Source organism: Bos indicus, chromosome 23 (genome assembly GCF_029378745.1).
Source record: "Bos indicus isolate NIAB-ARS_2022 breed Sahiwal x Tharparkar chromosome 23, NIAB-ARS_B.indTharparkar_mat_pri_1.0, whole genome shotgun sequence".
In the NCBI taxonomy this organism is placed as follows: domain Eukaryota; kingdom Metazoa; phylum Chordata; class Mammalia; order Artiodactyla; family Bovidae; genus Bos; species Bos indicus.
In genome coordinates this window covers 2,949,202-3,237,559 of record NC_091782.1, presented here as the reverse complement: position 1 = coordinate 3,237,559, position 288,358 = coordinate 2,949,202, and the positions used below count along the sequence as shown (strand labels likewise).

Below are 288,358 nucleotides of genomic sequence, written 5' to 3'. Positions count from 1 at the left end.
TTTGTCAACAACTCAAATGAGAAGACATGAGTGCTCCTCAGTGTTTCCAGAGAGGAGAACAGCCTGCTGACACCCTGAGCTTAGCTCAGTGAATCCAATGCCGCATTTCCCCCTCAAGAGCTGTCAAATCATCAGTTTGTGTTGTCTTAAGCAATTGAGTTGGTGGAAATTTGTCATGTCAGCAATACAAAACTAATACAACCATGTTAGAGACTATGTATCAAGAACAGAATAGATTCTTCACACTTGAGAATCTGTCTTTCAGTTGTTAGGACATTGTGGCCAGTTTGGTTCAGTTGCTCAGTCGTGTCCGACTCTGCGATTCCATGAATTGGAGTATGCCAGACCTCCCTGTCCATCACCAACTCCCGGAGTTCACCCAAACTCATGTGCATTGAGTCGGTGATGCTATCCAGCCATCTCATCCTCTGTTGTCCCCTTCTCCTCCTGCCCTCAATCCCTCCCAGCATCAGAGTCTTTTCCAATGAGTCAGCTCTTCGCATGAGGTGGCCAAAGTATTGGAGTTTCAGCCTCAGCATCAGTCCTTCCAAAGAACACCCAGAACTGATCTCCTTTAGAATGGACTGGTTGGATCTCCTTGCAGTCCAAGGGACTCTCAAAAGTCTTCTCCAACACCACAGTTCAAAAGCATCAATTCTTCAGCCCTCAGCTTTCTTCACAGTCCAACTCTCACATCCATACATGACTACTGGAAAAACCATAGCCTTGACTAGACGGACCTTTGTTGGCAAAGTAATGTGTCTGCTTTTCAATATGCTGTCTAGATTGGTCATAACTTTCCTTCCAAGGAGTAAGCATCTTTTAATTTCATGGCTTCAATCACCATTTGCAGCATTATTGCTGTTCAGAGATATTGTTTCTTGTTTTAGTCACCTAATAAGAGTTAATGTCTCCACTTCCTTGAAGTCAACTCAGCCATGCCACTTTATTGATAGCATGTGAGAAGAGACATATTGTAGCCAGAACTTTGTTTTCTATGTCTTTTTCTACTTTCACTGTGACTAGAGATGTTCCAGATTTGCCTGAATCACTGATGACATCAAGAAAAAGCACAGGCCCCCACTGACGAGAGACACATGAAGTATGAGTATTTGATAAGGAAAAAGTCTTATTTGTTTGCCATCACTCAGTTTGGGATTTGTTAACTTTCAAAGTGAAGCCAACCTTGCTACCCTGACTGATACACTGACTGACACAAAAAGAGACAAAATCCCAGTGTTCTGACCTTAATGTTAGTCCAGTGGCCAACTTCATGGTATGAGCTTAGATTTGGTTACATGCAGAGGGAGTAGATATAATTCTTGAAATACAAAAACAACAAAAAAGAATTCCACTTCCAGCAAAGGGCACTAAAGACCAGCCGTATTACTGAGAACAACTAGAAAAGTCGAACATTAAAAAGTCAACATGAAGGTACCAGGTAGGCACCCAAGGAGTGAAGATATGTGGGGCTTTGACACATAAGGTTGGAGGGTATATCATTCAGCCCCAACACACCACCAACCCACCTGTCCACTGGGATTGTTCACCAAGATTGACAGAGAAGGGTCATAATTATCCTCCACAAATTAAAACAACTGGAAGCAGAAGTCAGTTAAGTCAGAAATTTCTTTAAGAAAAGGAAACAGATCAATTCTCCTTATTTCCAGTACTTCAGTTCCTTAGAGTGAAAACTGAATATGTGAACATGGAACTGTTTCTTCTAGGGAAATATATTCTTATTTATACATATCTCACATAAATTATACTCATATACTAACAAGGTTTTTTCCTGGTAGAGTCTATTTTTTGCAAACCGAAAAGGAGGTTTAAATCTGTTCGGTGAATTTCCTGGTGCTGCCCCACTAACAGGGGCCAGAATTGGGATTTAAAACTGGTCTAACTGGCCCCAGAACCAGAGCTTCTGCTGCTTATTTCACCATTCTCCTACTGCCAATCCCACTGTTCATTTCTATGTGGAAGCTGATAGAAGAAGCAGTGTGCTCACTTGTTCTGCTTTGCAACAGGTGGCACATTTTTGTGCACTCTGTGCAAGTCTGTTGATGACCAGGAAAGTGGCAAGGATATTGAGTTTGGCATTACAAATAACTTTTAGTGAGTAGGAAACTAGACAATATTCATAAATATAGTAATTAAGCAATATACTTCTGAAAATACAGTGTGTCAAAAAGAAATCACAATGAAAATAAAACAATAATTTTAATAACAGTGGGTAAAAATCACATCAAAACTTACAGGATAAAGTTAACTCTAAATTTAGAAGAAAATTAACTGCATTGAAAGGCACAGATTAGAAAGGAAGAATGAAAGAAAGACGTGATAAAAATTACAGCTAAACTAAGTAATTGATCAAAATATAGTAAATCAATTAAAAGAGAAATTTTTTTTTTTTTTTAAAGAATCAATCAAGCTGGTAGAGTTTAGATGATTTTTATATGCAGTTCAGTTCAGTTCAGTCGCTCAGTCGTGTCCAACTCTTTGCAACCCCATGAATCACAGCACACCAGGCCTCCCTGTCCATCACCAACACCCAGAGCTCACTCAAACTCACGTCCATCGAGTCAGTGATGCCATCCAGCCATCTCATCCTCTGTCGTCCCCTTCTCCTCTTGTCCCCAGTCCCCCCCAGCCTCAGAGTCTTTTCCAATGAGTCAACTCTTTGCATGAGGTGGCCAAAGTACTAGAGTTTCAGCTTTGGCATCATCCTTTCCAAAGAAATCCCAGGGCTGATCTCCTTCAGAATGGACTGGTTGGATCTCCTTGCAGTCCAAGGGACTCTCAAGAGTCTTCTCCAACACCATAGTTCAAAAGCATCAATTCTTTGGCCCTAAGCCTTCTTCACAGTCCAACTCTCACATCCATACATGACCACAGGAAAATCCATAGCCTTGACTAGATGGCCCTTTGTTGGCAAAGTAATGTCTCTGCTTTTGAATATGCTATCTAGGTTGATCATAACTTTCCTTCCAAGGAGTAAACGTCTTTTAATTTCATGGCTGCAGTCACCATCTCCAGTGATTTTGGAGCCCCCCAAAAATAAAGTCTGAAACTGTTTCCACTATTTCTCCATCTATTTCCCATGAAGTGATGGGACCGGATGCCATGATCTTCGTTTTCTGAATGTTGAGCTTTAAGCCAACTTTTTCACTCTCCTCTTTCACTTTCATCAAGGGGCTTTGGTTTCTCTTCACTTTCTGCCATAAGGGTGGTGTCATCTGCATATATGAGGTTATTGGTATTTCTCCTGGCAATCTTGATTCCAGCTTGTGTTTCTTCCAGTCCAGCGTTTCTCATGATGTACTCTGCATATAAGTTAACTAAGCAGGGTCACAGTATACAGCTTTGACATACTCCTTTTCCTATTTGGAACCAGTCTGTTGTTCCATGTCCAGTTCTAACTGTTGCTTCCTGGACTGCATATAGGTTTCTCAAGAGGCAGGTCAGGTGGTCTGGTATTACCATCTCTTTCAGAATTTTCCACAGTTTATTGTGATCCACACAGTCAAAGGCTTTGGCAGAGTCAATAAAGCAGAAATAGATGTTTTTATGGAACTCTTTTGCTTTTTCCATGATCCAGCAGATGTTGGCAATTTGATCTCTGGTTCCTCTGTCTTTTCTAAAACCAGCTTGAAGATCAGGAAGTTCACGGTTCACATATTGCTGAAGCCTGGCTTGGAGAATTTTGAGCACTACTTTACTAGCATGTGAGATGAGTGCAATTGTGCGGTAGTTTGAGCATTCTTTGGCATTGCCTTTCTTTGGGATTGGAATGAAAACTGACCTTTTCCAGTAAAGAAATGAATTTATAATTTAAAGCCTTCATGAAGAACATGCTTGTTTCAGTTTTATTCACTGCTGAATTCTTCCAAGCAATGTACAAAAAAAAAAAAACAATAGAGACACACACACACTGCACACACATATTTTTTTGGATAGTATTAGAAAAAGTCAGTGCACACTTTCTAACTCATTTTATGATCTAGCAGAGATCTTGATAACAAACATTAACAGCAGAAAAGAAATACAGGTCAATATTTTTCATGAAAATTGAATGGAGTTTATAAACTGACCACCAAAGGTAAGATTACCAAGGCTGTACTGTTAATACCATGTACTAGCAATATTATAGTAATGAAGAATTTATTAGGTGCTCTTGGGAGTGTAAATTATGTTAGATCTCTTCTGGAAGCTTCTGGCCGCATCTTGTATAATGTAATATATTTGTGCAATTCAGCTCCTAGGTAAACACAACTCGTGACATAAAATAAAATTCTAAGAGCAATTTTGTTTATAAAAACTCCAATATATGGAAATAGAACTGCCTTATGATCCAGCAATCCCACTGCTGGGCATACACACTGAGGAAACCAGAAGGGAAAGAGACACGTGTACCCCAATGTTCATCGCAGCACTGTTTATAATAGCCAGGACATGGAAGCAACCTAGATGTCCATCAGCAGATGAATGGATAAGAAAGCTGTGGTACATATACACAATGGAGTATTACTCAGCCATTAAAAAAAAAAAAAAGAATACATTTGAATCAGTTCTAATGAGGTGGATGAAACTGGAGCCTATTATACAGAGTGAAGTAAGCCAGAAGGAAAGACATCAGTACAGTATACTAACGCATATATATGGAATTTAGAAAGATGGTAACAATAACCCGGTGTACGAGACAGCAAAAGAGACACTGATGTATAGAACAGTCTTATGGACTCTGTGGGAAAGGGAGAGGGTGGGAAGATTTGGGAGAATGGCATTGAAACATGTAAAATATCATGTAAGAAACGAGTTGCCAGTCCAGGTTCGATGCACAATACTGGATGCTTGGGGCTAGTGCACTGGGACGACCCAGAGGGATGGTATGGGGAGGGAGGAGGGAGGAGGGTTCAGGATGGGGAACACATGTATACCTGTGGCGGATTCATTTTGATATTTGGCAAAACTAATACAATTATGTAAAGTTTAAAAATAAAATAAAATTAGAAAAAAAAACTCCAATATAAATTAGATAGATGGATAGAGTAGAGACTATTCATATGTTACAAAATGAGAAAGAATGTATTGGTACAAGTAAACCACACAGAGAAATCTCACAAAAAAAAGCATGCTAATTGGATAAGTATTAAAAAAATGAAAAACAGTAAACCTTTCTAAGGTGTTTGGAGTTTGGGGTTAGATTAGAATTGAGAAGGAACACTAAAGCTGGCACCGTGATTCAGACCTGATTTCACTGATCTGTGCATTTCCTTGATCAGGGGCTGAATGAACTGTTTTCTTTACTGTTCTGTAAATATGTTATAATTCAATGAAAATTTATAAATAAATTTCAAATACTAAAGCATCACTTAAGTTATTCAAATATAATAATACAATCTGAGACTACATAGTGAATTGAGAAAAGAAATAAGAAATCAACATTCTGGGAATTTGCTTTGCTGTTCACTTCAGTTCAGTTCAGTTGCTCAGTTGTGTCCAACTTTGTGACCCCACGGACTGCAGCACTCCAGGCCTCCCTGTCCATCACCAACTCCCAGAGTTTACTCAAACTCATGTCCATTGAGTCAGTGATGCCATCCAACCATCTCGACCTCTGTCGTCCCCTTCTCCTCCTGCCTTCAATCATTCCCAGCATCAGGGTATTTTCCAATGAGTCAGTTCTTCGCATCAGGTGGCCAAAGTATTGGAATTTCAGCTTCAGTCCTTCCAAAGAATATTCAGGACTGATTTCCTTAAGGATTGACTGGTTGGACTTGCTTGTTGTTCAAGAGACTCTCAAGAGTCTTCTCCAACACCACAGTTCAAAAGCATCAATTCTTCTGCACTCAGCTTTCTTTATGGTCCAACTCTCACATCCGTACATGACTACTGGAAAAACCATAGCCTTGACGAAATCAGACTTTGTTGGCAAAGTAATGTCTCTGCTTTTTAATATACTGTCTAGGTTGGTCATAACTTTTCTTCCAAGGAGCAAGCATCTTTTAATTTCATGGCTGCAGTCACCATCTGCAGTGATTTTGAAGACCAAAAAAAAAAAAAAGTCTGATGCTGCTTCCACTGTTGCCCCATCTATTTGCCATGAAATGACGGGACCAGATGCCAGGATCTTAGTTTTCTGAATGTTGAGCTTTAAACCAATGTTTTCACTCTCCGCTTTCATTTTCATCAAGAGGCTTTTTAGTTCTTCTTCACTTTCTTCCATAAGGATGGTGTCATCTGCATATCTGAGGTTATTGATATTTCTTCCGCAATCTTGATTCCAGCTTGTGCTTCTTCCAGCCCAGTGTTTCTCATGATGTACTTTGTATATAAGTTAAATAAGCAGGGTGACAATATACAACCTTGTCGTAGTCCTTTCCCAGTTTGGAACCAGTGTGTTGTTCCATGTCCAGTTCTAACTATTGCTTCCTGATCTGCATACAGGTTTCTTAAGAAGCAGGTCAGGTGGTCTGGTATTCCCATCTTTTAAAGAATTTTCCACCTTTTATTGTGATCCACACAGTCAAAGGCTTTGGCATAGTCAATAAAGCAGAAATAGATGTTTTTCTGGAACTCTCTTGCTTTTCTGATGATCCAGCACATGTTGGCAATTTTATCTCTGGTTCCTCTGCCTTTTCTAAAATCAACTTGAACATCTGGAAGTTCATGGTTCATGTAATGCTGAGGCCTGGCTTGGAGAATTTTGAGCATTACTTTACTAGAGTGTGAGATGACTGCAATTGGGTGGTAGTTTGAGCATTCTTTGGCATTGTCATTTTGGGGAATGGAATGAAAACTGAGTTTTTCCAGTACTGTGGCCTACTGAGTTTTCCAAATTTGCTGGCATATTGAGTGCAGCACTTCCACAGCATCATCTTTTAGAATTTGAAATAACACAACTGGAATTCCATCACCTGCACTAGCTTTGTTGGTAGTGATGATACCTAAGGCCCACTTGACTTTGCATTGCAGGATATCTGGCTCTAGGTGATTGATCATACCATCGTGATTTCTGGGTCATGAAGCTCTTTTTTGTACAGTTCTTCTGTGTATTCTTGCCACCTCTTCTTAATATCTTCTGCTTCTGTTAGAAGATATCCTCTTAATATCTTCTGTTAGTCTGGAATTAAATTTGTAATTAAAACTATATATATTATTACAGTAATGGACTTCTAGGGTTGATTTTGGTTTGGAAATCAGACTGAGTATGCTTTAATAAAGTAGAATGAATATCTGTCACTTTTCAAAATTAGTTGACCTTAGTTTTGAATATTGATATTTATAACTATGCAGTTACCTTAAAAAGTCTTTCTCTTATCTATTAATTTCCATATAATTTCAGCAATGAAATACATATTAATGTAAATTCATTTTAAATAATGACTTTCTACAATTGTTCCGAGGTTAGGTTTGTTTGATATAGACAAAAAAGAAAATGAAATTATTGAAGTTACTTTTGTAGATGAGATAGTGATAATACTTCTCTGTTTTGCACCCTATCCCATGTTTGGATGCTGAAGAATCATATGAATTTACTGACAATATTTTAAAATATTGCTACCCTATCTGTCGTAGTAGAGAATTCTGACAAAATGTGGCCCACCGGAGGACTGAATAGCAAACCACTCCAGTATTCTTGCTGCACAATGTCACGAAATAGATGGGGAAACAGTGAAAACAGTGTCAGACTTTATTTTTGGGGGGGGGGCTCCAAAATCACTGGAGATGGTGACTGCAGCCATGAAATTAAAAGACGCTTACTCCTTGGAAGAAAAGTTATGACCAACCTAGATAGCATATTCAAAAGCAGAGACATTACTTTGCCAACAAAGGGCCATCTAGTCAAGGCAATGGTTTTTCCTGTGGTCATGTATGGATGTTAGAGTTGGACTGTGAAGAAAGCTGAGTCCCGAAGAATTGATGCTTTTGAACTGCAGCATTGGAGAAGACTCTTTAGAGCCCCTTGGACTGCAAGGAGATCCAACCAGTCTATTCTGAAGGAGATCAGCCCTGGGTGTTCTTTGGAAGGACTGATGCTAAAGCTTAAACTCCAGTACTTTGGCCACCTCATGCGAAGAGTTGACTCATTGGAAAAGACTCTGATTCTGGGAGGGATTGGGGGCAGGAGGTGAAGGGGATGACAGAGGATGAGTGGCTGGATGGCATCACTGACTCAATGGACATGAGTTTGGGTGGACTCCTGGAGTTGGTTATGGACAGGGAGGCCTGGCGTGCTGCAATTCATGGGATCACAAAGAGTCAGACATGACTGAGCAACCGAACTGACTGAACTGACTGCGAAGAAAGCTAGTAGAGGTGACAAAATTCTAGCTGAGCTATCTAAAATACTAAAATATAATGCTGTTAGAGTGCTGCAGTTAGTATGTTACCAGGAATGGAAAGCTGAGCAATGGCCACAGGACTGGAAAAGGTCAGTTTTCATTACAATCTCTATGAAGGGTAATGTCAAAGAATGTTCAAACTATCATACACTTGCACTCATTTCACATACTAGTAAAGTTTTGCTCAAAATCTTTCAAGCTAGGCTTCTGCAGAACTTGAACTGAGAACTTCCAGATATACAAGCTGGGCTTTGAGAGGGCAGTGAACCAGAGATCAAATTGCCAGTGCTCATTGTATCATAGTGAAAGAAAGGGAATTCCAGAAAAAACATCTACTTCATTGACTATGCTAGAGACTTTGACTGTGTGGATCACAAAATATTGTGGAAAATTCATAAAGAGATGGGAATACCAGACCACCTTAGATGCCTCCTGAGAAACCTGTATACAGGTCAAGAAGTAACAGTCAGAACCAGAAGTGGAACAAAGAACTGGCTCAAAATTGGGAAAGGAGTACATCAAGTCTGTATATTGTCACCCTGCTTATTTAACTTGTATGCAGAATTCATCATGTGAAATACCAGCCTGGATGAATCACAAGCTGAAATCAAGATTGCTAGGAGACATATCAATAACCTCATATATGCAGATGACACCACCCTTATGGCAGAAAGTGAAGAGGAACTAAAGTGCCTCTTAATGAGTGTGAAAGAACAGAGTAACAAAGTTAATGCAAACTCAACATTCAAAAAAAAAGATCATAGCATCTGTTCCTTTTAGTTCATGGCAAATAGAGGGGGAAACAAAGCAAACAGTGACAGATTTTATTTTCTTGGGCTCCAAAATCACTGTGGATGGGGACTGCAGCCATGAAAGAAAAGACACTTGCTCCTTGGTAGAAAAGCTATGGCACTGCACAAAAAAGGAAACTATAAGCAAGGTGAAAAGACAGCCTTCAGAATGGGAGAAAATAATAGCAAATGAAGCAATGGACAAAGAATTAATCTCAAAAATACACAAGCAACTCCTGCAGCTCAATTCCAGAAAAATAAATGACCCAATCAAAAAATAGGCCATAGAACTAAACAGACATTTCTGCAAAGAAGACATACAGATGGCTAACAAACACATGAAAAGATGTTCAACATCACTCATTATCAGAGAAGTGCAAATCAAAACCACAATGAGGTACCATTTCATGCCAGTCAGAATGGGTGCTATCCAAAATTCTGCAAGCAACAAGTGCTGGAGAGGGTGTAGAGAAAAGGGAACCCTCTTACACTGTTGGTGGGAATGTAAACTAGTACAGCCACTATGGAGAACAGTGTGGAGATTCCTTAAAAAAACTGGAAATAGAACTGCCTTATGACCCAGTAATCCCACTGCTGGTCATACACACAGAGGAAACCAGAATTGAAAGAGACACGTGTACCCCAAATGTTCATCGCAGCACTGTTTATAATAGCCAGGACATGGAAGTAACCCAGATGTCCATCAGCAGATGAATGGATAAAAAAGCTGTGGTACATATACACAATGAAGTATTACTCAGCCATTAAAAAAAATACATTTGAGTAAGTTCTAATGAGGTGGATGAAACTGGAGCCTATTATACAGAGTGAAGTAAGCCAGAAAGAAAAATACCAATACAGTATACTAACACATATATATGAAATTTAGAAAGATGGTAATGATAACCTTGTATGTGAGACAGCAAAAGAGACACACATGTATAGAACAGTCTTCTGGACTCTGTGGGAGAGGGCTAGGCTGGGATGATTTCAGAGAATGGCATTGAAACTTGTATAATATCATATGTGAAACGAATCGCCAGTCCAGGTTGCATGCATGATACAGGATGCTTGGGGTTGGTGCACTGGGATGACCCAGAGGTATGGTACGGGGAGGGAGGAGGGAGGAGGGTTCAGGATGGGGAACATGTGTACACCCATTGTGGATTCATGTTGATGTATAGCAAAACCAATACAATAATGTAAGGTAATTAGCCTTCAAGTAAAATAAATAAATTTATATTAAAAAAAGAAAAAGCTATGACAAACCTAGACAGCATGTTAAAAAGCAGAGGCATTACTTTGATGACAAACTTCCATATAGTCAAAGCTATGGTTTTCCCAGTAGTCATGTATGGATGTGAGAGTTGGATCATAAAGAAGGCTGAGTGCTGAAGAATTGGTACTTTCTTTTTTTTTTTTTTAATTTAATTTTATTTTATTTTTAAAATTTACATAATTGTATTAGTTTTGCCAAATATCAAAATGAATCCACCACAGTGGTGTTGGAGAAGACTCTTGAGAGTCCCTTGGACAGCAAGGAGATCAAACCAATTCATTGGAAGGACGATGCTGAAGCTGAAACACAATGCTTTGGCTACCTGATGCAAAGAGCCAACTCATTGGAACAGACCCTGATTCTGGGAAAGACTGAGAGCAGGAGGAGGAGGGGGTGGCAGAGTATGTGACAAGGAAGGCATCACGGACTAAAGGGATGAATTTGAACAAGCCTGGAGTGCTGCAGTTCATGGGATTGCAGAGTCAGACACGACTGGTGACTGAACAAAAACAATACATCTTCAGTGACTTCTCAGGTTCTCAACTTCACAGACGCTAGATACTGAGAATTGGACCTTGGAAAACTTTTTAATTAATTGGAACATAATGTTGAATAATTGATGAACTACTTGAAAGTTTTTACGAGATTCAAAACATATAATCAGTTGAGACAAATGAGAAATCCAGTTTTTCTAACAATTGGCTGGTGAGAAATATCAATGAATAAAATCACAAATAAAAAGCCAGGTTAATCACAACGTATTGCTTGCGTGAAAAATAGGATCATTCATTAATTTATATATATGTATATTTATGCAGAGAATCAGTCAATGACATATACATTAAACATATACAATAATTATAGAAACAGAAAATTAGTTCATAAGTTGCTCTAGAGTGGAGTATCTGCGTAAAAGATGTTGAACTATGTAACAGTCATCAGACCTTTGTTGCAAAAGTGCATTAGTGATCTTACCCAAGGTCAATGGACACTTGAAACTGAATTGGAACCAGAGCTGAGATGTAACTCTTCCTCAGTTATTGATTTTAATCCCCATTATTCTAAGAAGGGTGACCACAACTGTCTCACTGCCTAGAGCATTCTGCAGAAAAGTGTTAGGCATGCATGTTCTGGAGGTAGAAAGTCCTATTTTCAAAACCTTTAGTCTATGTGACCTTGGGTGAATTTATTAAAAAGTCTGAGTTTCAGTTTCCCCATCCATCAAGTTGAAATAATAATAAAACCTATCTTAAAGGGATGTGGGAAAACTAAATACAAGAAAAGACTTTCTTACAGCATTTGTCACATAGTAAGTACTCAGTATGTAACAGTTACTATTACTACTATTGTTGTTGATGTTATTTCTGTTTCTTTTAGCCCTTTAATGTAACAAGTGTACAGCCACAGTCTCATATCCTCAGAGTCATGTTGACCTTGAATTTTGTGTTCTCTGATGAGTGTATTTATCTATGAGAAACTGAGCTGATTTGTACATCCTTAACCTTTCTGAAGGGCTTCCCTGATACCTCAGTTGGTAAAGAATCTGCCTGCAATGCAAGAGACCATGGTTCGATTCGCTGGGGAAAGGATAGGATACCCACTCCAGTATTCTTGGGCTTCCCTTGTGGTTCAGCTGGTAAAGAATCAGCCTGCAATACGGAAGACCTGGGTTCAATTCCTGGGTTAGGAAGATCCCCTGGAGAAGGGAAAGGCTACCCACTCCAGTATTCTGGCCTAGAGAATTCCATGGAGTCCATGGGGTCACAAAGAGTCGGACATGACTGAGTGACTTTCAGTTTCACAACCTTTCTTAAAGTTCTCACTAATCAGGATGGATAGACCAGCTAGTCTTTTTATACCTGAAACACAAGTGTCTCATGACAAACTGCTGCTGCTGTTAAGTCACTTCAGTCGTGTCTGACTCTGTGCAACCCCATAGATGGCAGCCCACCAGGCTCTGCCGTCCCTGGGCTTCTCCAGGCAAAACACTGGAGTGGGTTGCCATTTGCTTCTCCAATGCATGAAATTGAAAGTGAAGTTGCTCAGTCGTGTCCGACTCTTCGCGATCCCATGGACCGCAGCCTACCAGGCTCCTCCATCCATGGGATTTTCCAGGCAGGAGTACTAGAGTGGGTTATCATTGCCTTCTCCGGTCTCATGGAAAAAGCTGGACAGTTTTTCAAATTTGTTTTCAACAGGTTATTCCCTGCATTGTAATCTACCTAATAAATGCTGCTACTGCTAAGTCACTTCAGTCGTGCCCGACTCTGTGCGACCCCAGAGACGGCAGCCCACCAGGCTCCCCCGTCCCTGGGATTCTCCAGGCAAGAACACTGGAGTGGGTTGCCATTTCCTTCTCCAATGCATGAAAGTGAAAACTGAAAGTGAAGTCGCTCAGTCGTGTCCGACTCTTAGCGACCCCATGGACTGCAGCCCACCAGGCTCCTCCATCCATGGGATTCTCCCGGCAAGAGTACTGGAGTGGGGTGCCATTGCATAAATGCTAGGGAAATTAAAGTTCTCAATCAGACCTCACATGACTGTATTTTACTTTTTGGAAAAAAAAAATGTGGAGGCTGTTCTGTTTTGAAAAAAGCTTACTTTTTTCAGGAGTTGTAGGAAGTGAAAATTAAAATTAAAATAATGGGACCAGATTTTAGGGAGTGTTTAGGACATCAGGGTGAAGAATTTAGACCAATGATAGCAAATTTATTACATCTTCTTTGTTTACTCTGATGGATTATTGAGGTTTTCAAAATTTGAGTAGCATGGAAATTTACAATACCATATGCAAACTAGATAGGCAGTGGAAATTTGCTGTATGGCTCAGGGAACTCGAACAGAGGCTCTGTGACAGGCTGAAGGGTGGGATGGGGAGGGAGATGGGAGGGCGGTTCTAGAGGGAAGGGACATGGGTGAACCTATCTATGGCTGATTCTTGTTGATGTATGACAGAAAACCATACAATTCTGTAAAGCAATTAATCTTCAATTTAAAAAATTTAAAATAAATGATTTTAAGAGTGTATGTTACCTCTTCAAGAAAACTTACTGACATCAGTTATTATTGCCTAGCTTGAAATATGGAAGAGTATGTATCTACAATACTGAGCTAGACTGTGTGGTCAGGAATAGGGATGATTTCTAGAGAAATCTCAGATTTCAGAGATCTTCAAGGAAGATTGGTTTGAATAAGCTCTATATGGCAGACTGAAGTGGCAAGGCTGAATCAGAGACCAAATGGTTGTTAAAATAAATCAAACAGATGCTTCAAGATATATCTTTTGTTTTTCTAGGGTATTTATTTTGTGAAGTATGTCTAGACCAGAAGTCTCCAACCTGTTTGATACCAGGGAACAGTTTTGTGGGAGACAATTTTTGCATAGACTTGGACAGAGGGATAGTTTTGGGTGATTGAAGCACATTACATTTATTTTGCACCTTATTCCTATTATTATTATTGTGTAATATATTATGAAATTATTGTAGAATTGTCATTTGCCACTCACTGATGGGATTTTGATATTAGTCTGCAAGCAAGTAATTTATTATGATCTCTGTGCAGGCAAACCTTTCTGCTAAAGATAATCTGTACTTGCAGCAACTCCCCAGTACTGCCATCACTGCCTCAGCTCCTCCTCAGATCATCAGATAGAAAATTAATATAAGGAGCATGCAACCTAGACCCCTCCCATACTCAGCTCATACTACTCAGTTCTGGATCCTACGAGAATCCAGTGCTATGAATGATCTAACAGGAGGTGGAGCTCAGGCAGTGATTTAAGTGATAGAGAGTGGCTGTAAATACAGATGAAGTTTTGCTTACCTTTCCACCACTCACCTCTTGTGCGTGGCCCTGTTATTAACAGGCCATGGACTGGTACTGGCCTAGATGACTTATACCTCCATCTATGTGTCTAAAACCAAGATGCAGTCTTGAAGGTTAGCACTGCAAAACAGATAGTCTGTAGTCAAGATCTACTTGTTCGTAGTGTATTAACAACCCACTCTAAAAGCTCAGGAACTTAAGAAGAAATGTTTATTTCTCATTCATGACTTGTGTTTACTAAATACCAACTTAGCCATGCCATGAGTGGCCACCCAAGATGGACGGGTCATGGTAGAGAGGTCTGACAGAATGTGGTCCACTGGAGAAGGGAATGGCAAACCACTTCAGTATTTCTTGCCTTGAGAACCCCATGAGCAGTATGAAAAGGCAAAAAGATAGGACAGTGAAAAATGAACTCCCCATGTCAGTAGGTGCCCAATATGCTACTGGAGATCAGTGGACAAATAACTCCAGAAAGAAGGAAGGGGTGGAGCCAAAGCAAAACCAACACGCAGTTGTGAATGTGACTGGTAATAGGAGTAAAATCGAATGCTATAAAGAGGAATACTGCATAGGAACCTGGAATGTTAGGTCCATGAATCAAGGCAAATTGGAAGTGGTCAAAGAGGAGATGGCAAGAGTGAACGTTGATATTCTAGGAATCAGTGAACTAAAATGGACTGGAATGGGTGAATTTAACTCAGATGACCATTCTATCTACTATTGTGGGCAGGAATCCCTTAGAAGAAATGGAGCAGTCATCATAGTCAAGAAAAGAGTCTGAAATGCAGTATTTGAATGCAATCTCAAAAATGACAGAATGATCTGTATTAATTTCCAAAGCAAACCATTCAATATCACAGTAATCCAAGTCTATGCCCCGACCAGTAACACCGAAGAAGCATTATTTTAGAAATAACACCCAAAAAAGATGTCCTTTTAATTATAGGGTCTGGAAGCAAAAGTAGGAAGTCAAGAAACACCTAGAGTAACAGGTAAATTTGGCCTTGGAGTACAAAATGAAGCAGGGCAAAGGCTAATAGAGTTTTGCCAAGAGAACGCACTGGTCATAGCAAACACCCTCTTCCAACAACACAAGAGGAGACTCTACACATGGACATCACCAGATGGCTAACCCTGAAATCATATTGATTATATTCTTTGCAGCCAAAGATGGAGAAGCTCTATACAGTCAGCAAAAACAAGACTGGGAGCTCACTGTGGCTCAGATCAGGAACTCCTTATTGCCAAATTCAGACTTAAATTGAAGAAAGTAGGGGAAACCACTAGACCATTCAGCTATGACCTAAATCAAATCCCTTATGATTATATAGTGGAAGTGAGAAATAGATTTAAGGGCCTAGATCTGATAGACAGAGTGCCTGATGAACTATGGACGGAGGTTCTTGACACTGTACAGGAAACATGAATCCAGACCACCCCCAAGAAAAAGAAATGCAGAAAGGCAAAATGGCTGTCTGAGGAGGCCTTACAAATAGCTATGAAAAGAAGAGAAGTGAAAGGTAAAGGAGAAAAGGAAAGATATAAGCATCTGAATGCAGTGTTCCAAAGAATAGCAAGGAGAGATAAGAAAGCCTTCCTCAGCGATCAATAGAAAGAAATAGAGGAAAACAATAGAATGAGAAAGAATAGAGATCTCTTCAAGAAAATTAGAGATACCAAGGGAACATTTCATGCAAAGATGGGCTCAATAAAGGTCAGAAATTGTATGGACCTAACAGAAGCAGAAGATATTAAGAAGAGGTGGCAAGAATACACAGAAGAACTATACAAAAAAGATCTTCACAACCCAGATAATCACGATGGTGTGATCACTGACCTAGAGCCAGACATCCTGGAATGTGAAGTCAAGTGGGCTTAGGAAGCACCACTACGATCAAAGCTAGTAGAGGTGATGCAATTCCAGTTGAGTAATTTCAAATCCTAAAAGATGATGCTGTGAAAGTGCTGCACTCAATATCCCAGCAAATTTGGAACACTCAGCAGTGGCCACAGGACTGGAAAAGGTCAGTTATTCATTCCAATCACAAAGAAAGACAATGCCAAAGAATGCTCAACTTTTCACACAATTTCACTCATCTCACATGCTAGTAAAGTAATGCTCAAAATTCTCCAAGCCAGGCTTCAGCAATACATGAACCGTGAACTTCCAGATGTTCAAGCTGGTTTTAGAAAAGGCAGAGGAATCAGAGATCAAATTGCCAGCAACTGCTGGATCATCGAAAAAGCAAGAGAGTTCCAGAAAAACATATATTTCAGCTTTATCAACTATCCCAAAGCGTTGGACTGTGTGCATCACAATAAACTGGAAAATTCTGAAAGAGATGGGAATACCAGACCACCTGACCTGCCTCTTGGGAAACCTGTATGCAGGTCAGGAAGCAACAGTTAGAACTGGACATGGAACAACAGACTGGTTCCAAATAGGAAAAGGAGTACATCAAGACTGTATATTGTCACCCTACTTATTTAACTTATATGCAGAATACATCATGAGAAACGCTGGGTTGGAGGAAGCACAAGCTGGAATAAAGATTGCCAAGAGAAATATCAATAACCTCAGATATGCAGAAAACACTACCCTAATGGCATAAAGTGAAGAAGAACTAAAAAGCCTCTTGATGAAAGTGAAAGAGGAGAGTGAAAAAGTTGGCTTAAAACTCAACATTCAGGAAACGAAGATCATGGCATCCGGTCCCATCACTTGATGGCGTATAGATGGGGAAACAGTGGAAACAGTGGCTGACTTTATTTTCTTGGACTCCAAAATCAGTGCAGATGGTGACTGCAGCCATGAAATTAAAAGATGCTTACTCCTTGGAAGGAAAGTTATGACCAACCTAGCAGCATATTCAAAAGCAGAGACATTACTTTTCAACAAAGGTAGGTCTAGTCAAGGCTACTGTTTTTCACATGTATGGATGTGAGAGTTGAACTTTTAAGAAAGCTGAGCACTGAAGAATTGATGCTTTTGAACTGCGGTGTTGGAGAGGACTCTTGAGAGTCCCTTGGACTGCAAGGAGGTCCAACCCGTCCATTCTAAAGAAAATCATTCCTGACTGTTCATTGGAAGGACTGATGCTGAAACTGAAACTCCAAAACTTTGGCCACCTGATGCAAAGAGCTGACTCACTGGAAAAGCTCCTGATGCTGGGAAGGATTGAGGGCAGGAGGAGAAGGGGACAACAGAGGATGAGATGGTTGGATGGCATCACCGACCCAGTGGGCATGAGTTCCGGTGAACTGCAGGAGTTAGTGATGGACAGGGAGGCCTGGCGTGCTGCAGTCATGGGATCACAAAGAGTCGGACACAACTGAGCGACTGAACTGTACTGCACTGAGGTTTGATTTCTGGGTTACGAAGATCCCCTGGAGGAAGGCATGGTAACCCATTCCAGTATACTTGCCCAGAGAATCCCATGGACAGAGGACCCTGGCATGCTCTAGTTCATAGGGTTGTAAAGAGTCAGACATGACTGAATTGACTGATTATGCACACACACACAGACACACACACACATATGTATGTATATATATAGAGAGTGATATACATATTGATATATATATATAATATAAATCGAGTGATATTTACATTAGAAGATAATGGTGTATTTTTCAGTAATTTGGAAAAATTTATTATCCATATTTAAATATTTATTTACTCTTTAGGGAAGAACAAAAATAAAATAAACTTGAAAAGCAAAATATTGTAATTTTTGAAGGGAATTTTTTGTTGTTCTGGTGTAAGGATTATTTATAAAATGTATCAATTGTAAAAAATAAAAGCCTGATAACCATTAGATATTTTCATCTATAAAAAATTATTTGCACCTATAAGAATAAATTTTTATGCATCTTTGAAACATGTTAAAAATTAGAAATATAATCCATAGATTTGGAGCCTATATTTGCCATTATGTATAAAGAGCTGCAACCAATTAATAAGACAAACAGCTCGATTGAAAATGAGCAAAGGATGTGAATAGGAAATTCATTAAGTTAAATGAAGTTGCTAAAAAAAAAAAAAGATATTTGACTTTACAGTACCAAGTCACATATGAGTTAAAATCACAATAAAATGATATAACTATCAGTCAGATCATGGGGGAAGGGGTAGACTTTTATATAAGGGGGCATCTATTACTGGCAAGTACCGTAAGAAATAGGAACACTTGTTCCCTTGTGATGAGAGTACAGTAGAATTCTCTGAACATGCAACTTGGTTATTGCTTAAGAATGATGAAGAGGTAGTGTTCTTCAAGTCCAGTAATTTCACTCCTAGGTTTTCTCTAACAGGAATACAAGGAGATATCAGTAAGTTTTGCACTAATGAAAACTAGAAGCAGGTGGTGGTCAGCATTATCCCAGGTCACCAACATCCAGCTTGGAAAATACTGCTCTGGGCTGAACCATGGGGGCTTGTTCTGGCCAGCAAACTTGGAACAGAGTGAACTGTGCAGTCATTCTGTCCCTATTTCCCAATACCTGCACACACATACCATTAGGACTGTGGTTATATAGTTGGGAAGTCTTTATACCTGGAGACCCGAGTATTCTGTGAAATTAAATATTTTCTTCCACTACAGTAGACTGAGCAAGAAATACATTTTTTCCCTAATATTTTCAGATTGTTTTCTATCATTGCATAAACTTAACATCTCCTAACTGATATACAATTTTTGTGTGTGTGCTTAGTCACTTAGTAGAGTCCAAAGGACTGTATGTAGCATACCAGCTTCCTTTGTCCATGGAATTTTTCAGGCAAGAATAATGGAGCGGGTTGCCATGCCCTCCTCTAGGGGATCTTCCCTATCCAGGGATCAAACACCAAAAGGGAAGTCCCTGATATAGAACCTAAAATTCAAAGGAGACAGTAAATAAATTGTAGAACACTAATATGATGCTATGCAGCTTTGAAAGATTCATGAACTAGATATATATCCAAACATGAGTAAACCTCTCTGAAATGATGAGTCATCATTATAGAATATGTAGTTCAGTTCAGTTCAGTTGCTCAGTCGTGTCTGACTCTGCGACCCCATGATTCACAGCACGCCAAGCCTCTCTGTCCATCACCAACTCCCAGAGTTCACCCAAACTCATGTGCATCAAGTCGGCGATGCCATCCATCCATCTCAACCTCTGTCATCCCCTTTTCCTCCTGCCCCCAATGCCCCCCATCATCAGGGTCTTTTCCAATGAGTCAACTCTTTGTATGAGGTGGCCAAAGTATTGGAGTTTCAGCCTCAGCATCAGTCCTTCCAATGAACACCCAGGACTGGTCTCCTTCAGGATGGACTGGTTGGATCTCCTTGCAATCCAAGGGACTCTCAAGAGTCTTCTCCAACACCACAGTTCAAAACCATCAATTCTTTGGCACTCAGCTTTCTTCACAGTCCAACTCTCACATCCATACATGACCACTGGATAAACCATAGCCTTGACTAGATGGACCTTTGTTGGCAAAGTAATGTCTCTGCTTTTTAATATGCTGTCTAGGTTGGTCATAACTTTCCTTCAAAGGAGTAAGTGTCTTTTAATTTCATGGCTGCAGTCACCATCTGCAGTGATTTTGGAGCCCCCCCAAAATAAAATCTGGCACTGTTTCCACTGTTTCCCCATCTATTTCCCATGAAGTGATGGGACCGGATGCCATGATCTTCGTTTTCTGAATGTTGAGTTTTAAGCCAACTTTCTCACTCTCCTCTTTCACTTTCATCAAGAGGCTTTTTAGTTCCTCTTCAATTTCTGCCATATTAATTTCCTGTTTTTTTACAACACAATATTTCTTTACAACACAATATTTCTTTATATTCTCAGAATTGGATTAGAAGTTTCAGGCCTTATTCAATTTTTTAAAATCACTGAGATAAATTTTTTAGACGTTTAGCAGTAATACTAGATGTCAAAATACGTGGAAATTTATGAGACTATTGAGTGACTGTAAATTAGAAATCTAGCATTCTTTTCATACTAAGTCTAACTCATAATTTAAAAAAAATTTTTTTCTAGGCAAAAATTCATAAATTTTCTAAAATATATGCTAAATTATGCATACTATGTATATATGTACACAAAAGTCTTTCTACTAAGCAAAAGTGAAACAAACTAGATAAAAGTAAAAGACCATCATATAGTCCAGTTGTTGTTATTTTCTACTATTCCTAATTCATTTACTTTTAATTGAAGGCAGGAGGAGAAGGGGATGACAGAGGATGAGATGGTTGGATGGCATCGCTGACTCATGGACATGAGTTTGGGTAAACTCTGGGAGTTGGTGAAGGACAGGGAGGCCTGGAGTGCTGCAGTCCATGGGGTCACAAAGAGTCAGACACGACTGGGCAACTGAACTGAAGGATAACTGCTTTATAGTACTGTGTTGGTTTCTACCAAGCATCAACATGAATCAGCCGTAGGTTTACCCATGTCCTCTCCCCCTTGAACATCCCACCCACCTGCCTCCCCAACCCAACCCTCAAACCGAGCTCCAGTTTGAGTTCCCTGAGTCATACAGCAAATTCTCATTGGCTATCTATTTTACATATGGTAATGTATGTTTGCATGTTACTCTCTACATACCTCCCACCCTCTCCTTCCTCCCTCCCCAGTCATATCCATAAATTTGTTCTCAATGCTTCTGTCTCCAATGCTGCTCTGCAAATAGATTCATCAGTACCATCTTTCTAGATTCATATATATGCATTAGAATACCATAACTACTCTTCTGGACTTACTTCATTTTGTAAAATAGGCTCTAGGTTCATCCACCTCATTAGAATTGATTCAACTGTGTTCCTTTTTATGTATTCCATTGTATCTATGTACCACAGCTTCTATGTCAATGGGCTTCTAAGTTCCTTCCATGTCCTAGCTATTATAAATAGAGCTGCAATGAACATTGGGTTACATGTGTCTTTTTCAACTTTGGTTTCCTCAGGACATATACATAGTAGTGGGATTGCTGGATCATATGGTGGCTTTATTCCTAGTTTTTAAAGGACTCTCCATGCAGTTCTCCTTAGTGACTGTATCAATTGGCATTCCCACCAACAGTGCAAGAGAGTTTCCTTTTCTCCACACCCTCTCCAGCATTCATTGTCTGTAGATTTTTGTTGATGGCCATTCTGACCAGTGTGAGGTGATATCTCATTGTATTTTTGATTAGCATTTCTCTAATAATGAGCAATGCTGAGAATCTTTTCATATGCTTATTAGCTATCTGTATGTCTTCTTTGGAGAAATGTATGTTTAGGTCTTTTTCCCACTTTCTGATGGGATTTTTTATCTTTCTGGTATTGATTTGTATGAGCTGTTTGTATATTTTTAAAATTAATCCTTTGTCAGTTTTTTCATTTGCTATTTTTTTTTCCCATTCTGAGGGTTGCCTTTTCACCTCATTTATAGTTTCCATTGCTGTGCAAAAGATTTTAAGTATAATTAAGCCCCACTTGTTTATTTTTGTTTCTATTTCCATTACTCTAGGAGGTGAGGCATAGAGGAACTTGCTGTTATGTATGTCATAGATTGTTCTGCTTTATGTTTTCCACTAAGAGTTTTATGGTTTCTGGTCTTACATTTAGATCTTTTATCCATTTTGAGTTTATCTTTGTGTATGGTGTTAGGAAATGTTCTAATTTTATTCTTTTAAATGTAGCTGTCCAGTTTTTGCAGGACCACTTATTGAAGAGACTATCTTAGATCCTTTACCAAAGATAAGATATACATAGGTGTGTGGGTTTATCTCTGGCTTTGTGTCTTGCTCCATTTGTCTGTATTTCTGTTTTTGTGCCAGTACCATAATGTATTGATGACTGTAGCTTTGTAATGTAGTTTGAAGTCAGGACGGTTGATTCTTTGAGCTCCATTCTTCTCTCTCAGATTGCTTTCACTACTTGGGGTGTTTTGTGTTTCCATATGAATTTTGAGAATTTTTGTTGTTGTTGCTGTTCTAGTTCTGTAAAAAATGCTATTGGTAATTTGATAGGGATTGCACTGAATCTGTAGATTACATTTAGTAGTATAGTCATTTTCATAATTATTCTTCCAACCCAGGAACATGGAATATTTCTCCCCATCTATTTCTGTTGTCTTTGATTTCTTTTATCAGTGTCTTACTGTTTTTGTATCCAAAATGACTGCAGATGGTGAATGCAGCCATGAAATTAAAAGATGCTTGATCCTTGGAAGCAAAGTTATGACCAGCTTAAACAGCATATTAAAAAGCTTGAGACATTACTTGACTGATAAATGTTTGTATTGTCAAAGCTATGGTTTTTCCAGTAGCCACGTACGGAGGTGAGAGTTGGACCATAAGGAAAGCTGAGTGCCGAAGAATTGATGCTTTTGAACTGTGGTGTTGAAGAAGACTCTTGAGAGTCCCTTGGACTACAAGAAGATCCAACCAGTCAATCCTCAAGGAAATCAGTCCTGAATATTTATTGGAAGGACTGATGCTGAAGCTGAAGCTCCAATAGTTTGGCCACTTTATATTAAGCACTGACTCATTGGAAAAGACCCTGATGTTGGGAAAGATTGAAAGCAGGAGGATAGGGGGAGGATAGAGGATGAACTAATTGGATGACATCACCGACTGAGCGGACATGAGTTTGATCAAGCTCCAGGAGTTGGAAATGGACAGGGAGGCTGGCGTGCTTCACCATGGGGTTGCAGAATTGGACATGATGGAATGACTGAACTGAACTGATAGCAGCACTTTTTTCTCCTTCAGTTCAGTTCAGTTTAGTGGCTCAGTCGTGTCTGACTCTTTGAGACCCCATGAATGGCAGCACGCCAGGCCTCCCTGTCCATCACCAACTCCAGGAGTTCACTCAGACTCATGTCCATCGAGTCAGTGATGTCATCCAGCCATCTCATCTGCTGTCGTCCCCTTCTCCTCCTGCCCCCAATCCTTCCCAGCATCAGAGTCTTTTCCAATGAGTCAACTCTTCCCATGAGGTGGCCAAAGTACTGGAGTTTCAGCTTTAGCATCATTCGCTCCAAAGAAATCCCAGGGCTGATCTTCAGAATGGACTGGTTGGATTTCCTTGCAGTCCAAGGGACTCTCAAGAGTCTTCTCCAACACCACAGTTCAAAAGCATCAATTCCTTGGCACTCAGCCTTTTCACAGTTCAACACTCACATCCATATATGATCACAGGAAAAACCATAGCCTTGACTAGACGGAACTTGGTTGGCAAAGGAATGTCTCTGCTTTTGAATATGCTATCTAGGCTGGTCATAACTTTCCTTCCAAGGAGTAAGCGTCTTTTAATTTCATGGCTGCAATCACCATCTGCAGTGATTTTGGAGCCGCCCCAAAATAAAATCTGACACTGTTTCCACTGTTTCCCCATCTATTTCCCATAACGTGATGGGACCGGATGCCATGATCTTCGTTTTCTGAATGTTGAGCTTTAAGCCAACTTTTTCACTCTCCTCTTTCACTTTCATCAAGACACGTTTTAGTTCTTCTTCACTTTATGCCATAAGGGTGGTGTCATCTGCATATCTGAGGTTATTGGTATTACTCCCGGCAATCTTGATTCCAGCTTGTGTTTCTTCCAGCCCAGCATTTCTCACGATGTACTCTGCATATAAGTTAAATAAGCAAGGTGACAATATACAGTCTTGACGTACCCCTTTTCCTATTTGGAACCAGTCTGTTGTTCCATGTCCAGTTCTAGCTGTTGCTTCCTGACCTGCATATAGGTTTCTCAAGAGGCAGGTCAGGTGGTCTGGTATTCCCATCTCTTGAACAATTCTCCACAGTTTACTGTGATCCGCACAGTCAAAGGCTTTGGCAGAGTCAATAAAGCAGAAATAGATGTTTTTATGGAACTCTCTTGCTTTTTCCATGATCCAACAGATGTTGGCAATTTGATCTCTGGTTCCTCTGTCTTTTCTAAAACCAGCTTGAACATCAGGAAGTTCACGGTTCACATATTGCTGAAGCCTGGCTTGGAGAATTTTGAGCATTACTTTACAAGCATGTGAGATGAGTGCAATTGTGTGGTAGTTTGAGCATTCTTTGGCATTGCCTTTCTTTGGGATTAGAAGGAAAACTGACCTTTTCCAGTCCTGTGGCCACTGCTGAGTTTTCCAAATTTGCTGGCATATTGAGTGCAGCATTTTCACAGCATCATCTTTCAGGATTTGAAATAGCTCAACTGGAATTCTATCACCTCCACTAGCTTTGTTCGTAGTGATGCTTTCTAAGGCCCACTTGACTTCACATTCCAGGATGTATGTCTCTAGGTGAGTGATCACACCATCATGAATATCTTGGTCTTGAAGATCTTTTTTGTACAGTTCTTCTGTATATTCTTGCCACCTCTTCTTAATATCATCTGCTTCTGTTAGGTCCATACCAGTTCTGTCCTTTATCGAGCCCATCTTTGCATGAAGTGTTCCTTTGGTATCTCTAATTATCTTGAAGAGATCTCTATTCTTTCCCATTCTGTTGTTTTCCTCTATTTCTTTGCATCGATTGCTGAAGAAGGGTTTCTTATCTCTTCTTGCTGTTGTTTGGAACTCTTCATTCGGATGCTTATATCTTTCCTTTTCTCCTTTGCTTGTCAATTCTCTTCTTTTCACAGCTATTTGTAAGGCCTCCCCAGATAGCCACTTTGCTTTCTTGCATTTCTTTTCCATGGGGATGGTCTTGATCCCTGTCTCCCATACAATGTAGTGAAGAGATACCCCATGTCCAAGGTAAGAGAAACCCAAGTAAGACGTTAGGTGTTGCAAGAGGGCATCAGAGGGCGGACACACTGAAATCATAATCACAGAAAACTAGTCAGTCTAATCACAATAGGACCACAGCCTTGTCCAACTCAGTGAAACTAAGCCATGCTCCTGGGGCCACCCAAGACGGTCATGGTGGAGAGGTCTGACAGAATGTGGTCCACTGGAGAAGGGAATGGCAAACCACTTCAGTATTCTTGCCTTGAGAACCCCACGAACAGTATGAAAAGGCAAAATGATAGGATACTGAAAAAGGAACTCCCCAGGTCAGTAGGGGTCCAATATGCTACTGGAGACCAGTGGAGAAATAACTCCAGAAAGAATGAAGGGACGGAGCCAAAGCAAAAACAATACCCAGCTGTGGATGTGACTGGTGATAAAAGCAAGGTCCGATGCTGTAAAGAGCAATATTGCATAGGAACCTGGAATGTCAGGTCCATGAATCAAGGCAAATTGGAAGTGGTCAAACAAGAGATGTAAAGAGTGAACGTCAACATTCTAGGAATCAGTGAATTAAAATGGACTGGAATGGGTGAATTTAACTCAGATGACCATTATATCTACTACTGCGGACAGGAATCCTTTATAAGAAATGGAGTAGTCATCATGGTCAACAAAAGAGTTTGAAATGCAGTACTTGGGTGCAAGCTCAAAAACGACAGAATGATCTCTTTTCGCTTCCAAGGCAAACCACTCAATATCACAATAATCCGAGTCTATGCCCCAAACAGTAACGCTGAAGAAGCTGAAGTTGAACGGTTCTATGAAGACCTACAAGACCTTTTAAACCCAACACCCAAAAAAGATGTCCTTTTCATTATAGGAGACTGGAATGCAAAAGTAGGAAGTCAAGAAACACCTGGAGTAACAGGCAAATTTGGCCTTGGAATATGGAAAGAAAGCTAATAGAGGGCAAAAGCTAATAGAGTTTTGGCAAGAAAATGCACTGGTCATAGCAAATACCCTCTTCCAACAACACAAGAGAAGACTCTACACATGGACATCACCAGATGGTCAACACCAAAATCAGATTGATTATATTCTTTGCAGCCAAAGATGGAGAAGCTCTATACAGTCAACAAAAACAAGACTAAGAGATGACTGTGGCTCAGATCATGAATTTCTTATTGCCAAATTCAGACTTAAATTGAAGAAAGTAGGGAAAACCGTATGACTCTTTGCAACTCCATGGACTGCAGCATTCCTGTCTTCCCTGTCCTTTACTATCTGCCAAAGTTTCCTGAAACTCCTGTCCATTGAGTTGATGATGCAATAAGTCAGCTCTTCACATCGGGTGGCCAAAGTATTGGAGCTTCAGCTTCAGCATCAGTCTTTTAAATGAATATTCAGAGTTGATTTATTTTAGGATGGGCTGGTTCTATCTCCTTGCTGTCCAAGGGACTCTCAAGAGTCTTCTGCAGCACCAGTTTGAAAGCATCTCTTCTTCAGCACTCATTCTTTGTGGTCCAACTCTCACACCCCTACATGACTACTGGAAAAACCTTTTCTTCCTTTATATCTTTGGCTAGACTTAGAATAGCTTTACAAGAAAAGTCTAGTCTTCTTGAAGGCAACTTTTTTTTTTTTTAACTGAAATATACCCAGTGATAAAAAGATTGGACAAAAACACTTATATTATGAATAGCTCCTTTTTGAGCAAGTATTTTTTTGTCTTTATCTTGCTTGACATTTTTACATATAATGACTTAATCTACCATTTAAAAATCTCATTTATTAGTTTTCTATATATAACACACTGCTTGTTCATTTCTATCAAATCTGAAATATTTTCAATCTCATTTTTTACTTCTTACCTTCCTTCATCATATTTTCTTTCATCCACCCTTCCCTTATCATAAAGCTCTATTTTTTTGTTTTTTAACAAATAAACTCAAAAATTCAATTTTTATTCATAATCAAGTAGTTCATAATACCATCTTCTGATAATTTGTCCCATCCTAAGTGTGCATTTCTAATTACCATAGGCTGTCTTCTTTTGTATGATTCTTGGTCCCTTCACTTGGAGAAGCAGGAAATTATTAGTGCTTCTGAGCCAGGTTTCTTATTATAAATGATATAAATAATAGTGCCTACATCACAGGATTGTTGGCAATCAAATAAGATAATGTATTCCTAGCACTTTTCATAGCACCTGGCACATGGTGACTGTTCCATGTTCCATGCTGTTCCTGCTGTTGTAACTGTATTTGTTGAGATGGCACCATCCTGATGTGAATTCCTCATTTCCTTATGCCTAGATCATGACAATGTTTTTCTAATGGGCTTTGTTTCAAGTCTTCTGTCTGATTTATTAAGTACTGTATTCTAAAGTAATCTTCCTGAAATACCACTTTTATCACTTTACTTTATTCTGAAAAAGAATCTCTATTCCTAATTTTCTCAAGTATCATTACCTATATAATATTCTTTTCTGACTGTTATGGAATGTTTATGTTCTCCCCAAAAAATAAAAATAAAAGGGCTTCCCTCATAGCTCAGCTGGTAAAGAATCTGCCAGTGATACAAGAGACCCCGATTTGATTCCTGGGTTGGGAAGATCTGCTGGTGAAGGGATAGGGCTACCCGTTACAGTATTCTTGGGCTTCCCATGTGGCTCAGCTGGTAAAGAATCCACCCACAATACAGGAAACCTGGGTTGCATCCCTGCATTGGGAAGATACCCTGGAGAAGGGAAAGACTACCCAGTCCAGTATTCTAGCCTTGAGAATTCCACGGACTGTATAGTCCATGGGGTCACAAAGGGTCAGACACAACTGAGTAACTTTCACTTTGACCCCCAAATTAATCATATGTTGAAGTCTTATTCCCCCAATGGATGGTATGTGGAGAAAAGGCTTTGGGAGGTGATTAAGTTTAGATTAGGTCATGAAGATGCAGCACTCATCATGGCATTGGTGGCCTTAAAAGGGAAACGTTCCTCTCTTTTTCTTCCCCTTTCCAGGGCAATGCACTGCCAGAGGGCCATGTGATAACATAGAAAGAAGTTGGCCATTTGCAACCTAAGGAGAGAGCTCTCAGCAGGAACTAGATTGACCAGGGGTTCTAAGTCCTTGCTCTTGGGCTTATGGTCTTTAGAACTGTGAGAACATCAATTTCTGTTATTAAAGCCACCCAGTCTGTGGTATTTTGTATGTGAGTCCAAGACAAAGAAAATGATTGTATTGATATTTCCTGAATTTTAATTTCATACTGTGAGAAATTCTAGTGTATGTATATTTGATCTTTGTAACGTTTCTGTATTTTCAAATTGCATTTCAGATTGAGTGAATCTTAAAACACTTCCATTGAGAATAATTATTCAATATAGAAGCTAGTTGTTAAAAAGAGAAAAATGGAGATGAAATATGACACAGAACAGATTAGATATTGTGCTTGTTTGCAAAAGAGCCATGCTAATAATAATGTCAGAATACCCTGGGCTCTTGAACTGCATTTTAAAATATTTTAGGAGACAGATAGGAGACTCATGTAACAAAATCTACTTGGAATGTTAAGCAAATATTAATTTGGAATTGGAAAATTGGAATATTAAGCAAAATAAATTTGCTTAATAAAAATAAATTTACTGAAATAAATTTAGCTAAAGCTAAATAAAACAGGGTGGGTACTGAGAAAGGAAAAGTGATGAAATTGATAAATAGAAAGCAAAACTTTCATTTACATGAGAAGAGAAAATTGTATATCACATATTTTAAAATTTAAGGCAGATTCACTTGTCTACCTTTAATCATCATTTTTAAGAATAAACACCCTTTGGTAAACTATGAAACATTTTTTTTTAACTTGGAAACTTGATATTTAGTTGAGCTTTATATATATTAAGCTTTTAAGTGCATGTAACACAAATTTTATTATATAATTTTGTGCATATGTAAAAAAGAAAAGTAAGCTATAAACTATTTAAAGTATTATTAATTTTTTCAATCTATTTTTCAACTTATGAAAAATGTTAAAAATTTTTCACACTTTCATCAGTTCTCTAGAAATGCCATAAAAAATCAAACTTTTTAGTAGTGTGTACTGAAAACAAGATTTGCAGTTATATAGAGCTGGTCTGCTTTCAATTACTGCTTAAGCAATGTTAATAAATATCATAATCACCATATTTCTCATCCCTTCCTCCTTACCATTTGGTTTCTAAGGCTTGACAAACTCTTCACTACAATTAATTTCTTGGAGAGTTTTATAAATTTACACCCAACTGGTAAGATTTGATGCCAAAATAACTGATACTTGAACTTTCTCCAAGAACAAAATCTAATTGAATTGTTGCCTTCCTGAATTACTTGTAAGATGTTGATTAAAAGACTCAACCAATTTCAATAAGTTGAAAGTTTAAAAAAAATATGTCTCAGTGTCTGTGAAATTTGGGAGATGTCATTGAAAACTTGTTTCATCTCAAATATTTCTGTCCTTCTCCTTCTCAGGTTGTTGAAGTTCTTGCTGGTGATACAGTAACATAGTGGAAGTGCCAGAACAGTGTTTAGATGCCCAAACCAGCATATTACACCATTTTTGTCTTGGAGCATAGTGTCTTAATCTTTCTTATTTGATGAACACTCATCAATAATTTCTATAACACTCAATCCTTTTTTATTTTATTACACTAATCCTCAAGGGATGAGATGGAAAAGAGACAGGATCAGCTTGAAAATTACCCAGAATAGAGTGCAGAGCACATCTGTCCCTCCTTCTGACAATGTTTGACACATTTTAGTACATTTCAACAAAGATATTTAAATCCATATTAAAGAAATAGGTAGCTATGAGATCATCAAAAGATGTTTTAAAATATTATTTGCATGAACATAATTACAGCATGTAATTAAACATAACTGTGAGGGTAGATGAAGAAAGAACATACATGGAACAGATAAGTGCACAAGGGCTTGGGACAGATTGTCGTGCACATGTGAGTGACCGACACACACTTTACTGACTTGGTTAGAATCAGACTGTCATAGAAAAGCAGCTGGAAATAAGGATTATTATTATTATCATCATGATCACTGTCAGTATAACTGTATGGGTATTTATTCTATGTCAGGCACAATGCTATGTAGCTTATAAACCCTAATGCATTGAATCCTCACAACAGACTCAATAGCAAATAACCAAATCTAATGGAAGAATCTTTTCAACTTAAAAAAAACAGCAAAAAAGGGTAAAATTTGTCATTCTTAGATATAATGAATACAATTCATTATTGTTCTCAAAACACATGGTACTGTTTACATCATCATTTGTGGAAATTCAGCAGGTGCCTCCATGACTTAAAGGACTTTCAGTAATGGCTTCATGAATTCTGAATAGTTGATTATCAGGTCAAATGTATGGGGACAGAGACCCCATGGATTTTATTCCAATCACTGAAATTCTGTGTGTTAATCTCCAGTGGCTAAGAGAAAGAGGGCCCTAAAAGGAGTTGGCTTGATGTTCTCTCAGGGGAGGAAGCTCAGACACCTTCCTGTAGGACTTTCTGGAGCCTCAGGAGGTTCTTGGAGTATTGTACTAATAATGGACATTCTCTCTGCACTTTTACTGTGTAGTTTTAATGTATTTTTGCATACTTTGTGTATATGGACTTAAAAAGAGAAATATTATCAGGAAAATATAAAGTATACTCCACCACACACCTTTGGAAATCAGATGAATGATTCCTCAGTGCTGTGCTCTGCCCTAAGTAATGTATTAGGCACTGCTGCCGCTGCTGCTAAGTCGCTTGAGTCATGTTCAACTCTGTGTGACCCCATAGATGGCAGCCCACCAGGCTCCTCCATCCCTGGGATTCTCCAGGCAAGAACACTGGAGTGGGTATTAGGCACTGAGCCATATATAAGTATTCAAATCACTCCACCTTGCCTTCAGGTAATCTCTCAATCCAACACTCATCTCTGGGGGAAGAGAGTCTCTAACAAACAGTGAAACAGTGAAATTTCTGCTCTCTTTCCAGTTTTAGGATCTCACCTTGGCTCCACTGGCTGCACTTCAGTTTTTTTGGAATGACTCAGCCCAATTTTCACTTTAGTGCTGTGTGTCTAGCATCAGTCATCAATTGTTTTTCTTAATTTATAACTTGGTAGTGAACATTTACTTATATGCTGGAAAAGTAAACAAGACTTAATGAATGTTTAAACTGATTCATGATCTTGAAGGACTTGCACAATAGCAGTAATTTGTCATTTCTAAATTATTGAATAAACCATATCTTAAGATAAGCAGGAGAATCTGTGTGTGAAAAATGGCCTCCCATTACCAGGATACATCATTTGATAGTAGGAACATTTAATAGATACCTATACCAAGTTAATGACAATCATTTATTTCCTTGAAGATGAGAATGCTTCTTGGCAGGAATAATTGTTGCTATAAAATTAAGTTCCCTTAAATTGTTGTTACTCACTTTTTAATTACCACTTAACTCACTTATTCCATTATAATCTATTATTTCATGTAATACATGCTATATCTGATTCATTAGGGCAGCTCTGTTAATGGCCTTGAATGCAGTTTCTCTCCTTGATGCCCAATTTCCCTCTTTACATTGCATGCAGTAAACATTTTAAATTATTTTGAAAGCAACATTCATGCAGTGTTTTTTTTGTGCTATAAAATACTTCAGACAAACTTCAATTAACCTCAATAAATTATTATTGAAAATTAACTTTAAACTCCCAGGCTGAGCAGCTGGAGTTTGTCTCCTATGGACAGATACTCCAAGATGAAGAGGAATTGCTGAGCCCTGCACAGTGAAAGATCACATATTTCTCATTCTAAGGTCAAGGAGACCTTCCTGATTATACAGAAACAGAGAAGCTTCTTGGAGGTCAAAAAGGGAGTGATGTCAACCTGCCCATAGACCTCTTCACTGGAATCCATCTTGGCTGAGAGATGCACATGAACACATGCATGGGAGGACCCTGAAATAAACCAGATATGGATTCAGAATCAGGCAAAGCAAGATGATTGGCCAAAGGAAACCTGGAAGAAATGCTCCATATAAGTGATTTAAACTACCATGATTGTACAATTCTCTCTGAGTCCACTTGTATGTCTATCCACACCTACTGTATTCTTTTTCCTGCTAATAAATGCTTTACTTTCTTCACTGCTTCCCATCTTTATGGGAATTTTATTTCTACAAAGCTGTGTGGACTAGGGCCTTATCAGTGGTCACTGGTCATTGGTCCAGTGGCTAGATTGAGCACTTTCACCACTGTGGCCCAACCTCAATCTCTTGCTGGGAACAGAAATCCTGTTTCAAGCTGGAGCAAGTCCATGCCACCTGAGATTAGGAAGAGATCAAAAGAAAGTGCTTGCCCATTGAAATGTATACTTTCATTGGAGACTTAAAGTATATATGGATAAAGAATATTATCTGCTTTATTAGTAAACAAAGGATGTCATGGCATCAAGCCATCAGCCATTGCAGCACCCCCAGTGGTGCATGCTGAAGGGAACTCAGGATGGCAATGAAAAGGATACTGGCCTTAGATAGTTAAGGTGCATATCAAAGAAATGCTTCCAAGAAGACCAGACTCTTGCATCTCCCACACATAGAAAAGCACTAAATTCATGACCTTGGGGTATCTGTTTTCCTTTAATTAACAGTAATCTTTTGATGTTCTGACTACATGGCCTCTGTTTCAAAAACTCCTGTATATCCTGGCTACTCCATTGCCTGGAGGAAGCACAAGCTGGAATCAAAATTGCCCGGAGAAACATCAATAACCTCAGAAATGCAGATGACACCACCCTTATGGCATAAAGTAAAGAGGAACTAAAGAGCCTCTTAATGAAAGTGAAAGAGGAGAGTGAAAAAACTGGCTTAAAACTCAGCATTCAAAAAACTAAGATCATGGCATCTGGTTCCATCACTTCATGGCAAATAGATGGGGAAACAATGGAAACAATGACAGACTTAATTTTCTTGGGCTCCAAAATCATTGCAGATGGTGACTGCTGCCATGAACTTAAAAGCCGCTTGCTCTTTGGAAGAAAAGCTATGACCAAACTAAACAGCATATTAAAAAGGAGAGATATTGCTTTGCTAACAAAAGTTTCATTAGTCAAAGCTTGTTTTTCCAGTAGTCATGTATGGATGTGAGAGTTGGATCATAAAAATGGCTGAGAACTAAAGAATTGGTGCTTTCAAACTGGTGTTGGAGAAGACCCTTGAGAGTCCCTTGGACTGCAAGGATATCAAACCAGTTAATCCTAAAGGAAATCAATTCTGAATATTCATTGGAAGGATTGATGTTGAAGGTGATGCTCCAGTACTTTGGCCATCTGATGCAAAGAATTGACTCATTAGAAAAGACCCCAGTGCTGGGAAAGATTGAAGGCAGGAGGAGAAAGGGATGACAGAGGATGAGATGGTTGGATGGCATCACCGACTTGATGGACATGAGTTTGAGGAAGCTCCAGTAGATGGTGAAGGACAGGGAAGCCTTGTGTGCTTCAGTCCATGGGGTCACAGAGAGTCGGACATGACTGAGCAACAGAATAACAACAAAATGGTCTTTTAACCTGACTTTCTCACCTCCTCCCACTCTCTGTTCTACAAAAGAAACTGCCATGCAGACCATTTTAAGATGGCACTCTAGGATTCTATTCTGTCATCTTGGACACCTGGCTTTTCAAAAAAGTCACTATTCCTTGCACTAACACCTCATTTCTTGATTATTGGCTTGTTGTGAGGTGAGCTTGGACTTGGTAACAAAATATTTAAAGTCAATAATTCCTTTCCTGCCAGGAGCCGGCATATTGCATATTGAGTACATATTGCATATTGAGTGCAGCACTTTTCAGGATCTGGAATAGCTCAACTGGAATTCTATCACTGCTGGGAGCCAGTGAGGAACTCCGCCCATGACAAAGGTCATGAGGAAGGAGGCTTGGCATACTCAAAGGCGGGATCGAGCCTCAGGAGTCCCCCATCTACCCCCAAAACCAGAGTCTGCCTACTTTCTGCTTTGTGCTTTCACCTACACCTCTGACTTTACGGGGGGCTGTCCCCCACTACCTCTCTGAAAAAAGTTAGCTTACAGCTCCAGTTAATAATTCCTGGGTGTGACAGTGTTTAACCTACAAACTCCTTTGGAAATCCTCTAGCCTGCCTGAATAGGTTTTTCTGGCCACATGTGATTGTTCAGAGCCTCCCAACTGTGAGAGGCAGGAGATGTTCTAAACTGTCTAAACACAGATTCTTTTGAGTAGTTAAAAGATTGATTAGAAATTGTATTGGTGAAGGGATTTTCACTTGTTGGGCCAATGTTTGCTGCTAAGTCTCCATATCCCTTACCTGCTGTGTCCCTGGCAGTGTATTGATTAATATAATTGGTGTAAATAGTAGCTTTAATGTTTGTAACCTGGGACCCTTGAGTTAATTCTTTTTCTTGTTATAGCCCACCACACCTTTGCTCTGTAGGAATGCAACTTTATCTAATGCTTTTGGAGGGTGGCTCCTGACCAATCACCTTTAGAGAAAAATAAGTTTTCTGAAGAAAAGGTCTTAAAATGTTAACAGGCCTCCGGGCCAGAAGATGATGCAAATCACCTAAGCTTTTGCATATGATAAGTTTGCAGGAAGAAAGCCTGGCTTGCTGCCTGACTCTACCCCTTCCCCCATTATCCTCTATGCATAACTTAAGGTATAAAAACTACTTTGGAAAATAAAGTACGGGCCTTGTTCACCGAAACTTGGTCTCACCATGTCGTTCTTTCTCTTACCTTCTGGCTGAATTATTCAGCCTCTTTTCTACACTGAATTTCCTCACTGAGCTATCCTTATTTCAGCCTCTTTTCTCCACTGAATTTCCTCACTGAGCTATCCTTATTTCAGCCTCTTTTCTTCACTGAATTTTACTGAGCTATCCTCATTCTATTACTCTTTATACCCTTAATTAACATTTAATTAAGCAATTGTTTCCTGATCTTCGCCTACGCTGTCTCTCCTTCGAATACCCTGGATCAGCCGGGGCTGGTCCCCGGCACTTTCCCTTCTATTTCTAAATATGTCCTGTATCATTAACCATTTAACTTGTTTTATAGCTTCCCTCCCTGCCTCAATATCTTAGATGCCTTCTTAGGGACATATTTTCAATTCGTAAGTGTCTCTTGAACATGTTACTTGTAACTCAACTAAATGCTTTGGTTTTGGCAGAGTATGGCTTCAGACTATGCAGAAGCTATGGTTTCCTATTTGTGGTACTTGATTTACATTGAGTTTTTATGAATATTTCGTACCATTGATTCTCAGTATGCTTGTGTCAAAGTCCTTTCACATAAACTTATGTTAAGCCAAGATCTTCTCATTTGCTAGTTAAGAAATAAGAAATAGACAAGGAAGAGAGAGCTAGAACAGTGGAATGGAATTTGAGAAGCAAGACTGGCTACAGCACTTGCTGTGGGAGATGAGGGCTGAGGCCTGGGGAGAAGATCTGACCTAAGGACCGCAGTGTTCACTTAACCCATGAAGCTGACTGCAGCACAAATGAGGTGATGCAACACAGATAAGGGATTCAGTTCAGTTCAGTTCAGTCGCTCAGTCATGTCCGACTCTTTGCGACCCCATAAACCTCAGAATGCCAGGCCTCCCTGTCCATCACCTACTCCCAGAATTTACTCAAACTCATGTCCCTTGAGTCAGCGATGCCATCCGACCATCTCATCCTCTGTCGTCCCCTTTTCCTCCTGCCCTCAATCTTTCCTAGCATCAGGGTCTTTTCAAATGAGTCAGCCTTTCGCATCAGGTGGCCAAAGTATTGGAGTTTCAGCTTCAACATCAATCCTTCCAATGAACACCTAGGACTGAATAAGGGATTAAAGAGTTCTTACTGAGTCCAAGCTCGCTCTCCTCACTGCTCAACAGGCCAGTAAGTAGGGAGATGGAGTATTGAGACAAGGACTAATGAGTTTATTTGGAAAGCTAACAGACAAAGAAGGTGGCAACTAATGTCTCAAAATAAACATCTTATCTGGGTTTGAGTGACAGGTTCTTTTTTTTTTTTTTTATAGTCTGTCTTTATTTTTTTTAATTTATTTATTTTAATTAGACACTAATTACTTTACAATATTGTATTGGTTTTACCATACATCAACATGAATCCGCCACGGGCGTATGTGTGTTCCCCATCCTGAACCCTCCTCCCACATCCCTCCCCATACCATCCCTCTGGGTCATCCCAGTGCACCAACCCCAAGCTTTCTGCATCCTGCATTGAAACTGGACTGGTGATTCATTTCTTATATGATATTATACATGTTTCAATGCCATTCTCCCAAATCATCCCCCGCCTCCCTCTCCCACAGAGTCCAAAAGACTGTTCTATACATCTGTGTCTCTTTTGCTGTCTCGCATACAGGGTTATCGTTACCATCTTTCTAAATTCCATATATATGCATTAGTATACTGTATTGGTGTTTTTCTTTCTGGCTTACTTCACTCTGTATAATCGGCTCCAGTTTCATCCACCTCATTAGAACTGGTTCTTTTACAGAACAGAGATGGGGTGAGTGAGGAAGTAATGTTAAAAAGCCATTAATCTTGCAAATATCTCCTGGATGGCCAACCTTGAGGAAGGGATGATTAACATTCAGGCAGAGGGGCAGGTTTGCCTAAAACAAGTCATTATGTGTAGACATTATTATGAAATGTCTGAATTTCATATTATGAAATTTCTATATGAATGAAAGCAATGGGAAGAAACATTTAAAGTAAAAGAAACAGATTTTTCCCTACAGTAAGTAGAGTAAGAGGGGAAATTCCTCCAAGGTTTTGCAATTAAACAGCAGGGCAGGAAGCAGTTCTAAGAAAAAAAAAATTCTCTCGTGGTTTATTTTGGTTTGGTTTTGCTTATTCTTAAGCATGGCAGACAGGAAACAAGTTTATAGTGAAGGAGAAGGTGCTGGGGCTTATTCTGTGTCATTTTACCATTGTTCTTATTTATGTGCTGACATTCTCTGGGTCCCACTATAAGCATCTTGAGAGCGGAACTGATTCCCATTCAGCTTCTTAGCACTATTCCATTGACATAATAGGTGAAACACAGGTGTTTGTTGCTTTGAGTTGTGTCATTTCCCCCCATGGACATTTTCCTCAAAGACTGCTGTGAGTAATTCTGCAGGCACAGCAGCAAACTTATTTTGTTTTCTTGTTGGTTTCTATCTTGGTCTATAAAAAAATTAAATAAATAAGAAGTATAAATAAATAAAATGAAGTATAAATAAAATGAAAGGAAAATTACCAAAATACAGTAGCACCAAAGATTTGTTTGTTTGTTTGTTTGTTTTTTTTTTGGGGGGGGCAGGGATATTCTTTAGCAAACCAGATAATATACAAAGTTGAGAGACAGAAAAGGCCATCCATCAAGGAATGAATGTAAATAAGAAAGAGAAGAGAACTGAGAACTGAGCCCTGGGGTAACTCCAGAATTAAGACAGGGGACAGTTAATACTGTTTGAAGTGAACAGCCTGTGAGACAGGAAGAAAACAAGAGGGTGTGATACCTTGAAAGTCCAAAGAATAACATGTACCAAGGGGAGAGAATGGTCACAGTGCTAGATACTGCTTATTATTCAAGTAAGGTAACTGAGAACTGAACCTTGGATCCAGCCACCCATAGGTCATTGCGGAGTGAAGTTTGCTCAGTCGTGTCCGACAGTTTGTGACCCCATGGAATATACAGTCCATGGGATTCTCCAGGTCAGAATACTGGAGTGGGTAGCCTTTCCCTTCTCCAGAGGATCTTCCCAACCCAGGGATCCAATGCAGGTGCTCCACATTGCAGGTGGATTCTTTACTAGTTGAATCACAAGGGAAGCACAAGAATACTGGGATGGATAGCCTATCCCTTCTCCAGCAGATCTTCTTGACCCAGAAATTGAACCAGGGTCTCCTGCATTGAAGGTGGATTCTTTACCAACTGAGCTATCAGGGAAGCCCTAATAACTTAGGTCATTAGTGACTTAAATAGGTCATTAGTAACTTAAATACAGTTTCAGAATATCCAGAAACTGCACACCATTATCGGAGAAGGAAATGGCAACCCACTACAGTACTCTTGCCTGGAGAATCCCAGGGATAGAGGAGCCTGGTGGGCTCCCATCTATGGATTCGCACAGAGTCGGACACGACTGAAGCGACTTAGCAGCATCAGCAGCAGCACACCATTATAAAAAGACTGTATGTTTTGCTCTTATAGTGGCTTTGAGGTTGGTCTATGTGCCTCCTATCTTGCCTTTCACGGACTGTACATCATATTCTTATCAGTATTAGTGTTTGGATTATTCTTGAATTCATTTCACGATTCCTGGATGAGCACTGACTGTGAGTTCTGGGTCAAGACTTTTAGAAACTTCCCTGAACCAGAATGCACAGAATTTGCCTTCATGGAGCTCATGGTCTGTGAAGAGTTCACCTACTTGTCTATTCATATGCCTTCATCTTTATGTTCTTTCCACATAGGGCTTTCTTTTTCTCAGATGTTGAGCAGCTTTGTGTTGTACTCCTTCCAAATCACAAAAGAATGGTGCAGGGTCATAGCCTGTTATGGTAATGCCATTTTTTCTAGTGATATCTGGTTAAAGAAAGGAAATGCCAACCACCAAGGCCACAAGTTCTGAGGGGAAGTCCGGGGATGGACTTCTGGGAAGGACACCCTTGTGTTAAAGAGAAATGGGAATAAAGGAGTCTCCTTCTGCTTTTGGTGTCAACAATGGGGTTCAAAACATGCTACCCCAGAACTTGGCGCCTTGGCATATTAAATATTTTAAGCTGAAGGATTTCAAGAAAACAGCAGGAACAGAAAAGCCAATCTGATCCCCTCCCCCAAACTTCTCCCCTGAAACTCATGAATGGAGGGCCCTCCTACACCTGGAACAAAGGAACGTCATTATTTCTCCAACAAAGTGATGCTCAGAAGGATCCAGACAACAGGTTTCACTAAGTTTTCCCCTTTTTACTCCAATTACCTTCTACTCCCTCATGTTATATTTCCATAGAGTGGCCCCTCTTCATTAAACCTAGCACAAAATATGCAGGGCTATTTCTTTAACTCTCCATTTCCTAATGAAGGCTTCCATGTCACATAAAATTTAAATCAATTTCTATACTTTTTCCTGTTAATCTGAGAACTATGAGATTATGAGTAAATCATTGTGGAAGAAAAAATCAAAATGGATAGTAGGTAGAAATAAGGAATTTAACCTAAGTTGTCCTGAGTCCTCATAATATTTTGTTCCTTGAGCCACTAGACTTTTTGTTGTATGAGTACCAGTCAGACTGTCTGACAGCCAAATACATTCTGATATCATTTTTTTTCAGAATAAATAAAAACATTTTCTGTTCATTGGAGGATACCTGGGGAAAACGAAGAGGTAAGGGGAAAGTAAATGGACTGAGTGGTAAGAACATAAAAAGTAGAGTTGTAAAAAATAAAGTTAAACATAATACATTTGATATATTGCAGGAGAGATGAAGCAAAGCAAGAGAAAACAGTGAAGTCAGTTCTGAAAGCAAATTACAAGCACAAATCACTTATGACAGCACATTTATACAGCCCACCTGCTGGTCATCTGCATTTAAAGGAGACATCACCATACATGCAGCCTGCATTTGGATAGTGAATTCTAGTGTTAACCTGAAAATACATATGTTGGATAAAGAGTCTGTTAAATAATAAAAGCAATGTCTCTGGTGACCAAAGTCACAAAACGCATTCATTTACAAACAAGTTGTTTTGAAGCATGTATCTAAAGTAACTTCGAAAGCAACAGTTACCTAGCCTTTTTGGCAACAGGGACCAGTTTCATGCAAGACAATTTTTCCATGAACTTTGCAGGGCAGCAGGGGGTGTGGGGTTGAGGAGGAGCAGGGCGGCATAGTTTTGGGATTATTTGAGCACACTACATTTATTGTGCACTTTATTTCTATTGTTATTATGTTGTGATATATAGTGAAATGATTTTACAATTCACCATAACGCAGAATCCTTGGGAGCCCTAACCTTGTTTTTCTGCAGCTAGACAGGCCCATCTGGGAATGATGGGAGACAGAGACATCCCAAGTGTTTTGTGCTCCTATGGGTAGCTAATGCCACCACTGATCTGACAGGAGGTGGAGCTCAGGTGATAATACAAGGTATGGGGAATGGCTATAAATACTGATAAAGCTTCACTTGCTTACCCACCACTCGCCTTCTGTTGTGGTTCCTGGTTCCTAAGGTTCCTAACAGGCCACAGGCTGATATGTGTACCTGTGGAGTGGTTAGGGACCCCTGTTCTAAAGCTAATTTAAGCAGCTAGCTGTGCAATCACCTTCAGCTTACTTAAAGCTTAGAGGTATATTTCTTAATTCAAAATTAAGCTAGGAAAAATCTGTCTTGCATCTACAAGAAAGACAAGATGCCAAAAGTAAATATCCATCAAGAGGGAAAAAAGAAAACATAAAGGTAGAGAAAGTAGATCAGAAACATAAAGGAAGAGTGAAGACAAGTACAAATTTAACCACATCATTTTTTCAGGTCCTTATAATCAGACTTTAATTATATAGTAGCTCAGATTGATATCTTTCTCATAGAAACTGACTTTTTTCACACCATTCAAGTGCTAGTTTGAGCTCTGCTGTTCAACAGGAAAGCTGGTCACTTGTAAAGTCACTTTTAGGAAGCCTGCAAACAGTGTGTTATGATATGCTCTGAGTAGAAAAATCAATTTTAGGGTTAAGAAGTTAAAAAAAAAAAGTTGTCATTTACTTTCACTGTCCAAAGATTTCCATCTTGATTGGGTTAAGGGAATAATGAAAATATACTTTTAAACTTTAAGATAAATATTTTTAATCTTCAGTAACTTCTAAATGGCTAGGCATAAATATCAAGTTTATAGCCCTGTAACACAGTTCAAGATTACTCATAATAATGAGCTCCCATCAGGATATGTGGTCTGTGATGGAAAGAAATGGGCAATTCAGAAGTGATGCATATAAACACCACAAGTTGGATACTAGAAAAAAAGAACAGAGATTTTAGACTATTTACCTTATGATTCAGCAAGATTAGCTTAAATAAGTGGGGATGTTTTTATTCAATCTTTTAAAATGATTTCATAGTTCCCATTTTCATTTAAAATTTTTGTTGCTACTAGAAGAATATTTACAAATTTGAACAAAGAGAGCAGAGCATCCCCCACCCCAATACCACTCAGTTTAATCACTATCCTGCCTCTTGGCTGGCCCCAGCTTCTTGACATTTACAGAACTCAGAAAAGAGGGAGTGGAACAAAAGAGATGATCTTACCTAGTCCTTTCTTAGGAACAATGTAATATTGCATATGCTATTCACTTACTAAATATTTAAAATAATAATACAAAACCCCACTGCTTTTAAGTATTACTTGAAAAACCCATTGTTTCATTTAACCTATTTATGTTAAATAAATTGAGGCACTGAAAACTGCACAGTTAACCAGAACATTTATAAAAAACTATTCATAGTGGAGTGGATAGCCCCAGTCCCTTCTCCAGGGAATCTTCCCAACCCAGGGATCCAGCTTAGGTGTCCTGCATTGCAGGTGGTTTCTTTATCAGCTGAGCCACAAGGGAAGCCCCAAGTTGAGGTATTAAAAACTGCACAATTAACTAGAACATTTATTTAAAAATACTATTTATATAGCAAAAATTATGCCTCTCAATTAGATAGAAATTAAATTGATTAAATATTTTTGACTAAAATATTTTGATTAAATATTTTTTTGTTTCTAAAAAAGGGCAATTTGAGTGCCAAAGAGTACGATTAGTTTGGCCAGCTCCCCAATATAAGAAACCATACTCTGATGTCTTATAGAAGAACTGAATGATACACTCCATTTAAGTGTAAGGTGTAAATGAGTCTGGGTTACTTAGTAGCTGGAGGCTGAAAAGTCTGACTAACTCAAGGAACACTTTGATTACCATTGCAGTTTGATTGATAAGTGAAGGAATTAGTTACTGTTTGGTCAAAACGTTGAAAGGATCATATCACTTTCTATTTCATTTGCATCTATATGCATTCAGTTCAGTTCAGTTCAGTTCAGTCTCTCACTCGTGTCCGACTCTTTGCGACCCCATGAGTCACAGCACGCCAGGCCTCCCTGCCATCACCAACTCCTGGAGTTCACTGAGACTCACTTCCATCGAGTCAGTGATGCCATCCAGCCATCTCATCCTCTGTCATCCCCTTCTCCTCCTGCCCTCAATCCCTCCCAGCATCATAGTCTTTTCCAATGAGTCAACTTTTCACATGAGGTGGCCAAAGTACTGGAGTTTCAGCTTTAACATCATTCCTTCCAAAGAAATCCCAGGGCTGATCTCCTTCAGAATGGACTGGTTGGATCTCCTTGCAGTCCAAGGGACTCTCAAGAGTCTTCTCCAACACCACAGTTCAAAAGCATCAATTCTTTGGCGCTCAGTTTTCTTCACAGTCCAACTCTCACATCCATACATGGCAACTGGAAAAACCATAGCCTTGACTAGATGGACCTTTCTTGGCAAAGTAATGTCTCTGCTTTTCAATATGATATCTAGGTTGGTCACGGAGAAGGCAATGGCACCCCATTCCAGTATTTTTGCCTGGAAAATCCCATGGATAGAGGAGCTTGGTGGGCTACAGTCCATGGGGTCGCTAAGAGTCGGACACGACTGAGCGACTTCACTTTCACCCTTCGCTTTCATGCATTGGAGAAGGAAATGGCAACCCACTCCAGTGTTCTTGCCTTGAGAATCCCAGGGACAGGGAAGCCTGGTTGGGCTGCTGTCTGTGGGGTGGCACAGAGTCCGACATGACTGAAGCGACTTAGCAGCAGAAGCAGCAGCAGTAGGTTGGTCATGACTTTCCTTCCAAGGAGTAAGCGTCTTTTAATTTCATGGCTGCAGTCACCATCTGCACTGATTTTGGAGCCCCCCCAAAATAAAGTCTGACACTGTTTCCACTGTTTCCCCATCTATTTCCCATGAAGTGATGGGACCGGATGCCATGATCTTCATTTTCTGAATGTTGAGTTTTAAGCCAACTTTTTGACTCTCCTATTTCACCTTCAAGAGGCTTTTTAGTTCCTCTTCACTTTCTGCTATAATGGTGGTGTCATCTGCATATCTGAGGTTATTGATATTTCTCCCGGCAATCTTGATTCCAGATTGTGCTTCTTCCAGTCCAGCGGTTCTCATGATGTACTCTGCATAGAAGTTAAATAAGCAGGGTGACAATGTACAGCCTTGACATACTCCTTTTCCTATTTGGAACCAGTCTGTTGTTCCATGTCCAGTTCTAACTGTTGCTTCCTGACCTGTATACAGATTTCTCAAGAGGCAGATCAGGTGGTCTGGTATTCCCATCTCTTTCAGAATTTTCCACAGTTTATTGTGATCCACACAGTCAAAGGCTTTGGCAAAGTCAATAAAGCAGAAATAGTTGTTTTTCTGGAACTCTCTTGCTTTTTCCACGATCCATAGGATGTGGGCAATTTGATCTGTGGTTCCTCTGCCTTTTCTAAAACCAGCTTGAACATCTAGAAGTTCACGGTTCACGTATTGCTAAAGCCTGGCTTGGAGAATTTTGAGCATTAGTCAAAATTAGAATTTTGAGCATTAACTATATGCATTAGTCCTGAATAATTAATTTCAATTTGGAAATGCATTGCTGGTGCTAAGTCGCTTCAGTCATATCCGACTCTGTGGGACCCCATAGATGGCAGCCCACCAGGCTCCACTGTCCCTGGGATTCTCCAGGCAAGAACACTGGAGTGGGTTGCCATTTCCTTCTCCATGGAAATGCATTAGTGGTGCTTAAAAAAATAATTACTGCACCTGAATCAATGTACCTAGGGAGTTGACCTTTCTGAAGGTAAAATATAATTTAGAATTTAAAACATGAACAACAAATATATTATTAGGCATATTTGCAAGTTGAAAAAGAGTTGTGAGTGTCTATTGAAATATGAACACAAGCAATTCAAGTTTTGCAAGTAATTTAGACCTTGAAACTGACAGCACAACTGCAATAAAATGACTATCTGGCTTGAAAGATTTAATAACTGCAGAAAGAACCTCTATTTCAGAACACACTGGGGATGTAAACTGGTTTATTCCATTGTGCTGCTGCATGAGGGCTAATAAAATAGAAACAACAGAGCACTTTTAGAATATGATTCCAATGCAGTGTTCATATACAACTCAGTTTATTGAACAATTTAAGCGTGACGCCTGGAAGCCAGAATGAAAATATCTTTCACTGGTCAGTCCTGAAGTGTGGGTGTGAAGAGAAATTAAGGAGAAGAATCAGAAAATAGACACTTACCATATTATATTCTTATCTGCCATACCTCTATTCATGGCAGTTTCAATTGTTTTTTCTCTAGTGTCCATAAGAATCTTAGTCACAACACATCAACACAAAAGACAATTGAAAGGAGTCTTTGTGTGTACATACATGTATATATATACATATATGCACATATACCTCTACATATATGTGTGTGGATATAGGGATATACTTATGTATACACATATACATACATATGCATGCATATATGTGTGTGGACATATGAATACATATATAATCTAAATTGGAAGTGGTTATTGTTAGAATGGGAAAGAGTAGAGATCTCTTCAAGAAAATCAGAGATACCAAAGGAACATTTCATGCAAACATGAGCTCGATAAAGGACAGAAATGGTATGGACCTAACAGAAGCAGAAGATATTAAGAAGAGATGATAAGAATACACAGAAGAACTGTACAAAAAAGATCTTCATGACCCAGATAATCACAATGGTGTGATCACTGACCTAGAGCCAGACATCCTGGAATGTGAAGTCAAGTGGGCCTTAGAAAGCATCACTATGAACAAAGCTAGTGGAGGTGATAGAATTCCAGTTGAGCTATTCCAAATCCTGAAAGATGATGCTGTGAAAGTGCTGCACTCAATATGCCAGCAAATTTGGAAAACTCAGCAGTGGCCACAGGACTGGAAAAAGTCAGTTTTAATTCCAATCCCAAAAAAAGGCAATGCCAAAGAATGCTCAGACTACCACACAATTGCATTCATCTCACATGCTAGTAAAGTAATGCTCAAAATTCTCCAAGCCAGGCTTCAGCAATATGTGAACTGTGAACTTCCTGATGTTCAAGCTGGTTTTAGAAAAGGCAGAGGAATCAGAGATCAAATTGTCAACATCTGCTGGATCATCGAAAAAGCAAGAGAGTTCCAGAAAAACATCTATTTCTGCTTTATTGACTATGCCAAAGCCTTTGACTGTGCGGATCACAGTAAACTGTGGAGAATTGTTCAAGAGATGGGAATACCAGACCACCTGACCTGCCTCTTGAGAAACCTATATGCAGGTCAGGAAGCAACAGTTAGAACTGGACATGGAACAACAGACTGGTTCCAAACAGGAAAAGGAGTATGTCAAGGCTGTATATTGTCACCCTGTTTATTTTACTTATATGCAGAGTACATCATGGGAAATGCTGGACTGGAAGAAACACAAGCTGGAATCAAGATTGCCAGGAGAAATACCAATAACCTCAGATATGCAGATGACACCACCCTTATGGCAGAAAGTGAAGAGAAACAAAAGCCTCTTGATGAAAGTGAAAGTGGAGAGTGAAAAAGTTGGCTTAAAGCTCAACATTCAGAAAACGAAGATCATGGCATCCGGTCCCATCACTTCATGGGAAATAGATGGGGAAACAGTGGAAACAGTGTCAGACTTTATTTTTGGGGGGCTCCAAAATCAGTGCAGATGGTGACTGCAGCCATGAAATTAAAAGACGCTTACTCCTTGGAAGGAAAGTTATGACCAACCTAGATAGCATATTGAAAAGCAGAGACATTACTTTGTTAACAAAGTTTCGTCTAGTCAAGGTTATGGTTTTTCCTGTGGTCATGTATGGATGTGAGAGTTGGACTGTGAAGAAGGCTGAGGACCGAAGAATTGATGCTTTTGAACTGTGGTGTTGGAGAAGACTCTTGAGAGTCCCTTGGATTGCAAGGAGATCCATTCTGAAGGAGATCAGCCCTGGGATTTCTTTGGAAGAAATGATGCTAAAGCTGAAACTCCAGTACTTTGGCCACCTCATGTGAAAAGTTGACTCATTGGAAAAGACTATGATGCTGGGAGGGATTGAGGGCAGGAGGAGAAGGGGATGACAGAGGATGAGATGGCTGGATGGCATCACTGACTCGATGGACGTGAGTCTGAGTGAACTCCGGAAGTTGGTGATGGACAGGGAGTCCTGGCATGCTGCGATTCATGGGCTCACAAAGAGTCAGACACGACTGAGCGACTGATCTGATCTGATCTGATCGTTATGACCTGAATATTTCTGTCCCACCCATATTCATATGTTCAAACTCTCAATCCCCAACATGATACTGTTAGGATATGAGGCCCTGGGGAGGCAATTAGGTTTAGATGAATCATCAGAGTGGAACCCCTATGAAGGGATGAGTGTCCTTACAAATCTCCCCCTCTCTCAGCACCCATCATGAAGAGGGGCAGCTGTCTGCTGTATAGCCAGGAGGAGGAGAAGGCTCACCTTGAACCCAGTCTGCCAGCATATTGATCTTGGAGTTTCTAGTCTCCAGAACTGAAAGAAATAAACATCTCTTGCTTAAGACACACGATCTTTGGTATTTTGTTACAGAGACTCAAACTGAATTAGACAGCAATGCTTATACAAATTGAGTATCTCTTCCATGCTATTTGTCTGGAACTAAAGACTTTTTTTAAATGTATTTATTTATTTTAATTGGAGAATAATTATTTTACAATATTGTGATGGCTTTTGCCATAATTAGTAAGAATTGACCATATGTATATAAATGTCCACTCCATCCTGAACCCCTCTCCCATCTCCCTTCCCATCTTACCCCTCCAGACTGTCACAGAGCACGTGTATTGGTTGCCCTGCTGCATACATCAAACTTGCACTTGTTTTTAAAGGCAATTAAAAAAAAAAAAAACTGAAATGCATTAATCTGAATTCTAGAATGAAATATTTATCTTTCCATGTAATATATTATTATTTTTATAGTTTCATTTTACTCACATGTGAATCAAGATTTTACTCTATAAATTTTAAAGTAGCTTCTTGGTTTATAAATATTTGATTTTTATGAGTAACACTCATAGAAAATGAATTAGTATCTTTTAAAAATTCTTGGGCATAATAAAATTTAGTTTCTCAAATTTTGAACAGAATCTCCCTCCAAATATCAGAAAATAAGTTATAATTTGCTTCAAGATTTTGCTTTTATTCTGCTGCTGCTGCTGCTGCTGCTAAGTCACTTCAGTTGTGTCCGACTCTGTGCGACCCCAGAGACAGCAGCCCACCAGGCTCCGCCGTACCTGGGATTCTCCAGGCAAGAACACTGGAGTGGGTTGCCATTTCCTTCTCCAATGCATGAAAGTGAAAAGTGAAAGTAAAGTCGCTCAGTCATGTCCGACTTTTAGCGACCCCATGGACTGCAGCCTACCGGGCTTCTCCATTCATAGGATTTTCCAGGCAAGAGTACTGGAGTGGGGTGCCATTGCCTTCTCCGCCTTTTATTCTACCATATATTAATAGATGTGTCTATACTTGACTAGGGCTTCCTTGTGGCTCAGCTGGTAAAGAATCTGCCTGCAAATGTAGGAGACTTGGGTTCCCCCTGGAGTTCAATCTTCTCCTGGGAAAATCCCCTGGAGAAAGGAAAGGCTACCTACTCCAGTATTCTGGCATAGAGAATTCCATTGACTATATAGTCCATTGGGTCACAAAGAGACGGACATGTATGAGCAACTTTTATATGCATGAGCAGTGTTGAGGTTATAGTACTTTGATAAAGAACATATATTTATCTACTTCCAAAGTTTGAAAGTGACTGAGCTGCATTATTGTTAAGCCACTTAAAGGAAAAGGCTTTGATCTGAGGCCAAACTAGATTCCTGCTGTATCTTGTTTATCCCAGCACACTCACTCCCTACCCTTCCTAAGTTATTCATTTGAGTAATACATCTGAAATTAAAACTGAGTGTTTAGGCCAAACATATATCCTGGACTTTTGCCTCACAGATACTTGGGGAGAGAAAATACCAAAGAAAATAATTGCTCAGTTTCTGTAGAGGTTGATTGGGTTACCCTCCCACCCAAGTAAGAAACATGGTTCAGTAGATCTCACTCAACAATCAGATAACTGCCAATTTTCCTCCTGGTCCAAGATAAATAAAAGGGTGAGTGAAGTGTCTAGCATTCTTGCCACCTCTTCTTAAGATCCTCTGCTTCTGTTAGGTCCATACCATTTCTGTCCTTTAATGAGCCCATCTTTGCATGAAATGTTCCCTTGGTATCTCTAATTTTCTTGGAGAGATCTCTAGTCTTTCTCATTCTATTGTTTTCCTCTATTTCTTTTCACTGATCACTGAGGAAGGCTTTCTTATGTTTTCTTGCTATTCTTTGGAAATCTGCATTCAAATGGGTGAATCTTTCCTTTTCTCCTTTGCTTTTTGCTTCTCTTCTTTTCACAGCTTTTTGTAAGGACTCCTCAGACAGCCACTTTGCTTTTCTGCATTTCTTTTTCTTGGGTATGGTCTTGATCCCTGTCTCCTGTACAATGTCATGAACCTCCATCCATAGTTTACCAGGCACTTTGTCTATCAGATCTAGTCCCTTAAATCTATTTTTCACTTCCTCTGTATAATCATTAGGAATTTGATTTAGGTCATAGCTGAATGGTCTAGTGGTTTTCCCTACTTTCTTCAATTTAACTCTGAATTTGGCAATAAGGAGTTCACGATGAGAGCCACAGTCAGCTTCTAGTCTTGTTTTTGCTGGCTCAGATAGGCAGATGACACCACCCTTATGGCAGAAATTGAAGAGGCACTAAAACCCTCTTGATGAAAGTGAAAGAGGAGAGTGAAAAAGTTGGCTTAAAGCTCAACATTCAGAAAACGAAGATCATGGCATCTGGTCCCATCACTTCATAGGAAATAGATGTGGAAACAGTGTCAGACTTTTTTTTTTTTTTTTTTGAGCTCCAAAATCACTGCAGATGGTGATTGCAGCCATGAACTTAAAAGACGCTTACTCCTTGGAAGGAAAGTTATGACCAACCTAGATAGCATATTGAAAAGCAGAGACATTACTTTGCCAACAAAGGTCCGTCTAGTCAAGGCTATGGTTTTTCCAGTGGTCATGTATGGATGTGAGAGTTGAACCGTGAAGAAAGCTGAGCACCCAAGAATTGATGCTTTTGAACTGTGGTGTTGGAGAAGACTCTTGAGAGTCCCTTGGACTGCAAGGAGATCCAACCAGTCCATTCTGAAGGAGATCAGCCCTGGGATTTCTTTGGAGGGAATGATGTTAAAGCTGAAACTCCAGTACTTTGGCCACCTTATGCGAAGAGTTGACTCATTGGAAAAGACTCTGATGCTGGGAGAGATAGAGGGCAGAAGGAGAAAGGGGACGACAGAGGATGAGATGGCTGGATGGCATCATTGAGTCGATGGACATGAGTCAGAGTGAACTCCGGAAGTTGGTGATGGACAGGGAGGCCTGGCGTGCTGCAATTCATGGGGTGACAGAGTTGGACACGACTGAGCGAGTGAAATGAACTGAACTGAACTGAGGGCTTCTCCATCTTTGGCTGCAAAGAATATAATGAACCTAATTTCAGTGTTGACCATCTGGTAATGTCCATGTGTAGAGTCTTCTCTTGTGTTTTGGAAGAGGGTGTTTGGTATGACCAGTGCATTCTCTTGCTAAAACTCTATTAGCCTTCGCCCTGCTTCATTCCAACTCCAAGGCCAAATTTGCCTGTTACCCCAGGTGTTTCTTGACTTCCTACTTTTGCATTCCAGTCCCCTATAATGAAAAGGACATCTTTTTTGGGTGTTAGTTCTAAAAGGTCTTGTAGGTCTTCATAGAAGAGTTCAACTTCAGCTTCTTCAGTGTTACTGGTTGGGGCATAGGCTTGGATTACCGTGATATTGAATGGTTTGCCTTGGAACGAACAGAGATCATTCTGTCGTTTTTGAGACTGCATCCAAGTACTGCATTTCAGACTCTTTTGTTGACCATGATGGCTACTCCATTTCTTCTAAGGCATTCCTGCCCACAGTAGTAGATATAATGGTCATCTGAGTTAAATTCACCCATTCCAGTCCATTTTAGTTCACTGATTCCTAGAATGTCTCTTGCCATCTTCTATTTGACCACTTCCAATTTGCCTTGATTCATGGACCTAACATCCAGGTTCCTATGCAATATTGCTCTTTACAGCATTGGACCTTGCTTCTATCACCAGTCACATTAACAACTGGGTATTGTTTTTGCTTTGGCTTCATCCTTTTATTCTTTCTTGAGTTATTTCTTCCCTGATCTCTAGTAGCATATTGGGCACCTACAGACCTGGGGAGTTCCCCTTTTAGTATCCTATCATTTTTCCTTTTCAAACTGTTCATGGGGTTCTCAAGGCAAGAATATTGAAGTGGTTTGCCATTCCCTTCTCCAGTGGACCACATTCTCTCAGATCTCTCCACCATGACCCTCCCATCTAGGGTGGCCCCACACAGCATGGCTTAGTTTCATTGAGTTAGACAAGACTGTGGTCTGTGTGATCAGATTAGCTAGTTTTCTGTGATTATGGTTTCAGTGTGTCTGCCCTCTGATGCCCTCTTGCAACACCTACCTTCTTACTTGGGTTTCTCTTACCTTGGACGTGGGATATCTCTTCATGGCTGCTCCAGCAAACCACAACCACTGCTCCTTACCTTGGACGAGGGGTATCTCCTCACAGCCACTTCTGACCTTGGACATGGAGTAGCTCCTCTCAGCCCTCCTTTGCCCGTGCATCAGTGTGAACAAAGCTAGTGTACGTGATGAAAATCCAGCTGAGCTATTTCAAATCCTAAAACATGATGCTGTGAAAGTGCTGCACTCAAAAAAGTGCCAGTAAATTTGGAAAACTCAGCAGTGGCCACAGGACTGGAAAAGGTCAGTTTTCATTCCATTACCACAATGCCAAAGAATGCTCAAATTACCACACAATTGCACTCCTCCCGCACACTAGTAAAGTAATGCTCAAAATTCTCCAAGCCAGGCTTCAATAGTATGTGAACCATGAACTTCCAGATGTTCAAGCTGGTTTTAGTAAAGGCAGAGGAACCAGAGATCAAATTGCCAACATCCACTGGATCATCAAAAAAGCAAGAGAGTTCCAAAAAAAATATTTATTTCTGCTTTACTGACTATGCCAAAACCTTTGACTGTGTGGGTCACAATAAACTCTGGAAAATTCCTTAAAAGATGGGATTACCAGACCACCTGACCTGCTTCTTGAGAAATCTGTATGCAGGTCAGGATGAACCAGTTAGAATTGGACATGGAACAACAGACTGGTTCCAAATAGGAAAAGGGTTTGTCAAGGCTGTATATTGTCACCCTGCTTATTTAACTTATATGCAGAGTACATCAAGGGAAATGCTGGGCTGGAAGAAGTACAAGCTGGAATCAAGATTGCTGGGAGAAATATCAATAATCTCAGATATGCAGATGACACCACCCTTATGGCAGAAAGTGAAGAAAAACTAAAGAGCCTCTTGATCAAAGTGAAAGAGGAGAGCAAAAAAGTTGGCTTAAAGCTAAACATTCAGAAAAGTAAGATCATGGAATTTGGTCCCATCACTTTTTGGTAAATTCATGGAGATACAGTGGAAACAGTGGCAAACTTTATTTTTTGGGGCTCCAAAATCACTGCAGATGGTGACTGCAGCCAAAGGATCCTTACTCCTTGAAAGAAAAGTTATGACCAACCTAAACAGCATATTGAAAAGTGGAGACATTCCTTTCTCAACAAAGATATGTCTAGTTAAGGCTATGATTTTTCCTGTAGTCATGTATGGATGTGAGAGTTGGACTATGAAGAATGCCGAGTGCCAAAGAATTGATGCTTTTGAACTGTGGTATTGGAGAAGACTCGTGAGAGTCCCTTGGACTACAAGGTGATCCAATCAGTCCATCCTAAAGGAGGTCAGTCCTGGGTGTTCATTGGAAGGACTGATGTTGAAGCTGAAACTCCAATACTTTGGCCACCTGATGCGAAGAACTGACTCATTTTGAAAGACTCTGATGGGAAAAAGATTGGAGGCGGGAGGAGAAGGGGACTACAGAGGATGAGATGGTTGGATGGCATCATTGACTCTATGAAAATTAGTTTGAGTAAACTCCTGGAGTTGTTGATGGACAGGCGTGCTGCAGTCCATGGGGTCACAAAGAGTTGGACATGACTGACTGAGTGAACTGAACTGAAGAGTCTAGTAGCATCGCTCTAGCAGATGTTGCTTAACTGGAAAAATAAGGAGCAGGTAAGACAAGTATGCATCTCCTGCTCAGTGGAAGGGATTCTTCCATCAGGGTCTAACTTCAATATGGCCAAGACTACCCTGAAAATCATGTGTGTGTGCATGTGTATGTACATGAAAGCATGCATGTTTCTGAGATTCCAGAGCTTTAGTTATAGTCTCAGTGGAGTCAGTTGTCACCAGTTATTGAAGATACACAGATATGTCCTATTGAGTCGTTTATTTATTCTGCTGTTCAGTAAAATTAAATGGTTGGAATAATTTTTTCCTTTGTTGAACCCAAATGAATATATCAAATTTTTCAGATATTTTGACATGGAGCAGTAACACAGTCCAGATCTAATTATTTATATTTAAATTTTCTTAGTTGATCTCAGGTATGTGTAAATTCTGTACAATATGCTGGCCTTTTCCCTAAATGTGATGTTTGCACCTGTATCTCACACAGAGTGGAGTCATTTAGTTGATTAGCCAGGCCTACCTGTAAATGTTAATATGAACTCAAGTCCTTATGGTAATTTTACACAAAAACTCTTTGTTAATCATTTACATGAATAAAGAATGGCATGTTTCAAAGCAGGCACAGAAGGATTCTGAGAGATTAATAGAAGTAAATGTGGGTTAGTGGTTACCATGTTGAAATAATTAATACCCTCCTTGCCATCCTCTCACCCTCCACTGCTTTCTCCTCCAGGTGTTTTTATCAAATAAAAGTTCATGTGCCTCACTCACCCAGTGAAACAGCATGTCAGAGACTGAAGTAGAAAAAAATTTAGTAATCAACATGCCACCTACTCCAAAAATGGGAGATTTGGTTTTCTCAAATCCTTCTTGCTGGCTGGCTGGCTGGAGCATAAGGGTTTCAAAGACAAAAAGGGTAAAGGGGAGGGATCTTTGTGTTTTGTTTGTTCTTTGATTTTATTGACGTATATTTGATTTACAATTTTTGTTAATTTCTGCTATACAGCAAAGTGATTAAGCTATATATATATATATACACACACACATTCTTTTTAAAATATTATTTTCCATTTATCATAGAATATTGAATATAGTTTATCATAGAATATTAAATATAGTTACCTGAGCTATACAGTAGGACCTTCCTTGCTGTTTATCCATCCTATATATAATAGTTTGTATCTACTAATCCCAAACTCCCACTCCAACCCTCCCCACTGCCTTCCCATTTGGCAACACTAAGCCTTTTCTCTATGTCTGTGAATCTGTTTCTTTTCCACAGATAGATTCATTTGTGCCATATTTTAGTTTCCACATATAAGTTATATCATATGGTATTTGTATTTCTTTAACTGACTTCAGTTAGTATGATCATCTCTAGGTACATCCATGATACTGCCCATGTGTGCATGCTTAGTCAGTTCAGTCATGTTTGAATCTTTGTGATCCTATGGACTGTAGCCTGCCAGGCTCCCCTGCCCATGGGATTCTTCAGATAAGAATACTGGAGACGGTTGCCATGCCCTCCTCCAGGGGATCTTCCTGACCCAGGGATTGAACCTGCATCTCCTACATCTTCTGCATTAGCAGGCACGTTCTTTACCCCTAGTGCCACCTGGGAAGCCCTTTGTTGCTGCAAATGACTATTGTTTTTTTTCTTTTTATGGCTAAGTAATATTCCATTGTATATATGTATTACATCTTCTTTATCCATTCATCTGCTGATGGACATTTAGTTTGTGTCCATGTCTTGGCTACTGTGAATAGTGCTGCTACAAACATAGGTGTGAATGGGTCATATTTTTGGCTCTATTTTTAGTTTTCTGAGTAATCTCTAGACTGTTTACCATAGTGGTTGCCCCAGCTTACACTCTCATCAAAAGTGTAGGAGCGGTCTTTTCTCAAGGAAAGAAGTCCTTTGGATTTCAGCTTTTGGTTAAGGTCTCCCTTGCAGATTTCATGGCCCTATCATGTGACCAGATGATTGTGATTGATCTATGTGCTCAGGTAAATCAAATTAGAGCCTACGTGATGGATTAAGTATTTCAATTCCTGGTTAGCTGTACTGTTATTTTCAAGGTCATTTAGTTTCCTTTGTTTCTGATTCCCTCACTTCCCTAATTAGTAACTGTTAGAGTCTGTTCTTTGCAACTCAAGGCAGACAGGACTAGGAGATGAAAGCTTTTTTCTACAAACAAGAAATGACGGTCAGGGAGGGTATTTGGTACCTGGGAGGGCCCCCAGGGTTCTGCTCAATTTCAGTATTATTCAACTTCGTCCTCCTTTAGAATGAAGATGCACAGAGGAATTTTTGTTACACAAACTAGGGTACTTTTCCTCTTCATATTCAAGTATGACATTATTTATATAATTGTAGATGAAATAGGTCAGGACATTTTCCCCATGCATTCACTTTGACAAACATACATTAAATAGCTGCTGTCACCTGTGCTTTAGCGCTCCCGTTGCAGCCGCCTGCCCTTTAGTGCACCTGTCGCAACCGAGACTACCAGACTGCGACGGCGCAGGAACAGCCGAGAGGAGTTACCCCGCGTCCGAGGTCAGGGGCGGTGGCACGGAGGAGATACCCCACGCCCCCATTCCCGAGGCCAACGGCGGCGGTCGGGAGAAGCAACCCCACGCCTGAGGCCAGGGGTGGTGGCCCGGAGGACCAACCCCATGTCCAAGGAGCCATGGCTGCACGGGCGCAGGAGGGCCTAGAGGAGCTATCCCACGCTGAAGGTCAGGAAGGGCAGTGGTGAGGAGATACCCCTCGTCCAAGGTAAGGAGCAATGGCTGCGCTTTGCTGGAACAGCCATGAAGAAATACCCCACGCCCAAGGTAAGAGAAACCCAAGTAAGATGGTAGGTGTTGCAAGAAGGCATCATAGGGCAGACACACTGAAACCATACTCACAGAAAACTAGTCAATCTAATCACACTAGGACCACAGCATTGTCTAACTCAGTGAAACTAAGCCATGACCATGGGGTAAACCAAGATGGGCGGGTCATGGTGGAGAGATCTGACAGGATGTGGTCCACTGGAGAAGGGAATGGCAAAACACTTCAGTATTCTTGCCTTGAGAACCCCACAAACAGTATGAAAAGGCAAAATGATAGGATACTGAAAGAGAAACTCCCCAGGTCAGTAGGTGCCCAATATGCTACTGGAGATCAGGAGACAAATAACTCCAGAAAGAATAAAGGGATGGAGCCAAAGCAAAAGGGATACCCAGCTGTGGATGTGACTGGTGATAGAAGCAAGGTTCAATGCTGTAAAGAGCAATATTGCATAGGAACCTGGAATGTCAGGTCCATGAATCAAGGCAAATTGGAAGTGGTCAAATAAGAGATGGCAAGAGTGAATGTCGACATTCTAGGAATCAGCAAACTAAAATGGACTGGAATAGGTGAATTTAACTCAGATGACCATTATATCTATTACCATGGGCAGGAATCCCTCAGAAGAAATGGAGTGGCCATCATGGTCAACAAAAGAGTCTGAAATGCAGTACTTGGATGCAATCTCAAAAACGACAGAATGATCTCTGTTCATTTCCAAGGCAAACCATTCAATATCACAGTAATCCAAGTCTATGCCCGAACCAGTAACACTGAAGAAGCTGAAGTTGAACAGTTCTATGAAGACCTACAAGACCTTTTAGAACTAACACCCAAAAAAGATGTCCTTTTCATTATAGGGGACTGGAATGCAAAAGTAGGAAGTCAAGAAACACCTGGAGTAACAGGAAAATTTGGCCTTGGAATACAGAATGAAGCAGGGCAAAGACTAATAGACTTTTGCCAAGAAAATGCACTGGTCATAACAAACACCCTCTTCCAACAACACAAGAGAAGACTCTACACATGGACATCACAAGATGGTCAACACCGAAATCAGATTGATTATATTCTTTGCAGCCAAAGATGGAGAAGCTCTATAGAGTCAGCAAAAACAAGACCAGGAGCTGACTGTGGCTCAGACCATGAACTCCTTAGTGCCAAATTCAGACTCAAATTGAAGAAAGTAGGGAAAACTGCTAGACCATTCAGGTATGACCTAAATCAAATCCCTTATGATTATACAGTGGGTGTAAGAAATAGATTTAAGGGCCTAGATCTGATAGATAGAATGTCTGATGAACTATGGAATGAGGTCCGTGACATTGTACAGGAGACAGGGATCAAGATCATCCCCATGGAAACAAAATGCAAAAGAGCAAAATGGCTGTCTGGGGAGGCCTTACAAATAGCTGTGAAAAGAAGAGAAGTGAAAAGCAAAGGAGAAAAGGAAAGATATAAACATCTGAATGCAGAGTTCCAAAGAATAGCAAGAAGAGATAAGAAACCCTTCTTCAGCGATCAATGCAAAGAACTAGAGGAAAACAACAGAATGGGAAAGACTAGGGATCTCTTTAAGAAAATCAGAGATACCAAAGGAACATTTCATGCAAAGATGGACTCGATAAAGGACAGATATGGTATGGACCTAACAGAAGCAGAAGATATTAAGAAAAGATGGCAAGAATACACAGAATAACTGTACAAAAAAGATCTTCACGACCCAGATAATCACGATGGTGTGATCACTGACCTAGAGCCAGACATCCTGGAATGTGAAGTCAAGTGGGCCTTAAAAAGCATCACTACGAACAAAGCTAGTGGAGGTGATGAAATTCCAGTTGAGCTATTCCAAATCTTGAAAGATGATGCTGTGAAAGTGCTGCACTCAATATGCCAGCAAATTTGGAAAACTCAGCAGTGGCCACAGGACTGGAAAAGGTCAGTTTTTATTCCAATCCCAAAGAAAGGCAATGCCAAAGAGTGCTCAAACTACCGCACAATTGCACTCATCTCACACGCTAGTAAAGTAATGCTCAAAATTCTCCAAGCCAGGCTTCAGCAATATGTGAACCGTGAACTTCCTGATGTTCAAGCTGGTTTTAGAAAAAGCAGAGGAACCAGAGATCAAATTGCCAATATCTGCTGGATCATCGAAAAAGCAAGAGAGTTCCCTAAAAACATCTATTTCTGCTTTATTGACTATGCCAAAGCCTTTGACTGTGTGGATCACAATAAACTGTGGAAAATTCTGAAAGAGATGGGAATACCAGACCACCTGATCTGCCTCTTGAGAAATTTGTATGCAGGTTAGGAAGCAACAGTTAGAACTGGACATGGAACAACAGACTGGTTCCAAATAGGAAAAGGAGTATATCAAGGCGGTATATTGTCACCCCGTTTATTTAACTTCTATGCAGAGTACATCATGAGAAACGCTGGACTGGAAGAAATACAAACTGGAATCAAGATTGCCCGGAGAAATATCAATAACTTCAGATATGCAGATGACTCCACCCTTATGGCAGAAAGTGAAGAGGAACTAAAAAGCCTCTTGATGAAAGTGAAAGTGGAGAGTGAAAAACTTGGCTTAAAGTTCAACATTCAGAAAATGAAGATCATGGCATCTGGTCCCATCACTTCATGGAAAATAGATGGGGAAACAGCGGAAACAGTGTCAGACTTTATTTTTCTGTGCTCCAAAATCAGTGCAGATGGTGACTGCAGCCATGAAATTAAAAGACGCTTACTCCTTGGAAGGAAAGTTATGACCAACCTGGATAGCATATTCAAAAGCAGAGACATTGCCAACAAAGATTCATCTAGTCAAGGCTATGGTTTTTCCTGTGGTCATATATGGATGTGAGAGTTGGACTGTGAAGAAGGATGAGCACTGAAGAATTGATGCTCTTGAACGGTGGTGTTTTGAGAAGACTCTTGAGAGACCCTTGGACTGCAAGGAGATCCAACCAGTCCATTCTGAAGGAGATCAGCCCTGGGATTTCTTTGGAAGGAATGATGCTAAAGTTGAAACTCCAGTACTTTGGCCACCTCATGCAAAAATTGACTCATTGGAGAAGACTCTGATACTGGGAGGGATTGGGGGCAGGAGGAGAAGGGGACGACAGAGAATGAGATGGCTTCATAGCATCACTAACTCGATGGACGTTGGTCTGGGTGAACTCCGGGAGTTGGTGATGGACAGGGAGTACTGGCGTGCTACGATTCATGGGGTCGCAAGGAGTCAGACACGACTGAGTGACTGATCTGGTCTGATCTGATCTGATGTAACAGGTGCTGAGCAAGGTTCATTGAGTACAAAGGTGAATGAAAGATCTCAGCCTCAGAGAAGAGCACAGCTCAGCTGTGTCCTCCCTGTGTTTACATGTACAGAATTATTTTCCAACTGTGAGGTATATATAATAAGAAATATGAAGTATATTTTATACAAAGATTTAAAGCACTCATGTTTACAAAGATAATAATAATAGGACAATAAATATGAAGCAGAAATATTTTTTAGTCATTGTCAAGTTTTTTGCATGGAAAAAGAAAATAAAGACTATATATTTCTATGTAATATATTCAGATGAGGTGCAACATCTATCAGCAAAATTCTAATTTTTACGTATTTCCTGAGTTGAACTGAGGTATGTAGAAGCCAGCTGATTAAAGTCAAATGATGAAGTGACAGTTGGTCAGGAAATGAAAAACAAGGCATGTTCAACCTTTAAATCCTCCACTGTAACCACCTGAAAACCCAAACACACTTGACAACAATATAAGACCACAGTTATTAATTTCCTACCTTTACAGTCAAATAAAATAATAAAAAATAATAGTAAATAGCAATTATTATATATTTGTGAAATCCTACAGACAGGACTATCCTCATGTCTTCTTGCTCCAAAACTCAATACAAAGTTGCAGAAATGAGCAATTGCAATTCAATGAAATATATATATATATATACACACACATTCTATTTTATTTATTTTTTTAAATTTTATTTTATTTTTAAACTTTACAATATTGTATTAGTTTTGCCAAATATCGAAATGAATCCGCCACAGGTATACCTGTTTTCCCCATCCCGAACGCTCCTCCCTCCTCCCTCCCCATACCCTCCCTCTGGGTGGTCCCAGTGCACCAGCCCCAAGCATCCAGTATCGTGCATCGAACCTGGACTGGCGACTTAAAGAAATACAATAAAAATGTCCCCAATATATCATCAATTAAGGCAGTTTGTGAAGAAACTGTGACTATATAGAACCATATTGTGTTCTGTAGATAGAATAAGAAATATAAAAATAAAAAAAACAAAAGTGGTTTAAGTAATAACTATTGTATATTATCTTATATTAAATCCTAATGACATTTACAGTAGTAATGTTTTCATACAGCTCTTAAGCATAGTCCGATAAGAGAATGTTTTAGATGAGAGAAGGAAGACATCAAACTTGGAAAAGCTGTCTTTTGAGTGCCGTGGGGACTAGAGATAATGGTCTGGACTGCCCAAGTAGTTCTACCTGTACACATATAACAAGTGGAAAGGACATGCAATGCATGTTTGGCATACTTGTGGTCTCTGGAAGGCTGGAATGTGTCTGGGATTTGGGTTTAAGCACATACTTCTCTTTTTACTAAAGAATTTGACTTTGACTTAAGCTTTTTTCATTTTTGTGAGTGATTAACAAAACAAAACAAAACTGGGGCTCTGTTGCATAAGTGCTGTGCTAAGCAATTTGGAATCCAGGGTGCGTGTTGTAACTAAAGCTGACCCTGTGTCCTGGGCAGGGAGAGCCCAGCAGTGGTGCTGGAAGCTCATTCTTGTGCTGCTGTTCTGTTTTCATTCTTTGGGCCCCTAAAGTTTTGTTTTACAGGACATGAACTTGGAATAGAAACAATCACCAGCCTCTGTTGAGAAGGCTTTTGTGTCCAAGGGAGTGGGAAAGGGAAAGGGACAGGCTGCAACCTCTCCTGGCTGATGTAGCAGCCATAGCAGTAGACACACTATAATCTCCCCTTTTGTGTCTGGCCCAATGGACACAGCCTTGATGCAGCAGTAATGCCGCCACTCTTCAGGTGGAGCTCACGCATAAGTACTACACATGACGCATGACCAAGCCAGTACCTGGTGACACATATGCGCAGTACTACAAATGATCTCAGCTGTTACATAGTCATTATTTACAAAACACGGGGCAAGAGAGCCTGAAGCTGCCCCCTTGGCTAATTTGCTCTCTCCCCACACTCCACCTCTTCAGGGCCTCTTGTCTCACATTTTAAGCACAGCCCATCTTCTGTGATATTCATTTGATGAGTAACACTGACGCTTGAACTTAAATCTTGCAATGATAGTAGATGCTAAAACAACAGTTGCATCCCCAACACATAGCAAAACCAAGCTTACTGACTACCTAGTTCAATAAAGAAAATAGACTTAATTTAGATAATTATTTCCTTCAGAGTTCTGACCCTTACATGGGCAAAACCTAAAGAAAATCAATGCTTCTGTTCATGCTTTTGTTGGAATTGTGTCTAGAAATCCTTAATTGGCCAGAATTTGAAATATAATTTGATTGTTAGCATGATGCCACCATATGTGTAGTATTGAGAGAGTCAATTCCTAGGCAGATTGAGAAGAAGTCCAGGGATCCGCAAGCAGAGAGGGGTCTGGAATTCTCAAGGAGGAATTAAGGACATTTTTTTCCCCCTCTCTACATTCCTTAGGATTATATAACAATAATGTATCCTGCTTGAGGACAGTCTCTGGAAAAAACCTTCTGGCTAATTCTGTTATCTTAAAATGTAAATTATGGGGATGGGTCTAGTGGGGTCTTTACAACCTCCAGACATTCTTTTGATTCACTGTAATAAGTAATTAAAAGGTATATAACTTCATTGCTAAAACTAGCAAGGGGTTACTCTTTCTGCCCCCTTCTGATGTCTATGTCACAAGCTTTCTCTATCCCTTTTATACTTTAATAAAACTTTACTACACAAAAGCTCTGAGTGATCAAGCCTTGGCCCTGGATTGAATTCTTCTTTTCCAGAGGCCAAGAATCCCAGCGTCTTTTGTGGTTCAGCAACAACCTTTCAGTATATCACAACAAATTCTGTTAATATGAATTCTTTTGATTTGTTTTTCTCAAATCCTCATTATAAAATTAGATTATCCAGTTTTGTGACCATAGTTTTATGTGGAAACCTTTTGAACATTTGACTGAGTTAACTAATAAATTCAATTACTCATTGAATCAAAGTACATAAAAGTCAATAGCTAAATTGGTTGGATTAGTTAAAGATATTTAATGAACTGACACCTTTTTTGTTCATTTAATTATTATATTTGACATATAACATGTTAGTTTCAGGTCTATAACAGTGATTCAATATTTGTATATATTGCAAAATGATTACCAAAATCCTGGTTAACATCAGTTTCCTTACATCAGTTCAGTTCAGTCGCCCAGTCATGTCCAACTCTTTGTGACCCCATGAATCGCAGCACGTCAGGCCTCCCTGTCCATTACCAACTCCCAAAGTTTACCCAAACTCATGTCCATCGAATCGATGATGCCACCCAACCATCTCATCCTCTGTCGTCCTTTTCCCCTCCTGCCCTCAATCTTTCTCAGCATCAGGGTCTTTTCCAATGAGTCAGCTCTTCGCATCAGGTGGCCAAAGTATTGGAGTTTCAGCTTCAACATTAGTCCTTCCAATGAACACCCAGGACTGATCTCCTTTAGGATGGACTGTTTGGACATCCTTGCAGTCCAAGGGACTCTCAAGAGTCTTCTCTAACACCACAGTTCAAAAGCATCAATTCTTTGGTGCTCAGCTTTCTTCACAGTCCAACTCTCACATCCATACATGACCACTGGAAAAACCATAGCCTTGACTAGACGGACCTTTGTTGTCAAAGTGATGTCTCTGCTTTTGAATATGCTATCTAGGTTGGTCATAACTTTCCTTCCAAGGAGTAAGTGTCTTTTAATTTCATGGCTGCAGTCACCATCTGCAGTGATTTTGGAGCCCAGAAAAATAAAATCTGACACTGATCCACCGTTTCCTCATCTATCTCCCTACATAGTTAAACTTTTTATTCTTTTTTATTTTATTTTTTATTTTATTTTTTTACTTTACAATATTGTATTGGTTTTGCCATACATCAACATGCATCCGCCACGGGTGTACATGTGTTCCTCATCCTGAACCCTCCTCCCACCTCCCTCTTATGCGAGACAGTAAAAGAGACACAGATGTATAGAACAGTCTTTTGGACTCTGTGGGAGAGGGAGAGGGTGGGATGATTTGGGAGAATGGCATTAAAACATGTATAACATCATATAAGAAACGAATCACCAGTCCAGGTTCCATGCAGGATACAGGAAGTTTGGGGCTGGTGCACTGGGATGATACTTATTATTCTTAAGAAGAGAGCTTTTAAGATTTAACTATCTTAGCAGGTTTCAAATATGCTGTGTTATTGACTGCTGTCATCATGTTGTACATTTTATCCCCATAATTATTTACTTTATAACTGGATATAAAAGTTTGTACCTGTTGATGTCCTTCACTCCTTTTGCCCACCCCAACTCGCTACCTCTGGCAATCACCAATCTGCTCTCTGTATCTATAAACTTGGTTTTGTTGTTGTTGTTTAGATTCCACGTAGAAGTGAGATCTCATATCATTCTCTGTTTGATTTATTTCACTTAGCATAATGCCCTCAAATTCCACTGATGTGCTCAAAGGTAGGAAAATTCCATTTTTCATAACTGAATAATATTCCACCATGTGTATATGTATGTATTCTACATTTCCTTCATCCATGTACCCATTTAAAAAAAAAAATTATTTATTTGACTGCATTGGGTCTTAATTGTGGTGCATGAGATTTTCTTTGTGTCTTGTGAGACACTCTGTCACCTGGAAGTCATGTTGCAGTCTTTGCCTTCATGGGGCTAGAGGAGACACACACCATATGTGGAGTGCCTTTATCTTCCCTGACCAAGTCCAGTCCACAATTTTTCCTTGTGAAATTTCAGGAAAGCCTCCACAGGGGCAACTCCATCCTTGCAGGATTTTCTATTAAGGACCCGCAACATCCCCACAGGCACCTAGCCCACCCCTTCAAGTTCAGTTCAGTTGGTCAGTCATGCCCAACTCTTTGTGACTCCATGGACTTTAGCATCCCAGGCTTGCCTGCCCATTACCAACTCCTGAAGCTTGCTCAATCTCATGTCCATCGAGTCGGTGATGCCATCCAACCATCTTATCCTCTGTCATTTCCTTCTCCTTCTGCCTTCAATCTTTCCCAGCATCAGGGTCTTTTTCAATGAGTCAGTTCTTCCCAGGGCCAGTGGCAGTTCATGCTGCATTGTTTGGCAAATGGGAACTCACCACCTATAATGCCTTTTCAACGCTATCTGATGAAATGCCCACCACTTCCCAGTCTTCCAGCAGAGCCCACAGTGAGGGGATCACAGCCACAAGATACTACATGCTATATGGTGGTCAATGGCTTCCCCCATCCAGTGGAGCCTCAGGCTCTCTCATCTGCTGGGTGTCCTGTTGACTTTTCCAATTGTATTGCTGATCCTGTTCATGATGTCAGTTGTCTCCCTGTTCACACTGTCTACACTGTTCACTGAACCCAGAATAGGCAAGGTGCGAGCTAAGAGTCTGGAAGGAGACGCGAGGAGCTGTAGGAACTGCAGACATATATATTGTCTCCTGGCTGATGCAGCAGCCATAGCAGCAGCCACAGCATAACCTAACACAACAGAACCTTTCCTGGATAACACAGCAGCCATAAAAGTATTCTCTCCTGGCTGATGCAGTAGCCATAGCAATAGACGCGCTATGTTCTCTCCTCTTGTGTCTGACCCAATAAACACAGCCGTGATGCAGCAGAATGCCTTGACGCTTCAGGCGGAACTCACACGTGTAAGGCACATTACCTGTGGCCAAGCTAGTACTTCATGACGTGCATGCAGAGTGCTATATATGATTTCAGCTGTTCAGTTCAGTTCAGTTCAGTTCAGTCATTCAGCCGTGTCCGACTCTTTGAGACCCCATGAATTGCAGCACGCCAGGCCTCCCTGTCCATCACCATCTCTTGGAGTTCACCCAAACTCATGTTCATCGACTCGGTGATGCCATCCAGCCATCTCATCCTCTGTTGTCCCCTTCTCCTCCTGCCCCCAATACCTCCCAGCATCAGAGTCTTTTCCAATGAGTCAGTTCTTCACATCAGGTGGCCAAAGTATTGGAGTTTCAGCTTCAGCAGCAGTCCTTCCAATGAACACCCAGGACTGATTTCCTTTAGGATGGACTGGTTGGACTTTCTTGCAGTCCAAGGGACTCTCAAGAGTCTTCTCCAAACACCACAGTTCAAAAGCATCAATTCTTCGGCACTCAGCTTTCTTCACAGTCCAGCTCTCACATCCATACATGACCATGGAAAAACCATAGCCTTGACTAGATGGACATTTGTTGGCAAAGTAATGTCTCTGCTTTTTAATATGCTGTCTAGGTTGGTCATAACTTTCCTTCCAAGGAGAAAGTGTCTTTTAATTTCATGGCTGCAATCACCATCTGCAATGATTTTGGAGCCCCAAAAAATAACGTCTGACACTCTTTCTACTGTTTCCCCATCTATTTGCCATGAAGTGATGGGACCAGCTGCCATGATCTTCGTTTTCTGAATGTTGAGCTTTAAGCCAACTTTTTCACTCTCCTCTTTCACTTTCATCAAGAGGCTTTTTAGTTCCTCTTCACTTTCTGCCCTAAGGGTGGTGCCATCCGCATATCTGAGGTTATTGATATTTCTCCTGGCAATCAAGATTCCAGCTTGTGCTTCTTCTAGCCCAGCGTTTCTCATGATGTACTTTGCATAGAAGTTAAATAAGCAGGGTGAGAATATACAGCCTTAACGAACTCCTTTTCCTATTTGGAACCAGTCTGTTGTTCCATGTCCAGTTCTAACTGTTGCTTCCTGACCTGCATATAGGTTTGCCAAAAGGCAGGTCAGGTGGTCTGGTATGCCCAACTCTTTCAGAATTTTCCACAGTTTATTTATCTCAGCTCTTACATAGTCATTATTCACAAAACATGGGGGAGAGAGAGCCTCAAAACACTATCTTGGCTAATTTTCTCTCTCCCCACACAGAGAAACATAGGAAAGTAAGTAAATGAACCAAGGAGATGAATTGGGGAACTCTGAAACCCTCCTTGATGAGGGAATGAGGACTTGGCATGTACTTCTTTCTCTTTTCCATGTTCATGTATACAAAGTCACATCCTGTCAACCAGCAAATCCCCACACCTGTTTATTTTTCTTCTTTCTCTTCATCCCTTCCTTTTCCCTTCCTTTCTGTCTGGTCTATTTTCCAACTGTCTACCCTCTACCTCCTTAAATCTAACTTTTAACAGAGTGTCAGTAGAATCTATGGAATTAAAATATCTTGGTCTTAAACTTTTGTGTAACATTCTGTGAATCCAGTTAGGTAATAACTCCACAATGCTGAGCCTTCAAGAGCTCACACACACACAGGAAAGGAGTGCACCTAGAAAGAAAATTTGAAAACTGTTTTGAGTGGGAATCACGATGGTGTGATCACTCACTTAGAGCCAGACATCCTGGAATGTGAAGTCAAGTGGGACTTAGAAAGCATCACTACGAACAAAGCTAGTGGAGGTGATGGCATTCCAGGTGAGCTATTTCAAATCCTGAAAGATGATGCTGTGAAAGTGCTGCACTCAATATGCCAGCAAATTTGGAAAACTCAGCGGTGGCCACAGGACTGGAAAAGGTCAGTTTTCATTCCAATCCCAAAGAAAGGCAATGCCAAAGAAAGCTCAAACTACTGCAGAATTACACTCATCTCACATTCTTGTAAAGTAATGCTTAAAATTCTCCAAGCCAGGCTTCAGCAATACATGAACCGTGAACTTCCAGATGTTCAAGCTGGTTTTAGAAAAGGCAGAGGAATCAGATCAAGTTGCCAACATCTGCCAGATCATCAAAAAAAACAAGAGAGTTCCAGAAAAACATCTATCTCTGCTTTATTGACTATGCCAAAGCCTTTGACTGTATGAATCACAATAAACTGTGGAAAATTCTGAGATGGGAATACTAGACCTCCTGACCTCCCTCTTGAGAAACCTATATACAGGTCAGGAAGCAACAGTTAGAACTGGACATGGAACAACAGACTGGTTCCAAATAGGAAAAGGAGTATGTCAAGGCTGTATATTGTCACCCTGTTTATTTAACTTCTATGCAGAGTACATCATGAGAAACGCTGGGCTGGAAGAAGCACAAGCTGGAATCAAGATTGCCAGGAGAAATATCAATAACCTCAGATATGCAGATGACACCACCCTTATAGCAGAAAGTGAAGAGGAACTAAAAAGCCTCTTGATGAAAGTGAAAGAGGAGAGTGAAAAAGTTGGCTTAAAGTTCAACATTCAGAAAATGAAGATCGTGGCAGCTGGTCCCATCACTTCATGGGAAATAGATGGGAAACAGAGGAAACAGTGTCAGACTTTATTTTTTTGGGCTCAAAAATCACTGCAGATGGTGATTTCAGCCATCAAATTAAAAGATGCTTACTCCTTGGAAGGAAAGTTATGACCAACCTAGACAGCATATTAAAAAGCAGAGACATTACTTTGCCAACAAAGGTCCATCTAATCAAGGGTATGGTTTTTCCAGTGGTCATGTATGGATGTGAGAGCTGGACTGTGAAGAAAGCTGAGTGCTGAAGAATTGATGCTTTTGAACTGTGGTGTTTGGAGAAGACTCTTGAGAGTCCCTTGGACTGCAAGGATGTCCAACCAGTCCATCCTAAAGAAATCAGTTCTGGGTATTCATTGGAAGGAGTGATGCTGAAGCTGAAAGTCTAATACTTTGGCCACCTCATGTGAAGGATTGACTCATTGGAAAAGACCCTGATGCTGGGAAGGATTGGAGGCAGAAGGAGAGGGGAACGACAGAGGATGAGATGGCTGAATGGCATCACCGACATGATGGACATGAGTTTGGGTGAACTTCAGGAGTTGGTGATGGACAGGGAGGCCTGGCGTGCTGCGATTATTAGGGTCTCAAAGAGTTGGACATGACTGAGTGACTGAATTGAACTGAACAAAGGGAAATTTTATTATGGATCCTTTCATTTGGGGTGAGGACCACAGGTGCATGCTTTGGTGGTGTGCATCCCACCTCAAGTCAGAAAATTCTAAAAGCCTAGTAGTCCTCTAGGTACTTTTTTTGGCTTCAATAAAATATTCTGAACTTTGAAGAAACTTTGAAAATTCCTTAGGAGTTATAATTTTTCCTTTTAAATTTTGATTATTTATTTATTTTTGGCTGTGCTGAGCCTTCATTGCTGTGGAGGCTTTTCTCTATTTGCAGAGAGTGAATGCAATATTCTAGTTGTGGTTGGAGGGTTTCTCATTTGGTGGCTTTTCTTGTTGCACAGCACGGACTCTAGGGTGATCAGGCTTCAGTAGTTGTGGCCCCAGAGCTCTAGAGTCCAGGCTCAATAGTTGTGGTGTATGGGCTTAGTTGCTCCATGGTGTGTGGGACCTTCCCAGATCAGGGATCAAACCCATGTCTCTTGCTTTGGCAGGCAGATTCTTTACCACTGAGCCCACCAGGGAAGCCCTACAATTGTTTTTAATAGTGAACTTCACATTGCATGAAGTATTTATACCATAAATAAATGGTATAAAATGATAAAATTGCTTTAATTGTATATTTTGGATGTTTGCTGAACTCCTGTTTTCTTTTTTTAAAATTTTATTTTATTTAACTTTACAATATTGTATTGGTTTTGCCATATATCAAAATGAATATGCCACTCCTGTTTCATAACATTGTATTAAAACTCTATCTAAGATGAATGAACCTACAGCCTATTATACAGAGTGAAGTGAGTCAGAAAGAGAAAGATAAATATCATATTCTAATGCATATATATAGAATCTAGAAAAATTGTACTGAAGAATTTATTTACAGGGCAACAGTGGAGAAACAAACATAGCGCATAGACTTATGGACATGGGGAGAGGGGATGAGAGGGTGAGGTGTATGAAAGACTAACATGGAAACTTACACTACCATATGTGAAATAGATAGCCAAAGGGAATTTGCTGCATGGCTCAGGAAACTCAAACAGGGGCTCTGTATCACCCTAGAGGGGTGGGATGGGGAGGGAGACGGGAGGGAGATTCAAAAGGGTGGGGTATATATGTGTGTACCTGAGAGTTGGACTGTGAAGAAAGCTGAGCGCCGAAGAATTGATGCTTTTGAACTGTGGTGTTGGAGAAGACTTTTGAGAGTCCCTTGGACTGCAACGAGATCCAACCAGTTCATTCTAAAGGAGATCAGCCCTGGGGGATCTTTTTTTTATTATTTTATTTTATTTTTTAACTTTACAATATTGTATTGGTTTTGCCATATAGCAACATGAATCCGCCACAGGTATACACATGTTCCCCATCCTGAACCCTCCTCCCTCCCTGTACCATCCCTCTGGGTCGTCCCAGTGCATCAGCCCCAGGCATCCAATATCATGCATCGAACCTGGACTGGCGACTCATTTCATATATGATATTATACATGTTTCAGTGTTCTTTGGAAGGAATGATGCTAAAGCTGAAACTCCAGTACTTTGGCCACCTGAGGCGAAGAGCTGACTCATTGGAAAAGACTCTGATGCTGGGAAGGATTGGGGACATGAGGAAAAGGGGATAACAGAGGATGAGATGGCTGGATGGCATCACTGACCCGACGGACATGAGTTTGAGTGAACTCCGGGAGATGGTGATGGACAGGGAGGCCTGGCGTGCTGTGATTCATGAGGTCACAAAGAGTTGGACACAACTGAGTGACTGAACTGAACTGAACTGATGGCTGATTCATGTTGAGATTTGACAGAAAACAACAAAATTCTGTAAAGGAATTATCCTTCAGTAAAAAACAAACTAATAAAAAAAGTATCATCTTGGGACAAAAATGATATCAGAAAGTAAAAAAAAATAAATTCTACCTGAGAGACACTGAGATGATCAAAAAGAGACTTTGACTTCAAAAGTCAATAATCTTCTTCTGGAGATAAGACTGTCACAGAGCAATGAAGAAGAGACTTTGTCACTAAGGAGAGAATAGATTTTTAAACAAATAAAAAGAAAAATGGTGATCAAAAGCACAGAGGTTGGAAATTTTCAGCATATTCAGGAAACCAGTGTTCCTGGCAGAAGACCTCCAGAAGCTCTAGTGGCTTTCACAGCAGAATGAATGTAATGACCTGAAGAAACCCTTTTAAAATTCCTGGGTACCCAGATTCTAAATATTTTATCATTCACAGGTGAGACCTCACACCATTCTCCTCAGTAGATGATGTGATACCTCATTTCAATTTGCTTACTTTACACAATCCTCAGGAGTTTGTTAACTGTATTGTGCCAAGAAGAAAGCATGATGACATCAGAGCAGTGAATCTGTGTAAACTTCATCTTTAACCTTAAGGAACTAGCTGGTCCCAGGAGCCTGTAGGCCCTGCTCTGGGCCATGAAGGTATGGATTGCACCTCATTGCATTCATGAAACATATTCATCTGCGGCTGAAGCTATGTATGAGAAACCACCATTGTAAATTATTTCACATGAAACTTTGCATTGGGCAGAGAAATTATTAAGTGTTTAACATAGGTTTTGACTTATATGTGTAATTTTTAAAATTAAAGTGGAACTTTTCTTACTGCACATGTAATTTTTGGATGTGCAATCAAGGCATACCATGTTCTATTGTAAAGTGTGAAGCACTGTTGTAAAGTTTAAAGCAAGGCTGGAAAGAATAGAATAGGGTGCGATCCTTGTAATATTTTAATTCAAAAAAATAGTATAATAAGAATCACAGTGCCATAGGCAGAATGTAGATTGTAGATTGAGATCAGTTACATTTGCTGATCTTGTCTCTTGTTAATATATCCCTTATGTTAAGCTGAGATCCTTATAACAATCTTAATTTTGTATTTCCCCTGTAAGGCAGTAGACCAAGTTAATTAAACTGAGGAAAGAAATATTTTATTGGATATTTTTGCCAGGTTAAAATCGGCAATTGAATGGAAGCAAAATTACAAGAAAAGGAAATCAGAGTCTTCCAGGGTATATACTGTGAGAAGAAAAAAATAGGGATAATCCCTTCAAATCAAAAGCTATCTTTGGCATAAACAATGTATTTGGAAATTTCTTTCTATTCATAATGAACTAGAGATTGCTGATCTTTAAGAAAAAGTCATATAAAAGTATAGTGGGTGGGAGGTAAACATTCAAGTGAGATAACAGAGGGTCTTGAAGATCAGACTTGGAGGAGTTTGAATGATGGAGTTACAGGAGGTGAAGTGATGGCAGTGAGCCTGCAATAATCTCTTTCTACTGCGCCTTTATGAACTACAGATGCTGCAAAATTAAGTTACTGTTTCCTGTGCTACCACGTCGCTAGGATTCTTTTTGAAAATTAGGTTCTATCAGTTTGATGCACTTGTGTGAATTTTGGAACTATGGGTTTTTCTGTGATAATGTCCAACTCTCTGGCTTCATGCATGCCAAGCAGATGACAGTACAGTGGTGTGTTCCACGGGGGTCCAGTTTCCCACTACCCACCTAGGCAGACTCCCCTGGGAAGCCAGTGTGACAGTGTTCTTTTGAAGGTCATTTCTCAAGGCCTGATTCTTACCTGTGAAACCATTTTGTTCCTTTTATTAAATTAACAGAACTTAGAGAGGTTTCTGTGTCTTGTAAAAGAAGCATGGAATTTTCTAGACACTGAGGAGATCCTGGATATTTGAAGGCTTTTGAATGCATTATATAATATCATATACTACATTAACATTCACTTTATCAGCCAGTTAAGACTAAATTGCTTTTCACACTGGACAGTGTAGGCAGGCACCCAAGAGTGTTGAGTGGGATTAGGAAATACTACTGTGGGAGTAAAAACAGATGGAGTCCCCAAGACAACTTGCACTTTAGGAGGAGAGTGCTGACCCCAGGCTTGATGTCTAAGGGTTGCCGTCTCCAATGCAGTAGACTAATGAGAGGGAGACACAGTGCAAATGTCTTCAACCACAGGAACAGACCAGTTGGAAGGAGCTTGATCCCTTCATTCTTGCCTAAACAATTGTAAGTCATTTTTCTCTGCAAATGGAGAAAGAAAGAAAATACACAGCAAATTTGTGTTTGTGAACTATTCTGGATTTTAGCTGCCTTGTCTGGCTGAGAAATCAGAACAGTGAAGGGAAGAAGCAATGACTAATAGGTTGGAATTACTTTTCAACTGCTTGAACAACATTATGTCTGAAAGAATTGATTGTGGATTATAAATTTTAAGTACTGCAAGTTCTTCAGGAGAAAATGCTAAGAAGGAAATAAATTAGTGGATTCCAATTCATCAGTTTTTCTAACTCACACCCTAGGATCAGGGTGAAAAAAAAAAAAGTTGAATACATTCTGTGGCAACCATATCAAAGCAACATTAGACTGTTGACGTCAACATATCCACAAGCAGAGAAATGAAAGAAGCTAGCCATCATCGTGAGAGTATTTGTTCAGATTTCCCCACCCAGTGTTTCTATGTCAGCAAGAAGGGCAGTGGACATGGAGCTGCCTGGACACTGGCTGGAACGTACCGTCCCTCACCTGATGTGACCGGAGCACAGAATGCCTCATCAGAGGCTAGTGTTTGTGGGGTAGGAGCCACCTCTTCCCATTCTCTCTCCTGTGTAGGGTTCATAAGACCTAGTTACATTCACCTAGTGTGTTAATTCTCACCCGTGGAAAAGAAAGAACTCCCCATTTATATATTTAAAGGCTTTCCTGGGGCGTGAAATCTTGTGGGTTCAAAGTGGGCATGGAGCCCAGGAGACTAAGACTCAGTAGGTTTCTGTGCTCCTATTAAAAAGTTGTATTCTCTAGCCCAGAAAATAGAAGCCTTCAAACTTAAGGATAAATACTTTATAAGAACTAAAATTACTTCAGACTAAGAAGAAGGAAGTTATACATTAGTTATGATGGTTTTCACTATTAAAAAATAGCCAGTAAAGCTGAAACTAGTAGGATAAGGAAAAAAGTAACATAAACTCCAAAAAGTTTAAGAAATTCATTATTGGTTGAGGGACGTTTTTAGTATGGTGTGTAGAAAAATAAATGAGGATCATTGTCTTTATATTAAAAAATATACATATCTAATGTATATTGTTGTGGCAGTTTGAGGGCTGGTTAGAAAAGAATTTCCAGGCACAGAGCATTTCAGAAGGAAGTGAATTTATTAGGAACAAAGAGCAGAGATACTGGGGGTACTGGGAGCACAGCCTGCTGACCTCTTGACATGCCAGGGAAAGTAGGCAGGATGATGCTAAAACACAGGGGTGGCTCAAGGGAGAGCCAGTGGTTCTCATGGGTCACTGCTGCTAAGTCGCTTCAGTTGTGTCCGACTCTGTGGGACCCCATAGACGGCAGCCCACCAGGCTCCCCCATCCCTGGGATTCTCCAGGCAAGAACACTGGAGTGGGTTGCCATTTCCTTCTCCAATGCATGAAAGGGAAAAGTGAAAGTGAATTCGCTCAGTCATGTCCGACTCCTCGAGACCCCATGGTCTGCAGCCTACCAGGCTCCTCCGTCCATGGGATTTTCCAGGCAAGAGTACTGGAGTGGGGTGCCATTGCTTTCTCCTCTCATGGGTTAGTAGCCATTTTTTATAGTCTCAAGACAAAGGAAATTCCTGCTAGAAGGTTGGCATCAGGTGATTGATTAGGGCACTATAGGGTGAGCACTGGAGTGAGCAGACAATTCTTACCTTTGTGAATGCATGAGCATAGTTGGCATTTACTCTGTATCTTCATGCATGCTGTCCGATCTCTCTATGCCTTAGTTTTTTATCTGTCTTATATTCCCCAATTTCTTCTCTCCTTCACAGATATGCACATAATAATATCTACTATTAATTGATAATTTTTTTGCCCAGTATGAGGTCAGGAAACCTCTAGTGATGATCAAGGGATGCTTTTGGCAATACTAACAAAGGAATTCAGTCGGTTTTGAATGGGACCTTGGTTCTGGGCTCTACTTCTATGCAAGGAAGCACTCCTTGGTGCTTGCTCCACTCCTTGGTGCAAGGCCTTGTGCTTGTGGCCTAGGGCAGGACTCCACATATTGGTTAACAGATATCCTTTGGAACAAAAGCTCATAAAATGACTGCAAGTTACTCTGTGCATGTCTGAGTGCATGTGTGTGTTTCTATTTCAGAGTTGCTTCTAGATATTAAAAATTAACTGCCATTTTAATCAGAAGGAAAAAAGATCATCTATTTGTCTGTATTAAGAACAAAACTACCCATATGGGTATTTTTTCTTATGCAATTAACTTTTAAAGTAAGTACTTAGAGGAATTAGCTGCCATAAATCCAAACTCTTTTTAGTTTACATTTAAAAATTTCATATAGAATGGTTAAATGACTTCTTTAAAGACACAAATAGTTGATAATAAACACACAATTCTTACCTTTGTGAAGCATGAGCATAGTTGGAATTTGCTATGTATCTTCATGTATGCTGTGTAATCTCTCTATGCCTCAGTTTTTTATCTGTGTCTTATATGCCCCAATTTCTTCTCTCCTCCACAGATTAGCACATAATGCACATAATAACATCTACTATTAACTGATAAATATGAATTAACTTATTGCCAATTTTGTGCTTTTCAAAAATATACAATTTAATATGGCTATTTTTAAATTAAATTATTTTATATTGCTTGTTTTAAATAGTGAAAATATTTTCTTACAGTTATTAGAACATTTTTTTAATAAGCTAAAATAACTAGTCACCAAACTGTGTATAAGTATATATAAAGAAAACCAACTGATGTTAATGTCAGTATATTTTCATTATTTTTTACTCCACAGTAATTTTAAAACCATATTTTTTAAAATTTACTTTAAATTACATAACTCATTTATCTTTATTCTGAAAATCCAAATGATAAAAAACAGAAGTCTTTTTGAATGCAATAGTAAGATTCTATGGTTTTATCATAGTTATGATGGCTATTGAGGTTTCTTTTAGGTATCATTTATCAAGTTAGAGAATTTTCCTAACTAAACTCTTAATGATTTTTATTTTTTAAATAGAATTAGTCTTTTAAAAATATTTTTTATACTTTTATTGGTAATTCTTGTTAATTACATTCACAATTTCTTTTTTTTTTAATTTTATTTTATTTTTAAACTTTACATAATTGTATTAGTTTTGCTAAATATCAAAATGAATCCATCACAGGTATACATGTGCTCCCCATCCTGAACCCTCCTCCCTCCTCCCTCCCCATACCATCCCTCTGGGTCATCCCAGTGCTCTAGCCCCAAGCATCCAGTATTGTGCATTGAACCTGGACTGGCATCTCGTTTCATACATGATATTTTACATGTTTCAATGCCATTCTCCCAAATCTTCCCACCCTCTCCCTCTCCCACAGAGTCCATAAGACTGTTCCATACATCAGCATCACTTTTGCTGTCTCGTACACAGGGTTATTGTTATCATCTTTCTAAATACCATATATATGCGTTAGTATACTGTATTGGTGTTTTTCCTTCTGGCTTACTTCACTCTGTATAATAGGCTCCAGTTTCATCCACCTCATTAGAACTGATTCAAATGTATTCTTTTTAATGGCTCTGCCTTATGATCCAGCAATCCCACTGCTGGGCATACACACTGAGGAAACCAGAAGGGAAAGAGACACGTGTACCCCAGTGTTCATCGCAGCACTGTTTATAATAGCCAGGACATGGAAACAACCTAGATGTCCATCAGCAGATGAATGGATAAGAAAGTTGTGGTACATATACACAATGGAGTATTCACAATTTCTTATTGTTCAAAAATTTGTGCTTTTATAGGATAAAACCCAATCAGGTCAAGGTGTATTCTTCCTCCAATATACACAGCAGAACTAGATTAAATATGCTGATATTTTATCACATTTCAATTAGAATATTTTATACTCTCGAGTAAGATTCATTTTATATTTCTGGCATATTCTATGCTCTTCTTTAATTGTTTTATCATGGTTGCTCTTTTCTTTTGTGAATTCTTTCTTTTAACTCATCTTTGATTGGTTGTATTTTGCCATCAATAATATTTTAAACAACAGTTACTAGGCTTTTAATAATCAAGTTGACATAAGTTGCCTTTATATTACTGAAATTCAAAAACAGATAATTTATTTTAAAATATTTATCATTGTTTTTCTTTCTACCATTTTTGTAGGTGTGCACTTATTAGCTCAGTGATTTCTGTTTTCTTTCATTTCTGTCATGAAAGAAAACAAAACATGTCTTTGACTTGTAAATAGCTGCTGCACCCATTGAATGTGTACAACTTGATGAGTTTGGGGATAAGAAAGCAAGGGAGGCATGGATAAATTGGGAGGTTGAAAATGACATGTACATACTACTATACATAAAATAAATAACTAAGAATGATCTATGATGTAACACAGTGAACTGAACTCAATACTCTGTAATGACCTATGTGGGGAAAGAATCTTAAAAAGAGTGGGTATATGTATAATGAATAACAGATTCACTTTGCTGTGCACCTGAAACTAACACAATATTGTGAATCAGTTGTATGTCAATAAAAATTTAAAATAAAAGCAATTAAAAAATGTGTACACTTGTGAAATCATCACCATTGAATAGTGCCTGTAGCTGGTGACACTGTACTTTATACTTAAAAATTTTGAGGTGTCAAATCTTGTGTCAATGTTCTTACTACATGTCTTTGTTTGTTTAGGGTGCTATTAAAAAGTTCCAGAGACTGGGTAGCTTGTAAGCAGCAGAAATTTATTTCTTACACTTCTGGAGGCTGAAAGTCCTAGGTCCCAGGGTCTGCATGGTGAGGTTGTGATGAGATCCTCTTCCTGGTCACAGATGGTATCTTCTCTCCAGGTCCTCACAGGGCAGTAGGATGAGGGGGCTCCCTGCTGGATCTTTTATAAAGATATCACTCCCATTCATAAGGGCTCCACATTCATGACATATCTTTCCAAAGGTTCTAATTCCTGATACTATTGTCTTGGAGCTTAGGGTTTCAACACCTGACTTTGGGGACAAGGATACAAATATTTTGCGTGTAGAACCATAAAGAGTAACCATACTGATAAGGAGGAAGGAAGGACACCTAGGATGTGTCTAGACTGGCTCCTCCATCAGCCTTCTGGGATGTAAATTCATCTCCCCAGGACCTGTAGAACTTCTAGAAAAATGTAGAAGAGTGTTCTGAGAAACTTGTCATGATTGACTCAGACAAACAGGTGAGTGGATGAATCCTTCTCATGAAGCCTGAGGAAATGTAAAGAAATAGTGTGCTGCTGCTGCTGCTGCTGCTGCTACTAGGTCGCTTCAGTCATGTCCGATTCTGTGCGACTTCATAGATGGCAGCCCACTAGGCTCCCCAGTCCCTGGGATTCTCCTGGCAAGAACACTAGAGTGGGTTGCCATTTCCTTCTCCAGTGCATGAAAGTGAAAAATGAAATTGAAGTCGCTCAGTCGTGTCCAACTCTTCTCGACCCCATGGACTGCAGCCTACAGGCTCCTCCGTCCATGGGATTTTCCAGGCAAGAGTACTGGAGTGGGGTGTGGAAAGTATACAAAAAAGCCATGAACACCAAGATGGCTTTGTAACATGCAGAAAGCAGTGTAACATGCAGAAGGCTGATGGAGGAGTCAGTCTAGACACACCCTAGGTTTCCTTTCTTCCTCCTTATCAATCAGTATGATTACTCTTTCCCTAGAAATGTCATTTATTTATCTTTTTCAATTTTGTGTGCCCTTTTTGTATTTAACATCTTAAATTGTCTTTCATTATAAAAATTGTAAAAATGCTTTCTTGGTGGCTCAGATTGTAAAGAATCTGCCTGCAATGCAGGAGACCTGAGTTCAATCCCTGAATCAGGACGATCCCCTGGAGAAAGGAATAACAACCCACTCCAGTATTCTTGCCTGGAGAATTCCATGGAGAGAGGATCTTGGTGGGCTGTAGTCCATGGGATCACAGAGTCAGACATGACTGAGCTACTAACACTTTCACTTCACACTTGCAATTACAATAGAGTTGAACAGCTAGAAGGGAGAGCTCTTGTACCCATGATAGCAGCAGAGTCCAAGAGGAGGAAGACAGACTCTTCATGCCTAGGAAAAGCTCAGTGAATAGGAGACAGCCTCAGTCAAGCTCAATCCCTACAATGGACCCTTTGTTTACTATAGCTACGTGATTCTCCTTCCCTCTCTGTAGAATAATGTGCCTCTCCTTGTGCAAGAAGACATGCAAGTAGCTCACTATGGTTGTGGACTCCAAACTGCAATTCTTTGCTAATATGAATAAACCCATTTTTTTTTCTGGAGAAATAAATGATTGTCTAATTGTTTTAGGTCAATGGATTTAATATCCATAAAATCTCCTCAAATAAAAAAATCCTTAGATTAATTTTTAAAAGTTTTCAAAAGGATGAATAGCCTATCCATGAGAAATCGAACAGAGCCTGGGTGTAGGTACTGACATTTATAAAGAAACAATTGTTTTAAAGAAAATTGCTGCAGAAAATACTTCATTGCTGCTGGCATCATGGCTCTGTTTTCAAGGCTATGTGAACAATCCAAATGTTATTAAAAAATAAACAGAGCTGGTGTATCTCTATTGAAGACAGTCTCTGTGTGGACCAGCCCATGTTAGTGCTGAAGGTAATTGAGTGTCTAGTGTTCTGTATTCAGCCACCTAAAACTTCTTGCACATCACATCTCTCATATGGTGTCATCACTAAATTTAGGAGGGAAGAAAGTCTCCAAATTAGTAATGTGTCACTTAAAACTCCCAGCCTTCTCTTGTTATAGCTTTCCTCCAGAAGCTCACCTTACCTTCTGTAATAATCACCAGGACAAATCACTTGTTTCTTGTTAAGCTTTTATCTCCATGAAGTGGTGACAATGAACACTTTTCTATAAGACCTTCTTGGCAACCATCCCACCATGCCTGCTGGCCTGTTCTGATCTCATTCCATATGTCCACAATTTAAGTGGCAATACAACTGTCTCTGAATTGTATGGCCCTGAGGGGCACAATTCTGTGTTACCTGCTTTTGGAAATAATCTTTTCAGCCTATTTCAATTTTCACATTAAAGAACTGTCTGCCTGAGAGTTGATGATTGTAGGCTTGTAAGGACAAGATCAAACAGAAGAAGATAGCTGGCAGGAATCACATGTGAGAATCTGATTCTGCATACATAATAACCTCTTTGTTCTCTTTTAATAAATTTGAAGCCATAGGTAGTAATATTGACTCAGATATGGCCTGCAGTCAACTATTCCTACACTCATTTTAGTGGAATATTTAAATTCAATACCTTGTAGAAAGTACTTTCTTAGGTGTATCAGTAGATATTTATTAAAGACTTAATCTCTAAATGAGTTTCAGTCTAGAAAACTTCCCATTTAATGAATGTCAGAGGAAAATAAATAATTTTTGTCTCGATTAATGACTTTGAGCATTGATTTTCTCACAGGGAAAACTTCATTTTCTTTAACTGAAATTAATGTAAATGTTTTTCTTTGGCTAATCTGTCAAGTATGATTATTTTGTTTTCATTTGAAATTGTCTAGAATAAGTTTCTGTTGATTTAGTAATTCTTTGGTGGTGAAACAATTTTTCCTGTCAGCATATTGATAAACAAAGAAATAAAGATTTACTGCCATTGTTAACAATTGATTTTTCTATTTATTGTAAAACAATTAAAAGCAAGTCTATTTTTAGTCATTAGTAGATTAATAAATATAAATTTTAACATTCAAACCTAGTAAATTGAAAGATTTGTTAGCCTAACCTTTAAATCAGCAATTTTACAGTATATTTCCCTGTTTATACTTTAAATATGTCTAGTATGCTAATGAGTGAAGAACAAAATTGCTCATTGATTATTGTTTTCCATAACCATAGCAGCAATTTATTTTAAATTTAGTCACAAAGATATCTTAGTTTATTTTTATTGCTACCCCTTTTTCCTAGATGTAATTCCATTGGGGGGAAAAAATTGCTTTAACTTCAAATTTCACAGTAATGGTTATGCAGCTCAAGACTTTTATTACATTTTTAAAAATGAAGTATAGTCGAGTTACAATATTGAGTTTCAAGCTGTACAACTTATTTTTACAGGTTTTCCTCCCTTTAAAGTCATTACAAAACATTTTCTGTATATTCCTGTGCTGTAAAATATATCCTTGTTGCTTATTTATTTTATACATAGTGTTTGCTAAGTCACTTCAGTTGTGTCCGACTCTTCACAACCCTATGGACTGTAACCTTCCAGGTTCCTCTGTCCATGAGATTCTCCAGGCAAAAATACTGGAGTGGGTTGCCACGCCCTCCTTCAGGTGATCTCTCTGACCAAGGGATCAAACCCACGTCTTGTGTGGCTCCTGCATTGCAGGCAGATTGTTTACCACTGAGCCACCAGGGAAGACCTTACTCATAGTAGTTTGTGTCTAATAATTCCATCCTACTGTCTTGCTTTATTTACCCTACCCTTTTCCATCCTAGTACTTACAATTTGTTCTCTATATCTGGGAGACTCTGTTTTGTTATACACATTTTTTTATTTTTTAGATTTTGTGTAACTGATAATGCAGACTATTTGACTTGCTCTGTCTGACTTAGTTCAGACTAAGCATAATACCTTTTAAGTCCATTCACACTGTTACAAATGACATATTTTCATTATTATTTATGGCTGAATAATATTCCATTGTATATATGTACTGCTGCTGGTGCTGCTGCTAAGTTGCTTCAGTCGTGTCCAACTCCTAGTGACCCCATAGACTGCAGCCCACCAGGCCCCTCCGTCCATGGGATTTTCCAGGCAAGACTACTGGAGTGGGTTGCCATTGCCTTCTTCCATATATGTACTACACCTTCTTTATTCATTCATCTGTTATTGGACACTAATTGTGAATAGTGCTGCAATGAACACTGAGGTACACGTTTCTTTTCAAATTAATACTTTCATCTTTTCAGGATATATGCCCAGGAGTGGAATTGCTGAAACATATAGTAGCCCTATTTTTAGTTTTTTTAAGGAATTTCCATAATGTGTTAGTGGCTGCTGCTGCTTCTGCTGCTAAGTCACTTCAGTTGTGTCCGACTCTGTGCGACCCCATAGACGGCAGCCCACCAGGCTCCCCTGTCCCTGGGATTCTCCAGGCAAGAACACTGGAGTAGGTTGCCATTTCCTTCTCCAATGCATGAAAGTGTAAAGTGAAAGTGAAGTCACTGAGTCTTCTCTGACTCTTAGCGACCCCATGGACTTCGGCCCACCAGGCTCCTCCATCCATGGGATTTTCCAGGCAAGAGTGCTGGAGTGGGGTGCCATTGCCTTTTCCGTTAGTGGCTGCACCAATTTACAATCACACAGTTCACTAGGTTTCTCTTTTCTCCACAACCTTGCCAATATTTGTTGTTTATAAACTTTTTGATAATAGCCATTTTGACAGATGTGTTGTGATATCTGACTTGTCTCTCCTTGATGCTTAGCAATGTTGAGCATTTTTTCATGTGTCTGTTTGGCATCTATTGGAAAAATATATATTCAGGTCTTCTGCCTATTTTTTACATTGAATTGTTTATTTTATTTGATGTTTTATTAACTGTTTATATATATTGGATGCTAAACCCCTTTTGGTCATATCATTAGCAAATATTTTCTCTCATTCCATAGGCTGTCTTCACTTTGTTGATAGCTTCCTTTTCTGTGCAAAGGCTTTTCATTTTAATTAAGCCCCATTCATTTATTTTGTTTTTATTTTCTTTGGCCTTAGAAAATATCCAAAAAATATTGCTATGATTTATGTCAAAGAGTGTTCTGCCTATGTTCTCTTCTAAGATTTGTATGGTTTCAGTGTTACATTTAGGTCTTTAATCCATTTTGAGTTTATTTTTGTGTATGGTAGAATTTTCTAATCTTATTCTTTTACATGTAGCTGTCCAGTTTTCCCAGCACCACTTATTGAAAAGGCTATATTTTCTCTTTTGTATATTCTTCCCTCCTTTGTCATACATTAATTGCCCATAGATGCCTGGGTTTATTTCTGGGCTCTATATTCTGTTTCATTGATCTATGTGTCTACATTTGTGCCAGTACCATGATGCTTTGATGACTGTAGCTTTGTAATATAAAGTCAGGAAATGTTATACCTTTGGCTTTGCTCTTTTCTAATCAAGATTGTTTTAGTTTTCCAGGACCTTTGTTTGTTTGTTTTTTACTTTTTCTCTTCTTCTTCTTTTAGCTTTAAATGTCTTCTGCTTAAATCCTATTATTACTTATCAATTTCTCTAATTTATGAATCTCCATAGCATATGGTAACAGCTTTGGATTATGGTGAGAACTCACACACTCTGCTCTGCTATCAGTTCAAGGTCCACTCGATGTGTGGTTACCTATGGAAGAGCAAAAGTAGTGGAGTGAGAGGCCAAACTGAAGGCAATAGTCATGGGTCAGGGATGGGAAATAAAGCATACTGTCAGATGGAAAAGATAGTTTGCAAAATGTAGCAACAAAACCCAGCCAAGTTGGCAGAATTGCCAGCAGAGAATAAAAATATATGAGTTTAGGGAGTTTGAAGGACAGGGCGGGGTTTGTGAAGGTAAGTGTGCTCCTGCAGCCCAGAGTCAGTCCCATCAGGATAATTTCATTTGGTCTTAGTGAAGACTTGACTCTCCAAGGTCTTCAATAGAAGGTGAAGGTTTACATTGATAAGGATGTCTGTGTTACAGATAGTTTAACTTGTCCAGTCTCAATTGCCTGCAGGTCAGACTCTGACTTCAAAATTCTCAGTTTAAACAATTTATTAAGTGCTGTTTCCTTATACTTTTCAGTCTTATGTAAGTCTTCGTTGCTTTTTTTTTTAGACCTGAGGGTTTTTTTTTTTTTTTTTAATGAATGAGAGTGATTTGCTAATTTATTTATTTGACCATGCTTTGCAGCTTGTGAGATCTTAGTTCTCCAATCAGGGATTGAACCCAGGGCCATGGCAGTGAAAGCACTGAATCCTAAGCAGTGGACCACCAGGGAAGTCTCTCATTACATTTTTTAGTGATTTAAATTTTTTTTTTCTTATTGAAATAGAGTTATAGACTGAGTGCAAATATTTGACAGAGGGCACCATACACCCTAGCCAAGCTTCCCCCAATATCAGCATCATATATAATTGTGGTAAATTAGTTAGCAAATTAATATTGGTACAATAACACTAAACTATAGACCTTTTGCAGATCTCAACAGAATTACCATCAAAGTTCTTCTGTTCCATTATCTGACCCAGAATCTCATGTTGCCTACAGAGGTCAAGTCTCCCCTGAGTCTGTGAAAGTCTTTTATCCTCCCTTGCTTCTCATACTTTTAAAGAAGTCTGGCCAGTTATTCCACAGAATGTCCCTCAGCATGGGTTGTCTGATGATGCTTTATTGTCATTGGATTGAGGTTATGCATTTTTGACATGAATGCCACAGAAACATCACACTGTTCTCAGTGTATTGTTTCTGGGACACATGATCATAATGTGTCTTAACATTGTCCAGCTGGTTAAGAAAACATTTGATCATTAGCTCCAGTCTAAAGCTGCTAGTTTTCCCATTGTAATTCTTAACCGTCTTGGAGCAGATATTTTCAGTTCAGTTCAGTCGCTCAGTCGTGTCCAACTCTTTGCTACCCCATGAAATGCAGCACGGTAGGCTTCCCTGTCCATCACCAACTCTCAGAGCTTGCTCAAACTCATATCCATCGAGTCAGTGATGCCATCCAACCATCTCATCCTCTGTTTTCCCCTTCTCTTCTTGCCTTCAATCTTTCCCAGAATCAGGATATTTTCCAATGAGTCAGTTCTTCTCTTCAGGTGGCCAAAGTATTGGAGTTTCAGTTTCAGCATCAGTCCTTCCAATGTATATTCAGGATTGATTTCCTTTAGGATTGACTGGTTGGATCTTCTTGCAGTCCAAGGAACACTCAAAAATCTTCTCTGACACCACAGTCCAAAAGCATCAATTATTCAGACTCAGATTTCTTTGTAGTCCAACTTTTGCATTCATACAGGACTACTGGCAAAACTATAGCTTTGACTAGATGAACTTTTGTTGGCAAAATAATGTCTCTGGTTTTCAATATGCTGTCTAGGTTGGTCATAGCTTTTCTTCCAAGGAGCAAGTGTCTTTTAATTTTATGGGTGCAGTCACCATCTGCAGTGATTTTGGAACCCCTCAAAAAAATAAAATCTGTCACTGTTTCCATTATTTCTCTATCTATTTGCCATGAAGTGATGGGACCGGATGCCAGGATCTTCATTTCTGAATGTTGAGTTTTAAGCCAACTTTTTCACTCTCCTCTTTCACTTTCATCAAGAGGCTCTTTAGTTCTTCTTCACTTTGTGCCATGAGAGTGGTGTCATCTGCATATCTGAGGTTACTGATATTTCTCCCAGCAATATTGATTCGAGCTCTTGCTTCATCCAGCTTGGCCTTTCATATGATGGACTTTGCATATAAGTTAAATAAGCAGTGTGACAATATACAGCCTTGACATACTCCTTTCCTGATTGGGAACAAGTCTGATGTCCAGTTCTTGCTCACTGGAATATGAATGTAGTGGCTGATTCTCAGGCAGCCACCTTGAATCTGAAGCAACACAATAAAAACAGTAGAATAGAAAGAAAAAACCCTGGAACTGAAAATCAGGGGGCCATAAAACCAGGTCCAAATTCTGACTTTGTACTTCTACATGTGAAAAATCTTAAATTATATTCAAGTCACTTTTTAAAATGTAGCTGAAACTTTTCTGATATATTATGTCACTAATCACTTTGTCAACCCATATTAGGTATCTAGTAAACATTCCACACAAGCTAGAATCAAGATTGCCCGGAGAAATATCAATAACCTCAGATATACAGATAACACCACCCTTATGGCAGAAAGTGAAGAGGAACTAAAAAGCCTCTTGATGAAAGTGAAAGTGGAGATTGAAAAAGTTGGCTTAAAGCTCAACATTCAGAAAATGAAGATCATGGCATCTGGTCCCATCACTTCATGGGAAATAGATGGGGAAACAGGGGAAACAGTGTCAGACTTTATCTTTTTGGGCTCCAAAATCACTGCACATGGTGACTGCAGCCATGAAATTCAAAGATGCTTACTCCTTGGAAGGAAAGTTATGACCAACCTAGATAGCATATTCAAAAGCAGAGACATTTCTTTGCCAACAAAGGTCCATTTAGTCAAGGCGATGGTTTTTCCAATGGTCATGTATGGATGCGAGAGTTGGACTGTGAAGAAAGCTGAGCGCTGAAGAATTGATGCTTTTGAACTGTCGTTTTGGAAAAGACTCTTGAGAGTCCCTTGGACTGCAAGAAGATCCAACCTAAAGGAGATCCAACTGCAAGGAGTCCATTCTAAAGGAGATCAGCCCTGGGTGTTCTTTGGAGGGAATGATGCTAAAGCTGAAACTCCAGTACTTTGGCCACCTCAAGCAAAGAGTTGACTCATTGGAAAAGACTCTGATGCTGGAAGGGATTGGGGGCAAGAGGAGAAGGGGACGACAGAGGATGAGATGGCTGAATGGCATCACTGACTCGATGGACGTGAGTTTGCGTGAACTCCGAGAGATGGTGATGGACAGGGAGGCCTGGTGTGCTGCGATTCATGGGGTCTCAAAGCGTCGGACAGGACTAAGTGACTGAACTGAAACATTCCATAAGGTGTATATTTTACCAGTTATATAACTTATTTACAACCTCTTATTAGATATTTTCTCCTATCCATTACTAAATGATATAAACATTGCTAGAATTAAGTTGAAAGTATGTAAGATTTCATCTGCATTTCATAATAATTGCCTAAGATAGACTGTCTGAAATAGAATCACAGGTCATCAGTGCTCATTTGAGATTCTTGGGCCAGGTGTGTTCAAAATTGAGGAATTTTGTAGTTTTATTTATAGCCTATATTAATGACACTTTCATTAAAGTCTAAGATAGCAACCTCCCTTATCAAACACATTTCTATTTTTGCAGTAGACTATGTACACTATTACACTAAATAGGTTTGGTTTTGTGGCAAAAGATTTAAGAAAAAAAATGTTTCTTAGAGATTTGGGGACTTTGTAATCATGGATAAGACTTTTACTTGGTCAAATGTTATGAATGATTTTTATACAAATATGTGTTACACTCTTTGTTATATTAACATAAATATTATTACATAAATATATTTGTAGTAACTTTTCCAAAAGCTTGAACCAAAGTAAACTTTTGTCAACAGTATGTGAATATCAATTTCACTATAACATTACCAGGGCTGATATTTTCTCTTTTTTAATTCTCTTTCCCCAAAGTGAAAAAGTATATCTTTTAGTTTAGAATTCTGTGATTACTAGTAAATAATGGTTATTTCCAATTCTTATGTTGTAACTTATCTGATAATATTTTATTCAAGGTTTTTGATTGGTACTTGGACATTTTTAACATTTTGAGTGAGGTTTAACATAATTTTTTCAGATAATTGGCCTACTTTATTATTTTTATTTTAAATGACCTTATAAAGTCTTAAAAATATAAATATAAAACATGCATGATTTTTCTCATTTTTTCCCTTTGGCTTAGAATTCTTTCCTCTAAAATAGATTTGATATTTATGCTTAGTTCCAGTTCAGTCACTCAGTCATGTCTGACTCGTTGTGACCCCATGGACTGCAGCATGCCAGGCTGCCTTTTCCATCACCAACTCCCACAGTTTACTCAAACTCATGTCCATTGAGTTGGTCATGCCATCCAACCATTTCATCCTCTGTCATCTCCTTCTCCTCCTGCCTTCAATCTTTCCCAGCATCATGGTCTTTTCAAATGAATCAGTTCCTCTCATCGGTTGGCCAAAGTATCGGAGTTTCAGCTTCAGCATCAGTCCTTCCAATGAATATTCCGGACTGATTTCCTTTAGGATGAACTGGGTGGATGTCCTTGCAGTCCAAGAGACTCTCAAGGGTTGCCTCCAACACCACAGTTCAAAAGCATCAATTCTTTGGTGCTCATCTTTCTTTTATGCTTAAGGCTATTCTAACTTTTAATTCTAGATTGTTAACTAACCCTTTAATTTTTCTGGAACTTCAAATTTTTGGTTTAATACATAAAGACAGAATTTAAATTGCACCCCAATAGTTTTTAACTCTACCATCATTATTTTTTATAATTCTCACCATTCTGTTACATTTGTAATGTTTTGCTAATTGTGTTTTACAAACCCAAGTGAAAAGAGGCAAGCTGCTAGTTCTACATTGTGGCCATTGTCTTCATCAGTGGGGCATCCAGAGTCCTCTCTGCTCCCTCTTCCTTCTAGGGGATGTTTCTCGAGTTTGTGCCCCATTAGGGAAAAAAAGTTTTATTGTTGGAACATAAATATTTAACAGGTAAATCCTATCTGACTCCAAGGTTGAAAGGAAAAGTCTTATCCTGGAATGTGGAACACAGGGTACCCATTTAGTGCCCACATGGGACTACAAAAAAATTTGACATATTTATAGACTTGGGTGATATCAGGACTGAATTTTGTTCCCCCTAAATTCCTAGGTTGAAAAGCTCACATCTGTATCTAATAATGTGACATGTATTCGGAGATAGGATATTTAAAAAGGTGATCTAAGACCTCCCATCCCTAAGTCACAGACAGTGTGCACAAATAGAGAAGAGATTGACTTCTTGTCCTTAATCAGGTGGGTCCTGAGATGGCTTTAAATGATGGCTTTCAATAAATGGAAAACGGGACACATGACAGGGTAGCTTTGAGTCCCAGGGGTAGGCTTGTGTTATTGAGACAGGTATCTGTTTAGATTCATTTTTAATTTGTTTCTATGATCTTTTAAACTGAATTTTATCAATATAGAATTACGTGGTGGACCACTGAATTGTGGTGGACCACAAAATTAATAAATCTGAGCTAACACCAAGAACTGAAATATTATTTAATAGATATTTTAAATACTATGTTAAGCTATAGATAGCAAAATAGGAGATTCCTTGTGCCTTATAGTTGTCTCATTGTGAGCCTAAACTGTTGATGTCACAAATCTCCATATTATATATCACTTAGAATTGGACTTCTACTAAATAAGTACTAGAAAAATTAAAGCATGCTATATTGAACCTTATTTAGGCTATTTTCCTATAAATATTACATGTAAAATGGATATTACTAAACCAGTTTGATCAGATTCTGGACATTCAGGAGAAAAGAGCTTTTCATTCCTTTTCTTAACAGAGAGAATAGAAGTGCCAGGCTTAATCCAATATAACTGACTTTTAATATTAAAGGAATTTAAACTTCAATAAAATGAAACTATTAAGCAGATTAAGAAATAATATAAGAGTTGAATCTCACTTGAAGTTGGACAACTACTTTGGGTTACACACTTAAGCTGTTTTGCCTATTTTTTAACAGCAGACTAGTCTTGCCTAATCATTTTCTTTTACAACTACAAAAGAGGTCATAGCTGGAAAATAAATTTCATGTCTCTTCATTGCTATCTTTTCCATCATTTTAAGCAAAGCACTATAAAAAATCGGAGATATTCCAGTGCTCATGAATATGGTAGAATTAGTTTGTGTTTTATCTCATAAGACAAAAGTAATTGAGTAAAATACTTTAACTAGAAGAAATGATTAAATTTAAACCACAAAAATTATTTAATTTCAACAGGTATCTTGTGGTTGTCATGCAATCTCTGTTATAAAGCTATGAGTATAGTCTAAAGGGTTTTGTCCCTGAACTTAATTGGTTTGCTAAATAACAGGTAAAATATGACAGAGGCAGTCTCTATGGCAGGCCAGTCGAAAGGACCAGCCCGTCCTGGTGTCCTATGGGGTTGCATTCTTCTTCTTCTTCTTTAAGATTTTTTTTAAAATGTGGACCATTTTTAGAATATTTATTTAATTTTGTTACAATATTTTTTCTGTTTTCTGTATTGGTTTTTTGGTCACAAGGCATGTGGAATCTTAGCTTTGCAAGAAGGGATGGAATGCACACCTCCTGCATTGGAAGGCAAAGTTTTAACCAAGAGACCACCAGGGAAGTCCCTGGAGTTGTGCTCCAAAGTAGCATGTGGCATACACAGAATGGGTAGGATATACCATATATGGGATAAGATCTACAAAATGATTCTTTAGGAGTTCTTATGATAGTAAAGAACAATAATAATTAACACAAAAGTAATAAGCAAAAAATACAATCTTAATAATCTCCAAGCAGTATTATTTTGAAAAATTGATGTCCATAATAAAAAATGAAATTTTATTTAAGTGACAAATGTCTCAGTAAAGGCAAATATATATCTGTAAATATATATTGAGTACTTACGACTGACTGGGGCTTCCCTGGTGGCTCAGAATTAAAAACTCCATCTGCCAATGCAGTAGATGTGGGTTTGATCCCTGGGTTAGGAATATTCCCTGGGGAAGGAAATGGAAACCCACTGTAGTATTTTTTCTTGGGAAATCTCATGGACAGAGGAGCCTGGTGGGCTCAGTCCATGGTGTCAGGAAGAGTTGAATATGACTTAGCAACTACACAATAACAACAACACCTGAATTTATGTCATCAATTTGAACTTTTAAAACACTCAGTAAACAGCTCAAAAAGAAAGATGACCACTTTTACCAATTTCTGATAACATATTACCTTGTTCCTAGGTCTGTCTGTAATCATTCACCTTTATTCCATCCTTAATTAAAGCAAAACAGAGCTTTTCATACAGAATCTTTTATAGACTTAAATTAAATGACATTTAACATACTAACTGCATCCCTTTTTACCTGGGAGGAAACCTGTACAAATACCTATAATGTAAACCATTTAGGTGGCTTCCCTCTGACAATTATAGCTGTCCCAAGAAAGTCAGGGAGACAGTGGTACCAGAAGGACTAGTTCAGTTTAGTCATTTCACTCACTCAGTCATGTCTGACTGAGAAGTCCCCATGGACTGCAGCATGCCAGGCTTCCCTGTTCATCAACAATCCTCAGAGCTTTCTCAAACTCATGTATATCAAGTTGCTGGTGCCAACAAACCATCTCATCCTCTGTCATACCCTTCTCCTCTTGCCTTCAATATTTCCCAGCATCAGGGTCTTTTCCAGTGAGTCAGTTCTTCTCATCAGGTGGCCAAAGTATTGAAGTTTCAGCTTCAGCATCAGTCCTTCCGATGAATATTCAGTACTGATTTCCTTTAGAGTGGACTGGTTGGATCTCCTTGCAGTCCAAGGGGCTCTCAAGAGTCTTCTCCATCACCACAGTTCAAAGGCATCAATTCTTCAGCACTCAGCTTTTTTTATGCTCTCTCACATCTGTACATGGCTACTGGAAAAGACATAGCTTTGACTAGATGAACCTTTGTTGGCAAAGTAATGTCTCTGCTTTTTAATATGCTGTTTAGGTTGGTCATAGCTTTTCTTCCAAGGAGCAAGCATCTTTTAATTTCATGATTGCAGTCACCATCTGCAGTCACTTTGAAGACCCCAAAAATACAGTCTGTCACTGTTTGCATTGTTTCCCCATCTATTTGCCATGAAGTGATGGGACCAGATGCCATGATCTTAGTTTTTTGAATGCTGAGTTTCAGGCCAAATTTTTTACTCTCCTCTTTCACTTTCATGAAGAGGCTCTTTAGTTCTTTGCTTTCTGCCATAAGGGTGGTATCATCTTCATATCTGAGGTTATTGATATTTCTCTCAAGAATCTAGACCATCCAGGTATGACCTACATCAAATCCCTTGTGATTATACAGTGGAAGTGACAAATAGATTCAAGGGATTAGATCTAGACAGTGCCTGAAGAACTATGGATGGAGGTTCATGGCATTGTACAGGAGGCGGGATCAAGACCATCCCCAAGAAAAAGAAATGCAAAAAGGCAAAATGGTTGTCTGACGAGACCTTATAAATAGCTGAGAAAAGATGAGAAGCTAAAGGCAAAGGAAAAAAGCAAAGATAAACCCTTTAGAATTCAGAGTTCCAAAGACTAGCAAGGAGAGATAAGAAAGTCTTCCTCAGTGATCAATGCAAATAAATAGAGGAAAACAATAGAATGGGAAAGAATAGAGATCTCTTCAAGAGAATTAGAGATGCCAAGGGAACATTTCATGCAAAGATGGGCTCAATAAAAGACAGGAATGGTGCGGACCTAACAGAAGGAGAAGATATTAAGACCTGGCAAGAATACACAGAAGAACTGTACAAAGAGGACCTTCATGACCCAGATAATCACAATAGTGTGATCACTCACCTAGAGCCAGACATCCTGGAATGTGAAGTCAAGTGGGACTTAGGAAGCATCACTGTGAACAAAGCTAGTGGAGGTGATGGAATTCCAGTTGAGCTATTTCAAATCCTGAAAGATGATGCTGTGAAAGTGCTGCACTCAATATGCCAGCAAATTTGGACAACTCAGCAGTGGCCACAGGACTGAAAAGGGTCAGTTTTCATTCCAATCGCAAAGAAAGGCAATGCAAAAGAATGTTCAAACTACCACACAGTTGCACTCATCTCACATGCTAGCAAAGTGATGCTCAAAATTCTCCAAGAAAAGCTTCCATAGTACATAAACCATGAACTTCCAGATGTTCAGGCTGGATTTAGAAAAGGCAGTGGAACCAGAGAGCAAATTGCCAACATCTGCTGGGTCATCCCAAAAGCAAAAGAGTTCAAGAAAAACATCTACTTCTCCTTTATTGACTATGCCAAAACCTTTAACTGTGTGGATCACAACAAACTTTGGAAAATTCTTCAAGAGATGGGAATACCAGACCACCTTACCTGCCTCCTGAGAAATCTGTGTTTAAGTCAAGGATCAACAGTTAGAATTATGCACGGAATGACAGACTGGTTTCCAAACATTGAAAGGAGTACATCAAGGCTGTATATTTTCACACTGCTTATTTAACTTATATGCAGACTACATCATGTGGAATGCTGTGCTGGATAAAGCACAACCTGGAATCAAGATTGCTGAAGGACTAGTTGTTTACTATCAAAGTGTGACACCATCTAATCTCCTGTGACAAAATAGGCTGCTTGCTCTCAAGCTAAGACCAAATCAAGTTCATGTAGAATGTTCTATTTGAGATATAAATATTTAAATTTAGAAAAAATCATTACATATCAATTACATATCAATAAAATTTCTCCATAATTCATGTTTATATAGTTGTTCTCTTCATGTGTCCAATGATAAGAAAATATGGCTTTAAAAGATTGCTTGCCTGAAAAAAAAAATGCCAATATTGAGACATCATGCATTGTAATCCTTTTGTATTTTTAATTTGTTTGTATTTTTCCTTCAGTAATCTTCAAGTTTTTCCTCTTCATTTTTTTTTTTTTAATTTAACAACCTATTTTTAGAGCCTAGAATTCTGTTGGTATAAGCCAAGGTGTCTTAGATGGAATTGCTGTTTAATACTTTACTCCCAAAACTAGCAGGTTAAAACATATTTATCATCTCATATTTGTGGGTCAGAAATTCAGACACAGCAAGCTGACTGTCTCTGTTTTAGGTCTCAGGAGGTCAAGCTGTAGGTGGGGCTGTGGGTCCTTCTATAAGTCAACTTCAGGGAGGATCCACCATCAGGCTTATCACATTCCTTATGAGGTCTTTTTTTGAAAAGGCAGCTGTATTCCTCCAGGAAGAGTGAACAGAGAGTGAGACAGTGCCCAAAACAGAGGCCACAGTCCATTTCCAGCCTCACCTGTAAGTGCCTTCCTATTCCCTCAGCCAAATTATGTTCGTTAGAGGCAAGTCAGTGCATCCAGCATAAGTAAAGACCCGGGGTTACACATGGTACAACTACCAGGAGGTGATGATCATTGAGGATCACTTGTTCTAGAGTCTGCCTTCCTTTAAGGAGCTTATTCTACAGATAATTTCAACTTTGGATATTTTTGTACTTAACATAACATGTTCATAGCATATTTACTTGATGAATAGATTAATGAATAAACAGATATTTTGTATCGCAGTATTTTTATGATAAGTATCACATGCACCTTAAGAGATCAAGTCCTGCAATAGCATATGTAAGTTCCTTGTAATATTTCCACTTCCAGTGTTTTGCTTGGCTTTCAGCAATCATCCCTCACTAGCAACAGAACAAGAAGAGTGTTTCACAGAGAGCTTTAGAGTAGTCTTGTCCTAGTTCAAACTTGTGGCTCAGTGGTAAAGAATCTGCCTGCAGTGTGGGAGACACAAGTTTGATTCCTGGGTTGGGAAGATCCCCTGTACAAGGGAATGGCACCCCACTCCAGTCTTCTTGCCTGGAGAATTGCATGAACAGAGGAGCCTGACAGGCTACAGTCCATGAGGTTGCAGAGTCGGCAGACTGAGCGACTAACACACTGTCCTCTTTCACTTGTGTCTGAGTTCCCCTTCCACACTAGGGGGTAGGATAAGTTGGAGGAATATTAGTTTGTCTTTGTCCACCTGATATTTTCATTCCTCCCATTAAAAGCAATAATCATACGATCTTATTTATGCATGCATGCATGCTAAGTCGCTTCAGTTGTGTCTGACTCTTTGGGACCCCATGGACTGTAGCCTGCCAGGCTCTTCTGTCCATGAAGTTCTCCAGGCAAGAACACTGGAGTGGGTTGCCACGTCTTCCTCCAGGGGATCTTCCCAACCCAGAGATTGAACCCACTTCTCTTATATCTTCTGTACTAGCAGGCATGTTCTTTAACTCTAGTGCTCCCTGGGAAGCCTGATGTGGCTTATATGCAGAATCTAAAAAGTAATAAAACAGATTATTCACAAAGAAGAAACAAACTAATAGATTTATAGAATGAACTTATGGTTATCAGGGAGGAAGGGTTGATGAAGAGGGATGGTGAAGGGGTTTGGGACTGATAAGTACACACTGCTGTATTTAAAACAGATAGGCAACAAACACAGGGAACTTTGTTCAATATTCTGTAACATTCTGAATGGGAAAATAATTTTAAAAGGACTTGAAACTAACTCAACATTATAAATCAACTAGGACTGACTAGTTTGATCTTCTTGCAGTCCAAAGGACTCTCAGGAGTCTTCTCCAACACCACAGTTCAAAAGAATCAGGTCTTCAGCACTCAGCCTTTTTTTATGTTCCAACTGTCACATCTGTACGTGACTACTGAGAAAACCATAGCTTTAACTATACAGATCTTTGTCAGCAAAGTGATGTCTCTGCTTTTTAATAGGCTGTCTAGTGTTTTCTTTACAAGGAGCAAGGATCTTTTAATTTCATGGCTGCAATCACTGTCCACAGTGATTTTGTAGCTCAAGAACCTCGCCAGTCCAGGTTTGATGCATGATACTGGATGCTTGGGGCTGGTGCACTGGGACGACCCAGAGGGACGGTATGGGGAGGGAGGAAGGAGGAGGGTTCAGGATGGGGAACACAGGTATACCTGTGGCGGATTGATTTTGATATTTGGCAAAACTAATACAATATTGTAAAGTTTAAAAATAAAATAAAATTAAAAAAAAATATGCCATTGCTTACATTTTATCCCCATCTATTTGCTGTGAAGTGATGGTACCGAAGGCCATATCTTAGTTTTTGGAATGTTGAGTTTCAAGCCAGTTTTTTCATTTTCTTCTTTCACTCTCATCAAGAGGTTCTTAAGTTTTTATACCTTATCTACTTTGTTCACATCAATTCAGTCACTTAGTCTTGTTCAACTATTTGTGACCCCATGGACTGCAACATGCCAGGCTTCCCTGTCCATCACCAGCTCCCAGGGCTTGCTCAAAGTCATGTTCATAGTCAGTGATGCCATCCAACCATCTTATCCTCTGTCATCCTCTTCTCTTGCCTTCAATCTTTCCCAGCAGCAAGGTTTTTTCCAATGGGTCAGTTCTTCACATTAGGTGGCCAAAGAACTGGAGTTTCAGCTTGCACACCAGTCCTTCCAATGAATATTGAGGACAATTCCAATATTTAGGATTGTCTGGTTGGATCTCCTTACAGTCCAAGGGGGCTTTGAAGAATCTTCTCCAACACTACAGTTCAAAAGCATCAATTATTTGCTGCTCAGCTTTCTTTATAGTCCAACTCTCATATCATACATGACCACTGGAAAAACCATAACTTTGACTAGATGGATCTTTGTTGGCAAAGTAATGTGTCTGCTTTTTAATATGCTGTCTAGGTTTTTTTTTTTTTGTCTTTTAATTTCATGACTACAGTCACCATATGCAGTGATTTTGGAGACCCCACAAAAGAAAGTCTGTCACTGTTTGCATTGTTTCACCATCTATTTGCCATGAAGTGATGGGACCATGAAGTGATGCCATGATCTTAGTTTTCTGAATGTTGAGTTTTAAGCCTGGAGAAGGCACTGGCACTCTACTCCAGTACTCTTGCTTGGGAAATCCCATGGATGGAGAAGCCTGGTAGGCTGTAGTCCATGGGGTCGCTAAGGGTCAGACACAACTGAGTGACTTCACTTTCACTTTTCACTTTCATGCATTGGAGAAGGAAATGGCAACCCACTCCAGTATTCTTGCCTGGAGAATCCCAGGGATGGGAGCCTGGTAGGCTGCTGTCTATGGGGTCGCACAGAGTCGGACATGACTGAAGTGTCTTGGCAGCAGCAGAGTTTTAAGCCAACTTTTTCCAGCCTCCTCTTTCACTTTCATTAAGAGGCTCTTTAGTTCTTCTTCACTTTCTACATAAGGGTGGTGTCATCTGCATATCTGAGGTTATTGATGCCTCTCCCAGCAATCTTGATTCCAGCTTGTGCTTCATCCAGCCCAGCATTTCACATGATGTACTCTGCATATAAGTTAAATAAGCAGTGTGACAATATTCAGCCTTGACATACTCCTTTCCTGATTGGGAACCAGTCTGATGTTCCATGCATAGTTCTAGCTGTTGCTTCTTGATCTGAATACAGATTTCTCAGGAGGCAGGTAAGGTGGTCTGGTATACCCATTTCATGAAGAATTTTCCACAGTTTGTTGCAATCCACTTAGTCAAAGCCTTTGGCACAGTCAATAAAGCAGAAGTAGATGTTTTTCTGGAACTCTCTTGCCTTTCTGATGATCCAAGAGATGTTGACAATTCGATCTCTGGTTCCTCTGCCTTTTCTAAATCCAGCCTAAGCATCTGGAATTTCACTGTTCACGTGTTGTTGAAGCCTTACTTGAAGAATTTTGAGCTTTACTTTGCTAGCGTGTGAGAAGAGTGCAATTATGTGGTAGTTTGAACATTCTTTTACAGTGCTTTTCTTTGGGATTGGAATGAAACCTGACCCTTTTCCAGTCCTGTGGCCACTGCTGAGTCTTCCAAATTTGTTGTCATATTGAGTGCAGCACTTTCACAGCACCATCTTTTGGTCTTTGAAATGGCTTAACTGAAATTCCATCACCTCCACTAGCTTTGTTTGGAATGATGCTTCCTAAGTCCCACTTGACTTCACATTCCAGGATGTCTGGCTCTTGGTGAATGATTACACCATCGTGATTATCTGGGTCTTTCTTCTTGGCTTTGGCCAAATAAGAGTTTTCTCCCTGGTTAAACACTCGAAGGAGCTATTCAACACCATTAGTATATTTGCATCAATGTTGCTGATAGTGAAAATGAAGTCAATTAAATGATTTATCTAAAAATGCTCAGGACCCAAAATAAATGATACTGGTATTTTTATCAAATAATATATGCACACAAAGTTGGACAGTTGTCCTCATTTTTCTTTTGTTGCCTCATGTTCACTATTTTATCTAAAAGAGAAAGTCCCTCAAAGAATCATTTTGTGGTTATATAAATGAAATATTTCTGGAAATTAACTCTATGCAAAAGAGTATTACATCCAATTCAGATATTCAATGAAAAAGTATTCACCCTTGAAAGGGCAAGCTCTTATAAATGGAGCCTTAGATGACTGTTAGCAGGAAGTCAGCCATCTGTGTACTTTCTGCCAAAGCAAAGTCATTTATGAGGAGCTGCAAAGAAAGAAAAGAATGTCCTTCACTACCGTTATTTACAGCATCTATGAAAGAAAGGCGACTTGGCAGGTAGGAAGCCACTTAGGGATACATACCACATTTTTATGTGGGAGGAAAAGAGGACACATCACTTTCCCTCTCCTACCCCTACCTTGTACTGTATCATCTACTCTTTCCCCTTAGCCCCACCAAGGAGAAGCACTTCAGGGATATAGACATGTATGGTGCTTTTCCTTTGTTACCAACACATAGCTCCAAAAATTGTGTGAGCAGACACCACATCCCTGTAAAGTTGTTTTTCTATCACTCACAGAATGCTCTCGACTCTCTGAATTGAAGCTCAAACCTAACACCTGTAAAGCCTGTACAAGAGAGCCCTTCTGTCAGTCACACCAAGGATTCCTGCAGCACTGCGTCTGTCCAGTTCTTTTCATTCAGCAGTAAAGAAATGGATAGAGAGCTATATACTCAGTTTACAGGCTTATCTTATGATGACAAACACTAGGGAACCTGGAAGAATTTCTAACATGACTATATGGCTCAGTTTTATCAAAAGAGATACTATTTATTCTAACCAAAAATAGGTTTGTAAGAAATCTTTAAGTTGAACTCTATCGAAACTGTATTATTTTAATTAAGGGGAAATCTAATTTAGCCCATGTTATTTCATATATATATATATGTATTTCATATATATATATATATATGTATTATATATGTGTGTGTGTGTGTGTATGTATAATTTAAAAATCATTTGGGGGATGTTAAAGCAGCCAGGGAGAAAAAAGTAATTGTCATTATACCACTGGAAGGGAATGGAACATTGTTTAATCTCATTATCTTTGGTTAGACTAAATGTGTGAGTTTAATTACCTATTAAAATTACAAGCTATACTGATCACATAAGTCTCTAGTTACTTGTAAATAACAAAATTGTATTTTATAAAGTCTTCCAAGCAGAAGATCATTCTTCAGTTTAATTCAGGAATAATTATCTGAAACTCAAGAGTAAAAATAAAATGCCATTCACATTCACAGAAAAAAAAAAAAAACACAGTTTATTTTTTTAAATATGTTTTGTTTACTCTCAAAAGTAAAGTGAGAACTGAAATACATACACAATTAAGAATATATCTTTTAATTAAATAAATCTGCTTGTTTGATTATATTGCCCAAGTATTATACTGTTATTGTGTTTCATTGCATTATTTACCCAGCTTTAAGTACAATTGACAAATAATAATCAACATATATTTAAGTGCAAAACGTGATATTTTGATATACTTATATGTTTTGATATATTTATATGTATACCACAATCAAGCTAACTATCATAGACATCACCTCACCATTGTTGCCTTTTTTGTTACTTAGAACATTTAAGATCTACTCTGTTAGTAAATTTCAAGCATACAGTGCTGTATTATTAGCTATAGTCAACATGCTATGCACCAGACATTTAGAACTCATTTATTCTGCATAATAGAAATTCTGTACCATTTGGTCAAAATATTCTCTTTCATCCAATCTCCCAGCCCCTGGCAATCACCATTTTACTCTTTTTTTTTTTTAATGCATTTGAAAATTTAAGATTCCACACATAAGTGAAATCATTCAGCTTTTGTCTTTCTCTGCCTAGCTTATTTCACTTAGGATAAAGTCCTCCAATTTCATCCAAGTTGTTACTAATAGCAGGATTTCCTTCTTTTTCAAAAGCTAAATACCCACTGTATGTATATGCCACATTTTTGTTTTCCATTCATCCACTGAAAAAACAAAGGTTTTTTCCCATATCTTGGCAATCTGCTTATTCATTATTGATTTATTCATGTTTTCTCTTCTGTCCTAATTCAGTCTTAGGAGCTTGTATGGTTCCAGGAATTCATTTCTTCTAGATTTTCAACTTATTGGCATACAGTTGTTGATAGTAATTTCTTATGATCCTTTATATTTCTATGGTATCAGCAGTGATGTCTCCTCTTTCACTTCTGATGTCATCTCTTGGTAGCTTAGCTAAAGGGTTGCCAATTTTGTTATCTTTGCAAAAATTGTTTGTCAATGATTTTTTTCTATTGTTTTTTAGTCTCCATTTCATTTATTTTTGCTCTAATATTTGTTATTTCTTTCATCTTGATAACTTTGTGCTTAGTTTGTTCTTTTTCTATGTATAAAGTTAGATTATATATTTCACATCTTTCTTTTTTCATAACATAGGCATTTATAACTATAAGCTTCCCTCTAAGAGCAGCTTTAGCTGCACCCCATACATTTCAGTGTGTTGTGTTTCTATTTTTGTTTCTCTCAAGACACTTTTGATTTCCATTTTGATTTCTCTAACCCATTGATTGTGTAGAAGTGTGCCATTTAATTGCACATATTTGTCAATTTTCCTCCTATTATTGATTTTCAGTTTCACACTACTGGAGTATGGATTAAATATTCTCAAATTTGTTAGGACTTACTTTGTAGCATAGCATATGATCTATCATGGAAAATGTTTCATATGCACTTTAGAAGACAGTATATTCAGCTGCTTCTGGGTGGAATGTTTTGTATGTCTGTTAGGTTCATTTGTTCTGTGGTGTTATTTAACCTGCACTTTCCTTATTGATTTTTCTCTCTGTATGATCTACCCTTTTTTGAAAGTGAATGTTGAAGTAGCTCCCTACTATTATTTTATTGACGTCTATTTCTTCCTTTAGTTCTGTTAATATTTGCTTTACATATTTAGGTGCTGCAATGTTATGTGTATATACATTTACACTTGTTAAAATATTCTTTTGATTAATTGATAACTTTATCATTTTATAGTGACTTCTTTGTGTCTTGTAACAGATTTTTGAATGAAAGTCTATTTTATGTAATATAAGTATAGTGACCCCTGCTACCTTTTGGCAACCATTTACATGAAATATCTTTTTCCATCCTTTCAGTCTTTTTGTCCTTAAAGTAGAGGTGAGTCTCTTCTAGGCACCATATTGTTGCATCTTGCTTCTTAATTCATATTTTGATTGGGGAATTCAAACTATTAACATTTAAAGTAATGTTAAGTAAGAAGGTAATGATTTACTATTGCCATTTTGTTGTTTTCTGGTGCTTTATAATTTCTTTACTCTTCTCTTGCTATCATCCTTTATGATTTGCTGATTTTTTTGAAGTGGTATATTTGTATTCCTTTCTCTTTCTCTCTCTATCCATTTTTTGTGTGTCTAATAGAAATTTCTTCTTTGTGGTTACTGTGCTTAGTCGCTCAGTCATGTCCGAGTCTTTGCATCTTCATGGACTATAGCCCATCAAGCTCCTCTGCCCATGGAAATTCTCCAGGCAAGAATATTGGAGTGGTTTGTCATGCCCTCCTCCAGGGGATCTTCTCAGTCTAGGGATCAAACCCAGGTCTCCTGCATTGCAGTTGGATTCTTTACTGTCTGAGCCACCAGGGAAGTCTGTGGTTACCTTGAGGCTTACACAAAACATAACAGTCTATTTTAAACTGGGGGCAATTTATCTTTAATCATATTTTAAAAACTCTATATTTTACTTCTCCCTCACAATTCTTAGGTTATTGATGTCACAAATAATAGCTTTTAATATACCATAAACATTAGCAAGTTATTATAGCTATAGTTATTATTTATTTCTAATACTTTTGTTTTAATTTTTTGTCCTGGAGTTAAATGTAATTTACACACCACCATTATAGTATTAAAGCACTCAAAATTTGACTGTCTGTTTACCTTTACCAATGAGTTTTATACTTTTACAGTTTTCTCATGTTTTTGCTTTCATTTCAACCTGAAGCACTACCATTTAGTATTTCTTGTATAGTAGGTCTAGTGGTGATGAAATTCCTTAATCTTTGTCTGGAAAAGTCTTTTTCTCCCTTTCATTTCTGAAGGGCAGCTTTGCTGGGTATAATATTATTGTTTGTTGGTTTTACTTTCTCTTTCAGCCCTTAAATATATCAAACCACAGGTGATGGTGCTCACTAAAGTGTTCTGTGTAGGTAATCACATGCAGACAGAAAAGAGGAAGATCACAGTGAACTAAAAAATTAGGCTCTAATTATGGATACCAAGGAGGAATGAAGGGTAATTTATCTCTGTTGGGAACTCTGACAGAAGTAAATAAAGCAGGCAATCATTAAAGAGGTGAAGTTTTCATAAAACATTACAGTGGCAGTTCTGTCAGAAGATTCCTTTCATCTTTTGTTTTCTATCTTGTTTTCAGGCTGTGAATTATAAAAATATGCAGACAACAAAAGGAAAAGTTGGAATTATGAAAGTTACTTAGCCTTATCATAGACTTTTATAGCCTTACAGGTAAAGAGAGTGAGAATAAAATATGGACATGACCCTGATTATGCTATAGAATAAATTTTCAAGATTGCAATAAAGGAGCTATAGTGTTTTAATCAGCTAATTTATGAATAGAAGACACTTTTATGTAGTTATAAAGAGTATCGTTTGGATTGAATGTAAGCATGCACCAAACATTTTTACATATAATATATTATTTGTTCTCACAATAAGCTTAAAAATTCAGTATTGTCTACATTTCAAAAATGGAGAAACAGATTCAGGGAATGTCTGCAAATTAAAAATAACCATACATCTAGTAAGTTTCAAAATGATTATTTAAACCCAAATTTCACCTCTTTATCCCTAGAACTTGAAACTAGTGATCTATATGTACTTTAAGCAGGAGACTACTTTTGTCTTTTTTATTGTGTTGCATTCACCATTCAAATAATATGCATGATCAATCATATAATTATGATTAAGCTGATTCTTTGCTTTATCCTCAAAGAGATGCATACCTTTCCTAATATTCCCATCCTGACTGGTATCAAAGATATTAGTCAAAGATAGTCCCAGTCTTTCTGATTTGAATGTATGTTTTAGGTTATCTGATCTACCAGGTACCTATAAGATATCAATCATCACAAACTCTAAGCTAGTAGACATGTCACTAAGTTGTTATGTACTCTAATGATTTGTGTTTCCCATGTAGCCTACATATTACCTGAAGGCCATCTATCAATAATACAGTTAAGTGAAATTTTTAAATAAATTAACTGAAACCTGTGTTGAACATATTAATTAGTATTGAAATGTATATAATCTTACTATTATACCTACATAATTGCTCAACACCAGGGTTAATTTTTTTTAATAAATATAAAAATTTCCTCCCACAGCTGCATTTAATTCCTTCTGAAAATGTGAGTGGATAAGAGAGAAGATGAGATATTTTTCAAATATACAAGGGCATTTCTTTAGTAATAATTTTTTTTAAGTAACTCTGACTTCTCGTGTTGTTTTCATACCTCAGTGTTTTTCACTAACTATGAGGGAAAACTAATCATAACTTTAATTTGGACATTTCTATCACAGTCAAATTCATTAAACTGGATAGGACTGAACAACATTAAAAGGATCAAGGAGCAAAAAGAGACTCCACGTTCTAAAATCCTAATCCAAGATGATGTTTTGTGAAGGTTTATTTTCTGAGTTTATAAAAATGGGGTATTCTAAAAAATATATAGATTCTCTTATGGAAGATACTGTCTTCACTTTTGCCAGTATATTGAGCATATATCTTCCCCCAAATAGTCTCTGAATTATTCCATTTATAACAAATACATGTCAGTATGTCTCCCAGAGAAGAAAGTAGGGGAAAATATTATATGCTTTCATTAAAAATTAATAAAAAATTTAAATGATGTATAATAACAAATTCTAAAAATAAGAATTAAAAAAAGTAATTACAGTGCAGTGGATTGAACCATGTATTAAATATCTGTATTTTTTAAAAAATTACTCTCATTCCAAGTGGAGGATGGCAGCACAAGTCAATATTAACTCTCAATTGCTACTAACAAAACACAGTGCAAATTTTTTTTTAAACTGTGAATAACAGAAGTGACCAAAGGTAGATTGACAAAAATTATCTTTCACTATTATGTACACAAAAATGGATTTTTTTTATGGAAAGAGGACATTCTGCAAATGTGTATATAAATACCATTTTGTGAATTGATCTCAATACTTAAAACTACTTTACTACTTAACAGGCACAATAATTACTGTGATTAACATGTGTGCCTCTAAAGACAAGCAGAGGAATCACATAATTCATATAGAAGCACTTAGCTATCCAACTATTTCAATTTTTTAAAATTCCACACTAGGATGACATCAATGAGATGTCAAAATAAAAGTTTTCAGACTTCATCCCAGGGAAACAGTAATTTTGCAACCACTCGCAGATGAGAATAACTGTGTGGGAACCTGGGGGTCCAGCATGTCATTAGAGTGAAAAAAATCAAAGAACAAAATATATGTAATTAAAGAGGATAGGAAGAACGGTTTCATTTTGCCAGCATCACACGTTTTCTAAGGCAGTAAATTTTGATATCAAGAGAGATGTCTTTGGCCTGTGGTTTCTTCCACAGCAGAAAATGAACATGTGATGAGCATCTACCTTTCCTATCCACACAGATCCAGCCCAAGAGGCCCAGTTCTTTCCTTCCCCATCCAGAACACTAACAAGATCATCATGGCTGAATAGTCTGGAGAGCTAGGAGCATGGAAAAATAGATTTTTTTTTCTTTTTTATTTATTTTTTTTTCTAATTTTATTTTATTTTTAAACTTTACATAATTGTATTAGTTTTGCCAAATATCAAAATGAATCCACCACAGGTATACATGTGTTCCCCATCCCGAACCCTCCTCCCTCCTCCCTCCCCATACCATCCCTCTGGGCCGTCCCAGTGCACCAGCCCCAAGCATCCAGCATCGTGCATCGAACCTGGACTGGCAACTCGTTTCCTACATAATATTTTACATGTTTCATTGCCATTCTCCCAAATCTTCCCACCCTCTCCCTCTCCCACAGAGTCCATAAGACTGCTCTATACATCAGTGTCTCTTTTGCTGTCTTGTACACCGGGTTATTGTTACCATCTTTCTAAATTCCATATATATGTGTTAGTATACTGTATTTATGTTTTTCCTTCTGGCTTACTTCACTCTGTATAATAGGCTCCAGTTTCATCCACCTCATTAGAACTGATTCAAATGTATTCTTTTTAATGGCTGAGTAATACTCCATTGTGTATATGTACCACTGCTTTCTTATCCATTCATCTGCTGATGGACATCTAGGTTGCTTCCATGTCCTGGCTATTATAAACAGTGCTGCGATGAACATTGGGGTACACGTGTCTCTTTCCCTTCTGGTTTCCTCGGTGTGTATGCCCAGCAGTGGGATTGCTGGATCATAAGGCAGTTCTAGTTCCAGTTTTTTAAGGAATCTCCACACTGTTCTCTATAGTGGCTGTACTAATTTGCATTCCCACCAACAGTGTAAGAGGATTCCCTTTTCTCCACATCCTTTCCAGCATTTATTGCTTGTAGAACTTTGGATCGCAGCCATTCTGACTGGCGTGAAATGGCACCTCATTGTGGTTTTGATTTGCATTTCTCTGACAATGAATGATGTTGAGCATCTTTTCATGTGTTTGTAGCCATCTGTATATCTTCTTTGGAGAAATGTCTATTTAGTTCTTTGGCCCATTTTTCGATTGGGTCATTTATTTTTCTGGAATTGAGTTGCAGGTGTTGCTTGTAAATTTTTGAGTTTAGTTGTTTGTCAGTTGCTTCATTTGCTATTATTTTCTCCCATTCTGAAGGCTGTCTTTTCACCTTGCTTATAGTTTCTTTTGTGCAGAAGCTTTTAATTTTAATTAGATCCCATTTGTTTATTTTTGCTTTTATTTCCAATATTCTGGGAGGTGAGTCATAGAAGTTCCTGCTGTGATGTATGTCAGAGAGTGTTTTGCCTATGTTCTCCTCTAAGACTTTTATAGTTTCTGGTCTTACGTTGAGATCTTTAATCCATTTTGAGTTTATATTTGTGTATGGTGTTAGAAAATGTTCTAATTTCATTCTTTTACAAGTGGTTGACCAGTTTTCCCAGCACCACTTGTTAAAGAGATTGTCTTTTCTCCATTGTATATTCTTGCCTCCTTTGTCAAAGATAAGGTTTCCATAGGTGCATGGGTTTATCTCTGGACTTTCTATTTTGTTCCATTGATCTATATTTCTGTCTTTGTGCCAGTACCATACTGTCTTGATGACTGTGGCTTTGTAGTAGAGCCTGAAGTCAGGTAGGTTGATTCCTCCAGTTCCATTCTTCTTTCTCAAGATTGCTTTGGCTATTTGAGGTTTTTTGTATTTTCATACAAATTATGAAATTATTTGTTCTAGCTCTGTGAAAAATACCCTTGGTAGTTTGATAGGGATTGCATTGAATCTATAGATTTTTTTGGGTAGTGTACTCATTTTCACCATATTGATTCTTCCGATCCATGAACATGGTATATTTCTCCATCTATTAGTGTCCTCTTTGATTTCTTTCATCAGTGTTTTATAGTTTTCTCTATATAGGTCTTTAGTTTCTTTAGGTAGATACATTCCTGAGTATTTTATTCTTTTCATTGGAATGGTGAATGGTATTGTTTCCTTAATTTATCTATTTTCTCATTATTAGTGTATAGGAATGTAAGGGATTTCTGTGTGTTGATTTTATATCCTGCCACTTTACTATATTCATTGATTAGCTCTAGTAATTTTCTGGTGGAGTCTTTAGGATTTTCTATGTAGAGGATCATGTGATATGCAAGCAGTGAGAATTTTACTTCTTCTTTTCCAGTTTGGATTACTTTTTTTCTTTTTCTGCTCTGTTTGCTATGGCTAAAACTTCAAAAACTACGTTAAATAGTAGTGGTGAGAATGGGCACCCTTGTCTTGTTCCTGACTTTAGGGGAAATGCTTTCAATTTTTCACCACTGAGGATAATGTTTGCTGTGGGTTTGTCATATATAGCTTTTATTATGTTGAGGTATGTTCCTTCTATTCCTGCTTTCTGGAGAGTTTTTTTTTTTATTATAAATGTATATTGAATTTTGTCAAAGGCTTGCTCTGCATCTATTGAGATAATCATATGGCTTTTATTTTTCAATTTGTTAATGTGGTGCATTACATTGATTGATTTGTGGATATTGAAGAATCCTTGCATTCCTGGGATAAAGCCCACTTGGTCATGGTGTGTGATCTCTTTAATGTGTTGTTGGATTCTGATTGCTAGGATTTTGTTAAGAATTTTTGCATCTATGTTCATTAGTGATATTGGCCTGTAGTTTTCTTTTTTTGTGGCATCTTTGTCAGGTTTTGGTATTAGGGTGATGGTGGCCTCATAGAATGAGTTTGGAAGTTTACCTTCCTCTGCAATTTTCTGGAAGAGTTTGAGTAGGATAGGTGTCAGCTCTTCTCTAAATTTTTGGTAGAATTCAGCTGTGAAGCCATCTGGACCTGGGCTTTTGTTTGCTGGAAAATATCTGATTACAGTTTCAATTTCCATGCTTGTGATGGGTCTGTTAAGATTTTCTATTTCTTCCTGGTTCAGTTTTGGAAAGTTGTACTTTTCTAAGAATTTGTCCATTTCTTCCACGTTGTCCGTTTTATTGGCATATAGTTGCTGATAGTAGTCTCATGATCCTTTGTATTTCTGTGTTGTCTGTTGTGATCTCTCCATCTTCATTTCTAATTTTATTGATTTGGGTTTTCTCTCTTTGTTTCTTGATGAGTCTGGCTAATGGTTTGTCAATTTTATTTATCCTTTCAAGGAACCAGCTTTTGGCTTTGTTGATTTTTGCTATGGTCTCCTTTGTTTCTTTTGCATTTATTTCTTCCCTAATTTTTAAGATTTCTTTCCTTCTACTAACCCTGGAGTTCTTCATTTCTTCCTTTTCTAGTTGCTTTAGGTGTAGGGTTAGGTTATTTATTTGACTTTTTTCTTGTTTCTTGAGGTATGCCTGTATTGCTATGAACTTTCCCCTTAGCACTGCTTTTACAGTGTCCCATAGGTTTTGGGTTGTTGTGTTTTCATTTTCATTCATTTCTATGCATATTTTGATTCCCTTTTTTAATTTCTTCTGTGATTTTTTTGTTATTCAGCAGCGTGTTGTTCAGCCTCCATATGTTGGAATTCACTATATTTCAATTATACATCAATAAAAGTGAAAAGATAATGCAAAGTAAAAATTAAAATATTGATACACAGACAGGAGTTATGGGATTTCCCCTATGCCTCATCACATTCTTAAGGCAGAAACAGTAAAATTTTTAAATAATTTTATAGTCCCTCTAAATGAAAAAGGACATAATACAAAGCTTTGTAATAGCAGGAATATTTACCAATTCTAATTTTAGGGGAAATATAAGGAAAATAACCATAAATGTTTGGTAGCTACAATTTGTCCTCAATTATTCTGCTTGTCCTTATTAACCAAGAAAGAGCAAAAATAAACTATGAGGAAGTACTTGTGAAAAATTAAATAGTCTTGGAAATATCAGAACATCTCACCAGTTGAGGGGTAAATTGTAAAAGATAGGTGCATTCTGCATACCTTATAAGAGATTATATTTTTCAACTATTTAAATTATTTCATTATAGAATAAAACATAATTACTATTAACTTCTAAAGAGATAATATATCATAATAGAAAACAAAAGTAATACATTAGTTTAAAAAGAGACAAATAAGACATGATCCTGTTCTAAGTCAGCCTACAATCCAAGGTAGACTCAGGCAAATACAAACAGAAAAATAAACAAAAATCTACAATTATTGCCTGACACCTGTTAAGTTGGCTATTATAAAAAAAGAAGAGCGAAGCTGGAGATATCACACTCCCTGACTTCAGACAATACTGCAAATCTATGGAAGTCAAAGCAGCATGGTACTAGGACAAAAACAGACACATAGATCACTGGAACAGAATAGAAACCCTAGAAATAAAACCATGGATTTATAGTAAATCAATCTACACCGGAGGAGACAAGAATATGCAATGGAGGAAAAACATTTTCTTCAATAAATGGTGCTGAAAAAATTTAACAGCTATATGTAAAGGAATAAAATGGGAGCATTCCCTCATATCATATACAAAATAAATGAAAAATGGATTAAAGACCTATATGTAAGACTTGAAACCATAGCACTATTAGAAGAGAACATAAACAGAACACTCTTTGACATAAATGATAGGAATATTTTTTGGATCTATTTCCCAAAGCAAAATAAACAAAGCAAAAATACGCAAATGGGTTAGAATTAAACTTAAGGGCTGTTGCATTAAAAAAAAAAATCATGGACAAATGAAAAGACAACCTACTGAATGGAAAAAAAAATTGCAAACAATATGCTTGATAAGGCATTAATAACTAAAATATGTGAACAACTGATACCACTCAACATAAAAAAACAGCCCAATTTTTTTTTAAAGGGCAGAAGGCTTGAATAGACATTTTTCTAAAGAATACATACCAGTGGCCAAGATGCACATGAGAAGATGCTTATGTTGTTAATCATCAAAGAAATATAGCTCAAAAACACAGTAAGATATCACCTCACATCTGTCAATATGGCTACCACCAAAAAAAAAAAAAAATCTACTAATAACAAATACTAAAGAGGGTGTGGAGAAAGGAAAACCCTTGACACTGTTGATGGGAGTTAAATTGGTAAAGCCACTGTGGAAAACAGTATGGAGGCTCCCTGAAAAAGTAAAAATAGAACTACCATATTATCCAGCAATTCCACCCTTGGGCAAATATCCAAAGAAAAGGAAAACTTTAATTTTAAAAAGTTCATAGCATCATTATTTACAAAAGCCAAGGTATGAAAGAAACCTAAATGTCCATTGATAGATTAATGGATAAAGAATATGTGATATACATATAGATTTGATACAGATAAAGACAGAAATAGATAGAAACATTACTCAGTCGTAGAACAGAATGAAATTCTGCCACATGCAATTATGTGGATAGACATAGAAGGTATTACATTTGGTAAAGTAAGTCAGAGAAAGATAAATTCTCCATATTTAAACTTATATGTGGGAGCTAAAAAATAAAGTAAGCAAATGTATGTAAAGAACAGTAGTAGACTCATGAATGTAGAAAACAAACTAGTGGTTAGCAGTAGGAGACGAAAGAGAAAGTGGCAAGGTAGGGATTTGGGATTAAGAGATACAAACTACTATGCATAAAGTAGATAAGCAAAAAGGATAAATATGTACACAGGGAAATACAGCAATTGTTTTGTAATAACTTTAAATAGAGTATGATATATAAAATATCAAATTACTAGATTGTATATCTGAAGCAAATATAATATTGTAAATCACATATACTTCAATAAAAAAAAGAAAAAGTGGTAAAGGATGAAATATTTTCAACCATAAAAAGAAGGAATCCTACCATTTGGGATAACAGGGATGACCCTAGATGATTTTATGCTCAGCGAAATATGTCAGATCCAGAAAGAAAAGTACTTCATGATTTCACTTATATGAGGAATGTTAAAAAGTCAAACTCACAGAGCCAAAGAGTAGCAGTATGGTTTTAAAGAGCCAGTTGGGGGAAAGCATAAGAGAAGACATAAATTCAAGGGTACAAACTTTCAGCTAAAAGATGGATAAATTCTGAAGGTCTAAGTGCAGCAGCATGGATCACAACCTTGTCATGGCGAAGGGGCTTGCATAACTCAACTATGAGCTGTGGCATGCAGGGTCATCCAAGACAGACAGGTCATAATGAAAAGTTCTGACAAAAGTGGTCCATTGGAGAAGGAAATAGCAACCCATTCCAATATTCTTGCCTGGAGAAGCTCATGGCAAAAAAAAAAAAAGAAAGAAAGAAAAAGAAAAAAAAGATGACACCAGATGAGCCTCCTGGGCCAGAAGGTCTCCAATATGCTACTGAGGAAGAGCGGAGGGCAGTTACTAATAGCTCCAGAAAGAATGAAGTGACTGGGCCAAAGTAGAAATGACACTGAGTTGTGGATGTCTGTTGGAGAAAGTAAAGATGGATACTGTAAAAAGCAATACTGCATAGAAACTTGGAATATTAGGTACATAAATCAAGGTAAATTAGATGTGGTCAAGCAGGAGATGGCAAGATTGAACATTGGCATCTTAGGAATCACTGAACTAAAACGAATGGGAACAGGCAAATTTAATTAAGTTGAACATTATATCTACCACTGTGAGTAAAAATGCCCATGAAGAAATTACCCCTAGATTAGAAGAAATTAGGATTAGCCCTCATAGTTAATAAGAGTCTGAAATGCAGTACTGGTATGCAACCTCAAAAAAGACAGAATGATCTTGGTTCATTTTCAAGGCAAACCATTCAACATCACAGTGATATAAGTCTATGCCTCAACCACTGATGCTGAAGAAACTGAAGTTGACTGGTCTATGAAGACCTAAAACACCTAGCTGCTGCTGCTGCTGCTAAGTCACTTCAGTCGTGTCTGACTCTGTGTGACCCCCTAGACGGCAGCCCACCAGGCTCCCCTGTCCCTGGGATTCTCCAGGCAAGAACACTGGAGTGGGTTGCCATTTCCTTCTCCAATGTATAAAAGTGAAAAGTGAAAGTGAAGTCACTCAGTGGTGTCCAACTCTTAGCGACCCCATGGACTGTGGCCCACCAGGCTCCTCTGTCCATGGGATTTTCCAGGCAAGAGTACTGGAGTGGGATGAAAACACCTAGAGCTAATATCAAAAATAAAGACCTCCTTTTCATCACAGGGGAAGGCAAAAGTAGGAAGTCAAGAAATCCTTGGAGTAACAGGTAAGTTTGGCCTTGGAATACAAAATGAAGCAGGGCAAAGGCTAACAAGATGGAGAAGTTCTTTACAGTCACTAAAAACAAGACCTTAAGCTGACTGTAACTCAGATAGCTCCTTATTGCAACATTCAGGCTTAAATTAAAGAAATTAGGAAAAGCCACCAGGCCATTCACATATGATCTAAACCAAATTCTTATACAGTGGAGGTGATTAACAGATTCAGTGGATTAAGATCTTGTAGGCAGAGTGCCTGAAGAACTATGGACAGAGGTTCGTAACATATATAGCAGTCAGTAACCAAAGCCTTCTTCAAGGAAAAGAAATGCAAGCAGGCAAAGTGGTTTTCTGAAAAGGCCTTTCAAATAGATGAGGAAAAGAAGAGAAGCAAAAGGCAAGAGAGAGAGAGAGGGAAAGATGTAACCAACTGAATGGTGAATTTCAGAGAAAAGCAAGAAGAGATAAGAATGCCTTTTTCAATGAACACTGCGAAAAAAAAAAAAAAATAGAGGAAAACAGTAGAATGAGAAAGGCCAGAGATCTCTTCAATAAAATTGGAGATATCAAGAGAACATTTCATGCAAGGGTGGGCTTGACAAAGGATAGAAATAGTAAGGATAAATTACAATGACCCAGATAACCATGATGGTGTGGTCACTCACCTAGAACAGGACATCCTGGAGTGTGAATTCAAGTGGGCTTCAGGAGGCATTACAATGAACAAAGCTGGGTGAGGTGATAGTATTCCAGCTGAGCTATTACAAATCCTAAAATATGCTATTACAGTGCTGCACTCAATATGTCAGCAAGTTTGGAAAACTCAGCAGTGGCCACAGGCCTGGAAAAAGGTCAGTTTTAATCCAAATCCCAAAGAAGGGCAGTGCCAAATAATGCTCAAACTACCAGACAATTGTGCTCATTTCACATGTCAGTAAATTTATTCTCAAAATCCTGCAAGCACGGCTTCATTAGTATGTGAACTGAGAACTTCTGGATGTACAAGCTGGATTAAAAAAGGTAGAAGAACCAGAGATCAAATTGCCTACATTCATTGCATCATGAAGAAAGCAAGGGAATTCCAGAAAAAACACCTACTTCCACTTCACTGACTACGTGAAAATATTACTGTGTACATGACAACAAACTGGAAAATTCTTAAGGAGATGGGCATACCAGATCATCATACCTATCTCCTGAGAAACCTGTATGCAGGTCAAGAAATAGCAGAACCGGACATGGAACAGTGGACTGGTTCCAAATTGGGAAAGGGCAATGCTGTATATTGTAACCCTGCATATTTAACATATATGCAGAATACATCATGTGAAATGCCCAGCTGGATGAATCACAAACTGGAATCAAGATTATTGGGAGAGGTATCAATAACCATAGATATGCAGATGATACCACTCTAATGGCAGAAAGTGAAGAGGAACTAAAGAGCCTCTTTATGGGGGTGAAAGAGAAGAGTGCAACATCTGATTTAAAGCTCAACATTAAAAAAAAACAAAAAACTAAGATTGTGGCATCTTGTCCCATCACTTCATGACAAATAGTAGATGAAAATTGGAAGCAGTGACAGATTTTCTCTGCTTGGGCTCCAAAATCACTTCAGACAGTGACTGTAGCAAAGAAATTAAAACATGCTTGATCCTTGGGAGGAAGGCTATGAGAAATTTCGACAGCATATTAAGAAGCAGAGACATCCCTTTGTCTACAAAGGTCCATATAGTCAGAGCTATGGTTTTTCTAGTAGTAATGTATGAATATGAGAGCTTGATCATAAAGAAGGCTAAGCACTGAAAAAATGATACTTTCAAGTTGTGGTGCTGGAGAAGACTCTCAAGAGTTCCTTGGACCACAAGGAGATTAAACCAGTCAATCTTAAAGGAAATCAACCCTGAATATTCATTGGAAAGACTGTTTATGAAACTGAAGCTCCGATACTTGGGCCACCTGATATGAAGAGATGACTCATTTGAAAAAACTCTGAAGCTGGGGAAAACTGTAGGAAAAGAAGAAGGGATAGTAGAGGATGAGATGATTAGATAGCATTACAACTCAATGGGCATGAATTTGAGCAAACTCAGGGAGATAGTTGAGGATAGAGGAGCCCAGCTTGCTACAGTCCATGAGGTCTCAAAGAATTAGACATGACTTAGTGACTGAACAACAACAAAAGTACAGCAGATGATTTTTATTAATAATACTGGATTTTGTATCTGAAATTAGTCAAGGGGACGGACCTTAAAGTTTCTCAACACAAAATAAAATGGTAAATATATGAAGTGTTTGATGTGTTAATTAACTTGAACTTGGTAATTACTTCACAGTGTGTGTGTGTGTACATAAATCATCATGTTGTACCTCTCAGAAAATCAAAGTAAACAGTTGACATCTGTTTATAGTCTTTGTTTTTCTTTCATTAATGGCAATTCTCTCCCACAATTCCATTCATATTTTTTAGAAATCCAACAGAAGTTTTAAAATAAATTCAAATTTGATTTGCTATTTGAACATTAAATTATTATTTATTTATTTTTAACTGAAGGATAATTGGTTTACAGTGCTGTGTTGTTTTCTGCCATACTTCTATATGAACCACTCATAGGTATACATATGTTCCCTCCCTCCCTGCCTCTTGAACCTCTGTTTTACCTTGCACTTCCTCTAGGTTGTCACAGAGTACTGACTTGAGCTCTGTGCATCATACATCAAATTTCCACAGGCTATCTATTTTACATACACTAATGTATATTTTTCAATGCTACTCTCTCAATTTGTCCCACCCTCTCCTTCCCGGAATGTGTCCATAAGTCTGTCCTCTATGTCTGTGTCTCTATAACTGCCCTGCAGGTCAGTTTAGCAGTACCATTTTTTGAGATTCCATATATATGCATTAATATATGATATTTGTTTTTCTCTTTCTAACTTACTTCCCTCTGTATAATAGCTTCTAGGTTCATGCACCTCACTAAAATTCATTCACTTTTATAGTAGATTAATACTCCACTTTATATATGTACCACAACTTATTTATCCACTTATCTGCCAATGGACATTTAGGTTGTTTCCATGTCCTGGCTATTGTAGATAGTGCTGCAATGAACTTAGGTACAAGTCTTTTAGAAGTGCAATTTTCTCAGGGTATATGCTCAGTAGTGGTATTACTTTGTCATATGGTAGTTTTATTCCTAGTTTTTAAAGAAATCTCCATATTGTTCTCCATAGTAGCTGTATCAATTTGCATTCCCACCAACTGTGCAAAAGAATTCCCTTTCCTCCACATCCTCTCTTAGGATTTAAGATTTGTAGATATTTTGATGATGGCCATTCTGACCAAGTGAGGTGATATTTCACTGTAATTTTTATGTGCATTTCCCTAATAATAAGTGATGTTGAGCATCTGTATATATTGTTTGGAGAAATTTCGGTTTAGGTCTTCCTATTTTTTTGATTGGGTTGTTTATCTGAGATTGTGCTGCATGTGCTGCTTGTGTTTTAGGGTTAATCTCTTATCAGTAGCTGGGTTTGTAAACATTTTCTCCCATTCTGAGGATTGTCTTTTTGAGTTTTATATTTTCTGGTCTTACATTTATATCTTTAATCCACTTTGAGTTTATGTTTGTGGATGATGTTAGGGAGTTTTATAATTTCATTCTTTTACACATAGCTGTCCATTTTTCACAGTACCACTTACTGAAGAGACTATCTTTTCTCCATTGTATAGTTTTGCCTCCTTTGTCAAATATTATGTGCCCATAGGTGCATGGGTTTGTCTCTGGGCTTTCTGTTTTGTTCCATTGCTTTATATTTCTGTTTTTGTTCCAATACCATACTGTCTTGATGACTGTAGCTTTGTAGTGTAGTCTGAAGTCAGGAAGGGTGATTCCTCTGGCTTCATTTTTCTTTCTCAATATTACAATACCTATTTTGGATTTTTTGTGTTCCCATACGAATTTTGAAGCTTTTTTCTATTTCTGTGAAAAATGTCATTGGGAATTTAATAAGGATTGCACTGAATCTGTGAATTGCTTTGGGTAGTATAGTCATTTTCACAATATTGATTCTTCCAATCCAAGAACATGGTATATCTCTCCATCTGTTTATGTTGTCTTTGATTTCTTTTCTTTTTAATTAATTTTTTTTTTTACTTTACAATATTGTATTGGTTCTGCCACACATCAACATGAATCTGCCACAGGCATATGCGTGTTCCCCATCACTGAAACATGTCTTTGATTTCTTTCACCAGTGTCTTATAGTTTGTTGGATATGCTCTTTTGTCTCCATAAGTAGGTTTATCCTTAATATTTCATCCTTTTTTTTTCCAATGGTAAATGGGATTAATTCCTCAATTTCTCTAATATTTGTTGTTAGTGTGTAGGAATGCAAGGAATTTCTGTGTATTGATTTTGTATCCTGCCACTTTACTCAATACTGATTAGCTCTAGTAATTTTCTTATGGTGTCTTTAGGATTTTCTATGTGTAATACTATGTTGCCTGCAGTGAGAAGTTAACTTCTTTTCTGATCTGGATTCCTTTTATTTCTTGTTCTTCTGTGATTGCCATGGCTAACACTTCCAAAACTAGGTTCAATAATAGTGGCAAGGGTGGGCACCCTTCTCCTATTCCTGACCTTAAAGGAAATGTTTTTAGTTTTTCAAGTTAAGAATTTTTGATGTGGATTTGTCATATAAGGCCTTTATTATGTTGAGGTAGTTTCTTCCTATACCTCTTTTATGAAGAGCTTTATTTTTATATAAATAGGTGCTGGATTTTGTGAAAGCTTTTTTAGCATCTATTAAAATTGTCATAGGAGTTTTGTATTTTAATTTGTTATATGGTATAACATACTGTTTGATTTGTGTATATTGAAGAATCCTTGCACCCTTTCGAAAAATCTGACTTGATCATGGTGTATTAAAGAACAACATTAAAGAACAACACATTCTTTAATGTGTTGTTGACTTGCTTGCTAGAATTTTGTTGAGGATTTTTGCATCTATGTTTATCAGGGATTTTAGCCTGATTTTCTTTTTTCTTTGTCTAGTTTTGCTATCAGAGTGATAGTGGCCTCATAGAAAATTTTGAAGTGTTCCTTCCTCTGAATTTTTTTGGAAGAGTTTGAGAAGGATAAGCATTAGCTCTTTTCTTAGCATTTGATAGAATTCACCTGTGAAGCTATCTGGCCCTGGACTTTGTTTTATGGAGAGATTTTTTTTTTTTATCACAGTTTCAATTTCAGTACTTGTGATTGGCTTATTCATAATTTCTACTTTTTCCTATTTCAGTCTTGGAAGACTGCACCTTTTAAAGAATCTTCCATTTCTCTCAAGTTGTTCATTTTGTTGGTGTATACTTATAATAGTCTATTATGATCCTTTGTATTTCTCCACTGTCCATTGTAGCCTCTCCTTTTTCATTTTATTTTTTAATTTTGTTGATTTTGGCCTTCTTCCTTTTTCCTTGATGACCCTGGCCAATGGTTTTTCAATTTCATTTATCTTCCCAAAGAGCCAACTTTTAATTATATAGATCTTTGCTATTGTTTCCTTCATTCCTTCTTAATTTCTTCTCTGATATTTATGTTTTTTTCCCCATGTTTTGAGACATCATATTTCATTATTTGTTTCTAGGTATTTTTTGATACCCTCTTTGATTTCTTCAGTAAACTGTCAGTTATTTAGAAATGTATTGTTTGATCTCCATGTTTCTATTTTCTTACAGTTGTTCTTTTTTTTTTTTGCTTAATTGATATCTAGTTTCATAGTGTCATGGTCAGAACAGATGTTTGATACAATTTCATTTTTTTTTTAATTTACCAAAGGCAATGCCAAAGAATGCTCAAACTACTGCACAATTGCACTCATCTCACATGCTAGTAAAGTAATACTCAAAATTCTCCAAGCCAGGCTTCAGCAATACGTGAACCATGAACTTCCAGATCTTCAAGCTGGTTTTAGAAAAGGCAGAGGAACCAGAGATCAAACTGCCAACATCCTCTGTATCATGGAAAAAGCAAGAGAGTTCCAGAAAAACATCTATTTCTGCTTTATTGACTATGCCAAAGCTTTTGTCTGTGTGGATCACAATAAACTGTAGGAAATTCTGAAAGAGACGGGAATACCAGACCACCTGACCTGCCTCTTGAGAAACCTATATGGAGGTCAGGAAGCAACAGTTAGAACTGGACATGGAACAACAGACTGGTTCCAAATAGGAAAAGGAAAACATCAAGGCTGTATATTGTCACCCTGATTATTTAACTTCTATACAGAGTACATCATGAGAAACGCTGGGCTAGAAGAAGCACAAGCTGGAATCATGATTGCTGGGAGAAATATCAATAACCTCAGACATGCAGATGACACCACCCTTATGGCATAAAGTGAAGAGGAACTAAAAAGCCTCTTGATGAAAGTGAAAGAGGAGAATGAAAAAGATGGCCTAAAGCTCAACATTCAGAGAACAAAGATCATGGCATCTGATCCCATCACTTCATGGAAAATAGATGGGGAAACAGTGGAAACAGTGTCAGACTTTATTTATTTATTTTTTTTTGGGGGGGGGGGCTCCAAAATCACTGCAGATGGTGATTGCAGCCATGAAATTAAAAGACACTTACTCCTCGGAAGGAAAGTTATGAGCAACCTAGACAGCATATTGAAAAGCAGAGACATTACTTTGCCAACAAAGTTCATCTAGTCAAGGCGATGATTTTTCCAGTGGTCATGTATGGATGTGAGAGTTGGACTGTGAAGAAAGCTGAGTGCCAAAGAATTGATGCTTTTGAACTGTGGTGTTGGAGAAGACTCTTGAGAGTCCCTTGGACTGCAAGGAGATCCAACCAGTCCATTCTGAAGGAGATCAGCCCTGGGATTTCTTGATGTTAAAGCTGAAACTCCAGTATTTTGGCCACCTCATGCAAAGAGTTGACTCACTGGAAAAGACTCTGATGCTGGGAGGGATTGGGGGCAGGAGGAGAGGGGGACGACAGAGGATGAGATGGCTGGATGGCATCACTGACTCGATGGACGTGAGTTTGAGTGAACTCTGGGTGTTGATGATGGACAGAGAGGCCTGGCGTGCTGCGATTCATGGGGTCGCAAAGAGTCGGACACGACTGAGCGACTGAAGTTAACTGAAGGCTTGATTTGTGACCCAAAATAAAATATATCATGGAGAATATTCTATGTGCTTTTGAGAAGAAGGTGTATTCTTCTGCATTTGTGTGGAATGTCCTGAAGATATCAATTAGGTTCACCTGATCTAATGTATTATTTAAGGTTTGTGTTTCCATATTAATTTTCTCTTTTGATAATCTGTCAATAAGTGGGGTATTAAAATCCATATGATTACTGTGTTGCTGTCATTTTCCACTTTCATGTCTGCTAGTGCTTGTCTTTTGGTGCTCCATTGTTGGATGCATAAATATTTAAAATTGTTTCTTCTTCTTAGATTGATCCTTTGATCATTATGCAGTGTCCTTTCTTATATCTTTTAATATTCCTTATTTTAAGGTATATTTGGTCTGATATGAGAATTGCTACTTTGACTTTCTTTTGAATAGAATATCTTTTTCCATCTTCTCATTTTCATTCTGTATGTCTCTAGGTCTGAACTGAGTCTCTTTTAGACAGTATATACACAGGTCTTATTTTTGTAAGCATTCAGCCAGTCTGTGTATTTTTGTTGGAGGGTTTAATCCATTTACATGTAAATAAGTATATATATATTCCTATTGGCATTTTCTTAGTTGTTTTAGGTTTGTTTTTGAATGTCTTTCCTTTCTCTTGTGTTTCATGGCTATAGGTGTCCCTTAGCATTTTCTAAAACTGGGTTGGTGGTGCTAACTTCTCTTAATTTTTGCTTGTCTGTAAAGCTTTTAATGTTTCCATAAAATTTGAATGAAATTTTTGCTGGATAATCTTGGTAGTAGTTTTTTCCCTTTAATTACTTTAAAAATATCCTGCCATTATCTTTTGGCCTGCAATCTTTCTGCAGAAACATCCATGGTTGACCATATGGGGTTTCCCTTGTATGTTACCTGTTGCCTTTCCTTTGCATCTTTTAATATTTTTCATTGTGTTTAATTTTTGTTAGTTTTATTCTTATGTGTCTTATCACATTTCTTCTTGCTTTATCCTGTGTGGAACTTTCTGTGCTTCTTGGACTTGATCGACTCTTTTCTTCCTCATGTTAGAGATGTTTTCAACTATAATCTCTTCAATTTTTTTCTCTTTCTTTCTCTTCTTCTGAGATGCCTATAACTTGAATGTTGGTGCTTATAATATTGTCCCAGAAGTCTCTGAGACTATATTCAGTTCTTTTCATTCTTTTTCTTTAGTCTGCTCTCCAGCAATTATTTCCACCATTCTATCTTCCAGCTCACTTATCTTTTCTTCTGCCTCAGTTATTCTGGTATTGATTCCTCCTAGAATATTTTTAATTGTACTGTTCCTTACTATTTGTTTCTTCTAGGTCTTTGTTAAATGTGTTAAATGATTCTTGCATTTTATCCGTTCCGTTTTTGAGATTTTGGATCATCTTTACTATCATTACTCTAAATTCTTTTTCAGGTAGGTTGCCTATTTTTTCTTCATTTATTTGGTCTTATGATTATTAACCTTGTTTCTTTGCACAATATTTCTCTGACTTTTAATTTTATCTAAAGTACTGTGATTGAGGTATCCTTTCTCCGGGTTGTAGTTCCTCTTGCTTTTGCTCTCTTTTCTTTGTGGGCAAATTTAGTCCAGTGGCTTGTGTAGGCTTTGTGTCAGGAGGGACTTGTACATGTGTTCTGGAGGGAAGAAGTAAGTTTTATTTTTTCCCTTTAATGGGTAGGGTTATGTAAGATAGTGTGTTTTGGGTGTCTGTGAGAAGCCTATCTGTTGGTGATTAGGTTTGTGCTTTTGCCTTGCTTGTTATTTGGGTGAGGTCTGCACAGGGTGCTGCCAGCAGTTGGTTGATGCTAGGTCTTGGATACAGGAAGGCCTTCATGGGAGTTCTCACTAATTAATATTCCATTTGGTCAAGAATTCTCTGGTTGTCTAGCGTCCTGGACTCAGCGCTCCCCCTCCAGAGGTTCAGGCCAGATTTTTGATTAGAGAACCAATTTCCCACAAACTGTCCATTGATAATAAAGGAGATTTAAACAAACACATAAACAAACAGAAAACCCCTCAAAACAAAAAATAAGCCCAAGACAAATGGTAAATGCAAAATGCAGACAAATAGAAGTGAAAACAAAGAATCAGATCAGATCAGATAAGATCAGTCGCTCAGTCCTGTCTGACTCTTTGCGACCCCATGAATGGTAGCACACCAGGCCTCCCTGTCCATCACCAACTCCCGGAGTTCACTGAGACCCATGTCCATCGAGTCAGTGATGCCATCCAGCCATCTCATCCTCTGTTGTCCCCTTCTCCTCCTGCCCCCAATCCCTCCCAGCATCAGAGTCTTTTCCAATGAATCAACTCTTCGCATGAGGTGGCCAAAGTACTGGGGTTTCAGCTTTAGCATCATTCCTTCCAAAGAAATCCCAGGGCTGATCTCCTTCAGAATGGACTGGTTGGATCTCCTTGCAGTCCAAGGGACTCTCAAGAGTCTTCTCCAACATAACAGTTCAAAAGCATCAATTCTTCGGCGCTCAGTCTTCTTCACAGTCAAACTCTCACATCCATACATGACCACTGGAAAAACCATCGCCTTGACTAGACGAACCTTTGTTGGCAAAGTAATGTCTCTGCTTTTGAATATGCTATCTAGATTGGTCATAACTTTCCTTCCAAGGAGTAAGTGTCTTTTAATTTCATGGCTGCAGTCACCATCTCTAGTGGTTTTGGAGCCCAGAAAAATAAAGTCTGACACTATTTCCACTGTTTCCCCATCTATTTCCTATGAAGTGGTGGGACCAGATGCCATGATCTTCATTTTCTGAATGTTGAGCTTTAAGCCCATTTTTTCACTCTCCTCTTTCACTTTCATCAAGAGGCTTTTGAGTTCCTCTTCACTTTCTGCCATAAGGGTGGTGTCATCTGCATATCTGAGGTTATTGATATTTGTCCCAGCAATCTTGATTCCAGCTTGTGCTTCTTCCAGTCCAGCATTTCTCATGATGTACTCTGCATATCAGTTAAATAAGCAGGGTGACAATATTCAGCCTCGATGTACTCCTTTTCCTATTTGGAATCAGTCTGTTGTTCCAAGTCCAGTTCTAACAGTTGCTTCCTGACCTGCATACAAATTTCTCAAGAGGCAGATCAGGTGGTCTGGTATTCCCATCTCTTTCAGAATTTTCAACAGTTTATTGTGATCCACACAGTCAAAGGCTTTGGCATGGTCAATAAAGCAGAAATAGATGTTTTCATGGAACTCTCTTGCTTTTTATATGATCCAGCAGATGTTGGGAATTTGGTCCCTGGTTCCTCTGCCTTTTCTAAAACCAGCTTGAACATCAGGAATTTCACGGTTCACATATTGCTGAAGCCTGGCTTGGAGAATTATGAGCATTACTTTACTAGCGTGTGAGATGAGTGCAATTGTGCTGTAGTTTGAGCATTCTTTGGCATTGCCTTTCTTTGGGATTAGAAGGAAAACTGACCTTTTCCAATCCTGTGGCCACTGCTGAGTTTTCCAAATTTGCTGGCATATTGAGTGCAGCACTTTCACAGCATTATCTTTCAGGATTTGGAATAGCTCAACTGGAATTCCATCACCTCCACTATCTTTGTTCGTAGTGATGCTTTTTAAGGCCCACTAGACTTCACATTCCAGGATATCTGGCTCTAGGTCAGTGATCACACCATCATGATTACCTGGGTCATGAAGATCTTTTTTTGTACAGTTCTTCTGTGTATTCTTGCCGTTTCTTCTTAATATCTTCTGCTTCTGTTACGTCCATGCCATTTCTTTCCTTTATCGAGCTCATCTTTGCACGAAATATTCCTTTGGTATCTCTGATTTTCTTGAAGAGATCCCTAGTCTTTCCCATTCTGTTGTTTTCCTCTATTTCTTTGCATTGATCGCTGAAGGCTTTCTTATCTCTTCATGCTATTCTTTGGAACTCTGCATTCAGATGCTTATATCTTTCCTTTTCTCCTTTGCTTTTCACTTCTCTTCTTTTCACAGATATTTGTAGGGCCTCCCCAGACGGCCATTTTGCTTTTTTGCATTTCTTTTCTTTGGGAATGGTCTTGATCCCTGTATCCTGTACAATGTCAGGAACCTCATTCCATAGTTCATCAGGCACTCTATCTATCAGATCTAGGCCCTTAAATCTATTTCTCACTTCCACTGTATAATCATAAGGGATTTGATTTAGGTCATACCTGAATGGTCTAGTGGTTTTCCCTACTTTCTTCAATTTAAGTCTGAATTTGACAATAAGGAGTTCATGGTCTGAGCCACAGTCAGCTCCAGGTCTTGTTTTTGCTGACTATATAGAACTTCTCCATCTTTGGCTGTAAAGAATATAATCAATCTGATTTCTGTGTTGACCATCTGATGATGTCCATGTATAGAGTCTTCTCTTGTGTTGTTGGAAGAGGGTGTTTGTTATGACCAGTGCATTTTCTTGGCAAAACTCTATTAGTCTTTGCCCTGCTTCATTCCATAGTCCAAGGCCAAATTTGCCTGTTACTCCAGGTGTTTCTTGACTTCCTACTTTTGCATTCCAGTCCCCTATAATGAAAAGGACATCTTTTTTGGGTGTTAGTTCTAAAAGGTCTTGTAGGTCTTCATAGAACCGTTCAACTTCAGCTTCTTCAGCATTACTGGTTGAAGCATAGCCTTGGATTACTGTGATATTGAATGGTTTGCCTTGGAAATGAACAGAGATCATTCTGTCATTTTTGAGATTGCATCCAAGTACTGCATTTTGGACTCTTTTGTTGACCATGATGGCCACTCCATTTCTTCTGAGGGATTCCTGCCTGCAGTAGTAGATATAATGGTCATCTGAGTTAAATTCACCCATTCCAGTCCATTTCAGTTCCCTGATTCCTAGAATGTTGACATTCACTCTTGCCATCTCTTGTTTGACCACTTCCAATTTGCCTTGATTCATGGACCTGACATTCCAGGTCCTATGCAATATTGCGGTTTACAGCATCGGACCTTGCTTCTATCACCAGTCACATCCACAGCTGGGTATCCCTTTTGCTTTGGCTCCATCTCTTCATTCTTTCTGGACTTATTTCTCCACTGATCTCCAGTAGCATATTGGGCACCTACTGACCTGGGGAGTTTCTCTTTTAGTATCCTATCATTTTTCCTTTTCATACTGTTCATGCGGTTCTCAAGGCAAGAATACTGAAGTGGTTTGCCATTCCCTTCTCCAGTGGACCACATTCTGTCAAATCTCTCCACCATGACCCGTCTGTCTTGGGTTGCCCCACAGGCATGGCTTAATTTCATTGAGTTAGATAAGGCTGTGGCCCTAGTGTGATTAGATTGACTAGTTTTCTGTGAGTATAGTTTCAGTGTGTTTGCCCTCTGATGCCCTCTTGCAACACCTACTCTTACTTGGGTTTCTGTTACCTTGGGCATTGGGTATCTTTTCACGGCTGCTCCAGCAAAGCGTAGCCATTGCTCCTTACCTTGGACGAGGGGTATCTCCTCACCACTGCCCTTCCTGACCTTCAGTGTGGGATAGCTCCTCTAGGCCCTCCTGTGCACGCACAGCCATGGCTCCCGGTAACTCCTCTCGTCCCCACCCCTGGCCTTGGGCATGGGTTGCTCCTCCTGGCCGTCGCCCCTGGCCTCGGGCTTAGGGGCGTGGGGTAGCTCCTCCCGGCTGCCACCCCTGACCTCGGACACTGGGTATCTCCTCTCGGCTGCCCCCCCCCCGACCTTGGACGTGGGGTAGCTTCTCTCTGCCGTTCCTGCGCCGTCGCAGCCTGGTACTCTTGGCTGCTGCCCCGACTCCGGACCTGGGGTAACGCCTCTTGGCTGCCGCCCTTCCGGCATGGGGTCCTCCCGGCTTCTGCCCCTGACCTCGGACGTGGGGTGGCTCCTCTCGGCCGCGCTATGGCATGCCTGTCGCAGCTGCCTGCGCGCACACAAAACAGAAAACAAGACCAAAACAGAAAACAAGACCAAAACAGATTGCCAACTGAAGAATCGAGCAAAGAAAACAAAACAAACTAGCAAACATGGTAAGAAGAAAGAAAGAAAAAATAGAAAAGCAAACGTAAATAGAAGTGTTTAAAATATTTTGTATATTAAAGAATAACTACAGCAAAAATAACCAAAAAAAAAAAAAAACAAAAAAACAAAGCAAGCACAGAACATCATAAAGCCAATGAGATGTAGAAGTATAATAAAGGGAATAAAAAGTGTAATAAAAAAAGAGAGAAAGATTTCAAAAGCGTGAATAGAGATAATAAGATAGTAATAATAAAATAATAACTACAGCAGCAGAAAAAAAAAAGAAGAAAAAATCCAGAACCAAATACAGAATGAGTCAAATATAAGAATAATAATAAAAGTTTTTCTCAGGTATTGCTTGTCAGCATTCTTTCCTCCACTGTGAGCCACAGCACACCTCTGCCCCCCTCTGAGGCCCTCCAATACTGAGGGTTATGCTGGTCTCTGGACCTCCTGTGGGGACAGTTCAGACACTAATCTGGCCCTACTCCTGACTGCACTTGCCTCCAATGTTCGCAGTTGCCAAAACTAGGGCATTTTCTTTTGTGAGAACACTCATTATCCTTTTATATATTCCATAGACACAGAGTCTACGTAGTTGATCATGTTGACTTAATCTCCAGCTTGTACAGCTGTGGAAAGGTTTTAAATTGTCTTCCTTACCCTCCATCCATGGAACTCAATTGCAGTTTTATCCCCACCTGTTTGTGGGTCATCCACAGAAGTTTGCTCCTGAGGTTGCCTTGGAGGACTTGGGTCTGCCACAATGAGAACATGTGTGGAGGTGGCATGGATCACATAGACCCTGGTGGCATGAGGTGGACAGGGAAACCAGAGGCCTTGGGCACAGGAAATATGGTATTATTAGGACTCTTTCTAGTCTCTGACAGCTCTGGCCCAGTGAAGACTGAGTGTGGATGTGGTGTGGCTGGATTGTGGGGAGTCTGGTGGTGTTAGGTATGCAGGAAAGACAGCAGTCATGGGTACAGGAGATATGACACTATTAGAATTTTTTTCTAGCCTCTGGCAGCTGGTGTTCAAAGGGCTTGCCTGACTAGTCCTTCTCTGTTGCTCGGTGCACTTAAAGGACCACCTTCTCTGGGGTTTTCTCTATTGGTCAGTTGCTGATGCTGGTGTGTGGGGAGAGAAAGTCTACAGAGATGGTTCCACCTCCTGTGCAGGACTCAGCAATAGTGCCCTGCCTGCATGGCTGCCTTTCTTTACCTCCAAAGGCATTCCCCACCATATTCTCCTCCCTCCTGTTCCCTTGTACCACCTCCTTGCAGCCAACAGCAGTCCTTACCTTGAAATTGCTCTCCTGTCCCTACGCTCCAGCTCCCAGTCACTGCACATTCTGATGAACTTGTCTGGGGTACATGGGGCCATAGCACAGATTGTACGGTTCTCATTCCATTAATTCATGCTTCACTCTCTGACAGCCTCAAATGCTTCCCTTTTGTCCCAACAGATTGCCCTGATGTGAGGCTTTCACCCCTGCTTCAGCTTCTTCACCCCTGGGTGCAGGTCCATTCTCAATCACTATCTTCCTCTTTTTCCCTTGCTTCCTTTATCTTACCAACTTTTGCATGAATCTATATATTATTTTCTGGAGGTCAGGGACTCCTGCCAGCTCTCAGGTGGTATTCTCTAAGATTTTCTCCATTGGAAGATTTATTCCTGATGCATCCACCGAGAGAGATGTACTCAACTCCCACTTACTCCTTTGCCATTTTTGGTTATTTATTTTAAATGTAGTAGCCTATACATGTCAATCTAAAATGCCCATTGTTTTTATTTCATATAAATTAAATCTATACATAAGTAATACAGGGATCCAGGTTTCTTCTACTGTTCCTTTAATACTCTTAGCTTGTTACTCTTCATTCTAACATTAAATTATTTTAAACCTAGGTTTCCTGACCTAGCATTTCAGTAGTAAAAAGAGAACTTTAAAAGTATTTAGAGAGCAGAAAATATGTTCAATTAAAAAAGAAAAACTGAGACTTCCCTGGTGGTCCAGTGGTTAGGAATTCACCTTGCAATTCCTAGGGGACATGAGTTTGATCAATGGTTAGGGAACTGAAATTTCACATGCTGCAAAACAACTAAACTCGATTGCTGCATGATGCAATAAAAATCCCACACTCCATAACTAAGACCCAATGTAGTCAAAGTAAATAAATGAATGAATGATAAATGCATATAAAAAAGGAAAAAAAAAACCTAGCATAAGGAAAAAAGAATTTGGGAACAGTATCTCCTTTAAGTTTTCATTTTTACTGTATATATTTTGAAGTTTTAGGTGATTTCATATTTTTACCCTCAGCCATTGAATCATTCAGGAAAAAAAGTAGTTGTTATAAAGAAGTACATGAAGAAAACATATGATTGGGAAATAAAAAATATTGAGACTAAGCATGAATGGAAGCAAAAGAGTGAAATCAGATGATTGGCTAACAGAAAAATATATGGACACTTTCCAGAGACTCTTATTAGTTCATTTAACTTTTATTAGTTCATTCATTCATTCCTTTATTTTTCTACTTATAATTTTTCTCATTAATCTACTTATTTATCATTTTTATTATGAAACAACTGTATTGACAAAAGCATTAGAGTATAAGGACAAATTGTGTTTCAGTGGAAAATTATGCATTGTTTGGTGCATTATCTGTTTCTGTTTATATGGGAGTTATTTTATAACTTTTTTTTAAAGTTTTAGACAGCTACTAACAATGCAAAATAATTCTTTCCTGAAAACATACAATTCTGTACAGCAGAGAAAAAATTGATTTCCATCCTCAACTGTGGACATTTGCCCATTCATTTTAATATTCTAGATTAATAATGCCTATTGTTTGGGTTCTCCTTTGAATCAGTTGTTACACATTACTAGTTTAGTCATTGCTAAGTTAAAAGTTTAGCATGTTTATTTTTATGTGTGTGATAATTATGATTTATCTATTTTTGAAATTTTTCTTTTAACAGCCCTCTTATTTTGTAAATATTTTACACAAAATTTTCTTTGGGGGGGAAAAAAGGATTTGGTTATAGTGGTTATTTCACTATAACACTATGTGAATATCATGAGAATTAGTATTTTGATTTTTTGAGATATAATTGGTATGCAACATACAGTTTACAGCATAAGATTAGATACTTGTATATATTGAAAAATGATCACCACAATAATTTAGTTAACATCTATCACCATACCTAGTTACAAATTTCTTATGATGAGACCTTTAAAATTTACTTAGTATTTCAATTCTAACCTCATACCTCACAGATGGTCTTGCATTTAGCAGTTGACAGGTTCTTGATTGTTTCAGATTTAAAGTAATAAATTAACAGTCCTTTTACTAGGAATTACCATACATATGTGGGGTTAATTGGGTTTCATGGTACAGATATTTCATACCTTGTTTCCCAAAGCCAAGACATATCTTTTAACTAAAGTTCTTTGGTTCTCACACTCTCCTATTCTTTCTATTCTCCAATGTGGCAGTAATTAACCAGCTGACAGATCCACTGAGATCCCACTGCAGAACCATCTGATTTTCCCCATTCCTCTTCCTACTGAGGTAAAATAGTATTATCCTTTCCAGTTTTCTGGAAATCTTTATCCCCTGTTATAGCTTGCTTAATATTAAAAGCAACTCTGAGAAATGTCTATATTTTCCAAAAATATCAATAACTCATATTTACATTTTAGCACAGGAATCACAGGTCCTCATTTCATAATGTTCAAGTTTGTGATGTCTATCATAATTTTATAATTATATTGGGGGAGGGAATGGGTATTTTGGTAATATCACTCCTGTGCTGATTCCATTACAAAATTAATTTTGTCATGATGTTAGTAGAATTAAAAGAAAAATGGTAAAAGAATAGGAAATATAAGAGAAAGAGGATGATAAAGATAAGGATGAGGTAGAAGAAGAGCAGGAAGAAGAGGAGGGAAGAAGGAAAGAAGGAAGAAAGAAAGGAAAGAAGAAAGAAAGGAAGGGTAGCGTAGGTGGGAGTGAGCAAAATGAAAAAAAAAAAAAAAACAACAACAACTTTTTTTTTTGCTGCTCTATGAATAAATCAAATCTTCTCATCATTTTAAATCCAGAAGGGATTCCCATTGGTGGTTTATAACCATTATCATTTTAAAAATTACTTTAAACAGGGAGACAGTATCTTTAATATCATTAAAGTTACTATAAACATAGTGTCTTAGAAAAACCTTTATCAGTTCATGATAAATATATTGACAATTCGTGACCCGCAGTCCTAATTTAAGAGCACTGTTATATTGTTTAACTTCAGAACTGCTGGGGAAAAAACAAAAGAGAGGAAGAAGCACATTCTGAATGTTGTATTACTGAGTTAGTTCATAGATGCCCGTGTATCTAACAGACTTTCATCTTACTTAATAATCCCAGTCATGTTTTCCTAAGATGTTCTGAAGGAATGCTAATTTATCTGTTAAAAGGTAGTGGATATCATTATTAACACAGAGAGATTAAAGTCTCTAGATGCAGCAACACAACACTCTGGATAAACAGAGAAGGCTAACACAATGACAGATGACTCAGCTTCTGTTGTACATGGTAACACAATCCATAACCTCTGGGTCACAGTTGGAGGTAACTTTCATGCATATGTGAATTTTCTTAATAAAACTGTTTCTCAACGTATCCCTTTAAAAACAGGTTCTTGGACTCTTTTTTGAGTACCGAGGTTCTTACTTTTGCAAAATATAGAAATTTTTATATTATTAAGGCAAATGCAGATTCAAGATGTGGGAAGAGGTCAACCAAAAAGTGAGTGTAAAAATGAAAGACTTGCTGGAGAGATATTTCAGTAAATCTGGTGGTGGAGAGAGGTTGTTTAACTTGCTCATATTTTAAAATTTCATATTTTTGTTACTAAGCAGTGTAAAGGCATTTTTTTTTAATATATAAAATTACAAAAAAAAAGGCAACCATGGAAGGACATCTAAACTAGTTCTTCAATAGTTTGGATGAAAAGTCAGCAAATCCTGACATCTTGAGCTTCCATCAATTATTTCCCAGTAACCAAGAAAATTAATGAAACTTTTAAAATAGGAGGAGAGAGGTCAAATGACTTTTTTAAGGAAGTATTTCAAATCCTAAAAGATGATGCTGTTAAAGTGATGCATTCAATAAGCCAGGAAATTTGGAAAACTCAGCAGTAACCACAGGACTGGAAAATGTCAGTTTTCATTCCAATCCCAAAGAAAGGCAATGTTAAAGAATGTTCAAATGACCACACAATTGCACTCATTTCACATGCTAGCAAGGAAATGCTCAAAATCCTTCAAGTCAGGCTTCAAGAGTTCATGAACCAAGAACTTCCAGATATACCAGCTAGATTTTGAAAAGGCAGAGGAACCAGAGATCAATTGCATAATCCTTTGGATCATAGAAAAAGCAAGGGAATTCCAGAAAAACATCTACTTCTGCTTCATTGACTATGCTAAAGCCCTTAACTGTGTGGATCACAACAAACTGTGGAACATTTTAAAGAGATGGGAATACAAAACCACCTTACTTGCCTCCTGAGAAACCTGCATGCAGGTCAAGAATTAACAGTAAGAAGTGGACATGGAATGAAGGACTGGTTCAAAATTTGTAAAAAAAAAAAAAGTCCATCAAGGTTGTCTATTTTCACCCTGCTTGTTTAACTTGTATGTAGGGTTGTTCAGTCACCAAGTCATGTCCTACTCTTTGTGATCCCATGGACTGCAACATGCCAGGCTTCCCTGTCCCTCACTAGCTCCTGGAGTTTGCCCAAGTTTATCTCCATTGCATCCGTGATGCCATCCAACCATCTCATCTTCTGTTGCCATCTTCTCTTTCTGCCTTCAATCTTTCCCAGCATCAATGTCCTTTCCAATGAATTGGCTGTTTGCATCAGTTGGCCAAAATATTGGCGCTTCAACATCAGTCCTTCCAATGAGCATTTAGGATTGATTTCCTTTAAGATTGACTAGTTTGATCTACTTTCAGTCTAAGGGACTCTCAAGTGTCTTCTCCAGCAACACAGTACAGAGTACATCATGTGAAATGCCAGGTTGGGTGAAGCACAAACTGGAATCAAGATTGCCAGGAGAAATTTCAATAATCTCAGATATGCAGATGAGGTTTCTGCCACCCTAATGGCAGAAAACAAAGAGGAACTAAAGAGCTTCTTAATGAGAGTGAAAGAAGAGCGTGCAAAAAGCTGGCTTAAAACTCAACATTCAGGATGGGGAACGCATGTATACCTGTGGCAGATTCATTTTGATATATGGCAAAACCAATACAATATTGTAAAGTTAAAAAATAAAATAAAAATTAAAAAAGAATAAAAAAATAAAAAAAGATTAAAAAAAACCACGCAGCTGTACTAGTGATAAATACTTTGCTTTGAGATGATTGAGAGGAATTGAAAAAAATTCTGTGAACTATGAGAATAAACAAAAACAAGTATATCAAAATTAATATATTGATGCTATTTTATATGAAATGTGATTTTAAATATGCATGTGTAACAAAATAATACATTAAAGATTTAAAGAAACAAATAAAATAAAAAGCTAAAACAGAAGAAAAAAAAAAAAACAACTCAACATTCAAAAAACTAAGATCATGGCATCCAGTCCCATCACTTCATGGCAAATAAATGGGGAAACAATGCAAACAGTGACAGACTTTATTTTCTTGGGCCCCAAAATCACTGTAGATCATGACTGCAGCCATGAAATTAAAAGATGCTGCCTCCTTGGAAGAAATGCTGTGACAAACCTAGACAGCATATTAAAAAGCAGAGACATCACTTTGCCAATTAAGGTCTGTATAGTCAGAGCTATGGTTTTTCCAGTAGTCATGTATGGATGTGTTTGTTGGATCATAAAGAAGGCTGAGAGCCAAAGAATTGTTGCTTTTGAACTGTGGTACTGTAGAAGACTCTTGAGAGTCCTTTCAGCAACAAGGAAATCAAAGCAGTCATTCCTAAAGGAAATCACTCCAGAGTATTCATTGGAAGGACAGAACTGAAACTCCAAAACCTTGGCCACTTGATGCAGTGAGCTGGCTCATTGGAAAAGATCCTGAAAAAAGACTGGGAAAGATTGAGGGCAAGAGGAGAAAAGGGTGACAGAGTATGAGATGGTTGGATGGCACCATTGACACAATGAATATGAATTTGAGCAAGCTCCAGGTGATGGTGAAGGACAGGGAAGCCTCGTTGCTTCAGACCATAGGTTCTCAAAGAGTCAGACGTGATTCAGTGACTGAACAAGAACCATTTTTAAGAAAATGGCATTATGCCACAACTCGTAGAAGTAGTAATCTGAAAGACTATTTTGGAAGGATTGATACTTTCCAATTTAGTTGACTGACAATATACTATATTCATTTTTGGTTAATTTCTGTGCCTGGTCCTAGAACAGAAAGACAGGAAAATTTAAAGGCCTAACACAGTAGAGATAGACTATTCCCTGGTAGTTCAGCAACAAAGAATCTGCCTAAAATGCAAGAGACTCTCAGGTTCAGTCTCTGGGTGAGGTAGATCCCCTGGAGAAGGGCATGGCAACCCACTTTAATGTTCTCTTGCCTGGAGAATCCCATGGACAGAGGAGCCTGGCAGTCTACAATCCATAGGGTTGCAAAGAGTTGGACAGGACTGATGCAACTGAACTAAAGCAAAGATAGTAGCCTAGGAAACTATTTGGGAACAGGAATTTTGTTGATAGTAAACTACATGAACTATAATTCACCTACATACACTGAAACCTTGTGTTTAAGATGAAGACATTATATATATAAATATTTATAATTTACATTTGTCATAGTATTATAAATGAAGTGGACATGATAATTTTATTATGTATGAAATATGTTGTATTTCAAAGAAATCAAACACTGTTTCACTGCTAAAGACAGGCATTATTTTGCTAATATGTGAAAATCACTAATGTAATTACATTCATGCATTATTAGGATCCATAAACATAATATACTTCTTTGCTGAGGCAATTAAATCAAACTTCATGAATAAGAAATTTGGTAATGTAATAAACTGATCTTCTGGGAGATGCTGATTTTTCCTTGTATGCTTTATGGCTTCAATCTGTGTCTCAGGAATGTTTTCATATCCCTCCTGAGATAGAGTAGAATGCCAATGAGAAGAATTAAAAAGCAAGAAAACATGACCTATTATATTGGCCCTGTGTTTTGCATTTGGTGGTTGGCTATATTGGGGCACTATTATACAGTTTTGACACTTTTCTGCATTTACATATTTATTTTGTACTTCAGGATATGTGGAGATCAAGTTATGAACCCTATAATTTAATGTTGATATTATCAGTTACAAAAGTGTTTAACAGATGTTTTCTTTAATCACTCTCTTAGCTTTGCTAATGCAGGCAATTATAATAATAGCTTCATCAAATGTTGACAGTACAACCATTACAGAATTGTCTTACAAAGACCTCAGAAAAGACTACCAAACAGAAAGTACCAATTAATTGTCAATTCTTTGGTTTACAATTTAAATTTACAATTTACTTTTGTATAAAATAAGAATACAAATTATGAATACATATATGAAAGACTGATGGTTTTTGTGCATCACTGGTAAATTCCAGTCACAGTAGAAATGTTATTTTGTGAGTGTTTATCCATATGTGGAACTGATGATTGCTCATAAGTCATTTATTCCCTGTAAAGGCCCATGGATGCTGAGCATCAAGACTAACCTTCTGTTTGGCTCTTATTTCTGCATACTTACTGATACCCATTGGAGAATGAAATGACACCCCACTCCAGTACTCTTGCCTGGAAAATCCCATGGATGGAGAAGCCTGGTAGGCTGTGGTCCATGGGGTTGCAAAGAGTCAGATATGACTGAGCGACCTCACTTCACTCACTTCTTTCTTTATGACAGGAGAAGGAAATGGCAATCCAATCCAGTATTCTTGCCTGGAGAATCTCATGGACAGGGGAGCCTGGTGGGTCATGGTCCATGGGGTTGCAGAGAGTTGGACATGACTGAAGTGACTGAGCACACACTAATACTGATTGAAAATCATTTCTTTATACCATCAGTTTGGATTTAATACCAGAAAATATAGATTATATATAGCCTATATGTATAGAAGTTTTATATATATATATATATATATATATATATATATATATATATAACATTTATATTTAATACAGGATTGTATATGCTTATAATATATATTATATTATACATACTATATTTATATAATGTACACTGTGAAAAGAAGAGAAGCAAAAAGCAAAGGAGAAAAGGAAAGATATAAACATTTGAATGCAGAGTTCCAAAGAATAGCAAGAAGAGATAAGAAAGCCTTCTTCAGCGAACAATGCAAAGAACTAGAGGAAAACAACAGAATGGGAAAGACTAGGGATCTCTTCAAGAAAATCAGAGATACCAAAGGAAAATTTCATGCAAAGATGGGCTCAATAAAGGACAGAAATGGTATGGACCTAACAGAAGCAGAAGACATTAAGAAGATATGGCAAGAATACACAGAAGAACTGTACAAAAAAGATCTTCACGACCCAGATAATCACAATGGTGTGATCACTGACCTAGAATCAGACATCCTGGAATGTGAAGTCAAGTGGGCCTTAGAAAACATCACTACGAACAAAGCTAGTGGAGGTGATGGAATTCCAGTTGAGCTATTCCAAATCCTGAAAGATGATACTGTGAAAGTGCTGCACTCAATATGCCAGCAAATTTGGAAAACTCAGCAGTGGCCACAGGACTGGAAAAGGTCAGTTTTCATTCCAATCCCAAAGAAAGGCAATGCCAAAGAATGCTCAAACTACCGCACAATTGAACTCATGTCACATGCTAGTAAAGTAATGGTCAAAATTCTCCAAGCCAGCCTTCAGCAATACGTGAACCGTGAAATTCCTGATGTTCAAGCTGGTTTTAGAAAAGGCAGAGGAACCAGAGGTCAAATTGCCAACATCTGCTGGATCGTGGAAAAAGCAAGAGAGTTCCAGAAAACCATTAATTTCTGCTTTATTGACCATGCCAAAGCCTTTGACTGTGTGGATCACAATAAACTGTGAAATCCTGAAAGAGATGGGAATACCAGACCACCTGATCTGCCTCTTGAGAAATCTGTATGCAGGTCAGGAAGCAACAGTTAGAACTGGACATGGAACAACAGACTGGTTCCAAATAGGAAAAGGAGTACGTCAAGGCTGTATATTGTCACCCTGCTTATTTAACTTATATGCAGAGTACATCATGAGAAATGCTGGACTGGAAGAAGCACAAGCTGGAATCAAGATTGCTGGGAGAAATATCAATAACCTCAGATATGCAGATGACACCACCCTTATGGCAGAAAGTGAAGAGGAATTCAAAAGCCTCTTGATGAAAGTGAAAGAGGAGAGTGAAAAAGTTGGCTTAAAGCTCAACATTCAGAAAACGAAGATCATGGCATCTGATCCCATCAGTTCATGGGAAATAGATGGGGAAACAGAGGAAACAGTGTCAGACTTTATTTTTGGGGGCTCCAAAATCACTGCAGATGGTGATTTCAGCCATGAAATTAAAAGACACTTACTCCTTGGAAGGAAAGTTATGACCAACCTAGATAGCATATTCAAAAACAGAGACATTACTTTGCCACCAAAGATTCGTCTTGTTAATGCGATGGTTTTTCCTGTGATCATGTATGGATGTGAGAGTTGGACTGTGAAGAAAACCGAGTGCCAAAGAATTGATGCTTTTGAACTGTGGTGTTGGAGAAGACTCTTGAGAGTCCCTTGGACTGCAAGGAGATCCAACCAGTCCATTCTGAAGGAGATCAGCCCTGGGATTTCTTTGGAAGGAATGATGCTAAAGCTGAAACTCCAGTACTTTGGCCACCTCATGTGAAGAGTTGACTCATTGGAAAAGACTCTGATGCTGGGAGGGATTGGGGGCAGGAGGAGAGGGGGACGACAGAGGATGAGATGGCTGGATGGCATCACTGACTCGATGGACATGGGTCTCAGTGAACTCCGGGAGTTGGTGATGGACAGGGAGGCCTGGCGTGCTGTGATTCATGGGGTCGCAAAGAGTCAGACACGACTGAGCGACTGAACTGAACTGAAGTGAAAGTTGTTATAAAAATACGAATGTATTTGTAACAGTGAAGAACATTTAAATATTGGTTGGATAGTTGATGATAATAAGAAATCACCTTAACAATATTTAGGTATGATAATAGTATTGTGATATGCTTTGAAATAAGACCATCTTCTAATTGATTGTTTTTGAACATGATTTATAGATATGTAGGAATTTTAAATTCTGTTTTCTACTTTTGAAGAAATCAGATATTTTAAATTTTCCAGCAAAAGGGAAAAAAAAAAGTAGTACCCTTTATCAATAAGACAATTATCAGTCCTAAAAGACTCTAAATAATTTGCAGAGAATTTTTTAGAAATAATAAAAAGTGTAAGTTTGCTGTATAAAATATCAACATACAGAACATCACTTGTATTTCAATACAGAGACTAAAATACAGTGTAAAATTTAGGAAAGTAATTTAAATTTCATATTTTCTCCAAAACAGAAGATTTTTGAAAGATATGTAGCCTCTTGATTTAACCATAAAGCTGCATAAGAGCTTCAACACTGATTACTAGAGTCATCACACTGTGTCATAAAATTCATTATAGAAAGTGAAAAATTATCTAAAATAATGCTACTGTTCGTAAGATACTTGGCAAAAATGTCAAGTGAAGCATAGGGTTCTACTAGTCCCAGAACTATTTACTACATCAGATATTCAAACATTTATCCTTTTGGACCAAAAACCTGAACAAGAGAAAATGTCAGTTAAGTGTTTTTGCTTTTCTTATATAATATTAGTAATGTCATGGTAAGTTAACTAGTATATTATCTCTTTTATGACTTAGTTGTTTCTGGTTAAAAATGCTTTCAGTGAATCTACTCTGCATTGTAAGGTGTTATATTTTTCAGTTCTACTCTAGGATGAGGTTTTTATTTTACTTATGAGGTTAAAACCAGCAGAAGAACTATAAAATATTTCTAAAGAAACACTGACTAAAACCACATTATTTTCTTATTCTCCACATATAAATTTATATTTTAATTATGTGAAAATTGTTGGATAGTGAAGATTTAGAATAATATAGAACAAGCATGCATTTAGTACAATAATCTTTGCCACGATGACTTAGGGAACACATAATAACCTGACAGAGCATAATATTTAGCTAAAAATAATAACTAGATGCTGGAATTTGTTTTTTCAGATGATTTCTAGGTGATGCCTATACATTTTAGATTTTAATGGAGAATTATGATTTTTCACATAAGACCCACTTGATGATTGTATTAATATTTCAATTCTAACTAGTTTCTATATAACTTTCAAAAAAAGTAATTACAGTTTATTCACTAAAAAAATGATCATATAACAGGATTTGAATTATGTCTTTGAGTGATGCTTTGAAATATTTCCATTTCTTATTGGGTGAATTAAATTTATTTTCTATGGAAAAGATGATTAGAAGTAGAGAATATGCCTTTCTTGGAGTAAAACATCAAGGGCTATATAGGATTATTCTTATAATGCAAATACAAAGTATCAATAAAAACTTTATATGAATTATACACAGTCTTAAGTAATTCATAGATAGAACTATATAAACCGTGAAGAATTTGATGATGGTGACCTGCCATTTGAGAAATATTTAAAATAACAGAAATGTTCATCTCAGTGGTAAAATGTTTAGTGTGTCCTGAGTACACTGCTTACTGTTAATGGATCTGTTACTAACATTTTGAACCTGAGTTTCCTATCTTTACTGAAGGCTGTGAGAGGCATCACAGCATGCTATTATTTGTTCACATGTGCTGCTTTGAAAAGGGGAGTGCCCTGGTCGTGTGCTTTGGAACAGAAGTTTTGTCTCAGAAGTTTTTCTGACTCAGGGTATCTGTCTGTAGTACCCAGGGAGACTACATTTTTAAAGAAACTTCCATGGTGATTCCTATAGCCCTTATATTTGAGAATAATGACCATAAGGAGAACACTTTGAAATACCTCCACAGCTTTAAGGGATCTTTATGTGCAGCTAGTTTTCAAACCATAAAAGTCAGTGTCTCACAATACAGTTCAGTTCAGTTCAGTCGCTCAGTCGTGTCCGACTCTTTGTGACCACATGAATCGCAGCACACCAGGCCTCCCTGTCCATCACCAACTCCCGGAGTTCACTCAGACTCACATCCATCGAGTCAGTGATGCCATCCAGCCATCTCATCCTCTGTTGTCCCCTTCTCCTCCTGCCCCCAATCCCTCCCAACATCAGGGTTTTTTCCAATGAGTCAACTCTTCGCATAAGGTGGCCAAAGTACTGGAGTTTCAGCTTTAGCATCATTCCTTCCAAAGAAATCCCAGGGCTGATGTCCTTCAGAATGGACTGGTTGGATCTCCTTGCAGTCCAAGGGCAATAAAAGTTTTTATTCTAGCTCTGTCACTAATTAACCATATGACCTTGGGTAAATCATCTCACTTCTATAGACTTTACTTTCCTGAAACCATAGACTTAGGGATTGAGCTAGATGACTTCTGTTGAGTCTTCTGCTTTTACAATTCTATTGAAATGCAGTGTAAAGAAGCGTATGAGCTTGTCTGTGCCACGTTCAAGGTTAGAATTCCATCACACATGGAGGGGTATTCAGTTCCTATTCTCCAGTTAAAATGTTACATGCATAGACATAAGAAAGATGATGTATGTAAAGATATATTAAGAGAAACAGCACTGTCATTATTAGCACAGAACCTTCAATTATGCTGCAGCTAAGATAAATCTGAGATACAGTTCTAAAGTCCAGTTGCTTCTCCAGAAATACGGAACCTGAACTTCAGAGCAGTTATTAATAAATGATGAAAGCTCTTTTTTAAGGAGTACAGCTTGCCATGGGCTTTCTTTCCAGAGAAACTGGAGAAAAACTAACAACTGGATCTGAGAACACTGATAAAGAAGAATGTGGGAGTTTTTTTCTTTTTAAATATTTAAATGTTTGTCCTTATCTGTGAAAAAGAAATTTATGTTAAAATATCCACTTGAAATTCATCACATGTAAACAGGATGATGTAGGAATAAAAAGTTCCACATACTTTTTATTACTGTCATCTCAGAGCCTTAGATTTCACCTTACATTATAGACAGAGAAAATGCTCCGTGGAGTTACAACAGGGAATCTCAGAAACACTGAGCAGCTGCAATGATCAGAGTAGTACTTGCATTATTATCACATACTTCATAAGCAAACGTAGTTCTATACCTATTGGGAAAGATCTCTTATATAGCTGAGATCTATAACTCAGATCTCTCCTCTGGTTTCAAAGCCTGTTAAACCTTACACACACAGGGATGAGGCTCTACAGAAATAAATTTCTGTGTTAACATAAAGGATGCTTTACGTCACTCATTGCATCTTCCTACCTTTCCAGAAAAAGGCATCTAGAAATATTTCTTTGTAATTCGCTGGGGATCAACTGCACTTCCTGCTATTTCAGATATTTTTCTTTATGTGAGGGAATTAATTTTTTGCTTTTAACCTTGTAAGAGTATCTTCTGAATTCCAATGTGTTTATTCAGGTGTATGATTTTCCAGATAGTTTTTTCAGAGCTTTGGAAATATTCCACTCACAACTCTGGGCCCTGTATTTTACATTTATTTTCTTTTATTGGATATCAACCTTACTTTGTTGTAGCAAGAAGAAAAATATTGCCAAATAACTACTTGTATATTGACAGCATGGCTTCAACATAAACCACATGTACTTTACTTCCATGTTTGATTGTGAATTTTTAAATTTTCATTTAAAGAGTGTAAATCAATTAAAGTCAAGTATGTATGTCATTTAGAAGTCTTTTTCTAGCCAGAGACTTTTATCAATTGTAAAGAGGACTAAAATGAAGACAGCTCAGAACATTACTTATATTTTAAATTGTTGGTTTTTATCAAAAAGTGGAATATTGTAACATATATTTAGACATTAAGAAAAACTGAATGATGCAGACTTTTATTATTCCCTAAAAAGAATTTATTAATTAACTGCCTAACCTGATATTAATGCTCAAAATCCTTCAAGCAAGGCTTCAGTAGTACATGAATGAGAACTTCCAGATGGAAAAGTTGGATTTAGAAAAGGCAGAGATCAAATTGCCAACATCCATTGGATCATAAAAAATTCAACGGAATTCCAGAAAAATATCTACTTCTGTTTCATCGACTATGTTAAAGATTTAGATTAGGTGGATCACAACAAACTGTGGAAAATTCTGAAAGAGATGGGAATACCAGACTGCCTTAACTGTCTCCTGAGAAACCTGTATGCAGGTCAAGAATCAATAGTTAGCATCAGACATGGAACAATGGACTGGTCACAAATAGAGAAAGGATTATATCAAAGCTGTATATTGTTACCCTGCTTATTTAACTTATATGTAGGGTACATCGTAAGAAATGCCGGGCTGGATGAAGCACAAGCTGAAACCAAGATTGCCAGGAAAAATATCAATAACCTCATATATACAGATGACACCACCCTAATGGCAGACAGCTAAGAGGAACTAAAGATTCTCTTGATGAAGGTGAAAGAGGAGAGTGAACAAGCTGGCATAAATGCAGCATTCAAAAAACTAAGATTATGGCATCTGGTCCCATCACTTCATGGCAAATAGAAGGGGAGATAATGGAAACGGTGACAGATTTTTATTTTCTTGAACTCCAAAATTGCTGCAAACAATGACTGCAGCAATGAAATTAAAAGACGCTTGCTTCTTGGAAGTAAAGCTATGACAAACCCAGACAGTGTATTAAAAAGCAGAGTCATTACTTTGCTGATGAATATCTGTATAGTCAAAGCTATATTAGTCATGTAAGGATGTGAGAGTTGGACCAAAAGGAGGCTGAGCACTGAAGAATTGATGCTTTTGAGCTGTGGTGCTGGAGAAGACTCTTGAGAGCCCCTTGGATGATAAGGGATCAAACCAGTCATTCCTAAAGGAAATCAACCCTGAACATTCACTGGAAAGACTGATGCTGAAAGCGAAGCCCCAATACTTTGCCACCTGGTGCGAAAAGCTGACTCATGGAGGTAAATCCCAATGCTGAGGAAGACTGAGGGCAGGAGGAGAAGAGAGAGGCAGAGTGTGAGATAGTTTTATGGCGTCATCCACTCAAAGGACACAAATTTGAGCAAACTCTCAGAGATAATGGACAGGAAAGCCTGGCATGCTACAGTTCATCAGGTAATTAAGAGTTGCACATGACTGAATGACTGAACAATAACTACAAACCCAATATTACACTGGGTAGTACTTTCAACATGGTGTGGTGAAAGTAATCAGTTTAGTTGTCACTCAGTATTGTCCCATTTTTTTTTTTTTTTTTTTTGCTGCAGCATGCAAGGCTTCCCTGTCCAACACCAAACCCCTGAGCTTTCTCAAACTCACGTCCATCCACTTGGTGATGACATCCAGCCATCTCATCCTCTGTCATTCCCTTCTCCTCCTGCCTTCAATCTTTCCCCAGTATCAGGGTCTTTTCCATTCAGTCAGTTCTTCTCATCAGGTGGCCAAAGCATCAGTCCTTCCAATGAATATTTAGGACTGATTTCCTTTAGGATTGACCAGTATGATCTCCTTGCAGTCAAAGGGACTCTCAAGAGTCTTCTCCAACAACACAGCTCAAAAGTATTAATTTTTCAGTTTTCAGCTTTCTTTATGGTCCAACTCTCACATCCATACATGACTACTGGAAAAATCATAGCTTTGACTAGATGGACATTTGTTGGCAAAGTAATGTCTCTGCTTTTTAATACTCTGTCCAGGTTGGTCATAGTTTTTCTTCCAACGAGCGAGTGTCTTTTAATTTCATGGCTGCAGTCACCATCTACAGTGATTTTTGGAGCACCCCAAAATACAGTCTGTCACTGTTTCCACTGTTTCCCCATCTATTTGCCATGAAGTGATGGGACCAGATGCCATGACCTTAATTTTCTGAATGTTGAGTTTTAGCCAGTTTTTCCACTCTTCTCTTTGCTTGCAACAAGAGTCTCTTTAATTCTTCTTCACTTTTTGCCATAAGGGTGGTGTCATCTGCATATCTGAGGTTATTGATATTTCCCCTGACAATCCTGATTCTGGCTTGTGCTTCATCCAGCCTGGCATTCCATATAATGTACACTGCATATAAGTTAAATAAGCAGGGTGACAATATACAGCCTTGGCATACTCTTTTTCCAATTTGGATCCAATTCATTGTTCCAGGTGTGGTTCTAGCTGTTGCTTCTTGACATACAAACAGGTTTTTCAAGAGGCAGATAAGGTGGTCTGGTATTCCCATCTCTTTCAGAATTTTCCACAGTTTGTGGTGATCCACACAGTCAAAGACTTTGGCAGAGTCAATAAAGCAGAAGTAGATGCTTTTATGGAAGTCTCTTGTTTTTTTGATCATCCAGTCGATGTTGGCAATTTAATCTCTGGTTCTTCTGTCTTTTCTAAATGCAGCTTGAACATCTAGAAATTCTTGGTTCACATACTTTTAAAGACTCACTTGGAGAATTTTGAGCATTACTTTGCTAGTGTGTGTAATGAATGCAATTGTGTGGTAATCTGAGCATTCTTTGGCATTGTTGCAATTGGAATGAAAACTGACCTTTTCCAGTCCTGTGGCCACTGCTGAGTTTTCCAAATTTGCTGGCATATTAAGTACAGCACTTTCACAGCATCATCTTTTAGGATTTGAAACAGCTCAACTGGAATTGCATCACCTCCTCTAGCTTTGTTCGTAGTGATGCTTCCTGAGGCCCACTTGACTTCGCACTCCAGGATTTCTGGCTCTCTGTGGGTGATCACACTATCATGGTTGTCCGAGTCATTGAGATCTTTTTCGTATAGTTCTTCTGTGTATTCTTGCCACCTCTTCTTAATATCTTCTGCTTCTTTTAGGTCCATAGCATTTCTGTCCCTTATTGTGCCCATCTTTGCATTAAATGTTCCCTTTATATTTGCTTGTTATTCCCTTGGTACTATTTGCTGTGTGAGTGTTCTTAATGTTACTTCTCTCTTTGGGTCTCATTTACTCAATTGTTAAGTGGAACTAAGAATATCTCCTCCAGTAAGGTTGTACTGAGACCACCATGACAAATAGCTTTAAAATTTGTTTTATATTTTGAAGCAGAAATAAAAAATTCTCCAGAAGTGCTTGCCCTATTTATAGGCTTATATTTTCAAAAAAAAAATATAAAAAGAAGAGAGAAAAAGGAACTTAGGGATGGAAGGAGGAAGGAAGGGAGGGAGAAAGAAAGGAAGGTAGGGATGAAACGGAAGAAAGTAAGTTAATAGTATCTGGACCAGGAACTTCTACTGAACATTGGCCCTGAGATCAGAAGTTTCTGCCATGTCCAAATAAGGCTTCACACTTATTAGTTATTTATAAAATGTTTTATTTGAATTGATTTATCTATATTATGTCCATAATAGAAAAATAGATATATAATTTTGATGTGTTACATATCACCTAGCATTGTAGGGAAACAATAGTTCTTATGGGAGTGAGGAAATCTTCTGAGAAAAGATTATGCTTCAGAAATTCTTAAAATTGCACAAAAAAAATCCACAAATGTACATATAATTTAATAAATAAACAGTACGAAAACAATACAGAAGTGGTAAGAAGCAATTTGTCAAATTTATCAAATTTTTTCCACTCCATGAGCATTCCAGGCAAAATTGATATTAAAATTGAATATAAAATTCATTTTGAATTGAGAAAACAATCATTATCATAAACCTTAGAAGAGGAAGATGTTCTTTTTACACAGGGTAAAAGTAAAATGAGTGTAATTTAAAATGTGTCTCTCTAAATTAAAATGGACAGAAGCATTAGATATTTTGTATCAGATATATCATTTTAAGACTATATTTGAAATATATTCAAAATTTATTTTTGAATATTAGAAATATTATTATTAGATTCTTGTCATTGAAACCAAACAGTGTTTTTGAAATAAACTTGCTGTCATTTTGTGAGAAAACATGAATGAATGCACTGTTTTTCCAGTTAATTTAAAATTTTCTCTAGATATCATCAGGGCTTCCCTGGTGGCTCAGAGGTTAAAGCGTCTGCCTGCAATGCAGGAGACCTGGGTTCGATTCCTGGGTCGGGAAGATCCCCTGGAGAAGGACATGGCAACCCACTCCAGTATTCTTGTCTGCAGAATCCCCTGGATGGAGGAGTCTGGTGGGCTACAGTCCATGGGGTCGCAAAGAGTCGGACACGACTGAGCGACTTCGCTTCACTCAATATCATGCTTTCTCTTTCATACACAAACATCCTCCCACCCCCACCCCCACACACACACATACACACAGAGGTTCATTTATCATTTTATATACAATAATTACATTACAAGATTAATAAAATAAAAGTTAACTACACTTCTCCCCACAATTCTTAAATTACTCAAACAATTGCTTTGGTAGAGAAAAACACTCTGTGTAACATATGTAAGCAGAGCATTGCATTTTTTAATATCCTCATTACTTATTTTTTCTCATCAATTTCCCAGGATATTTGATTCACTAACCATACTTTCCAGAAAAATTTACATTGCCTTAAAGATTTTTCCAGAAAAATGTTTGATCTCCAAATTTGAATGCAAGTATTTAACACAAAAGATGAATTATTGCCCTATAAATATTAAAAATACATTTGAACAAATCATCTACCTTTATTATTGTAAGATTCTGATATCTAATTATTATGTGTGTGTCTGTGTGCTTAGTCACTCAGTCGTGTTCTACTCTTTTATACACATGAACCATTTATTTTGCAGCTGGAATTTTGTACCTCTTAACCTCCCTCACCTAGTTTTCTCCCCACCCCCCCACCTCTGGCTTGCTTTTTCTCTTTACCTATAACTAAGTTTCTGTTTTGCTATGTCTCTTCACTTGATTTTTTTTTTTAAATTCCACATTTGAGTGAAATCATACAGTATTTTTCTTCACTGTCTGATTTATTTAGTTAGAATAATATCCTCCACATCCATCCTTGTTGTTGCAAATGTCAAGATTTCATTTTTGGCTAAGTAGTTCTGGATTATGTGTGTATGTACATATATGTCTGCTGTGTGCTATGTTGCTTCAGTCATATCTGACTCTTTGTGATCCCATGGACTATAGCCCACCAGACTCCTCTGTCCATGAGGTTCTCCTGACAAGAATATTGGAGTGGGTTGCCATTTCCTTCTCCAGGGGATCTTCTCAACCCAGGGACCTATCCTTTTTCTCTTCCATCTTCTGAATTGGCAGGCGGGTTCTTTCTTTATTAGTGCTATTTAGTGTCTATATACATACATATATATATATATATATATATATATATATACACGTGCACACATATATGTATGTATGTGTGTGTATATATATATATGGAGAAGGCAATGGCACCCCACTCCAGTACTCTTGCTTGGAAAATCCCATGGATGGAGGAGCCTGGAAGGCTGCAGTCCATGGGGTCGCTAAGAGTCGGACACGACTGAACGACTTCACTTTCTCTTTTCACTTTTATACATTGGAGAAGGAAATGGCAACCCACTCCAGTGTTCTTGCCTGGAGAATCCCAGGGACAGGGGAGCCTGGTGGGCTGCCGTCTATGGGGTCGCACAGAGTCGGACACGACTGAAGTGACTTAGCATAGCATAGCATATATATATACCACAACCTTTTAATTTATTCATCTGTTCATGGACATTATGGTTGTTTCCATATCTTGGTTATTGCAGATAATGCTGCAGTGAACATAAAGTGAAAGTGAAAGTGAAGTCTCTCAGTCATGTCCAACTGTTTGCGACCCTATGGACTGTAGCCTACCAGGCTCCTCTGTCCATAGGATTTTCCAGGCAATAGTACTGGAGTGGATTGCCATTTCCTTCTCCAGGGGATCTTCCCAACCCAGGGATCAAACTCGGGTCTCCCACATTCTAGACAGATGCTTTACCGTCTGAGCCACCAAGGAAGTCCTTATGCAGTGAACATAAGGGTGCATATATCTTTTTTTTTTTTCTAGATGAAAGATATAAATTTATTAGAAGAACAAGCTATTGGATTTTACTCAAAAAGAAACAATAACCTGAACAACTTAACATCCATTACAAAAGTTGAAATTGTAGTTAAAAATTGTTTTATTTTATTTATTTTTTTCAGTTTTTTTTTTCTTTAACTTTACAATATTGTATTGGTTTTGCCATATATTTGTACTAATTGGAGGCTAATTGCTTTACAATATTGTGGTGGTTTTTGCCATACATTGACATGAATCAGCCATGGGTGTAACATGTGTCCCCATCCTGAACCTCCCTCCCACTTCCCTCCCCATACCATCCCTCTGGGTTGTCCCAGTGCACTGGCTTTGAGTGCCCTGTTTTATGCATTCAACTTGGACAATATGTGAAAGATATACATGTTTTAATGGTATTCTCTCAAATCATCCCACCCTTGCCTTCTCCCACAGAGTCCAAAAGTCTGTTCTTTACATCTGTGTCTCTTTTGCTGTCTCCATATAGGGTTGTTGTTACCATCTTTCTAAATTTTATATACATGCATTAATATACTGTATTGGTGTTTTTCTTTCTGACTTACTTCGCTGTATATAATAGGCTCCAGTTTTATCCACTCATTAGAACTGATTCAAATTCATTCTTTTTAATAGCTGAGTAATATTCTATTGTGTATATGTACCACAGCTTTGTTATCCATTCATCTGCCAATGGACATCTAGGTTGCTTCCATGTCTTGGCTATTGCAAACAGTGCTGTGATGAACATTGGGGGTACACGTGTCTCCTTCAGTTCTGGTTTCCTATGTGTGTATGACCAGCAGTGGGATTCCTGGGTCATATGACAGTTCTATTTCCAGCTTTTTAACGGATCTCCACACTGTTCTCCACAGTGGCTGTACTAGTTTGCATTCCCACCAACAATGTAAAAGGTTCGCTTTTCTCCACACCTTCTCCAGCATTTACTGTTTGTAGTCTTTTTGATAGTAGCCATTCTGACTGGCATGAGAAGGTACCTCACTATGGGTTTGATTTGCATTTCTCTGATAAACAGTAACGTTAAGCATCTTTTCATGTGTTTGTTAGCCATCTATGTCTTTGGAGAAATGTCTGTTTAGTTTTTTGGGCCATTTTTTGACTGGGTTGTTTATTTTCTGGTATTGAGCTGCATAAGCTGCTTGTATATTTTTGAGATTAATACTTTGTCAGTTGCTTCATTTGCTTCGTCTATCTTCTCCCATTCTGAAGGCTGTCTTTTCACCTTGCTTATAGTTTCCTTCGTTGTGCAACAGTTTTTAAGTTTAATTAGGTCCCATTTCTTTATTTTTGCTTATATTTCCATTACTCTGGGAGGTGGGTAATAGAGGATCCTGCTGTGATTTATGTCAGAGAGTTTTGCCTATGTTTTCCTTTAGGAGTTGTATAATTTCTGGTCTTACATTTAGATCTTTAATCGATTTTGAGTTTATTTTTGTGTATGGTGTTAAAAAGTGTTCTAGTTTCATTCTTTAACAGGTGGTTTACCAGTTTTTCCAGCACCTCTTGTTATAAGGGGATCATCTTTTCTCCATTGTATATCTTTGCCTCCTTTGTCAAAGATAGGTGCACTGATTTATCTCTGGGCTTTCTATTTTATTCCATTAATCTATATTTCTGTGACTCAGTTCATGAACTCCTTATTGCCAAATTCAGACTTAAATTGAAGAAAGTAGGGAAAACCACTAAACAATTCAGGTATGACTTAAATCAAATCCATTATGATTATACAGTGGAAGTGAGAAATAGATTTAAGGGACTAGATCTGATAGACATAGTGCCTGATGAACTATGGATGGAGATTCATGACATTGTACAGGAAACAAGGATCAAGACCAACCCCAAGAAAAAGAAATGGAAAAAAAGCAAAATGGCTGTCTGAGGAGGCCTTACAAATAGCTGTGAAAAGAAGAGAAGTAAAAAGCAAAGAAGAAAAGGAAGGATAGACCCGTTTGAATGCAGAATTCCAACAAATAGCAAGGGAAGAGAAAAAAGTCTTCCTCAGTGAGCAATGCAAAGAAATAGAGGAAAACAATAGAAGGAAAAAGACTAGAGATCTCTTCAAGAAAATTAGAGATAACAAGGGAATATTTCATGCAATGATGGGCTCAATAAAGGACAGGAATTGTATGGACTTAATAGAATGATAAGATATTAAGAAGTGGCAAGAATACAGAGAAGAACTATACAAAAAAGATCTCAATGACCCAGATAATCACAGTGGAATGATCACTCACCTAGAGCCAGACATCGTGGAATGTGAAGTCAAGTGGGCCTTAGGAAGCATCACTATGAACAAAGCTAGTGGAGATGATGGAATTCCAGTGGAGCTATTTCAAATTCTGAAAGATGTTGTGTGAAAGTGCTGCACTGAATATGTCAGCAAATTTGGAAAACTCAGCGGTGGCCACAGGACAGGAAAAGTTTTCATTCCACTGTCAAAGAAAGGCAATGCCAAAGAATGCTCAAAGTACCGCACAATTGTTCTCATCTCACATGCCAGTAAAGTAATGCTCAAAATTCTCCAAGACAGGCTTCACCAATACATGAATCAAGAACTTCCAGATGTTCAAGCTGGTTTTAGAAAAGGCAGAGGAACCAGAGGTCAAATTGCCAACTTCCGCTGGATCATCGAAAAAGCAAGATAGTTCCAGAAAGACATCAATTTCTGCTTTATTGACTATGCCAAAGCCTTTGACTGTGTGGATCACAATAAACTGTGGAAAATTCTGAAAGAGATGGGAATACCAGACCACCTGACCTGCCTCTTGAGAAACCTATAGGCAGGTCAGGAAGCAACAGTTAGAACTGAACACTAAACAACTTACTGGTTCCAAATAGGAAAAGGAGTATGTCAAGGCTGTATATTGTCACCTTGCTTATTTAACTTCTATGCAGAGTACATCATGAGAAACACTGGGCTGGAAGAAGCACAAGCTGGAATCAAGATTGTCGGGAGAAATATCAATAATCTCAGATATGCTGATGACACCACCTTTATGGCAGAAAGTGAAGAAGAACTAAAGAGCCTGTTGAGGAAAGTGAAAGAGGAGAATTAAAGAGTTGGCTTAAAGCTCAACATTCATAAAACTAAGGTCATGGGATCCGGTCCCATCACTTCATGGCAAATAGATGGGGAAACAGTGGAAACAGAGGCTGACTTTATTTTTTTGGCTCCAAAATAACTTCAGTTGGAGATTGCAGTCATTAAATTAAAAGAGGCTTATTACTTGGAAGGAAAGTTATGACCAACATAGACAGCATATTAAAAAGCAGAGACATTACTTTACCAACAAAGATCTGTCTAGTCAAGGCTATGGTTTTTCCAGTAGTCGTGTATGGATGTCAGAGTTGGACTATAAAGAAATCTTAGTGCCAAAGAATTGATGCTTTTGAAATGTGGTGTTGGAGAAGACTCTTGAGAGTCCCTTGGACTGCACAGAGATCCAGCCAGTCTATCCTAAAGAAGATTAGTCCTGGGTGTTCATTGGAAGGTCTGATGTTGAAGCTGAAACTCCAATACCTTGGCCACCTGATGCGAAGTGCTGACTCATTTGAAGAGACCCTCATGCTGGGAAAGATTGAGGGAAGGAGGAGAAGGGGATGACAGAGGATGAGATGGTTGGATGGCATCACTGACTTAATGCATGTGAGTTTGAGTAGGGTCCAGGAGTTGGTGATGGACAGGCAGGCCTGGCGTGCTGCAGTTCATGGGGTTGCAAAGAGTTGGACACGACTGAGTGACTGAATTGAACTGAGTCCATATTTTTGTCTTTGTGCCAGTACCATACTGTCTTGATGACTGTGACTTTGTAGTATAGTCTTAAGCCAGGCAGGTTGTATTCCTCCAGTTCCATTCTTCTTTCTCAAGATTGCTTTGGCTATTCGACTTTTGTGTGTGTGTGTGTGTTTCAATACAAATTGTGAGATTATTTGTTCTAGTTCTGTGATAGAATCTATAGAATACTTTGTAGTATACTCATTTTCACTATATTAATCTTCCAATCCATGAACATGGTATATTTCTCCATTTATTTGTGTCATCTTTGATTTATTTCATCAGTGTTTTATAGTTTTCTATATACAAGTCTTTTGTTTCCTTAAGTAGATTTATCTCTAAGTATTTTACTCTTTTTGCCACAATGGTGAATGGGATTGTTTCCTTTCTTTATCTTTCTGTTTTCTCATTGTTAGTGTATAGGAATCCAAGGGATTTCTGTGTATTAATTTTATATCCTGTGACTTTACTATATTCCTTGATTAGCTCTAGTAATTTTCTGATGGTGTCTTTAGTGTATTCTATGTAGATTATCATGTCATTTGCAAACAGTGAGAGCTTTACTTCTTCTTTTCCAATCTAGATTCCTTTTACTTCTTTTCCCTCTCTGAATGCTGTGGCTAAATCTTCCAAAACTATGTTGAAATAGTAGTGGTGAGAGTGGGCACCCTTGTCTTATTCCTAACTTCAGGGGAAATGCTTTCAATTTTTCACCATTTAGGATAATGTTTGCTGTGGGTTTGTCATATATGGCTTTTATTATATTGAGGTATGTTACTTCTATGCCTGCTTTCTGGAGAGTTTTCATCATAAATGGGTGTTGAATTTTGTCAAAGGCTTTCTCTGAATATATTGAGATAATCATATGGTTTTATCTTTCAATTTGTTAATGTGGCATATCACATTGATTGATTGTGAATTTTGAAGAATCCTTGCTGTCCACTTGGTCATGATGTATGATCTTTTAAATATGTTGTTGGATTCTCCTTGCTTGAATTTTGTTAAGGATTTTTGCACCTATGTTCATCAGTGAAACTGGCCTGTCGTTTTCTTTTGTGACATCTTTTTCTGGTTTTGGTATTAGGGTAATAGTGGCCTCATAGACTGAGTTTGGGAGTTTACCTTCCTCTGCAATTTTCTGGAAGAGATTCGGTAAGATAGGTGTTAGCTCTTGTCTAAATTTTAGGTAGAATTCAGCTGTGAAGCCGTCTGGTCCCTGGTTTTTGTCTGTTGGAAAAATTTTGATTGCAGTTTTGATTTCCATGCTTGTAATGTGTCTGTTAAGATTTTCTATTTCTTCTGGTTCAGTTTTGGAGGTTATACTTTTCTAAGAATATGTTCATTTCTTCCAAGTTGTCCATTTTATTGGCATATAGTTGCTGATAGTAGTCTTTTATGATCCCCCCCCTTTTTTTCTGTGTTGTCTTTTGTGATTTCTCCATTTTCATTTCTAATTTTGTTGATTTGATTCTTCTCCCTTTTTTCTTGATGAGTCTACTGGTTTGTCTATTTTATTTATCTTCTCAAAGAAGCAACTTTTAGTTTTCTTTGTTTTTTGCTATGATCTCCTTTGTTTCTTTTTCACTTATTTCTGCTCTGATTTTTATGATTTCTTTCCTTCTACTAACCTTGGGGTTCTTAATTTCTTATTTTTCTAGTTGCTTTAGGTTTACAGTTAGGTTATTTATTTGATTTTTCTCTTGCTTCTTAAGACAAGCTTGTATTGCTGTGAACCTTTCCCTTAGCACTGATTTTACTGAATCCCATAGGATTTGAGTTGTCATGTTTTAATTTTCATTTGGTTCAATGAATATTTTGATTTCCTTTTTGTTTTCTTCCATGATTTATTGGTTATTCAGAAGCATGTTGTTTAGCCTCCATATGTTTGTATTTTAATAGTTTTTTTTTTTTTCCCTGTAGTTAACGTTTAATCTTACCGCATTGTGATCAGAAAAGGTGCTTGAAATGATTTCAAAAATTTTTTTTATTATTTACCAAAGCTAGATTTATGGCATAAGATGTGATCTATCCTAGAGAATGTTCCATGTGAACTTGAGAAAAAGGTGAAATTCATTGTTTCAGGGTGAAATGTACTAGTCCATTGTACCATTTAACATTTGTGCTTCCTTGCTAATTTTCTGTTCGATTGATCTATCCATAGGTGTGAGTGGGGTATTAAAGTCTCCCACTATTATTGTGTTACTGTTAATTTCCCCTTTCATACTTGTTAGCATTTGCCTTACTTATTGAAAGTGATCCTATGTTGGGTGCATATATATTTATAGTTATATCTTCTTGGATTGATTCTTCGATCATTATGTAGTTTGTTTGTTTCTTTTCACGGCCTTTATTTCAAAGTCTATTTTATTTGATATGCGTATTGCTACCCCTGATTTTGGAGAAGGGAATGGCAATCCACTCCAGTATTCTTGCCTGGAGAGTCCCATGGACAAAGGAGCCTGGTCAGCCACAGTCCAGGGATCGCAAAGAGTTGGACACAACTAAGTGACTAGCACTACACTACTACTACTATTATGTGGAGAAGGAAATGGCAACCCACTCCAGTTTTCTTGCCTGGAGAATCCCATAGACAGAGGAGCCTGATGAGCTACAGTCCATGGGGCTGCAAAGAGTCGGACATGACTGAGTGACTAAACCACCACCACCACCACCCCTGCTTTCTTTCATGAAATATCTTTTTCCAGACCTTCACTTTCAATCTGTATGTGTCCTTTTGTTTGAAGTGGGCCTCTTGTAGACGGTATATATAGGCATCTTATTTTGTATCCATTCAGCCAATGTTTGTCTTTTGTTTGGGGTATTCAACCCATTTATATTTAAGGTAATTATTGATAAGTATGATCCCATTGCCATTAACTTTGTTATTTTGGGTTCGAGTTTATAAACCTTTCCAGTGTTTCCTTTCTAGCAAAGATCCTTTAGCATGTGTTGAAGAGCTGGTTTGGTGGTGCTGAATTCTCACAGCTTTTGCTTGTCTGTAAAGTTTTTTTATTTCTCCTTCATATTTGAATGAAATCATTGCTGGGTATAGTAATCTTGGTTGTAGGTTTTTCTCTTTCACCATTTTAAGTATGTCCTTCCATTCCCTTCTGTCCTGAAGAGTTTCTATTGAAAGATCAGCTGTTATCCTTATGGGGAGCCCCTTGTGTGTTATTTGCTGCTTTTCCCTTGCTGCTTTTAATATTTTCTCCTCATGACTGATGTTCGTTAGTTTGTTTACTATGTGTCTTGGGGTGTTTAGCCTTGGATTTATCTTGTTTGGGACTCTCTGGGTTTCTTGGACTTGGGTGGCTATTCTTTCCCCATTTTAGGGAAGTTTTCAACTATTATCTCTTCAGGTATTTTCTCATGGCCTTTCTTTTTGTCTTCTTCTGGGACTCCTATGATTTGAATGTTAGGGTGTTTAACATTGTCCCAGAGGTCTCTGAGTTTGTCCTCATTTCTTTTAATAATTTTTTCCTCTCTGCTTCATTTATTTCCACCATTCTATCTTTCACTCCGCTTATCCTATCTTCTGCTTCAGTTATTCTACTGATGCTTCCCTCCAGAGTGCTTTTGATCTCAGTTATTGCATTATTCATTATTGATTGACTCTTCTTTATTTCTTCTAGGTCCTTGTTAAACATTTCTTGCATCTTCTCAATCCTTGTCTCTAGTCTGTTTATCTGTAACTCCGTTTTGTTTTCAAGATTTTGGATCTTCTTTATTATCATTATTCTGAATTCTTTTTCAAGTAGATTCCCTATCTCCTCCTCTTTTGTTTGGTATGGTGGGCATTTATCATGTTACTTTACCTGCTGAATATTTCTCTGCCTTTTTGTTTTGTTTAGATTGTTGTGCTTGGGGTGCCCTTTCTGTAGGCTGGAAGTTTGTGGTTCCTCTTTATTGTGGAGCTTGCTCCCTGTAAGTGGGGTTAGACTAGTGGTTGATCAAGATTTCCTGATTAGGGGAGCTTGCATCGTGTGTTTTGTTTGATGGAGCGGGATGTCTTCTCTCTTAAGAACAATGAAGTGTCCAGTAGTGAGTTTGGGGATGTCTATGTGTTTGGCATGGCTTTGGGTAGCCTGTCTTTTAATGTTCAGGGCTGTGTTCCTGCTTGCTGGAGAATTAGCATGATATGTCTTGCTCTAGAACTTGTTGGCTCTTGAGTGGAGCTTGGTTTCAGTGTAGATATAGAGGTTTTGGGCTGACCTCTTGTCTGTTAGTGTTCCATGGACTCAGGAGTTCTCTGATGTTCATAAGTTTTGGAGTTAAGCCTCCTGCCTCTGGCTTTCAGTCATTCTTTTACAGTAGCCTTAAGACTTCTCCATCCATATAGCAAAGATGATAAAACATACAGGTTAATGGTAAAACAATTCTCCACAACAAGGGACACACAGAGAGGTTCACAGAGTTACATGGAGAAGAGAAGAGGGAGGAAGGAGATAGAGGTGACCAGGAGAAGAAAAGGGGGAGTCAAAAGGGGAGAGACCAAGCTAGCCAGTAATCAGTTCCCTAAGTGTTCTCCACAGCCCAGAACACCCAGAGAGATTCACAGAGTTAAGAAGAAAATAGAAGGGGGAGGGAGGAGATAGTGGTGACCTCAGGGACAAAAGGAAGAGTCAAAAAGGAGAGAGAAATTAAGCCAATAATCACATCCCTAAGTGAAAGTGAATACTGAAGATTAGATTCTTACAGGTACAAAATTGATAACAAATACCAAAAAGCAATGATTAAAAATCTAGAGTAGAGGTTAGACTCTCAAAAATACAATATAAAAAATACAAAACAAAATCAATCACAACAATTATAAAAAAAATATATAATATATGAAATTTTCTTTAAAAATAGGTATTTTTTTGGCAAGGTAATAGTAGGTTTTTTTTTTTTTTATGAATTTATTTCTTTTATTTTGAATTCTGTCCTAAGTTCTGTTATCTTACCTAATTCTAACTTATACTGCTTTTTCATCTTTTATTTATTTATTTTTTGTTTGTTTGTTTTTTTTTGCTTTTAAAATTTTTTTTTCCACCACAGGTATACATGTGTTGGTTTAATAGTAGGTTTTAATAGTTGGAGAAGGAAATGGCAACCCACTCCAGTACTCTTGCCTGGAGAATCCTATGGATGGAGGAGCCTGGTGGGCTAGAGTCCATGGGGTCGCAAAGAGTCAGACACGACTGAGTGAATCTTTAGTCCTTAGTAGGTTTTAAAATGAAAATTAAAGGAGTAATAAAGAACTTAAAAAAATGAAAAGTGATCATAGTAAAAATATATCTAGGAATTTCTCTGGAGCTGTTGTGGGCAGTGTGGGTCAGTTCAATTTCAGATAGTTCCTTGTTCCAGCTTGTACATGTTCTCAAGGTCTATAGGTCCCCTCAAATGCATAGTCAGTGTTAACTACAGGGTTTTAATCTATTGAACCTGTCACTTCCAGAGCGGTTCCCTCTTCTTTGTTTGTTTTGGCTTACTCTGTTTGCAAGTCTCTTCCATGTTTAATTTCCACCCTGACACAAGGGGGCAAAGATGGTTACTTATCTAGGCTCACTTGTTCAGTTGTGTTGTGGGGAGGGAGGGACACTGCAAACAGATATCACTGGCATGTGTGGGGAGTCCTCACAGTGTATGGACCACACTGGGTTTGCCCCAATTCAAAGTGGTGTGTGCTTCTTGGGTCTACATTGCTCAGGCTCCAAGGTGCTCTGCAGGGACTCTGTCCAAAGTGGGCCCTGAGCTTAGTGCACTTCCCAGGTCTAAACTGCTCAGGTTCTCAGGTACTCCACAAGGGCACAGACCTGGTAGGGCTGTGGGTTTTGTGCTTTTCCCAGGTTCCAGAAGCCCAGATGACTGGGTGCTTGGCAAGTACACTGTCCCAGGAAGGCCATGTGTCTGTCCCTGGTCAGGCTGCTTGGTTTCCCAGTGCACTGAGAGAGCACCATCTCAAGTATGCTGTGTATCTCCTCTCGGGAGCTGATCTCAGGCTGCGACCCTCCTAGTGGATGTCAACCATACAGGATCCCAGGAAGACGTGGTTAGCAATTGGGAACCTTCTCACATTTTGGTGGAGGATGAGATTGCAGCAGTACCTTGCCTTCTGCCTCTGGCTGTCGCAAGCCTGCCTCTCTGCCTCCAGTGCAGGGGAGGGGCCTACACGCAACCCGCTAGCTCTCTTTTGGTATTCATTCAATCCTTTGTTCTGTGAGTGGGTCAGGCTTCCATTAGAGCCTTTCACAGAAAAGTTCTCTCTCTCTTTTTTTCTCTCTGGTGATCCCAGTTTGGGTTGCTATCTCACATTAGCTCCCTCCAATTGTCCTAGAGCACTCAGGCCTGGTCCTTACCCTAAGCTCTGATTATGCAGCCCATGACTTCCTGTCCAGCCCCCGCTTGCTGGTGGCTGACAGGAGCATCTGGACTACTTCTCCACGGGCAGTTGCAGTTTGGCAGGTATTCTGTGTTTTATTTATTTATTTTTCTCCTGGTTATGTTGCCCTCTGAGATAACTTCCCATAGACCCACCTGTGACGGGGTTTCCTACTGTTTGGAAATTTCTCCTCCTGCATGACTCCCTCCCCAGGATGGATTTCCATCCCTAACTCTTTTGTTTCATTTTTGTCTTTTATATTTTGTCCTACCTCCTTTTGAAGAGAATGGGCTGCCTTTCTGGGTGCCTGGTGTGTTCAGAAGTTGTTTTGTGGAAGTTGAAGTAATCTTTTGATGAATTTGTGGTGGAGAAAGTGATTTCCCCATCCTATTCCTCTGCCATCTTGGGAACACTCCTCCTATTTTTAAAAATTAATGTTTATACTATCTTCAGGTAAATGCACAGGAGTAGATTTGTTTGGTAGTTTTATTTTTAATTTTTAAGGACTTTCCACCCTGTTTTCCACAATGGCTACACCAATATGTACTCCTGTCAACGGTGCATGGGTTTCCCTTTTCTCTACATTATAGCCAGTGCTAGTCATTTGCTATCTTTTCAGTAATAGACATTTTTATGGGAGTGAGGTGATATTTCATTGTGTTTTTTTTTTATTTTTTTCCCATCTTCTTGATGATTAGTGTTGCTGAACATCATTTTTTGCTTGTTGGACATCTGTAAATTTTATCTGGAAAAATTATATTCAGAATCTCTAATTGAGATTTCTAGTTGTTATTTGTTTTATAATGTTCAGTTACATGAGTTTTTTAATATATATTTTAGATATTTTATATACATAAGTAATACAAATATTATATTATATATATATTGAATATATTATTTACAAATGTCTTCTTCCATTTGGTAGGTGGGTTTTCATTTTGTTGGTAGTTTCCTTCACTGTACACAGCTTTTTATTTTGATGTAGTCCTACTTGCTTTTGCTTTTTTTATCTTGCCTGAGAAAATCATATCTGAAACCTTTTGCAGAGCAATGTAAGAGACTACATTACCTATGTTACTTTCTAGAAATTTTTTGGTTTCAAAATTTACATTTAAATATCTAATACATTTTGAATTTACTTTTGTGCATGGTGTAAGAGAGAAGTTCAGTATAACTCTTTTGCATATAAGATGTCCAATTTCCCCAACATCACTTATTTGAGAGAGGCTTTCCCTCCTTTTATATTCTTGGTTTTCTGTGTCACATCCTATTCATGGATCACAGCCTTGTCATGGTGGAGGGGCTTGCATAAGGCAATGAAGGTATGTGTCATACCATGCAGGATCACCCAAGATGGATGGGTCATAGGAAATGGCAACCCATTCCAGTATTCATGCATGGAAAACCTCATGGACAGTACAAAAAGGCAAAAAGATATGACATCAGAAGATGAGAGAAACAGGTCAGATGGTGTCCAATATGCTACCGGGAAAGAGAGGAGGGCAACTGCTGATGGCCCCAGAAAGAATGAAGTGACTGGGCAAAAAAGAGTCAACAATGCTCAGTTGTGGATGTGTTTGGTGGTGAAAGTAAAATCTGGTGCTGTAAAGAATAATAATGCATAGGAACTTGGAATTTTAGGTCCATAAATCAAGGCAAATTGGACATGGTTAAGCAGGAGATGGCAAGATTACATGTTAACATCTTGGGAATCAGTGAACTAAAATGGACAAGAACAGGAGAATTTAGTTCAGATAATCATGATATCTACTACTGTGGGCAAGAATGCCTTAGAAGAAATGGAGTAGCCCTCATAGTCAATCAGAAGAATCTGAAATCCAATGTGTATGTGTGCTCAGTTTTGTCTGACTCTTTGAAACCCCATGGACTGTAGCCTGCCAGGCTTCTTGACCCATAGAATTTTTCAGACAAGAATACTGGTGTGGGTAGCCATTTCCTTCTCCAGGGTATCTTCCTGACCCAGAGATTGAATCACAGTCTACTGCAGCTCCTGCAATGGCAGGTGGATTTTTTTACCGCTAGTGCCACCTGGGAAGCCCTGAAATGCAGTATTTGAATGCAATCTCCAAAGTGACAGAATGATCTCAATTTGTTTCCAAGGCAAACCAGTCAATATCACCGGGATCCAAGTCTATGTCACAACCACTGGCTAAGAAGTTGAAATTGACTCATTCTAAGAAGACTTACAAGACCTTCTAGAACTAACACCAAAAAAAGGTGCATTTTCATCATAGGGAAAGAAATGCAAGAGTAGGAAGTCAAGAGATACTTGGAGTAACAGGCAAGTTTGGCCTTGGAGTACAGACTGAAGCAGGGTAAAGGCTGACAGAGTTTTACCAATAGAACACATTGATCATAGAAGACACTCTCTCCCAACAACACAAGAGACAACTCTACACATGGACATCACCAAATGGTAAAAAACAAAATTAGATTGATTATATTCTTTGCAGCTGAAGAAGGAGAAACTATACAGTCAGTGAAAACAAGACCTGGAGCTGACTGTGGCTCAGATCATCAGCTCCTTATTGCAAAATTCAGACTTAAAGAAAGTAGGAAAAACCACTAGACCATTCAGGTATGACCTAAATCAAATCTCATATGATTATACAGTGGAAGTGAAAAGTATTTTCAAAGAATTAGACCTGGTAAAGAGAGTACCTGAAGAACTATTGATGGAGATTCATAACACTGTACAGGAGTGAAAGTCACTCAGCCATGTCTGACTCTTTGCAACCCTATGATACAGACCATAGAATTATCCAAGCTAGAATACTGGAGTGCTTAGCCTTTCCCTTCGCTGGGGGATCTTCCCAACTCAAGGATTGAACTCAGGTCTCCTGCATTACAGGCAGATTCTTTCCCAACTGAGCCACAAGAGAAGCCCAAGAATGTTGGAGTGGATAGCCTATCCCTTCTCCAGTGGATCTTCCTGACCCAGGAATTGAACTGGGGTCTCCTGCATTGCAGGTGGATTCTTTACCAACTGAGCTACCAGGGAAGCCCTTTGTACAGGAGGCAGTGACCAAAAACCATCCTAAAGAAAAAGAAATAAAACAAGGCAAAGAGGTTGTCTGAGGAGGCTCTTCAAATAACTGAGGATAGAAGAGAAGCAAAAGGTAAGAGAGAAAGGGAAACATATGTAACTGAATACAGAGTGCCAAAGAATAACAAGGAGAGATAATAAGGCCTTCTTAAATGAGCAATACAGAGAAATAGAGGAAAACAATAGAATGGGAAAGACTATACTTCTCTTCAAGAAAATTGGAGTTATGAAGGGAATATTTCATGCTAGGATGGGAATGATAAAGAACAGAAACAGTAAGGACCTAACAGAAGCAGAAGAGATTAAGAAAAAGTGGCAAATATACACAGAAAAACTATATAAGATAGATCTTAATGACTGGGATAACCACAATGGTGAGGTCAGTCACAAGAGCCAGAGATTCTGAAGTATGAAGTCAAGTGGGTTTTAGGAAGAATTACTACAAACAAAGATAATGGAGGTGATGGAATTCCATTTGAGGTATTTAAAATCCTGAAAGATGATACTGTTAAAGTGCTTTACTCAATATGTCAGCAAATTTGGAAAACTCAGCAGTGGCCACAGAACTGGAAAAGGTTCGTCTTCGTTCCAATTCCAAAGAAAGGCAGTGGCAAAGAATGTGCCAGCTACCATACAATTACACTCATTTCACATGCTAGCAAAGTTATTCTCTAATTTCTTCAAGTTAGAGTTCAGCAGTATGTGAGCTAAGAACTTCCAGATGTACAAGCTAGGTTTTGAAGAGGCACAGGAATCAGAGATCAAATTGTCAACACTGGATCATAGAAAAAGCAAAAGAATTCCAGGAAAACATCTATGTCTGCTTCACTGATTATGCTGAATCCTTTGACCCCACATAAAACTGTGAAACATTCTTGAAGCAATGAGAGTACCAGACTACCTTACATGTCCCCTGAGAAAATTGAATGCAACTCAAGAAGAAACAGTTAAAACCAGACATGGAACAACTGACTGATTCAAAATTGGGAGAAGAGTATTACAAGGCTGTGCATTGTCACCTTGCTTGTTATCTTATATACAGAGTGCATGATGTGAAATGCTGTGCTGGATGAATTCCAAGTTGGGATCAAGATTGCTGGGAGAAATATCAGTATCTACAGATATGCAGATGATACCATGCTAATGGCAGAAAGTGAAGAGGAACTAGAGAGGTTCTTGCTGAGGGTGAAAGAGGAGAGTGAAAAAGCTGATTTGAAACTCAACATTCAGAAACTAAGATATGGCATCTGTTCTCATTCACAACAGACTGGTTCCAAATAGGAAAAGGAGTACGTCAAGGCTGTATATTGTCAGCCTGCTTGTTTAACTTATATGCAGAGTATATCATGAGAAATGCTGGACTGGAAGAAACACAAGCTGGAATCAAGATTGCCAGGAGAAATATCAATAACCTCAGATATGCAGATGGCACCACCCTTATGCAGAAAGTGAAGAACTAAGTCTCTTGATGAAAGTGAAAGAGGAAAGTGAAAAAGTTGGCTTAAAGCTCAACATTTAGAAAACTAAGATCATGGCATCCGGTCCCATCCCTTCATGGCAGATAGATGGAGAAACAGTGGAAACAGTGGCTGACTATTTTTCTGGGATCCAAAATCACTGCAGATAGTGACTGCAGACATGAAATTAAAAGACGCTTCTTGCTGCTGCTGCTAAGTCGCTTCAGTCATGTCCGACTCTTTGCGACCCCATAGACGGCAGCCCACCAGGCTCCCCTGTCCCTGGGATTCTCCAGGGAAGAACACTGGAGTGGGTTGCCATTTCCTTCTCCAATGCATGAAGGTGAAAAGTGAAAGTGAAGTTGCTCAGTCTTGTCCGACTTTGAGCGACCCCATGGACTGCAGCCTACCAGGCTCCTCCGTCCATGGGATTTTCCAGGCAAGACTACTGGAGTGGGGTGCCATCGCCTTCTCCGATGATCAGCCTAGTGAAAGTGAAGTCGCTCAGTTGTGTCCGACTCTTTGTGACCCCATGGACTATAGCTTACCAGGCTACTCTGTCCATGGGATTCTCCAGGCAAGAATACTGGAATGGGTTACAGTTTCCTTCTCCAGGGTATCTTCCCGACCCAGGGATCGAACCTGGGTCTCCCTCATTGTAGGCAGACACTTTAACCTCCGAGCCACCAGGGACAGCATATTCAAAAGCAGAGACATTACTTTGCCAACAAAGGTCCACCTAGTCAAGCCTATGGTTTTTCCAGTGGTCATGTATGGATGTGAAAGTTGGACTATAAAGAAAGCTGAACACCGAAGAATTGATACTTTTGAATTGTGGTGTTGAAGAAGACTCTTGAGAGTCCCTTGGACTGCAAGGAGATCCAACCAGTCCATCCTAAAGGAGATCAGTCCTGAGTGTTCATTGGAAGGACTGATGCTGAAACTGAAACTCCAATACTTTGGCCATGTGATGCTAAGAGTTTATTCATGGAAAAGACCCTGATGCTGGGGAAGATTGAAGGTGGCAGGAGAAGGGGACAATGGAGGATGAGATGGTTGGATGGCATCACCAACTCAATGGACATGAGTTTGGATAAACTCCGGGAGTTGGTGGACAGGGAGGCCTGGCGTGCTGCGGTCCACGGGGTCAGAAAGAGTCTGACATGACTACACAACTGAACTGAACTGAACCGAACACATTACTTCATGGCAAACAGAAGGGGGGAAAGGGGAAACAGTGACAGATTTTATTTTCTTGGACTTCAAAACCACTGTGGACTGTGACTACAGCCATGAAATCAAAGAACGCTTGTTCCTTGGAAGAAAAGTTATGACAAATCTAAACAGGGAATTAAAAAGCAGAGACATCACTTTGCTTAAAAAAGTCCATATAGTAGTCAAAACTATTATTTTTTTTTTCAGTAATCATGTACAGATGTGATATTTGGACCATAAAGAAGACTTAACACTGAAGAATTGATGCTTTCAGAACTGTGGTGCTAGATAAGATTCATGAGAGACCTTTGAACTGCAAGGAGATCAAAGCAGTCATTCCTAAGGGAAATCATCCCTGAGTGATTTTGAAGGACTAAACTAAAGCTCCAGTAGTATGGCCACATGATGCAAAGGGGCAACTCATTGGAAAATATCCTAATGCTGGGAAGATTGAAGGTAAGAGGAGAAGGGGGTGACAGATGATGAGATGGTTGTATGGCATTACTGATTCAATGGACATGAGTTTGAGCAAACTCTGGGAGATAATGAATGACAGGGAAGCCTGGTGTGCTACAGTCAATGAGGTCACAAGGAATCAGACCTGACTTAGCAATCGAACAACAACATGAGACACCCACTTATCAAGCTTTTTGACTTTTCTGATTTGCTTCAAGTGCCAAACAGCCATAGAATGGTTGATGTATTCTGTCATCTGCTTGTGTAGTTGTAAAAGGATCAATTTTGATGATCGTTTCAACCAGGATTGGCCACTTCTGATGGCTGGCCACTGCACTCCTCAATTTCACTGCTCTCATCTCCTTTGCAAAACTTCTTGAACCACTATTGCCCTGTATGTTTGTTAGCAATTCCCAAGCCAAATGTATTTTTGATGTTGGGAGTAGCCTCAGCCGTTTTTGAACTCAAATAAGAAATAGATGGGGAAACAGTGGAAACAGTGTCAGGCTTTATTTTGGGGGGCTCCAAAATCACTGCAGATGGTGACTGCAGCCATGAAATTAAAAGATGCTTACTCCTTGGAAGCAAAGTTATGACCAACCTAGATAGCATATTCAAAAGAAGAGATATTACTTTGTCAATAAAGGTCCGTCTAGTCAAGGCTATGGTTTTTTCAGTGGTCATGTATGGATGTGGGAGTTGGACTGTGAAGAAAGCTGAGTGCCAAAGAACTGATGCTTTTGAACTGTGGTGTTGGAGAAGACTCTTGAGAGTCCCTTGGACTGCAACGAGATCCAACCAGTCCATCCTAAAGGAGATCAGTCCTGGGTATTCATTGGAAGGACTTATGCTAAAGCTGAAACTCTAATACTTTGGCCACCTCATGTGAAGAGTTGACTCACTGGAAAAGACCCTGACGCTGGGAGGGATTGGGGGCAGGAGGAGAAGGGGATGATAGAGGATGAGATGGCTGGAAGGCATCACCGACTCTAAGGACATGAGTTTGAGTGAACTTTGGGAGTTGGTGATGAACAGGGAGGCCTGGCCTGCTGTGATTCATGGGGTTGCAAAGAGTCTGACATAACTGAGTGACTGAACTGAACTGAACTGAAGAAAATCGCTTGAATTTGCTTTTTGTCTAACTTCATTTCCCTAGTCTAAAATAAATAAGAAATAAACAGCAAGTAATAAGTTATTAGCAAAAAAAATAAAGTGAGAAATGAGCATTAAAATGATGTATAAAATAACAACACCTATTTAAGAATAAATTCTGATTTCTAAATACAAAGTTCAACAATGCAAAACCATTGTTACTTTTGCATCAACCTAATAGTTGTGATGTGGGGGCTTAGTTGCCCCAATGCATATGGAATCCTCCCAGACCAGGGATTGCACCATGTTCCCTGTATTAGAAGATGGATTATTAACCTCTAGATCACCAGGGAAGTCCAAACTATATTATTTAGATTTAGTGTGTAGAAGGGAATGTCTACCCACTCTAGTACTCTGGCCTGGGGAATTCCATGGACAGTATAGTCCATGGGATTGCAAAGAGCTGGACATGACTAAGTGACTTTCACACACACACACACATAGGTTTTATCTCTTTCTACTTGAAAATACCTTATTCTAAAAATTACTTCTTAAAATCAACTGCATCAATTATACAGTCAATCTCATTGTTTTTAAGAGTTTCCATTCTATACATTTTGGTTTGTAAATATATTTGATATGATTTTATACTTTCATTTGTATTGTCATCAATGAAGAACAATTGCTTTTTGTCTTGTAATATTTTTTGTCTTTATTTCTTTTCTTTGGGTACTGTTGTCTCTTTGCCTCCTTTCAAACTGAATTTAATTCTTTGCTTTTCAATCTTATGTGTGATATTATTTTGTGTCCCTCATGTAATTAGCTTATACCTAATAATTTGGGCCTATTAACCTATTCTTATTATCAAGTTAACTAAAAGTTTGGTTTCTCAATTCATGCTGTAATGTTTTGTAAATTGTGTGTTGATTTATCCTAAAGCTATCTTTGTATTTTATGTTATTTGAAACATTAATCAAGTTGTTTCTGGTTCCATTTTCTTTAGGATTTACTTCATCTATATGTTCTAGTGGAGAAAACTTCAATAAAACTAGAACAATTTAAATCAATTATCCTTCAATTAAAAAAATAAATAAAGTGGCAAAAAAGAGAAATACGTGAACTAGAAAAACTAGAAAAAAATTGAACACATATGCAACTAAGAATAAAAATGAAGTAGCATGATATTGAAATAATATCTCCATGATAAAATTTTCTATATCTTGCCTTGTTCTCCTTCCCAGATTGTTCAGTTGAGTTCATTCGCTGAGTTGTGTCCGACTCTTTGTGACTGCATGGACTGAAGCACACCAGGCCTCCCTGCCCATCACCAACTCCCAGAGCTTACTCAAACTCATGTCCATTAAGTTGGTGATGCCATCGAATCATTTCATCCTCTGCCATGTCCTTCTCTTCCTGCCTCCAATATTTCCCAGCATCAGGGTCTTTTCCAGTGAGTCAGTTCTTTGCATCAAGTGGCCAAAGTATTGGAGTTTCAGCTTCAGCATCAGTCTTTCCAATGAATATTCAGGACTGATTTCTTTTGGGATGAACTGGTTGGATCTCCTTGGAGTCCAAGGGACTTTCAAGAGTCTTCTCCAACACCACAGTTCAAAAGCATCAATTCTCTGGTGCTCAGCTTTCTTTAGAGTCCACCTCTCACATCCATACATGACAACTGGGAATATCATTGCTTTAATTAGATGGACCTTTGTTGGCAAAGTAATGTCTCTGCTTTTCTATATGCTATCTAGATTGGTCATAGCTTTTCTTCCAAGGAGCAAGCATCTTTTAATTTCATGGCTGCAGTCACCATCTTCAATGATTTGGGATCCCAAGAAAATAAAGTCTGTTACTATTTTCATTGTTTTCCTATCTATTTGCCAGATTTGTTAAAACAGTCTAAATTTTAAGTCTAGATTGTTGCCATTATTTACAGCATGATTAATATTCTTAAATACTACTTTATTGATATTTATATTAATCCTAATATCCCCATTAATAATCACTTAGATTTAACTTTGAAATCAAGGTTCATTGATCACAATTTAAGAAAAATTATTTTGTTTGACATCTTTTGTAAATTTGTGAATATTAAGTATGTTTTTTTTTCAATCTTACATTAAAAAGCGTTTGGCAGGGTATAAAAACTTTGCTTCCTAATACTGTTACTTTAAAACTCAGTTACCATAATTAATTATGTTCTATCATTTTTTTTTTCCTTGTGGGAAAGGTATCTAAAGCAGAAATTTATTTTCTTTCCCTTGAATGTTTAGATTTTTCTTCATTAGATATTTGTAGAATGATCTCTTAATCTTCAAATTCAGATTTTTTTCTAGAATAAATTAATTATTCTTGCTATGAAACAATAAAGGTTTCTGTGATAGAATAAAAATAAGCACAGAATATTAGTTACTTCCTCCATTAAGAATTGCTTGTCTAATTATCTTTGAAACTATTTTGCTGTAGTTATTTATTTAAAGAAGAGAACATGCAGAAATGATGGAACTTCTGAGGCTAGATCATAAGAAAACTTGTAGCTTCTATCCAGGCCTTTTTGTAAAAGCTCTTTTTAGGTAAGGTCAAGCTACGACATAAGAAATCCACCTACCCTGAGAGCACATGCTGTGAGGAGGTCAAAGAGAGGTCATCGAGAGAGACAGTCCCCCAATCCACCCCACAGCCCTACCAGCCACAAGCAGATACATGAAAGAAGATGTTGTGTCATATACACCAGCCCCAATAGATGCAAAGTGAAGGGCAGAAACATTAACTGCATCCAGACTGCTGCTACTGCTGCTAAGTCGCTTCAGTCGAGTCCGACTCTGTGCAAACCCATAGACGGCAGCCCACCAGGGTCCCCTGTCCCTGGGATTCTCCAGGCAAGAAGACTGGAGTGGGTTGCCATTTCCTTCTCCAATGTATGAAAGTGAAAAGTGAAAGTGAAGTCGCTCAGTCGTGTCTGACTCTTAGTGACCCCATGGACTGCAGCCTACGAGGTCCTCCATCCATGGGATTTTCCAGGCAAAAGTACTGGAGTCGGTTGCCATTGCCTTCTCCGATCCAGACTAAGGGCTTCAAATGTATAGTCCTAGTCAAGCCTTCAAAACCATCTCTAACTTTCAATCTGCCATAGTTGAAGACTTCATCATCTCGGGTAAAGATTAGCTTATGCCTAAATTTCAAACCCATACAATTGTATGACAAAATGGTTTTGCTTTATGCAACTCAGTAAAATCCTTAAAATTTTATTTAGCCTTTTCTCAATTTCCTATGGTAAAACAGAACCCTATAGAAAGATTGTTTTCTTTAATGCTACATAATCAAATTCCAGACCTTTCCCATAAAGTTTTAGATTCACATCACCAACAAAAAGAGTCTGAGAAATTTTTGAAGGAGATGCATTCTATTCCTGCAGATTGGGGGAGAGATATTCTTTTGCATAATAAAACTTGTATAAATAATCTCATATAGTCACGTGCTAAAATGAGAACTTTCCCAAGAATATAAATTTTATTCTTTTCTGTAAAATGGAGACATACGTGAATATTCATCGCTATTATTAACTTATTCTGTTCTGTTAAATACATGTACCTATGACAATGTCATTTGAACAGAGGGCTATTTTTGTCTTTTAAGTCTCCTAAGACCTTTGAAATTCTTGCTACAATCTGTGAAAAAAATGTTAGGAAGATTGATTCTTATCTGACTGTGCTTTTTAATCTATTTATCAACATTAAATAGCTAAATTATTTGGATACTGCATTTCCTTTGTCAGAGGGGTAGAAGCTTATTGGCCCTTTCCTCTTTACCCATAGGCAAAGTGGACAATATAAATCTATAAGTCTTTGAAATTTCAATCAGTTCAGTCCAGTCACTCAGTTGCATTCAACTGTTTTCAACCCCATGGACAGCAGCATGCCAGACCTCCCTGTCCATCACCAACTTCTGGAGTTTACTCAAACTCATGTCCATTGAGTCGGTGATACTGTCTCAACCATCTCATCTTCTCTAGTCCCCTTCTCCTCCTGCCTCCAATCTTTCCCAGCATCAGGGTCTTTTCCAGTGAGTCAGTTCTTCGCATCAGGTGGCCAAAGTATTGGAGTTTCAGCTTCAGCATCAGTCCTTCCAATGAATATTCAGGACTGATTTCTTTGGGATGGACTGGTTGGATCTCCTTGCAGTCCAAGGGACTCTCAAGAGTCTTCTCCAACACCACAGTTCAAAAGCATCAATTCTTCGGTGCTCAGCTTTCTTTAGAGTCCATCTCTCACATCCATACATGACTACTGGAAAAACCACAGCTTTGGCTAGATGAACATTTGTTGGCAAAGTAATATCTCTACTTTTTAATATATTGTCTAGATTGGTCATAGCTTTTCTTTCATGGAGCAAGCATCTTTTAACTTCATGGCTGCAGTCACCATCTGCAGTGATTTTGGAGCCCAAAATAATAAAGTCTGTCACTGTTTCCATTGTTTATAATGACAAAATGTTTGTCCTATTTATGTCCCTTTCATTTGACCTAATGAATCTTCTTGTATTTCTTTTCACTTTACTTTCATATGTTTACAAAAGATGATATCTATTGGTAATTAAACAGTATTATACCAGAAATTACAGAACTTTATCCAGAAGCAATCTTGCTTTGATGTATTTTTGGACACAGCTGAGGCCTGCCCACCTCAAGGCGAACTAATCTTTGTGCTCTTGTTTCTCTGCATGGGTTATCCACCCAGCATCCTGGCAGAGTATATCAATTGCAAACAACTTATTCTTGCACCATTGACTCCAAACTCAGATATTTAGTGGGGCCAACTCCAACATTTATTCCTGAGTAGAGGATGCTAATTGATTTCTGCAAGGTTCGGGAAGGCAAAGAAGAAATAAAGTTTTATTTGTTCACTGTCTTTTCAAGGGTTTTGGGCAAATAGCGCTAAATAAACACTTTGATACTGTGATTAAGGTTCACCCCACACACATTCTCCACCAGAGTTGCAGAGAAATTCCCTCCCTAACATCCATAGTCATATTAAAATTTCTGAATTGTATTTGGTGGGTCATTTGGGCAGAAAATTGATAGAGAAGGCCAAATATATGAGCTTTGTTGTAACTTCATTTTTGACATTGTTTTTTTAGTATTTTAATTTGTTCTTCAAAGAATAAGTGTGAAACTGTCAATAATGTGAGCCACATACTTTCATTTGATATTGAGAGAAAACAGCAAATTTAATAAGTATGCTTATACTATGTTTACATTCAAGTAAAGTAAGTTTTATATAATAAAAACACTTCGAAAATATGTAAGAAATTTTTTTTGTGTAGAAAGTTTTGTATTTCTCATGATTTTTTTTTAATATAATAAAAGAAAAATCTATGGAAGTCAAGAATGAGAATCCACTGTAAATCTATTTTTTCCTGATTACTATACTTGTAGATTTCAAAGAGTATTAAAAGAGAATTATAATTTTGTATTTATTTGTTCAAAGAAAATAACTAAATTGTACAAGTATAGGGAGTACTATGAAATCAAGAATTTCCATTGTGTCATATGAAATGGATCCCAAATGTCTTGCAAGGCAAAATGAACAAATAATACACAAAGTAAAAAAAATTGGGGCTTGTCTTGATGAAGAGACTATAAAGATGATAAATTAAGTTCAAAGATTTTTAAATGTATAGTTGCAAAAATGACTGCTTAATCCTTAAAGGTATATGGCTCACTTAATTTTTTTTAGATATTATGATATTTGAAGGTAAACATTTTATAAATGTTGAATTATTTTATTTCAGAAAATAATCTTCATGTCAAAACACCAAAAGAACAATGAGACTTTAAAATATGAATGTTATCTTCACCTATGCAAAATACCTTAAGCTAACTTGAAACAAGTAATAGAAAATGAGTAACGACTACTAGATAAAAAGCTAATAAAATTTTGTGTCAGCATATGTTCATAACAGTCATGCTATGTTAGTTCAGGCATGTGGATTGGCTAACCCAGTGGTAAAGTACTATTTCCCCTGGATCTCTGAGTTCTACAATTCACATCTATCACACAGGGTGAAGTCCTGGTTTCCCTTTTCTTAGTTCCTCAGACAGTGCATCAAGAGCAAGGGTTTTTCATTTCTCCCCCAATGATTTATTAGTTTGTTTTTTTTTTTTTGTAATTTAAATACTCAAATATATCATTAAGATAATCAATATGAGAGTCTAATATTTTACTATTGAAAATATTTATGATCTTCAAATACTGCTTGAGGAATTTGATGCTTGGGACAAACTGCAAATAGGTAGAATAAAAGAATGATTTATGAATATAACTAAAATAAAATCTGTGTTTAAGCCTTTTTTTCCATTGCCAACATACACAATATTGTACATGTGGTTGACATTGCCAAGTGTAATCTGACTAAATCATTTACTGAAAGCCTCATTTAATGAAATATTGCCTCAAAAACCATTTTACTTTTTTCTTAATGAATTTGGTATGTACTATGTATAGCTATTTACCTTCTTTTGTCAGGATTTTTCTTTTCATCACAAATTTTAATGGCTGTGGGTAATATATTTTACTTGCCCTTTATATAATTTTCAAACAATAACTCTTGTCCTATTGAATTCCCTCTTAGAACAATGCATTGCAGAGTTATGACAAATTTCATGTTTCTAATAGCCTTTTTAAACAATTCACACTTCTAACATTCTCTAATTTGAACATATATATATGCATACACATATATATGTGTATGTACAATGTGTGTTACAAGCTGAAATCAAGATATCAACAATACCAGATGTGTGGATGACCACTCCATTGCAGAAAGCAAAGAGAAACTAAAGAGCCTTTTGAGGGAGATGAAGGAGGAGAGTGAAAGAGCCAGCTTAAAACTGAATATTATTTTATTTTTTAACTTTATAATATTGTATTGGTTTTGCCATATATCAACATTAATCTGCCACAGGAAAAAAAAAAAAACAACTGAATATTAAAAAAAAAAAAATAAGATCATGGCATCCGGCCCCATTACTGCATGATAAATAGAAGGGGAAAATACAGAAGTAATGACAGATTTCCTCTTCTTGGGCTCCAAAATTACTGTGGATGGTGACTGTAGGCATGAAATCAGAAGACAATTGCTCCTTGGCAGGAAAGTGATGACAAACTTAGACAGTATGTTGGAAAGCAGAGACGTTACTCTGCCAACAAAGGTCCACAAAGTCAAGTCTATGGTCTTCCCAGTGATCACGTATGGTTGTGAGAGCTGGACTATAAAGAAAGCAGAACTCCAAAAAATCAATGCCTTCAAGCTGTTGTGCTGGAGGAGACTCCTGAAAGTCCCTTGGACAGCATGGAGGTCAAACCAGCCAATTCAGGGAGATCAGCCCTGAATATTCACTGGAAGGACTGATGCTGAAGCTCCAGTATTTTGGTCATCTGATTCGAACAGAAGACTCATTGGAAAAGTCCCTGATGCTGGAAAAGATTGAGGGCAGAAGGAAAAGAGGGCATCAGAGGATAAGATGGCTGGATGGCATCACCAATGCACTTGGCTGAACTTGGGTGAACTCCGGGAGATGATGAGGTACATGGAGGCCTGGTGTGCTTCAGTCCATGGGGTCACAAAGAGTCAGACATGACTAGACAACTCAACAACAACAATAATGTGTGTATAGATGCGTATACATGTGTGTGTATATATGTATACATTTATGGACAGGGGAGCCTGGTGGGCTGCCGTCTATGGGGTCGCACAGAGTCGGACACGACTGAAGCGACTTAGCAGCAGCAGCATGTGTGTGTGAAAGTGAAAGTGAAGTCTCTCAGTCGTGTCCGACTCTTTGCGACCCCATGGACTGTAGCCTACCAGGTTTCTCCGTCCATGGGGTTTTCCAGGCAAGAATACTAGAGTGGGTTAACATTTCCTTCTCCAGGAGATCTTCCCGACCCAGGGATTGAATCAGGGTCTCCCACATTGTAGGCAGATGCTTTACCGTCTGAGCCACCAGGGAAGTCCATGTGTGTGTGTGTGTGTGTGTATACACACATATATATGTATATATACATATATATGTGTATATATATATCCCATCTGTTTGCTATGAAATAGATGGCAAATGCTTCAGTTGAAGCTGAAGCTCCAATACTTAAGCCATCTGCTGCCAAGAGCCAACTCATTGGAAAAGGCCCTGATGCTGGGAAAGATAGACGACAGGAGGAGAAAGGGACAACAGAGGATGAGATGGTGTTAGGAAAATTAAATAGATAGTCTTGTTTAGGCTTCAGAGATAAAATAGAGTAGGCCTCTGACCTTGCTTCTAATCTGCCTGGAAAGTGCCCTGGCTGTGAGTGCAACACTTGCAGCACCATAGATAAATTAGGGGATAAATCCTGAGACTATTGAGCCCCCTCCAGGGGCTGACCATACTGGGGCTTAACAACATTCCAAGTTTTACAAGACAAAACAAACAGCATTAACATGAAACCAGAACTACAATTTGTTTGAAGATTGGTGATTTTATCAGTTTGCTTTCTGGAACAATAAGCAAAAACCCTGAGTGGCAATTTTGAAATTTCACCCATGAGACACACTGCAGGAAACCTTTTCCCAATTGGCATGTGCTGTGCCACTGGACTTTCCAGGGCTTTTAAGTCTGGATGTTAGTAAAAACCCGGTTTGGTGATGTATCCTCTGTTGTTTCTATTTCTCTTTTCTTTTTTTAGTGTATTGAAAGTAAGCTAGATAATTCTCTAATAAATACTGATATTTATTTGTATATAATGAGTAGCTTATTTTGCTAATAAATTTTTCAAACCTTGGAGGAAAGTGAAAGCTTTCTGCAAAACAGTTGGTTGGATGGCATCATGGACTCAATGGACATGAGTTTAGCAAACTCTGAGTAGTGAAGGACAGGGAAGCATGGCATGCTGAAGTCTATGGGTCTCAAAGAGTCAGACATGACTTAGCAACAACATACATACATATATACATGTATATATATGTATATACATAATCTGAGTCATATATATGCGATAAGAAGATATAGCACAGAAAGTCATAGATTATTTCCCAATGCTGAAGAACTAAGAATGCACAGTTCAGTTTTCTGAAAAAGATTTTTAATCTTACGTTCAAATACTGAATAGAAGAAATATATGTTCATTTTTATTGTCTTCATTTTATTTAACAATAGTCCTTTCAATGCCTGCTGGATAGAAGGCATTAAGTCTCTTGTCTTTTTATCAAGTGGTCTTTTATTTTATTTTAATTTTTATTAAAATAAATTTATCAGGTTGTTTTTAAAGAGTGAGGAATTAAAGTATGTCTTGTCTTTGAGTAAAGTTTTCTTTATAGTCTGTATCGTCTGTATTATTCGAGGCTTTTTAGAGAAAATAAACCATCTCTCTCTCCCTCTCGCTCTCCCTCCCTCTCTCTTTCTCTCTCTCTCTCTATATATATGTATATATATATGTGTGTGTCTATATATAAACGTACACATATACATATATATATATATCCACAAAATTAACTGTAAGGGATTGATTCATATGCTCAAGGAGTCTGAGAGTGAGGAAGTCAATTCCTAGACAAGGTGATAGGAAGTCCACGGTACCTGGAAAGGAGAGGGCGGTATGGGGCTCTTGAAGAGGAGATAGGGGTCTGGAATTCTCAAGGAAGTGGAAAGGACAAAGGCTTTTTTTTTTTTTTTTTTCTTTTTCTTTACATTCCTTAGTCTAGTCACCTATTTTTTTTTTTTTTAATTTAAGCCTGGAACTGATGATTACACAAACAACTCATTTAAACTCTTCAGTTCAGTTCAGTTCATTTCTGTTGCTCAGTCGGGTCCGACTCTTTGCGACCACATGAATCGCAGCATGCCAGGCCTTCCTGTCCTTAACCACCTACCGAATTCACTCAAATTCATGTGCATCAAGTCAGTGATGCAATCCAGTCATCTCATCCTCTGCCTTCCCCTTCTCCTCCTGCCCTCAATCTTTCCCAGCATCAGGAACTTTTCCAATGAGTCAACGCTTGACACGAGGTGGACAAAGTATTGGAGTTTCAGCCTCAGCATCAGTACTTCCAATGAACACCCAAAACTGATCTCCTTCAGAATGGACTGGCAGGCCAAGGGACTCCCAAGAGTCTGCTCCAACAGGACAGTTCAAAGGCACCAATTCTTTGGCGTTCAGCTTTCTTCACAGTCCAACTTTCATATCCGTATGACCACTTGAAAAACCACAGCCTTGCCTAGACAGACCATTGTTGGCAAAGTAATATCTCCGCTTTTTAATATGCTATGTAGGTTGGTCAAAACTTTCCTTCCAAGGAGTAAGCATCTTTTAATTTCATGGCTGCAGTCACCATCTGCAGTGATTTTGAAGCCCCCAAAAATAAAGTCTGACACTGTTTCCACTGTTTCCCCATCTATTTCCCATGAAAGGATGGGACCAGATGCCATGATCTTCGTTTTCTGAATGTTGAGCTTTAAGCCAACTTTTTCACTCTCCTCTTTCATGCTCATCAAGAGGCTCTTGAGTTTCTCTTCACTTTCTGCCATAAGGGTGGTGTCATCTGCATATCTGAGGTTATTGACATTTCTCCCAGCAATCTTGATTCCAGCTTGTGCTTCTTCTAGCCCAGCATTTCTCATGATGTACTCTGCATAGAAGTTAAATAAGCAGGGTGACAATATACAGCCTTGACGTTCTCCTTTTCCTATTTGGAACCAGTCTGTTGTTCCATGTCCAGTTCTAACTGTTGCTTCCTGACCTGCATATAGGTTTCTCAAGAGGCAGGTCAGGTGGTCTGGTATTCCCATCTCTTTCAGAATTTTCCACAGTTTACTGTGGTCCACACAGTCAAACACTTTGGCATAGTCAAAAAAGCAGAAATGCATATTTTTCTGGAACTCTCTTGCTTTTTCAATAATCCAGCGGATGTTGGCAATTTGACCTCTGGTTCCTCCACCTTTTCTAAAACCAGCTTAAACATCTGGAAGTTCACGGTTCACGTATTGCTGAAGCCTGGCTTGGAGAATTTTGAGCATTACTTTACTAGCATGTGAGATGAGTGCAATTGTGCGGTAGTTTGAGCATTCTTTGGCATTGCCTTTCTTTGGGATTGGAATGAAAACTGACCTTTTCCAGTCCTGTGGCCACTGCTGAGTTTTCCAAATTTGCTGGCATATTGAGTGCAGCACTTTCACAGCATCATCTTTCAGGATTTGAAATAGCTCACCTGGAATGCCATCACCTCCACTAGCTGTGTTCGTAGTGATGCTTTCTAAGGCCCACTTGACTTCACATTCCAGGATGTCTAACTCTAGGTCAGTGATCACACCATCGTGATTATCTGGGTCGTGAAGATCTTTTTTGTACAGTTCTTCTGTGTATTCTTGCCACCTCTTCTTAATATCTTCTGCTTCTGTTAGGTCCATACCATTTTTGTCCTTTATCGAGCCCATCTTTACATGAAATATTCCCTTGGTATCCCTAATTTTCTTGAAGAGATCTCTAGTCTTCCCATTCTGTTGTTTTCTTCTATTTCTTTGCATTGATCGCTGAGGAAGGTTTTCTTATCTCTTCTTGCTATTCTTTGGAACTCTGCATTCAGATGCTTATATCTTTCCTTTTCTCCTTTGCTTTTTGCGTCTCTTCTTTTCACAGATATTTGTAAGGCCTCCCCAGACAGCCGTTTTGCTTTTTTCCATTTCTTTTCCACGGGGATGGTCTTGATCCCTGTCTCCTGTACAATGTCAGGAACCTCAGTGCATAGTTCCTCAGGCACTCTGTCTATCAGATCTAGTCCCTTACATCTATTTCTCACTTCCACTGTATACTCATAAGGGATTTGAATTAGGTCATACCTGCATGGTCTAATGGTTTTCCCTACTTTCTTCAATTTCAGTCTGAATTTGGCAATAAGGAGTTCATGATCTAAACCACAGTCAACTCCCGGTCTTGTTTTTGCTGACTGTATAGAGCTTCTCCATCTTTGGCTGCAAAAAATATAACCAATATGACTTCGGTGTTGACCATCTGGTGATATCCATGTGTAGAATCTTCTCTTGTGTTGTTGGAAGAGGGTGTTTGCTATGGCCAGTGCAACTCTATTAGTCTTTGCCCTGCTTCATTCCGTATTCCAAGGCCAAACTTGCCTGTCACTCTAGGTGTTTCTTTTCTTTTCTTTTTTTTTTTTTTTAAGGTGAAATTCATTGTTTTGGGATGAAATGTCCTATAGATATCAATTAGGTCTAACTGGTCTATTGTATCGTTTAAAGTTTGTGTTTCCGTGTTAATTTTCTGTTTAGTTGATCTATCCATAGGTGTGAGTGGGGTATTAAAGTCTCCCACTATTATTGTGTTATTGTTAATTTCTCCTTTCATACTTGTTAGCATTTGTCTTACATATTGCGGTGCTCCCATGTTGGGTGCATATATATTTATAATTGTTATATCTTCTTGGATTGATCCTTTGATCATTATGTAGTGACCTTCTTTGTCTCTTTTCACAGCCATTGTTTTAAAGTCTATTTTATCTGATATGAGTATTGCGACTCCTGCTTTCTTTTGGTCCCTATTTGCATGGAAAATCTTTTTCCAGCCCTTCACTTTCAGTCTGTATGTGTCCCCTGTTTTGAGGTGGGTCTCCTGTAGACAACATATGTAGGGGTCTTGTTTTTGTATCCATTCAGCCAGTCTTTGTCTTTTGGTTGGGGCATTCAACCCATTTACGTTTAAGGTAATTACTGATAAGTATGATCCCGTTGCCATTTACTTTATTGTTTTGGGTTCGAGTTTATACACCATTTTTGTGTTTCCTGTCCAGAGAATATCCTTTAGTATTTGTTGGAGAGCTGGTTTGGTGGTGCAGAATTCTCTCAGCTTTTGCTTGTCTGAAAAGCTTTTGATTTCTCCTTCATACTTGAATGAGATCCTTGCTGGGTACAATAATCTGGGCTGTAGGTTATTTTCTTTCATCATTTTAAGTATGTCTTGCCATTCCCTCCTGGCTTGAAGAGTTCCTATTGAAAGATCAGCTGTTATCCTTATGGGAATTCCCTTGTGTGTTATTTGTTGTTTTTCCCTTGCTGCTTTTAATATTTGTTCTTTGTGTTTGATCTTTGTTAATTTGATTAATATGTGTCTTGGGGTGTTTCTCCTTGGGTTTATCCTGTTTGGGACTCTCTGGGTTTCTTGGACTTGGGTGATTATTTCCTTCCTCATTTTAGGGAAGTTTTCCACTATTATCTCCTCAAGTATTTTCTCATGGTCTTTCTTTTTGTCTTCTTCTGGAACCCCTATGATTCGAATGTTGTAGCGTTTAATATTGTCCTGGAGGTCTCTGAGATTGTCCTCATTTCTTTTAATTCGTTTTTCTTTTATCCTCTCTGATTCATTTATTTCTACCATTCTATCTTCTACTTCACTAATCCTATCTTCTGCCTCTGTTATTCTACTATTTGTTGCCTCCAGAGTGTTTTTAATTTCATTTATTGCGTTATTCATTATATATTGACTCTTTTTTATTTCTTCTATGTCCTTGTTAAACCTTTCTTGCATTTTCTCAATCCTTGTCTCCAGGCTATTTATCTGTGATTCCATTTTAATTTCAAGATTTTGGATCAATTTCACTATCATTATTTGGAATTCTTTATCAGGTAGATTCCCTATCTCTTCCTCTTTTGTTTGGTTTGGTGGGCATTTATCCTGTTCCTTTATCTGCTGGCTATTCCTCTGTCTCTTCATCTTGTTTAAATTGCTGAGTTTGGGAGTCCTTTCTGTATTCTGGCAGTTTGTGGAGTTCTCTTTATTGTGGCTTTTCCTCGCTGTGTGTGGGTTTGTACAGGTGACTTGTCAAGGTTTCCTGGTTAGGGAAGCTTGTGTCAGTGTTCTGATGGGTGGAGCTGTATTTCTTCTCTTTGTTCAGTCACGCTGTGGGGAGGGAGGGAGGGATGCTGCAAACATATGACACTGGCGTGTGCTCACAGTGCCTCAGCCACACCAGGTCTGCCCCCGCTCACGGCGCGTGTAGCCTCCCTGCCCACACTGCTCGGGCTCTAGGTTGTTCCGCCGGGAACAATCCGAGGCCGGCCCTGGGTTGTATGCACCTCCCAGGTCCAAGCCGCTCAGGTTCAGGCACTCAGGTAGTCCTCAGAGGCGCAGACTCAGTTGGGCCTGCGTTTTGTGCTCTTCCCAGGTCCGAGCAGCTCAGGTGATGAGGTGTTTGGCGAGCACCAATGCTGCAACTTATCGCCTCCCCGCCACTCGGTTATCTGGGTGTAAAACCGGCACACCTTCTCAGGCAGATGTTGACCGTCCAGACCCCCAATAAGTTTTAGTTAGCAAAGAAGCCAGTTTTATAGATAATGTCTCTCTGGGGCTGCGATTGCTCCCTTCCGGCTCTGGCTGCCTGTCACCGGAGGGGGAAGGTCTGCCGCCGGCTATCTCTGTTTAGTCCTTTGTTCCGTGCGCGGGCTGGCGGTGTCTTAGGTTAGGGCTGCCTTTTCGCATGGTAGATATCCCACAGTCTGGTTTGCTAGCCCAAATTATTTCGCTCAGATAGTGCTCAGGGTATTCAGGCCGGATTCTTACTCTCAGCGATGCAGCCCGCGCCGCGCCTCCCTGCCCAGCCCCCGCTTGTTAATGGCGGATGCAGGCGTCTGCGCTGCTTCTCCGCTGGTGGAGTTACCGTAGGGCTCGCAATCTGCGAGTTTTAATTGTTTATTTATTTTTTCTCCCTGTTATGTTGCCCTCTGTGCTTCCAAAGCTCGGCACAGATTCGGCAGTGAGAAGGTTTCCTGGTGTTTGGAAACTTCTCTCTTTCCAAGACTCCCTTCCCAGGACGGAACTCCGTCCCTCCCTCTTTTGTCTCTTTTATTGTCTTTAATATTTTTTCCTACCTCCTTTCGAAGAGTTGGGTTGCTTTTCTGGGTGCCTGATGTCCTCTGCTGGCATTCAGAAGTTGTTTTGTGGAATTTACTCGACGTTTAAATGCTCTTTTGATGAATTTGTGGGGGAGAAAGTGTTTTCCCCGTCCTACTCCTCCGCCATCTTGGCGCCTCCCCTTTAGGTGTTTCTTGACTTCCTACTTTTGCATTCCAGTCCCCTATAATGAAAAGGACATCTTTTTTGGGTGTTAGTTCTAAAAGGTCTTGTAGGTCTTCATAGAATAGTTCAACTTCAGCTTCTTCAGTGTTACTGGTTGGGACATAGACTTGGATTACTCTCGTATTGAATGGTTTGTGGAGAGGTCTGACAGAATGTGGTTCACTGTAGAAGGGATGACAAAGCACTTCAATATCCTTGCCTTGAGAACCCCAGGAACAGAAAAGGCAAAATGATAGGATACTGAAAGAGGAACTCCCCAGGTCAGTAGGTGCCCAATATGCTACTGGAGATCAGTGGAGAAATAACTCCAGAAAGGATGAAGGGATGGAGCCAAAGCAAAAACAATACCCAGTTATGGATGTGACTGGTGGTAGAAGCAAGGTCCAATGCTGTAAAGAGCAATATTGCATAGGAACCTGGAATGTCAGGTCCATGAATCAAGGCAAACTGGAAGTGGTCAAACAAGAGATGGCAAGAGTGAACGTCGACATTCTAGGAATCAGCGAACTAAAATGGACTGGAATGGGTGAATTTAACTCAGATGACCATTATATCTACTACTGCAGGCAGGAATCCCTTAGAAGAAATTGAGAAGCCATCATAGTCAACAAAAGAGTTCAAAATGCAGTACTTTGCAGTGGGTCTAGTAAGATCTTTACAACTTTGAGACATTCTTTTGATTTTTTGTAATAACCAATTAAAACATGTATAATTCCCTTGCTAAGACTAGGGATGGTGGGCATTCTCCATCCCTCTTTTGATGTCCATGTCAGAAGCTTTCTCTGCCCCTTTTCATACTTTGATAAAACTCTGCTATGTAGAAGCTCTTGAGTGATCAAGTCTGGTCCCTGGTCCCTGTTCCCTGGTCTTCTTTGGGGATCAAGAATCTCACACCTTTCAATGTAAGCTATCAAGAGGCCCCAAGACCTTTTGTTGGCAGACAGAAATTTAGCATAGGCCTACTCTGAAATCTAGCAGGCTTGTGACTCTAGAAGAGGCAGCATTTCAATTTGAGTCTGAAGATGGGTCAGATAGGAAAGAATCTGCCTGCAATGCTGGAAACGCAGGTTCAATTCCTGGGTTGGGAAGATCCTCTGGAGAAGGGAATGGCAAACCACTGCAGTATTCTTGCCTGGAGAATTCCATGTGCAGAGGAGTCTGGCAGGCTACAGTCCATGGGATCACAGTTGGACATGACTGAACGACTAACACTCTGTAGAAAAAAAAGTGATGTTCCTGCCCATGGGGTCAGGCAGGAAGATCTCTTCTTTACTTTTGGGAGGGTCAGCCTTTCTGTCCTACTCAGGCCTTTCACTAATTGAAAGAAGCCCAACCACATTGGAGAGAGCAATCTGCTTTACTCAGTCTACTGATTCAAATATTAATCTTCTCTAAAAATGCCTTCAGACAAACACTCAGAAAAAGTATGATAAAATACTTGGTCCCAGTATCTGGTAATATCTGGCCACTCCACGGCTCAGTCAAATGGACATGTAAAACTAACCACTGCATGGTCTTTATCTAAATGACACATCATTGTAAAGAATGCCATAATGGTAATCTCAAAACTACTTGCTTTGTAGCTCTAAACATTTGTATTTTGAGGTTTAACTTTTGGGTAATTTAAAGGAGAGTAAAGTTGTCCTTAAGACAAATAATGCAGGAAATCATAGAGCATTTCAGTCATGCTCCATTAACAATTTTATTTTCTACTTTATTAGTTTCAGAAAACTTTGAAGGTCTCCTGGGAACTGATAATGCTTTTGTGTGCTCTTGTTTTTATTTTTTCCTCTTTAAACACATGGCACATTTTCAGATGTTGGCCCCTAACACAGAAGGAAAACTATGTTCAGCTTGTTTTCCCCCATTTAATTGCATCACAGGACTTTAGGCTTTAAGGCTCACTCATGTTGGAGCTCTCTATTTACTGAAGAGACCACAAGATATCTTCATAGACAGTTGAACTTTTCCCTATTGAGAATTTAGTTTTGTGGTTAAAAGAAACAGATTAGCTAACTCTAACAATGAACCTAGAAAGAATGTATGAAAATTGTGAGAATATAGTTTTTTTTTAAATCTAAGAGTCCAAGCTCTAGCTGGGCTTACCTGGTTGCTCAGTGGTTAAGAATCCATCTGCCAAGAAGGAGACACAGGTTCAATCCTTAGGTCAGGAAGAACCCCTGGAGAAGGAAATGGTAATCCACTATAGTATTCTTGACTGGGGAAATCCCCATGGACAGAGGAGCCTGGTGGGCTACAGTCCATGGGTTGCAAAAGAGTCAAACATGATTTAAAGATTAAACAACAACAAAAAGCTATCAATAGCTAGCAGCTTAATGTTCTAAAAATATATGACTTAAATTTTAAAATTTATTTTTGGCTGCATTGAGCCAAACTCTGTGTGAGCTTTCTAGTTGCAGTGAGCAGTGGCTATTCTCTAGCTGTGGTGCATGGGCTTCTCATTGTGGTGAGTTTTCTTTTTCTGGAGCATGGACTGTAGGTACTCGGGTTTCAGTAGTTGCAGTGCATAAGCGTAGTTGCCCTGTGTCATGTGGGATCTTCCTGAACCAGAATCCAACCTGTATCCCCTGCATTGCAAGGTGGACTCTTAACCACTGGACCATTAGTGAAGTCCTCTGACAAATTTTTTAAGACAAAATTTTGATTAATCTAAGTTTTGTCCTCCACTCAAAAGGAAGGACTACTCTGCTTGAGTACATGCTTTGTCATGTCTGACTCTTTGTGACCCCATGGACTATAGCCCTCCAGGCTACTCTGCCCATGGGATTTCCCAGGCAAGAATACTTGAGTGGGTTGCCATTTTCTCCTCCGGAGTATCTTCCCAATCCAGGGATTGAAACTGCATCTCCTGTGTTTCCTGTATTGCAGGTGGAGTCTTTACCACTGTACCACCAGGGTACTTGACTCAACTGTAAAATCTCACCAAAATAAAAATCTCAAGAAGTGATTTAGAGGGACAACTCTGACCTGTTCATGAACTTGTTACTTCTTGTCTCACAATATATACATGTTCTTCCAAACATGTGCCAGGTTCTGCCACTTAGAGATCACTGGTACTCATTATGTAGACAGTGAATGCACAGTCTGTTATGACTCTCACCTCCTTTGATTGCTCCTCTGACATCTCAGCCTTTCTTCTTCATGGTTTTTGTCATGCCTCTTTATTCTTTGAGATTCTGCTCAAGGATTACTCTCTCTGATAGTAAACTTCACATATTCTTTATCCACATAGCAAGGTATGCAAGGAGATGCCCCTCCTGTCTCAGAGTTCCTATATAAGCTTTTGTAATTCTCTTACCTTACATGCTGGCATGGTGGAATTAATGACTGGGATATTTTTCTGCTCTAGGCGATTGCCACCTTTTGTAGGAACCAGTATATAAATGGTTTCTGATGAGAAACTTATAATAGTCTCCAGAGACAATTTAAAGGATGGCATAGTTTTGGACAAGAAATTACCATGCTCTTAGAAGTTGTAAGAATGGCTTACTTATTTGTCTACTTTCTTTTAAGAGATGAAAGAATGATGTAGAAAGGGCAAGAAGAGACTTGTTGAAGGGAAATGGCTCTTGATTGAGTCCTCAACTTCAAAGCTAAGAAAAGGAGCTTTCCTACACAAACTTAGACAGCATATTTAAATAACAGAAATATTGCTTGCAGACAAAGGTCTGTATAGTCAAAGCTATAGTTTTTCCAGTAGTCATGTATGGATGTGAGAGTTGAACCATAAAGAAGGCTGATCATTGAAGTCATCATTTGAACTGTGCTGTTGGAGAAGATTCTTGAGAATCCCTTGACTGCAAGGAAATCAAAGCAGTCAATTCTAAAGGAAATCAATCCTGACTATTCATTGGAAGGAGTGGTGCTGAAGCTGAAGCTCCAATACATTGGCCCCCTGATGCAAAGAGCTGACTCATTAGCAAAGACCCTGATGCTGGGAAAGATTGAGGGCAGAAGGAGAAGTGGATGACAGAGGACAAGATGGTTGGATGGCATCACCGACTCAATGGACATGAATTTGAACAAGCTCTGGGAGATGGTGAAGGATGGAGAAGCCTGGCGTTCTGCAGTCCATGGGGTTGCAAAGAGTCAAACATGACTGAGTGAATGAACATCAACAACAACACAAATCAGAGATTGGATGCAGGTAAAGGAGAAGGTGGGTGACAGATGCTGAATGTTAGTGTCAGACAGAGTTAATAAGAATAATCCACCAGCTTCCCTGATTTGGAGCAGCACAGAAGGTGGATACTGACCATTTCAACTAGCCTTAGGTTAGAGCCTTCAAGCACGATGGGGAATCAAGATATGTGGATCAGAGGTTAGCAACCCAAGGTTGACCATGAAGGACAGCCAAATATGGAGTTGTTTTCCAAAGAATCATCAATGTCTAGGGAATTTGCCTGGAATGGAATCTTCATCAGCAATGTCTTAGAGGTTTTCACAATGCACTCCAAATCATAGTCCTTGAGCTGGAGCAGTAGTGAATATAAATGGAAAAAAGGATGGTAACCTGGCTCAGGAAAGCCATGTATAAGCTGCCTTCTCCTCAGCCTTTTCATGATCTAATGCCTAGGGGGTAAGTACAAGAAATACTCAAGTAAAACAGAATGCAGAAGACAATGCAGGACACCCTCTTCTCTATTCCAACATTAAGGAAAGCTGGAGAGAGAGAAAGAGAGAACACATTGACTTAATATAATGGTATTTATTTTTCTTTTAAACACCCCTTTTTGTTTTAATTCAATAACACAAATCACATGTATAGCATACACACTGGGATTAAAATATTGTATAGAGGATTAAAAAAGAATAAAACCAGGAAGGAGACAAATGGATAATTTCATCAACAGCTACTGCAATGTTGAGGAGACTATTAAGTCACTCATTTATATAGTAAAGAAAATAGTGATAGATCAACAAAGCAGTAGCTAGCCCAGAGCTCGATTTTTCCTCACTAGATTTATGAAATTCTACTTCATCACATCCATTAGAGCTCTAGCGGAACTTCTTTCAGTATGCTAAAGTGGCAGGTGCTTTTAAGACAAATATTGGAGAATTAAATATAAATTTCCTGATTTCTCAAGTTTCTAAAGATTTGTGCAATGACAGTAGAAATAGAAATTATTAGAACTATAAAAATTATCATTTGGAATGTAACTCTAAGTGACTTTAAATTTGTAACTATTATAATTACAGACAACAAAGCTAAATGTGTTTCTTGGCAGCTGACCTGCCCACTCAGATCCCAGGAGAAAGTGGGTGGGTGTGAATTGGCACAGCGCCCAGAAGAGGTTGGCAGGTCAATGTTTAATAAGGACAACAGAAAAAGAGCTAAAATCAGGACTGAGAGATTTTACTTTAAGGTTCCTAGACTAAGATCTTCTCCTATCTGGAGAAACTAGCATTTCATAGCAAAAGCGTGTGAAAATTCGTATGTGTACATAGTATTTGTAGTTTGTATCTGTTTAAATGGCTTAGCAGTAAGGGCTCTGCCTGCAATGCAGGAGACACAGAAGATGCAGTTTCAGTCCCGGGGTCTAGAAGATTCCCTCAAGGAGGAAATGGCAATCCACTTCAGTATTCCTGCCTGGGAAATCCCATGGACAAACGAGCCTGGCAGGCTATAGTCCGTGAGGTCACAAAGAGTTGGATGTGATTGAGTGACTAAGCACTCAAACTGACTTCTGGGAAAACCACATAGCTTATTTCACTGATTTTTTTTTTTTTTTTTTTTTTTTGCTTACACAAGAAAAGCTTTAATTTTATTCATTTATAAGTCAAAGAGTTGCTTTAATAATTGTGAAAGAGAACTATGTGTACCAATGAGTACTTACACTCCAGATGACAGAATTCATGGTAGGAAAGAAACACACTGTAGCTCCCAGCACTATGATAACAAGCACCAGAAACTGGGTTCTCATTCAAAATAATACAACTTTTGGAAGGATTTTGGAACAAAAACTTTCCCCTTCTTGGCTAAAACAATGTAAGCTATAATATTCATTACCTAAAAAATGTTCACAACGTTAGAGTTGTGAGTTAAGTTTTATTTGTGACAAAATGAGGACTGCAGCTCAGGAGACAGCACCTCACACAGCTCTGAGAAACTACATCAAAGAGGTAGGGGCAAGGCATTACATATGCATTTTTTTCATGAAAGGAGAATACATTTCAATTCATGTTGATATATGGTGAAACCAATACAATATTGTAAAGTTAAAAAATAAAATAAAGAGAATACATTTAATCAAGCACATATTTTTCCAGAAATTTTCTGCTGGTCTCCTGAAACTTTCTGCAAGTCAAGGGTAACAGTCATCACTATTAAGGATTTTAGCACTTTTCTAAAAGTGAGAAGATATAAGAATTGGGCTCATAAAATCAGTTCATGAGAATTAGCTATCCGAAGACATGTCCTGACAGTTTTTCCCTGAGCACAGAGTGCCTCATCTCTTCTCTTTACCCTGAACACATTTCAGGGAATGTTAAAGGTCAGAGCTGCAGTAGCACATGATGCAGAGGTAGATGTCAAGCACACATGTCAAGTGTCAATTTTGTTGTTGACAGGTACACCTTGTGGTTATAAACTTGACCATACTTTGGGAGGCATTTTATAACCATTTCATCCCATGGTGCAGGAAGACTCATTCCTAGGTCTGGTGAAGATTTTGCAGATAAACCACTCAATATACTCTTACTGAACCAGGTCTTATCAACAATAATCAAAGGGTTCTGGACCAACCAGTCTTAGTCAATTTGTGATGGACCAGGAATTTTTCCTTCTTATTGTATCTTCCCATATCTAGAGTTACACTATTACAGACATTGATCACATATAGAACTATATATTTAATCAATTGCTTCAAGTCCCCTGTGAGTGTGTGTGTGCTTAGTTGTGTCCAACTCTTTGAGACTCCATGGACTGCAGCTTGCTAGGCTCCTCTGCCTATGGAATTTTCCAGGCAAGAATACTGGAACAGGTTTCCATTTCCTTTCCCAGTTTCCATTTCCTTCCCCAAGGGATCTTACCAACCCAGGGACTGAACCTGCATTTCCTGCATTGGCAGGCAGATTCTTTACCATGTCACCACCTGGGAAGCCCTCAAATCACTTAGTCATCATTTTTTTCTTTGGAGGTTCAGTCACACATTTGGTAATATAAGAAACAATAGGAAAAATTGTAGAATAGGAAAAATACACATAACATAGTCAATAACATTAATAGAGTTATGAATAAATATTTAAGTCAACAGATTCCCAAGTTACACATTTTTAAAGAGGTAATTAAGAATAGGGAATGGGTCACTTAAAGGCAGAAATATGACTTTTCATATGGTTCATTAAACATGCTATATTAGAAGATTCATTGGGTATAACAATACAGCATTCAGTTTGAATTATGGCACAAATGCCTCCCTTAGATGCTGTAAGGATATCAAGGGTTATGCAATTTTGTAGTATGAAAAGGCAAAAAGATATGACACTGAAAGATGAACTCCCCAGGTCAGTAGGTGCCAATATACTACTGGAGAAGAGTGGAGAAATAACTCCAGAAAGAATGAAGAGACAGAGCCAAAGTCAAAACAATGACCAGTTTTGGATGTGACTGGTGACGGAAGTAAAGTCTGATGCTGTAAAGGACAATATTGCATAGGAACCTGGAATGTCAGGTCCATGAATCAAGGCAAATTGGAAATGATCAAACAGGAGATGGCAAGAGTGAACATCAAATTTTAGGAATCAGTGAACTAAAATGAACTGGAATGCGTGAATTTAATTCAGATGACCGTTATATCTACTACTGTGGGCAAGAATACTTTAAAAGAAATGGAGCAGTCTTCATAGTCAACAAAAGAGTCTAAAATGCAGTACTTGGGTGTGATCTCAAAAATGACAGAATGAGCTCTGTTAATTTCCAAGGCAAAACATTCAATATCACAGTAATGCAAGTCTATGCCCCTACCACTAATGCCAAAGAAGATTATGTTGAATGGCTCTATGAGGACCTACAAGATCTTCTGGAACTAACACCAAAACCGATGTCCTTTTCATCATAGGGGACTGGAATGCAAAAGTAGGAAGTCAAGATATACCTGGAGTAACAGGCAAGTTTGGCTTTGGAGTACAAAATAAAGCAGGGCAAAGGCTAACAGAGAGATTTGCCAAGAGAACATACTGGTCTTAGCAAACACAAGAGACGATTCTACAGATGGACATTACCAGATGGATCAATACTTAAATCAGATTGTTAAATTCTTTGGCTTCCTTGTTGGCTCAGACGATAAAGAGTCTGTCTGCAATGCAGGAAAACCAGGTTCAATCCCTGGATTGGGAAGATCCGCTGGAGAAGGAAATGGCAACCCATTTAATATTCCAGCCTGGAAAGTACCATGGACCAAGGAGCTTGGCAAGCTATAGTCTGTGGGGTCTCAAAGAGTTAGACACAACTGAGTGACTAACAGAGAACTCAAAGAATATTCTTTGCAGCTGAAGATGAAGAAGCCCTATACAGTCAGCAAAAACAAGACCAGGACCTAACTATGGCTCATATCATAAATTTATTATTGCAAAATTCAAACTTAAATTGAAGATAGCAGGGAAAACCACTAGACCATTCAGGTATGACCTAAACCAAATCACTTATAATTATACAGGAGACGTGACAAATAGATTCAAGGGACAAGATCTGATAGACAGAGTTTCTGAAGAAATATGGATGGAGGTTCCTTGCATTGTGCAGGAGACAGTGATCAAAACCATTCCAAGAGAAGGACAGCAAAAAGGCAAAATGATTGTCTGAGGAGGCTTTGCAAATAGCTGAGAAAAGAAGAGAAGCAAAAGGCAAAGAGAAAAGGAAAGATATATCCACCTGAATGCACAGTTCCAAAGAAAAGCAAGGAGAGATAAGAAACCTTCCTAAGTGATCAGCGCAAAGAAACAGAGGAAAACAATAGAATGGGAAAAACTAGCGATCTCTTTAAGAAACTTAGACATACAAAAGGAGCATTTCATGCAAAGATGGGCACAATAAAGGACAGAAACAGTATGGACCTAACAGAAAGAGAAGATACTAAGAAGAGATGGCAAGAATACACAGAAAAGATTTTAATGAACCCGATAACCACGATGGTGTGATCACTCACCTAGAGCCAGACATTCTTTTTTTTTTTTAATTTAAATTTATTTATTTTAATTGGAGGCTAATTACTTTACAATATTGTATTGGTTCTGCCACACATCAACATGAATCCGCCAAGGCGTACACAAGTTCCCCATCCTGAACGCTCCTCCCACCTCCCTCCTGGTACCATCCCTCTGGGTCATCCCAGTGCACCAGCTCCAAGCATCCTGTATCGAACCTGGACTGGCGATTTGTTCTTATATGATATTATACATGTTTCAATGTCATTCTCCCAAATCATCCCCCCCTCTCCCTCTCCCACAGAATCCAAAAGACTGTTCTATACATCTGTGTCTCTTTTGCTGTCTCACATACAGGGTTATTGTTACCATCTTTCTAAATTCCATATATATGTGTTAGTATACTGTATTGGTATTTTTCTTTCTGGCTTATTTCACTCTGTATAATAGGCTCCAGTTTCATCCATCTCATTAGAACTGATTCAAATGTATTCTTTTTAATGGCTGAGTAATACTCCATTGTGTATATGTACCACAGCTTTCTTATCCATTCATCTGCTGATGGACATCTAGGTTGCTTCCATGTCCTGGGTATCATAAACAGTGTTGTGATGAACATTGGGGTACACATGTCTCTTTCAATTCTGGTTTCTTCGGTGAAGTGTGAAGTCAAGTAGGCCTTAAGAAGCATCCCTATGAACAAAGCTAGTGGTGAGGATAGAATTCCAATTGAGCTATTTCAAATCCTAAAAGATGATGCTGTGAAAGTGCTGCACTCAATATGTCAGCACATTTGGAAAACTCAGCAGTGGCCACAGGACTAGAAAAGGTCAGTTTTCATTCCACTCCAAAAGAAAGGCACTGCCAAAGAATGTTCAAACTACCACACAATTGCACTCATCTCACATGCTAGCAAAGTAATGCTCAAAATTCTCCAAGTGAAGCTTCAACAGTACATAAACTGAGAGCTTCCAGATGTTCAAGCTGGATTTAGAAAAGGCAGAGAAATCAGAGATCAAATTGCCAACATCCACTGGATAAAAAAAAAAAAAAAAGCAAGAAATTTCCAGGAAAATATCTATTTCTGCTTCACTGACTATGCTAAAACCTTTGACTGTGTGAATCACAACAAACTATGGAAAAATCTTAAAGAAATGGGAATACCAAGCCACCTTAACTATCTCCTGAGAAAATCTGTTTGCATGTCAAGAAACAAAGTTAGAAACCTGACATGGAAAAATGAACTGGTTCCAAATTGGGAAAGGAGTATGTCAAGGCTGTATATTGTCACCCTGCTTATTTAACTTATATGCAGAGTATATCATGAAAAATGCTGGGCTGGATGAAGCACAAGCTGGAATCAAGATTGCCAGGAGAAATATCAATAACCTCAGATATGCAGATGATACCACCATTATGGCAGAAAGAGAAGAGGAACTAAAGAGCCTCTTGATGCAAGTGAAAGAGGAGAGTGAAAAAGCTGGCTAAAACTCAACATTCAGAAAGCAAAAATCATGGCATCTGGTCCCATCACTTCATGGCAAATAGATGGGGAAACAGTGGAAACAGTGACAGACTATTTTCTTGGGCTCTAAAATCACTGAAGATGGTGACTAAAGCCATGAAATTCAAATTCTTCTTGGAAGAAAAGCTATGTAAATCTTAGACAGCATATTAAAAAGCAGAGACATTACTTTGCCAACAATGGTTTGTATAGCCAACGTTATTGTTTTTCCTGTGGTCATGTATGGATCTGAGAGTGGATCATAAAGAAAGCTGAACACTGAATAATTGATGGTTTTGAACTGTGGTAATGGAGAAGAATCTTTAGAGTCCCTTGTACTGCAAGGAAATCAAGCCTGTCAATCCTAAAGGAAATGAGTCCTGAATATTCATTGGATGGACTGATGCTTAAGCTGAAGCTCCAATACTTTGGCCACCTGATGCAGAGAGTTGACTCATTGGAAAAGACCTTGATGCTGGAAAAACTGAAGGCAGGGGGAGAAGGGAATGGCAGAGGATAAGATGGTTGGATGGCATCACTGACTCAATGAACATGAATTTGAGCAAGCTCCAAAAGTTGTGACTGGGAAGCCTGGCATGTTACAGCCCATGGGGTCACAAAGAGTCAGACATGACTGAATGACTTAACTGAACTGAATACTGCTTTTCTCATCATAGAGATTTCAGAATTAAACAAATAGCCTGATTACTAACATTTAAAGCCTATTGAGTAAAATTTGTTGTCTTCAATATGAGTGATTATATTCTCCAATCCTAATGAAGGGGCAAAAACGGCTGCTAAGTGGTCATATAAGTGGAACACAGATGTCTTGACACACTGGGCTCACACCAATTATGGGTTGACTGGGATCATCCCTAAATTGTTACAAAATTGACCTTGAGTCCATGCAACTTCCTGTGTACACGTCCTGTCCATCCTGGCAGAAGCCAAAGCAACAAATTAGTAATACAAATATATTGAGTTCCATTAGGTGCAACCCAGTGAATCTCTGGTCATCTGACCCAGCCACTTCCAGACCAAACACTGTCTCTAAGGATAATAACATATAAACATTGCTCATAAGGTACACAGCCTAGTTTCATAATACTACTAGACTGACTGGTATGATTTAATTGTTTCCACCATAGAGGAATTTTTTCACTTAAATAATAGCCTGATGTTAACTATTTACTCCATCCCATGATTGTGGGAGGTTTCCTTTTAACAAACAAAAGGTTGTAGTTTTTGACTGATTCTAGGCTTGTCATTTTGATTGAGCTCTAGTGACCCTAAAATAAAATTTAAATCTATGGCCAGGGTCAGAGCAGGTATTATTAGTTGGCAAAGTGAGACGATCCCATCTAGTAATATCATGAGTAGTTTGGACAAGACTGAACTTTCTCTTTTCTAAAATAAATTTCCTAAGGGCTATCTAATAAGAGCCTTTGAGGGGAGTATCCACCAAGGTAACCCAAAAGTGCTAGCTAGACAAAGGTGGTGGTTGGTTGTGGTTTAGTCGCTAAGTCGTGTCCGACTCTCACAATCCCAGACTCCTGTCCATGGGATTCTCCAGGTGAGAATACTGGAGTGGGTTGCCATTTCCTTCTCCAAACAAAGATAATTGGACACAACTCCAACAACTGGATTGATTTTTGAAATTAACATAGGATCATGACCATAATACAAAAACATTTGAGTCATATGCAAAGTTCTAAGAAGTCAGGAAAACATTATGAACGATCATACAAGTCAGGTCCAGCATTTTGGGTAAGCTGTCTACTTCTGATGCTGTCTCCTTGTCCTGGTATGAGTGTAGTTCCTCCTCTTTTTGTGCATTGTTTTAAGGTGAGTTTGAGGTCAGCAGTTCTCTTTACAGACAAGTCTGGTGCAGGGGCCCTTTGAGAGTGGGAAATATGAATCCAAGAGTCAATTCACTCTAATTTTGTTGCAGATGAACTTGTTTAGAGTACCTGATGAGGGCTGGAATCAAGATTGCCGGGAGAAATATCAATAACCTCAGATATGCAGATGACACCACCCTTATGGCAGAAAGTGAAGAGGAACTCAAAAGTCTCTTGATGAAAGTGAAAGTGGAGAGTGAAAAAGTTGGCTTAAAGCTCAACATTCAGAAAATGAAGATCATGGCATCCGGTCCCATCACTTCATGGGAAATAGAGGGGGAAACAGTGGAAACAGTGTCAGACTTTATTTTTTGGGTCTCCAAAATCACTGCAGATGGTAACTGCAGCCATGAAATTAAAAGACGCTTACTCCTTGGAAGGAAAGTTATGACCAACCTAGATAGCATATTGAAAAGCAGAGACATTTCTTTGCCAACAAAGGTCCGTCTAGTCAAGGCTATGGTTTTTCCAGTAGTCATGTATGGATATGAGAGTTGGACTGTGAAGAAGGCTGAGTGCCGAAGAATTGATGCTTTTGAACTGTGGTGTTGGAGAAGACTCTTGAGAGTCCCTTGGACTGCAAGGAGATCCAACCAGTCCATTCTGAAGGAGATCAGTCCTGGGTGTTCATTGGAAAGAATGATGCTAAAGCTGAAACTCCAGTACTTTGGCCACCTCATGCGAAGAGTTGACTCATTGGAAAAGACTGTGATGCTGGAAGGGATTGGGGGCAGGAGGAGAAGGGGACAACAGAGGATGAGATGGCTGGATGGCATCACCACCTCGATGGACGTGAGTCTGAGTGAACTCCGGGAGTTGGTGATGGACAGGGAGGCCTGGCATGCTGCGATTCATGGGGTCGCAAAGAGTCGGACACGACTGAGCGACTGAACTGAACTGAACTGAATTGATGAAGGCCTTTCCATCTGGGTTGTACTGAGTCCTTTAATCGATGTCTTTTTCAATGGACATATGGTTGCAGATTATGTGATATCTGATTTTCATTCAGAGATAGATTACTACCGTAAACTTCAGAAACAAGCTTTGAATGCTCTTTTAAGAGTTTTATTAAGCTTTTGCAATGATGTAACATGTCCACTTTTAATAATATGTTTGTACAATTATTCATCTAGTCTCATTGGTCTCCTGGTTATAATTTCAAAAGGAGCAAGTGATGTTTCCCAAAGGGAATAGATTTTAGGTTGAGGGCCAATGGATGGGTTTTTGTCCAGGGTAAGGAATAAACATCTACAATTTTAACCAATGGATTTTTTTTGTTGTTTGTTTCTTTACTTATTTTATTGTATTACTTTTTTATTATTATTACTTTTTTAACTTTACAATATTGTATTGTTTTTTGCCATATATCAATATGAATTCGCCACAGGTTTCATTTGTTCTTTCTGGTCTTCCCTGGTGACTCAGATGGTAAAGAATCTGCCTGCAAGGCAGAAGACCTGGGTTTGTTCTCTATGTCAAGAAGATTTCTTGGAGAAAGGAATGGCTACCCACTCTGGTACTCTTGCCTAAAGAATTCCATGGACAGAGGAACCTGGCGGGGGTCCATGGGGGCAGACAGTCCATGGGCTTTCAAAGTGTTGGACATGACTGAACAATTTTCACATTCACATGCTTTGTTCTTTCTACTAGCCCAGAGGACTGGGGATGGTAGCACAATTGAAATGCTGTATAATTGGCCAGATTTTGCAAATTTCCTTGACAATTTCTTCAGTAAAATGTGTTCCCCATCACTGTATATTTCTAGAGGAATTCCAAAATAAGGATCACCCTTTCTAATATTAATTTGCCTACTGACTGTGCAGTTCAGTGGCCCTTCTGCAGGGGAATACCTCAACCCAATGTGAAAACTTTCAAATCATAACAAGTACATACTGGTAACCTTGAGAGGGGAGCATTTGGACAAAATCAATTTACCCAATTTCAAAAGGCCAACAGGTAATGGAAAGCTTCCCTGAGATCTATGTAATGGGTTTCCTGGGTTTTATTTCAGTCAGGTGGTGTGAACTTTCTGAGCTACAGTGAAGGAAGGCTTCCAAAAATATTGTTTTCCCCACAGTACCGTATTATCTGGGTTCCTATGAGTTAACTAATGAATATATTGTAAAATGGGGTATTGAGTTCCAAACAGAAGGATAAGTTTTCCATTACCTATCCACAGCTCTTCATTAGAGTCAAGTATTCCTCCTTTTTATTTCCAGATATCCTTTTCTCCACTTGGTGCCATTTCCTGAAAATTTAACAGAGTGTCAGTAAGGTTACTGGGAGGCTTAAAAGAGAAAGTAGTTGTTAGTTGATTGTTATCATTTTGCAGAGCTGCTGCTTTGGTGGTATGATCAGCTAAGGAGTTCCTTTTAGCTTCTGAGGTGTTAACTCTTAAATTCCCTGATATCTTAATGATAGCTAATGCACTTGACAACAGAATTATATCCAGTAATTCTGCAACTTGTCTTCCATTTTTAATAGGTTGCCCTGAGAATGCTAGAAATCCTCTTTTTTTCCAAAGTATGCTAAAATCAAGTGCTACCCCAAAAGCATAGCTTATATAAGTATAAATGTTAGCAGATTTCCCTTTTGCCAATTGGCAGGCTCTTGTTAGTGCTATCAGTTCAGCATGTTGGGCAGATGAGATGTTAGGTAATAGACCATACTCAAGGGTTGATACTGGAGAAATGATAGCATAACCAGCCTGGTACATGAAGTCCTCTCAGATATGAATTGTTAGTGAATAATATAAGATCAGGATTATCCATAGGGCTTTCTTGGAGATCAATCATGGGAGATAAAAAAATTGTCAATTAAAACAATACAATCATGTTTTCCATCACTGACATCTGATTCTTCTGGTAACAAGGTGTCTGTATCAAGCTTGTTGCATCTGCAAAGAGTTATGTTTGGTGAGAGCAAGACAATCTCATGGAAAGTTAATTGACCTGCTGAATAATGTTATGTGTGATGAGAGTTTAGTAATGCTTCCACAGAATGAGGAGCATAAAAAGTAAAAGGGTGACTCGTGACCATCTCTCCTATGGTCTGATGTAGCACCTCTGTCACCATGACAGCCTGGAGGCAAGAGGGGAGGCCCTAAGCAATTGGATCTAACTGGCTATAATATCCTATTGGTCAGTAGAAACCACCATGTTGCTGGGTAAGTACTCCTAGTACAGACCCTTTATTTTATGAACAAAGGAGAAGAGATTATAATTTGGATGCCCTGGGATTGGGAAATTGGTGGGAATTTTCTTAAGGTCTCCATGGCTTCAGAATGTTCTGTATTTCAGCAAAGAAATTCCAGTTGGCCTTGTTTGAGATTATATACTGGGTGTGTAATTAAGGAAAAATTTGGAGTCCAATTCCTACAGTAGCCTGCAAGTCCTAAAGCTTCCCTTGTCTTTTTATTTTTGGGACAGGGATAAAGGCATTAGAATGTCTTTCATTCTATCTAGGTCAAGTAAAAGTACTCCTTTAGAGATCCTATGTCTTAAATATTTTACACTAGTTTTATAGAATTGCAATTTTTCTTTGGACATTCTATATCCCTTTAAGGTTAGCTTCTGAAGTAAATATAGGGTGTCTTACTGACTGTTATTCAAGAAATTTGAACACAGTAACAGATTATCTACATATTATTTTAAAACTCACCTATCAGGAAAACCCAGATCATCTGGATTTTAATATCTGGGAGAAGTAAGCAGGGCTTTCAGTATAACCCTGTGGCATTACAGTTCGTGTATATTGCCATTCATTCCAAGCAAAGGCAAAAAGATACCAATCATCTGTATGTACAGGGATACTAAAAACTGCACTGCAGAGATCTTTCACAGAAAAGAACTCACTGTTTTGGGAATTTGGGAAAGTAAGGTATGAGGATTTGGAACTACAGAATGTTGAGGGATAATAATAGCATTGATAGATATTATAGTGTAGTATAGCATTAGTCGCTCAGTCTTCTCTGACAATTTGCAACTACATAGACTGTAACCCTCTATCCATGAAATTCTCCAGGCAAGAATATTGGAGTGGGGTTTCCATTCCCTTCTCCAGGGGATCTTCCCAACCCAGAGATTGAACCCAGGTCCTCTGCATTGCAGGCAGATTCTTTATCATCTGAGTCACCAGGGATGTCAAGTCCTATACAAACCTCCAACCCTTGACATTTTTTTAACCTACAAAATGGGAGTGTTATGAAGTCTGGTGCAAGGCACAATAAGCTGTTTCTCAATGTAAGTTAATAATATTAATTAATGAACTTAATTAATATTAATAAAACCTCTAATGAGGTTTTATTCCTTCTATGGTCTCCTGCCTTCATGAATACTGATGAATATTGGACAGTGGCTTATCCTTATCTAATTTTGATAAAGGATGCAGAATGTATTCTTCCCATGTCAGTAGAATCAAGTACCCATAATTATTTTGGTACCAAGCCTAGCAACTTGTCAAGTGTCATCCTCATCATGAGTTACAAACATTTAATGTAATCCTTAAATCACAAACATTTAATATAATCCTTTATATCTAGAAACATTTCTCTCTTAGGATTAAAGTAAATATGGACTTCATAAGCTTCTAATAGGTCTCTACTTTTCAGAGGAGCAGGAACACTTTCTACTAGGATAAAGGGACGCCTTTCTTTAAGTTCACCTAAATAGAATTCTAAAGGTAATGATTTAAGAGCCTTAATGCATGCATGTGTGTGTGTGTGTGCGCATGCATGCTAAGTCACTTCAGTCATGTCTGACTCTTTGAGACCCTTTGGACTTACAGCCCACCAGGCTTTTCTGTTTGTGGGATTCTCCAGGCAGGAATACCGGAGTGGGTTGCCATGTCCTCCTCCAGGGGATCTTCCCAACCCAGGGACTGAACCCATGTCTCTTATGTCTCCTGCATTGGCAGGCAGGTTCTTTACTGCTAGCACCACCTGGGAATCCCAAGAGCCTTAATAGTGCATTAGAAATCCTTATCATCTGTACTAATATACTTTGAGGGAGAGAGCCTTTAGTTTTTGTAGGGTTCAAAACTGAAAATGTGCCACTGTGTCTATTAGGGCTTTAATTGTTTCTCCTTGTATAATCATTTCTACTTCCCCCAAGTCATTAGAGAGGATAAATGGGAAAGACCTCTGAGGTTTCCTTGAAGCAGTCATGTTTTTGTTTAATTCAAAATTCTGGTCTAAAATTCAGTTCTCCATCTAGGCTTCTTAGAGTTCTTTTTCTGATGCCTGGGTTTTCTGCAGTAAAAGCAAATTTTTTGTTTTGCTCTCAGTTAATAATTAAACGGGGGGTCAGTTGACCTTCGAGTAATGCTAGGTGCTTAATTGGCACAGTTGAAGGTTCATGATTTTGGTAGATATCCCCTTCTCTTTCTTCTTAATGCTTTTGAAAAGTTGATCTGCCAGTGTAAAAAAGGACATTGGTATGCAATGCAGGCCAATCTAGATTGTGTTTTTTTGAACAGAGTGGCCAAATACTCACCTGAATGTTCTAAAAAGGTGGAGTTGAGCAGAGGGTCATCTTTATGGTTAGAGAATAATTCAGGTGTCAAACCAGAATATGGCTTAAAAGTTTTTTTCAGATCTCTCATAATAGTCCAGAATTAATTCATCCAATTTCTGCTTAAATTGTTGAATCTTTGTCCAGTCTATGATTTTAGGAAAATCCTCTGGGAAAAGATGAAGTAATTTCTGATCTAATTCCTTTCATTCAATGTAAGCCTCTAGACTATGTGATCAAAGTCCTTTAAGGGGCATTTCTATCCTGCTTTCTTTATCCATTCCCTTGCTTTGCTTTCAGAAACTGATAGCTATATCAGTTGATATAGATCTAAAAATTCAGGCTTGTAGGTCCAGATGGTTAATTCAAATCCCCAATGGTTCCTGACTTGGATCAGAAATTCTTTAGCCAAGGCTCTAAGTTCTATTCAGGTCCAGGGTATACAGGTGAGCACTGAGTGTAGTTTGCCTTTCCTTGTAATAGTTTTTTTTTTTTTTTTTTTGGTTGTTGTCTGTTTGTTTTGTTTTGTTTTTTAACCCTAAAGAGACCTATAGTCACTTCTGATTTTTTATCTTCCTTTGCTGGGGAAGGGGGAGCAGGAGACTTAAAGGAGAAAGCTTCTGTGCCAGGCAGTTCATGTCAAAGAGGATACAAGGGGAAGCAGAGGGAGAAAGAGAGTCAGTGCTAGTGGCCTTGTTTAGTTCTGATATAGTTTCAAGCACTTGCTTGTTGGTTTCCTGCAGAAAAGTTACTTTATCATTTTCTCTTTTAGAAGCTTCTAGATACCAATCAAAATAAGCATTACATTCAGCCTGTTTAATCTTACAGCCAGCTTTTTCTAATTGTGTGTGCAAAAATGTCAATTTTGAAATATCTAAAGAACCTAAATTTGGCCATTTTAGATTGGGATCTCCTTTAGTATACACTCCCTCAATTAACTGGATACTTGCAAGTATGCACTCTATTTGTACTGTACCTGAATCTGGATGGGGTATTAGTCACCTGTTGGCTTTTTGTCACCCTTCGTTTCTGTTTCTGAGAGATTCTATTTCCCATTTGGAGAAGGCAATGGCAACCCACTCCAGTACTCTTACTTGGAGAATCCCATGGATAGAGGAGCCTGGTAGGCTACAATCCACGGGGTCGCTAAGAGTCAGACACCACTGAATGACTTCACTTTCATTTTTCACTTTCATGCACTGGAGAAGGAGGTGGCAACTCACTCTGGTATTCTTGCCTGGAGAATCCCAGGGATGGAGGAGCCTACTGATCTGTGGTCTATGGGGTTGCACAGAGTAGGACACAACTAATGCGAATTAGCAGCAGCAGGGGCAGCATTTCTCATTTTAAGTTGAATTTATCAGGGATAAAATTTACTAATGAAATTGTATGATGGGCCTGTGTGCTACTTGTGAGCTTAACTCCTCCAGGCATCACCCCGGTATCATTTCAAGTCTTCTTATGTGTCTCAGTTTCTCCCTCTGGCAATCTAAGACCACCATGGGTGCCCAGATCACTGAATAGTCAATTCTTATTTGCTCCTAGTGAGCAAGTGTTTTAATTAATGAGTGGTCCCTGTGGGATCACCGCACAGTATGAGGACTTTGTCTCCATCACTCCCATAAATTTCTCAGTCAGCTGAGAAAACCATAACTGCCTAGGAGGAGGCTTGGCTCTTCAGAGCAAAACTGTCATGTAATATCTTCACTTTTTTTTTTTCCCCAGTGAATTCTATTAAGGCAGATGAACTGGGGAAAAACATGAGATGAGTCTCTCACCGAACCGCTCAGCCAAGAACAGTCAGTCTCCTACAACTGAGCAAACTGGTATCTTTCAACCAGCTCTCCTCCCCCAGTATCTTTCAACTGGGTGACTATTTCTTGGTATATTTCAACTAGCCTCACCCAGTATCTGGACCCTGGATAGTGAGAGAGGTGATTGTTAGATAGGTTTATAAGGAGTCCAGGGCCCTCACAGAGAAAGAAGTGCAGGACCGTGAGGGAGGAGAAAGGGACAAACATTTTTTTCTACATTCCTTAGTCACATAAAACCTTCTTTCTTTAAGCCAAGAACTAATGATTACCACAAGAAAACAACTCACCTTGCTCACGGGTATGTTTTTCCTTAAACTCTGTACTAATAATTATATATCTACAATGTATCTTGGTCAAGGACAAATATCTCCTTCTTTAGAAAATTCTGACTAATCCTGTTATCTTAAAATGTACCCTGTGAACCTGGGTCTGGTAAGACCATTCTATTGTTAGTTCAATTTCAGTCCAGTTCAGTTCAGTCACTCAGTCCTGTCCAACTCTTTGTGACTGCATGGACTGCAGCACGTCAGGCCTCCCTGTCCACCACCAACTCCTGTAGTTTACTCAAATTCACATCCATTGAGTAGGTGATGCCATCCAACCATCTCATCCTCTGTTGTGCCCTTCTCCTCCTGCCTACAATCTTTCCCAGCATCAGGGTCTTTTCAAATGAGTCAGCTCCTTGAATCAAGTGGCCAAAGTATTGGAGTAACAGCTTCAGCAGTAGTCCTTCCAATGAATATTCAGGACTGACTTCCTTTAGGATAGACACGTTGGATCTCCTTGCAGTCCAAGGGACTCTCCGGAGTCTTCTCCAACACCACAGTTCAAAAGCATCAATTCTTTAGCGCTCAGCATTCTTTAGAGTCTAACTCTTCACATCTATACATGACTACTGGAAAAACCATAGCCTTGACCATACAGATCTTTATCAGCGAAGTAATATCTCTGTTTTTTCATATGCTATCTAGGTTTGTCATAGGTTTTTTTTCCCAACGAGTAAGTGTCTTTTAATGTCAAGGCTGCAGTCACCATCTACAGTGATTTTGGAGCCTCCCAAAATAGTCTGTCACTGATTCCACTGTTTCCCCATCTATTTGCTGTGAAGTGATGGGACCAAATGTCATGATCTTAGTTTTCTGAATGTTGAGCTTTAAGCCATCTTTTTCACTTTCCTCTTTCACTTTCATCAAGAGGCTCTTTAGTTCTTCTTCGCTTACTGCCATAAGGGTGGTGTCATCTGCATATCTGAGGTTATTGATATTTTGCCTGGCAATCTTGATTCCAGCTTGTGCTTCATCCAGCCCAGCATTTCTCATGATGTATTCTGTATATAAGTTAAATAAGCAAGGTGACATTATACAGCCTTGATGTATTCCTTTTCCTATTTGGAATCAGTCTTCTGTTCCATGTCCAGTTCTAACTGTTGCTTCCTGACCTGCATACAGATTTCTCAAGAAGCAGATCAGGTGGTCTGGTATTGCCATCTCTATCAGAATTTTCCACAGTTTGTGGTGATCCACACAGTCAAACACTTTGGCATAATCCATAAAGAAGAAATAGATGTTTTTCTGGAACTCTCTTGCTTTTTGTATAATCCAACGGATGTTGGCAGTTTGATCTCTGGTTCCTCTGTCTTTTCTAAAACCAGCTTGAACATCTGGACGTTCACGGTTCACATACTGTTGAAGCCTGGCTTGGAGAATTTTGAGCATTACTTTACTAGCGTGTGAGATTAGTGCAATTGTGTGGTAGTTTGAGCATTCTTTGGCATTGCCTTTCTTTGGGATTGGAATGAAAACTGACCTTTTCCAGTCCTGTGGCCACTGCTGAGTTTTCCAAATTTGCTGACATATTGAATGCAGCACTTTCACAGCATCTTTTAGGATTTGAAATAGCTCAACTGGAATTTCATCACTTCCACTAGCTTTGTTCATAGTGATTTCTAAGGTTCACTTGACTTCACATTCTAGGATGTCTGGCTATAGATGAGTGATCACACCATAGTGATTATCTGGGTCATGAAGATCTTTTTTGTCTGGTTCTTCTGTGTATTCTTGCCACCTCTTCTTAATATCTTCTGCTTCTGTTAGGTGCATGCTGTTTCTGACCTGTATTGTGCCCAACTTTGCAAGAAATGTTCCCATGGTATCTAATTTTCTTGAAGATATCTGTAAATCTCTTTCCCATTCTATTGTTTTCCTCTATTTCTTTGCACTGATCACTAAGAAAGGCTTTTCTTTATCTCTCTTTGCTATTCTTTGGTACTCTGCATTCAAATGGGTATATATTTATTTTTCTTCTTTGCTTTTCACTTCTCTTCTTTTCACAGCTAAGTCTGTGAGGCCTTCTCAGAGAGCCATTCTGCTTTTTTGCATTTCTTTTTCTTGGAGATGGTCTTGATCCCTATCTCCTGTACAATGTCATGAACCTCCATCAATAGTTCTTCAGGCACTCTGTCTATCAGATCTAATCCCTTGAATCTATTTCTCACTTCCACTGTATAATCATAAAGGATTTGACTTAGGTCATACCTGAATGGTCTAGACAGTTCCCCTTCTTTCTTCAATTTAAGTCTGAATTTGGCCATAAGGAGTTCATGATCTGAGCCACAGTTAACTCCTGGTCTTGTTTTGCTGACTGTATAGAGCTTCTCCATCTTTGGCTGTAAAGAATATAATCAATCTGATTTCAGTATTAATCATCTGATGATGTCCCTGTGTAGAGTCTTTTCTTGTGTTGTTGGAAGAGGGTGTTTGCTGTGACCAGTACGTTCTCTTGGCAAAACTCTATTAGCCTTTTTCCTGCTTCATTCTGTACTCCAAGGCCAAATTTGACTGTTACCCTAGGTGTTTCTTGACTTCCTACTTTTTCATTCCAATCCCCTGTAATGAAAAGGACATTTTTTTTTTTTTTTTTTTGCATGTTAGTTCTAGAAGGTCTTGTAGGTCTTCATGGAACCATTTAACTTCAGCTTCTTCAGCATTAGTGGTTGGGGCATAGACTTGGATTACTGTGATATTGAATGATTTGCCTTGGAAACGAAGAGAGATCATTCTGTTGTTTTTGAGATTGCATCCAAGTACTGCATTTTGGACTCTTTTGTTGACCATGATGGCTACTCCATTCTTCTAAGGGATTCCTGCCCGCAGTAGTAGATATAATGGTCATGTGAGTTAAATTCACCCATTCCAGTCCATTTTAGTTCTCTGATTCCTAAAATGTCGACGTTCACTCTTGCCATCTCCTGCTTGACTACTTCCAATCTGCCTTGATTCATGGACCTAATGTTCCAGGTTCCTAGGCAATATTGCTCTTTACAGCATTAGAGCTTGCTTCTATCACCAGTCACATCCACAACTGGGTTTTGTTTTTGCTTTGGTTCCATCCCTTCATTCTTTCTGGAGTTATTTCTCCACTGATCTCCAGTAGCATATTGGGCACCTACCGATCTGGGGAGTTCCTCTTTCAGTATCCTATCATTTTGCATTTTTGTACTGTTCATGGGGTTCTCAAAGCAAGAATACTGAAGTGGTTTGCCATTCCCTTCTCCAGTGGACCACATTCTGTCAGACCTCTCCACCTTGATGTGCGGGTGGGGTCCACATGACATGGCTTAGTTTCATTGAGTTAGACAAGGTGGTGCTCCGTGTGATTAGATTGACTAGGTTTCTGTGATTATGGTTTTTGTGTCTGCCCTCTAATGCCTCTCACAACACCTACAATCTTACTTGGGTTTCTCTTACCTTGGGCACGGGGTATCTCTTCACGGCTGCTCCAGCAAAGCACAGCCACTGCTCCTTACCTTGGACGAGGAGTATCTCCTCACAGCCACCCCTCCTGACCTTGAATGTGGCATAGCTCCTCTCGGCCCTCCTGCGCTCGTGCAGCCGCTGCTCTTTGGACGTGGTATTGCTCCTCTTGGCCGGAACTTCAAGATTAGGCATCTATTATTTAAAATATTTTTATTGTAAATAATATTGCAATACACATTTAGGGTACATGTGTCTTTTTGAATTATGGTTGTCTCTGGGTACAGTAGCCAGGTCATGGAAGCAATCTAAATGTCCATCAACAGAGCAATGGCTAAAGAAGATGTGGTGTATACACACACACAATGGAATACTACTCAGCCTTAAAATGAAATGAAATTGGGTCATTTGTAGAGATGTAGATGGATGTAGAGAGTGTCATACAGAGTGAAGTAGGTCAGAAAAAGGAAAACAGATGTCGTATATTAATACATATATGTGAAATCTAGAAGGATGGTATAGGTGATCTTATTTGCAAAGCAGAAATAGAGGTACAGACATAGAGAACAAACATATGGACATCAAGGTGGGAAAGGAGTGAGATTAATTGGGATACTGAAAGTGACATACATACACTAGTAAGTATAAAATAAGTAACTAATGGGAACCTACTCTATAGTACAGGGAGTTCTACCCAATGCTCTGTAATGACCTAAATGGAAAGGAAATCAGAAGGAAAAAAAATAAGGAATATATGTATACATATAGCTGATTCACTTTGTCATACAGCAGAAACTAAGACAACATTGTAAAGTAACTATGATCCAAAACATTAATTAGAAAATGAAAAAAAAAATTAAAAAGGATAAGGAAAAAATATTGTCTAAATAATTGCTATGTGGACTTAGAGGGTGAAAAAAAAAAAAAAAAAGCCAGAGAATATTCTATTAATTATGACCAAAATGTAGTCATCATTGTGAGAGATATTTAACTGAGAAAGAGCTGATGGTTTGTTGAGTGCTCAGTATGTATGTGTGCTGATTACTTCATGTGAGTCCCCAAAGCTTTTATAGCCAACAAAACTTTTATAGCTTAGAGTTTGGGTTATGAATTTTAGGCATTAGGGAAAAAGCAGTGTGTGGCTGGGTGACAAAATTGAGTGATGCTAGTCTAAAGGTAAGAGTGAAAAATACCCTTTTTCTTCCACAGCAACATATATAATTCTCAATTATAGTTATGATAACTATTGGAGTCTGGACTGTGCCTGAGACTGCATATATACTCTGTGATTGTTTTGTGTAAAGCCTTGTTTTATTCATCTTTATATGCCTTGCATTTAGCACAGTGTCTAATCCATAGTAGGAGTTCCATGCATAATTTTCAATGAGCTAAAGAATGACTCAAATTGTGTGATATGGAGCTTGAGGAATTAACAGAACAGTATCTGGGACTGAGGTCAAGGCATCATCATTTGGAGTCTTCTGGATTTGTGATATGGCTGTAATATCAGTGGTTCCTGGCAGTAATCACTTTAGACACTGTAAGAGTAATATTGCTGCCTTTTAACATTGAGAAGATTGGTCTACCTGCTCAACAGCCATCTCCTTGGCTAGATCTTCAGGATTTGAGCTGTTTTTGATGGCCTGTGGATGGCTGTTCACATTCCCTGAACATCAGTGTCTTCAATGTCATCAACCCTGAAATGAATGCAATGTCCTTAGGGGCTGAGACACAATCCAGGCTCTTTCCTGTGGTGATTAGTCTGTGAGTAATTGGTGCTGTCATCAAACAAGCCTGAGTTGAACTCCAATTCTGCCAAGTCCTAATCAAGAAACCCTCAGGCAACTTAGTTTGCTTTTTCATGTCAGTCGAGATTTCAGCAGTCAATGATTGGCACAATCCAGAGTGCAATTGAAGATCACCTAACAGGAGTGTGCAGAGTTACCAAAGGAAAAAAATGCAATGAAGAGCCAGCACTGGCAACAGCAAGAAGTGGTCTTCACCTGAAGACTGATGAGGAAAGAGGAGGATAGGAGATTACAATTTGGGGGCGGGGACGGGGCACAGAAGTGGTACCAGTGATCTGAGCTGTGATCACGGAGAAGGACATCCTCTGCCAGAACCTTAGGCAGGTGAGCAGATATTCTGGTCTCTTCTCTCAGACTTCATCCCTCTTGGTTCTTCCAACTGCCAAACCCAACAAGCCAAGGGGTCATGGAGACCAAGAAAAGTAGTCCTGAGAGGTCAGACCGTCAGGGTGTAGACTGGGGCAGAAAAATGTACAGAGCAGATTTGGAGAGAACAGAGATGTTCCTTCATCACCAATTTTACTTTCTGTAAATTGGGGATTATAATCATATCCTCCTCATGTAAAGGGATGAATGAGATCATGGATGTGAAGCATTTAACGTGAAGGTCAGTGCATTGCTAGCACTTGTTCAATATTAAATCATCCTCTGAAAGGTACCCAAGGCTCTGCTCAGAGGGATCCTAACTTGTGAACACATTTTCTCCTAATAAATCTCTTATTTCAAAATGGGCAAAATATAATTCAAGAATGTGCCTTCCATTTTTAGAATGACACACATGCAAGTTTATATAGTTGCAAACATTCCTGTAAGGAAGCTTGGGTTCAGAAAGACTGGTCTCAACTTTCTTTACTATTTCATGTGACCCAGGCAATTGTGTGTGCCAAAGCTTTTTCAATTATAAAAAGAGAAATGATGACCATTATCTTACAGGTGTGTATCTAAAATAAGACAGGGTCTAATACATGATAGAGGCTCAGAAGTAAGTGATATTATGCTGTAATATCACTATAGAAGCTAAATATGATCTTAGATATTATAAAACATAGATTTCAGACTTATCTTTATTCTGTCACTCCAAGTGTCTTCTTTTTAATATTGAAAAATCTATATTCCTTGACTATGCCAAAGCCTTTGACTGTGTAGATCACAATAAACTGTGGAACATTCTGAAAGAGATGGGAATACCAGACCACCTGACCTGCCTCTTGAGAAATCTGATAGCATATTCAAAAGCAGAGACATCACTTTGCCAACAAAGGTCCGTCTAGTCAAGGCTATGGTTTTTCCAGTGGTCATGTACAGATGTGAGAGTTGGACTGTGAAGAAGACTGAGCGCCGAAGAATTGATGCTTTTGAACTGTGGTGTTGGAGAAGACTCTTGAGAGTCCCTTGGATTGCAAGGAGATCCAACCAGTCCATTCTGAAGGAGATCAGCCCTGGGATTTCTTTGGAAGGAATGATGCTAAAGCTGAAACCCCAGTACTTTGGCCACCTCATGTGAAGAGTTGACTCATTGGAAAAGACTCTGCTGCTGGGAGGGATTGGGGACAGGAGGAGAAGGGGATGACAGAGGATGAGATGGCTGGATGGCATCACTGACTCGATGGACGTGAGTCTGAGTGAACTCCGGGAGTTGGTGATGGACAGGGAAGACTGGAGTGCTGCAATTCATGGGGTCGCAAAGAGTTGGACACGACTGAGCAACTGAACAGAACTGAACTGAAACATACTTTTAAAATGGCCCACAGATCATCCTACATTAATAGATCAATATCCAAATATTTGAAACTTTAAGGCAGATAGTCTAAAGACAGAGACTAAGATTATGTTAGTATAAAATTGACAAAAGGCAACAAATCTCAATAATCCTCAAATATATTGTAATGTTTTCTATTACTAATGAGTAAAATCTGATAGCAGGTTGATGCCAGATGTTCTGAATAAAATACCTCCTTTTTCAACCTGATATTATTTCCCTCTGACTAAGCTATATGAAGTCATTCTGGACAATTACACAATTTTCCTTGCCCTGCTTGGTCGAGAGACACACTAAAGGAAAACGTTTAGGGGAAAATAGAATCACTCTGCCTTTTCTTAGAGGGAACCAGCAAATGTCACTAAGTGAGAAATGTTTTGATGCAGAAGACTGCACCGATGGTGAGCGTATTCACAATTCTTGATGACTGCATCAAGCTCACACCACCATCAGCATTCAGCGCAGCACCAAGACCTGCAAGAAACTATTCCATTTGTAAAAGGTCAAACATTGGTAGCCCTAAGCTTTTGAAATGAAGCAGAGAAAACAATTTCAGAGTTATTTACTATCCTTTTCTCTGACAGCTTTTGTCCCAGCTTCCAGTAACAGAGATTTGCTTTTATAGTTATGATCTTTTAAGTAAATATAATGCTTGTGGCTACAAAACTGCATTTGATTGCTTTCTTTGAGTCATAAGGCTTTTATCTTATTTCTAAAATCATAAAGCCCACCACGCATTGCATTTTTCCAGGAGTATTGACTGATGTCCACCATATACATTTAGGCAGTCAAATAATCAGATACAGGTATCAATGGTAACAGAGTAAGTTTGGTAATGCAGGAAGGAATTTATAATACATGAGGGCTCTTTTACAGTGGAAGCAATGCCTTTTTGGAGGCTAGAAAAATTATCATCATTTGGTAGAAACATTTTGCATTTCTAGTATACTTCCTAGCTTTTTTATGTATGAACAATAATATATTCAGGGGTCCTTCTGTATTGTTTAAAACTTTGGGGAAAAAAAAACACATCTACAGATTATCAAACTTGCTGTCATGTCTCTAGAATACTGTAGTTCCAAAAATAGTACATTTAAAGCAGACAGAAGCTTATACAGAATCAAATGTAGCTTCTATTTGCTATTGATGGTTAGAATACATTCTATGTATCCTTTTAATAACATAAAGGCATAATGAAAAAATGTAAGAAAATGGGTTCTGATTGATTTGAAAATACTTATATTTAAAATGAATATCTTAATACACTTACTTCATATCTTTTAAGAAAGTTAAGCAATCTATAGAACCATTATTTTAAAAGAGCATTATTACTATTCTCACTTATAATGAGAAATTTAAATAATTATGTGACTTTCAGAAGTCCCATACTGGGTAGGAAAAAAGTTTGTTCTTAGATAATATGAAGCAAAAAAATAAAGTAAAATAGAATGGTGTGTTCTCAAACTTCTTCTTTAGACTTGCTTAAGTTTTCATACTGCTGAAAATATAATACATATCTTTCTGAAATCCACTAAAACAGGAGCTATTTTAGACCAACAATTATGATATTTTCCAAATATATTTCTGTACCTGTTATGTAACAAGCTTTCATAAGCTATGGAATAGAATAGTGACTAAGAAAGGCAAGAGTCTTTCCTTCATGGAGTTCAGTCTTCCAGGTCATTTTAAGTATAGTTGATGATACTGAGAAAGTATTAGGAATACTACCCTAATTTATAGAAAGGAGTCAGAAAGTCTTCAGTGAGGAAGCTGTATTAAATTGAAAATTAAAGAAAATTAAAGATTAACAGACAATGAGAGTAAGTGACTGGTTGCTAAAGAGAGAACCAGTCTTTAGCACTTATCTGCTAAAAGAGATAAGTGAGAAGAATAGCATTCCAGGTAAGAAAATAAGTTATTCAAAAACTCAGTGAGACAGAGAAATAAAATAATACACTTGACCAAAATAAGTTCTTGATCAAAATAAGTTCAAGAAGTCCAGTAAGACTGGAGTATAGGGATTATGATGAATGAAAGATGGGTTTCAAGGACTTAAAATAGAAAAACTTGCATTAACACCTATTTGAATTTACTCAAAGGATCATATAGTCAAATCAGATTCATAAGAATCAGGAATCTTAAGTGGTATTGGGAAGGCTGGACAGCCTCATATGAATCAGTGAAATTAGAACACATCCTTATGCTATACACAAAAATAAGCTCATGATGGTTTATACTTAAATATAAGACATGACACCATAAAACTCCTAGAAGGGAACTCATGAAAAACATTCTCTGACTTAAATTTTAGCAATGTTTTCTTAGGCCAGTCTCCCAAGTCTACAGAAATAAGAGCAAAAATAAACAAATGGGATAAAATCAAATTTAAAAGCATTGCACACCAGAGGACATTATAAACAAAATGAAAAGACTGGGAGAAAATATTTGCAAGTGATGCAATCAACAAGAGATTAATTTCCAAAATATATACAAATCTCATATACCTCAACAACAAAAAACAAGCAATGTAATCAAAAAATGGATAGAAGACCTAAATAGAAATTTCTCCAAAGAAGACATACAGATACCAATAGACACATGAAACAAATGTTGCATTTCATTAATTATTAGAGAAACTCAAATCAAAAGTATGTTGAGGTATCACCTCACATCACATATCAGGCTTAAAATCTTTTACTCTTTTGTCATGGTTTTTATGTTAAATCCAAAACCTTTAATATATTTTGTAAACAGAAAGGAAAGAATTAACCATATGCTTATCATACATTCTAACTTTACCATGAAATGCCCTAAACATAGAAAAGATGATGTAGTTAAATCTAGATGACTATCATTAAAATGTCTGCAAATCATAAATGCTAGAGAGTATGTTCAGAGAAGGGAACCCTCTTACAGTGTTGGTGGGGATGTAAATTGGTATAGCAACTGGTAAATTGGTATAACAACTATAAAAACAGTATGAAATTTCTTAAAAATTAAAAATAGATCCTGTAATCCCATGCCTGGGCATATAACAACAAAAAAAATGTAATTTGAAAAGGTACATTCACCCCTGTGTTCATTGTAGCACTATTTACAATAGTCAAGACATGGAAACAACCTAAATGTCCATCAATATATGAATGGATAAAGATATGGACCATATATATGTCCAGTGAAATATTACTCAGCCATAAAAAAGAGTGAGATAATGCCATCTGCAGCCGTATGTACGGGCCTAGAAATTATCATACTAAGTGAAGTAAGTTACACAGAAAAGGACAGATATCCTATGATATCACTTGTATGTGGAATTTAAAATTTGACACAAATGAACTTATCTAAACAGAAACAGAGTCGCAGACATAAAAAAGGAAATTTATGGTTACCAAATAAGAAAAGGAGGATGAGTTAGGAGCTTGAGGTTAACAGATACAAACTACTATATGTAAAATAGATAAACAACAAGGTCCTATTGTATAGCACAGAGAACTATACTCAATATCTTGTGATAAACCACAATGGAAAAGAATATCTGAATCATTTTGTTGTACACCAGAAACTAACACAACATTATAAATAAGCAATATTGCAATTAAAAAATGAATCAGCAATCTTATCTAAAAACAAGCTTTAGTAATAATATTAAGGATAGAATTAACCTCAAGAACTAGCTAAAAGAGAAAAGTTTGAGACAACAAATACAACTCCGCAGTCCTTTTGACAACATTAAAATGTATTATTTGGCCCATATTTGAAGACAAACTACCTAAACGATGCATGGGCTCATAATTTATATAAAAAGAGACTACTTTGACCATTGCTTATATAACATTTTCCCTTGAATCATGCCCCATAAATCCTGATTTCATGTTTGTTTGCCATAAACAACCCTGAACATACTTGGTATATTCTTCTAAAAGTAGTGTACAGATAATGACTCTCCAAAACTAGTAAATACCAGTAATGTCTAATGCTAGACAACAGGTCTGTCAATAACACATTTATAAGATTTGACTAGATCATCTTTTCTATTTTTAGAGCATTTCATGATAAAGTTAGAATGTATGATAAGCATATGGTTAATTCTTTCCTTTACATTTACAAAATATGTTATAGGCTTTGGATTTAACATGAAAACAATGACAAAAGATTAAAAAATTTTAAGCCTGATATGTTGACCATATGATAAATATGGAGGATAGGTTAAAGAAGGAGAAGATTATTGACAGAAAGTCCTGCTTCAAGCTTTTGGAATGGTGGGTGTAGTGTGAAACAGGGCATCCTATAGTGGTGTCCAAGAGAAGGACCCAGATGCGAGAATTGTTTATGAGTCAGAATCAATGGAGTTGGTAATTAATTCAATATAGGAGTAAAATATCTGCAATATTTGAACAAGAGGTATAATAGGGCGATTAGCTGATTTAAGTAAACATTAGAAAAGGAATGGATCTGGCAGACAAAAATAGGGTCAGTTTTAGATATCTCAAGCTTAAAGTGATTAGAAAAGGTAAAAGGGAAGTTTTCAGCAGGCCATTGGATATTTGGGCCAGAAACTCAGGAGGAATCCCTGGCTGGAGAGTTGGGAGTCACTGGTATAAACATTTATCGAGGCCATTTCATTGATGAGTTGTCTAAAGAGATCAAATAAGAAGAGGGCTAGAAGAAAGCTAACCAGTTTTTAAAGGGCACAAGTTGGGTTAACAGAGATGAAAGTACCACAGTGTGGAATTAGGAAGCCAAGAGTTGACCTTTGAGTAAAGAGAATGTTGGTGTAAAAAGATTGAGTGTCCAAGCAAGTGACAGCTTTTCTTTGACTGTGGATGGGATATTGGCATGGAATAAAGCCCAAATATGAGATGGAGACAGTCGGTAAATAGCTTCTTACATCATGGGTTGTCAAGTCGGGAGCAAGATGGGTCTAAGGATAAAAGGAGATATTAGGGTCAAGGCCAATACTTTGGCCACCTGACATGAAAAGCCAACTCATTAGGGAAGACCCTGATACTGGGAAAGATTGAAGGCAAAAGGAGAAAAGGGTGGCAGAGGATGAGATGGTTAGATAGCATTACCTACTTAATGGATATGAATTTGAGCAAACTCATGACAGGGAAGCCTGGCATGCTGCAGTTCTTGGGGTTGCAAAGAGCCAGACATTTGCTTCTTGTCAGGAAAGCTATGAGGAACTTAGTGTGTTGAAAAGCAGAGACATCACTCTGCCAACAAAGGTCTGTATAGTTAAGACTATGGTCTTTCCATATGGTCATGTATGTTTGTGAGAACTGGACTGTAAAGAAAGTAGAGTGCCAAAAAATTGATGCCTTAAAACTGTTGTGCTGGAGAAGACTCCTGAGAGTCTGTTGGACAGCAAGGAGATCAAACCAGTTAATCTTAAGGGAAATCAACCCTGAATACTGGTTGGAAGAACTGATGCTGAAGTTGAAACTCCAGTATTTTGGTCATCTGGTGCAAAGAGGTGCTCATTGGAAGAGTCCCTGATGCTTGGAAAGATTGAGAGCAGAAGAAGAGGGTGTCAGAGGATGAGATGGCTGGATGGCATCACCGATGCAATTGACTTGAACTTGGGTGAACTCCGGGAGATAGTGAGGGACAGGGAGGCCTGTCATGCTGCAGTCCATCGGTCACAAAGAGTCAGACATGACAGGGCAACTGAACAACAACAACAGAACAGTTGGACACAACTTAGTGACTGAATAGCAACAAGGGTCAAGGGCGTGTTTGTAATTAATAGTGTGAGAGAGTGAATATGATTGAATACCGATGTGGAGCCTTGGGAGAGAGCACTTCAAAGTGGAGATAGCTTAGCTCCTCATCTATGCCATATTCATTTGTGAGAATTGTATGTCTTTCTATGTTTCCCCAGACAAACAGAGGGTTATGCCTACAAGATCTTAAGAAATACTCTCTGAAAAGTAATATATTTGAACATTATCTGAAGAAAGGCTGGGTCCAGATTCATTTTTGGTTATGTACAAGGTAAAACTTCCAAGCAGAACTTGAATATAACTGTCAAGTGTGCCTTCACTGTTGAATTGTTGTTTGGTTTTCAATTCTTTTTTTCATCTTCTAAATCTGTGAGTATGTGTGCTTTGGGTATAAAATAATCCATTCATTTTAGTTTAATCAAACTAACTAGAAAAGAAAATATGTTATACCACTTATTATAAAATTCCACAGAGGAATTTTGTTGACTTGCTATTGAAGGCCCATATTGTTCTCTTCTACTTTTGTGAATAATGCAAAGATGACTGTATTTCAAATGAAAAAAGACTAATATGATACATTGATGTGCTCATATTGTTTCTAGGATTTAAACATGAAAATGTTGGCATGAGTAAAAATATTTGTTTTTAGCTTGAAATAATAGTAGCAAAATAATAAATTTCTGTTTTTAAAAGAGATCATATCACTGATTCTTCATGAGTATGATTTTTTTTTCTTAAAGGAGATTATACATTTATACTGATTTGCCCCTTGATAATCAATGACATTCAGTTGAGAGATTGGTTATTGAATTTAGGAATCAATATTTAAGCAGGAAAAAGAGAAAAGCAATTTGAATGTGAAGAGGATCACTATTTATCTTTTATAATACTTTTAAAATAAACTGAGCTTTTATTAATGACTCACTGTAGGGCGTACAAGAAACACTCTGAAGTAGGAAGAAATTGCTCTTTTACCTTTTGACTGAGAGCTGGTGGTTCAAATTTTTTGAGCTCATCTAATTATCAAGAGTTACTTAGTATTTAAGGCAGAATATCCAAGATAATTCTGCCTTTTGGTGAATTTACTGAAAGAAAAAAAAATCAACCTGCTAAAACATAAAACAATTGTGAGGCAAAATAACATTTCTATTTGTTACAATTATACTGGTGCTCATTACTACTATCCATTCTAAACATCCCCAAATACCATCAGGTTTATGACTCCATAAATCTGGAAAATGCCTTATAGTGAAATAAGGGTCATCTGTTTCTAAATTAAGATAGTATCATAACACTGATGGTTGATATTCATGAAGCTGTTAACTCCTACAAGTAAAACTTTAAACAAAGGGAAAATCTTTCTCAGTTTTTGAAATACCTATGAACATCAAGAATTTCAAAGAAGCAAAGAGAAAATTTTCCTTTTTACGTGGGAAAATAAATTAACATGTAGTGGGCTTCCTGATCCAGTCCTGACTGCAGATATGATTGGAAACAGTGAGAAATGTAAAGAATCCAACCACTTAAAAAAAAAAATTATTTTAATTGGAGGCTAACTACTTTACAATATTGTGGTGGTTTTTGCCATACATCGACCTGAATCAGCCATGGGTGCACATGTGTCCCACGATCCTGAACCCCCCTCCCACCTTCCTCCCCACCCTGTCCCTCTGGGTGGTCCCAGAGCACCAGTTTTGAGTGCCCCACTTCATGCATCGAACTTACACTGGTCATATATTATACATATAGTAATATACATTTCAATGCTATTCTCTTAAATCATCTCACATTCGCCTTCTTCCACATAGTGCAAAAGTCTGTTCTTTACATCTGGGTCTCTTTTTGTGCCTTGTATATAGGATCATCATTATCATCTTTCTAACTTCCATATATATATGTTAATATACTGTATTGGTGTTTCTCTTTCTGACTTACTTCACTCTGTATAATAGGCACCAGTTTCATCCACTTCATTAGAACTGACTCAAGTGTGTTGTTTTTTATAGCTAAATAATATTCCACTGTGTATATATATATACCACAGCATTCTTATCCATTCGTCTACTGATGGACATCTAGGTTACTTACACGTCCTAGCTATTGTAAACAGTGCTGCAATGAACATTGGGGTACATGTATCTCTTTCAATTCTGGTTTCTTTGGTGTGTATGCCCAGCAGCAGGGCAATCACTACTTTTATAATGAATAGTTTGCTAGTAGGCATTCCTGAACAGAGTATACCTTGAATGAATTAATATGTATAAGTAGAAAAATAGTCTGACCAAGACCATATCAGAATAAAAATGTATTACTACATTTGGATGTAGTGCATTACTACAGTTGGATTACAGTTAATGCTTCCATAGAAACAGAGAGTCCTTGGTTTCCATAGAAAGCAAGTCAACAGGAAACCCCCCGCACAAACTGCTTGCTACAGGCAGATGTGATGTAAAATACTACAGTAGTAAAATCTAAGAAAGATAGCAGCTTCCCCAGAAGAAAATGCTTCACCTATCACTAGCCTGGACACCCAGCTCCTCTGCACAATGTCTAGAAGGTCATCATCAGTATCACTCTAGAAATTACCTACATGTGTTACTTTTGAGAAGAAATACATACCTATGTCACAGAGAGGATGTGGTTTTGGATAACCCTTGACCTGGACTGGGTAATGTGAGGTTCCTCACCCCTCTCTTGTCCTGGGAGTGTAGGTTCTGTGCCCTGTCCCCACAGTGTGAGCTATTTCAAGGATGCAGCCTTGAGAGGAAAGTGATACTGAGACTGTCTGGAAGGAGCAAGTGCTGAGCCCCATTACAGCCTCTGTAAACTTTGAGATGGATTTACTAGGTGGCTCAGTGGGTAAAGAATCCTTCTGCAAGGCAGGAGATACAGGAAGACGCAAGTTTGATCCCTGGGTGGGGAAGATCCCCTGGAGCAGGGCATGACAACCCACTCCAATATTCTTGTTTGAAGAATCCCATGGCCAGGGAGCCTGGCAGGCTACAGCCCATAGAGTCACAATGAGTCGTACGTGACTGAAGTGACTGGGCATGCAGGCATGCACAAACTTTGAGATACTGGCAGATGAATGTGGAGATCTACTTGTGTTGCAGCCACTAGAGACAAACCTCATGTTCCTTTGCTCATCAAAACTACCACGTACTAACATAGAGTGTCCACTTCTTTCTCTGGTCTGTCCCCACTCTGGTAAGGGAGTTAGTTTCAGACTTCAGCAGGAAATCTACTAAGACTGTAAATCAATAAACAGTTTACTTGGTTAATGCTTTTTTAGACAAGATGAAACAGATGTGTTTCAAGGAATGTTCAAGGAATTCAATAAATACATATTGAATTAATGAGTTGCCAACAGAAAACAGAAAGGCAAAAAAGAGTGCATACTATTTAATCTTACTGTGTCTGAGGCTGAGTTTTAGCTATACAATGTGGTTTTATTAATTCCCTTCCAGCTGAGGAATCCCTTGGTATGATCTCTATGTCCACAGTTCAGCTCTTTGTGAATATTTCATGAAGCATCGTTTCTCTGCTGTGCCACAGGGGTCCCAGGACCAATTGAAGCAGAGTTCTGTTCTTGGATCTCTTTCTAATTGGGTGAATTTATATGGACACTTCACCCAGCTTCTCCATTTCCCTATTCAGAGTTTTGCTAGTTTCTCTCGTCTTTGTTTGTTTGTTTGTTTGTTTTTTTCCCTTACTCTTCACCATTATATCCATATAAATGTAAACTTTATTTTGGGGGTGATTGTGTGAGAGTTTCTCCTTTAGGCAAATGTTCCTCTACCTGTCTTAGGGTACAATTGCTGGGTCATGGGTTAAGTGAAGCTTCAGCTCTACCAGGCATTCCCAAATGCTTCCCAAAATGTACCAATCTACATTTATATGAGAAATGTATTAGAATTTTCATTTTATCTTACATCACTAATACTTGAAATTATGTTGCTCTTTAATGTTTCCCAATCTTAAGGGAGGGAACAAGAGCAATAATATTTTCACTTTGCTGATTACTAACTAGATTGAGCAAATTTTGTTTATTGGTAATTTGGCCTCCCATTTCAAGAATTTGCCTGTTCCTATTTTATATCATTTTTTATTGACTTATTCAGTTTTTAAAATCTTGATGTGTATGGGATCTTTATACTATCTTGATATGAATTCTTTATTGTTTAAACATATGCAAATAGGTTATGCAAATCAGAAGATTCACTTTAATTTTTGTTATATTGCTGCTTCTTGAAGACATTTAAATGTACTCACATTTATCATTTTCTTCTGATATCTTTGCTTTTGAGGTTTTATTTAAGAAATAAGTGACTGCTTTCACATTTTGTGTTTTCTTTTCAAATGCTTTAATGTTTGCTTTTTACAGTTATGACTTTAATCTATGTGGAATTGTATTTATTTATTGGTGTGTTTCAAGATTCATGTATGACTTAGAAAACCCAGGAGAAGGAACAGACATTATATTTACCCATCTTTTTATTTTATCCACTGTTCCTTCCTGTTATTCTAAGATTTTAAAAAAATATTTGCTTTCTGCTTTAAGTACTTACTTTAGCCATTCTTTTAGAGCAGGTGAAAAATTATCTTGGTTTTCCCTTCATCTGATTTTTCTGATTCTGTCTTGATTTCTGCTTCATTTTGGAAGGATATTTTTGGTAGATAATTCAGAGTTGACAATGCTTTTCTTTCAATGCTGGAAAAGTGTCCCACTTCCTTCTTACCTCCATAGTTTCCAGTGTGAAACTCACTGTTCTGTGAATTGCTTTTCCCCTATAGGTTGTTTCTGTTTTCACATTCTTTTCTTCTTCTTCAGTTTTCAGTCATTTGATTATTATGTGCCTTGGCTTGGGTTTCTTTGGGTTTATCCTGTTTGGGACTTGCTCAGCTTCTGGAATCTGTAGGTTTATGCCTTTTGCCAATTTAGGATAATTTAAGCTATCAGATATTCAAATACTTTTTCAGCCATATGCTCTTTCTCCTTTGTTTACTAATACTCTTAATATCTATGGCATTTTGTGTTGACATCTGTTGACTGTCTTTTCTCATTCAAGTAAAATTTTTCAGTTTCTTGTACAATAAGGGATTTTTTATTGAATCCTAGACAATATGGACATTATGTTTTAAGACAGTTGATCTTCTTTAAATATTCTATGTTAGCTAATTTTCTCTGATACCATCCCAGTGGGGAAAGGAAAAGAATGCTACTTTCTTGTCATGTGGAAGTGGAGTCCAGATTCCCCCATCTGAGCTTCACTGATCCAGGAAGAGGAGGGGCTTTGTTGTTGTTGTTGTTATTGCAGCCTGAGTAGGAATTCTGACTCACTATTAAGCTTCCCTCCCTATTTGGGAGCATAAGCATGCTCCCTTACTAATATTGGCCACTGGATGTTACTGTGGACAGTTACCAGGAAGCACAGCCTTGTTAAAACAGGGTCGGGGAAGGGGGTGGGGGGTGCGGTTCTGACTCCAGCTTCTATTTCAGCCCAATTCACGGACTGCAGCAGCAGAAAGTGTGCACTTTAAAAAGACTTTTATGATAATATATGAAGTACCTGAATAAAATTCTATAATCTCACAGTTTATGGTCTGTAAACTTTATAACGTCTTTTGCAGAGTCATATTCCCAGTTTCCAGGGATTAGAATATGGATAATTATGGGGAACACTATGCCCACCACACTACAGAATAATCTGGACTATTCAATAAAAATAATATCCAAGTGACTAAAATGAGAAATCTAAAAAATTTAAAATTTACTATATTAAAATAATTTTGAAAGAAATATATAAATTAATACTAATATTATATTTTATTTAACCCAATATATCCAAACTCTCATTTGAATATAATTAATATAAACATTCTTATTGAGCTATTTAATGCATTTTTCATACTAGGCACTTTAAACTTATCAGTTCAGTTGCTCAGGTGTGTCCAACTTTTTGCAGTGCCATGGACTGCAGCATGCCAGGCTTCTCTGTCCATTACCAACTCCCTGAGCTTGCTCAAACTCATGTCTGTCAAATCGGTCATGCCATCCAACCATCTCAAACTCAGTTGTCCCCTTCTCCTACTTTCAGTTTTTCCCAATATCAGGGTCTTTTCCAAAGAGTCAGTTCTTCTCATCAGGTGGCCAAAGAATTGGGGTTTCAGCTTCAGCATCAATCCTTTCAATGAATATTTAGGACTGATTTCCTTTAGAATGGATTGATTGGATCTCCTTGCAGCCCAAGGGACTCTCAAGAGACTTCTCCAACACCACAGTTCAAAAGCATCAATTCTTCAGTGCTCAGCTTTCTTTATAGTCCAACTCTCACATCCATACATGACTACTGGAAAAAACATAGCTTTGATTAGATGGACGTTTGTTGGCAGAGTAATGTCTCTGCTTTTTAATATGCTGTCTAGATTGTTCATAGCTTTTCTTCCAAGGAGCAAGCATCTTTTAATTTCATGGCTGTAGTCACCATCTGCAGTGATTTTAGAACTCAAGAAAATAAAGTCTGTCACTGTTTCCATTGTTTCCCCAACTATTTGCCATGAAATGATGGGACTGGATGCCATGATCTTAGTGCTTTGAATGTTGAGTTTTAAGCCAACTTTTTCACTCTCCTCTTTCACTTTCATCAAGAGGCTCTTTAGCTATTGCAAATATTTGCAATTCAAATATCTGAAAGGCGTTAATATCCAAAATGTATAAGGAATTCATACAACTCAAGAGCAAAAACAAAACAAAACAAAAAAAACAAACAAAAAAGTACACCAATTGGATTTAAAGAATGGACAGGGCAAGGGAATAAACATTTTTCCAAAAAAGACATACAAATGAAAAATAGGCACATGACAAGATGTTCAAAATCACTAATTACCAGAGAAATGCAAATCAGAACCACAGTGAGATATCACCTCATATCCATTGGAATGGCTATTATCAAAAAGGAAAAAGTTAACAAATATTCAAGGGGATATGAAAAAAGGGGAAATTTGTATATTGTTGGTTATAGTCATTATGAAAAACTGTACAGAGGTTCCTCAAAATTTAAAAAAAAAGAATTACTATATGATCCAGCAATCCCACTCCTGGGTGTGTACCAAAGGAGATAAAATGATGTTCTTGAAAAGATATCTGCACTCCCACAATCACTTCAACATAATTCACAACAGCCAACATATGGAAATAACCTAATGTTCCATCTAAGGATGGTCCATCTAAAGATGAATGGACAAAAAAGATTTTTAAAAAAGATGTGCAAAATGTAAGTATGTATATATCAGTTCAGTTCAGTTCAGTCACTCAGTCGTGTCCAACTCTTTGCAACACCATGAATATGTATATGTATATATATATATGTGCATAAATTTAATACTTGAAAATGAAGAATATCTTATCATTTGCATGAGCACAGGTGAACTTTGAGAGTATTGTGCTACATGAAATAAGCCAGACAGAGAAAGACAAATACTCTATGGTCTCGTTTATATGTGGAGGCAAAAAGACCAGCCTCATAGAAACAGAGACAAGAGTGGTACTTACCAGGGCTGTGAGAAATAGGGAAATGTTGATCAAAGGGTATGCAGTTCATTATATGATGAATAAACTCTGGGGATCTAATATATAGTATAATGATTATAGTTAAAAATACTGTTTAATAATTGAAATTTGCTTAAAGAATAGATCTTAAATATTCTCAATGCACAAAATAAATGCTAATTATATGAAGATGTAAGTGTTAGCTAACTAACTCTTTGGTTGTAATCATGTTGAAATTATCAAGTATATCAAATCAACATCATAATCCTATACAATGCTATATGTCTATATCTCAAAGCTGTAAAAAAAAATTTGTCATTCTGAAACCCTATGAGGGAAATGCATAACATACATCAGAGGTCCTTTGACTTCCTTTGGTTTCTCTTTGTTGTTAAAAAGGTAATTATGTGTATGTGTGTGTGTCTATAGGCACATGTGTGTGCATGCATGTGAGAGGGTAATAGGCAGGAAGATCAGGGGTCTCCAGACAGAGGAAATAGGCTGCAAATGTCAGACATTTTTCATCTCTCCTTTAAGCAGCAGGAGGAAACAAACTACAAGTGTCAGATATTTTTTCCTTCTCCATAAAAAATTGAAATTTCTATGGAAATGGTTTTCTTACTATGTTAATGAAACTATGTATTTGCTTTGGAATTTTCCTTTCTTCGAAATGGTTCCACCTAAGACTAACTTTTTTCTTTTGTCAAACCTTGGGCTGATAATAGCTTAACAAACCAGTATTCTTATCAATTGTTTTATGGTTGGCGGGTGACATACCTGGTGCCATCCTATCACAGAAGTGCATATTGTGGGAGAGGGGCCTGGTGAAATTCCATCGGCCTTGAGATGTCTCTCTTATCTAATTAATAGCTTTCTAACAGACATAAAACAACTTGCTAAACTAGCAAAGAGGGGCACTCTCCATCCCCTTTCTGATGTCTATGTCAGAAGCTTTCTCTGCCCTTTTTCATACGTCGATAAAACTCTACTACACAAAAGATCTTGAGTGATCAAGCCTGGTCCCCGATCCCAAAGCTAAATCTTCTTCTTTAGAGATCAAGAATCTGACACCGTTCACCTTAAGCTATCACATGCATGTATAAATGTTAGATTGCTAATTTCATTTCTTAGAAGTTAGGTGGGTGAAAAGCGATGTGATTGTATTATGTAGTGGCAATTATTTCTCTTTCTTCAAATATAATTCATTTTCCTACCTTTCCGAAAAACAAGCAAGTTCATGAAGTCATTTGTACTATACATGGAGGATAAGTTAACAAGGGCTATGGTTGAACATAACAAGGATGGTTAAGTCCAGGAACTTGTGATAAAACTGAAAGTTAGTCTATGCATAAAAATGGACTGGGAGCCTTGTACAAGCTCAACAAATCTCCCTTAACCTTCCTGCCCCTAATCCAACAGCGTAAATTATCCAGTTCATTTAACCTATGAACTGGGTATTAGACAATGCAACAAATAAATCAGGGGTGAAAGTAGAAGAGGTAGAAGAAAGAAAACAAGTCAGGTCTTAATTTTGTACTAGTAGGTGCTCTCATGCTTTACTTAACTTCGATCTAAGTTAGTGAATCTAACGAAGTTCATATCAACCAAAAACAAATATTCAAAATAAAATTTTGCTTTTCTTTTAAATTCCAGACAGAATGGGTATTGAAATCTCACTGTGCACGGTATAGGACTACGGTGCTCCATTGTCACAGGTTAGAACTACTGCATCCCACTGTGGCTCTCCTGCCATAAGCTGCCGAGTGTGAATTATTCTTTGGTTTAAAAATTTAAGAATGACTCGGTCAAAAAATATGTATCTTCTTATCTAATTGTATTGCCCTTAGAAAACTACTTTTAAACTTTTGCTCAACTAGCGAAGGAAATACAATATAGAAAACATGTATGTAGTATATATGGTGTATGAAAATGAAAGTCTCTCAGTCATGTTTGACTCTTTGCAACCCCATGGAATTCTCCAAGCCAGAATACTGGAGTGGGTAGACTTTCCCTTCTCCAAGGAAATTTGCCAACACAGGGATCAAACCCAGGTCTCCTGCATTGCAGGCGGATTCTTTACTAAACATAGTAATAGTGTCTGCATAATATTAAAAAAATCAGTAACCAAAAAGACTCAATTTTGCAGTGGGGGTGTCTATTTTTTCTTAACTCTGGTAAAATATACAAAATATGAAATTACCATTATATTTATTTAAGTGTTCAATTCATTGGTGTTAAGTATATTCATTGGAGAAGGCAATGGCAACCCAATCCAGTACTCTTGCCTGGAAAATCCCATGGACGGAGGAACCTGGCAGGCTGCAGTCCGTGGGGTCACTTAGAGTCAGACATGACTGAGCGACTTCACTTTCACTTTTCACTTTCATGCATTGGAGAAGGAAATGGCAACCCACTCCAGTGTTTTTGCCTGGAGAATCCTAGGGGCGGGGGAGCCTGGTGGGCTGCTGTCTCAGGGGTCGCACAGAGTTGGACACGAGTGAAGTGACTTAGCAGCAGCAAGTATATTCATATTGCTGTGCCAGAATTTTGTCATTTGGCAAAATTAAAGCTCTGTACATCTTAAACAGTTCCCCATTTCCACTTGTTGCCTTTCATGGCAACCACCACCCTAATTTCTGTCTCAGTGAGGAATATCTAGATTCCTTATATTAATGGAATCACACAGTATGTGTCTTTTTGTCATCGGTTTACTTCACAGAGCATAATGTCCCCAGGGTTCATACAGTGTTGTTGCATTTGTCAGAATTCCCATTCTTTTTAAAGGCTGAATAATATTTCATTGTGTGCACGTACAAGATTTTGTTTATCCATTCATCTGTCCATGGACACTTGAGTTATTTCCACTTTTTGGCTATTATGAATAATACTGCTATGAATATGGGTGTACATGTGTTGTATTTTTAAATTAACCTAAGAGATGAGACTTAACAATTTCACAAACTCCAAATTCTTAAATAAATTCTCTTGAATTTGAAATTGAAATAGTGATCTTGAGTTGAAATAGTGATCTGGCATTTGTCTTTTACTTTCCCCCTTCTCTTGTTTCAAACATTTCAATTATCATGACCCGGAAAAAGATTTCTATTTCCGAAAAGCCTAGCACTTCAAAAGATAATAAGAATTTCAGTGTCACCACAAAAGCTTTACATCCTAAAATAAACCTGGATCCTTTTTTCCCATTAACTAAGACCAAATTTTCTGCTTTTTAATCCAGATCTATCTGTGCATTATTCCATCAGAATTATCTACTGTCATATTAGAGTTTGAAAGATAGATAGAATCTTCTTAAAATTATTCTGAAATGGTAGTTATTCCAAAAATGGAACTCATTTGCATGATATTTTATTATTATGAGTAAAACTATACTCAGTTTCTAAACACCTTTCTATTGAATTTCTATATATTTCATGCACACATACACACACACACACAAAACACAATTTGCCTGGGGGAGTCCTGCTGCAATATCCACAGAAAACCCTCCAACATAGTTATAAATAAATGAATTGTGTTACTCAAGAAGTAAATTTTACTGACCTCTATTGCTAGTATTTCATTCCTTGGTTCTGATTGTGATAAGGATTATTTTCATTTTGCAACAACAGATTTTTTATCCCCTTTGAGCCTATCTCATGGTCATCTTGTCTGGAGTAGATCTGTTTTAAGGCCAATCTGGATCATGTCTTTCTTAGTGGCTGCCTGCTTCTTTCTAATAGTGACATGTGCAGAGAAGCTGGTACCTGCTTCTGCTCTGTGGTGGGTGTTTATGACACTCTGGAGTATCTCCTGTCATTGAAACACTTGGTTCTTCAAACTGCATTATGGAAAAAACCATTATAAAAGAAACATCATTAACTACAAGGAATGATTCACTTGCTTTTTTTTTTTTTTTCTCAGTGTGATCACTTTGTTATGAGTAAACATTCGATTTGACTGGCTACAAGGATACATGCTTACACTTAACATAAAAATTAAGTAAGGAATAATTTACTTGTAATCATTGTCCCTCTGAATCTCTCAAAAGTTTTCTTGGAGAATCTCTCTTAACAATGAGAGATTCTGGCATACAAATCTATTTACCTATGTGCTGTTCTTAGTCACTCAGTCATGCCCAACTCTTTGTGACCCCATGGACTGTGGCCCGCCAGGCTCCTCTGTCCATGGAATTCTCCAGGCAAGAATACTGGAGTGTGTTGCCATGTGCTCCTCCAGGGAATCTTCCCTACCCAGGGGTCGAACCCAGGTCTCCTGCACTGCAGGCAAATTATTTACTGTCTGAGTCACCAGGGATTTTTATGAATATGTAAACTCCAATTAAGATCACAAATGTTTTAATGTGGTTCTTGTATTATCTTATGCTGACAAGATTTGTAAATTCGTGCTTGTGTTTAATAATGTGCATATTTAAACATGAACATATAAATGCAGGCCACTATTAGTTAACAAAGTTTTTAAATGATAAAAGCTCAATAGTTAGAAGAAAACGGATATCAATCTGGTTTAAAAGAAGCTGGGCACTCACTTATGGCCTGCTTGGTTGCCCAGAGAGCACAGGTTGTGTTTAGGACCAGAACATGCTTAGTTCTGTAAGGCTACTGACTTCTTATTTTGCTGTTTCTAACAAAAGCTCCCTACTTCTGAAAAGAGCATAAATTTTTAATAATTATCACATGCCACTGTGCTAATTTTGAATATTCTTAGACTAACAAAGATTGGAATAAATCCTTATTTCTATTCAGGTGAGTTTTTATGAGTTATATTCATAGTTTACATTGCAATGATTTTCTGTCTACAAATTCAGAATAATACACCTGATTGACTTTTTACCCGCAAGCTATTTTAGGAGATTACCATTTGGCCATTGGGTAGCAATGAGTTTTACTCTTTCAGCTTCACAGGGAGGGAAGCTAGATGTAGCTGGATATGTTTGGTATTTCAGTTCAGTTCAGTTCAGTTCAGTCACTCAGTCGTGTCTGACTCTTTGCGACCCCATGAATCTCAGCAAGCCAGGCCTCGCTGTCCATCACCAACTCCCGGAGTTCACTCAGACTCATGTCCATCGAGCCAGTGATGCCATCCAGCCATCTCTTCCTCTGTCGTCCCCTTCTCCTCCTGCCCCCAATCCCTCCCAGCATCAGAGTCTTTTCCAATGAATCAACTCTTCGCATGAGGTGGCCAAAGTACTGGGGTTTCAGCTTTAGCATCATTCTTTCCAAAGAAATCCCAGGGCTGATCTCCTTCAGAATGGACTCATTGGATGTCCTTGCAGTCCAAGGGACTCTCAAGAGTCTTCTCCAACACCACAGTTCAAAAGCATCAATTCTTTGGTGCTCAGCCTTCTTCACAGTCCAACTCTCACATCCATATATGACCACAGGAAAAACCATAGCCTTGGCTAGACGGACTTTGTTGGCAAAAACTGTCTCTGCTTTTGAATATGCTACCTAGGTTGGACATAACTTTTCTTCCAAGGAGTAAGCGTTTTTTAATTTCATGGCTGCAGTCACCATCTGCAGTGATTTTGGAGCCCAGAAAAATAAGGTCTGACACTGTTTCCCCATCTATTTGCCATGAAGTGATGGGACCAGATGCCATGATCTTCATTTTCTGAATGTTGAGCTTTAAGCCAACTTTTTCACTCTCCACTTTCACTTTCATCAAGAGGCTTTTTAGTTCCTCTTCACTTTCTGCCATAAGGGTGGTGTCATCTGCATATCTGAGGTTATTGATATTTCTCCCGGCAATCTTGATTCCAGCTTGTGTTTCTTCCAGTCCAGCGTTTCTCATGATGTACTCTGCATTTAAGTTAAATAAGCAGGGTGACAATATTCAGCCTTGATGTACTCCTTTTCCTATTTGGAACCAGTCTGTTGTTCCATGTCCAGTTCTAACTGTTGCTTCCTGACCTGCATACAGATTTCTCAAGAGGCAGGTCAGGTGGTCTGGTATTCCCATCTCTTTCAGAATGTTCCACAGTTTATTGTTATCCACACAGTCAAAGGTTTTGTCATAGTCAATAAAGCAGAAATAGATGTTTTTCTGGAGCTCTCTTCCTTTTTCCATGATCCAGCAGATGTTGGCAATTTGATCTCTGGTTCCTCTGCCTTTTCTAAAACCATCTTGAACATCAGGAAGTTCACGGTTCACATATTGCTGAAGCCTGGCTTGGAGAATTTTGAGTATTACTTTACTAGTGTGTGAGATGAGTGCAATTGTGCGGTAGTTTGAGCATTCTTTGTCATTGCCTTTCTTTGGGATTGGAATGAAAACTGACCTTTTCCAGTCCTGTGGCCACTGCTGAGTTTTCCAAATTTGCTGGCATATTGAGTGCAGCACTTTCACAGCATCATCTTTCAGGATTTGAAATAGCTCCATTGGAATTCCATCACCTCCTCTAGCTTTGTTTGTAGTGATGCTTTCTAAGGCCCACTTGACTTCACATTCCAGGATGTCTGGCTCTAGGTCAGTGATCACACCATCATGATTATCTGGGATATGAAGATGTTTTTTGTACAGTTCTTCTGTGTATTCTTGCCACCTCTTCTTAATATCTTCTGCTTCTGTTAGGTCCATACCATTTTTGTCCTTTATTGAGCCCATCTTTGCATGAAATGTTCCCTTGGTATCTCTCATTTTCTTGAAGAGATCTCTAATGTTTCCCATTCTGTTGTTTTCCTCTATTTCTTTGCATTGATTGTTGAGGAAGGCTTTCTTATCTCTTCTTGCTGTTCTTTGGAACTCTGCATTCAGATGCTTATATCTTTCCTTTTCTCCTTTGTTTTTTGCTTCTCTTCTTTTCACAGCTATTTGTAAGGCCTCCCCAGACAGCCATTTTGCTTTTTTGCATTTCTTTTCCATGGGGATGGTCTTGATCTCTGTCTCCTGTACAATGTCACGAACCTCATTCCATAGTTCATCAGGCACTCTATCTATCAGATCTAGGCCCTTAAATCTATTTCTCACTTCCACTGTATAATCATAAGGGATTTGATTTAGGTCATACCTGAATGGTCTAGTGGTTTTCCCTACTTTCTTCAATCTAAGTCTGAATTTGGTAATAAGGAGTTCATGATCTGAGCCACAGTCAGCTCCTGGTCTTGTTTTTGTTGACTGTATAGAGCTTCTCCATCTTTGGCTGCAAAAATTATAATCAATCTGATTTCAGTGGTATATATTATATTTTAAATAAGTTCATTGCTATTATGATCTATGGGAAAGCCAGTCATGTTAAATAAAGGAACCAAATTTTATCTGGGCATATTATGTAAATATAAAATTTATTTGAATACATAGATCAAAAATTTTAAGATTAGTGGATGCATACATATGTTCATGTGTAGCCTGGTGTGGTGACTAAGTTTACGTAGTATATGCTGTTTCATGGTTTAAAATGTCTTGGGGGACTTCACTGGTGGTCCAATGATTAAGAATCTCTCTTCCAATGCAGGGATCACGGATTTGATTCCAGGTTGGGGAGCTAAAATCCCACATGCAGCAGGGCGACTAATCCCAGGCTCTCAGGAGACCACGTAGCACAACCTGAGAAGCCTGTGTGGTATAACAGAGATTCCACATGCCACAGTCAAGACCCGACATAGACAAATAAATAAGTAGATATTTACAAATAAATAAATAAAATGCCTGTTTGGACTGATGGCCTTTGTGATGTTCAGTTTACTTGGTGAGTCAGAAGGTTCTATAATTTATCAATATCCTCACTGTGATACATTATTGTTGTCAGAGTAATCTAAAGATTTATTCAATAGTATAGTATCACAATAATCCATAAAATAATTCTCTTACCTTCCATTCTAAATACTGTTTGTTACCATAACAAATTAACCAGAATCATTTAGGCTTGGAGAATGATGGCCTCACTAAATCAAACCAGGATCTGCTACCCCATGTGCAGTAGAAACAGTCTACTGACCCTAGGTTAGGTTGTGGTGAAGGAACGTGCAATGCTTACTATAAAGTGACACACGTACTGAGGTCCAGGACAGTAAGTGCTGAAAAAATCAAATATGTCACAGGTTTCAGGAAGGCATTTTTAAAGGCTAGGTGAGGAGGGGCATCCCAACTCATGCACAATTCTCTGATTGCCTGATGTTGAGGTAACAGGGAGGTGTCAGACTTCAGTTCAGTTCAGTCACCCAGTCATGTCCGACTCTTTGTGACCCCATGGACTGCAGCACACCAGGCTTCCCTGTCCGTCACCAACTCCTGGAGCTTGCTCAAACTCATATCCATTGAGTTGGTATGCCATCCAACCATCTCATCTTTTGTCATCCCCTTCTCCTCCTGCCTTCAACCTTTCCCAGCTTCAGGGTCTTTTTCAATGAGTCAGTCCTTCGCATCAGGTGGCCAAAGTATTGGAGATTCAGCTTCAGCATCAGCCCTTCCAATGAACATTCAGGACTGATTTCCTTTAGGATGGACTGATTTGATCTCCTTGCACAGGAGTTCACATCCTTAGGATACCAATCCTTAGTCTCCAGGTGGCCTGGGGTTTAGTGTTCAAGGTCATCAGGAGTTAACTTCTTCCATTTGGTGGAACTTTCCACATCCTTAAAATAACTCAGAGAATGTGCACCAGATATTGTTATCTGGGTACTTGATAGAAGAGCTACAGCAAAGAACATGAGGGATAGGTCTGTCCTGGAAAGGTCCCATGGGGTTCTACTTGGTAGAAACCTCAAGAAAGGACTGCCAGGAACCTTTGGGGATCCAGAGCTGCAGTATCAGCTCCCCTGGATGCTGCCACCACCAAGAGCACCCCACAAGTGTAGATGAGGAACTGAGTCAGAATTTTCAGAACTTTTAGTCCTGAGGCAGATACTTCACAAAAGTAGGCTACTAGCTAACCCAAAATCAACTGAGTGAGAATTAATCATATAAAAAAGTGAAATTTGTGAGGAAGAGCTTGTGAGCTTATTTTTAATGTAATCCGTTTTATTGCTAACAGTCTATTTTCTGATGAGTATATGAAAAAGTCATTTTCTTTTTTATCTATCTATAATTCTTAATGTAATTGGCTCTGTTTATGTAAAGTGAAGTGAAACATTCTTTGAGTGATTTGTTAACTCATATGACCATTTGGAATTCAGGGAAAATATCTTAATATTAGCGCTGTAAAGATTTTGAGAGACTGAGTGATAAAATCATGGTTGATTACATCATCTCCACAAGGCCGTTCTTCATAATTCATATTCTTTAACACCTATTAATATCCCTCTGAACTATTAGGGTTCTCAAAACATAATTTGAAGAAAACTACAATAGGTTTTACCTGGTTCTAGATTTTCAGATATTTTTCCTTCAGCTTGGATTGGTTCTTAACAAGCTCCCTTTTAATTAAAAAAAAAAAAAAAAGGATTTAGGAATAATTTCAGCTTCAACATCCAATATTTAGTCAGAGAATCACTATAAAATGCAATTATGAACTGTTGGTGGGCTCAAACTGGTGCTTGTCCAATTCCAACCTGTAGACATATTACAGTTTGGCTTAAGCAGCTTTAAAGAAACATTGACCCAGTCTTGAAAAATCAAGAGATTCCAAACAAAAATACTCACTTCTGGCACTACAGGATAAACTGGAACATTTAGGATGTTAGGAATGCCTCCCTCATGGCAACACTGGGTGGTTGCTAAGTCTTGCTACCTTGTACAGAAGGAGAGCTGAACAGAGCCTCTGCTGCCTTCCAACCCTTCTGTTACCTGCTTGGCCCCTGGAGTTTATAGTCCCTGATTTCATGGCAATTGACCTTCAGTTTGTTCCTAAACATGAGTCTCCTCTCAAAAAATGGGAAAGATTCAAAACAGAAAAATATATGAAGCTAAGTTCATAGCCTTGTAGAGACAATGAGTAAATAAAGGCACAGTTTCCACTTTCTAGACAATGAACAGTATTATAAATATGTCAAATTTCTAATATGACACCCACTTCAACCAGTCAAACACTTGATAGGTAGGAAGAGAGTATCACAGCATTGTAAGGAAAAAAAAAATCAGCAGCACTACAAAGTTTTTAAAAATATGTTCTCTTTATGTTGCATAATGGCAGAGAACTGTGTAAGCAGCTCTGTCCCTTTCCTGTTATCTTATTTCAGTCAGTCAGTTCAGTCGCTCAGTTGTGTCCCTTTCCTGTTATCTTATTTCAATCAGTCAGTTCAGTCGCTCAGTTGTGTCCTACTTTTTGCAACCCCATGAATCGCAGTACGCCAGGCCCTCTGTCCATCACTAACTCCTGGAGTTCACACAAACCCATGTCCATCAAGTCAATGATGCCATCCAGCAATCCCATCTTCTGTCATCCCCTTCTCCTCCTGCCCCCAATCCCTCCTAGCATCAGAGTCTTTTCCAATGAGTCAACTCTTTGCATGAGGTGACCAAAGTATTGGAGTTTCAGCTTTAGCATCAGTCCTTCCAAAGAACACCCAGGACTGATCTCCTTTAAAATGAACTGGTTGGATCTCTTTGCAGTCCAAGGGGCTCTCAAGAGTCTTCAACACCACAGTTCAAAAGCATCAATTCTTCAGTGCTAAGCTTTCTTCACAGTCCAACTTTCACATCCATACATGACCACTGGAAAAACCATAGCCTTGACTAGGCAGACCTTTGTTGCCAAAGTAATGTCTCTGCTTTTTAATATGCTATCTAGGTTGATCATAACTTTCCTTCCAAGGAGTAAGCGTATTTTAAATTCATGACTGCAATCACCATCTGCAGTGATTTTGGAGCCCCAAAAAATAAAGTCTGACACTGTTTCCACTGTTTCCCCATCTATTTCCCAGGAAGTAATGGGACCACATGCCATGATCTTAGTTTTCTGAATGTTGAGCTTTAAGCCAACTTTTTCACTGTCCTCTTTCAAGAGGCTTTTTAGTTCCTCTTCACTTTCTGCCATAAGGGTGGTGTCATCTGCATTTCTGAGGTTATTGATATTTCTCCTGGAAATCTTGATTCCAGCTTGTACTTCTTCCAGTCCAGCATTTCTCTGCATAGAAGTTAAATAAGCAGGGTGACAATATTCAGCCTTGATGTACTCCTTTTCCTATTTGGAACCAGTCTGTTGTTCCATGTCCAGTTCTAACTGTTGCTTCCTGACCTGCATATAGGTTTCTCAAGAGGCAGATCAGGTGGTCTGGTATTCCCATCTCTTTCAGAATTTTCCACAGTTTATTGTGATCCACACAGTCAAAGGCTTTGGCATAGTCAATAAAGGAGAAAGAGATGTTTTTCTGGAACTCTCTTCCTTTTTCGATGATCCAGAGGATGTTAGCAATTTGATCTCTGGTTCTTCTGTCTTTTCTAAAACCAGCTTGGACATCTGAAAGTTCACTATTCATGTATTGCTGAAGCCTGGCTTGGAGAATTTTGAGCATTACTTTACTAGCGCGTGAGATGAGTGCAATTGTGCGGTAGTTTGAGCATTCTTTGGCATTGCCTTTCTTTGGGATTGGAATGAAAACTGATCTTTTCCAATCCTGTGGCCACTGCTTAGTTTTCCAAGAACCTTATTTCAGTTCCCCTTAAATCTCAATCATAAAAATGAGATCACTAGGTAATATATAACCTAATTCCTGACTTCTGCTCTATCATACATACATAAAACCTCACCTAACCTATTGATTTTTTTCCTCTAGATTAAAAGAAATAGGAATGGGGGATTAAGTAGTTTAAGTATGACTAGTTCTATACCCAGGGCATCCTCCTTAGCAATCCTGCAGGCAGACTACATGGACAAAACAATATCTGAAGAAATACCATGGAGAGCCAGCTAGCCTCATGCAATGGTAAATGACACAGAGTTTGACTTCCTGTCCCCATGAGTCACTGAGGTTTGTTCTCCATTTTCCCTTTAAAAACTGTCATGGCTGGACAGAATCTCCAGAGTTGGTTTTGGGGACAGGAGTCTGCCCTCTCCCCAGATTGCCAACTTTTCTGACTAAAGCAACTTTCCTTTCAACCAACCCTTGCTTCTCAAGCATTCTGAGTGGTGAGCAACCAGACCTAAGTTTAGTAACAATATAATGAAAATGTACACATATTCTTTTTTTATTTAATGCTTTTTTTTTTTTTTTTTTTTTACATTACTCTAATGAGTCAGACCCTGTGTGCTGGGACATAGTTTATGACATGATCCTAGAGTTGCTTGACTGTGTGTATCTGGAGATGAACAAGAAGGGAACGTGGACAAAAATAATTGCGGTAATGTTCATTCAGTTTTTCTGTAAAATGGCTCTAGTAGTACTTAGTTGTCTTTAACTTCATTTGAAAGAATTTTGTTAAACTGTATTGTGATAATTGTCATATCAGTGTGCATTTTAAAAAAGTGGATCTTACCTGATGTGATTACTTCTACAGAGTTTAACTGGAATTCTTCCATAAGAAAGATTTGTTCCTTCTCTCCCACTGTTTTATTCAATGATATCACTCAAGCCTCATGAAAATTTCTTTTCTTTTCTTTTTTTTTTTTTTGCATTATAATCTTCTATTATGATGATCACATTGTTTCAGCTGTTCCACCTTCTGCAGTTAGAAGCCCTCTCAGATCGACTTCTGTGGCCATTTGACATAATCCTTCAGGCTTTATGCTTTGCATATGTGTTCACTTCCACACTTTGTATCACTGTCAGACAATGGTGCTAGCTCGTCTTGTATTTTCCCTGCTTCAGTGCTAGAATCAACCACTTCTTCATGACAGTGATGCTCGTATTAGTTTCTTGGGACTTCTATAGTATGAGCCCACAAACTAAGTGGCTTAAAGACAATAGAAATTATTCTTGCACAGTTCAGAATGCTGAAATTGAAGGGCTGTGTCCTTGCCAGCTACATGCTTCTTTTCCCACTTTGGGCAGTTGCCAGCCATTCTGCTTTTCATGGTTTACAGCCACTCACTCTGGTTTCTGCCTGTGTCACCCCATGACCCTTCCTTCTACATGTCTTTCCATGTCCTCTCCTATTCTCGTTTCAATGAAGGGGCATCAGTCATTGGATTTAGGGTTCACTCTAAATCATGGATCATAGCCTTGCCATGCCAAAGGGGCTTGCATAGTTCAATGAAACTATGATCCATGCTGTGCAGGGCCACTCAAGATGGATGGGTCACAGTGAAGAGTTCTGACAAAATGTAGTCCACTGGAGGAGGAAATGGCAACCCACTCCAGTATTCTTGCCTGGAGAACCCCATGAATAATATGAAAAGGCAAAAAGATATGACACTGGAAGATGAGTGCAGCCATGAAATTAAAAGATCCTTGCTCCTTGGAAGGAAAGCTATGACAAACCTAAGCAGCACAACAGAGATATCACTTTGACAAAAAGGCTCTGTATAGTCAAAGCAATGGTTTTCCCAGTAATCACATATGAATGTGACAGTTGGACCATAAAGAAGGCTGAATGCCAAAATATTGATGCTTTCAAATTGTGGTGTTGGAGAATACTCTTGAGAGTCCCTTAGACTGCAAGGAGATCATACCAATCAATCCTAAATCCTAAAGGAAATCAGTCCTGAATATTCAGTGGAAGGACTGATGCTGAAGCTGAACCTCCATTACTTTGGCCACTTGATGCAGAATTGACTCATTGGAAAAGACTGATCCTGGGAAAGACTGAAGGGAAAAGAAGGATGAGATGGTTACCTAGCATCAATGACTCAATGGACATGAATTTGAACAAACTGGGTGATAGTGGAGACAGAGGAATCTGGTGTGCTGCAGTTCATGGGTCACAAAAAGTCAGACAGGACTTAGTGACTTAACAACAGCAACAACTAATTCAATATGACCCCATTTTAATTAATGGGATCTGCAAAGACCCTATTTCCAAATAAAGTGGTTGAGGTTCTGGGTAGAAATGAATTTAGAATGACACCACTCATCTCACTACATATTCAGAAATCAAAATCTGTGCATTGCATTTTAAAAGGAAAAATCATTGTGTGTATATGTATAATATACATATAATATATAAAAATATAAATTAAAATGTGATATTTTATGTTACAACTCTCTTAATAACTGCATTGCTTTATCCCTTTGCTTTACATTTTATTTCCAAGTCAAGTAACTTCCTTAGATATACTATTGAAACTATATTTAACCTCAATTTTAAATATATAAATTCCAAAATATCTTGCAGAAATCAAATCTTATAGTAGAAATAATAATGATGTTGTTAAAGTTCATTTTGCATCTTTCAGATGGCCAGAGGAAAGTTAAAATCATAAAATTTACATTACTTTCAATTGACATAATGTAACTTCAATTTTAATGTCTAAATTGTAAAATTCTTGAAAGATACAGCATAGGTACGCTATAGTAACACAATGCATCCACCACCCACTTTACCACATAGCTTGGTCATTTTTGCAACACGATTTTTTAAAAGAAAACTAAATTCCTCAAAAAGAACTAAAATTGAAGACCCTTTTAAAATAGTGTATATTCAAATTATTGTCTAAAGCTATAATCATATTTTCACAAACATTATTGTTTTCATATTTATGTAAATGACACTATGGTATGTTTACTACTTTTCCATTTTCTTTTATTTTTCAATATTCATCTATGTTAATAAATATAGTATGTTTTAGTAGCTATATTTTATACATAAATATAGAAAAATATAGAATAATTGACTATTAATTCATTTCTCTATTAAACCAAATTTAGGTTGCTTCTTTTAATATTAAAATCATTCTTCAGTTGATATCTTTCGATATATTTCAGCTGATTCTTATTGCATGTGGATGAATAGCTCTAGTAATATTCTTGCATACTTGCTTACTAGCAAGGTAGCAAGACTTTGCTTCTCTGAATCTATGCCTATTTGGTATTATCTCAAATATAGGCTGTTTTACATCTACACCATATATATTTATATTTTTACCATTTGATAGATTTGAAATTATATCTCATGGACTTAATAAATATTTCCTTATCTTCTAGTAATATTGACCTTGCAAAATGTTCATTGACAACTCAGAGTTTTCATTGGTCATTTACCTGTTCAAATCCTTGACTCCTTTTAGTTATTCTTTGTTTTTACTTTTAGAAACTTTAATGCATTCAGACAGTAAATCTTGGCTAGTTATAGGCAAGGTGAATGTAATTTTGCAGCTCACAGCTTTGTTTTAGCTTTTTTTTTAATAACACAAAGATTCTACATTTCGAATGTGTTGAAATTAATTGTGTTTTTCATTTTCTGTTTTGTGTATATAGATATGTGTGTTTTTGTGTATGAATAATTATTTTAAAAATTATCATGAGGTCATATATTCTTTTAAATTACATCTAGATTATATTTTTACAAAATAAAAGGTAATTATTCTTTTATAGTTTTTTTTTTTTTTTTTTTTTCCATTTGGACAGCCAATGTTTCCAACATTATACATTACATAATCTATCCTCTCTTGAGTGATGTGGTTGTAAAACCTCTACCTCTTGTATATTCTGAATCCATATATCTATATGTGTTTGCTTCTGGTGCCACCTCTTCATTCCCATTTCTATATTTGTTTATTTTAATTTCTACCTATTTGGTTACTTACTACATCAAGTGTTCTCTTTTCACTTTTCTGTATGGGCTATATAATGTACTGGTTTACCATGTAATATTTAGAGTTTGCAAATCAGAATTCAGCTCTCAATATCATCCTTGTTTAACAGTATGGTACTAGTAAGTTACTTACACTTTCTGTGTCTTAATTTCTCATCTACAAGGTAAAGGTATTAATGGTTCCTGTGCTATAGTGTTCTTTCAAAAAGCACATGTGTTCATTCATGTAAAGCACCAGAATTGTTCCTAGAAAATACTTAATAATTAGTCATTATTCAAAATTGTCTTGATTTATCTTGGTCTTTCACTCTTTGTTAATTTTATTTATCTATTTATTTTTAATTTAAATTTATTTTAATTAGAGGTTAATTAATTTACAATATTGTATTGGTTTTGCCATACATCAAAATGAATCCCCCACTGGTGTACACGTGTTCCCAATCCTGAACCCCCCTCCCACCTCCTTCCCCATACCGTCCCTCTGGGTCATCCCAGTGCACCAGCCCCAAGCATCCTGTATCCTGCATCGAACCTGGACTGGTGATTCATTTCTTATATGATATTATACATGTTGCAATGCCATTCTCCAAAATCATCCCCCCTCACCTCTCCCACAGAGTCCAAAAGACTGTTTTAAACATCTGTGTCTCTTTTGCTGTCTCACATACAGGGTTATCGTTACCATCTTTCTAAATTCCATATATATGCCTTAGTATACTATATTGGTGTTTTTCTTTCTGGCTTACTTCACTCTGTATAATTGGCTCCAGTTTCATCCACCTCATTAGAACTAATTTAAATGTATTATTTTTAATGGCTGAGTAATACTCCATTGTGTATATGTACCACAGATTTCTTATCCATTCATCTGCTGATGGACATCTAGGTTGCTTCCATGTCCTGGCTATTATAAACAGTGCTGTGATGAACATTGGGGTACATGTGTCTCTTTGTAAATTTTAAAGTCAGCATTCCAAATAGCTTAATAAACCCTATCCAGATTTTTAATTGAAATTTCAATGAATTTATAGAGTAATTTATATTTTCTAGCTTATTCTGTAAAACAGTTTTGCTTGGACAACATTAATTTCTAACAACAAGTTGTGATAGATACATATTATTCCTGATAGACAATACTTTGTGAAAGTTGTTTTGCAAAACTTCCTGATTATAAAGTAATTATAGAATTTTTTTTTAAATAGAAGAGTAACTTAACAATCATGAAAATTATTCCCTAATGCTGCAAATTGCTGACGCTTGCTTGGTGTGTCACTGGAGCCTAAATCACTACAGAAATGGTGTCTTTTATCAAAACAGATTTGTTGTAGGACCTACTCTGTAGCACAGGTAAGTATACTCAATATTTTCAATAATCTGTAAGAGCAAAAAATCTGAAAAATAATATGTATATGTACACACACACATATATGTGAGAAAACATATATACATACATATATTTGAGAATATATATATGAAAAGTGAAAGTGAAAGTAACTCAGTCATGTCCAACACTTTGCGACCCCATGGACTGTAGTCCATGGAAGTCTCCGTGCCAGAATACTGGGGTAGGTAGCCTTCCCCTTCTCCAGGGGATCTTCACAACCCAGGGATTGAACCCAGGTCTCCCACATTGCAGGCGGATTCTTTACCAGCTGAGCCACAAGGGAAGTCCAAGAATACTGGAGTGGGTAGCCTAGCCTTTCTCCAGGGGATCTTCCCAACACAGGAATTGAACAGAGTCTCCTTCATTGCAGGTAAATTCTTTACCTGCTAGGTAAAGAAGCTAGGGCTGAGATATATATATATATATATATATACACACACACACACACACACACACATATATATACATACACATATACATATATATATATATATATATGTGTGTGTGTGTGTGTGTGTGTGTGTATATGTATATGCCAAATACATTACTTAAAATATTTGGTGCTATAACACAGAGAAACAATATCTAATTCATAATCTTTTCATAAGAAAGAAAACATGATAAGGGAAAATAAGGGCAAAATTATAATTATTGTGGAAAATTCTTAAAGAGTTGGGAATACCAACCACCTTACCTGCCTTCTGAGGAATCTGTATGCAGGTCAAGAAGCAATAGTTAGAACCAGACATAAAACAGCAGACTGGTTCCAAATTGGGAAAGGCTGTATATTGTCACCCTGCTTATTTAATTTATATGCAGAATACATCATTGGGAATGCCTGGCTGGATGAAGCATAAGCTGAAAACAAAATTGCCAGGCGAAATACCAATAATCTTAGATCTGCAAAGGACAGCACCCTATGGCAGAAAGCAAAGAGAGACTAAAGAGCCTCTTGGTGAAAGTGAAAGAGGAGAGTGAAAATGTTGGCTTAAAACTCAACATTCAAGAAACTAAGATCATGGCATCTGGCCCCGTCACTTCATGGCAAATAGGTGGGGAAACAATAACAGACTTTTGTTTTCTTGGGCTCCAAAGTCACTGCAGATGGTGATTGCAGCAATCAAATTAAAAGACGCCTGCTCCTTGGAAGAAAAGCTATGACCAACCTAGACAGCATATTAAAAAGCAGAGACATTACTTTGCCAACAAAGATTCATCTAGTCAAAGCTATGTTTTTTCCAGTAGTCATGTATGGATGTGAGAGTTGGACTATAAAGGAAGCTGAGCGCTGAAGAATCGATGCTTTTGAACTATGTGAGCCCCTTGGACTGCAAGGAGATCAAACCAGTCAATCCTAAAGGAAATCAGTCCTGAACATTCATTGGAAGGACTGATGCTGAAACTGAAACTCCAATACTTTGGCTACCTGATGTGAAGAATTGACTCATTTGAAAAGATCCTGATGCTAGGAAAGATGGAAGGTGGGAGGAGAAGGGGTCGACAGAGGGTGAGATGGTTGGATGGCATCATCGACTCGATCCACATGAGTTTGAGCAAACTCTGGGAGTTGGTGATGGACAGGGAAGCCTGGCCTGCAGTCCATGGGGTAGCAAAGAGTTGGACATGACTGAGCGACTGAACTGAAGAATTATAAACATTGAGGCTACTTAAGTCTAGAAGCCATTTTGTTTTCTTTCCTCTTTTTTTCCTTCTCCTTGCTACTCAGGAAGAATGGAATGCAATCTTGGGGAGGCAATTTATGGCCTTCCTGCCCTGATATATAGAAGGGAGTTTGGAGACAAGAAACCAGCCAATCTTAAGGAAGCTGGACCACTGGGAAGAAGATTCCTCAGAAGTCCTGAGTGAGCAGAAGAGGGAGGCATCAGGGGGCTACGGAGTTAAATCATATAAAGTCGACCTTTCAACCATGTGTGGTAACAGGACTGAGCCACTGCTTATGTCCAAAGTGCCATAATGTCAACGTCCGGTTGGGACTCAGAGGATTTCCCCAGCCTGGCTCCAGCACCTCATCTGTTAATCACCAGTGAGAGGGGGACGAGTGAGATGGCCCCTGCATCCCATCATCCTGACACACACAACACAGCAGGCCACACAGGAACTCGACTCTGATTGAGACTGTAAGGTGGAAGTGAGCATGTGAGAGAAACAGAATTAAACCTTCTATTTCACTGAGAGGATAGAAAGAGAAGTAAGACAGAAAAAAACAGATAAGACTTAGTAGAATCTGGGAAGCAAAATGTCACAGAAACCAGGAAAAATCAGTTTCCTGAAGGAGAGTTAAAATATCAAATGCTGCTAAAATCAAGTAGAATTTGAACCAGAATTTTGCTTAAGAAACTTTAAATGAAGGCATCTATAACTAAACTTGTTCAAAGTATCATGTATTTTTTCTAGGTTAGAATGATCTCTTGTTTTGTACCCTTTTAGTCCATCCTATTTCACCATATAGAATGCACATTATTTAGCTATCCTATCTCTGCATATGGATAAGATGCATCCAACGAGATACATTTTCCTAAAAAGAAGATCTAACTATATCTCTTGCTTATCCCTTCAAGGTTACCCTCTACTCACAGTGTAAAGTCCAATATTCTTAGGATAATATGTAAGAATCTATATACATTCAATAGAATGAATTCTAATTTTTTCTAAATTTAGAATTCTAAATATTTAAAATCAAATAATTCTAAATATTTAAATAATCATTAATCTTGTATTTTTAAATTAATATTTAAATGCATTATTCTGGTCAGTCATCTTACAAAGAACTTAACACACTTATTTTTCTCTTTTATATCATGCATTGTGTTAAGATGTCTGTTTAAGATCTGTCCTTTCAGTACACTTGATTAGAAGAATCATATCACTCAATTGGGTTCTTAAGTATCGTGCATATTTATGTAAGGCCCTGAAAAATGGAGATACATGTCCTATAGTCATTGAAATTGGTACTGTCTATACTTTCAGAAAGATTTCATGTAAGAGTTCCCTAAAGTATTAAAAAGAAGTCAATGGTACTGGCACAAAGACAGAAATATAGATCAATGGAACAAAATAGAAAGCCCAGAGATAAATCCACGCACATATGGACACCTTATCTTTGACAAAGGAGGCAAGAATATACAATGGATTAAAGACAATCTCTTTAACAAGTGGTGCTGGGAAAACTGGTCAACCACTTGTAAAAGAATGAAACTAGAACACTTTCTAACACCATACACAAAAATAAACTCAAAATGGATTAAAGATCTAAACATAAGACCAGAAACTATAAAACTCCTAGAGGAGAACATAGGCAAAACACTCTCTGACATACATCACAGCAGGATCCTCTATGACCCACCTCCCAGAATATCGGAAATAAAAGCAAAAATAAACAAATGGGACCTAATTAAACTTAAAAGCTTCTGCACATCAAAGGAAATTATCAGCAAGGTGAAAAGACAGCCTTCAGAATGGGAGAAAATAATAGCAAATGAAGCAACTTACAAACAACTAATCTCAAAATATACAAGCAACTCCTCCAGCTCAACTCCAGAAAAATAAATGACCCAATCAAAAAATGGGCCAAAGAACTAAATAGACATTTCTCCAACGAAGACATACAGATGGCTAACAAACACATGAAAAGATGCTCAACATCACTCATTATCAGAGAAATGCAAATCAAGACACTATGAGGTACCATTTCACACCAGTCAGAATGGCTGCGATTCAAAAGTCTACAAATAATAAATGTTGGAGAGGGTGTGGAGAAAAGGGAACCCTCTTACACTGTTGGTGGGAATGCAAACTAGTACAGCCACTATGGAGAACAGTGTGGAGATTCCTTAAAAAACTGGAAATAGAACTGCCTTATGATCCAGCAATCCCACTGCTGGGCATACACACTGAGGAAACCAGAAGGGAAAGAGACACGTGTACCCCAATGTTCATCGCAGCACTGTTTATAATAGCCAGGACATGGAAGCAACCTAGATGTCCATCAGCAGATGAATGGATAAGAAAACTATGGTACATATACACAATGGAGTATTGCTCAGCCATTAAAAAGAATTCATTTGAATCAGTTCTAATGAGGTGGATGAAACTGGAGCCTATTATACAGAGTGAAGTAAGCCAGAAGGAAAAACACCAATACAGTATACTAACGCATATATATGGAATTTAGAAAGATGATAACAATAACCCTGTGTACGAGACAGCAAAAGAGACACTGATGTATGGAAAAGTCTTATGGACTCTATGGGAGAGGAAGAGGGTGGGAAGATTTGGGAGAATGGCATTGAAACATGTAAAATATCATGTATGAAATGAGATGCCAGTCCAGGTTCAATGCACGATACTGGATGCTTGGGGCTAGTGCACTGGGATGACCCAGAGGGATGGTATGGGGAGGGAGGAGGGAGGAGGGTTCAGGAAGGGGAGCACATGTATACCTGTGATGGATTCATTTTGATATTTGGCAAAACTAATACAATTATGTAAAGTTTAAAAATAGAATAAAATTTAAAAAAATTAAAAAAAATTAAAAGAAGTCAGAGCCTCCTCTGCTCAGCAGTTATATTTTTTAAATGAATATAAATAAAATAGCAGTTTAGTTTATGCAACCATTTCTGCATACTTAATGTATGCCAACTCATAAGAGGTAACACACTCAGTGGACTGTCAAGTCAGTTTTATAAATTAAAGACCAGATGTCAGATGGTGAAGAATTTACCAAGAGAATGCCATGTGTGCAAATGGCCCAGGGGCTCAGCTAGCGTTTGTGTGTGTGTGTGTGTGCGTGTGTGTGAGATGTTGCTTTAGATTATATTATGCTCAAAATTTTTTAAACTTCTACTGTAAAAGAATGTGTTGAGAAATTCAGATTTAATTTTGAATTAACAGATCTGCAAGAATGATTACGGTACTGCATCTTTTGTAATAAACAAAGTACTTTGTTCATTATTTCCTGTATAACTAGAATTACTTCTAATAACTAAGTTTCTTATAAGTAACTAACCTCTTCAATAAAATTTAAGCCAGTGTTGATAGTTTATTTTATACTATTTTAAGGATATCAATGAGATCTCGTTTTTATTTTGATTGATTTCTTTAGGGTTTTGTCATTTTTTAATACATATACAGCTAAGTTTTGGCACAAATATGCTCACTTTTAAACCATAAAAATTCTTAGATTGAACCATAATAGTAATAAATAATCCATTCATATAAAACAACAATTTTCATTATGGGATGTATAAGAAAAGATCTTAATTTTGTGATAAGTGGTTACATTTTATACTCTTTGCTATTTGTTTCTCTTTAGAGGAACTGTTAGAATTTCAGTTTTAATCATATAATATGGATGTATGTAATAAATATGTGGTGCTTCCCTGGCAGCTCAGAGGTAAAGAATCAGCTTGCCAAAGCAGGAGACCTGGGTTCGATCCTGGGTAGGATGGATCCCCCAGAGAAAGAAATGGCAACCCACTACAGTGTTCTTGCCTGGGGAATCTCATGGACAGACAAGCCTGGCAAGTCACAGTCCATGGGGTCTCAAAGAGTCAGATGCGACTTAGTGACTAAACAACAAAAACTAAATATATGATTATTTCAACCAAATGAACCCTTTAAGTCAGATAAGTAGAAATTGCAGGAAATATCTAAAAGCATGCAATATTGATTCCCAATTTCAGATTAGAAATCTAAAACGCAAGTTGCTGAGCTTTTCCTGTAAAGCACGAGATAGTGAATATTTTAGGCTTTACAGGCTGCATAGTCTCTACTGCAGCTCAATTTGTTTGCAGTAAAACATCTATAGACAGCCTTGGAACCAATAGTGTGGCCATGGTCCATGAAACTTACAAGGCAAGCAACAGGCTGGATTTGACCCTCGAGCCATAGCTTGTTAACCTTTGAACTTCAGTGTTCAAATATGCTTCAATTGTGACTGAATTGTCACTGTGCTGTTTTGTTTTTTAATTTTCAGTCTTAATTTTGAATTTTTTGAAACACAGTTGATTTATAATGTTGTGTTAATTTCTGCTTCACAGCAAAGTGACTTAACCAACACATTCTTTTTCATATTGTTTTCCATTTTGGTTTATCACAGGATATTGAATATAGTTTCCTGTGCTATAGACTAGGACATTGTTGTTTATCCATCCTATATATCGATATAGGAGAAGGCAATGGCACCCCACTCCAGTACTCTTGCCTGGAAAATCCCATGGATGGAGGAGCCTGGAAGGCTGCAGTCCATGGGGTCGCTGAGGGTCGGACACGACTGAGCGACTTCACTTTCACTTTTTACTTTCATGCATTGGAGAAGGAAACGGCAACCCACTCCAGTGTTCTTGCCTAGAGAATCCCAGGGACAGGGGAGCCTGGTGGGCTGCCGTCTATGGGGTCGCACAGAGTTGGACATGACTGAAGTGACTTAGCAGCATATATTCATATAATAGCTTACATTTGCTAACCCCACTGTTATTTTGGAATTCAATCAATCCTTTCCCAGCCAGTTCTCTATATTTCAAATTCTTAAATTTTCTAATGGAAATATCTGTTTTGTAAAAAGGTTTGAAATAATTGCCCACTAATTCACCTAAAGTACTTGGCAGAGGCCATCTTGGCACATGAAAAGCAGTTAATAAACCTTAGTGGTATTATTACTTTTTTCTAAGATTATATATTTTTTTGTAATATAGATAAAATATGTAGGTTTTTTTTTCTCACCAAGATTATATATTACATAATCCATAAGGTATGTCATTTATTCAATTCAACCTAACACAGATATTATTTATTTAGGGATAATTGTTCTTGACATTTTTGTTGCCCAGCAACTTTGGTGATTCCCCTACCCTTCTTCTATGTTATGCTACTTAAAATGCTTCAAAGAACTCAAGTCATACTACTTTATTTACATTTTTAAATTAATTTTACCACTTTAATTAAATTTTCATTTAGTCAATCAATTATATGTACAAATTTGGGACAGACAAAACAGGTAATGCTAAAGTCCAGACACATTAAGATTAAAGAAAGCCAGATTATGTGCAGAATTTAATTGACCCATATTCACATTAAAACAAGTGATTTCGAGGTTTTCACATGTTATTCACCAGTTATATGGAACAGCAAACTTATAAAGAAATAAATTTGGTGTTCAAGGTAAGGGAAATGAAATATATGCTTTTGATATTTCAAATAGTACAAATTGGCAAAATCTAGGCTTCATAAAATAAAAATATGATTGACAGTTATAAAAATGTCTTAGTGAAATTTTCCTTTACACCATGTATAATATACATATTCATATAAATGTATATATGGCTATATAATTATTTGAATATATTGCATGCATTTATGCCTCAATAAGATTTTTTTCTTAATATATATATTTATTAAAGTACAGTTGAGTTACAATGCTTCAGGTGCACAGCAAGCTGATTCAGTCATACATATATACATACATTACTTTTGAAATTATTTTACATTATAGGTTATTACAAGATATTGACTGTACTATACAGTAAATCTTTGCCACTTGCTGTATATCTATTTTTTTTAATTATAAGTCTAGCATTTGACTCATACTAAATCAAACAAGTGGAATCTAAATGTCATAAAATTTTTAGTTAGGCAAAATTTCATAAATTTTCTAAAATACATATATTATACATATTATTTATATATATGTGTATATAAAAGCTTTTTTACTAAGCTTGATAAGGGTTTGAAAAAAGAAAAACATCAAAAAAGAGAAAAGATGGAGAAGTTGGAAAACATAACCTAAATGATTGGGAGCACTGAATATGAAATAGAAAAAGGTGAAACAAACTGGATTAAAGTAAAGGAACATCATATAATCCAGTTTTTTGTTTTTTTTTTTTTTAATGTGACTGCTCATTAGAGACATATCTGGAGTCCTGGGTTGGGGGCGGGGGGGTGGGGAGGGAAGCAATACCTAGACATTTGTATTTTTCAAAAAAATTCCAAAATAATTCCGATATGCATTTGGATTTTAAAAAGTGATTGCAGGTTTTTCTATTAAATTGTAGTTTTGGTGATATAGAGTTCTATTAATTTTCTGTTGACCAATCATAAGACAATGGTATTGAGTATTAGTCACCTGAGCACAATAGTAAAAGATGTTTATCAGTTTTCAGAATCAATATCCAGACAAAAAATTAAAGATAATTACAACTGCAAGCCATAATGGGAGCATGATTAGCTTAACAATATAAACTAATTACATATAATTTGGGGGTCAAGCAGAGTGATGTGGTATGTGGAAGTGCATACATGCACATGTTTTAATCTGCCCAGCCAGTCTATGTCTTTTGTTTGGTGAATTTAATCCATTTACATTTAAGGTAATTATCAATATGAGTGATCTTAGTTCAGTTCAGTTCAGTTGCTCAGTCGTGCCCAACACTTTGTGGCCCCATGGACTGCAGCATGCCAGGTTTCCCTGTCCATTACCAACTCCCAGAGCTTGCTCAAACTCATATCCATTGAATCAGTGATGCCATCAAACCACCTCATCCTGTGTTGTCCCCTTCTCCTCCTGTCTTCAATCTTTCCCAGCATCAGTGTTTTTTTCCAATGAGTCAGTTCTTTGCACCAGGTGGCCAAAGTGTTGGAGCTTCAGCTTCAGCATCAGTCCTTCCAAAGAATATTCAGGACTCATTTCCTTTAGAATTGACTGGTGATCCTGTTATCATTTTCTTAATTGTTTTGGGTTTATTTTCGGTAGATAGGTCTTTTCCTTCTCTTGTGTTTCCTGCCTAAAGAAGTTATTTTAGCATTTGTTGTGAAGTTGGTTTGGTGGTGCTGAATTCTCTTAACTTTTGCTTGTCTGGAAAGCTTTTGATTTCTCCATCAAATCTGAATGAAAGTCTTCCTAAGTGTAATATTCTTGGTTGTAGGCTCTTCCATTTCATCACTTTAAATATATCATGTCATTCCCTTCTGACTTGTAGAGTTTCTGTTGAAAAATCAGCTGACAACATGATGGGGGTTCCCATGTATGTTATTTGTCATTTTTCCCTTGCTGCTTTTAATATTTTATCTTTGTCTTTAATTTTTGTCAGCTTGATTACTATGTATCTTAGTGTGTTCCTCCTTGGGTTTGTCCTGCCTGGGACACTCTGTGCTTTCTGGACTTGGTTTTCTATTTTCTTTTCTTTGTTAGGGAAAGAAAGTGAAAGTCACTCAGTTATGCCCAACACTTTGCAACCCCTGGACTGTATAGTTCATGGAATTCTCCAGGCCAGAATACTAGAGTGGGTAGCTGTTCCCTTCTCCAGGGGATCTTCCCAACCCAGAGATCAAACCTGTGTCTCCCACATTGCAGGCAGATTCTTTACCAGCTGAGCGACAAGGGAAGCCCCTTATTAGGGAAGATTTCAGCTATTATCTCTAAAAATATTGTCCCAGGTTCTTTCTCTCTCTCTTCTCCTTGGGACCTCTGTAATGTGAATGTAGGTACATTTAATGTTGTCCTAGAAGTCTCTCAGACTGTCTTCATTTTTTTTTTTTCATTCTTTTTTCTATATTCCATTGTGCAGCAGTTATTTCTACCACTCTGTCCTCCAAGTCATTTATTTGTTCTGCCTCAGTTATTCTGCTACTGATTCTTTCTAATGTATTATTCATCTCTGTTTGTTTGTTCTTTGGTTCTTCTAGGTCTTTGGTAAACATTTCTTGTATCTTCTCCATTGTTTTCTGAAGATCCTGGATCACCTTCACTATCATTATTCTGAATTCTTATTCTGGAAGTTTGCCTGTCTCCATTTTCTTTAGTCCCCCCCCACCAAGGGGTTTTATCTTGTCCCTTCATCTGTGACATAGCTTTCTGCTTTTTCATCCTGATTAAATTTCAGGTATGTGGTTTTTGTTTCAGCCACTGTGGGACTGGGATTCTTCTTTCTTCTGTCTTCCCTCTGATGGAGGAGGCTAAGGGGCTTGTGTAAGCTTCCTCATGGTAGGGACTGGTGGTGGGAAAAACTGAGTCTTGCTCTGGTGGTTAGGGCCTTGCTCAGTAAAGCTTTAATCCAATTATCCACTGATTATTAGGGTTGTGATCCCACCCTGATAGTTATTTGGCCTGAGGTGACCCAGCCCTGGTGTCTATAGGCACTATGTCTATGGGCATTAACTGTGGTTAATGACGACCTCCAAGACGGCTTACACCTAGAGGAACCTTCCCAGACTGCTGCTGCCGGTGCCCCTGTCCCTGTGATGAGACCCTGCCATCCCACACCTCCACCTGGAGACTCTCCAACACTAGCAGGTAGTTTTGGTTCAGTCTTCTGTGGAGTCTCTGTGCCTTTCCCTTCTGTCTTGGTGTGTGCAAGATTTTGTTTGTGCACGTCAATACTGAAGTCTCTGTTTCCCCCAGTCCTGTGGAAGTCCTATAATCAAATCCTGTTGGTCTCCCAGGTCAGATTCCCTGAGAATTCTCAGTCCCTTTGTCAGGTCCCCAGCTTGGGAAGCCCCTCTCTAACTCTAGTTCTAGAGGCTGGAAATCTGAGACCAGGGTGTCATCTTGGTCATCTGAGGGCCCTCTCCCAGGATCAGACTACTCTTGGTATTCTCAGAGGGCTGAAAGACCCTCAATAAACAGATATGTTGTTCATAATCAACCTTTCCCTGATAAGTCATCATCCTACAACACAAGCATGGCTATTAAACTTGCACTGAAGGGTCTTGGGATATTCTGATTATTTATTTATTTTAATATGATATTTCCAATTTTTATCTTGTGTAATCTGGTACAAACCAACTACAATTATACTGTTTTATTTTTAATTTACCTATAGTTTGATGCAGTATGATACCTCATACCCAAGATTTACTTGGGTATGTTTACTACTTTGTCAGAGAGGTATGACTTCTCAACTTAGTATGAACACCCAGAAATCAATGAATTATCCTATTTCTGCTAAAAATATACTGAGTTTGAAGTATTAGAAGAAAATGAGACTGTTTGCTGAACTCCATAGGTGGCTTGTAGGCATCAAAATTACAAACACATTGCTATCAGTATGTATTTTGACTATTGAAAGTTTTACATATTTCAAGATTTTATTTATTTTTATTTTTTTTAAGATACTTGATATGGACCACTTTTAAAGTCTTTATTAAATTTCTTACAATATTGCTTATGTTTTATGTTTTGGTTTTTTAGCTGTGAGGTTTGTGGAATCTTAGCTTCCTGAGTGATCAAACCCATACCCCCTGCATGGGAAGGTGAGATCTTAACTACTTGACCACCAGGGAGGTCCTCATAATTCAAGATTTTAAACAACTATTTCAAATTACTTTTGAGAGATTGGGTAGTGAAGACATTAACAAATGTCTACTTGAAATATCTTTTCTTCCCTGTGTATAAATGATTATCATGATTTCACTAATAAAATATCTTAGAATTTTTCCATTTAGCCCATATGTTTAAAAAAAGGAAACAGTAAATTACCAGCGGCCAGGTTATGGATTGGGCAACTCTCATTACTTTTGGTTTATTTCAAAGCCTCAGTCAGTAAGATATGTAAAGAATTACTGAGCAGTCTTTTCTCATTAGAACAACTGTGAGACAGAAATCAACATACTTAAAATACATAAATATTGAAACACATGGTTCACCTCAAATGTTAAAAGCTCTGGAGCTTTACCTGCAAAGACAAACTAAGCTTAACTTAATTGAGAAAGGAGGAAGTAGTTGAAAAACAACGCAGACTTGTTTTTAGAGATAATGGTCAACTTTTATCCCCCTAAAAGGATAAAAGTTTTAATTATAATATAGCCTTCCCCAATACAAATCAAAACAAACTCCAAAAGTATCCATTGCATAATTTTATGAGTTTTAAAATATGCTTCCTAAAAAAAAAGTACAGGTAATTTGTCTTGTGGTTTATTGGTGATCCTGAAGATTGTGTTTAAAGATAACATTTTTAAGGAACATGGCAGGCAACTGCTCTAATGTTTATTTATTACCTCTCTGCATAGAAATCAGTCTTTGAATGATAACTTGTGCTTGCATGCTCAGTTGCTTCAGTTGTGTCTGACTCTTTATAATCCTGTGTACTGTAGCCCACCAGGCTCTTCTGTCCATGGGGATTCTGCAGGCAAGAATACTGAAGTGGGTTGCCATTTCCTCCTCCAGGGGATCCAGGAATCGAACTTGCATCTCTTATGTCTCCTGCATTGGCAGGCATGTTCTTTACCATTAGCACCACCTGGGAAGCCCTTCTTGAAAACTTGTAGAAGAAGGCAATTCAGCAAAACTGGTTGAAGTGAATAAAACAAGACAGGGTATAGAAGCAACCAGTGAAGTCAAGGAAGTTTAGTCACCACTGAGAAAAGGCAGGGGTTTACCTTCTTTCCCAATAGTACATTGGTGATATATTGGTAGTTTGAAATTGGCCATTATAGGTCAGAAATGCTACAAATCAAGCTTGCCTTTCTTTTTCTTTCTCTCTTCCTTCTTTCCCTGTATCTAGAGCTGGCTCTTACAGATTCACAAGCCACGGGATCAGTCTTGACCTAGCATGATTGTATGATGATAGTTTCTGATCAAGATTCAAATGTATTTTTTTAGGTTTATAAAATATTGCAGTGATATTCTCAGAACTGTAAGTGGAATGAATAAGGAAATAAGATAAATGAGTGAAAATCAAGAGTAATACAATTACTTTTATTTTAGATGGTAAGCTACAGTTTATTAATTTATTCAGTTAACACTTCTTGTTTTCTTCATATATCCTGCATGCCGAATGGTATACCGGGTGCAAGAGTTTTGAAGATAAATAAGAAGACCTTTCAGTCACAGAGTTCATATCTAAAGACATAGTCACATAAACAGAGAATACACATTCAATGCAAATGTGGAGCTATGTAGGGGATATTGTAGGAATATCTAAGAAGAAAACACAAAACAAGTTATGACTGACTCCTAGAGGATGTAGCACCTAATTTTTCAATAAAACTTCTTGGGATGTAGGTATTATTAAATCAGTAACAAAGAAATGAATCCTGCCACCTAAACTCTGATATTTAACAGTATATATTTAAGATTCCTAAATCTATCTAAACAAAAACAATCTTCCAGTCTAAAACAGACCTCTTAGCTCTTTGGATCTAGTTATCCATCCATCATGATATCATGGCATTCTCTGTGTTCAAATTGCCAAAGGAGATTTAGTTTTTTCTCAGACTATGCAACAGTTAGGTACATGCAATGGAAAGAAAAGCAACATTGTGTGTGTGTGTGTGTGTGTGTGTGTGTTTTAAGAGCTCTGATAGCTGTATCCACAGATTACTTGCTTAAATTGTGTTTCTGCACATGCTGAAGAAAATACATTTTGTACTTGGCATATAAGGGGGATTTATAAGACCTTGCTTGAATGATAATTTCTTTAAATTGTTGCCAAAAATTAAATACTTGAATCTATGGGCTATTCCCAGGTTGCACTGAATGTGTTTTGAAGATTTCCAGAGGTACTATTGCTGTCTTTGTAAATGACAATAATTAATAACAGAATGTCATAACTATAGCTTTTATTAAGTCGTTAGTAATGAAAGTGATAAACTCCATATTAGACCTTTGGACAATGACTACAGACACTGGAGAAATCATCCAAAAATCTGAGGCCTAAATAATGAAATCTGTCTACCTTGATTAAATATGAACATGATACTTGTGGCTCCCAAGCCATTATTATAAAGCAACAGGTTTCCATGATATGTCACTAAATGGTATTTTCAACTGGTTTATGTTGAGCATCTGTCAGGGAGGTGTCATTAGTAAATTTCCAAGGATGTTTCCCACAGTATTTTCCATTGATGGTTCAAAAAACATATGGAAGATACAAAAATGGTTCTTAAAAATAAATCTGTCACAGGGTGATATTTAGCCAACTCTAAACAGAAGAAGCTTAACATCTGTGGAACTGTCTGTATGGAGAAACATTATCAGAACTGATGTATGGAAAATTAAATCAGTGACCTTTGTCACTCTGTAGTAGCAAAAAATCGCTAACTGGATCCAATAGGGTGGCTTAGAGGGATAAGTAGGAAGACTATACAAAAGAAGCAAAATTTAAAATAGAAATAATAATAAATAGCCTAGTGGTGTATTATATCTTCAAAATACGTCTAGGAGCATCATCTCACTTAGTTATAAGAAATTCCTTGTCAAAAAGTAGTTATTTTTGTGACCATGCTGCATATGAAGTTTAGAAACATTATTTAACTTGATTAAAGACACAGGGCTAAAAAGAGTTAGAACTGAAAATTGATCAGCAGCGTTTCGAAGGAAATGGCCTCCACTCCAGTGTTCTTGCCTGGAGAATTCCATGGATAGAGCTTGGCAGGCTACAATCTCTACCTCTCTTTTGAAATACAAATAAAAATGTGATAAATTTCTCCCCAAATTCTTTGCAGGAAAGGTAGCTAGGCTTCAAAAGTGAAAATGTTTAAGCAAGTGATTTTATAGACATTAAACTTCCCTTTCAAGACAGGCATGCTGGATAATTCCTGAGTGTAGAGGAGAAAATCTTTCTGTGAGAAGGAAAATTTACTGCCTGGTAATAGCAGGGGAATTTCCTTGAGAGTATCTAAGAATATCAATGTTGTGTAATGTAATTACTGTTGAGGTCTGGCTTTTGAAAAATGTAGGCTAAGTGACAAGGAGTGCATGAAACTTACATTTAGTTCAATTTATTGAGCAGTACTTAGTCCAAAGATCCAAATGTTATAGGCTAGAGAGATGAACACAATCAGATATCTGTCACCTAGGCATTTATAATTTATTTGGTGAAATGACACAAAGATCTTTAATATAACATTACGGTAAATATCAATACTACAGAAAAGGTAACAATACAGTGAAAGACCAAGAGAAAGAAAGAGTGCTTTCATTGAAAAGGAAAAATGGAAGAGGTAATAAGAATGAAGGTAGGGAATGGACAGCTGGCAATGTCAGGAAGGAGTGAGGTGAGACAGAGGGTTAGGGTGGGCCAATGAGGTCGGCTCAGGATGGTAGCACCAGGGAGACTGAGACTTGAAAACCTGAGGGCACAGCAGTGACACAAAGCCCAGGATGAAGAGAGAGTAGACTTCTTCTGTGTCCACTCAAGGTGAAGTTTATTTCCAAGTCAGTGCCCATGGAGGGAAAAGTGAAGGAAGAATAAGGTAATTTCAGTGGATGAATGAATGAAAAATAGACTGAAGATGGATGTGAGGTGGGTAGGTAATATTCTTTACGAAACTTTGCTGTGATGGGATGGAGATGCTTAGGTGAGCAGCGAAGAGTCTCAAGGCTGAGGGAGAAGAGTCAGGAGGGAGGGCTGGGAGGAAGGAGAAATACTCGATGTGGGGAAGGATTGTCTCAGCAGAGGCAGAGTTTCTCTGCCCAGGGAGAGTGGGGGCCCAGCTTTGAGTAGAAAGAGGGATTCTTCTTCAGCTCAGTCTAGAAGAAAGAAGGAACACACGGATGGATAAGGATATGTTGATAAATAAAAGTGACAGGAAATTGGAATCAGTTCAGTTCAGTGCAGTCTCTCAGTTGTGTCCGACTCTTTGCGACCCCATGAACTGCAGCACGCCAGGCCTCCCTGTCCATCACCAACTCCTGGAGTTCACTAAGACTCATGTCCATTGAGTCGGTGATGCCATCCAGCCATCTTATCCTCTGTCATCCCCTTCTCCTCCTGCCCCCAATCCCTCCCAGCATCAGGGTCTTCTCCAGTGAGTCAACTTTTCACATGAGGTGGCCAGAGTATTGGAGTTTCAGCTTTAGCATCAGTCCTTCCAATGAACACCCAGGACTGATCTCCTTCAGAATGGACTGGTTGGATCTCCTTGCAGTCCAAGGGACTCTCAAGAGTCTTCTCCAATACCACAGTTCAAAAGCATCAATTCTTCAGTGCTCAGCTTTCTTCACAGTCCAACTCTCACATCCATACATGACCACTGGAAAAACCATAGCCTTGACTAGACGGACCTTTGTTGGCAAAGTAATGTCTCTGCTTTTCAATATGCTATCTAGGTTGGTCATAACTTTCCTTCCAAGGAGTAAGCGTCTTTTAATTTCATGGCTGCAATCACTATCTGCAGTGATTTTGGAGCTCCCCCCCCCCAAAAAAAATAAAGTCTGACACTGTTTCCCCATCTATTTCCCATGAAGTGATGGGACCAGATGCCATGATCTTTGTTTGCTGAATGTTGAGCTTTAAGCCAACTTTTTCACTCTCCTCTTTCATTTTCATCAACAGGCTGTTTAATTCCTCTTCACTTTCTGCCATAAGGGTGGTGTCATCTGCATAGCTGAGGTTATTGGTATTTCTCCCGGCAATCTTGATTCCAGCTTGTGTTTCTTCTAGCCCAGCATCTCTCATGATGTATTCTGCATAGAAGTTAAATAAGCAGGGTGACAATATACAGCCTTGATGTACTCCTTTTCCTATTTGGAACCAGTCTGTTATCCCCCTTTAATTGCTTCAGTTTTCCAGTTGAGATAGAATTACCAAAAGAGTGTGGGGCGGGATAAGCTTGAAAATGGGACAGTCGGTAAGGGGAAAGAAGGTGGTGTTGAAAACTTGGGGAGGGAGGAGGGAGGAGGGTTCAGGATGGGGAACACATATATACCTGTGGCGGATTCATTTTGATATTTGGCAAAACTAATACAATTATGTAAAGTTTAAAAATAAAATAAAATTAAAAAAATAAATAAAAAATACATACTAAACCAAAAAAAATAAATAAATTAATAAAAAAAAAAAGAAAACAAATAACTGAGATTTGAGGTCCCAGCTCTGTGTGAAAATCATTATTCTGTTGTTCTGATCTATATGGTCACTTGGTTTTACACAGCAGAGCTTAGGAAACCACTTAGGTATAAGGAAAGGGACTGAAATTGAGTCACGATTACAATTTTTGCCAGATGTTTCCTGTGAAAGGGCAGGAGGATAAGATTATTGAAGGTGTAATGAACAACATTTCAGAAGAGCAGAGGACAAAAAAATGATCAAAAAATGATTTTATATATGAGAGGAATAGAGAGGGATGGAGTCTCAGTTATGGGATCAGAAAGAAATCCTAACAGGAAACAATGTCCTTGAGGTGGTCAGATGATGAGATAAAACTAGATGTCTGATTGGAACAATTTAAAGTGATGAGAAAGGGTGGAGGGTGTGGGAGTGTGTGTGTGTGTGTGTGTGTGTGTGTGTTTGTACACTCAAACATACCCACGTGCACTCTAGCTTCTTTTCAGTGTTTCTTTTTCACAATTCTGAATCTTACTTCTCTGTGCCATAATTTAAATTGTTGCCCAAATACATAATTTACAGATTTAGAGCCCTGTGCCTAAACAAATCCCTCCACACCAGCAGTACCTTCTCTCAGACCTTATGTAGGGAGGCCTTTTAGACAAACAGCAGTTTCCTCTCTAGCTGATTCAGCATAGGAGGTGAAGGTCGGCTCTCATACACCAAGCAACAGATGAAGACAAAATGAGCTTAACAGCTAAACTGTAGACAATTCAATATTCTCAGCAGGTGAGCTTTGTTAAGGTTGGATCTACAGATTTCTAACTTCTGTAGTCACTACTGCTCTAATTGGAGTTGATTTATTATTGCACCAGCTATTGTACATGTTTAAAACGCAGATTCCTGTAACTGCTATACTGAGGTCAATGTATACAATTGAAGGGCTTCCACTAGGTAATACTGTTCCTAAGTGGGGCAAATATTAGAAACACAAACCAAATGTAAGTTTGCATACAATTAAAGTGTTACATCTATAGGTTCTGAAATTGGTAAGAGATTATTTAATATGGCATGAAGTTATTTTCATTCTCTTTTTTTTGAAAAGCAACTGTTTATTCGAACCAATACAGGAGTATGAAAAGTAGGAAGAGAGGAGATTGGAAGGGGGAAGAGAATGAGGTCTGCATCAGATGTCAGTTGTGAATATATATGTGTGTGTGTATATATATATATAATATATTATATATATAATATATTTTATGTTATTATATATTATGTATCTACATATAATATATAATACACAATATTATAATATATTATATACATCTCTTGCCTATATATATTATATATGTTATAATATAGCATAATATGATCTAATATAACATTATATACTATTGATTATGTTAAATATTTATATATAAATTTATATATATTATATATACATTATGTTTTATTATATTATATATTATTATACATGTTAAGGTATATTATTATAATTATGTTATAATTACATATAATTAATATATTATTATTATATTTTATAATATTATATAATTTATTTGGTGAAATGACACAAAGATCTTTAATATAACATTGCAGTAAATATCAATACTACAGAAAAGGTCAATACTGTGAAAGACCAAGAGAAAGAGTGTTTTCATTGAGAAGGAGAAATGGAAGAGGTGATTATATAATTAATATATAATATAATTATATAATATATAATTATATTATTGTATATAATATTATATAATTATTGTATTATAATATATTACATTATTATATTTTATGTATTATTATATTTTGTATTATACATTACATAATTATATAGTATATAATTATATATACATAATTATATTATATATTTTATATATTATGTATTATATAATATATGTAGTGTTATAATAACATATAATATTAATATATAATATATGTAAATATATAAATGTGTATAATTATATATAATATATAATAATATAATATAATCATATATGATTATATATATCACTTTGCCTCAAATAAATCAAAATTAGACATATTTAGCTGAAATAAAAACAAGAAACACAATCAAAACTCTCCCACAAACCAAAAATATCCATACAGAATTCAATTTCCCATTTTTACATTCAGAAATCTGACAACAAAGTATGATTTGTTTTGTTACTCAGGATGGTACCAAAAGCTGAAAGAAACCCAGACTCAGGCTCCTCTCAGCTCCTGTCCTGTGGAAAGGGGTGGGAAGGCCTGTGGATCATGGGCAAATCAACTCCTGGCTACTTGGCAGGATGTCTGACTGTTCTCTCCAGGAGTCCCTAGAACCTCCTGGTGCTCTCAGTGCAGTGAACAGAGGAGCAGAGTCCATAAAACACTGAGAACTGGAATGTGACTGCGGCAAGAGGCCAGGACATTGTGCCTGTTTGTGGGTTACACACCTAGGGCAAAGGAGAAGGAGAGGAGAACAAACCCTATTGGGAAGAGGATCTGGCCAAGCCCCTGAACTGGGATGGAGAGTAAGGCTCTTGAGTCCACACCTGGGCAAATAGAAATAGTTTGTGAAGGTTTCCCAAACCAGAGAGAAAAATGGTTGAAGCCAAGTTCAGATTCTGGACACTGACAGAGAAGTGACAGATGCTGAATACAGTGAACTGGATGAAGTTTTCAGGAGTATCAGTGCCCAAGTCTGAGGGTTAAACCTATCTCTAGGAAAAAAAAAAACATTTTTTTTTTCCCTAATGTTGCCCTTTTTTGATGGAGGATGGAGGAAGATTGAACCAGCTGGTTCCTATGAGGAGGCAGAGGCTTGGGTACAGACATTACAAACGGGTGAAGTGATCTAGCTCTTCTGGGATCAGTTCAGAGAGCAATAAACAATTATATAAATCATATACACTGTGTGTACTTTGCTCCTGAGACAGCTCCAGTCTGTTCCAAGTCCATAGGGAATGAAACCCCAACTCCCAACCTGTGGAGAAATCTTAGATCTCAAACAGCCTCTCTCTGTGGATGAAAGACATAGAAAATACTAAGTTCCTTCCCCTGTATATCCTAAGTAAGTCTGGACTATTAAGATTCCAAAACTCATGAAAACACTGTCAACATCTGAATGAGCAGCTTTGATGAGTGGTGGGGCCAAAGAACTTGCTGAAGTCAATAAGTAGTTCCAAGATTGGGACAGCTTAGCAAGGACAAAAGCCAATAGTAGGCATAGACTTCAGCTCAAGGCAGCCTCCATCAAGGACTCTAAATGTATTCTGTTGACTATGATTTATAGTGCCTCACAACACCCTTGTGAAATAGATCAGTATTATTACCCCCATTTGACAGATGGGAAACTGAAGCATTGATAAGAGTGATTTTCCCGAGGTCAGCCATTATGAATCATCTAGAAGCTTGACACACACAATTAGCATCCACTCAATTCCTGTTCCACTCCCTGGAGCGTTTTTGTTCTCACAGTGCACTTAATGCGAAAGAAGACACGAGACACACTTCACTCTGCAAACTAGATGAACTCAATCAGCCCGCAAGTATTAATGGCTGGCCTATTATTTATTTGGCATAATGCAAGGAACCTTGGAAAAGAAACGAACTGCTTCTGAAAGTCATGTATTAATGAGTGTTTTGAAAATAAAATTGCATTTTTAACATTAAGGGCATGCATTATTTTGTAAAGAAATACTTAGTTTACTCTAAGAGTTGAAGGACTATGTCACACCAGTTTCTCAAACTTCTGTGCTAAGTAACAGAAGTTAAAATTCGGAATAAAGCAAGATCCCACTCAAACATAAAACTAAGATCCATTTCTTAGTTGGTGGGGAAGATAGCAACAGCAGCGACAGCAGCAGCATCCTCTACTGGCTAAGCCAGGAGCCCGGGTACCACCAAACACCCTGTTGCCACTCATCTCTCCCTCACAGTACCTAGGGGCAACATTTTTCCAATTTTCTACCTCAACTCAACCACAGGAGTTGCAGTATCTTCACAACAGGTCAAGATTAAGGAGATAGATACATGTGTGCTAAGCCACTTCACTCTTTGTGACAGTATGGACTGTTGCCTGCCCAGCTCTTCTGTCCATGGCATTCTCCAGGCAAGAATATTGCAGTTGGTTGCCATCCTCTACTCCAGGGGATCTTCCAGACCCAGGGATTTAGCTCATGTCTCTTCTGTCTCCTGCAATGGCAGGCAGGTTGTTTACAGCTAGTGCTACTCCAAGGAGATAGATGGTGACACTTGTTTTTCCATTATATTCATTCTTGATGGGATATTGACAGAAATTTTGTTAAAGAATTTTTAAAGCTCCCGTCAGCCATTCCTCAGTTTTCTCTTGGCCTGTTTATCTTTGTCTTCTTTGCACTTTACAATGTCCCAACTCAGCATTTAAATAGTTATAGATCATTACTGAGGAGAGACAGTAGTAAATTGAAATGGGTTCTTAGAATCTTCATTCCAACCAGAAATATATTTCCCAGAACATCTCACAACCAAACAATGAACTCGCTCTACTTTTGGACAATTTATATTCTTTTTTTTTCACTTATAAGAGCTTAAAAATCAATATATATGTGTGTGTGTGTGTGTGTTTGTATGTGTGTATGTGTGTATATACATATAATTTTTCCATATTACCAGCACCTTTCTAGATGTTACGGGAATGTAAAAAGGTGAAACCTAGACCGTGACCTCAAGTCCTGACAATCTAAATGGGACTGACTAGCATCACTTAGGGAAATACAAGGGCCAGGCACACAAGATGGGATGCGAGAGTAAATCACCCTCATGATATGTCTTCACCCAGCAAACATCAATGGGGCCCCTTGCCTCAGATGCTCTTCTAGGGCTGAGCATACAGCATTGAACAGAGCTGATGACATACCTGCTCTTAGGTGGCCCATGGTGCCACAGAGCAGACAATCAGCAAGATAAATAAGTAGACACACTAAAGAGTAAAGAAAGCTAAATATAGACAATGAGGAGGAGAGGGGCCCAAGACACGTTGGGGTTTGGTGAGGAATTTAGATAGAGTGTGAAAGATGAACTGTCTAGGAATCTGAAGGAAGTGAAGGAAATTAACCAGCCATGCAGATAACTGGGAAAATACATTCCAGGCAGAGGGGCTGTCAAGTGCAAAAACACTGAGGCAGAAGTATGCTCAAGGAAGAATAGGGAATCAGATCACTAAATGTAGGTCATTGTGAGAACTTTGGCTTTCACCTGGAGTGATAACAAGGGATAGAAATCAAGAAGTAGGTAGAAAGTGTAAAACATGAATAAACAAAAACCCCAATTAAATAGATCTAGCAGTGGAGGCTCTCGAGCCCTGCAGTAACAGTAGAGTCCATCAGGAAGAAGGAAGACTTACTTCCTCCCTGAGACCAGGGCTCAGACAATGAAAAGCCATGGAATCTTTATTTATAGCCCTCCCACCTTCCTTTCCCTACTATAAAAGCAGCTCCCTCCCTTGCAATATGGGGACTTGCCCTTGGCTGCCCACATCTGCAGAACCCAAACTGTCATTCTCTGCTGATCCTGAATAAACCCGTCTTCAGTGGAGAAATATCTGGCCATTTGTTTGTTTCAGAATCTGAGAAAGAATAAATACAAGATGTGAAATTTCCACCAGGTTCAGGTGGGTGGATAGAATAATAGCACAATACCAGCAAAGACATAGTAGGAATTACTTTAGAGGCCGTGATGGTAAGGCACCTGGTGTTAAGTAGAAAAACATCCTGTGACTGGATAATGATGGTGGGACTAAACTACTGATGACCTTGGAAGACACGAAAATAGCTTACATGTGATAAAAGAGAAACACTGGGAGTCTGGAAGCTTTTGACCACCAAAGCTTGAATAAATTGGAGAAAGACCAGTGCAGGATAAGAGATAAAAGAAATAGAGAAAAGAAAAGAAAACTGATTTCTATAGCAGTTAAAAAACTCAAACCTCTATTCTAGCCCTCAGTGGACTTTGAATTTCCACCTGTGATTTATAAACTTGAGTGGTTTTGTTTGAACAGGACCCTTGGTAATAATGTAAGAATTGTAGTTTGAGGTAGAAAAGAACAGTAGGTGGAGGGGAAAAACTGGAGGGATAGAAATAGGAAAAGAAGTAAATAAATACCTAGGTAAGCTAGAAGAGCTGGAGCTCTGTTAATGATTTCTAGCAATCAGATATTAATAATGTTTTAATGTGTTAGCATTTATTGCAGTGGGGTAATCTGCTTTAGACTACCTCCCGCTGGTTCTTCAGCTGTCAACATTTTGAGATTAGTGTTCTGAAGCATATTTTTCTAACAGTAAAATTAAAAAGTGCTTTAATGTCTACCTCCTACTGCCTCTCTGACATGGAAAGATTTTCACACGGGTTTATACAGGAGGTCAAAATAAAAACTGCTTTTACTGAGCCACTGGACTGTGAAATGCAGTAAATTTCCAAATGGCAAGACTAGAACAGTGTTTATGACTGTGGGAGACTCACTGACTACAGGGTATACTTTTCGGTGGGTTGAGAATTTGGGACATTCTGTTTTCTATATGTGTCCTTTAGCAAGTATAGAAAATGGGGGAAAAATTCTTTACAATCTTGACTGGTTTACAAAGTTATCTCCATTAATTTTTGGTTGTCAATGCTGGTGCATGCTTAAACTAAGTGAAATTCAGATCAGCATGAAAGTGTGAGCTGGAAATGTTCATGTTTCTGGGCCAAAATAAAAAATTTACAAGTAAGGGAGTTCAAAGAACAGTGATAAAGAACAACAAAATTTCAAATATGTTTAATGAATTTCTAGTGATCAATTCATGTCAACACTTATCTGTTGCTGTCACTGCCTGGGATGAGTGCATTCTGGCATGGAAACACCAATGGTTTAATTACTTCACACAAACTTACTGATGTGGACAGAATAGGAGCACAAGTCCAAGTATGGGGTCCTTGAACTATGGCTCATGAGCCAAATATATCCCCTTCCAGCCTCTTTCTATAAATACAATTTTATTGAAACACAGCCATACACAATAATTTGTGGGTACCTACTGCTGTTTGGGGGCTTCCTAGGAGGCTCAGTGGTAAAAGAATTCACTTGCCAAGCCAGAGATTCAGGATATCCAGGTTCAATAACGGTTTGATCCCTGGGTCTGGAAGATCCCTTGGAGAAAGAAATGGCAGCCCACTCTAGGATTCTTGTCTGGGAAATCCCGTGGACAAAGGACCCTGGTGGATTATAATCCATGGGGTTGCTAAGAGGCAGACATGACTTAGCAACTGAGCACATGGCTGTTGTTGTTGCTGGTTTTCAAATTTTTTTTAAGTTATTTATTTTTAATTGGAGGATAATTGCTTTACAAGATTGCATTGGTTTCTGCCATTACAACATGAATCAGCCATAGGTATACATATGTCACTTCCCTCTTGAACCTGCCTCCCACCTCCCACCCCATCACACCCATCTAGGTCATCACAGAGCACTGGTTTGAGCTCCCGGTGTCATATAGCAAATCCCCACTGGTGATCTATTTTACGGTAATGATGAACCTATTTTCAGGCCAGCAGTGGAGACACAGACATAGAGAACAGACTTGTGGACACAGTAGGGGAAGAAGGTGGGGGGGGTGACGAATCGAGATACTACCAGGGAAACATACACATTATCACATGGTTGTCTTTACAGCACAATGACAGAGCTGAGTAGTTGCTGCAAAGATGGCCTCTGCCCCAAAGTCGAATATATTTACTGTGTGGCCTTTAATGAAAAGTCTGTCTTACCTGTTCTAAGAGCACTGCTATGCATGGGAACCGCACAGCTGGAAGGTAATACATATTCTGTGAGTAGAGGACAGATGAATCTGGGAGGAGTTAGGGGCAGAGATACAGCAGAACAAGACCTCATGGGCCTCATGAAACAAACAGCCTGTGAACTCTACTGTCGATGGAGAGCTTATCTGAACATGCTATCATTCAATATTGCATTCCCTTTTTTTCAAATAAAAAGTTGTTCTCTTCTAAATTCTATAGCAGTAATGTTTTTGGCTGTTGCCTTGGGAAGAAATATTTCTTTTTATGCACTGAACTAATATAGATACAATTAGTAAGAAAAATGACAAACAAGTGTTAACAACTATAATTTTTTTTACCAAGGCAGTAAGAAATAGGCTGTTGTCATCGTCTCATTGTCACCCACTTTTATTATAATCACATTGTTTTGAAGCTCTGTGAAAGAAAATTGCTGCTTCCTGAGACCACAGCATAAAGGCAAACTGGATGAGAAATTCAGGTCATTACATGCCACATGTACTATTATTTATTTAGAGACTGAAATTTGTGGCATTTATTTAGGGGGATATCCATTTTCTCTCTTTTGGAGAAGAGCTTTCTGTCTCATCCATGAAAACTCCATGGCATCATACCTTATAAACCCAGGAGAAGAACCTGAGTTGTGTGGTGCAGTGATGGATGAGCTCACTCTGGGTGCTGAACATCCAGCTATTGTTGCTGCTGCCATCACAGCTGCTGCATCTTTTGTTTACAAAGCTGAACTGATCAGTTTTTAAAAAGTCAATTTTCACTTGTTTCAAGACAATTATTTTTAAATTTTTGAATGGATTATGCCTCTTTCATTTTTTGCAATAGATTTAATTCTAATTTAATAATAGGCCAGCACAGCACAGGAGTTGAGAATAGCATTTCTCAGACTTTGTGATCTCTAGACACATTCCCACTCAAAACTTACTGAGGGCTTCAAGGAGTCTTCTGTTTATGTGGATTAAATCTATTATTCATGTTTTTGCTACTAAACACACATATTTTGAACAGACAGGAAAACAAAAGATTAAATTGCCAACATTTATTGGATCATGGAGAAAGCAAGGGGGTTCCAGAAAAGCATCTGCTTCTGCTTCATTGACTACACTAAAGCCTTTGACTGTGTGGATCACAACAAACTGGAAAATTCTTAAAAAGATGGGAATACCAGACCACCTTACCTGCCTTCTGAGAAACCTGTATACAGATCAAGAAGAAGCAGTTAGAAGCAGACATGAAACTGGTTCAAAATTGGGAAAAATGTACAAAGGCTGTATATTGTTATCCTGCTTATATGCCGAGTATGTCATGCAAACTGCCAAGCTGGATGAATCACAAACTGGAATCCAGATTTCCCAGAGAAATATCAACCTCTGGCATGCAGATGATACCACTCTAACAGCAGAAAGTGAAAAGGAATTAAAAATCCACTTGATGAAAGTGAAAGAGAAGAGTAAAGAAGCTGGCTTAAAACTCAAAGTTCCAAAAGCTAAGATCACGGCATCTGGTTCCATCATGTCATGGCAAATAATTGGGGGAAAAGTGGAAGCAGCGACAGATATTCTTTTCTTGGGATCCAAAATTACTGTGGATGGTGACTGTAATCATGAAATGAAAAGATGTTTGCTCCTTGGAAGGAGAGCTATGACAAACCTAGGCAGTATGTTAATAAGCAGAGACATCACTTTGCTGACAAAAGTCTATATAATCAAAGCCGTGGTTTTTCCAGTAGTCATGTAAGGCTGTGAGAGTTGGACCATAAAGAATACTGAGAGCTGAAGAATGATGCTTTTGAATTTGGTGCTGGAGAAGACTCTTGAGAGTCTCTTGGACTGCAAGGACATCAAACCAGCCAATCCTAAAGGAAATCACCCTGAATATTCATTGGAAAGGCTGATGTTGAAGTTGAAGCTCCAACACTTTAGCCATCTGATGCAAAGAATCGACCCATTGGAAAATATCCTGGGACTGAGAAAGACTGAAGGCAAAATAGAAGGGGGTAGCAGAGGATCAGATGGTTAGATAGCATCACCAGCTCAATGGACATGCATTTGAGAAAATTCTGTAGGACATATTGTAGGACAGAGGAGCCTGGCATGCTATAGTCCATAGTGTCACAAAGAGTTGGACACAATTTAGGGACTGAACAACAATAATGCGACTAGAAATTTAAACTGACTCACTTTAAAATATTTATTAGCTCATTTGTAATTTATTTCTGTGGTAAAATACACAAAATAAAATTTACAGTCTTAACCACTTTTGAATGTGCAATTTACTATTGTTAAGTATAGTCACAGTGTTTATAACATTAATTCATTTTAGATGACAATAATAAATACTGTACATGGTGATATAAGCAATGTGTTTTTAATGCAAAATAAGTATTCATTTATTTTGAAAAATAAAAGCAATTTTCCCCCAAGTTCTATTAAATTAAAAGTATCATTGTTTTACATTTTTAAGACATTTCTTTAATGTCTAGCTTAATAAGAGATGTTAAAATCTCATATCAACTTTGCATTCATTGTAATAAAATATATTGTTTGGTGAAAGTGTATGAAGAAATTCTGGTTTTGTATAAATATGTAATTTAGAAAAAATGAATATATTCTAATAACCTCTCCAAATAATTGTGGATTCATTATGTGGCCTTCACTGTGTACCTGAAACAGACTAAAAAATATAAAAGGCAAATCACATCTTAGTATACTCAAAAATAATTTTAACCTCACAGATCCTCTAAAAAGGATCCCTATGTATTTTATAGAATTAGCAGTGTAGGGTACATCATTCTGCAAATCATATGACTTCATGGAAGCAAAAGTGAAAGTGTTAGTTACTCAGTCATGTCTGACTCTTTGCAAGCCCATGGACTGAGGTTTGCCAGACTCCTCTGTCCATGGAATTCTCCAGGCAAGAATACTGAAGTAGACTGCCATTTCTTCCTCCAGAGGGTGTTCTCAACCCAGGGGTCAAACCTGGGTCTCCTGCATTGCAGGGAGGTTTTTTATCCTCTGAGCCACCAGGAAAGCCCAAAGTGAAGAGTAAACATTGTAGCAAAAACTGTATTCAATTTTTTTTAACAAATTGTGATGAAAAACATGTCACATAAAATTTATCATCTTATCCATTTTCAGTTGTACAGTTCAGTACAGTTTAGTGATATTAACTATATACACATTGTTACGCAACAAATCTCTAGAACTTTTTCATCTTGCAAAACTCCTGCTAGGCAGCTGGATTTTCAACATGCACAAGAAGGAAGCTGGAATCTTACCTTATACCAGAGAAAAATTAGCATTAGTTAAAGGCCTACAACTATAAAAGTTATAGAAGAAAATGTAGATAAACATCTATGGGCATTGGTTTTCAAGACAATTTCTTCAATATAAAACATAAGGCACAGGCAAAAAAGCAAAAATAGGACTACATAAGCTTCTGTGAATCACAGAAAACAGTCAACAGACTAGAAAGGAAAAGGCAAGCTACAGTGTGAAAGAAAATATTGAAAAATAATTTTTCTGATGAGTTGATATCTAGAATATATAAATAACTCCTACAACTAAGCAACCAAAAGCCAAATAAACTGATTAAATAATGGGCAAAAGGCTTGAATAGACAGAATTTCCTTAAAGAATATGTACAATTTTCTAAAAAGCATGTAAAAATGATGCCAAACATTACTCTTTATTAGATAAAACAAGTTCAAACTTCAGTGAGGTATTACTTCACACCCATTGAGAAGATGGCTATTACCAAAAATAAACAAAATGGCAAATGTTGAGGAGACGTGGGGAAAATAGAAATCATGTGTATTTTAAGTGGGAATGTAAAATTTTATAACCACTTTGGAAAACAGTAAAGATATTTCCCAAAATTATAAGACAGAATCACCTCAAGATCCAGCAATCCCATTTCTAGATATATATCCAAAATAATTAAAATGGTCTCTAAGAGATACTGGTCCACTCGTTCATTACAGCATTGCTCACAATAGTCAAGAGGGAGTAGAAGCCAGCCAGATATTCATCCATAGGTGAATGGATGAACAAAATGTGTATGCATATACAATGTAATTTTATTCAGCCTTTTAAAAAAGAAAGAAATCCTATCACAGGTTACAACACAGATGACTCCTGTGAATTGATCTTTTCTTTCTCTTGTGAGAAAAGAAATTCTATTTCACCTGATGTAATATAGCCATCCCTCATCTTTTGGACATCATTTGCATGATGTATCTTTATCCATTCTATCACTCTCAGCCTATGTGTGCCCTTGAATCTAAAGTGAACCTCTTTATTAGACAGCATATAGTTGGAGCTGGATTTTTGTTTTAGGTTTGTTATTTTGTCTGTTTTTAGTCAATTTAGTCAATCTATGTCTCTATGCCTTTTGAATGGAGGGGAGGGGAGTCTATCCATTTACATTAATCCCCATTTTGTTTCTGTTTTATTTCTGTAATTTTTTTGTTCTTTATTTTCCTCTCTTTCTGATTTTTTCCCCGTATTTATTGATTTTTTAAAATGCTTTGATTCTTTTCCCATTTCCTTTGCTGTATGTTCTATGAGTATTTTCTTTGTGTTTACTGTGAAGATTACATAGAATATCTTAAAGTTATACAATCTATTTTAAATTGATAGCAACTTAACTTCAATGGCATAAAAACTTTATTCCCTTTTATGTCTCTGCCCCCTGCTTTATTTACTGATTTTATAAATTACATCTATTTATATTGTATAGCATTAACATAAATTGATGGTTACTTTTGTGCTTTTATCTTTTAAATTATATACAGAATAAAGAGTGATTTAACTGCCAACATTACAATACTTCAGGATTATTCACCTGTGTAGATATTTATCTTTACCAGATGACCTTATAATTTCATATGTTTCATGTTGCTATTCAGTTTCTTTTTGTTCCTACTTGAAGGAACTCCTTGTATGGAGATGTATAACCTCAGCTTTTGTTTATCTGGGAAAGTATTAATGTATCTTTCATTTTTTTCAAGCTTTATTATAGCTGACAAATAAAAATTGTATGTATTTAGCATGTAAAATTCATACATATACATTGTGAGATAACCACCATACTCAAGTTAATAAATATGTCCTTCATGTTACATAGTTATCATTGTAGGCTGTGTGTGTTGCTGTTGTTCAGTCACCCAGTCATATGTGATTCTTTGCAACCCCGTGGTCTGCAGCATGCCAGGCCTCCCTTTCCCCCATCATCTACTGAAGTTTGCCCAAGTTCTTGTCTGTTACATTGGTGATGCCATACAGCCATCTCATCCTCTGATGCTGTATTCCTCTTCATGGATCACTGCCTTGTTAAGGCGAAAAGGCTTCTGTAACTCAAGGAAACTATGAGCCATGCCATGCAGGGCCAGCCAAGATGGATGGGTCATAGCAGAGAGTTCTGACAAAACATGATCAACTCGGGGAGGGAATGGCAAACCACCCCAGTATACATGTCATGAGAACCTCATGAACTGGTTAAAAGGACAAAAAGATACGCCACCAAAAGATGAGTACCCCAGGTCAGGACATGCGTGTGTGAGGGAAATTAAATAAATAGTCTCATTTAGGCTTCAGAGACAGAGTAGAGCAGAACATTGTATCTAACATGTCTGGAAACCTCCCTGACTGTGGTTGACTGTCTGCTGTGAGTGCAAGACTTGTGGTCGTTGGATTGTCAAAAAAGCAAGAGAATTCCAGAAAAACATCTACCTCTGCTTTATTGACTATGCCAAAGCCTTTGACTGTGTGGATCACAACAAACTTTGAAAAATACTTAAAGAGATGGGAATACCAGAGCACCTTACCTGTCTCCTGAGAAATCTGTGTGTAGATCAAGAAGCAACAGCTAGAAGTGGACATGGAACAACAGACTGGTTTCAAATCAGGAAAGGAGTATGTCAAGGCTGTATATTGTCACTCTGCCTATTTAACTTATATGCAGAGTACATCATGTGAAATGCCAGGCTGGATGAAGCACAAGCTGGAATCAAGATTGCCAGGAGAAATATCAATAACCTCAGATATGCAGATGACACCAACTTTATGGCAGAAAGTGAAGAACAACTAAAGAGACTCTTGATGAAAGTGAAAGAGGAAAGTAAAAAGTTGGCTTAAAACTCAACATTCAAAAAACTAAGATCATGGCATCCAATCCCACCACTTTATGGCAGAGATGGGGAAATGATGGAAACATTGGTAGAATTTATATTTGGGGGCTCCAAATTCACTGCAGATGGTTCCTACAGCCATGAAATTAAAAGATGCTTGCTCCTTGGAAGAAAAGCTATGACCATCCTGGATAGCATATTAAAAAACAGAGACATTATTTTGCCAACAAAGGTTTGTCTAGTCAAAGCTATGGTTTTTCCAGGAGTCATGTAAGGATATGAGAGTTGGACTACAAAGAGAGCTGAACACAGAAGAATTGATGTTTTTGAACTGTGGTGTTGGAGAAGACACTTGTGAGTCCCTTGGACTGCAAGGAGATCCAACCAGTCAATCCTAAAGGAAATCAATCCTGAATATTCATTGGAAGGACTGATGCCGAAGCTGAAAGTCCAATACTGTAGCCACCTGAGGCGGAGAACTGACTCATTACAAAAAGACCCTGATGCTGGGCAAAATTGAAGGGAGGAGGAGAAGGGGATGACAGAGGATGAGACAGTTCGATGGCATCACCAACTCAATGGACATGGAACAACAGATTGGTTCCAAATACGAAAAGGAGTATGTCAAGCCTGCATATTGTCACCCTGCTTATTTAACTTATATGCAGAGTACATCATGAGAAATGCTGGACTGGAAGAAAAACAAGCTGGAATCAAGATTGCTGAGAGAAATATCCATAACCTCAGATATGCAGATGACACCACCCTTATGGCAGAAAGTGAAGAGGAACTAAAGAGCCTCTTGATGAAAGTGAAAGTGGAGAGTGAAAAAGTTGGCTTAAAGCTCAACATTCAGAAAATGAAGATCATGGCATCTGGTCCCATCTCTTCATGGGAAATAGATGGGGAAACAGTGGAAACAGTGTCAAACTTTATTTTTGGGGGCTCCAAAATCACTGCAGATGGTGACTGCAGCCATGAAATTAAAAGATGCTTACTCTTTGGAAGGAAAATTATGATCAACCTAGATAGCATATTCAAAAGCAGAGACATTACTTTGCCAACAAAGGTCCACCTAGTCAATGCTATGTTTTTTCCTGTGGTCATGTATGGATGTGAGAGTTGGACTGTGAAGAAGGCTGAGCAGCAAAGAATTGATGCTTTTGAACTGTGGTGTTGGAGAAGACTCTTGAGAGTCCCTTGTACTGCAAGGAGATCCGACCAGTCCATTCTAAAGGAGATCAGCCCTGGGATTTCTTTTGAGGGAATGATGCTGAAGCTGAAACTCCAGTACTTTGGCCACCTCATGTGAAGAGTTGACTCATTGGAAAAGCCTCTGATGCTGGGAGGGATTGGGGGCAGGAGGAGAAGGGGACGACAGAGGATGAGATGGCTGGATGGCATCACTGACTCGATGGACGTGAGTTTGAGTGAACTCCGGAAGTTTGTGATGGACAGGGAGGCCTGGTGTGCTGTGATTCTTGGGGTCTCAAAGAGTTGGACAGGACTGAGTGACTGAACTGAACTGAAATGAACTGGAGGGAGCCTGGCCACCCAAACCCCAGGCTTAATAACATTCCAAATTTTACGTGACAAAGCAAACAGCATTACTATGAAACCAGAGCTGCAATTTGCTCACAGATTGATGATGATATCACTTTGCATCCTGGGATTATATTGAGTTCTGTGATCTTGAAGTCTCACCCACAGAGCACGTGTGATTGATGTCTGGGACCTTTTCCCAATTGGCACTCCAGAAGTGCTGTGATCTGAGACTTCCCAGCACTATTTGAGTCTGGATGTTTGTCAAAACCCAATTTGGTAACGTGTCCTTTTCTGTTTCTGTTTCTTTTAGCATTAGTATATTGAAACTAAGCTAAATAAAGTGAAAGTGAAAGTCCCTCAGTTATTTCCAACTCTTTGTGACCCCATGGACTATACAGTTCATGGAATTCTCCAGGCCAGAATACTGGAGTGGGTAACCTTCTCCTTCTCCAGGATATCTTTCCAACCCAGGGATTGACCCAGGTCACCCTCATTGTGGGGAGATTCTTTACCAGCTGAGCCACAAGGGAAGCCTAAGAATACTGGAGTGGGTAGCCTATCCCTTCTCCAGCAGATCTTCCCGACCCAGGAATTGAACCAGGGTCTCCTGCTAGATAATTCTCTAATAAATATTGGTATTACTTATGTGTATAGAATGAGTGGCTTATTTTGTTAACAAATCCTTTGAACTTGAGATGAAAATGAAAACTTTTGGCAAAACAGTTTGGTGAAGTATAGAATAAGGTATTGTTAACCATAGTTACATTGCTTTACATTAGATGCTCAGAACTTATTCATTCTGCATAACTGAAACTTTATACCTTTTCATCTACATCTTCTTATTTCCTTCATTCCCTGGACCCTGGCAAATTTTGGTCTCTGCTTCTGTGAGGTTGACTATTTTAGTTTCCAGATATGACTAAGATCATGCAGTATTTGTCTGTCTGTGTTTGGTGTATTTCACTTAGCATTATGTCTTTCAGGTTCTTCTATGTTGTCACAAATGGCTAGATTTCCTTCTTTTTATGACGGAATGGGATTTATCTGAGTGTATATCATTTACATATATATATAGTTATATATATATAAGATGTAAATATAAACCTCCATCAACATATATTAAAGGTGTTTCTCCATTAACGTATATTTGTTTATCAATATTGTTCATTGATACATATTTAGGTTGTTTCCATACCATTCACCTTATTGTGAATAATGCTGGATTGAATGTGGGAGTGTAAATGTCTCTTCAGATAATAATTTCATAAAAAATATATATACATATATATATAAAACCAAAATAGATTGCTGGATCAGAAGGTTCTATTTTTATTTTTTTTTAAGAACTTCCATTCTGCTTTTGTAATTGTTATTATACCAATTTACTTTCCTATCAACAAGGTACAAGGATTTCCTTTTCTATAAATCCTCACTAACACTTGTTATCTTTTGTCTTTCTGATAATAGCCATTAACAAGGTTGCCAAGACTATACAATGAGAAAAGAAGAGCCTTTTCAATAAATGGTGTTGGCAAAACTACATGCAAAACAATTGGATCCTTGTGTGAAAGTCACTCAGTCACTCAGTTATGTCCAACTCTTTGGGACCCCATCTGACTACACAGTTCATGGAACTCTCCAGGCCAGAATACCATTCTTTTCTCCAGGGGATCTTCCAAACCCAGGAATAGAACCAGGGTCTCCTGCACTGCAGGTGATTCTTTACCAGCTGTGCTACCAGAGAAGCCCAAATTGGATCCTGATCTCACACCACTTATAAAAATCAACTCAAAATGTATTAGCAACTTAAATATAAGATGTGAAACTGTAAAACTAAAAGAATAAAACATTGAGTAAAGGGTTCTTGGCATTGGTCTTGGCAATGATATATGTTTTATATGACCCCATAAACACATGCAACAAGATCAAAATAAACAAGTGGGATTGTACCAAATTAAAAATCTTCTCTACAGAAAAGGGGCTTCCCAGATAACCCTAGTGGTAAAGAACCTGCTTGCCAATGCAGGAGGCATAAGACACGTAGGTTCAATCCCTGTGTGGGGAAGATCACTGGAGGAGGGTATGGCAACCCACTCTAGTATTCTTTTCTTGAGAATTCCATGGACAAAGGAGCCTGGTGGGTTACAGTCCATAGGGTCACAAAGATGGGGCATGACTGAGCGACTAAACACAGCACCTCATCTGATAAGATGTTACCATCCAAATATATAAGCAGTGCTTACAACTCAATAACAAAAATAAATACATAATCTGATTTAATAATGAACCAGGGACCTGAACAGACGTTCCTCCAAACAAGACATACACATAGATAACAGTTATAGAAAAAGGGCTCAACATCACAAATCACCAGGGAAATGCAAATATCCTTCATATTTGAATAGTAATTTGCTGGGTACAGTATTCTTGGTTGGAATTTTTGTTTTTATGTTTTTTTCTCTCAGCATTTTGAATATATCAATGCATACCCTTCTGTTCTGTAGTTTCTACTTTGATAACCTTTTAGATGCTCCTTGTATGTAATTAATCATTTTCTCTTTCTGTTTTCAGTATTATCTATTTGTCTGTGATTTGTTAGCTTGATTATTGTGTGTTGGTGTGAGTCTGTTTAGATTTATATTAGTGGAAATTCATAGAGCTTTTTGAATTTGCATGTCCTTCCTTCCTCAAATTTGTAAAGTTTTTGATCATTATATATTCAATGGACTTTCAGCTCCTTGCTAATTCTCTTCTCTTGAGACTTGTATAATGCATATATTGGTTTCCCTGACAATATCTCATAGTGCTTATGCTCTCTTGACTTCATTTATTTTCTTTTAGCATCTCTGATTCATTAATTTCAAGTGATCTATTTTTAAGTTCTCTCATTCTATCTTCTGCTTGATAAAATCTTGCTGACTTTCTCTAGTGAACATGCCAATTAAATTATTGTATTCCTTAGCTCTGGAATTTCTATTTGGTTCTTTTTTATGACTTTTATGTAAAATATCTCTCCTGATATTTCCATTTTTTACACACTGCTATCCTGATTTTATTTAGTTGTCTATATTCTATTTAACATATTAAACACATTTAAGATACTTAATTGAATTCATTGTAAAGTATTCATAGATTTCTGTTTCCTTATGGTCAGTTTCTGTACATTTATTTTGTTAATTTGATTGGGCCATTTCCCCAGTTTCTTTGTGTACCTGTGATCTTTTGTTGATATTTGGGCATTTGAAAAGAAAAAAAAAGATGCAATTTTAACAAAGTTGCAATACACAAGGTTGATATACTAAAGTCAATTTCTTTCCTGTATATCAGCAATGAACAAGTAGAATTTGAAATTAAAAGCACAGTATCATTGACATTTACAAATCTCAAAATAAAATACTTAGCTACAAGTCTAACAACAACAACAACAAAAATATATATATATAAGATCTAGATGAGAAAAGCTATAAAACACTGATAAAAATAAATCAAAAAAGACCTAAATTAATGAATAGGAAAACTCAGTATTGTCAAAATGTTAGTTCTTCCTTCCAATCAAAATCTCAGCAAGCTATTTTATGAATATTTACAAATTGATTCTAAAATATATATGGTGAGGTATAAGATCCAGAATAACTAACACAATATTGGAGAAAAATAAAGTTGGGAGACTGATGCTATTTGACTTTGAGACTTATTATAAAGCTATAGTAATCAAGACAGTGTAGTATGGGTAAAGTAATAGATAAATAAAGCAATGGAACACAATAGAGAGCCCAGAAATAGATTTCATATAAATATAGTGAACTGATCTTCAATAAGAAGTAAAGGTCATCGAGAAAAGATAGTCTTTTCAACAAATGATGCTAGAAAAGTTGGACATCCACATTTTAAAAAATGAATCTAGACCTTACAACCTTCACAAAAAAAACTTAAAATGGATCATAGTCCTAAATGTACAGTAACCCTTGTAATATGCAAATATAAAATAAAAGTTCTAAATATAACAGATGAGAAAATATAAATGACCTTGGGTATGGCAACACAATGTCTATGGCATTATCCATAAAATGAATAACTGATAAGTTGGATATCATCAAAATTGAAACTGCTCTGTGAAAGACAATGTTGAGAGAATGAGAAAATAGGCCATATACCAGGAGAAAGTATTTGCAAAGACATTCTGACAAAAGACTGTAATCCAAAATATTCAAAGAACTCTTAAAAGCCAGTAAGAACATAAACAGACCAATTAAAGAATGGGCCAAGGCATTTAGCAGACACCTCACCAAAGAAGATATACAAATGGAAAATAAGCATATGAAAGGATGCTGCCTGTCATGTGTCATCAGGGAAATGCAAATCAAAATAATGAGCTATCATTCTGCACCTATTGGAATGGCCCAAATCCAGAGCACTGACAACACCAAATGCTGACATTGGTGTGGAGCATCAGGAACTCTCATTCTTCATTGGTAGGAGTGCAAAATGGTACAGTCACTTTGGAGGCAATTTGGTAGTTTCTAAGAAAAATGAACATACTCTTACCATATTATCAAGCAATCACACTTCTTGGTATTTATCCAAAAGATGTGAAAACTTATGTCCACACAAAAACTCACACCAAGATATATAGTATATTTATTCATAATTGCCAAAACTTGGAAGCAACCAAGATGTCCTTGAATGATAAACAAACTGTGGTATATCCAGACTCTTTGTGTCCAACTCTTTGTGACCTCATGGACTGTAGCCTACCAGGCTTCTCAGTCCATGGGGTTTTCCAGGAAAGAGTACTGGAGTGGATTGCCATCTCCTTTTCCAGGGGATCTTTCCTACCCAGGGATCGAACCCAGGTCTCCCACATTATAGGCAGATTCTTTTACCATTTGAGCCAGGGAAGTCTTATTCATAATTGCCAAAACTTGGAAGCAACCAAGATGCCCTTGAATGATAAACAAACTGTGGTATATCCAGACAGTAGAATATTATTCAGCACTAATGAGAAATGAGCTGTCAAACTATGAAGAGACATGGAGGAACTTTAAATGCATATTCGTAAGTTAAAGAAGCTAATCTGAAACAGCTATGTACTATAAGATTCCTATATGTCATTCTGGAAAAAGCAAGCTACAGAGACAAAAAAAAAAAAAAAAAAATAGTGGTTTTCATAGGTTGGAGGAAAGGATGGATAGATTACAGGTAATTTTTAGGGTAATGAAAATATCTGTAGGATACTGTAGTTATTCATACTTGTCATGTATTTGTCCAAACCTGCTGAATGTACAACAGCCAGAGTGAGTGAAAAGTGAGTGAAAGTCATTCAGTCATGTCCAACTCTTTGCGACTCCAGGGACTATACAGTCCATGGAATTCTCCAGGCCAGAATACTGGAGTGAGTAGCCCTTCTCTTCTCCAGGGGATCTTTCCAACCCAGGGATTGAACCCAGGTCTCTTGCATTGCAGGAGGATTCTTTACCAGCTGAGCCACCAGGGAAGCCCACACAACAGGCAGAGAGAATTATAATGTAAATAATGGACTTTGAGTGATTATGATTTCTCAATATAGGTTCATCAGTTTTAATAAATGTGCCCCTCTGGTAGGGGATGTGAATGATGGGGGAGGCTGTGCATTTTCAGGAGAGGAGCAATCTGGGGAATCTCTCTACTTTCCCTTCAATTTTGCTGTGAACCTAAATCTGCTCTAAAAGAAATAAAAATATTTAAATTTTTTTTTTTTTCCCAAACAAATAAAACAGTCACACCTCTCAGCCTTTACTACTTTTATACTAGGAAAATGTTCACTAATGAGCCCAGCTGGAGATTTGGGGAGTGTCTAAAGCCTTCTAAAGCTATATCTTTTCTGGGCTTGTGCAAGTACTTTCCCAGTGAAAGTTGACCCCCTCCTCTGGGTCCTGTAAACTTTTGCTCTGCCTTGGGTCTTTCTGCAATAACACAGTCTCTCTGATGGTGTCACAGAAACCCTCAGTCTGGCACCTAACAGCCAATCAAGTCCATGCTTGGTGCTCAGAGTCAGGCTGGACGAAATCTTTTCCTTGGGCAGCCCTCTGAAAGCCAGAGCAATAGGATCACAGCTGACCTTCTCCTTCCCTCTTGAGTAGGGATAGGAGCCTGGAATGTAGGAGCTTTCTCTACATCAGTCTATACTGTGCAGGACCAGGTGGGCAAATGCCAGGAACCCCCTTACTGGATTCTGTTCAGTTCTCTCTGGCTTTACACTCACCTGGGGTGCTGCAGCCACTTAGCTGGCTTCTGGGTTCTCGTGAAGGCACTATGGGCATATATTGTTGTGAAGTCAGTGTTTCTACAGGGGAATGTGGGCCTGAGGCTTCCTACTCCACTGTGCTGCTGCTATTACTCCAGTAAATCTCTTTTGAAATATAAATTCTTCTTGAAATTAAATCTGATATTGTACTAATGAGTAAAAGTTTTTTGAAAAAATTTTAAACTTTCTAAAATAGCTTTTCCTTAAAATGTTTTGGCTCATTTCATCTTTTTAAACCCTTAATGTACTTGACTAATTTTAAAAACCAGCAGATATATTTTAATGAAAATCACAACATTATAAATATCTCTTTTCAGTGACCACGATTGGTTTCTTATTCTTCTTTTGCCAGCTTTAATGACTAATATATCATCATGAAGGGAAGCAGTTTCCAAAACCTGATTTTTTTGTGTGTATTTTAAGTGCTAAAATTGAAAAAGTGTAAGCATTTTCTAATATGACTTATTTTCAGATATGCAGGCAAAAAGGGGATAAAATACTAAAATACTCAATGTTAATTCTCAACGGAATTTTACTCAGGGTGATTTGTCTTTCTTTTTTGCATGAAAAGGTAACATAAACAAAATTAAGAAATGATGTGCTTTTAAAAGAATTACAAACAGAATTGAAAAAAATACTTTTCTTTAAAAGAAGTACAGCCTTTTGAGGAATACATAGCTTCGATAATGGTTGATAAAAATTGTGTTTCTCTACTCAATTATAAAACTATTAACACTACCATATTTATTGAGCACTCTTTATGGAAAAGATTCTTAGGCTGCTGGAAGCTGTTTTCCTATAAACTATTACTTTATCACAATGACAAAAGAACATTAAAATTGTTGAAAACAAAATTTTCTGATTAATAGAATGTATTAAATTATTACTATGTAACATGAAAAAACATGCAAATATTTTATATTTAGAGTGAAATATTTCAAGAAGATACCTACTTTCCTATAGTTACATTTATTTTGTGAGCTAAAGAATGGTTTAAATGCATCCACATTGAACACACTTGAATGCCACTGCCTTTAGGGATGAATCCGTTGGTGATGTGCCTATTAAGACACAAATAACAGATCAAGGTCTACTCTTGGTTAATGTTATGTAAGGGAAAGTATTTTTAAAAATCTGACTTACAGAGAATTTTGTATGGTTTTAGAAAACATAATTCTCAAATTTAAGAAGATTTACCTATAAGTATCAGCAATAATGGATATAAATTGCAGATTTAAAAAATTTTGACTTTTACAGGATGTTATACCCTTTATGATTCTATGCTTTATCTATTTGTATATCAGTATGTCTTTTTTTTTTTTTTTGTATCTCTTTGTCTGTTAATGATTTGTTACCACCCTACTTACTTCAAAAATAATTTTGAGACTCACAACAAGTCTTTCAGTCAAGAACTAGGAAGTGCAGCACATTTACCAGGTTACAAGCTCTGATGGAAATAACTTTAAGTTCTCATGAAAAGAACCCCTCAATCAGTTCAGTCATGTCTGACTTTTTGTGACCCCATGGACCACAGCACGCCAAGCTTTCTTTTTGCCTTTTCATACTGTCCATGGGGTTCTCAAGACAAGAATACTGAAGTGGTTTGTCATTCTCTTCTCCAGTGTCATGAAAAGAACCCCTAAAGTTGCCTTATTAATTTTATGAAAAGCTAGTGCAAGTCTGGTATATACTAGATGAAAACATGAATATTTGATGAGCATTACTGGAGGTAGATGAAGAATGAAAGATTTATTTGGTATTTAACCTCAAATTTGTGTACCCCTTTTGTCAAAGATTGAAGAAGAAAGACAAGTAGTTTGGACTCTTCTTTTTAATATTTAAGGGTATTTGGATATCTAGCATTGTATGAATTTATCACATTAGAATTAAATAATAAATCAAACATTCAGAAAGAACTAGAGAATTATCCATTTCTCCAAACAGTTCCTCCTCTTGGATGGTGAGCTAATGCACATTATCAGCAATGTCAGGCTGATAACCATCCCCCTAAAATTGTTGGCTTAGCTCTTGGTGTTTGCCCTGTTTGATTTTTCATCTTCCTGCCCAGAAGCTACTTCATTGATCTCCACCAGTCCTTTCAACCTATGTGTTTCTGGCTAATACTGGGCCAAGTGAAATATCACAGGACCATCATCATAGTTAAAGTCATAAAAATATTTACACTGCAGGATGGCATTACAGGACTCCCCTCAGTGCTTGTAGGTGTACATTTTTCTGGAAATTCTACACAGAAACACAGACTTCCCTCAGGGTCCAGTGGTTAAGAATCTGTCTGCCAATGTCGGGGGACACAGGTTCAATCCCTGGTCAGGGAGCACTCCACACGCCATGGAGCAAATAAGCCCATTTGCTGCAACTACTGAAGCCAATGCACTTAGAGTCTCAGGGAAACAAGGGAGCCCACTGCAATGAGAAGCCTCTGCACTGTAACTAGAGAGTAGTGCCCACAAACTGCAACTAGAGAAAGCCTGTGTGTATCAATGAAGGCCTAGCACAGCCTCAAATAAACAAATAAATAAAAATTAAGAAAGAAAGAAAGAAAAAAAGAAAAAAAAAAAAAAAGACCTGCAGCCACTGCCAAAGAGGAAGGAAGCTGGGGCTGGAGCAGCTGGCACAGGTCTAAAGCCCACGGCCACTGCTGCTCCTGCCACCAACAGGTTGGAAACATATGAGGCCATAGCCCAAGTGGAGGCCAGAGTTGAGGACTTGCATGTGAATTGCTCAGAATCACCTGAGCTGGAGCTACTCGAACTCTGGGAAGGGGTGCTTCAGGTGGGCTGAGCTGCCATCACCCCTCCTCACCACACCCCCAGGCCCAGACCACAGGACTGGGATCTCCCCAGGCTTGGAACTCACTCCTCTCAGGCCCAATCCTCCAGGCCAAGCTCTGGGTCTTCCTTGGCTCCTTTCACACTCAGGATCGAGGTGGGAGGATGTGATCATCTCAGACTTGGGTGCTTTCTCTGCCGGGATTGTAGTGGTTAGGAGCCCCCTCCTGCTGACTGCTAGGGAAGGACCAGCACATTCCCAAAGTCTCACTTGGCATCCCCCTCCTCCCATTCAAGAACAAGTTTCTTTTTTTCTCTCCATTGGAAATCCTGCCTGAAGTCCAAAACATCTATCTGTGTGTACTTCCCCAGTTCCTAGAGTACTTTTAGAAATACTATCTACTGACCAAGGTTCAGAAACTCTCATTCTTGACTTGACTTTTCATCTTTGAGACAAAGGTTGCCCCCCTCCCCAATATCCTAAGTAACTGACAGTCCATGCCTAGGGTTTTATCAATTTGGATCACCAGCTCCCTGGCTATCTTTATGTGATTATCCCCACCCATGTGAATTTCAGTTCCCTCTGGACTCCAACTTCCAGCTCCCACTAGATCTGGGCAGTCCCAGTGGGACTGACCAAAAGGGCTCTGACCCAGGATTTCTCACCCTGGAAGACAGCTTTAAGGAGGCAAGGGAACTGGATGTCTGGTAGAACCTGGCAGCTCAAGAGTGGGTGTTTCACTTACCCCACACAAGAAGATGAAAACGTGCAAAGCTCAATGAATTGAAAGGCTTGGCTGGGTACAAGTGAAAAAAGAAGCCCACGAAAGGCTCAGGCCATTGCCTGCTTTGCACTGAGCCTCCTGATTCTGAGTCTAGCTAAGAGGAAGAAGAGAAATTTGGTGCAGCTAGAATCGCTCTTGCCTTGTCAAGGGAGACTATTTATGATACTGCAAGATCTGGTATCCCCTCTGTGCTTTTGTCATCCTTGTCACCTGTGTCCTGGCCTGTGTTGGCTTGGTGTCTATGCAAATTGTGCTGCATACAGAATTCTCAACGAGCTGGTAAGGTGGTCTGGTATTCCCATCCTTTTAAGAGTTTTCCACAGTTTGTTGTGATCTGCACAGTCAAAGGCGTTAACGTAGTCAGTGAAGCAGAAGTAGATGTTTTTTCTGGAATTACCTTGCTTTTTCTATGATCCAGTGGATGTTGGCAATTTGATCTCTTATTCCTTGGCTTGTTCTATATCCAACTTGAACATCTGGAAGTTCTAGGTTCAAGTACTGTTGTAGCCTAGCTTGAAGAATTTTGAGCATTACTTTGCTAGCGTGTGAAATGAGTGGAATTGTGCAATAGTTTGAACACTTTTTACCATTGCCTTTCTTTGGGATTGGAATGAAAACTGACCTTTTCCAGTCCTGTGGCCACTGCTGAGTTTTCCAAATTTGCTGGCATATTGGGTACAGCACTTTCACAGCATCATCTTATAGGATTTGAAATAGCTCAGCTGAAATTCCATCACCTCCACTAGCTTTGTTCACAGGGATGCTTCCTAAGGCCCACTTGACTTCCCACTCCAGTATCACTTCATAGCAAATAGTTGGGGAAACAAAGGAAACAGTGACAGACTTTATTTTCTTAGGCTCCAAAATCATTGTAGATGTTGACTGAACACATGAAATGAAAAGACATTTAGTCCTTGGAAGAAAAGCTATGACCAACCTAAACAGCACATTAAAAAACAGAGACATTACTTTGTCAACAAAAGTATGTATAGTCAAAGTTATGATTTTTGCAGTAGTCATGTATGGATGTGAGAGTTGGACCATAAAGAAAGCTGAGTGCCAAAGAATTGATGCTTTTGAACTGTGACTGTGGACAAGACTCTTGCAGTCCCTTGGACTCCAAAGAGATACAACCAGTCCATTCTAAAGGAGATCAGTCCTGGATATTCACTGAAAGGACTGCTGCTGAAGCTGAAGCTCCAATACTTTGGCCACCTGCTGCAAATAACCAACTCATTAGAAAAGACCCTGATGCTGGGAAAGATTGAAGACATAAGGAGAAGGGGACGACAGAGGAAGAGATGTTTGGATGGCATCACTGACTCGATGGACATGAGTCTGAGGAAGTTCCAGGAAATGATGGAGGACAGGGAAGCATAGCATGCTGCAGTCCATGGGGTCACAAAGAGTCAGACATGACTGAGCAACTAAATGACAACAACAGCAAGGAAAAGTTTAGAACAATGAAATCTAATTAGAAAAGCTGTTCCAAGAAGTTCCAAAAGTTAAGGAAGAGCTACTTAGCAACTACAAAAACAACTTAGGAAGATTGAATCTGAAGAGCTGGGGTTGAACAAAATCTGGATAAACATCACAGAAATGAATAAGCAGATTTCTCTGTTGACTTCCGCAATAAACCACATCAAAGCCAATGTCAAGTTAGCTGCAGACTTAATTAGCCTGCCTGGCACTGTAGAGGGACTTCAGAAGACTGTAATTTCTATTAGCAACACTTTAAACAACATCTGTCTTGCTGTGGAGGCAATACAGAAGACTGTGGATGAATACAAGAAAACCATGAAGTTACTGCAGAGTGGCATGAATCAGCATGCCTTAAAGGAGACCAATGGAAACAACCAGATCATTCCATCACTTCCAGCTATATCTGAACTTGACAATAAAACACACAGTGCGAGTTTGAAGCAGGATATCCTGTACCTCCATAGTTTTTTAGAGGAGGTAAACAGTGCCCCAGGGGAGTACCAGAGATGGAAGTAACTTAAGCTCAAGGGAATGAATGAGGCAGTTAATAATCTTACCCAGAGAGTCAACTTGATAGAAAGAATTCTGGTTGCTATAAGCAAGGTAGAAAAGCAAGTGAACCTGTCCTCCAACTGTCTCTCCAAAAAGAGTCTTTGCATCAAGTGACCAGCAGAATACAGTTTGTAAAATCCCAGGGCTTAAAGGAAGAAGAGGGCATCAGAGGATGGGATGGTCGGATAGCATCACCAATGCAGTGGACATGAACTTGGGCAAACTCTGGGAGATTGTGAGGGACAGGGAGGCCTGATGTGTTGCTGCAGTCCAGGGAGTTACAAAAAGACACCACTGGGTGATTGAATAGCAACAACAAAGAAGTTAGTTCAGATTCTCAGGTATTCAAGCTCAGAGAGAAACTGTAGCTGATCAGTGCTCTCACAGACAAACCTGAAAGCAGCAGGCCTCCAGAAACTACCAAATGAAGAACACGTACAGGGTTTCAGGTCAAAGCCTTCAGCATTGTCAAAATTCCCACAGTCTCTTGGAGATCATATTGAGAAATCTGCCCAGGTAAAACTTGTCTCCCTACCAGTAATTTCTAGTATTGAAGATCTTCAGGACTTGCTCCATAGCACTGACTGTGATATGGATGGGAAGCTGACTTACCAGGAAATCAGGAACTCCTTAGATTCTGTTATGCCAGAACCAGAACATTTGAGAGAGTTTGATTCTGATGGAGATGGAAGATACTCATTCTTAGAGGAAGAGTAGCTTTAGATGTCTAGCTTTATCGGGCTTATTTTAGAAATGAATGTGTGCCTTAGATTACCTAATATCTACTCAGTTTCTTTTTGATTAAATGAGTGGTATATTAAAAAAAATCAAATTAATAAATAAGATATTAAAATTTTTTCACCTGCAATAGTGTGCCAGGTAAAATGCAGTATTTTACACTCTGAATTGGAAAAAGTATCACATAATTTAATTATCCACCAAAACAAAGTGACATTTTGTTTTGGACATCTATTACAGCATCACTCAGGAACGATAAAGAGCTTTCAACTGAATTTGAGGACTGTGGTTGGGATAGTTTGAGTTAATCAAGAAGACTATACAATGCATGTGAGACTCACTTTGGCATCCTTTTTTAAGTCACTTCAGTCATGTCTGACTCTGTGCGACCCCGCAGATGGCAGCCCACCAGGCTCCCTATCCCTGGGATTCTCCAGGCAAGAACACTGGAGTGGGTTGCCATTTCCTTCTCCAATGCATGAAAGTAAAAAGTGAAAGGGAAGTCACTCAGTCGTGTCCGACTCTTAGAGACCCCATGGACTGCAGCCCACCAGGCTCCTCCATCCATGGGATTTTCCAGGCAAGAGTACTGGAGTGGGGTGCCACTGCCTTCTCCTTGGGATCCTTGTTAACATTAGAAAATACAATAATTCTGCAGGAAAAGGGAAACTAAGCATGGAATTCCTAGCTTCAGAGGATATGATTATGTAGTCTGACATAAAATACATCCACTTACACACTCAATAATAGAATGTATGTAACATATATATGCTTGAATTGCTTGCAATAAAATAGGATATATATAATATAAAATATATATAAATAATATATACATGATTATACTATTTACATGTATACATAAATAGTAGTATATTTATAATAGTAGCAAAATAATAATTTAAATCATCAGGAATAACATATATATATTAGTTTACTATTATTATTACTACTACATATATTATTCTATTGTATGTGTGTGTATATATATACACACACTACTTATGGCTATTTAAATTATTATTTAAAGTATGTTTTCTAATAAGGGATCTATATAGTACATATGGTATATATGTGCTATATAATGTGTATCTCACTGAATGCATTTGTACATAATGTTCAGTGAAAATAGCCAAAATACAAGGTTGATATGTAGAATGATTACACTTTTGTGAAATGGCATTTACCAAGATTTCCCATTTTGCAGTCCAACACAGAGTTTGAATCTTCGATTACTCATACACATAGAGGCTGCTGTGGGTCAGGGAGCCCTCCTTCCTCTTGAAACCCTTGGTGGTGGCACGTATGGTCTCTGAGATCATTGTGGCTCGAAGGAGAGGTGAGCGAGCTGCACCAAATCTTAGCTGGCTTGACCAGAAGGTGAGGTGTGTTCTTCACCACCATATCTATCATCCAGAACTAGTCCCACAGCTCACATATACATTTAAGAGATCCAATGGCACCCCACTCCAGTACTTTTGCCTAGAAAATCCCATGGACGGAGGAGCCTGGTAGGCTGCAGTCCATGGGGTCGCTAGAGTTGGACACGACTGAGCGACTTCACTTTCACTTTTCACTTTCATGCATTGGAGAAGGAAATGGCAACCCACTCCAGTGTTCTTGCCTGGAGAATCCCAGGGACGGGAAGCCTGGTGGGCTGCCATCTATGGGGTCGCACAGAGTCGGACACGACTGAAGCGACGCAGCAGCAGGGAGTTACTCTGCCACAAATGTACTTTTTAGGAAATAAAATATCCTCTATAAAGATTGCTATTAACATCAAAATATTAATAACGGCATTCTGAGTGACTATGATTAATTTCAACTTTCTTCTTTGTGCTTTTCCCCTTTCCCAAATACTCTGTTCAGTTCAATTCAGTTGCTCTGTCGTGTCTGATTCTTTGCGACTCCATCAATTGCAGCACCCCAGGCCTCCCTGTCCATCACCAACTCCCGGAGTTCACTCAAACTCATGTCCATTGAGTCGGTAATGCCATCCAGCCATCTCATCCTCTGTCGTCCCCTTCTCCTCCTGCCCCTAATCCCTCCCAGCATCAGAGTCTTTTCCAATGAGTCAACTCTTAGCATGAGGTAGCCAAAGTACTGGAGTTTCAGCTTTAGCATCATTCATTCCAAAGAACACCCAGGGCGATCTCCTTCAGAATGGACTGGTTGGATCTCCTTGCAGTCCAAGGGACTCTCAAGAGTCTTCTCCAACACCACAGTTCAAAAACATCAATTCTTCGGCGCTCAGCTTTGTTCACAGTCCAACTCTCACATCCATACATGACCATTGGAAATACCATAGCCTTTACTAGATGGACCTTTGTTGGCAAAGCAATGTCTCTGTTTTTGAATATGTTATCTAGGTTGGTCATAACTTTCCTTCCAAGGAGTAAGCATCTTTTAATTTCATGGCTGCAGTAACCATCTGCAGTGATTTTGGAGCCCCCAAAAATAAAGTTTGATATTGTTTCCCCATTTCTTTGTAATATGTACTATCTTCATAAAATAATTTTTAAAGTATTAAAACTACAAAGTAGCCATGTACTCCATGTCACATTACTTTAGCTTTTTATTAGTTTTAGGAACTATTAATATACCTTTAAAAAAAATTACTTTAGCCCTGAGTAAAACATAGCTATAATCTGTTAACATATACTTTGTGCCTTGGTAAAATATAAAATGTAAGATCACTATATACTTGATTAAATTTTTTTTGCAATTTAAATCTTTTATTGCGGTAGAGTTCCTTTACAATTTTGCATTAGTTTCTGCTGTACAACATCATGAATCAGCCATTTGTACACATACATCCTCTTCCTCTTGAACCTCCCTCTCATTCCCCCTGCCCATCCCATCCCTCTAGATCATGGCAGAGCACCAAGCTGAACTCCCTGTGCTACACAACAGGCTCTCACGAGCTCCTTGCTGCATACATGGTAGTGTACATATGTCAAACCTAATTTCCCAGTTCATCCCACCATCCCCTATCCACCCCCTCATCATATCCACACATCCTTTCTCTATGTCTGTGTCTCTGTTTTGCCCTAGTACTAGGTGCATCTATATCATTTTTCTAGATTCCATATATATGCATTAAGAGAGGATGTGTGTGTGTGCATGCTCAGTTGCTCAGTCGTGTCCAACTCTTTGTGACCCCATGGACTGTAGCCCGCCAGGCTTCTCTGTCCATGGGATTCTCCAGGCAAGAATACTGGAGTGGGTTACCGTGTCTTCCTCCAGGGAATCTTCCCAACCCAGATATCGAACCTAAGTCTCTGGCATCTCCTGTACTGTAGGCAGATTCTTTACCCACTGAGCCACCTGGTAAGCCCTGTTAGTAGAGAATACAGAGGACTTAATCCAATTTTAAGATTGAACAACTTACATAGTTAAATATGTTCTGTCAAGTTTGTAGCATAATATTTATGAGTTAATGCTAAAACCACACAAATAGGAATGAAGGGATAATAAACATTTTGTGACAGAAAAGAGGATGTGATAGGAGAATGTGGGGCTCAGTTATAATCTCAAGGGAGACTCACTGACAAATGCCCAAATCTGTTGGGGGCCAGAGTGAGGCACTCCACCCATGGCAAGCGTCATGAGGAAGGAGGCTCGACATACACAAAGGCGGGATCGAGCCTCAGGAGTCCCCCTGGAAATCCTCGAGCATCTACCCCCATAACCAGAGTCTGCCTACTTTACTACTTTGTGCTCCCACCTACACCTCTGACTTTACGGGGGGCTGTCCCCCACCACCTCTTTCAGAGAAGGAGTTAATTTAAAGCTCCAGTTAATAATAATTCCTGGGCGTGATAGGAGTGTTTCAACCTACAAACTCCTCTGAAGGTTCTCTAGCCTGCCTGACAGGCTTGTCTGGCCACATGTGATTGCTCACAGCCTCCCAACCATGAGAGGCACGAGATGCTTTAAACTTTCTAAAAAGAGGTTCCTTAGAAAAGTTAGAAAACCATTAGTATAAGTATAGTGGGCTGATTAGAAATTGTATTGGTGAGGGGTTTTTCATTTGTTGAGCCAGTGTTTACTGCTAGGTCTCCACATCCCCTGCCCTTACACACATTAATGAATATATAGAAGAAATAAGTATTAACCTTTTATATAAATCACGTTAGACCTTAGGCTAAGTAAGTTCTTTCCTTAATTAAAACCCACTACACCCTCACCCTATAGGAATGTAACTTTATCTGGTACCTTCAGAAGGTGGAGTCTTTTTTAAGAATCATCACCCCTGGAGAAATAAGTGTCCTGGTTGACTGACTGCTGTCACAAGGAGAGGGTCATAAATTGTCAGCAGGCCCCTTGGCCAGAAGATGATGTAACACCCCTAAGACCTCTGTATACATTTGTATGAAGCACCTGACTTTGATAAAAGTCAGGACTGCTGACCCCACATGACTTTTGCATAACATCTCAGTGTATAAAAGTAGACCATGGAAAATAAAGAATTGGGATCAGTTCTCGAAAGACTGGTCTCCCCATGTCTCTCTCTCTCTCAAACTCTGGCTGAGTCTCCATCTGGAGCGCGGAACCCGCCATGCTTACTAATTATGCCTGGGCTTCTAAGATCCGACCAGGGAGGCCTCAGTGTCTCCTCTCCTTCGGGAGAATGGAAGGACGCCTGCGGCCTATGTAAGTGGTGCAAGCTTCTTGTCTTGAAATTTTATTGGTCTCCTGTGTAAACCAAGCTACTCAGCCTCTTTTCTCCACTGAATTTTCCTACTGAGCTATCCTCATCCTATTACTCTTTATATCTCTAATTAATACCTAATTGAAGCTATTGTATCCTGATCCTTGCCAACGCCGTCCCTGCTTCGAACTCCCTGGATCAGCCAGGGCTGGACCCCAGCACAAATCTCTAACACTTTTGTTACTAATATAAGCAGCTGTGCCAACTGTGGGGTGTGAATATTGTGAAAATGTTTTGTCTCTCAGATTAATTGCTCCAGCATCTCTCTCAAATGATATCAGGATATCCAGATCTCAGGAAGTCCTCTTTGAACTTGAATTACCCAAGGAACTCAAAACTGTTCAATCAAAAAAGGGTCAATCATATTGCCCCTGATACTTCACCAAGTACCAGGTGAAGAGGAAATTGGAGGGTCATTTCACTGTTTTTGCCTTGCCAAATATTCACTGGGGCATTGTTGAAAATTTTCCCTGCAAAGTCATTTTCACAGATTTCTCTGTGCTTCACATATTTTATTTCCTGAGGTTACAGCTTTTTATTCCAAAGGGACTTGCACAGACATTGTTCCTAAGTCACATCCTCTATAATAAGGTGCTTAAAAAAAAAAAAAAAAAAAGGCACAATTTCCTACTCTTCCCAAATACTTTATCATTTGATGTGGGGCTTTACAGTTCCTCCCAGCTTAAAATGAGTTTATTCCTCCACCTTTTGATCTGTGATGGTCTTGTTTCTTGCTTTGAGCAACAAAAGATCGTGGTAGTTTTGCTACAGCAACTCCAAACCTAAGTCTCTGAGGGCCTTGCAGTCTTCTTTTCTTTCTCTTAGAATCCTGCTGCTGCCATCTGAACTCACGCAGGCCAGCAGCTGAATGAAGAAAGACATGTCACCCCACCATCAGACTCTCTAGTGAGTTGAGGTCTCCAGGATGAGCTAGTCCCTAGCCAACCCATCATAGAGACAAAGGAAGCCCTCTGTAAGATCATTCACGTCTGGCCCAGATCAGCAGAACCAAGTGACTAACCATAGTCTCATGGACAATACCAAGTGGTTGTTGTCATTTGTTTGTTATTTTCACTTATGTTATAAAATCAGTGTCCATCTCCTGACTGCACCTCCCCCTATTAGACTGCAAACTCCATGAGAGCGGAGTCTCTTTTGGACTATTCAACACTGCCTCCCCAGCATCCAGCACTATGCCTGGCACTTAGCACACTCCCAATAAATACAGGATGAATGAGAATGTTTGAATAGCCAGGATGATGCTGGTTTAACCAGTAGCAGAAAAACTAAGAAAAGAATACTAACATCACATGAAGTGGGCAGAACAGTTTTGAGACAAGAATCAGAATTGATTATGATTGTACTGTGCTCTGACTACACTATTAGCTACATGGTCTGAGCAGGTCAAAATTCTTTATCCACCACACTCTCAGTTTTCTCCTCTGTAAAATGAGAATAATAAACCTGCAAGTGTGCAGATGAATATCCTCCAAGGAAGAAACAGTAAGTCTAGCGGAGGGTCATGGTGGCCCAAATGAGGGTCAACCATCTGCTAAGACATGCTGGAGAGCCAAGTGACTGCTGTCTTAAGCCTCTAGGCTTCTGCAGATTTGTTTACAGGAAGCTGTGTACAGCCACTCTGGAGCTCAAGACTCCAGGCCATATTAACACACCTTTCTTCACACTGAGTTTTCTTGATTCTATTTCCTAACAGTGGACATAATTTTTCAAAGAAAATTTTCTAACATTGAATTACAAAGGGAAGAAGTGAAGGTCTGGGAGTCAACGAATCCCACAGGCTTTCTTCTTTACAAAGTTACTGACCTCCTCAACAGCCACTGTGGCTGCAGGCTAACAGGTATTACACTGAAGAGCCCAAGGAAATTTCTGGGAATGATCAGTATATTCAATACCTTGATTGTGGTGAGGGTGTATATATGTCTAAACTTATAAAAATGTGTACATTAAATATGTAAAATATTTGATAATAGCCTTCCCTTAGGGAAACAAAAACCACAAAACTTACACTTAGCTGAATGTGTTTCAGAGTAACTTTCTGTATATACCTGAACATAAAAGATACAAAAGAAACCAAAAACCCAACTGCCACTTCTGAAGAGCCCAGAACAAAAGCAAGGTACTGTGTATGCACCCTGAACATAACACCACCTGATGGGTAGGCAAACCACCTAAGCCATGCTTCTGGCCCCACCCCTGGACACATCCCAACCCTGAGCCCATATAAGGAACCAGCTCACCTCCTTGGGAGCCAGCAATGGAATCTGTTTGTGATCCCTCCCTTCTGCCACAGCAGGAGCCCTAATAAGGCCTTGCATAAATTGCTTCTCTGCTCTCCAGTCAATTTCCATTGATTGAGGAAGGCCAAGAATCCTGGTGGCTATCAGGGTTATTCTGAAAAGTTGCAGCGAGTACAGGGACTTCTGTTACTGAGCATATCTTGCCTTAGCCTGACTCAGTCACATCACTGACCCTCACTGAACCCCAGACCTCTTACCTGCACATGGTGCAGAATTCACCAGGGGACCTGGTTGATAAGTAACTCCCAGCACCAGTGTCTGTGTCTGCCATCTCTCTGCCTACAGTCTGCTGCTGCCAGGTTAGAATCTATGAGGACTGTGATCTTTTTCCTGCAACTAGAAAGAAACATTGGGGATCCAGCATGCTCTCTGCCTCTTCTGCTCATACCTATCCTTCACTGTCAGGGGGCAGAACTGGATGGAATAACATGAGTACACCATGCCCACACAGAGCCTTCCAAGTAACACAATTCCAGAAATGCTCGAGATGACTATGATGAGGAAAACAGTAAAGACAGGTATGTATATGAATTTGAGAATCACTGAAAGTAAAACTCAAATAGCAAAGGACCAAAGTACTTGAACTTACACAAAATGCACGGTGCAAAAATCTTATAACATAGAGGAAGAATAAATGTTCTCAACAAGTCAGTCTCCCATTTGCTATGATGCTCTAGAGAGCAGGAACTTCCTATGTGGCTCAGTGGTAAAGTATCTTTCTGTCAATGCAGGGGACAATAGATTCGACCCCTGGGCTTGGAATATCCCCTGGAGGAGGAAATGACAACTCACCCCAGTATTCTTGCCCATGAACAGAGGAACCTGATGGGCTACAGTCTATGGGGTTGCAGAGTCAGACACAACTGAGCATGCACACATCCCACCTCCAGAGAACAGAGGCTCATCTCTGTCAGGAGGCCTTCATAGATACACATGGTCTGGTGGTAAATAATACTAAGCACAGAGTAAGTAGCCTGCCCAGCTTCTACCCTGATGTCATCACTCTAACAGTAATATGGATGAGGAACTGTGTTCAAGTGAGGGCTCTGGGGCCAGATGATCATTTACAAAGTATGTGAATTCAGAAAACTTTATACTCTTCTGGGCCACAGCTATAAAATGGAAATACTAATAGTGCCTAATTCATAGTATTGTGGTGAGAACTGAATGTTATATAGTGCTTAAAATAGTCTATGATATAAATTCTCAGTAAGTGTTGATTATTAATACTATTTACTTCCACGTGCTTTCCTTGTGGCTCAGCTGGTAAAGAATCCACCTGCAATGTGGGAGACCTGGGTTGGATCCCTGGGTTGGGAAGATACCCTAGAGAAAGGGAAGGCTTCCCACTCCAGTATTCTGGCCTGGAGAATTCCATGGGGTCTCAAAGAGTTGGATATGACTGAGTGACTTTCACACACACTTACTTCCACATATAAATTACCTAATCTCATTGCTCATCTATAGAATGAGGATTATAATAATTTATATTTACACATAGAGTTGGTCTAGGATATAAAGAAATATATGTGTCAAAATGATTATAAATTGATTGAAAAAAGTAAGAATTCAATAAATATTAGTAATTATTATAAATTTATAAGTAAAATATCAATGACTCTTGGAAGGGTTTAAAGGAAACACCATAATTTATTTTATGCATTTTATACTTCAATTTCTTAAAAATCCATCCTACTAAAAGTTCTTTTTATTTCGTACTGGCTGTTTTGCTAATTTTTCTTTTTGTTTCAGAAGTTACCAGTTATCCTATTGGCTTCAAATTACTTACATATGGACACATGAACCTAAATCATATTGGATATAAAATAATTGCAGAAAGTCATTTCTGAGTTTATTTCAATAACATCTAAACTAAACATCAGCTCAATTATTTCTAGGTAACAAATAATCACAAAGATTTTTTTTTCATTTTGGAATACTTTATAGCTTCTGAAATACTTTCATTATCTCATTTTAGAAATATTGTTTCTCACAATTTCAATAAAGAAAAAACTAAGTCATAGAAATGAAATAATTTAGCAAATAATTAAGTAAATGTCAGATTCAGGATTTGATAC

At 38.3% G+C, this 288,358-nt stretch overlaps 1 pseudogene; it reads left to right on the top strand.

Annotated features, from left to right (window-relative positions):
- The first annotated feature begins 123,017 nt into the window (after window positions 1–123,017).
- On the top strand, window positions 123,018–279,230 carry LOC109576543 (EF-hand calcium-binding domain-containing protein 14-like; annotated as a pseudogene).
- Window positions 279,231–288,358: the final 9,128 nt, after the last annotated feature.